General features: G+C 42.1%; 2 protein-coding genes across 2 annotated transcripts; one reads left to right on the top strand and one right to left on the bottom strand.

Moving 5' to 3' along the window:
* Positions 1 to 945: 945 nt before the first annotated feature.
* LHFPL6 (LHFPL tetraspan subfamily member 6) lies at positions 946 to 141,307 on the bottom strand. Its single transcript, XM_048068338.2, has 4 exons — positions 140,940 to 141,307; positions 138,660 to 139,219; positions 17,049 to 17,147; positions 946 to 2,071 (listed from the first exon to the last, which is right to left on the bottom strand). The coding sequence occupies exons 2-4, from the start codon at positions 139,042 to 139,044 to the stop codon at positions 1,953 to 1,955; spliced, it is 603 nt and encodes a 200-aa protein (XP_047924295.1). The 5' UTR covers positions 139,045 to 139,219; positions 140,940 to 141,307; the 3' UTR covers positions 946 to 1,952.
* Positions 141,308 to 154,577: 13,270 nt separating this feature from the next.
* Positions 154,578 to 206,803, top strand: COG6 (component of oligomeric golgi complex 6). The gene is made up of 19 exons (XM_066989664.1): positions 154,578 to 154,894; positions 156,116 to 156,259; positions 157,058 to 157,129; positions 158,926 to 158,984; positions 170,751 to 170,862; positions 172,490 to 172,572; positions 172,806 to 172,876; positions 173,977 to 174,070; positions 177,424 to 177,552; positions 177,665 to 177,756; positions 182,072 to 182,136; positions 183,904 to 183,995; positions 185,690 to 185,807; positions 194,967 to 195,098; positions 195,616 to 195,783; positions 197,670 to 197,777; positions 199,311 to 199,364; positions 201,260 to 201,339; positions 204,922 to 206,803. Exons 1-19 carry the CDS (start codon positions 154,784 to 154,786, stop codon positions 205,067 to 205,069), a joined length of 1,932 nt encoding a protein of 643 aa, XP_066845765.1. The 5' UTR covers positions 154,578 to 154,783; the 3' UTR covers positions 205,070 to 206,803.
* Positions 206,804 to 243,793: the final 36,990 nt, after the last annotated feature.

Genomic DNA, 243,793 nt, shown 5'->3' with positions numbered 1-243,793 from the left:
AGCCTAGGAAACCTGGAAACAGGAGGGAAGAGTGCAGTGCTCCATGTCACACTGTTGCTGGTGCCACTGGAAGATCTTACAGGGAGACAAACTTGGCATGGCATGGTTGGCGTGGTTCTCAGCAGAAATGTAGTTGGATGTGATGTGGCTATTATGGGCTAATTTGCGAAGGGTAAAGTACAATTTTATATTCACCACACAGCACCATAAAGTGAATAAATACTGCTTAGCTTATAATGAAACTCAGTAAAATCCAGTTCAGCAATATCAGGATTGATCTCTGTAACTGACGTTGCTATTTCTATAAACCTCTGAAAAGCTGCCTAGTGTAATGTATGGAGCAACCGCACAATTTCAGAGTTACAAGAGCTTCAAGTGTTATGAACCAGAAGAACTGTAACTAGAACATACATGGTAGCTTTGAAATACACAATGACAGAAATATCATATTGAGAAAACAGAACAGAAAAACACATTTGAATGGGCATAACTTTAGTTAAAGCCATGATTGAAAAGCTCTTACGAATTCCCATTCTTCAAGTTTTTTTCTTAAAGAAAATAACTTTTTTGTTTTGTTTTGAGTTCTGTATGCACAGTGCCAGTGCCTTGTGGAGGGATTACCTCCTGGCAGGCATTTAATCAATGTGGCTGCTATTAAAAAAGGAAGGGCTTCTTTCAGTCAACTAAACAGGGGTACACAGCACTGTGTGAGATGCTGAGTCGACAGCTGCCAAGCCAGAATGCAGAAGGTCTTCCTGAAGTCCTGCATCACGCCTAACAGCATCAGGCAAAAATGTTGGATATGCTGGCACGTCTCAAGTGATAATAGACATCTATCCTCAGGCAATGCAACTGAACCCTAAGTGTATGTGTTTTACAGGGAAAAAGGATATAGCATGGTTTAAAAGTCATGATTATTTCCGTGACACAACCACAAATTGCAAATATTGATCAAGGAAAAATTTATTTACAGAGATTTTTCAAATACAAACATAAAATAGCACATTTATATATATATTTTTTTACAAAAATGAATATTGAAATAATAAACATGGTACAGCACAATACAACATCAATGAGCTAAACATAACAGCGACAAAAATCTATGTCTGGAAGAAGTTTCCTGTCAGTCATACATAACCAACAGAGTTCTACAGTACTGTAAGTGGAATTTTCAATGGACAGAAAAACGTCCATTTACTGCACTTCATAAAAGTACTATAGGCAAAGGCTACATATGCCAAGTTATTATGTTGCATTTTTTGTAATAATGCTGAAAACACTGAGGCTTAATAAAAGATCTATAAGGCTGAATAAGCAGTGGCTAAATGTTTGGGGAAGAGAAATGTGTAGAGAATATACAAAATACTGAAATACTGATAAAGTGGCTTATTGGTCCTTTTATTAAGTTTAATGTATAGATTAAAAAGTGTTGTAACACTGAATTTTAAACCACCAAAAAGAAGTTAAAAAAAAAAAACAAAAAATAAAAGGAAAAGAAAGAAGAATCGCACCAAAAAGGTTTTCTCTCTACTCATTTTGTGCCATGGTCATCATCTGTGTGTGTGTGCTTTCAGGAACACCATGCTGAAGGGACCACCGGGTACTACCCCAGGCCTCCAGCACCATCTTCTCACCAATCCCTCAATTAATTGGTGCACTCAGAATGTCACAATTTGCCAAAATGGAGCTTTCCTTGCTTACACAGTCATGTATTTGTGGAGTAGACCACAGGTGCGCTCTGGTGAAGAAGCCCTTCCCCATCCAGCCTGGTGGGGTGGCTTTGGTCCACAGTCCACCCCGTTCCCCAGGGCTCCCAGCACCACCCACCATCCCTCCCTGCACCATTTCAGAGTGAAAGCACTTAAAAATTTCCTTTTTGTCGTCATTGTCGTCCAGAAGGCGCCTGCAAGCCCCTCGTGCTCCTGGCGGCGGCCCGTGCCCTGGGCCGCTCAGTAGGGGTACTGCTTCTGCTTCTTGCCCGAGAAGCAGGCCAGCCAGGTGCACACCAGCATGGCTGCGGCTGCGCCCCCGCCTGTGCAGTAGTAGGCCCAGCCAATTTCGCAGGTCCCTGCAAGGGAAACAGAGAGCGACATGATAGGGAAAGCAGAGGTTGTTGTTTCCAAAAATATGTCAGCAGTGGAGAAGGCGCCCCTTGGCCTGCCAAGGCCAAGGAGAGCCTGTGGCACCATTTTCCACAGCAGCTGCTGTCAGAAGAGGGCTTTTCCCCCCTTTCTCTTTTTCTCCTTCTCTAGACAGCTTTTGAGGGTTTACTTGTTTGTTCCAGGAGTACACCCAGCGGCACTGCATGTCATACAAGATGGAGCCTGGCTCCCTTCAGAAGGAGCTGGGTGGATCCACCTCTGCCATCACTCAAACTGAACCCAACTGCAAGCCATCAAGTGATAAGGACAATCATGTCCCACTACCACTGGCATAAATCCTGACCAGGCCACATTGAAATGCCTTCTTTTATTGCTTTGCCCCTGCAACCAAAACCTCGAGGAAGGCAGGGCAGAGAATTATTTAGGAGCTATTTTCTCTCCTTAAATCTCTGCTCTAGTGGTATGCATTTACTGACCAAACAAATGAGCTACCAGACCTCTAAGCATATATTCGGGATGTGTGGGTTCATCTGTGATGGAGGTGCTCCTGCCTGTGTAGTCACACAATGAGAAGGGGCTTTGAAAACTGCTTTCCAAGAAGACTGATTTGGGGCGGCATCAGAAGCAGCACAGCTATACCTGCCATGCCATGCTTCACAATCCCATGCATTAGGACCATATGGCAGATGTCTCCATCTGGCAGAGCATGATATGGCGTGAGAGACAAAGCAGGACACTGGATTTTCAAGAGGCGAAATAGAGGCTCTCTAGGGCAAAGGAGCACAGGGACTTCTATGACAATGGAATCTACAAGTCCTGCCTCTTACGTACCCTGCCAGTAGGGTCAGCAGGCAGTGTGCACGCAGAGCAGTGACGGAGACATCAGCACTCCAATGGTATCGTAACAGTATAGGACTAATAATGACAGCAAAATGGTTGTGTGCTGGTGCAGTGGAAGTAAAGATCCCAGTGGATCCCAGTACTTTCACAAGTTGCCACCACAAGCAGAAGAGGCATAAGAACTGATCCTTAACTCCCACTAAGGTCAGAGTGCCAGTGAGCACAAGGTTTAATTAAAGTGCAAAAAGAGAGACACTTCCTTATCCCTACCCAATGTTTCCACCCATTACTTAAAACTTCACAGATCTTTAATTCAATGTGTTTTAATAGTGTCACAACAATATAGCCTTGAATGCATTCAAAGGCCTCAGTATCCATAGGGAGCCAAAGTCATCACCAGTGAATAGTGTTGGGGAATCCCACAGCGAACCATAAAGTCATTGCTCCCCTTCCAGGCATCACTGTGCCTGCAGTAGATGAGATGATCACAAAAACAACAGCTACTGAAGAGACTAAGCCTCCTTGCAGAGCTCTCAGAAAATAAAAAGGTGACTGCTGTTACTCCTCAGAATTTCATGCCATCTCAAAAGTCACTTTCACTTTGACTGCACCATGTTGGTCATTTTGATTTTGACTGCTTGGGACTTATTACAACTGAAGTTCTCCTTCTCCAACTGAAGTGTCCCATTTTGGGTGACATCTCCCTGCTTTGAACAGTGAGTGCTCTCAGTAAGGTACAAGCAGCAATACAACACCTCTTTTCCACCCTCTGGAAAAAGCAGAAAAACCCATTCTCCTCCCCTCCAGAGAACAGGAGGTAACAACAGTTTCCACCTAGAAAAAGCTGAAACAGGTGGCACGTCCATACTCTGTCCTAATGGTGTGCTCTAGGGTCAGGCTTTGGGTCAGGCAATTATCAAGTCTGCTAATCCTGCCTTAGGCACAAGATGCACAAGATGTCTGTACACCCCAACATGTCAAAAGCATTAGCATGCCTGAAGGCAAACAGCACGTCCATTGACTGTCTGCAGGATACTGGCAGCCTTGTAAAGAGATGTCAGTGGGAGGCAACGCTTATGTTCGTGGCTGCTCTGAAGACCTCAGGATGACACCACAGCATGCAGTATACTGCATCTTTTCTTCAAAAGTATCAATTTCTTTATTAAAATGAAAGGTCGAATGAAACAAAAATCCTGACATGACCGGAGGACTTCAGGAGCTGAGACCTTGGTTTGGGCTCATTAGTGTCTCTCCTTAATATGCTGCAGTAGAGAGATTTATTTGCTTTTGTAATCTTGTTATGCTCTGTATATCGACACCATTTTTGGCTCCATTACAGAAGACCACACAAAGAGTCTGACTTCCTACAGAGAAGACCATCAGAAACCACAGAGAGCCGCCAAGTGCCTGACAATGTCTCTGACACTGATCCTTATCTGACTGCACAGCAGCTCCTAGACAAACCTGTCTAGAACAATTCATTTGCCTGTACACACACATCTATGACTTACGTTGAGAATTTCAAAACCAGAATTAAGCAGATACTGTATGTCTAAATCCATTGGGCTGCTTTGAAAATGATAGTACTTATACTAGAGTGGGAGGTGCTAAAGCATTTCTTTTGATACTATGGAATCCACCTGATAGGTTTTTTTGAACAACTAGGTATTCTAAAACTACTAAAGACTTGTAGTGGCAGCTTGAAAAATTAAATCTTTCTCATTGTGATGCTTCCAAGTAGAGAAAATAAATGTTAAAACGCTACTTTAAAAATAGTTTAAAGATTTGCCTGCTTGCACTGCCCAAAGCTGTGACCTATATGGAACAGAATGAAGTAAATTTCACCTTTTGCATGGTGTTATTTTAACTTCTGTGCAGTAACCATGGGAGAGGGGGAAAGAGCACCTGATACATATTAAGAAGAAAGAAAGAACTGTTAAGTCAGTGTCAGAGACGTGCCAACAAATACAACATGCACATTTCAGTCTTGGATGAGGAGAATAACATTTATTTCTCCATACCATGCTCCATTTACCCTAAGGACCACTGTCCTACTTAGTGCTCTAAGGCATGGCAGGCAGCCCCTTGATCTAACAAATGCAATGTAGTTCACAAGTGTGAGCTGGGTCAAGATGAACAAATGCAAGAACAGGAGAGTGCAGAACAATGGATGAAAGAGTAGGGAGCCTGACCTTAGAGCAATAATAACACAGCAATAAACCTGGCCATTATTTCCAGCCTGTGTCAGGAGCAATGGGAGGCCTCAGACAGAATAGTTTGATCTGTACTTGGATGACGCTGAGCAGAACAGCATTTCAAGCTATTGTGCTGAATAAGAACCTGCAGCAGGGAAGGTGTCTGAGGGTATAGGATTTAGCCATACTTTTCATTTTAAGTATAGCTAAGTCCTAAGTTCATAGCTAAGTATAGCTATAAGACCAGAGAGAATCCATTTCAAAGGTACCTGTAGAATGGTTGTCTACGTTGCTAGCCACATGTCAAACTGAAATAATGGTACCCCTTTTATAACTCTGTATTGCACAAGGAAAAAAAATAAATTTGAAGTTAATTTTTCTGATCTGGTATTCTCATTTTAATATGTGTATGAGCTATTTTAATCCACGGTACCCTAAAGAAAGTTGGTTGTCAATAATTGGATAACTGAACTGCAATTTAAATTGCAGAATTACTTTTGTTTCACTGTGATATTAAATTCTCAATTTATAAGAAACATGAAGATTTATAAAAAGCAGGGTTGATGAGTAATTAAATGTAGCACAAAATGAGAAGAAATACACCTATAGAAATGTTTTATCATCGAGAAGATAGACTTTGCTTTCTAACTTCATATTTTTAAAAATATTGTAATAACAGTTGATAACAGGTGCTGTAGAAGAACCCTTTCTCATGTTCAGCTTTTATTTCACTGACATCAGTGGGACTAGTCATGTATTCAGAAGCAAGCAGATGGTTATGCGCTTTGTAGAACTGGGATTAAATTTGACCATCAAGTAGGGCATTTTGCCTCCATAGAGCCCATCATATTAAGTGTTAGAAACATTACATTGCAGTTTCCCGTTTTCCTTAGTTATGTCAAATCTGTAAAATGAAAAGCAAGACTACCTGATAGAATTAAAACAATTAAGTGAAAACTTGTCAATTTTCATGCAAACACAAAAGCTGTTGTTTTCCTCAAGGGAGCACAGGAATATATATATATGTGTAGAGGTGTGCCAGTCTGCTGGGGGGTGTGGAGAGGCATGCAAGAATGTGTACGTGTTCTCGCTCATAAGATTGCTGGATCTGGTTTCACGCCAAAGTAAATTCCCCACCAGCTCAAGTACTCTTCTAGCTGATAGAGATGATGTGCCCACGGCAGCTTCCTTCTCTGCACAGAAGTGGTGTTGCTTTTAACGAAACAGTCTTTACCTAACAGGTATGGAGGAGAAGTTGTGGCTTCAGTTCTTTTTAGTTCTGGATCTTTTTTGGGGGAAAGGTGGGCGGAGAGGAGAGGGGAAGGCAGGGAGGAGAGCATAAATAATTGGAGCACTTGCCTTCTGGTTACTCAGCGAAGCAGGACCGTCCAAGTCAGCTCAGGTAAATTTGTAGCTGGCCATTAAGAACTCTGTTTTCACATTTGGTTTTACTGGGATTGGCAGTAAAAGAGTGTCAGGATTAACTCTGAAATCAGAGAATCACAGGTCTCACAGCTATAGGGCTGGGTGGCCACTTTCCAAGCAAATAAAAGGAGGCAAGAGTGGCAACGTTATGTCCCTCTCCTTTATAAAAGGACTGAAAGAAATTGCAGCCCCCCAGGTTAAAGGACAAAAGCAAGGTGAATGAGGACAGTACCAAAAAAAGACTCAACAGAAAGGAGTCCCATAGAATATAAGACAGTACTTGCTACATTCAAAAAGTCAAAGAATATGAAAGGTTAGTTTTGCAGTGATGGATGAGCTTATTAGAAAACACTTCTATGCCTTGTCCTGATTTCTAAGGTAATCTTCAAGGCTGTGATATGTGTCCCCTAGTTCCCTCTCACGCTCCAAAATATAAGGCAAATAAAGATTAAGACAAATCTGGGAGTGAGTGCACTTTCGCAACAGAAACTCTGTGGATACTTGATCTCTTGTGGAGCTGTGCCAGGATCCAGTTGCCGAAACAGAGTTTTACCAGGATTTCTACTCGTGATGTCTTATAAAAAACACATAGTTATCAAGGTCCTGGAAATAACATATGATGTTCATCTAAAATAACTAATAATTGACACTTATGGAAAATATCCAGAATATGAAAGTGTCTTGGATGCAAATTTGTTAATTGCAAGACTTAGTTTCTTAAATATTTGCACCTTCTTTGCTGTCAATGTTAAGACTATCCTGAGCGTGCAGACTGCCAGTATTTGGCAGACTCTATAATCATTTAACCCTAGCTACAGCCTCTTTTCCAAGATGAAGAAAAAAGGTTTTTAGAACTACCCAGGCTGAAGAATACAAATGATACAGCTTTAAAAATAAAACCTACAATTCTTTCTTGCAAAAGCCTGTGCAGGAACTCTAATTAACAGCTTCATATGAGAGTCCAGTACTACAGGGGAATGTGAATTCATGTAATCAATGAGGGTGTTGGAAAAAGTAATCAGTGAAGAAAGCAAGGAATGTGAAGTTAAGGAATATACAGGGATTTGGAGATATGAAAGCCACAAATGAATGTAAAAGATAATCAGCTAATTAATAAGAAGGCATGATTATTTTGAAACAAAGCCAAGATAAATTAAATAGTTGAAGAATCTTTTTTTTTTTTTCTTGACGCAGTTACACAATGAAAAACCATCATGTGAAATCAGCTACAAAAGCAGGAAAAGAAGTCAAAACTTGGAATGCATCCAGAAAGGATTAAAGTAGTTTCGTGAAACAAAGAAAGTGCACTATGTAAGGTAAAAATGCAGCTGAACAAATAGTTTAATATGCAGTAATGAATTTGGTGAAGGTTTTTTCTTTCTGTCTGTTGTATGGATAGGACTTTCTCAAGGTCTTTTAAAAAATATATTCTTTCCTTCACATGTACAGATCAAGCTATTTTGCTTAATTATAATTGGTCAAGTCAGTTGCATGGGCATTTTGGTATGTAATTAAATGCACGGTGTCTCATAAAGTCCAGAAATGTAAAAATGGCAAAGGAAATGACAACTTTGAAATTCTCCAGCTCTGCTGTTTGCAGACACTCCCATGGCTGAATCTCCCTTTCTTTGGAGGATTGCATGATTTTGTTTAATCAAAACTCAAATTTGCTGCATGAATGTAGGGTGGAACAATGGAAGAGGAACCGATACCTCCTCCAATACCTCTTCAACGCTTCGCTGAAGAGCGAACTTCAAGCTATTTTAAAGACCTAGTGTATGAGATCTGCAACACTGTCCTCAGGGACAAAGGAGCTGAACAGAGCTGGCAACTCTTTAAGGATGTTTTCCTTAGAGCACAAGAACTGTCCATCCCTCTGGGTAAAAAAGCAGGCATGAAGGGTAGAGAACCAGCACGGCTGAGCAAGGATCTGCTGGTCTGACTGAGGTATAACATGGAAATGCACAGGCAGTGAAAGCAGGGACACGTGGCCAGGGAAGAGCACAGGGATGCTGTCCGGGTGTGCAGGATGGGGGCAGGAAAGCCTCTACTCTGCCCTTGTGTGGCTCCACTTGGAGCTCTGCGTCCAGGTCTGGGGCCCCCAGCACGAGAAGGATGTGGGGCTGTTAGAACGGGTCCAGAAAAGGGCCACAAAGATGCTCAGAGGGCTGGAGCACCTCTCCTGTGAAGAAAGGTTGAGAGAGCTGGGGTTGTTCAGCCTGGAAAAGGTTCAGGGGTGACCTCTTTGCAGCTTTTCAATACTTAAAGGGGGCTTACAAAAAGATGGAGAGCCACTTTTTGCTCAGGCAGACAATGACAGGACAAGGGGGAATGGTTTTAAACTAGAAAAGGGGAGGTTTAGATTAGAGGTTAGGAGGAAAATCTTCACTCAGAGGGTGAGGCACTGGCACAGGTTGCACAGGGAAGCTGTGGCTGCCCCATCCCTGGAGGTGTTCAAGGCCAGGCTGGATGGGGCTTTGGGCAACCTGCTCTGGTGGGAGGTGGCCCTGCCCATGGCAGGGGAGCTGGAACCAGGTGACCCTTAAGGTCCCTTCCAACCCGAGCCATTCTATGATTCTATGACCTTGTGACAATTACAACGCTCAAAATCTCAAGAGAAAAATAGCTCATGTCCTGGTAATGAGGAGCTCTCCTAGCTCACTGGAAGAAGTAAGAAGTCAGCTCACTTATATTAAGGAAGTTATATTAATTTCAACTCTCTTTGGACATCCACAGTGCAGAAATCCACACTGGACCACTTCTCCAGATTCCCTCAGGAGACAAAGGGGAGTTATAAAGCGTGATGTATTTCATCTTAAGGTAGTCATCTAAGGTACATACGGTGGACCCTGCCCTGGCAGCACCTATTTTAAAATTCCTTTAACTATGAAGGGATCCCAAATAACTACTTAGGTTGCCCTTTTCAAGCAATAAGAAGCAGCAGGTACTTGCTCCCAGGTGGTCTGGGAACCTGTAAGTTCCTGCTTGTCTACATCGACTCCAGAGGGTCCCTGCATGGTCTGACTCAGGCCTTTAGGTTAGACAGAATACATGTGGACCTTGACATGATCACGAGAGGCTTACAAAGAATTAAGAATAAAAGATAGCTGGGCAGCACCAGAGAGGAAAAGTTCCTTGATGAAACACTTCCTTTACTAGCACGTAGGCTGACTCATTCATTTATCTGAGAGCTCAGCAGTTGTAGCTTAGGCAAGCTTACAAAAACTGCACTCAGCCACAGTCAAAAAACTTAACTGGTAAAATCTCGGAGTTGATTGCAGAGAATCTGTGAACAAAGAACCTGGCTTTGTCAGATAGACTGCTCATAAAAATACAGCTTTGAAGCCCTTGCCTTTAATAAGATTCTAATAAATTGTCATACCCTCTAAACACTTTTCTTGATAGTGTTGGCACTGTATGTCAACACTCAGCCAGATGCTGAAATGATGCCACCTAAGGCCAATTAACTAGTTGACAAAGCTTTTTTTTTTTTCATTTCATTGCTTTCTGTGTTGTTGTTTTTTTATGTTGTTGTTTTAGTAACTGCACTGTTTGCTTTTAAAGATCATTTACTCAAAGATTTCTATAGCAAAAGACAATTATCAAGTCAACAGTTCTGTTTAAGATATTTCAAAGCCTCTATAAGTGGCAAAAGGGAACCTTAAAAATAACATTTTTTGGAAACAAATAGCCCTGCCTGCACTGAGAAGCTTCTGAGAGCTTTTGAGGACAATTCAGCTTCTTGTTTAGTTCAGGATGGGAGCCAGCCTTTTAACTTTTTTAGCTTACTCTCCAGACAGCCACTCAGGCCAGGAGAGCCTTTTCATAGCAGTTCAAAGACGGACCACCACGGAGGGCAAGCAAAGGTGTGTGTTTGGAGCCATCTGCCTGGGTTGCTTTGGTTGCTGCTGCAGCCTTGCCCCAGGCCTAGGATGTTCCTGTGCGTGATGGGCAGCAACGGAGCGTGACAGCTGGAGAACATGAAATAACTGGAGAGGATCTAGTAGGACTTGCAGAAAAAAAGAGCAAAGGGGATGTTCCCAGTCTTGGAAGGATGGCATAAACTCAAACAAGCACAGAATGCATTTCAGGCAGGCTGTGGCAGCAGCACCCAGGTGGGTAGGCAGGGCATGGCGTGCCTACAGCCACGCCTGAGTCGTGCAAGCCCTTCCTGCCAGATCTGCAATTTTCACTGCCTTTATTAGCAAAGAAAAGCATCACGAAACTCAAAGATGAACCCCAAAGGTAGGTATGCACACCAAGCTGTGTCTGTGGGATGCTCCTTAGCACAAATGATCACCCAGCGGAAAAAAAGAAAAAAAGGAAAGGGGAAGGGGAAGGGGAAGGGGAAGGGGAAGGGGAAGGGGAAGGGGAAGGGGAAGGGGAAGGGGAAGGGGAAGGGAAGGGGAAGGGGAAGGGGAAGGGGAAGGGGAAGGGGAGGGGAGGGGAGGGGAGGGGAGGGGAGGGGAGGGGAGGGGAGGGGAGGGAGGGGAGGGGAGGGGAGGGGAGGGGAGGGGAGGGGAGGGGAGGGGAGGGGAGGGGAGGGGAGGGGAGGGGAGGGGAGGGGAGGGGAGGGGAGGGGAGGGGAGGGGAGGGGAGGGGGAGGGGAGGGGAGGGGAGGGGAGGGAAGGGAAGGGAAGGGAAGGGAAGGGAAGGGAAGGGAAGGGAAGGGAAGGGAAGGGAAGGGAAGGGAAGGGAAGGGAAGGGAAGGGAAGGGAAGGGAAGGGAAGGGAAGGGAAGGGAAGGGAAGGGAAGGGAAGGGAAGGGAAGGGAAGGGAAGGGAAGGGAAGGGAAGGGAAGGGAAGGGAAGGGAAGGGAAGGGAAGGGAAGGGAAGGGAAGGGAAGGGAAGGGAAGGGAAGGGAAGGGAAGGGGGAAGGGGGAAGGGAAGGGAAGGGAAGGGAAGGGAAGGGAAGGGAAGGGAAGGGAAGGGAAGGGAAGGGAAGGGAAGGGAAGGGAAGGGAAGGGAAGGGAAGGGAAGGGAAGGGAAGGGAAGGGAAGGGAAGGGAAGGGAAGGGAAGGGAAGGGAAGGGAAGGGAAGGGAAGGGAAGGGAAGGGAAGGGAAGGGAAGGGAAGGGAAGGAAAGGAAAGGAAAGGAAAGGAAAGGAAAGGAAAGGAAAGGAAAGGAAAGGAAAGGAAAGGAAAGGAAAGGAAAGGAAAGGAAAGGAAAGGAAAGGAAAGGAAAGGAAAGGAAAGGAAAGGAAAGGAAAGGAAAGGAAAGGAAAGGAAAGGAAAGGAAAGGAAAGGAAAGGAAAGGAAAAAAGAAAAGAGGGCTGAGGCAGGACACACAACATAAAAAAGTAATATCTCACAAAAAGGAGTAGGACATAAAATATTCTGGAGCACTAATCACCCAGGCTGAGCCCTGGCTGCCCGAGTACGCTGTATCCCCTCAAAGGAAGAGAATCTTTTTCAACGTAGTTAAAAACTGGAGTTCATCTCAAATATAGTGTCTTCATTCTTTCAGGTTAATAAGGTAAGTGCATAATATCATTTCATACATCTGATGGTAGGGGAGTGGCAGCTGGAGGTGAGATGAAATTTCCTAGGGCACCTAAAATGGCATGAGTCATCTACATTTAGACAAATGAATCTCACTCTAGATAAGTATTTTGCTGTTCAGGCATTTAGGTGTTGGTCTTGTGTTGCTGTTTTACCAGACGCCTACCAAGGCTTGATTTTGTGAATTAAACTGAACATGTCCTGTCCTCTTCAACACTTTCTGTGGGATTTAGCTGCCTCCACACCCATCACAACTGAGATAAGCATGCAACAACTGAGCAGCCTCTGCATATGCGTCTAGGGAAATTGATGGCCTAAAATGAAGTCTTATTGAGTTTAGACATTCAAAGCCAATTATAATGTAAACACACATATACACCCACATTGTCCTTTAAAAAAATGTGCGAGTTCAGAAGTTTTCTTCACACAGGTGAAGTTTTGCAAAATATGCATTCCTTTGCAAATATCTGGTGCAGTCTTTAAGGCAGGTCCCCTCACTTTAATGGATTTCCTGCTTAAAAAAAAAAAACACTAATTTTTCAGCTGTTATTCTTGGGTGGTACACTTAGGAATGAAAACAAACCAAGGTATTAGTACCTTGAGCTTGTCAAAATTGAATGTGTGCTATATGATATGCTTATAAAGATGGTTGTTTGGGGGAAATGGCTTGCTAATTCCCTTTGCAGACCACAGGATTGTGCACACCCCCCAGTCAGCAGCTCTGTACTGCTGAGCCTGACATGCCACATCAGTGATGTCCTGCATGGGCTCACAGGTGACTCTTGGGTGTAAATAATGTAGCATAACAATAACAGTTTGCATGGTGACAACAGATTACAATTGCAATCCTTCCTTAGACATTTGGTAAAAGAGAAAGGCAGTCACTTAGCATGTGCACTGGTAGTTTATAACTCCAGTCTCTACCTAAGGTAATGATAATTAGACAAAGGACTTTCACTCAGTCACTGACCAAACAATTAGGTTGGTTTTAAACTGTAACATCTTTCTTCTCACCCCTATTTACTAATATTGCCCTCCTTCTAGGAGTTACCACTCGAAAAACGTCACCAGAGGACTTCTCTGGCTCATAGTCTGGTGGTTTGGTGGGAACTCAGCTCCACCCAGGATCCAAACTGGGATGCCACGGTATGGAGCACTGCCTCCACACAGGTCCCACCAAATGCTGGGGAGCTGGGAGTCACAAGCAGAGGTGCACAACAGAGACCCGGGAACAACACGACCTCAATCGTGCTGCAAAAAAATTTGCCGGAGGTCAAAGTCCTAATTAATCACTGTGTTTTTTCATGTTGGCAAAAACAGATTGCTTGAGATGAGCAGACAGCAGGTCCTTCTACAGGTGCACCAGTCTATTTAGAGGTTACTCCCCATCCTCATTAGCAAAACAGCTCATCTATTGAACGTGATTTAATCGACAAATGGGGTTGTCTTTGGCACAGTATCTTCAACTGAAGAATAAGTCCTCTTTGTAGAGATCGAGTTGTACAAATGCTTTCATTTGATTGAAAAAAAATCAGACCAATTAAATACACAAATGTTTAAGTAAACCATTTGGAAGTAGTTCACTTAATAAAAAAACAAATATCCAATTTTAAAGAGAGCAGCAAACCTCTGGGCATTTCACAATGTCAGCTCAGGTTTTCTAGAAGAGAATAACCTAATCCACTTACATGTAAATGAAAGGCATGGTTATTTTTCCTGCAGCCTTTTTAAATATTGCTTTGGAATTTACACAGAAATGTGTGTTTGATGGGGGTGGAGGACAAGGGTCCCCTCTTCACAATCTGGGCTATTTCAGCACTATTTGGAGAACCTATTAGTCTAATGCCTTTTCAGAGTGCCTGAAGACACAGAGAAGCATTTCTTATCTAGCACACCCACTAAGGATTAGGCTTTTTATGGGTTCTTAGCATTGCTATTTATTTCTTCTATCTAGTTATGAGCATATAACAGACTTTTTTTTTGTCTTGTTTTGTTAAAGCCATTTTCACTTAATTGCTAATTTTGGAATATTTCTGGTTAGCATTACATTTCAGATAGCACAATTCAGCTGCTTCTCAATTGAGTCCTTGCAGTCCATCCTCTGCACCTGCCTCTTGCCCTTCTCATTCGCCTGTGATGTACACGCAGCTCCTGGTTTTTCTTTTCTATATCCAATGACAACCTTTTTTTTTTCATCTTATCTTTTGCAGGTCCCCAGAAAATCTTACTAGCTGCTGAAGCCCTACCTTTGCTGGCTCTGTGGTCAACCCTGGTAAGCTTTGATTTTTACTAACACACGTGCTCTCCAAGGCCCACCTCGTCCGTGCTGCACCAGCTGCTCTGCCATCCTTGAAGAGGAGGCTGAAGCTGTCTCGTGTTCACCATCCCTCTGCTTTGAGAGTAACCACATGCACCAAATCAGGCTTCTGTTGCGGTCCTTTCTAGCACTCCTGGCAGCAGGAGGAGCAGGACCAGCACTCCCATCGCCACCATTTACCCCATCAGCAAATCAGCCCAGGGTTTACAGCAGCTCAGCTTTCCTAAGGGAAGATTTCTGAATGCAATGCGTGTATGTGTGGTTCTTGAGGCAACTCGTTTCACAGACTCAGGAATAGAAAGCATATCATTGTGGCTTAATCAGATTAAATATTCAAATGAAAGCAATAATTACTAAAATTTGTCTTAAGAGTTGGTGAGATTAAGTCTTTGAAACATCATTTTTGGTCTGCAGGCTATAATGAGTAAACCAATCTCTAATGATGCAGAAACGACTAGAGGGTTTGGGTTATCATCAACCAAAAGATATTTATCGAACAAGATGAGCAGCATGGCTATTAAACAGACTTTGGACAGTACCGCTTCTTCACAAATGACCTTGGTAACACAGCACCAACCAAGCACTGACGTTACCTTAAAAAAATCAAAGACACATTTAAATTCACTGCTGGTGTATGTGGAAAAGAAATGTTTTAGTGACAGAGCTGCCTAGTGAAAATCACTGCAGCAGATTTCAGCTCTCATTATAATCTGTTAATGAATGTGTTAACATATGATTCCTGCAGATCAGCATTGCCACCAAGTCTAGGCATGCACAGCACATGCCCTACACAGGTCCAGAAATAAAATAGGAGTACACACCTTCACAGTTAATATAGTATGTTCCCTGCTCATGTTCCTTATGTGTACCTAGATGGAAAGCTGAAATCTTTCACATGGGTTCCTTCACTGCCTTTAATGGTAAAATGACTCAATTTAGGCAAACAAATTACTCAAGAAGCAGGTGTTGAAGGTGGTCTCGGAGACTGCTTTGTGAGCACAACTGTTTAGGGTTACAGTTTGTAGCTGCCTAAGTAATGTCCTCAAGGAGTTCACACTGGTGTGAGACCCTCCTTCTCATGGGTTTTCAGAGAAATAACCTGGAAAGGTAACCCTTTTCTGCACTCTGGGGAGAGTGGTGAGTGAAGCAAGTTATCAGGAGGCATAAGCAGGTGTCATGGGAGCAAATTTTCCATACTTCATTGAAAACAAAATTAAATATTAATAGCTCAAAAGGATATTGAAGTTCAGAATAACAAGGTAAAGCTACTAGGGCACATTACACACCCCCTGAGCAACACCATTAAGGAGATGCTGGTAACATCATCAGTGGCAGTGGTATGGATAGGTGTTGCTGTTGGCAATGAGAATTTCTGGTCCCATGCCAGAGCAAATGCACTTCAGTACACTACAGGAATATGTAAGGGAGGGTGACCTGGAGCATCTCTCCCAAACATATATATATATATATATATATATATTTGAAGCTATTTGTGCAACTCTTTACCTTTTGATCTCAACTGATTTGAAAATCATAGAATCATAGAATTGTTTGGGTTGGAAGGGACCTTGAAGATCATCTAGTTCCACCAAACAGAAGAAACATCTCTGAGTTAGAAACAAAAACCCTTGCTCCTGAAGCCTGACAGAAATATCAGGACAAAATAAAAAGACAGTGCAGTAGGATTGCATTTAACCCCAGGAGACCGTTTTTGTCCATTGTTCTTTGCACTGTGATTACTGCCAGGCTTCCATGAGTTGTCCACACAAAGCTATGAAAAGAGTTTCTGACAGTAATCACAAGGCTTAGCTCGCAGGGTCTCAAACGGAGAGGTGTGTGTATGCCTTCCTGGGAGCTGGAGCTCAGTGTGTAAAGAGCTGGGATGATCAGTTTCTCTTGCTCCTGCAGGAGGATTGCGGATCCCTCTCTTCCTCGAGTGACACAGGACCAGAGAGTACTTAGAGAGCAGGATAGCAGCAGCTGCATCCACCCTTCTTGCTAAACTAGGACTTGCATGTTCATTCAATCAGATCCTTATCATCCACATTGCTTGCTCCTTAGCTCCCTGCTGGGCCTCTGTTTTCTATCACCCCAATGAGCTCTCTACAAGATGCTCACCCCATGCTGTGTGGGTGTGAGCCCAGCTTCACCGCATCCTTGGCTCTCATTTAGCTCAGTGCAGACATCACCAGTAAGACCAGTTGCTTGCTGCAGAAAAGGCTGTCATAGGGAGCAAGTGTTATTTACCAGCTTCTCGAGGTTGTGAGTAACCAAAACCATACTCCTAAGCTTAGTTTAGAAGGCCATATGCATGCCAGACTGCAAAGACAGCTAACTGCTCTTAATGTGAATTGCCCCAACCCGTGACATGATGTCTCTGATCTGTCCCTGTCCAGATCTCTACAGATGTTAACCCACTGATCACAAGACTACTAAATCTGATGTCTTAAATGTAAATATACATATATAAATTTCTTCATTTATTTTACAATATTTTGCTGGAAAATATTTCCAGAAAGCCTTAGCACCACGTCAGACACATGCAATATGAATACCCTACAGCACACAACTGGGCTGCTCCTCCAAGCCTGCGCTCGTCTCTTTTGCTTTCATGGACAACAAACAGAACAGCATAATGTCCCTGAGATGCTCTGATGATGACTTACCCAATTCAAACTGGTTGGAAAGGTTACCACAGGTTTGTCTGACTTCTTCACTGTCCCAGCCAAGAGGATAGAGAGCACAACCAGAGCCAATCAACAAACCTACGAGAGAACAGAAAATAGAAGTTTACACAAGCTGCCCCTTGGGAATCCCAGATTTAAAACAAAACAAACAAACAAACAAACAAACAAAAACCACTCTTTTTGTCCTGAGAACAGTAGGAAATCATTTGGACTTGTACTGCTTCAATCTGCTACATGGTTTTACAGCTGGTCGGTGTGCTGGAGGCAGCCTTGGCGATTCAGCATCAGATGCCAACCTCAGCTTCTGTCTGAGAGCTTTTAAACTCCCCTCGTCTCTGCAGAACTGTTGCATACGCTGCTTGGAAAACTCAACACGGGGTTAAACAGAAGCTGTGTTAATCACAGCATTTACAAGCTGATTGCTCCTGATTAATTAAAACAACAATCAACCAGCGTTTATCGTGATTCCAACAGGAGAAAGTGAACTGACAGTTGTGCTAATCCCTCGTTGTTTTCCTTTGTTTTTCACCCCTTCAAATGTCAAGGAAGAGTCATTTCATGTCACCTGATCAATTCACACCACAGGTACATGCTGCACAAAGTTTTCTCACATCATTTCAGCAAAACAACCGAGCTCTTGAGCCATTCTACCTGTTATTGTGCTCAGCTTAACATTCGCAGCATGCTTTGCTTTTGCCAGTCCTCATGCTGTCCAGAACAGATGTGCTTCAGCTAAGTCTTTTCCTTCACAAGATCTTGCTGGGAATCACCCAACGGGACATGATTATTTTGCAGAAGTGGCATTTTTATGATATTGCATTCTCAGCTGTCACTGCAGAAGCAGCCAAAAAGCAGGTGTAGCTGGCAAAGATCTTTCTGTTATTATTTTTTTTTTAACAAGGACAGCCTAAAGAGAATAGTTGAATGTGTGCTAAATCATTTAATTTTACCTCCTTTGTGTCAGATCTTATTTATACGACTGGAAGTGAGTCACTATGTAGATAACGGCCTGGGTGCACCTCATACTTTGCAGGATGAAGAAGCAGACATTTCCTCAGAAAGTTTGCAGCATGGGTTATCAGTGGTGCCTTTTACCTGTTAGGTAGACTGGGACAGGGTTTCAAGCCCTACAACCACAGCTGTCTGGCTTTGTGCAAGTCCTTTGTCACACCACCTCACTTTTCCTCTCTTGACAATAGGAATAAAGACAATGTGCCCCCTGGCAGAGCTCTTCTGGTGGTATGCTCCTAGTGCAGCAAAGCCCTGGATGTGGTGACACTGGGGATGTCACACCAGTCTCACAGGAGTCCTGAGGATGATTCTCACTCAGGACCTGGACGTACCTATACATTTCTACAGTCTCTATCCTCACGATATCTACGTTTTTCATATAGCTGATGCTCCAGTAAGATACAGAAATCATGTTATTATTTTCTTGACTCACTTAAAGACATAAAGAAGCCCTATCCCATGTTTCTCCTGATGTTTGATGCTCTTAGCATCTTAGCTGTTAGCAGAGGAAGTCAGCAGCTCCTCCAGGCCTACCTGCCCCTGGCTAGGCCCAATATTAGAACTTCCCCCAGTAAATTCAAATTTCTTCCTGCTACTCAAGTCTACTCCTTCCTTTCCTCACTGAGCAGACTCTGCCTGCTCCTCTCTCCATATCTACGTGACATAATAGAAAAGAAATTCTGGAGGCAGGCCCCTCACAGATGTTACAGTGACCCACAGCTGTAAAGGCAGAAAAGCAATTAAGGGTACATGAATGCAAGGCATTTTCAGAACTTCACCTGACCTGGATATGGTTGCTTTTAATGTCCTCACTAGCAGCATTCACAGTATCATCTGATTTTTTTTCCCCGGGGCTGCAGAGCTGACAGCAGCTGGTAGGATCCATGTAAACGAGAGTGCCTTACACTTAAATTCTCTGAAAGGATGTTTCTCAGACAAGAGAACTTCAGCCAAAACTCCGTCTATGTTTGTAAACGACTGCTTAAGATTCTTGCAAAAAAAAATGACTGATTCTCACATGAACTGTTAAAGCAAGAAGGGCACTGTGAAACAATCAGAGCATGGGGTGGGGCAGGACACTGTGGGGCAAGGAGAAACTTCACCATTGATGATAAGAAAGGCTGGGGAAGGGAGGATAAGCACCCAGGCACCAGACACAGTCTCCCAGGGTGATGGAGCCCTGGCCAGCCCTGTTGTCTGGTTTCAATCAGCTTGGGTCCCAACCCTCACAAATGCTTGAAGGGCTGCATTGAGAGGGGCAGGGCGGTGTGTGCAGGGCTAGGAGGGCAGGCCGAAGGAGAGCAGCCGGAGCAGCAGCCAGCCCTTCTGCACAAATAGGTCCTGGGAAAGCCTTCTGCACTGTTCTTCCAGGAGAGCACAACAGCAGCACTGCAGGCAAGTGAAAGGACTATTAGCATGACAATGCTGCCCCTCCAAACCCAGAACAAGCTCTTGCTCAGCACTTGCCAATTACTCTCCTCAGGTGGCAAGAGCCTCTGGTGCGCCCTGCATTCACAGAGGGCTGTTTGTTTTCAACTCCCTTTGAGTTTTGTTGCAGCAATAGGTTGTTGCTTGTTGGTTGTTTTTTTTTATTTTACTTATTTATTTATTTTCCCGCGAATATCATTCACAACACTTTCCTCTGCCACCCTCCAGAGCACATCCTCTTCCAAACACCTCGTACCGATTCACTCCGTCTGCCCCCAATGCTACATTAGATACAGAGGCTGCAGGCCTTGGCTACCAGACCTCAGCCAGGCCTCTTCACCCCCGTTTCATACCCTCTGTCCCTTTTCTGTATGTACATCTTTGTAAACTCAAAGCCCAGTTTCAGTCAAAACAAATTTTGAGGGTCAGGCTGTGCCACTTTTAAAACCTATGGGTTCTTAAAGTACCTCATATGAGAGTGTCTGGACTTGAATTAAAATCTAGCCTCTACTTTGGTCTAAAATGCAATTATTATTGATCGATAAGAATAATTATTATTAGGAATAATCCTAGATTTCCTTGTTTCTTTCACATAACCAGGAAACTCTTATATACTCTACAGAGTAACAGCCTCGAATGTAAGCTTTGTTTAGGCACAGACATAATGTCTAGCCCTGTTCTCTGATCAAGTCATTTAAATCTTGAGAAATTAAATTAGGGGATGGTTGAGAATGTACTAGGAGAATAGAATTAGGACCTTTTTTGTACTAAAACCCCAGAGATACAGTTAAAAATACATTAGTAGTCCAATATACTGTAATGTTAAGTTGCTCCAAAGAAGCAACTTCATTCCCATGTGGGTGCTTATCCTTAAAGCCAGCCCATACTGTTTAATAACCAGAGTAATTACTGTCTAATAACCCACTGCCTCACCACTACCTGTGCCTCCCAGAAACGAATGAACCCAATACAGACAAAATAGCGTGCTATGTCAGAAAAACTCCCTGTAACGGGGACAACTGCTTCTCCAGCTGAGTACGCAATTTGGCAGGGCTGAGTTTCTTTCATGGAGCACAATGCCGGTGTTGCCACGGACCCCTCCACCAAGAACCCATTTCTGACTGACCAAGGACAGCAGGAGCAGAGCACTTAACACCGTCCCAAGAGACTCTAAGGTCCAAGTAGGATTAGCATCGCTTGGGCGCCAAGCTTGTGGTGTGGTCCCCAGGTGCAAGGGACAGCATGCTTACATGCTAAGGTCGAGGTAGGCCTTAAAAGCCATGGGCAAACACAAGCTCCATTTAGCAACCATAAAAACTGCCAGAGAGCAAGGGGGCTGCCAGGAGCACAGTGCCACATTGCCATCGGGCAAAAAGGCTTGCACCTACTGGCCAGAGGTACCCAGTGGCCACAATTCCTAAAGCTGTCATTTTGACATCTCTTTTGATCTGTTTTTCAGTTGGTTTTGATTCACCTTCAAACATTTCCTGCAGTGGCACAGATAGGCTGGTATGGATTTAAGTCTATTGACAAAGCAGTTGTGTTCCCGGTTCTTCTCACAGAAAGGGTGAGGGCCAAGCTCATGGACCTACCTTCAGTGCATTTCCACGTAGACTTAGAGCCCACTAGTCATTAGACTTTAAAATTTCACAAGTTTTGCCTTCTACCCTGTGGCACGTATATATGCATGATTGCGTGTGATGGTGCAGGATCTGTCCCGTTGCTTTCAGCAGGATTCTGCATGACTGTAACAGGGCTAGTACCACCACAGTCTGCATGGGCAGCAAAGTTGGGAACTGGCACTTCAGCTCCCTTATTTTGTGCAGTAAGCTTGGGGTGTGCCTCAAAGCCCATGATGTTAACAGGACTTGGACAAAAGCCCTCAGCCCCCTCCTCCCCCTCCAGTCAATCTACTCGTGCTTGTAAGCAACTCGGTGTGTGGATCCAGACCCTGGGAAAGAAAAAAGACTGCATACTATTATCTCTAATAATTCATACATGTCTCGTGTGTACATGTCTCATCCTATCTGTTTAATCACAGAGAACGAAAATTCCATGGAACAGCTGAAGCCTTCGTTTAAGTAAGTTAAATACAAAGACCACAGACCCAACAGAAAACCTTAAGCTAATTTTGCTGCTTCAGTAGAGAGAGGTGGCTGGTTTAGCTCAAGAGTCACATCCCGGCCTGCCCTACAGTTAACGTATTTAGCTAGCTATTCTACCCAGGTCACCACACCCATCTTTACAGCTGCTTAAAATGCTTAGGATGCCTATAACATTCCTTGAGAAAGGGAAAAAAAAAACCCGCAGTGCTGTAATTACCATCATCTGTCATCTTCCATTATCCGCTACAGTCATTAAAAGAAATAGAAAGGGGAAGGAAATATGCAGGTTCCTAAATGGCTGCTTCAAAAAGGGGTGGCGGCTTTGAGGTGCTGATTGCTGGGATGGGGCCAGCGGGCAGCAGAGGTGCTGGTGGCACATGGCTGCTGTTTGGGATGCTGCACCACGTGCCAGTGGAGGTGTGGGCACTGTCCCAGACCACCTCTTCTGGAGCAGTTCTGCATTCAGCATTGAAAAGGGCTTCTTGCCCTGTGCTGAGCCTGAGGAGCCATGAAACACTGTTGTTGCAAGCGTCATGACTTAAACACAGCCAACTTTGGCTACGCAAAGCTGGAATTAAGAGCTTGGCTTCAATGTTTAAGAGTCCCACCTAGCCACTTGGTTCTTTTTATAGTCCATGCAGGGAGTTGGATACTTCCAAAAAGCAAGCTAAGACCAGCCTATGTGCTAGGTGAAGAGCTGCCCAGACCTTCTCAACACAAAACACTGGACCTGCTTTCAAAAACCCTGAGCCAGTGGTTTCCCCCACGGCAGCTGTTGTGAACCTGCGGCTGCACAAACCCTGCCACCCCTCCTGGCTGACTGCACTGACCTTATACAAGCAGCACACCACAACTCCCTGCGGCTGCGGCATCCCCAGGTCCTACAAGTTGTGACACCACAAACCAGGGGAGGGGATACCTCAGTAATAAACTACCCAGAGTGATCCTCATCCACCCCACTGCCCTCCCCGTCACTCTTGCTGCAGGTGTAACACACGGTTGTACTTTAGCAACACTTAGTATCTGAAAGATGATCTTGTTTGTCCGGAGGTGTGATTGAAAATAATTGCATCTAGCAGGTTCTGCACACAGCTGATGCTGCTGAGCAGGGGGTGGTAGGGAAGGGGCAGTAATTATATTAGTGGTTTGGCACAGATGGAGGTTTCATCTTTGAAGTGATAAAGGCATGATTTGTGGCATGTAGCAATCCGCTTCCTCCAGAGGTAAATATCAACCACTATTAATAACCCCAGGAACAACAATTCTCAAACAATAGGTAGAGAAGGATTAATATAACAAGAGACATAACCAGATTTTTCTACATCACTGGGCTCAGTAAGGCCAGCAGCGATCAGGAAAAGCCAATGCACAAAAACTGAAGGTTGCAATTCCCTGCGGTGGGCAGTCCTCAGCCTGCTTCTGTGGCTTGAATAGGAGCCTCCACCCAACGATGTGCTTCAATAACCCTTGCAGGCATCACACCATAAATAATTGTCTGTAATCCTCATAACAGTCCATAGCTAGCAAGTCTTGGTTTACAGGCTCAGCTCTTCCTCTCTCTTCTTGAAGTCATAGCGTGCCCAATTGTTTCATGGCTCTTTTCTGTTTTGTTGCCAGCCCATTTGATTATTGTGTCCCCAAAATCTGTTAAAATAAAGCCAAACCTTCCCCAGTGTCCTTCCTTCTCCCTTGAATAGTATAAACCTAAGTGCATGATTCAGACAAATCTGATGGGAAAACCCATCAGTTTGATCAATAAAGAGAGGTCGTGGTGGCAGTAAGTGGGGCACTTAGCATTGGACTTAGCCTCAAAGTCTTGCCGCTAGAAAATGCATTTTCAAATGGGAACAGAACCAATAACGGTTTTCCTTTATTCTGGCCTTTTTAAGTGTCTGCAATGCTTTTTGGATGGACACTGGAAACTGTATTCCTCTTTGTACATCCCAGCTACAGTTACACCCTACCAATGCAGCCAGAGGGACTGCCTAAGCACCCGGAAGGACCTCTGTGGGCAGCAGGCAGGGATGGTCTGCCTGGTGGCCTCCTGGGAAGCCTTCTGCACCTGGAAGGAACCCAGGGCCACTGGGAAAACACACTGAATTTGCACCTAGAAACAAACAACAAAAAAAAGGAATGGATCAAGCTTGATCCATGCACTGCTGAGAGAAAATAACAACAGAACTGAATGCTGCTTGTTGTGCAGTTCCTTTCTAGTGGGAAAAAAAAATCTTTAAAATATGTTCCTCCTTTCTTTCTTCTTCTCTTCTACTTTCTCCCCTTTCTCTGACCAAAAAGAAACCTTGGATTTTTTTTTTTTTATTTTTTTCCCTAGGCATCTCTAATGAATGCCGCTCATATCTGACAGATATTCAAGCCATCTGGAGAAGCTGACAGACAATAATTTGGAAGTCAACCCTTTCAAGACCATTTTAATGATGATTTTTCCTTTCACATCTTTTCTCTATTAAGCTGGTCTGAATCTTCAAGGATGATAGAAAGTTTTCACACTCCCATCTGTCACTTGAAGGTATAGTAATATCTACAAGCAAAACAAAACCACTTTTTAGATGAGGCACAGACTTTGACTCTCTGGTTCTCACGATTTAAAAACTCTTCTCACCATTTACCTGCTATACAAGTGAGCCTGCAGTGTAAAAGTAAAATTGAGCTGGCACATGAAGATTATCTGCTGCTTTGAGATGTACTTTAGCCAATAAACAATGGGGTTTTAAAGGGATTGGATAAAAACCGTGATGTGAAATACTTCATATTCCCTCTTCAAGGTCACACTCCTACTGCATCTCTTGACATCACCCCTCTGTCCTTTTGTTTTTCTGTTGCCCCATTAGACAAAAGTAATTATATCAGTCCCTTCCACTACTGGTCAGTATCTGTTCTCCAGGAAATCCAGGCATGCACCTGACCTGGGCTTTTAGCATGTTTAAGCCTGAGATCTAAACTTTGGGCAGCAGTTCTCCGCCAAATCAGTAGTCACTGAACATAGGGCATTTAACCGGTTCCTTGAGGCTGAATGGAAAGTGTGTATGTTGAGAGAGGTACAATTGCATAGTATGTGAATAACCTCAATAAGGGAGTCACTTGTCTGAGTGCAAAACACGACAAAACATAAGAACAACAGAAATCCCACAGAACAGAGTCCTACAACAGGTGTTGCAGCTGCCTGCCAGCTGCCATCACACGGCACAGCAAGGAGCTGTGGTGCTAACTAGTGGCACTGCCTATCTGATCAAAGGTGGTGGGCTCGTTACTAGAGGTGCTTCAGGCTTGGAGGGGGAATGCCTGACCCAGCGATGCTGTGCTGCTACCCACCAGGTAGCAGAGTAATGGCCGTGTCTGCTTTATTTGTCCCTGGGAGCTTTTAAAACAATGCTGAAGACTTCAGAAAGTGAGGGTCGGGGACAGGAATAAGCCAAAAGAAATGGAGAAGTGGGAAGAGTAGAGAAATCACAGATCTGCTAATAAACAGAAATGAATTAGTAAGAGCCATTTGATAAAAGCACAAGTGGCAGCACTGTGACAGCTGCTGCCATGGAAAGGAAAGATCCAGCCCCACTTTCAAAGCCATTCAAAATCAGTGCTGGCACAGGGAAATCCAGGAGGCTGCAGCACCCACCACTTCCAACCACTGAAAATCACCCCTGGAAGAACTTGTAGCTGGATTTTACAAAGCAGCAGGACTCGTATCCCAAAGCCTACACGGTTTGGCACTAGATAATAGAATACGCAAGAGTTTAATCTTATTGTATGTATGCAGTAGGAGGAGTAATATGATTTTTGAGAACGAGTTGAATTACAATGTCTTCTAGATGTTTCACTGAAAACCCCTTTATTACTATTTATTATACAGCACCATTCACATGCAGAGGGATTTAGAGAGATCCAAGAAGACAGGCACCTGCTTGTACAATTTATATCTTATTGCTTATGGTTAAGTGAGGCTAAGGAAGACCCCAGACTCACAGTGGAGGCTATCTAGAGATCACACCAATCGATTAGAGAATGAATATTCACCAAAGCAGGGACTACATGCTGAGTCCCTTACCATCAGATCACACAGTCCTTCTTATATTTCCATTCTCTCCGACAATGAAGATAGAAGTATTTGGTACCAACTAGGATGTCCTTGGCTATTGTCCATGGCTATTGTCCATGGCTATTTCTCCCGGCTAATGAGTGCTGGGTGTGGGCCATTGGATATAAGTGATTTTGGCATCATGAGGTTTTCTCCTTTGGGCTTCATGCAATGTATGCTGGTTGTGTCCCCGTGGATGAGGTAAGTGGAGGAGTATTAAGACTGTGAACCCTACAGTGTTTAGCCACGAGGCACCGCATGAAGCAGTTTGGATAAACCCAGACTTGGCTGCTTTTGTCAAAGTGAACACCTGGGGGTATGAAAGTGATTATTGTGGTCATGATTCAGGATTGGTCCTGCTTTAAGCAGCAGGTTGAATTATAATTTGCTTTCACAGAATCACAGAATCATCTAGGTTGGGAGAGAACTCCAAGATCACTGAGTCCAACCTCTGACCTAACACTAACAAGTCCTCCACTAAACCGTATCACTAAGCTCTAAATCTAAATGTCTTTTAAAGACCTCCAGTGATAAGACCTCCTGATGTGCCTTTCAACCTGTAAGACTTTAGGAATCTGTTTTTCCATCGTTCAGGCACCTCAGCTTGAGGCAGTGGGGGCTCAGGTCAAGTGTTTGTATAGGACTACTGGCATTTGAGTGTGGTATCCTACCTGGAAAACTAGCTCTTGCTCCAAAAGAGGTTTTTCTTTCAAAATGCCTTGTATGTCACAGGGCACAGGAAATCTATGAAGATGCCTCTGAAGAGAAAAATTAATTTAGACCCTTGTTATTATAAGCAATGGAGTCTGAAAATTTATATTTCTCATCCTAAAGAATACATACAGATAGGTCTATGTTTAGGACACATCGAAGTCTGCCTAACTCTAAACCAGCAAAGATATTCACATGGGACTGAAAAACATGACACGGAGCCAGTCGGGAAAGCCAGACCCTCCTGGACTGGCAGATGGAGGTAGGATAGCCAAGGGCATCTCGAATGGGAGTAGACACCTACGTCAGCCACTGAATTGTGCTCCACCAGCAGTACTGACTCAGAGTGGGATTTGGCTGCCCAAACACAGCACCTTTCACCAGTTCCAGCATTGTTCAGGATCTCACTTGGCCTCCAGCTGCCTGCCTGGAGAAACACAAGTCTCCCCAAAGTCCTCTCACATACCTGCCAGCCCATGCAGAGAGGTCTTGCAGACCCTAGAGTATCTCTAACAGCACAAAGCATCTAGATTTAGGCTAATGAGTTTCACCCTAGATATCTATTGATCTTAATGTAAACTTAGAAACCTACTTCAAGGGAAAATATCTGTATTGTAAACACCTTCAAAAAAACCTATATGAATCTGTAATTAAATCATGCCCAAAGTTACCTACGCTTTATTTTGAGCCTTATCTTCCATCTTTCTGCCCTCATTCTGCCCTGAAGATGCAAATGCCTCAATTCCTGTCACGAACCCTGCCTTCCTTTACGGGAAATGACCTGAATGTTAGGGGAGAACAGATGATTAAAGGAAAAACTGCCTTGTTCCTGAGTGCAAACCTGTATGCTATATCTTAAAATTATTTCTATGGAAACAAGTTGCTGCTTCAAAATGACCCTGACCTGTCTCAATTGCCACCACCAAGCTAGACCACTCAGGACTGGCTTTGGCGAGTCTCTGCATAGTTCCCCACAGAGTCATCTACAAAAAAAAAAAAAAAAAAAAAAAAAAAAAAAAAAAAAAAAAAGATTGACACCTCTTGTTCTGGAAAGGGCGTGACCTGGTCCTGCTAAAGGCAGAGTGAAGCTGCAAAGTGGAACTGAAATGCCTGAAGAATTCCCTTGACTGTCAGCTCATTTTGTTTGGCAAACCATGATCACTGCTTGTACATTATGAGCTTTATGGAAAAAAAAAAAATGCCTGAGAGTTATCACATGCCATCAGACTTCTTTATGTGACAACCCATCTGTATGCTCACCCCATCATTTTGTGGCTCAGAATCAAATGCTTGACAGTTCAAAGAGTCTAAAGCAGCATATGGCATATGACATAGTGTATTTCAATAGAAATCACTCCATTAGAAACACAAGGATGCCTACTGTAATTAATAAAGAGTAATTTAATAATTATCTTCTCAAACTACATAATTCTCCATGTAGCCATAGTAGTGAAGGGGATATTCTTTTTCATTAATATGAATTTTGTTAGCACCTGGTCGCTGGATAAAACCAGCCAGAAGCTTTGCAGAAGTGCCAGGCTCTAAGGATTTCCCAGTACATGAACGGCTCTCATGGAGGACCATGAGTAGAGAAATAAGGAAAGATATTCCGTGTCAGTGAATATGCCTAGGTTGACAAAAAAGATAAATGGGCAGGCATTGCCACATCTTTTCAAAGCAAACTCAGCAGACTAAGATTGTTTGTAAGCACAAGGAAAAGTCTGCAGCAGAAATTCAGCCCAACTCTCCTGAGCACCCCTTCAGTGATGTCGCCTCTAGCTTATCCCAGCATTTGGAAATAATCAGACATGGATTATATCCCACAGAATTGCTTTTCCATGTTTATTAGGTTAGTAATCTGTGAAGAAGAATAGTTTGTAGATGCTGGATAACGCAACAAAGCTGTCCAGACAATTACTTCACTTTGGTGGCAGATCCCCAGAATGAGAGGGGAACTGGAACCGATGCAAAGCATACATCCAGTAGGGGAATGCTACATACCAGGTCTGCTCCCCATCAGTCTAGAGGACACTTTTCTATAAAATATAATTAGTAAGATAAACTACTATAATGCTGTAAAAGTCACTGGCAAACACAGCTGACACTCACTTTTCCCTTTCCACTATTTTCAGTGGTGATTCACAGGCTTTGGCTTCCCTCTACTCTGCTAAAACGTACACACCAGATTAGTTGACACACAGGCTCACGGTCATCATCTACAGCGTAGAGCTCTCTGATGGATGTCATAGACATCTGAAGTGTTATGAAATACCTGAAAATTGGTGAAGGAGAGGGCAGTTTAATTTATTGTTTGCTACTGTAGCTGCAACACTTTTTAACAGCTTTTTAAAATACCTTCCACATCCATGAGGCTACATGCAGAGCATGCAGTTAAGCACGTGAATTAATGTATGCATGAACAGAGGTGTACTCAGTGCAATTTGCCTTTGTGCTGAAATTATTGTGTAAAATTAAAATAAACAGAGTCCAGTCTAAGCAGTAACAGACTTCATGTGAAATGAGTCATTCCTATGGCTTCCCCAGTTAAACTGAAAACAACTATAGCCCCATTCTCAACTACTTTGTTTTCACTAAGAGGAATGACAAGGTTCATCACACCTCCAATGGGAACTGTGTAGCACTCAAAATGCCCTTTGCGTACTGTCAATTTTTTTTTTCCCCCCATGGTTTTTACATGCTCTAAAGTTTGCTCCATATGACATACCCAAGGAAGGGATTTTTTTTATTTTTTAAAAACAAATTAAAACCACAACATTTTCTACGCTTTCTGTCCAAAGGTGTTCAAACTCAGCAACTGAACCAATTTGCAGAGGAAAAAAATGTTCTGTCAAGTCAATTTCCCTCAAATAGGTCCCATTTTTCAGTTTGTCATAAAGTGTGCCAAATCATAATTTTGGAGAGGAGCTGTAGTTTCTTACAAATATATTGCACATCTGTAGTTCAGAAACATATGGCGCTGCCACTTATCCTCTCCAGAGACAATCCATATGGACAAACTTATCAAAATCCCAAGCATACTTAACTCTTTCTAATCTAACTGGTATGCTTCTTCCATGATGGGTTCAAGAGTCCACCTCTGATATCATTTTGAAATCTCCTCACCCACCTGTGGGTTATCCCAGAGCAATAGAATAATGTCTCAGCACCCTCCAGCTCTTCTTGTTGAGAGTCTTTTGCTTTCTGTCTTTCTCCTGTACCATTTAGGAAACTCTTTTATACACAGAGCATACTTACACACACACATGCAAAAAGATCTTGGAAACTTGGGTTGGAATTGTCCTGTCAAGAAGTCATCTAACCCATCCTTCTGCCTCAAGTCAGGATAAGCTCCCTTGTATCTTCCAAGACAAATATCTGTCTTATCTCTTCTTAAAAGGCTCTTACAATGGAGATCCCACCCTTTTCTAAGACAATCTGTTCTATTGTTTCTGTGTCTGCAACAGAAGCTTTTCATATTGTCTAACCTAAATCTTCCTTCTGATAATTTAAGTTCACTCCTTAGACCACAGACTTTGCTAAGCCCCTGTATTGGGTTTACATGGCAAAGTTTTGGTGAAGGGGAGGCTGCAGGGTTGGCCTCTGTGAGCAGAGTCCAAACGGTGCCCCATGTTAGATAAGGGCCAGTTTCAGCCAGCTCCAAAGTGACCCGCTGCTGTCTAGAGCCAAGCCAATGTTGCCTGTGACTCTGGGAGGGCAGATTTAGGAAAGGAAGAAAACTTGTGCAACAGCAGCTGGGAGAGAGGAATGAGAAGCAGCCCTGCAGCCCCCCAGGTCAGTGCAGCAGGAGGGCAGGAGGTGCTCCAGGCACACAGCAGCAGTTCCCCTGCGGCCTGTGGAGAGGCCCCTGGTGGAGCAGGCTGTCCCCCTGCAGCCCACGGGTCCCACACGGAGCAGATCTCCGCGCTGCAGCCCGTGGAGGAGCCCCCGGTGGAGCAGGTGGATGTGGCCTGGAGGAGGCTGCGGCCCATGGAGAGCCCCCGCAGGAGCAGGCCCCGGGCCGGAGCTGCAGCCCGTGGAGAGGAGCCCACGCAGGAGCAGGGGGGCCTGGGGGTGCCAGAATCCCGTGGGAGGGACCCCACGTGGAGCAAGGGCAGAGAGTGACCGTGAAGGAGCGGCAGAGACGAAGCGTCACGGACTGACCGCAGCCCCCATTCCCCGTTCCCCTGCGCTGCCTGGGGGAAGGATGTAGAAGAGGGTGGATGGGGGGAAGGTGTTTTTAGTTTGCTTTTAGTTCTCACTACTCTAGTCTCTTAGTAATAGGTAACAAATTACATTAATCCCCCTATGCTGAGTCTGTTTTGCCTGTGACAATAATTGTTGAGTGATCTCCCTGTCCTTATCTCAACCCTTGAGCCCTTTTCACCATATTCTCTCTCCCTTTCCCTTTGAGATGGGGGAGTGAGAGAGCAGTAGTGGCGGAGTTCAGCTGCCCAGCTTAGTAAAATCACCACAGCCCCTACTAGGGCTCAGAGAGCACAATTTATTTTCTTCCTCCTTGCAGCACCTTTGTATATTTATGAAGCTTGTTGGTGCATGGGACCACCCCCGGACTTGCCTTCTCTCCACCAGACCAGGAAGTCTCAATTTTTCATTTTTTTCCTGCTAGAATTAGCTGTTCCGTATAGCCTTCTCTATCCGGAGAAAGATTCCTGTGGCTGCTGACTACATCTTTCTGATTTTTCCTTCAAATATTTAAAAACAATGCTAGAATACTATCAGACCAACCAAATAATGAATCAGACTCATTGCATTCAACTGAGAAAAGTGAATGAGAGAGAAGTCAAATTAAATGAAGACCTTGAAGGTGATGGTAGCAGTAACTAGCAAAACCCTAAGATGAACTGTGTGGCTCTTACAGCTCATTGTTATTCTCTCTTCCTACAAACTTTTCAGAAACAGTGTTTATGATCAGCAAAAGACTCCTCAAGAACAACTTTGCTATAAAGGCTGTCCTTGATAAAAGTCTATCAGTGCCTGGATGCCATCCCCAGCACTTAATATTTCTGCTCCAATTTACAAGATCATTGGCTTAATGGATTAATACTTGGTGACTGGAGCATGCAATTGCTAGATACAAGCATGCATTCTTATTGGGACCTGGGAGTAGGGAGTGCTAAGCAGCAACAGTAGCATTTGTTGGACCTCCTACAGGGACTGAGGGAAAATGTAAGCAAAACAGATCTTCAAAGAAAATAAACCAGCTATGAGATGAATGTTAGATGGCTGCAGAAGCAATGAATGATGGCACTTAGACTATTAATAAAACCTTTAAGGAGAAAGAGGAAAAGTCCTTTTTTTTCCCCGATTTCTCCTTGTGTAGAAACCATTATCTTCATTCCTCATTCAAAACCAGCTGTCTCCTGTGGTCCTCACTGGCCATTTGTACCACTGAGCCTTGCTTGAATTCCCTCAGTTTATATTTCAGATCTGATACAGGTGACCTTGTTAATGGCACAGTGTTTACTGTGGCACAAATAAAACCACCTGCAAATGTTTCCAGGCCAAAGTTGTTCAACAGAGTTGTTCATCCAGCAAATAGCCCAAGACTGGATCTGGGGCTAGGTTTCTGGTGTGCAGGCTGCCCCAAGCTGGTTACAGAAGCTCAGCTGCAATCCCTCCGTTGCTCTTGGTTCCTGCAGGTGGCTCATGCTTGCTATGATTTTCACAAAATGGCATCCTGCTAGAAAATGTTGATGAGGGTCTCATCCTTAGAGCCCTCCTTGACCCCTTTAACATGTGCCAAATATTTACATGCTACTCAATCTTGTGTCCTACAGCGCTGGATAGTTACAGTAATGCTAAATGCAAAAATGGTACGATCAAATTAAACCCTCTTCACAGAAAAAGAAGTTTTACCGATGAATTACAAAAACATGACTGTCTTATGGCTTGGACAAGTGCTGGAGCAGCTATGGCCCCATCAGGGCTATCGGGTATATTTTTAGACTTCTCAAAGTATTGCCATTTAGCACACAAACATGCGCGTGACCTTCTACAGGTACTTTTGTCTGCCAGAAATTGTTCAAAACCAAGTATACTGCATCATGAGAGAAACTCTGTCCTTCCTTGTCTTTCTACTTAAAATGAGAATAACACCCAGTAATTGCTTTAAGGGAAGTGATATTCTCTCCCTCCTGGATCTGACAAGACTTTTCCTTGTCTGACTTATGTACTCCAGGGGCAACTCCACTGTAACACAAATTATCTCCAGAAGGATCAGAAGAGCCCTGTAACTAAGTCAGAAACATGGAGATCACTTTCATCGTGGCTTTTCTGAAATGTAAATGTTCGTTTTAAAATGATACCATCACAGCTTCTAGGTCCAGCTGTTCATCCTTTTTCTTTGTATTTCACTTCCACTGAATCCTTGTTCTGAATTATCAGAACAATAATTAGATTCAGGAAAGGGGGGGCAGGCATTCATATTCCCCTGAGAAGGATAGATAAAAGTTTCATTCCTGAAAGCTGATGTGCCAACAGTGGATAGTGGGGAATTGGGAACCCTGCTTAACTGCATGGGAGAGTTAAGTTTATTAATAAGACAATTCAGATAAATTCCATTTATGCGTTATTTGAACAAGTATCTTGGCAACTCCTTATTTAGCATCTTGAACATATCAGGAATTTTAAAGAGGAGGACTGAAATGTTGTCTTGAACTGTAAAAGCTTTGACAGAAGTGGGTCTGGGAAGTAATGAGTTGATTTTTTTTTCCTTTTTCTGCTTCTCCTTTTTCTTCCTCCAACTAAAAACAATTTTCAATATCCTTGGCATAACTACTTTAATGAAGCATAATTTATTTGATCCTTACACAGCCCCCTTAGGATTACTTCTTGCAGATAGCCAATTATAAACTCTTACATACTTTATAGCCCTCATTATGTGTGACAGAGGCACACTAATAAATAATGCAAAACCCCTTTTATACCCAGTCTACCTTGTGAGAAAACAGGGGTCTGGTATGGAGGGAAAAAGCACATTGTAATGCATTCTTATTTCCAAATGGACTGAAAAACTTTCTAGCTTCAGCTTGCTTCCTTGGGACACTTTTTTTTCTTTTCCCAGACTGGACTCCTGTGGCTTGATTCATTACTAGATAAAAATCAAGTTTAAATAGAAGTGGACCATGACACACAGACTGTCACTGCCCTGTCACTTCCTTGTGACATCCTGTCAGCTGCAGAAAAGAAAGGAGGTCTGGAAGTAGAATGACCAGGTTGAATACGAATGAATTGATATTCAATTGTAGGCTTTTCACGGTAATGAAGCAGAAAAGGCCAAGGCCCAAAGAGCACTTCTCACCCTGCCCGCTCTGCCTTTCTGGTGCAACTTCCATACTCTGCCAGCGCTTGGGTGAAGGCCGGGAGGAAAGTAAAACAGCTCTGACTGTCCCTCAGCTGGTAGGATCCAAAGAGCAAAGTGAGTACTATAGGAAAGATGAGGTTGAACATACATGTACAATGTCCCAGTGGACTGCTTATAAAAGAAATTTTGTTTTTGTCTTTAATTGTCAGGATGTTACTTTTTGAAGCAAAAGAGGTTGCACCTATAATGGTTGAAAAACGTTGCCATGATCACTACAGAGACTGATGAGCCACAAAGGTTGCAGCCTGCCCCTGTCCCCATGCAGGATTATGTGCAATCATTGATACTCACAATGTCCCTTGAAGTCTTGCCCTATATGAGTAAGAGGGGATACTAGCTCCAAAAGGCATAGGGATTTCTTGCCTTTAAATAATAGTTATGTGGTGCTTGGAGACTTTGGGGGACAGCAGCAAGAAGGAGGGAAGGTGTTCATACAGAGTTTGAACTGTATGGGACAAAATTTCATTGGGTAAATTGCGATTTTATTAGAGGACTTAGGCTGAACTCAAGCTCATTTCAACTTTCTATCCTTCTCTTTAACTAGGAAAAAGAAAACTTAAAACGAAAAATCAAACCAACAAGCAAATAAACAAGCCCAGCTTTTCCAAGTACAGAGCCCACCACAGCCCTTGCTCCAGGAGGACTGGGCACTGCTACCTCCACAGCCTGGATGTGGTGTCCTGGAGCCTGAACATACAACTGTTGGCACCAAAATGAAACATTATTCCCCAAACGACACATATCTCCAAATAGTGTCAATGTGGCCGCAGGTAATTACACAGTCTGACTCTATCAGACATCTGGGTCTACAGTATCTTTCAATATCTCCATGTGGCTTAATGCAGATGTAGAACAATTGCATAGAAAGAAGAAAGCAGAAGGAAAAGTGGCTGTGTAACATAAATGCCTTAGGTATGGTTAAGTTAAAGCCCTGCCACGGGGTCCTGCTAGATTATACAATTAACTCAGCAGACCTTTATAGCTGGCTGTGGGGATGGCAATGAACAAAAGAAATAAAGACATTTGACTTTGTGCACATCTACAAAGAAATTATCTGCCGTATTAACTACAGGGTTTGACTAATGTACACTGAAGCACTCACCTTCAATTAGCCATTTAACCCACCAGATCAAGCTGTGCTCTGAAGAGGCTGAGATACGGTAAGTGTTCCTCTTGCAATAGCAACAAGGGCTGGCTACTGCCAGAGGATGTGCTAAGCAGGTATAATCCAATGGGCTGGCAAATCCCACATTTCCAGCAATGAAAAAAATCCATGGTATCTTTTCCATTTTGTACCCTCTCCACTTATGATAATCTCAGTGGCTACCTAACTACATTCGAAGCAACATGTTCCTGGGAAATGATGCAAAAGTGTCAGCTAAAGAACTGATCATCTACTTCAAGGTTTATGAGCGCACCTGTTGTCTGCTTTTAAAGAAGTGAAGTAAGAACAAATTAAATATGAGATACTTTTAGCAGTTTGCAGGCAACAACAACAAAACTTAATAGTGTAAACACCTGTAATTTTTGGTTAAAATGTCCCTTGAAATCAACTTTTATGTGAAAACTGACCAAGACAAGGTTCTGGTGTCTACAGACTGATTCTTAATCTGCCCCCGTAAAACCACAATGGCAGTGTCAGAGTAACTTCAACAAGGTCAGCAGCAGGAACCTGGATAAGGCCATCTTCCCACCTGGCTGCAACTGAGGTATGGTTTGAAAGGCTTCCTTCTCCCTACCTGAAGCCCTTCTGTTTACAACTGTCCCATCATCACTTCTTCCTCATCTGCCCCAGCAGGATAATGCTACAAGCATTTACAAGGCTGCTTGGGAACTAACACAGTAGAATATAAGCATTTTTTATTTCCTGAGGGCAAGAGGTACCACAGAGTCAGGAATAAGAGGCTGGCAAGTGATAAATACTTAAACAAGTTTAAGCTGTCAAAAAAAAAAAAAAAAAAAGAATTTGTGCAACTGCACCCTACATCAGATTGCTGTGTCCCAGGTCTCTGAGCATAACAGGTCCAGAAGAGTTGCAGAAATCAGAGATGGGAAAGAACAAATTGCATCCATTCCCTCCCCTCAGGAGGTTTATTGCCCACAGTAGTCTGTGGTGCTCTGTTCCCTGAAGCATGTTGCTGTCATCTGTGCTGAAGACCATGGTGCAGCCAGTCCAGTTTCAAAGGTCCCCAAGCAATAAAGTTTATGGCTTTCCTGGTGCAACTATTCCATGGCCAAGTGGATCACTTCGGTCTGACTTCTGAGGATTGGTTAAATGGAGACTTATATCTATCTCTCACGAGAAAAACGTATTTTGGAAGTTAAGCACCTGCACTTAAGAGCTCTTCTTCTGTGGTTAACAGGACACAAATATGACTGGGGTGAATTTCATGTCAAAGCTGAGCAGATCTAATGGTATGCTAACACTGAAAGGAGGTAGTTGGTCCCTCTGTATGTTCCCAGCTATGTCATCTTGCTTCTTCCTTTGGGCCATTTCAGGCTAATATGAGTCAGTTCAGAGTCAGTTCAGAGAACTACATTGGGGAGAAAAAAAAAAAAAAAGACTGACTTTTATATGTTATTCTGCTGGCTTTAACTCTCAAATGTGGCTTACTGGTGGGCAAAAAATTGTCAAAGGGCCACCTCCTCCTGGGTACCCAGTGAATCACCTACGGAAAATTAAAACCGTAGTCCAGGTCAGGCTGTTTTAAGCCCATTGTGAATCCAAAACGACCCAAACACGTCAGGAGTGCAGCCTGCATACATCAAGAGAACAAGGGCATCCTACCAGCAATCTGGCAGCCCACCGAATCCCAGAGGGGTGGGCAGAGCCAAGGGGACCCACAGAGGGGACCCACAGTGCTGCCCATGGCTGAGAGCGGCTGTGGAGCAACGGGGTAAGTTGGGCTGACGAAATAGCTTTGGAGGCAACTGCACAGAAATGATACAAGGAGGGCACTATCAGCTGCAAATGTGACATTGAGGGATAGTCAGACGCATATGAAATAGGAGCAGGATGAAGGCTAAAAGCTGAAGGGGCACCAGCTTTCAAGAATATGGGAATAGCTTCTATATTAAAGGCAGTTAAAAGGCCAAGGAGAAAAAGATTGTGATAGGAGCCATAAACTTAGATTACTTGCACCAATAAGGGAGAATAAACTGTTGTGTAATATGAAGGGGCCCTCCAGTCAAAAGGCAATTGGTGTTGGAAAAGAGGTTTCTTAAGAGATAATCCCTTCTCAGTTCTCTGATATACAGCCTTGCTACTGTACTACCCAAATTCGTTTGTTATAATGACCTGCCTAACTGCCTAATAAGTATCATTCTGTCTGTCATCAGAAAAGGAGTTCATGACTGCAATAAAAAGCTTGGATGCAATTCAGCAATCCAAAACACCACAGCTCTAATTTATTCATTCATTTAGTTTTCAGTGGTGCAATGACGCCAGCCACAATGGTATTACATGAGGCTGGTTTAAGTATCCAGGAGAGCTCAGAGAGCGGAAAATTCAATTCCCATTGCCATGGTGAGCGATGTATACCACTGAAGGGAGCTTAACTCCCAGGGCAAGAAGGGTGGTCTCCCTGCAATATTCCCTTTGAACACAGGCACTGTACTCACAAAGAGCATTATCAACACTCAGAACTCATTACTCCTACAGGAGGTGAAGATGCCTCCAAATCTCATCTGGGTGGAAACCCCTCCCAGCTAGTGGCAGTGCTGGAAATATGCTGCTGACAATTGTCAGATAGATTTATTGTATCACGCATTGCGAAAAGTCCTCCGCAAAGCTGTGCAAAGGCAATGTTTTCTAATTCTTTGTGAACTATCACGAGACGAGCTTTCTGAGGGCTCCCCCATCATTACCATGTCACTCAGCTGACAATAATTCAGCTGGTTTGGGATACTTCCCAAACACAAGATGGTGTAGAGATGCAAACAGCTTTCTCTACTGATTCTTTGCATCATACAATGCAGTTGGGTGGACAGTTGGTAACATTAATGTCCCTCCTACCCCAGGGGTGCAGCTTGCCTTCCCTCTGCAGAGCCATAGTCAAAGGTGTCTTTGACACCCACCTTCTGGTGCCCACCTTCATGGGGTGCTGAAAGCAGAGGTGCACGAAGCATCACACATCGGTGCTCGCTGCATGTACAGAGGCTGCTGTGCCACGAATCAGGATGGAGTTGCGTTGTACCCAGCTGTACATAGCTCCTGACAGGTCTACAAGCACTAGTCAAGACAATGTTGTTCGCAGAACTGTATAAAAGAAGAGTGGCTTCCATGTTCAATTACATTTAAGCCTTCCCCAGTGATTAAATCTGTCTCTTTGCTTGTCTCTGTCAGTTAAAACACTTCCTGTATGTAAAAAGTGACTGTTGCAAATGAATGATGTAGATGAGTCTCAGTAAAATTCTCCCATCAGTAGGGTTTATGAAAAGTGAGGACAGAGAAACTGGGATTTACGTTCTCTTCCGAGGGGTCCTCCAGGCTGGAATCCCCTTGGTGTGCATCCTGCCTTTGCTAAGAAGCCCTTCTGCTATGGGAATGCTATGCTTTTTTCCTCCAGCTCTTGAAATCAAGGACAACCCTTATTCTGTTATGACTACCTAGAGCAAATCCCCCAGCCAGATGTCTTTCCTCAGACAGGTGATGCTTTTACCAGCAGAGCCGTAACACAGATAGTTTTTAATGGGAGTGGGAAGAGAGAAAGGCAACGTGATATTTCTCTTAAATACCAGTTCAAATCAAAAGTTAGGGCTGAGCTGTCTGCAAGAATAATCTGCCTCATACCAAGAGGAGAGACAACGAAAGAAAGTCAAGGTAAGTCAAACTGTTTTGCATTTGTGGCAGGGGAAGCGTTTGCCCCGGGGTTGCCGCAGCTCAGTTGATATGGGGCAACTAGTCAAGCCCTGCATATTTCAGTGTCGACACAATGCCTGCATTTCGTGGATACTTCCAGTGAGTCCATCCTGCAGTCCCCAGGGTTGCTAGCGAGGGGCTGACTACACGCAGATCCTGTGGAAGACAAGGGTGACTTCTGTGTAACCTTGTTCCGGCTGTGGAAATACCTGCTCAGTTTTCACTGACGCTCCTCAGTGGGGAGGTGGGAAACTGGATGATCCCTTCAACAGCATTTCCAGGTGAAATTTTAGAGCAGAGGTGTCCAGAAGCAGTCCTTCCACTGGGGGCATTGGGCACCAGTGGCTGCTATTTGTGAGCAATGAAGAAGAAATGAAATGCTTAGGAGTTTCACTTAGCTTAGTGTAGTTGTGAAAGATTCCCCTTTTGCCCATAGTAGAAGAGAAAGAAAATAATCACAAGGTTTCCTGCCTTAAGCTGCGATTTTATTTAAATAAGACCTGCTTTTCCTGAGTTTCAATAGAGGCAGATCTTATCTGACACATTTCAGGTAAGCTAGTGTGACTGATTATGTACAGATGGAAGAAGCTGGGGACAAAGAGTAGAAAAAATAAGACATTAATATACAGCAAATCCAATTTCAGCTCTTGGAAAGAATATTGCTTTCTCCAGGGAGCAAACAAAATGCTTATGTCAGAAATAAAATAAAATAAAAGATCCAGAGAGTTTATTATGTGTGGGTCTCTGTCCTCACCTCGCCAGCAAAAAAAAAAAAAAAAAAAAAAAAGAGTTAATGCTGCTGCTTGACACTGGCTTCACAGCTGAGGAGATTATCCTGATCCTGTTATGGACGTGGGAGCACGGCAGCACCTTTCCTAAAAGGCGGGGACGGGACAGGCGGCTGAGCCAGCCCGCTCCCTGCCTCCTGCAACCACAGGCTTGACGGATGGAGCTAAATTAGGTCAAATAACTGCAACAAAGGCAGGCAATGTGGCTCAGAAAAACAGTGCGGACGAGGAGCAGGAGCCCTGTGCCCGATTTCAGGGGAGGCTGCGGTGTGCGCGGGGGTTGGGTTCGATTTCTGCCCGAACTCTCGGGAGAAATGCATTATCTATCGGTGTCACTTTGCCAATTATTTTAATGCGATACTTTACCAAATGAGAGTGTAGGGTTTATTACTGCATTAAATGATAAGCCTAAGGTCTTCGTCGAGGGAGAGGAGACTCGGTCTGAAGCAGCACACCCAGGCCCTGCCAGGTCTCGCGGCAGCTGGTGACTGAATGCACTGCTTCCAACAGCTGTACCCCCATTTCTTCCCTGCCCTCCCCCTTCCCCGTCTCGAACTTCCAGCAAGGAATTCTGCCTTTGTCATCGTTCAGGGCGTTGGTGAACTCTACCCCCCCTCCAGCAGCCCCATGCTATGTGTGGAAGCAACCTCCTCCAACTCCCCGGCAGGATCAGGCCCCAGGGCTGGCCCCTGCCTGTGCCTCGATGTGTGACAGGGCTCTTCAGCATAAAAACAGGCTGGGGATTTGCAGCCAATGGGATGGTATCGTCAGAGGATTTAAAGCATTAGTAGGAGGGAGAATGGGATTAATGGATGTTCCTTCATTTCTAGGCTATCACTCCGTCAAACACAGCCAAGCCTAGGTGACACATCAGCACCAAAAATGTGGGAAGATGCAGAAGAGGCCTTGTTTCAGCGACACTGAAGTGTCTTAATAATGGTGTTTATTTTCTCCCTCTGATTTTCTTAAGCACATTACAAAAATAACATCAGTTCCTAATTTCTGTTTCTAGATGTTAAAAATGCTGTGAGGGGTACCTGCTATGCAACCTGCTCTGCGACTCAATTACACTACGACTACGGCTGTGAAGTCTGATCTACATGCACATTTTCAGATACAAGTCAGCAGGATCAAAACACAGTTTCTGAAGGTGGAACATTTTGTGGGGGCAGCTTTTAGGATGTGGTAGTTTCAGGGCTTCAGGGGACAAGAGCTGGACTACAAGGGTGGAGAAGCTTTTGCCAAATTTCGGTGTGTTTTGGCTCATGCCTGCATTAAGAAAGAGATCACAGTCATCAATGGTTGTGGAAACCAGATGCTACTGTTTGGTTATTGAGGTTTTATTTCCAGGAAGCATGTAAATCCTCTATTTTATCAATGCATCTTCTTTTTCTAGTATGAGTGACAGATGGAGTAAGTGGAAATTGCATAATAAAATGAGCAGAAGTTGATATCAGTTTGAATTTGTTCAGACACTGATGATTATCTCGTGCTTTGAATAATAGACATATGCATGTCTCTCAATAAAGCAGCAGTCTTTGAGCCACCGTGTCACAGCTGCAAATTTTCCAAAGTTTTCCAAATAAAATAACTGGTTTAGCCACCAAAACCTCACAGGGTTGTGGTATCTCAGAAAATTAGGCAGCCCCGACTTTTCAGGACTCGCTGGCTCTTTCGCATTAACATCAAAGTCCCACAAATGCAAAACCCACTGTGGGTTTTATAGCATGTAAACAGTCAAATTAATCTGGAGCTCGCTGAGAGATTAACACAAAAGAGCAGAAAGTTGCAAAGCACGGTTTAATTATATCATCACACTCCACAATGACCAGCAGATGGATTGTGAAGGTTCAGCGTTATTAAAGTCCTGGATTACGCTTCTTTTGGTAGAGAGACAATATTCGCATGTAGTATCAAGTTCACTGAGTAATAATAATTATTATTATTACATGGCTCGGATGCAGTGTGATCAGTTTATGTGGGCAAGCACCCATGTTTTAGATTTCTAGCACTCAAAAACACTGAATAGAAATAACCTAGCTAAAGAGCCAGTGTTGCCAGATAGTGCAGAGACAAACGCACCTGGACACCACCAAGAGCATGATCCACTCCAAAATCAGATCTGCCCACACCAGACCTGGGCCTAAGCTGTTATTATCCATGAAGTCCAGCTGGGGTTGTGCCCAGTGACTGATGGGCAATAAGATTAATTTTACTTTCTGAGTCGCTTGAGGGCTGCAGGCTGCTGGGGCTGATCAGTCAGGCCAGCCTGTGAACTAGGCTGGCTTGCTGGGAAACGTTAAGAAAGCTGAACTTCAGAATGGCCTAAACCAAATGTATCGAAGTCACAAAAAAAAAAAAAAACACAGACAGAGCTTGGAAAGGAGTGATGGGGACAAAAGGCAAGGGAAAGCTGAAACAGGAATGCTTGTAAACTAGGAAAATGCAACTTTTCTGAGCTAAATAGCAGTGAGACGTGAGATAACTGGAGGGAGCTGGAGGGGACATGGGGTGATGGGAGGAGAGGTCGTATCGGAACTTGAAGTGAGCACATGGGAACAGGAGACAAGCATGAATAAAGTGTCAATTCAGACTATTAATGAAGAGTCAAGAAAGTAAGAAGTAAAGGATGCTTCATCCTCATCCTGTGTGCTGGGCGGCCACACCACGTACCACTTTGAAGAGTTAAACCTTTCCTCCAGGGACATCTAACTCCCCTTAGCACCAACTTGGTGTGCTCCTGGGGAAAACCACAGATCCAGAAGGCAGTCCAAAAACTTTTCACAATTCTGCTGGTTCAGGAGTACTTTTAAGTGATCAGAGAGGCCATTTATGTCTAACTCACTGCTCCTTAACTCCATCAAAATGGAACAAAATATTTCTAAGGCACATAAAATTCAGGTCGCGAGCTTCTTCAAAGACTTGAACAGTTCAGTTGCTATGGATCACTTTGTTATGAATCATTATAAAATCTGTGAGACTGCTTTTTGTTTATCCAAGAACAATCAAGACCTTCATCACAGGACTCCCTCTGTGCAAGATCAGTTGGTGTATTGAACAGTTTCGTATTGTGACATGAGCTTATTTTTTGAGAACACTTTTTCTTGTAATAGAGTATTAACTGCATATGCACAATACTGAAGCATGTTATTTTTCTGCATGGTTTTGTTTCCAGCCACGTTAACAGGCAGAAAAAAATACTTATCACTCACAAATGTCAGTTCTGAAAAATAACTCTAAATCATGCAACAAAAATGCTCTAAGAAAGCCCCTCACTGTTCCATTCATGCCCTGGAGCTTGCTGATTATTACATATAAAATACATGCTTATTCTAATAAAACGCATTAAGATTTTATGGCACAGTGTCTTGAAATCACTCCGAAACAACCCAGAAATGTCATTAGCAAGTGACTGTGTCATGTGAATTATAGCTTTTGCCCAGTGTATTATTTCATACTCTGAGAAATCTGATCTACTCGAATCATAATTATTTTCGTTTCCATCTAAACATTAACCTTGCTCCATCTACGGGTGAGTGACCAACCTGGCTCCAAGTTTGTTCCCCTTGGAGAGGGGAGCGCACGCCGGCCCATTAGGAAAACAAAGAGCCAGGCTCTGTTTCATGTTAAACTGAAAACATCTGGTAACATATTTCTTGTCATATTTGGTACACCCTGAACGGCTACTTTGAGATAGCAGGGCAAGCACTGGTATATCAGAGGAAAAGGGGTAATAATGTGTTATTTTCTCACTTGGCAAAGAAGATGCTAAATAAATCATGCGAATTATTCAGTGCTGAGGGACATGTTGCATTTTCTATTTCTGCTCTTTGCTCAGTCTGACATGACTTCAGTATAAACAGAGGTGGGAAAAAAGGCCTTTTTTAATCTCTGAAGTATGGCTTTCTCAATAATCATTGCAAATTGTTTTTTTTCTAGGTGAACAGTCAGAATCTGGGTCATTTAACACAAGGTTAAATCCCCATCTCCATCATCCCACAGCTTCCTCTAAAACTGGGCAGGCCTTCCCCATTTTACTCCTTATCATTTCTGCATCCCTCGGATCAGTGTGCAGAGATGAAGAGCTGTGCTAGCAATTCTCTCTGAACCCTAACATCCCCCCAGAAGTCCTCAGGAAGAGGATGCTCATCGATGCTCCACTTAGGTGCAGCCGCATCCTGCTGAAGAGAGTGTGTGGAGGAGGTCCAGCATAAGCAGCATTCCCACAGATATTTATGCCTCCCTGATCGGAGCTCAGATCGGGCAAAAAATTATGACACCTGAAAGTACTCTACCAGAATAGCAATAAACATTAACTAATGCAACAGAGTGTCTGGCTTTCATGAAGCCTTTCTTCACAGGCACTTTAAGCAGAGGATTACAGTCCCCTCGACGTACTGTAAATCCTGACTGGCATGTTGGATACCATGAATCACATTCCTGCTCTGAGAGTTGCTGCCAGACAGCAACTGGTCCCTGAAGCAAAGGAAGAGAAATGCCCCCTCCCCGGCCTTGCCAGTGCTGGGTAAGCAAGGGCAGGGCTCGTTTTGCATGAGAGCTACGCGTCCATGAGTCTAATCAGCATTGTAAAAACATGGTTTCAATGTCTCGTTATGCTGCCCTCCTAACTTGTCCCAGCTGGCTTCCTCAGTCTGCTTCATCCCCATCATGAGAGACACTAAAATCATGCACAGTAACTTGGGAAAATCCCATCTCCCTCTCCATCACCAGACAAACCAAGCCAATGACTTGGCTTTTGCTGCATCCTGACTGTATGTTGGTACAAGAAAAAGTATGCACGTTCTTAGCTTAACCCATGGACACAAACAGGGAGGGTAACTGTGGGGCCAGGACCCCACAGTGCACTGGAAACACAGCTCCTCTGCTTGTCTGAGAGGCTCACCCAAAAGAAGTCTGACACGGGGGGGGGGGGGTGTTATTTTTTTCACTGTCCTTTATTGTCTTCCTGGAGTCACCCAACCACTTTCACAAACTCGTGCACACTTGTGTTTGGGGGAAGGAAGGGTCTCAATCCATAGGTCTTTTCAAAGGCAAGCACTTTGTCTTACAGGCAGCATACACTTTGAAATGTACGTTGCTCTGAGTTGCAAAGTTAGACCAAATGTGAGGCTGGCCCAGGTATTTTTTAAGTTCAGCTGAGATAAATGTGCCTTTCAGATGTTCTCATTACACCTGATCTGGCTAGGTGGATACTGCTCCTTTGGCAGTGATTACAAAGCAGATTTTTTTTTAATCCTACAAATCACTATTACAAGTAGATCAAATATAAATAGATCAAATATAAACAGATGTAACACAATTACAACAGCTCCCATTTTGAGAAAGGCTGCTTGTCTCTCTAAGAGGCTGGCTACAGTATCAGCCAGATTAATATTTCTTCCTTGAAGTCTTGAATAATGACTCAAAATATAGTTAAATGTTATATTTATATTCCCCCAGAAATGATGAGCTTAAAACTTTGAGACATTACATAAGTACCATATACCATGTACTTCTAGCTTGAAACCAGAAAGCTTTAGTCAGTGTGGGCATTTATAATCCATTAATTTCCATATTGTGAAAAGTTCATCTGTCTGGTATATAGCCTTCCTTGTACAAGATATTGCAAAGTCATGTAAAAAACACGAATCTCTTGTAAACTAAAAAGGAAGGAAAGATTCCAGTGAAAAATGTAAACAGGAGAAATGGCTCAAAGACATGGAAGGAAATAAGTAATCTAAACAGCTGTTGTATTAGAAATGTAAAAATAATTTGAGACATAAGAGAAACACGATCCCCAGTGAGATCTGTGCAGCTGTGTAGATATAAAGATTTATAGATACGAAGTTCATATTGTGATGTCTTTTCCATTCGCAGAGATGCAGTCAACTTATGTCATATTTATTTTTTCAGAATAATGAAAGCAGCAACCCCAAAAATATGTTTCTAAGGAAATGTAATATTTAAATTTTATCACAATAGGTGAAAAGTACATAAGGGAAAGGTTGAAGAAGTGTTGGGGAAGGACAGAAAAGATGCTTAGAAGAGCAGACTGAGTCTAGTTCAACACTATCAGAGGTTCCATATTGATCTGGAAGTAAGGAATCCATCATCATAATTTCTGTAGTTACGGGACTCTTACTGCTAGAAGAACCTTGGATCGACCAAGATGAGGAACTCAATTACAGAAGATGGAATAAAATAGAATGGAAAAGGGCTCTATTGGGGCGTCTCATTTTTCAAAGAAGAAACTTTTTTCCCTTTCATTCTGAAATATTTCTTAGACTGAAAATGGAACCACTGCCCTAAAATAAGGGTGAAAGGCAAGGCCCAATGGGAAATGCCTAGGACATGTGAACTCCGGGATCACAGAATCACAGAATCATCTAGGTTGGAAGAGACCTCCAAGATCACCAAGTCCAACCTCTGACCTAACACTAACAAGTCCTTCACTAAACCATATCACTAAGCTCTACATCTAAAATGCATCGCATAACAAAACTTTCAATTTTGTTTCTCAGGGCTAAGTGCCCCATCAGACAGGTTAGGTACCCTTACGAGACGGATTCCTCTCTTTCTGGAATTGTTTGATCCTCCTGAAGTATAACATAAAAGTCTCACACCACAACTCAATGCTCACAGCTTTTTCACCTTTCACTTAACCTATAAAGTTTTGTTTGGTTTTGAAAAATCTTGAAAAATCTTAACGTTCAAAGTTTGATATTATTTTGAATTCTCAGAAATGGAAAATAGGAAACCATGTTGCAAAACAGGAAGCTTTTTTTCCCACAAGCTCTTCCTCATAGCAACTTGTAAGAATAAATCTCAATAGAACTGAAGTCAATTTTAAAACCTTTTACATTTTTTATCAGACATTCCTTTCTGGCATTTTTAAAGAAGATACTGCTTGTTCTGTCTAGCTTTTCCTTCCAAGTTGACACAAGGCTTCATGTGCTAAAATTCTTGTGGATTCTTCATGACTGAGTAGAAAGGCTTATTTTTATCTTTATTGAATTAGCTACATAAAAGCCAGAAGATCTTTTACATTTAACAATTTACAGTCAGATGCAGTGAGATAGTTGCAGTTTTACAGAGCATCCTTCAATAAATGGAATCCTAGCAAATGAAAGTTCAGCACTTAGAAATACGCATCTGTTCAAACTGTCATGTAAAATCTTTTGCCTTTAACTTCTGTTATATCAAAGTTTCCACTTGCATCTAGAGCTACAAAGTCAGACTGATTGCCAATGTTTGAAATGGATGAGTCCTTTAAAAGCTTTCTCCTTTAAAATCATATTATGCAGTCTTCAAAGCAATAACATCAGAGATATTAACAGCCCCAAAGGCTTTATTTTAAAGACCTCATAGAAAAAAGGAAATACTTTAATATTAAAAAGACTTCTGTATAACTCCTCGTTCAAGGCATAGGGGTAGAAACTCTTTTCAAAATATGTGAGCCATCTTTTGCTGCAAATCCTGGATCATCTCAGGCTGGGTGATAGATTGCATTAGCAACCCTTCCATTGCTCCATCCATGAAGAGAGACACCAACTGTGTTACTGTTGATGGCACAGGGACTGTGACAGCATCAATAAAGGAGGGGGTACCTTGGAAAGTGTAGCAATCAATATGCAAAATATAAATCGATCACATTTCTTTGCAGCTTTAATAGCTATTGCCTGCCAGCCTGAAGCTGTTCAGACTTGGTTAAGCATTCCTGATAGAACTTGGAGGATGCAGTAGGACTTGCTTTCAATAGGTATTACCTATCTCTTGTCAAATCTTCCTCAACCTGCCTGAGAAGCTATTCACACAGCTTCACTTCCAGTAACCACGAGCCTTTGGGAAGACGCGCATCACCTTATGGCATGCTGACTTCCAACAAGAAATATTTCTCAGTGACCCAACAGCTGTGTAGTGCCCAATGCAATGTCAACAACTGAGAAAAAGCAAAGATTCCCAGAATGCTCCCTAGACCTCTGTCACATAAGATGACTCAGTGCTGGGTGAGTTTTGCATTTTTTTGAAGCTTGTGCATCACAAACACGCAAGGACCTTAGATCCTGAATCTGACCTGAGCTTTAGTTTAGCCTCCTTCTCCTTGGTGGCAGCGTGGAAGCTGTGGTGTGACGGAAACTACTTTAACATTCAAACATTTCAGGAAAAAGATCCTAGTGATTCTTCCACGTCATACACATAAACTTCTAAGATGCCCTCAGCAAACTTTCGGGTTAATACCAATTGATGTTAATACATGCAAGCAAGAATGCAGTATGAGATACAAGGATATTGCCCTTAATGCTCTTTCCGCAGCAAGACAAGGATGAGCTCATCATAGTGCTAAGACAATATCTCTCTGAAGGCAATCTTGTACATGCTCCCTGATCTCCGTCTGTGTCCTTACCAGGCACAGATATCAAACTGCAGTAAAAATGAGGACAGAGCTATGTAAAGACCCCTTCAGAATCCAGACCCAGTGGCCTCCCAACATGTTGAGGCTCACTGCTGGTTTGTAGCCCCCTGATCTCATAGTAGGTCCCACCAAGACATACCAGGATGGCACCTGTCTGCTTTCCTGCAGTGCTTCAGTGTTGGACCAAATCCACCAGAGGACAGAATTATTTTCCCTCTCCTTATTTATTGTTGGTTCATCTTGCTTGAAAAATGGCTGCTTGCCTTCTCTGAAAAGCACCTAGTGTTTTCTGATGTCATCTAATGCAGGTTCTTATCAGCTGCTGTAACAGAGCTGGCATCTCCATAAAGCAGCACTCCTTACTGTAACACAGCAGGAAACTACAAACCTATAAATATCCAGGTCTTTTTGTCACCCAGCTCTCTGAGGACACATCTGAGAGAGAGGGTGAAGGCAGGAAGTCTGCCAGGGTCAGGATCTGTGCTGGGCGGTCAGGCAAGGAGGGGGGAAAATTATCTCTGCGACCTCAGGAGGCTTCTTGTCAGAGCTGTCGTGCAAGCAATCCTCAATTTTAAGAGCATGCTCAGGAGGCAAATTCAAAAGCTTTGTTCCTTAAGCAAGCCATGTGTTACGTGGGTTTGCTTTGAACTGGAAGAGAAAAATAGAGTGCTAGACATCTGGAATTCTTCATCTGGTGTATCAATGCATTGCCTTGATCTTTCCCTGATTCTTTGATTTTATTTATTTATTTATTTTTGAATTTTAGTTCTGACAAGTTTTTTGTGGTTTTTTTTTTGTTTGTTTGTTTGTTTTAGTTCTGAAAGAAAAATTCCAGTTTATTTCTGGCAGTCCTACCACCTTTCTGTAAGGTACCTTAAAACAGTTTCCTCTTTCTCCTTTCCAAAGCTTTATTTGTGCCAGAGAATGTCACAAAAACCCTGCATACATGGCAAATAAGTCCACAGAAATGCTCAGAGTGATTTTATTCTCCAGCAGTTTACCTGGTCACTACGGTCACTTGCTGAAGAAAGAATGAAAGCATCCTCCCCCACCTCCTCCCCTAGCATTTAGTAGATGTAGTCCTTGTGCAGGGAGCAGATGTCAGAGAAATGGCAAGAGCTGTGGCCAGGCTGAGTTAAATGTTTTGTCATGGAAGTTCCCAAACGAGAGGAAAGATATGGTTCACCAGTATCTGGCAGACAACCTGTGGGCCTTCCAGCCTCTTAAACTTTGTTCCAGATGCAAATCATATTCGAAAAAAATCATGCTCTAAAAAGAAGGACTTGAGATATAGTAAGTTTCTATGAACAGCTTTAGACTTAGGATCTACATTTATGACACTTTAAATACAACAGATGGATACACATAATTAGCATCCTATCTGCATATATTTGTAGATAAGAAAAAAATACTCTTAATGAGCAAGTGGGGAGCCTGTATTTTCCCTATGTTCTGCAGTCCTCGGGCCACAGCGCTACCTTTGCACCGTATGTGAAATTTCTACTGGCATCAAAAGGAGAAGTGCAGATGTGAAATGCCTTAATCCTTTAAAAGTGAAGATGCCTTTACGTGCCCTGCCTCTCCCACCTGCTCTCTTTCAGTGTTTCAGAACCTGACAGGAAGAACAAGAACAACTTTAGGAAAGAATTAATTCAGCCACTGTTAGACCATCTAGCTTTCTAAAGTCAGATGCTTTCTAAAACAGACACTGATTGTACGGAGCCTGCCAGGGCTCCTGTTACAAAGCTGACCCACTCCCTTCTACTGTTGCCAGTAGATCTCAGAAAAGACAAACCATTTTTGCTTATATGTCATGATGGATGTTCCAGGCACACGAAATACCTATTACAGATCATCTTATTTCTTCTTTCAGAGATCAGAATTAATCTTAACAAAAAAGGAAGAGAAGTCAAGAGATTATATGTGCTTATAAAAAATGTATGAAGGAGAATTTACCCTTGATTTTTGAACATTTAACTTTTTGTGCTTTAAGCAGACCAGAGTTTGCACTCCAACGTTAACAGTGTGCATTCTCTGACTAAAACAAGCCTATGCTCCATGGGCTTTCATTTATCCTGCCATGAACTACTAAAGCAGAAGTCAGACATTGATAAACAAGTCAGTGGAGAGGTAAGGAAATAGTTATAAAGTGTCTTACCTCTGCTTTAATAGGAAGAATATCCACCTGAATGTTGTTTAAGTCAGAATTGCTGAATTACCTCTCCATGAGCACTGTGAAAGAAGGAACAGCTAAGGAGGCAGTGGAGGAGGCAGAGCTATGGACCAGTGAACAACCTCCATGGGGGAAGGATGTGAAGGAAACATTCGGTATAGCTGGCAAGAGATGTGGAAAGAAACAAGCAGGCTCAATTGAAAAAAGGAGACCTTGCACTTCTGTAAATCCTGTTGAGGGATTTTTCTCTACCAGTCCTTTATGCAGGAAAAAATAAAATAAAATTGAAATCTCTTTGTATTTTAACTTGAAAACTGGACCAGTTTTATTTAATCAACATTTTAGTAAAAACAAATTTAGACATGAAATTGTGAATTTGATAGTTTCTGACAAACTTTAGAAGGAAAGTCAGATGAAAAGTTCAGATTTGAATAATGCAACTGCTGAGCAGCAGGGACAAGCAGTTACAGACATAATGTGTGGAAGACGATTAAAGTCAGAAAGATGTGTCTGCAGCTTCAGCACAGCAATTCTTCTGCCATTTTTTTAATTTGAAGAAAATTAAAGTAGGCACCGTATGCCAGCAAGAGGAAAAGCAATAGATTTATGGCTAAAAATCTTTCTTTCTCTTTTTCTTTCTTTTCTGTCTCTTTCAAAAATGCCTTTTCCTAAGGAATCATACAAACGGAGCAACTGAACAAAAGAAACTACCAAGCCAAAACTATGTCAATAAAAGTTCAATAGTTTTTGTTACCGATTCAGCAGATTTTGAATCTATTCAAAATCACTGTTTTGATCTATTTATATTTTATAGGATTAAAAAATCTAAAATTTTGGATTGTTTCATCTCAGTATTTTTCATACCGATTTTGTTTCAAGACATAAATGATAATGACTATCTTTTGGATACTAAATGATTTAACTTTATAGGAGGACTAAGCACACTGATAACAATATACCTTTCCCAAGGAACAGAATAAAACTAATCAACCACAAGAAACCACGTCTGAGCTTAACAGAGGCAGAGAGTACTTCACCTGTTAAAATGAAATTAAGGCACCTATTCTGCATGAGAACTTTTTGACAAAGCCATGAATCTGACTGCAGACTAATTTCAGGACTGTGGCATGCTGCAGGTCTCCCTCAGCCATCGGATGAAGGGGTGATGGTAACAGGAGCCTGCGGGCAGCTCCAGCTCGGTGACAGCGATTGCCCCACGTGCGTGGCCCTGCCTTTATCTAAAGGTGCAACAACAAGCTCTCAGGAAGAAATCCTCTTTGTTTGACAGCACAAATGATGAATAGAGCTGCTTTCTTGTAGGAAAATCCTGTAAGAGCTTGAATGACCAAACTGGAGTAACTGTTGCATGCCCTGAATGTAGACCATCCAATACTGCACAGCTCAGGGTTCCCAGCATCTCACAGGACCCAAGATTAGTGCTACCGCCTTCCTTGTTAGCCCCAACAAATGGCATCTAAAGCAGTAATTCACAGAATCACAGAATCATCTAGGTCGGAAGAGGCCTCCAAGATGACCTAGTCCAACCTCTGACCTAACACTAACAAGTCCTCCACCAAACCAAATCACTGAGCTCTACAAAGCACAGTCTGAGTGCTTTTCTTACCCAGGTGCTCTGGAACCAGAACCTCCTGGCCATGTCTGAGCCGAGGCCACTCTCCCCAGAAGGACTTCTGTCTTCACAGAAAGTGGTTCTGAATGAAGCGATAGTGGGCCAGTGCCAAAAAGCAGATGGAAAAAAAACATTCAGTGTTCTTCTATACCCATGGATGCTGCTGGTGTTACAATTCATATTTCAAAGTCGCAGCTAGTGAGAAAATCAAATTTACCATTTCACCCTCTGCTCTAAATCCCTATTATTTTTTTTATCTTTCTGCAAGCATAAGAAAAAAAAATGAATGATCAAAACTAATCTAAAGGAAATAAAGAGAATTTGTCCCTTTTTTTTTAGGAAAAAAAAAAAAGCAACAGCAGAGATCAAGCTGCCGGAAAAAAATGCCTGCTGCTACGTTTCATTTTGACATTTCTTTCCACAGTAAAAGTTAAAAATTCGTTCAGCCAGGACTCAGTGAGACACAAATAATTGTGGGAGAGAAGCAGAGAGTCACTGCATTATTTCATTTGGTAGTAACAGTTGTGTTATGCTCCCCACTGACAGCAAGACATATGGAGGGGTTCAGCAGAGGAAAAAATACCTGGGGTCAGCAGTCCTGCAGATGCAGGGTGCAGTTGCAGGGGAGTCCGGTCCCAGCAAGGCACTGAACACCACTAAGAGTTATTCTCATCCTCACAAGAGCTCCTGACACCTTCAGACGCTGCCAAGCCCATTAAAAAGGTGGCAAATTAACCAGACTAAAAATCAAGTATAATTAGAGATCATACAAAGCCTTGCCTTTATTTCGCTGACGGTTCTCGGCCCTAATAGTGACTGAGTGACACAACAGCATTCGCTCAAAGTCTCCCTCATTCACAAAAATTCTAATTTAGAAAATTTTGCCATTAAAACAGGAAAGAGATTAGAATCACCTGATATTTCATCTACAACATATATATATATTTTTTTTTTTTAATTAATTGCATCTATGGAGCAGTTTCCAGAGTTTTCTATTTTTCATTCTATTTTCCAGCTGGTCTGAGTCAAGCTCAAGAGGCACAAATGACTTGTGGAAAGGACCGGACACAGACAAAATCAGTAATGCAGGCAAGGCAGAGAACCAGCTCCTGGAGAACTGGAGTATTTTGCTCTGAGAAGGAACGAACTGGCTAGTGAAATACTGCTGTGGCATTCATGAAAAAGAGTCGTTGCTACATGAAATATGCATGATAAATATCTTCTAGGATATAAAGAGCATTGTCCAGAACACTTAGCATGTATAAACCCCCCAAAAGATGCTGACAATGATGTTTGAATGAGCACAGAAAGAGCTTTAGCACTCCCTTGCTGACTGATGTATTTTCCTTTCAGCATTCAGTTTCAACACATGCTGGAGAGTCATTAAACGTCAGGAGAGATCCTGTTTTGGAAATGAAGATGTCTGTGTGGGCGTAAGATTAAATGTTCCTCCATCTTTCAAGCGACTCAATGTCTGAAAGACCCAAATGCAATATTTTGGTAGAAATGCTGCTTAATCCAAGCCTAGCCGTAACTTTAACCATTCATAAAGATCTGCAAAAGGGCAAAGTATGCTATCTGTCATTATACTGAATAAGGAGATTTTACATCCCTTCTGTTCAGAGCTTGATTCTCTTGGCTGTGTTCTCAGGATTAAGCAAAACAGCACAGACAGCAGGATTTTATAATATCCTTGACATGGCTGCTACCACCTCTAGTTATTTTTGGGAAGCTATTTGTCTGAAGCTACAATCTGTTCAGCAAATGACAAAAACACAAAGTTGGGAGAGATGGGAGCTGGAGGGAATTTTCTACAAGGAGCATGAACTGTGGTCATGGGGTGCAATTTGTATATTCAGAAGTTGCAGTATTTTGTGGGACTAAGTGTGGTTGCAGGTCCACAAGACTCTATATCCAGATTTAGGGTTCAGAACAAAAATTGCAACAGGCACACAACGTGAAGTACTGCACAGGTAAAAACTCACTACGATTACTCAAGTTTGATTCATACATATATATAGAGATTCATATATAGAGATTCATATATATATATATGAATATATATTCATATATATATGAATATATATTCATATATATATACACATATATAGAAAGGATTACTTTTTCCTTGATGCCTTTGTTTCAAGAGACCTAAAGCACTCTAATTCAGGCTGGGCCACATCTTCTGTCACCCAACAGCCATCACAAAACTTAACATGCATCTTGGCTAATTCAACAGGAATATGACCATGGTTTCATGCCTGTCCCAGAGCACTCTTCTAAGGCCAGGTGATTTTGCAGTGCCAAGATCCAGAACTAACGAACATGGAATGATGGCCTGATTTTTATCTCAAGGACTACTGGGTGAGGAGGAGAGCTGGATACTCACAGCAACCACCTCAGATAACCACTAATGAAACGAGAGGGGCTTAACACACTTCAGCTGACTCTTTCCCTGGCATTAAACATTCAGCATCTGAAATTCAGCCTTCTGCAAGGAGATCCCCATCAGTGGTGAGGCAACATAATCACTGGTTACTTTTGAAATTATAAACCATGTGTTATACCCTCCAGATTTCAGAAAGAAAAAAAAAAAAAAAAGAAAAAACACCTGTGGCTGTGATCTGTGGTGAGCTTCCTCCACCAAGAGCACTGCGGGCCATGCAGATTAAAACAGCATGCCTCAGAAACTCAGCCATTCTCCCCGGCGTTATGTGATGGATAAAGTGTGTTCCTGTGACTACAGCGTGGCGTTGAGTCACATCCACCAGAATCCAGCAGCCCAACCGCTAACATTTGGAGTTTAACTATCTGAGATGAAACCGTGTGGTTTGGCCACAAAGTTCAGGCAGTTAGGTGGGTCGAGGGGTGCTGGCCCCGAGGGATGACAAAGGACCAGGGCTGTGGGGCTGAGCTGTGACCCTCCTCCCTTGCTGGAAACCTGGGTGTCCTCGGGGCTGGACGGGAAGGTGCAAGGAGGAGAAGCACAGTCCCACCGACTGCAAAGCTCAACAGTAATCAGGCAGGAGCATTATGGAAACAATTGCAGTGCCTTTTCTCTGGGGAACAAGGCGCTCAAATATCGTATTACCTTTTCTTCCAGCAAAACGTGGTATTTATTTTCAGTTACACAGTGTATACATTATCTGCATGAATCATTAGTGCTAAACAGAGTTATAAAATGAGAAAGCAGATGATAGCATTTTTAACAGCGTTAAGCTATAAAGCGAAGGCTGCTGTCAAGTGAGTAAAACACCAGAGCTGAAACTGAAGGAGTTCAGTAAAGAAAATGCAGAGAGAAATAACTATTGAGTAATCCCCTATATTATTTCTAGCAGGATTATGTCATAATTGGCCTCTGTACTGAAAATGAAAACAGCATTGGATTGAAATACTGATCAGATAAAGACAGATTTTTATTTTTTATTTTTTTGTATTTGTTAATGAAAGAAAAATCCCAAACAAATTCAGCACCTTGAACAATAGCAAAGGCTATAAAAAAATGTTGCTTCTGGCACATTTGTCCCAGGGCATTGCCTATTGCCCACCAGTTCACGAATCCACCCAGAGCACCTCAGCGCCAGATGAGGTTCCCTCCTGCACCTCCCCTTCCTCCAGTCCCACATTGGGGTCCCCGCTGGTGACCCTAGTCCTGAAAACCTCTTCAGCAACCTCAAGGCAAGCTTCCAAATACTTTCAGGATGACTAAAAGCCACATTTTTCAACACGGCAACTGCTCAGCGAAGGGGAAGGGATGGGAGGAACACTGCTCAGGGCTTGCCGGAACAGGAGGTTTTCCCTTTTGGGAGTGCTTCACCTGGTTTTGTTGCAGTTCAGTTTCGTCAAATAAGGGAAAACACCATCCTTGGCTAATTTGGAGAAGCCAGTCTTTTATAATCTTTCACTTGTTAGAAATGATCCTGGATGAAGAGATCAGAGTGGCTAAAATGAGTTTTAAAAGCAGGCTTTCAGGAGTAACTTGCATTGTCAGGCAGTAAAGGAGTCCCCCGCTAGTGCATTTTACAAGTAAATCCTCTCCTCTCCCCACAGTGCCCACTGTAATATCTATCTATATCACTATTATTGTTTTCCTGACAATTTCTCTAGCTCTCCAAAAAGAGAATTTAAAAGTCTTGCTGTTCCTCTGAGAGTTCGTCCTTTGAAGCCCATTAAATCTTCCTCTGCTATGTACACCTCTGAGACAATAAACTGCTACACCATGATTAATCAGCTCGGATCCAGACATATTTGTGAGGTGGAGATGCTCTGAGAATGATTGAAGAAGTTGAAGGCTATTAGAGCAAACACGAAAAGAAAGAGAAAAATGAAAGCCCCCGTGCACTAATTGGAAGGTGGGGGAAAAAAACAACAACAAACAAATAAAAAAAAAAAAACAGGATTTAAAACAAAACAAAACAAAACAACAAAAAAAAAACAACAGAACCTCTTCCTACTACTTGCAGAATGACGCCACTGAACATCCTGCTGCTCTGAGGAAGAGGGACAGAACAGTACAGGACAATGATGAGTCTCATGGGGGAAGACACTTGGATACTACAGTGATACAGTGATGAACACTGTGTTGGGAAGGGAAGGGAAGGGAAGGGAAGGGAAGGGAAGGGAAGGGAAGGGAAGGGAAGGGAAGGGAAGGGAAGGGAAGGGAAGGGAAGGGAAGGGAAGGGAAGGGAAGGGAAGGGAAGGGAAGGGAAGGGAAGGGAAGGGAAGGGAAGGGAAGGGAAGGGAAGGGAAGGGAAGGGAAGGGAAGGGAAGGGAAGGGAAGGGAAGGGAAGGGAAGGGAAGGGAAGGGAAGGGAAGGGAAGGGAAGGGAAGGGAAGGGAAGGGAAGGGAAGGGAAGGGAAGGGAAGGGAAGGGAAGGGAAGGGAAGGGAAGGGGGAAGGGAAGGGAAGGGAAGGGAAGGGAAGATGGCCTGTAAGGAAATGGAAAACATCTAGGTAAAAAAGGATAGGAGAAAATGATATGATAAAATTCTGGTACTTAAAATGAAGAGTGAAAAATAGCTGTAAAGATTAGATTCCTCTCCTCCTTTTAAATAAAGACCTTGGTTTAATTTTGCCTTGCTTTTAAATAACCTGGGTTAAAACCAATATAATCCTAATTGACTATGAAATTGCATTTTCCAAGCAAACACCACTGTAGTAACAGCTGCTTTTAGAAAATGTATGTGCCTGCAGTAGCATGTACCTGCTATGCAGCTCTAGTGGCAGCGATCTAACAGGAAAGCCACCGTGGAGTGAGAGCAGATGGTAAGACAGAAATAGAGAGTTTCTGCCATTTCTTTTTAAATAAAGAACAACCTGGGGGGTGAGGGAGGGCAGAGGAAAAAAAATAAGAAAAGGAGAAGTGCAGAGGAAACAACAAAAAAAAATGAGAGCGAAGCATATGCAACTTGAAATTAATGTAAGACATAACGATCTGCACACAATTAAAACGTTCCCTAGCATGGACTTCAAAGGCATACTCTGCTTTTTGCAGTTTGCATGTGTCTATTAGCACGGGTTTCTTCATTCAGTGACTGTTCATCAGTTTGACTCTTCAGGCAACATCCTATGGCTTTAGTACCCAATATCTGAAAAGAGAAAACACTACGTCTTGCTTTTAACTTGTAAGGTTCCTCTCACCCTGCTTCCCCTGTTAGGCAGTTTTCACACTCAAGTTTCACTCCCACAAGAGGTGCTGCTGTAAAAGGATTTAAAATGTTTCCTATACAACCACGGCCTGAATACATATCATCCCTCACACACCAGCCGTGATACGGTGTTGCCCCATAAAGGAATGCAGCCCACGTAGGACCAAAAAGCCCAGAATGAATTCAAAAGTCAAAGACAAACCTCCTCTGAGGTGTCATGACCTTATCTTCTTAAATCTTGTTGGTTTGCCTTCTCTTGAGGGAGAGGACGCCCCTGACCACATCCTCTTGTTTTTATAGTTACTTTTTAAAGTGTCCAGCGACCACTGAGCCCCGAGGAATCCCAACTACAACCAAAAACACACCATGACTGCCGTCCGTGTGAGCATAGCGAGGACGACTCACCGAGGCATCTGGCACAGCACCAGCATGATTCGTCTTGTTTGGTGAACTCCACAAAGGGCTTGGGTGTCTCTCGGCCACAGAGTCACGTCCGAAAATAAGATCGAATTAAAAGGTTCAGGGCTGATGCCAACCTGTGCCAAAGTGATAGTCAAACTACTCCAACTACCTGCAATCACCTTAAAATACTACAAAATAAAGGAGACAAAATGCAGGCAAGCTGCATCCTAATCTCCATCACTTTCCCCACTTCATTTATTTAAGCAATAAATTCCTTAAGTTGCTACTGGAATCCTTTCTCTGGGCACCAAAACTAATTGATCCCTCTGCAAATGGGTAGTGCTGTTCCAGAGGAATTGCAAACATGGTGCTTGTCAGCTCGTTTGATAGCACTTGATATATATGGCAAAGCCTCTCGACTTTGTGATCAAAGATGCACTGACACTTAGCCAAATGAAAGCCCTCTTAGAAGTACAGGGGAAATATGTCTAAGGATCTTAGCAAGAATATGAAAATTATTCTGAGTTTATTAATTCTCCAAGTTGGCACTCAGTCGAACATCTTTCACAGGTACCTTCCCATCACACATTACAAAGATGCCTCTTCTTTGCTTTCACCTTCCCCTCAACAACAGCCTTCTTGGCAGAAAACAGAGTGTAAAACATGAATCCCATCACACAGTGAATGCAAATCAGGAAAAAGGCATTGTCCCTGCTGGCCGTCATGTCACAACTTCCAAGAAGTCCCAGGAACAACATCATTTTGAGGCCAAGAATTGTTAAATGATTAAAACTCAACCAGATGCACCGTGCAGCAGAAGCAGCCTCTGCGGAAATTTCACGAAGGTTATCCTTTGAAAATGCTAATCAAAAGAAAAATGATTCGCTTTGGTACCAGCCACTCTTTAAAATAACAAAGAGCTTGCTCATTTGGGTTGCAAGACTATTTGTCTAAAGACAGGAAGAACATAGGTTTAGCATAATGATGAGGTCACGTTGTCAGAAGTGAGCCCCGATGAACACGTCCCGAGGGGCCACCACCATACGGCAAAGGAAATAACCACCATGCTGGACTGCAGGGATTATTTTTTTACTCTGCAAATGGCACTCGTCACTTCTCATCAGTCAAAAATACGGTGCTTTTTCACAACTGAGCAGTACGTGGCTTTTGCTTTGCAGAGTCCATACCCCTCTCTAAAACCCACTGAATTATAGGTACTGATAGGCAGTACACCAGATACATGTACATTATTCCAGCTAAATGTTGTTGGTTGGGAGATCCAAGAATCTAGATGAGAAAAAAAAATCCAAAACAGAGAAAACACTATCCTTGTTTTCTAGTAGTTCTGCAAGAACTTCCCAACTTTCTGTATGTTTGTCCTTTGTAAAGCTGCCACCAATGACTGGAAGGGAAAGAAAACCCAAAGAAAGAAAACTGACGCATCAGAGCCTGACCAACATTCAGAAGTTGCTGTGGAAAGCATGGGTTTGTGATTTGTTAGGATGTGCCTACAGAGGCACAAAACAGTCACAGCCTAACTTCACTCATTGCCTAAGAAGGCAAAGCAGGTTTAAGTGCAAACCTATTAAAATATGAAAAAGTACTAGTGCACAAAAAAGTATTGCTGGGAGAGTGCAGTCCTCATAAATACATCTCTGCAGAGGTGAAGCAGTGTCAGCTCAAGTTGCAGGTTGTCCTGATCTCCATTCTTGGAGATAGTCAAAACTTGTCTCAACAGAACCTGAACAACTTGCTTTGAGCAGCAGCTTAAACTAGAGACCTCCAGAGGCCCCTTCCCATCCACGTCAACTTGTGACTCTCTTAAGACAGCTTGGAGCACAGGCAGAACTGATTGCAAGCACCTGCACTTCTGCAGATACCCCTGTTGTACAGCAGAAGAGACCTAGAGAAGAAGGTGCCATTTGAAACAAGAAAACACTCACTAATTAACCCTTCTGATGCCACTTGAGCAAGGTAGGCATTAGCTCTACTTCACAGTTCAGGGAACTGAGTCACAGAGGGATTGCTAATGTACCCAGACCCACCCAGTAAATCAATGGACAGCCTCAGGTCCCAGGGTGTTTCAGTCAGTGACCTTGCCCTCACTTTGTTATTCCACGATATTTCTCAGAAGAATCGGGGATTATCAGAATATGCCAGTTAAACAGAAAGTGGTTCCTATTTTGACCTCACTCAAAAGAGTTCTTTGAAGTGATTAATTTGTTTGTGCATTGTAATTTCATTTACACACAGTTCAAAGGTGGAACCTTCTCCTCTTCTATGGAAGCAATTAGAGCCTGTGCTTTTTCCCAATTAAGTGACCCCCTGTCTTCTTCTAAGGGGTTGTAAACCAGAATTAAGATGATTCTGGGGAAAAAAAATAAATCTATAATAGTAATTCGTGCTAGTTGGCCCCTGATAAGGCACTGAATTCAGATGATGAAGTGAATTCTTCTATCAAAGGATCTTATTCAGCTGAGGTGTGGGAATACCCTTCTGTGATAAAAGCACATATTAGTCAAGAAATAGCTTTCAAGGATGGCTGCTGCCAACCAGCGTAAATCAAGGGCTGCAATTGATTAACTAATTTAAACACTAAAGACAGCTTTGGTTGCTATGGCAATAAAAGAAAGGTCGAAACCCTGATGACCTTGGAGGCTCATGATCCTCTGGAGATCTCAGAAACTAAAGTCTGGAAATATATTAAAAGATATAATGCTAGCCAGATTGCTTCGTAATGGCTTGACTGTTTTGTCAGCTGGAAGGCAGACTTCGCAGCACGTTTCTCACTAGTCTCCAGTGTGCAGATAGCTCTGACTGTCTGATATCTATTCAGCTCAAAAATCAGCTGGGACATCTGAGAGCCTGAAACATTTTCTTTGAGCTACATTGTTGGCCTGTAACTCTCAAATATCAGTTCCTTTTTAAATCGAGTACTTCATTAGCAAGTTCTTATCACTAAGTTAGCTTTCTGGGAAGCTGCTCCTAAATTCATTGTACTTTTCATCCTACGTACCCCTTAGAGATTTGATTCAGAGACTTCTGATGCATAAAAAGCCAGGCTAGAAAGTGGCAGTAGTGCTGAGCCTGAACACCCCAGGAGAAAGGAACACAGCCCATGGAGTGCAGTGGACCTCCGACTTGCACCACCAGAGGATGTGGCCAGGGATGCTTCTGAACTACCCGACCAAATGTTACACCCAACTGCTGTTTAATCTCAGCTGTCCTCAGCAAAATATCATTAGCATCCTTCTCCACTTATGTTTCTTACCCTGAGAGCAGCAGGGAACTTAGAGACTCTGCCTGCATCAGGTCTGAATTCAGCTGTCATGTTTTATTAACAGGCATCTGTGAGAAGCAAGCAAAAATAAGCTGACTGCGTGACCACAACAGCCTTATTGTGTAGAGCATTTGCCAAAAATGCCTCATGTTTCAATAATCGCACAGGCTGGTCAATTAGCCCTTTTTTTCTGAAAATGTGCTCTTTTATTTCAAGACATAAAAAATATTCATATGTGTTTGAGGACAAAACCTGATTTCTTTTGTCAACATGGTAGGCAGCTTTTCTGAAAACAGGATCACTACTGTGCAGAAGGGCCTCACTGTTTCAAAATAAATGCTGTTTCCAAGTGAAAAGCCTCAAAACATCAAGATTATTTTATCCCACGTTGCATTCATAAAGCTTCAGATTACATTCCAATCTCACTTTCTAGAAAATATCTAAGCATGCTTTCCTCAGTTTTTAATTAAGATGTTTATCTGTAATTGGCATTACATTAGCATTGTATTGTACGTTAACCAGGGTAGCATCCACACTTGTTCTACTTTAAAACCACAGCCACCAAAATTACCACTGCAGCTGCAAACTGGCAAAAATCCTGGAGCGAATAGATTCTTGAGCACTTCATATGTCTTTAGATTAGCCATTTTCGCTTATTTGTCTGTTTATAGGGTTTAAAATATTTTATGACCTGGTCAATAAATTGGAGGTGCATTTCCTACCCACCAAGGCATTTTGCAGACACCAGGAAACCTACAAAAAAAGTTGGTTTTGCTTAGACACCACAAAGGAAAGCAGGAGGAAAAGGAATCAGTCAGCTTGTTGGCTTAAGGAGGGTCATAAGTTGGAGGATCTGAGGACAATGCTTGAAGTTTTGTGTGACAATGACATTCCAGGCAGTGTCTGCTTCACCTTCATCAGGGCAGGAATAGGTCAGCAGAGAGCATCAGCTCAGCTGCAGCAGTCCCTTACTTTGCTGAATAAAAAAGCATTCAGTTGCCTGGCTTTACTTTTCCTAACAAGAGCCCACTCTGGGAAAGCTCTATGGGATATCAGGCTCATTCAAATAAAAAATATTTCAATTGCCACATATCTTTATCCTCTCTTTTTTTTCTGCCCTGCATCCATGAAAGCTTTTGTGACAGCTACATGCTGTTTATTTATGTGAGAGCAGATTACGGCCCACTTGGGAATGCCAGTCTTGATGCACAGAGCTCCCTCTGCACTGCTCCAGCAACAGCAGAGGGACGCATCCTTCTGCTATAAAACTGGAGGGTGCTGGGGAGGGTTTGGCCTATAAGCTTCATAGCTCTCAACATAGCCTTGGACCTTACTGCATGGCATGGATATGTTATAAATCTCCAACTCTATTCACAGGAGAAAGGTGGTCACTGAAGAAATGAAGTTTTCTCTGGTATCCACCCAGATATCCATTTCTTTTCCTCCTGGAAAAGAGGGTTTCTGAAGATGAACAGTAGGTGCTTTCTTCACCGTGAAAGCTGAAATTTTCACCAGGAAAAGTGCCAAACAGGAAAGTCATGGAGAGCTTGGTCCCTACATTCCCTGTCCTCTTCCAAGTTCCCAGCTGCTGTTCCTCCTCTCTTTGGCACTTCATAACCCCCAGCTGAAAAATAAAAATAGCCTCTGGGTCTTTTCTACAACATTTCTAAATCTTGTTTCCCATCGGAAGGATACATCAGTAGGATAGGGTTAACAGCCACATTCAGTGGTGCAGTATGTCATCCTTGTTAGTAACTGTGTCAACAATATGGGGGATATAATGATTGAAAATATCCACAAGCCATCAGTGGACCTCATCACAGTATTGTAGTACTTAAAGGGTGGCAAAGGAGAGGGTGGAGGCTCTCCCTTCACAAACAGCCCCATGGAGAAGACAAGGGGTAAGGGGTACAGGCCACACCAAGAAAGGTTTCCTCTTGATAGAAGAATGACATTTTTTACAACAGTGAGAACAACCCATCGCTGGAACAACCTCCCTAGGGACACGGTAGAAGACCTATCACTGGAAGCTTTCAAGATGCAATTGCACAGGGTGCCAGATAACCTCACCGAGGCTCCCTTTTCCCACAAAAGATCAAACCTGATGATCTTTCAAGGTCCCTTCCAACCTGGGCTGATCTACGATTCTATGAACTGCCTCTCCTTAGCATTCACACTCCTCTGCTTTTCCCCACCCATACTTCTTTCTTTCTCTTGCCTTCATTCTCCTCCCAACACCAGACGACATCCCACTACACCACCCCGGGGGCCATGTGCTCCCCTCTTGGCAATAACGCTCCTGGGTTTCTCTCTGTGGTTACATGGCACATGCCCAAGGTTTACAACGGAGGAATGTTAATAGGAAAACCTTATTGAACCAGGCAGACGTTTAGCAGATTTTCCACTCCAGGCTGACAGAGCACGGGCCGTCGATGGGGGCTCATCGATCGCTGGGCTCTCTGAGCGCGGCACGGTTTATCTCCTCACACCAATTCACCACAGCGAGCAGCAGCCGCTGCAGCAGTGCCTGTGCTAACTGGTACTTGATGTGCGCTCCCGGCCTTTTTTACAACCCTGCTCTTGTGCGCTCTGCATCTTGTGGCTGTGAAAGTGCCATAAAAGCTTTAAACAGAATGGTTTTACAAAGTAAAGGGTGAGCTTGCATACCTTTTTATAGCCCTTGTGATTTTTTTCAGGCTTTTCCTTAAAATACATTTGTCCACTGTAACTGTTAATCTGTAGGTTACTGAGTTTCATTTGTCATCATTTAATTCATTTGACCTAATATCAGATAGGCCTTTCCTTTGCACCCAGTTCCATGAGGGAGTCACCTGAGGGCCAAATCCAGCTTGCAATCCCAGCTGAGCCCATGTCCCTTCTGTGGTGGCCCAGAGGGGACAGGCATTCACAGCCACCGCTATGCCCACACCTGGTTAAGTGCTTGAGGAAATTGGTGACCACATCTTTGTGGCCCTCCAAATGATGGCCAAATGATTTGGCCCTCCCAAACCATGATTTCACCTGAAGCACTTCAGATGATGAGAACATCTAGAGCAGTGAAAAACTGAAACAAGCTTCAGCTTACTCCTTCCTCTGGAAATACCAGCTCAGCAGTGCAGAGTACTTCCACAACGTCCCAGAGCTGCCAGATCCCAGCAGCTCACGAAATCCCTGAAGCTCTGTGCTGGTCGAAACACAGTGAGCAGTGTTACCCTAGTGTTTTCAGCACGGGAAAGGGCAAGGCCCATGGGCAAGGAATGTCCAGCTCATGTCTCACACACCTTTCTCTGAGTCATCTCTGTGAGGCCAAGATGGGATGGCACCCTTAGCTTGGGACCAACAAGATGTGTCCCACAGGGCAGAAGAGGAAGCACTGAGGAACTGGGGGACAGGAGAAGTGTTACAATGTAGGGAGCAGGTTGACTATTTGGCCTGGGCTCTGGCTTTAATGGGGCAGCTGAGTATTTTCAAAGCATATTTCATTTTTTGCAGTTTTCTTCCCCTCTGGTTCTTTTGTATCCTGTGTGGAAAGGTTAAAAATAGCATTTATTACCATGGATCAACTGATCATTTTTATTTGGCAAACATTGTCTTCTCGGTTCCAGAAGGGAGCAATATGCATTTGTTTGCACGTGTTTAAAAGAGGCTCTCATCTGATGAAGGAAATACCAGTGCAACAAGCCTGCTTTTGTCTGGTGCATTCCCTCACTCCCACCAGCAGAACTGGCCCTTGCATATTACCCTTCACTCCATAATTCTCTTACATGATTCAGTAACCCTAAGCAAAGGCAATGTGTTGTCATCCATTACCAGCGCTTTCCCACCAATGCCAAATTGTTATAATCACTCACTCACCCCAGGCAGTCCAACTCTATGTTTGATGTGCAGGCTGACATTCATAGTCCTGCGACATCTGAGGATTTTTGAGCTCCCGTTTTCAGAATATGTTTGGGCTATATATTCAGTTGACAAATAAAGTAATAATATTAAGACAAAAGTCATCTTATGCAGTCTGAGCACAGGCCAGCTTATACAGCAGAATTTGATGTGCCTAAGATTTGATTGATGCTCACCACATAAATTCCCCTAGTAATTAACCTGCAGTAATAACTCCCAGCCATGCTTAGGAGACCACCCTCGTGCCCTCCCCAACTACAGACTCATCATTTAAAGTCAAATGGCCTCGTGGCTGCTCCTGGCAGGCTGGGGAGGAATGAAAGCATAAACATTTCTGAGAGAGCAAGAAAAGGTGGGGAGGAGGGAAATGACAAGGCAGTGGGTTCCCAGCTGATATTTTCATTTTGGAAGGACGCATTCTCTTGTTCATTTCGCTGACGTGAATTTGGCAAGTGGATGCAGTATGCAGAGGGTGGGCTGATGATGAGGATGGAGGAATTCCAATCAACAAAGACAACAGAGCTCAGGAAGTCCCTAAACCTATGTTCAATTTGCCTGCAGCACTCTAGCAGGCCTGATTCTCTATTACGCTAGAAATTGCATCCTACTCTGACAAACCAAAGTGAGCTTAGATCACCAGCAATAGGCTGCATTTTCAACAATAGCGAAAAAAAAAAAAAAAAAAAAGAATCCCAAAGGTATTTAAAACCAGAAGAAATGACCCTCCTGCTACCTACAGAGGACTCCCCTCCCTTCGTCCCTTTGTCCCTTTGGCTGTGTATCCTCTAGAAGCAGACACAAGGAGCAGACAATAAAGGCTGTCACGCTTACGGTCCTCAGGTTAAGGAGTGCATCAAGGACTTAATTGAAGTGTGCTACTCTCCTGCTACTTGTTTCCCAAAGCCTGTAGAAAGATAAGCATAAATTAGAGCAGCTCTGAAGTAGCTATCTTCATATCAGGAGCTGGCAGACCTTGCAATACACTTTGGAAAACACTGAACCCCAAAATTTCCAATGGTAACTTACTCTATCTTTCACTTCCGAAGTCTTTCCCTAGTACAGAAACAGATAATTAAGCCCAGTACATTTAGTTTGTTAGTGTATGGCTGTGTTTTTTGTGGTTGGAAAAAAAAATAAGAAAAAATGTTTTAAAAAGTACTACAAACATACTTTAAAAGAACAAGCACGGGATTTTGTTCCATTCAGCATGCCAGTCTCCCAGGCTGTAGCAACAGGAGTGTGCACCCATATGGTTAAACCAGCAAGCAGCAGTGTGCGTGTGGAAGAACAAGAAAACCTTTCAAAATGTTTCAAGCTGACCCTCCCACAGACAAGCCTTTGGAACAGAGGGACAGAAACCCTTCCTGAATGTTAAGACCGCAAGCAGGGCTTTACTGGGTCAGATCAAAGATCCTCCTAGTTCCCTATCTGGCCATCTGAAGAAGAACAGAGCCAGCATGTACAGACATTTCCCCAGATACTCCTCCAGGCTTGCAGGCTTTGCAGCTCAAGGACTTTGCCAGCCAAAGGCAATTTCCTTAAACTCAACAGCCCGTGTAGAATTTTTCTGCTATGAATTACTGTTTCATAAGAGGCAGTTCAACACTTACACCAACTGCTATGAACATTGCTTACTACCTGTGTGAAGAAATAACTTCTTTTGTTTGTTTTCAGCTTGCTACTTGCTAATCTTCTTTGATGCCCTTTAGTTTTTAAAATGGATGGGAGGGTCTGCTGTTCACTGTTCCTTATAACTCATAAGCCCGTGCCATAACCTTTTCAGTAACCTCTTTTCCAAGCTGAATAGTCCCACCTAGTTAGCCTTTCCTTATGTAAAAGCCAGTCTGCAGCTTTTAGCAAATGTTACCATTTTTATTACAGTTCTCTCGTTACCTCTATGGTGCAGTTGACCTGTTTCTCCTCCAGACACCAACCACCAAGCTCACATCCCCTCCATCCGTATCTACCATGCAGGCACATTTATCACATATTATATTTGTCCTATGCCAATGTTATGTTTCAGATGTTTTCAGAACCAAGTAACAACATGATAGCTTCCGTGGCATCTTTTCTCTCTCTGCCCCCAAGATCTACTCAGCTGTAAAGAGATTTCCGTTCTGCACACACATTGTCCTGTCTCCCCTTCAATTCATTTACGTGGAGTCACCAAGGCGATTGTCCTTATGAATGTGTGAGTGTCTGCTGAAGCTGTCCCACCGCATTATGGAGGATCAGGGATTAATGAAAAGAGAAAGTGCAATAAAACAGCACAGATAGCATATAAAAGGGGAATATTGACAATGGAGGTGAAGTTAAAGCATTTTATAACAATGTTCTTTCTATGCTTGGAATTGACCATCACCTAATTTTGAACAAAGCTTTTGTTGAACAGCTTAGTTCAACTTTCTTTTTGCTGTTGTTCAATTTTCTTTTTGCTGTTTGTGATATTTATGCTAGTGTATGCCATAGTGCTGGCTTTCAATAACAGGGATAAAGGCCAGCCAGAGCATTCAGCATTATTAGTTATTGCTGTGACTATGTAAAGAGATTTGGGGGCCCTGGGGTTTGCTAGGGTTTTTATATCTAATTGTGCTCACCTTGAGAGGGAGAGTTACATTGCCACTCCACTTCTCTGCAGTTGGGATTTTTTACTTGAGAGCAGGAGCAAGCTCTTTTGTGGGGCTGAATGTACAAGAAGGCTAATGAAAGCAAAATCATTTGATCAGAAAACTGATGTTCTAATGAACGCAAATTCGGGCATTGTAAGCAATGTGGATTCCACCTTGATAAATCACCCACCTCCTTTCTCATTGATTTAGTGCAGTAATAAAACACAATAGGCTCCTTTTTTTTTCCCTCCCCTCATTGGGCTGTAATGATTTACAATTGCTTTTTTATTTCCTCTCACACAGTGCCCTGGAGCTGCCTCCAACCTTTTCCCTATAAGCGCAAAGAATCCGGATCCTTTGTTCCCAGGGAATAATGCAATATTCATCCCCTGCCAGCGGGCTGGCTGGCGGGAGGCAGCCCAGACGTCAGCCAGCCGCTGCCTTCCCTCCTCTCTTTGAAGACAGGTCTCCTCACCTGTGTGACAGGCAGTCTGCACCGTGCTCCATGTGACAGGGAATAAAATCTCCCCTGCCTCAAAGAGACTGCTCTCCCCTCTTCCACTGAGACACCGGGAGGTGCTGGGAAGTGCCCTGAGAGCACTAATAAGTTGCCGTGCTGTTATTAATTCATTAGCTGGAGCGAGGAACTGACTGTGGATGGGCACGGGCGTCTGGAAGCCGCTTGTCTTTGCAGCGGCTGAGGGAAAGGCAGCGTGCTCCCCAGGGGACTCTTTGGAGATCTAAGCCTAGCAATGACCTCCTGCTGCCGTGGATTCACAGCAGCACGGCTGGTAAGGGACCACAGATCAAACCCGCTGATGGCTTTGGAGCTTGGTTTCTGGTGGGAACTCTGTCTGGAAGTTAGCAGCAAGCTCTGACACGAGTGCTGAAAGGTAGCAGTGAAGCTCTTCTCCATCCTTTTCACGTGCACCTGCCCAAGCCTCACTTTTAAGACATCTCCACAGAATCTGTTTAAGCACAAAACAAAGCAAGGTCTTGACTGCTGCATCATATTAGACAGGGCAGAATAAATGACCACCTTCATTTACATCAGTCCTTCTTCCTACTTCTCCATCTTGTCATTGAAGTCAACAAATCTATCACTGTTAGAAAACGAAGGGTAACAGCATCATGCATTTAAACCCATATTTCACACCCAAATGAAGAAACTTGACTTTGCAGTAGGGTCAAGAATCAGAGAGGGGGCTAAGCAGAGTCCCCAGCTCTGAATATGAAATAGTTTTGATTTGGGGTTGAGGAAATGCCAGATTTTGGATTAAAGGTGCCATTATGTTTGAGTCCATAAACTCTTCAGATGCAATACTTTCACTGGCAAGCAGAACAGATCCAATGGAAGACCGCATGTGTCCACCCGCACACTTTGCCTTCCCCTGTATTTAAAGCCTGATACACTGTGCCACTTCTAAGCAATAGCTGTAAAATCTCAAAAGCAGACTCAAGAAAGGAAAACCCTGCACTTCTACAGAAGGGAACACCATATTTAGCTCTCAAATGACTGAGTTTGGAATTGTTCCGTAAAGTTGAATTTGCAATGTTGAAAACAAGTTAATCTCACGAACAAAAGACAAGGCTACAGGAAAGCAAGTCATCCCTGTGCTGTTACTAACAATAAATGTGTGTGCTCTCAGCCTTGGCAGTACAATGCACTCTCCCCAGATGAGTAATATGCTTAAACAACCAGCCCCGGAGACAGAAAATGAGACAATTTATTCCATCTTTATTTACTGGTCAGCAAACAACATATTATAATTAAAACAGGTTGTATCTTCCATGGCATGCCCAAGGATTTTAAGCACATGGACCTTCCATGGATACACTGGAAAGCAAGAGGGAGATTTCTCAGTAAGCTCTTTTTAAAAAATAACATTTTAAAAATGAATTAAAACTCACGTACATGGAGTGAGACTGCAGCTTGGACCACACACTCTTGCAAGGGAATAAGAAACTCCTCCAGTCATTATTTCCTTCCTATGGCTAATGTAGACACAGAATAAAAGATATCCACTCCCTTTACAGGGCTGGTAGGCAGCCAACGATGGAACAGGTGAAGCCCTCAAGCCTACTGGCCAGTAACACGAGATGCTTTACTGCTAGTTCATGGCAGCAGCAATTGCTTCACAGGTGCACAAGTAGAATAATTGCTCCTGCTGGGGGATGCTGCTGGAAGCCACAGGCACATGCTCACAACGCCACAGATGATATCCAGCACAAGGGTAGCACAGAGAAGGGAGATGCAAGACCACGAGTCCTCCTCAGCACTAGCTTTTGGGGTCTATGCCTCCTTTGGAAATTGTTCCTTTATTTCATTGCATAACCACTTAAAAAGCACCTTCTTTCAAGGATGATTTGAGCTATTTTCCTTTTTTTTTTTCCAGCCACTAAAACAAAAACAGGGGTGGGTTACTGGTTAGCACTGGCTGCACTAGTTTCATACTTGTTTTCTGTACTCTGCTCCCCACCACACACACAAGGAGAGACTCACAATGAGCCTTCCTGTAGACAGCTCCAGACTTGGTCATAAAGGCTGGGAGAGGATGTCCACGTGTGGTCTTTGTGTGTAACACAAGCAAGAGACCATCACACATGTTGTTAACTGAAGTTAACCACAACTGTCTCAAGCTGAACTTTAAGAGCAATTCAGGTGCCCAGGCAAACACATCTAGCGCCGTTTTAGACATCCTTGCAGAGAGAAGATATCTGCACAGGCCTGGCAGGTACGACGAAGGACTTACCCTCCAGAGTGTCAGCTAGAGACCCAGCGTGCTCTAAGGCTCATGATGGGCAGCAGGCACCTCTGCTTTGGCACCTAAATGGGTTCATTCATCTAAGTTTCTTCACCTACATGGTCAATGGATAGAGACAGGCACCTCTGGAAGGTGATTATCCCATGCTGGGAGATACATATCTTAAACACCAGTCTTGGCACTGGCAGCACACAATTTTTTCATCCCCTCTTTCCTCCCCATACTCTACTGCTCCTCAGAGGTGTTGGCGCAAACATTTTGAGAGGGAATCCTGTGAAACAGATGACAGAACTTGTCCAGCTGAAAAAACATGCATCTGAGGGAGAGGGGAGAGAGAGAGAGAGAGAGAGAGAGAGAGAGAGAGAAAGAGAAAGAAAGAGAGAAAGAGTTTGTCCTGCCAAGAGTGCTACTTTGAAGTATTTATTTTATATGTATTTAATCTATTTAAAATATAAATTCAAGGACATGTCATTTTACAGTAGGTATTTGACCTTCAGGGAGCCGAAGCCACCTGAGGCAAAGCTGTCCTTCTTGTCAGGGAGCTTCCCTCATCTAGACTCTTTGGACTCTACCACCACTGCTTTGCCACTCACAGGGAGGGCTTTACTGTTAAACAGAAGAAAAAGGCATGCACATCTATTCCTGTGGCAGCAGTGGGAGCAGAGGCTCTCCAAGCCATTTGGGTGGTTGCTCTGGACTTTTGGATTTCCAAAGTCATTTGTCACCTCAGCACCAAACTGTGGCACTTGGGCTATATTTCTGTTTATCAATGAAAACCTGTGCTTCCCCCCAGTTATTCCTCAGAAATCACAATTCCCTTCACTCCAAGTAGGCTGAGGCAGGCTGACCGTTTCACCTTGAGTTTACCTGCTTTCCTTCCTAACAGTATACACTTCTTCTCCTATTCTGTAAGAGGTCACTGAAAATATGTATAAGCAGGGTGACCAGGACCTATCATTTTACTGTAAACTAACGAAATTACATCAGCAGATACTGACAGACTTGGAACTTTTTTGAGAACGTTTCATTAGTCTTTGATAAAATGCAAATGATTTTATTAACCTGCTGTGCTACAGCTCACAGTGCTTAAGGGTTGTTTCGCTGTGCAGGCTAACGATGGGAGAAGAAAATCAGATTTTTCACAAAAATATTTTCCATAGAAAGTTTTCAGACGAAACACCTATTGGCACAATATTGCAGTCAAGAATGTACATGAAACCTTGATTCCATTTATATAAATGGGAGTGTTGCCAGTGACCTGGGCAGAAAAGAGGGGATAGGAAAATTCCACTCAACCGCACCTTCCCCCAGAATTCGCTGATTCATCATTTTAAAATCTTTCATATAGGTGAAGCTTTGGAAAAGTTCAAGGAGCCCTGCACAGTAGTGCAAGATTGGTTTGGTTTTGGTTTGTTTTGGTTTTTTTTGGTCACCAGCTCCTCTGCAGTCTGCCATGGGAAAGGTCAGGAGATAAGTATCCTCTAGGCTTCCAGCATCAACAATAAAAATACATGGAGAGGAGTTAAACATATTTGATTGTTGGGGGTGGTTGAAAACAGAAAGTCTATTCTAGAAATACCCAGGATTTGTGAAAGCAAAGAAGACTAGCATTAATACGTATATATATATATGTAAAGGATATAGGTATTTCTATATAAATGTATCTTTTATATATATATATATATATATATAAATCTTTTTTTTTTCCTCCTGCCAGTGGAAACCAGATACTTTTGGGGGTTGGCAGTTTTTGATATTAGCATGTATGCAACATTTTCAGCACTGGTACAGAATGACTCGTCCTTCAGAGTTCCACAAAACCTGAAAAGGGACCCCGTGTTTATCTCCTCTGACTTCCTGTTTACTTCAAGTTTTCTGATCCACTCAGACGCAGCAGCACAGCAACAAAGACACTTCAGAAAATAAATATATTGAGAGAAGAATCCTGTAGCAAAGTTCAAATCTCCTCTAAAGATTAAGCACAAGACTTTAGCACTGGGCTACCACCAATTTACAGAGAAAGCAGACCTAATCACACTAATGATGTTTTTGATTTTGTTTTTTTACATAACATTCAACAGAAGAAAAAAAAATAAGTGTTTGTATCACAAGCATATTTTCCAGCCCAGCATGGTAGATGCCTAAGTTACTGATGTCTCCATCTCTCCAGATATAATCTGGAAGCTATGCAGTACTATTAGTCTGGCACAGTGCTCAAGCTAATTATGTACAGAGACATGGCAGTTTTGCAATTTTCAAGTACAGATGGAGAATCTTCGGTTGGCTCAAGGCTGCACCTAATAACCTTTCTGCACATTGGTAAGACACTTAGAAAAAGTGGAAAGTGTTGCGACATGTACAAATAGCAGAGAAGAATATGAGTTTGAATGTCTCCACATCCTGCAAAAACTTAAAAGCAAATATCTCACCTGGCATGGGTTTGCATTTTTCAGTGAAATGCTCATAGGAACAACAGACTGGACCTATTTTCCAGGAGCCTAAAGAACAGGCCAGCAGTTTTATATTTGTCTTGGTGCTTTTAAACCAGTAAAGCCTCCTCCTTTATGTTCTTCCTCCAGCCACACACTGATTTTCTCATTTCCTGAAAGCCAGCTGAATTCAAGTTTTTATTACACTTGTTGGGTTGCAGCAGTCTGATTTCTACAGAAGAGGCTGATTCCCACCCACACAGAAAGGGAGAATACGCACAAATACGTGGCTGTGGTTGGTACACACTACGAGCAGCCTCATCTTACTTCCATTTGGATTTCTTCATCTGATCTGCTCACCTAGTCTACCTTCATAGTCCGCTGAGAGAAACAGAAGTTTCTGAGACAAAGCAAGACATTTAAAATTGGCCAGATGAATCACAGCCCGTAAGTGCCCATTTCCTCCCTTTGAGTATGAAGAGTGTCTAGATAATTATTTCAGACATCAACATTATGCTGTAAGCATTCCAAGATAAGGTGATGGTTCCCAGTCTAATATTTTAGCCCTAGATTTTTCTAACTTACAGTGCTTCTGGGGCCAGCAGTTATCAGTTCGACTCCTGATCAGTTTAACTCATGTATATTAAATACATGATATTAGATATTATTAATATCTGATTTTAGATATACTGATCATAAGAAAGGAAGCCTCTGAGTAGGTTTATGTTATCAGACAACAACACATGGGTCAAAATCTAATATGCCTTATATTTGGCAAAAAAAGCAAAAGAAAGTGTGGGTATGACCTCTACAGACAGAGAAGGGTCCCTCCTCTTGGATCCCTCCTTTGCTGTGACTTGGTGCGTTCACAGCCCCTCTAAGGAGGTCCTGCTTTGGGGAAACACCCTGAAGACCAGCAAGTCTTGAAGGTGGTGTTGAAAGGCTAGGTTCTGGGTCCTGTTCTCGCCTGGTATGTACAACATCTGAGCAGCTGAGGATGCAGAGGAATTTATGTGGCTTTTTGGTGTTGTCTGAAAGTAGACATTCATACAACTTATCAAGATCTTCCAGAGCAACCCTTTCAAAACTGTCAAAGCTTGGAAATTTTTCCTTTTGAAAGACCTTTTGAAAGAATCTTTAGAAAGTGTCATCCACAGACTTTAATTTCTCAGTCACGTGGTATATCCGTTTGCAACAACATCTACTGCAGTGCCTTAAGTGCTATCAATAAATAATGGATGACTCACCCATAGCCTTCGTTCTTTTTAAATAAGTGAAGAGGCTCCGAGAATACCAAATTACCACATCATTTGTGATGTCCTAATGGAGTCGCCACTTAAATCAGTTAGAGACAGGAAGTCAGAAAAGTGCAGTGATCAGCTGAGGTTTCCAAGCACAACATTAACATCAAAAAACCAGGCCCAGGACTGGATTGATTTTAACATATCATGAAAGACTTTCCCTGAGCCTTCTGAGGCGGCAATATCCAACCCTTCACAACGGTCGCATTCTGGACCTCAAAGAGCACTGATATTTAGCAGCTTACAGTGACACTCATCTTGCCAAACCTCAGCCACCTGAGTTAGCCATTTAGTCTGAGCAGCACCAAGACCCCACCTACAAACAATGATGTGAAATAGATACCTGGAGTGAACAAAATTACTCCCAGCTATATAAAGGTTGCTCAAAAAGATGCTTACTGCAGCAGCAAGAAATGTTTAGAAAATTTCCATTCCACAACACCTTCAGTAAAGTGTTCACGCTGTTGTGATCCGGTCTGCCACCTTCTCAGTTAAGCTATTATAACCAGGCTGTAAATCCTACCGCTGATCTGGCTGACATATAAAAGCCTTTGTGGGGGACAGTTCCTAATCAGGGAACCACAGAGATGTTGAGGTTGGAAAGCACCTCGTGAGAACCTTTCATAGAACACAGAATCATTAAGGATGGAAAAGACCTCCAAGATCATCTGGTCCAACCATCCACCTGCCACCAATGTCACCCACTAAACCATGTCCCTAAGCACCACGTCCAACCTTTCCTTGAACACCCCCAGGGACGGTGACTCCACCACTTCCCTAGGCAACCTGTTCTAATGCCTGACTGCTCTTTCTGAGAAGAAATTTTTCCTAACTAAATGTTTTTTCCAAACTAAAATTTGCTATTTTTTTCCCTTAGTCCAACCTCTCTGTTCAAGCAGGACAACCTAGAGCAGGTTGCCCAGGACCATGCCCATTCAGGTTTTGAATATCTGGGCATGGTCCTGGACAACCTGCTCTAAAGCACAACATAAAGCACAACATAGGATCTATGATCTATGATTCTGTGATTGTAAAAACTTTACCTCTCACCCAGTGACTATGTAGTGGGTTTCATGAGTCATTTTGCATCCAAAGAAACACACACTACTACCAAGTGGTTTGGCCCAACCTCCTTCTCAGTCTGTTCCCTCACCACCAGTGCTACCACTCTGGTAGGTATAACAACAAAAGCAAGGACATGATGTGGCTAAAAAAAGTTATTATTAGTATCGTTCATTTTCTGCTCTTCCCTGACAAGTTCATCATGCAAGTACAGGAGCATCGTGCTGACAGAGAGAGGACAGAAACACATGGCTGGGCAGGGAAGGGAGTAGTAGACCACTCCTGTCAGAGAGGAGGAGGGAAGATGACTGAGACTTTCACCTCTCAGTGCTAATTAGCCATTAAATCAACTCAGCTGCCTGTGAAACCATATCCTTAATTTCCAGAAGAGTCTCTTATGAGGTTAAAAAAAAAGCTGAATATATTCATTTTCGTTCTTCTAGCATGGTCCCAGCAACAGCTGTACCAGCATATGCAAAGAGACATGAATTGCAAATTTGGGAGTGGCAGCTACTTAAACCAGCTTTGCCACTGAAACAAGAATTACAGTAAATGAAACATTTAAACATGCTTTTTTAGGATGGAATGAACTGCCCTTTGGAGGTTCTTTTCCTCTACAGTGACTAAAGGCATAGCCTAGATAACTAACTTGGATTAGGCAACTGGCAGGTAGACAGCTACAGGCAGCTGAGATGAATCTGACTCCCGTGGTCATACCTTGCGGGTAAGAAAGCTTGGCCTTCAAATACTTTTGCAGTTCACACATTTCACATGGAGAGCCGAAATGCCCTGTCCCTTAGCAACCACTAGAGACCATTTATTTTAACTTGCTAAAGCTTTTGACCAAGTCCCTCACTAGAGACTGTTATGAAAAATGAGTAGTCACAGGATGGGAGGTAACATTTTGTCATGCATTGGAAAGTGGCTAAGAGACTGAGATCAAAGAACGAAAATAGTCAGCTTAGTTTTACTGTGGCAAAAGATTAACAGCAGGATGCCCACAAATTCCACACTATAACTGTTGGTTAATGTATTTATTAATGATACAGAGGCAAGAGCAACAGTTAGGAGTGACAGAATTATTCATGCTTAACCTTTCAGCAGCAATCGAGATTTGAGAAGGAAAAACATTTTTGTCGTATGTGTGCTCTCTGTTGATACAGTTTTGAAAGAGATTTTCCCATTAGCAACCTGAACTTTTCTGGAGCATCCAGAACTTCTTTTTCAGATACATCGACCATCACTGGTGAGAGGATATTAGATTCACCTTACTGACAGCATCAGAACAAACAGTTGTCTGCTCCCCTGTAACCTCCAAGTGAGACATTAGACAAAGACGTAAGACTTTGGCATGGGGAAACTACCAACAAACACTCCACAGGCTCAAAACTCAATTCCAACTAGTATATCTGATTTAATGACGTATCATTAAATGAGGCACCATTGTGAGGTCTCCTTTGAAAGCCAAATTTCTTTGCCTTTATTTTGGTTGTCTTCTAATCTAGGTTATTCCTATCCAAGCCATTCACTACCAGCCTCTTCTTTTTTCTCGTAGTGTCCCATAAGGTTTCTCTGATCTGGGGGAAATAATTAAATTAATAATAGCATTCATAGCCTGAGCTAGTCTCCAAAGCTCATAATAGGCCTGGGACCCCAGGAATGCATTTTTTACAGATGAAATAGCTTGATGCAAGGACAAACTCACATGCAATGCCTGCAGCTGCAGGTCCATCACAACAATCCAATGGCCCATCTATCATGGAAAAATGGCGAAGTAATAACATAGAGAATGTTTTCCCCCTTAATGTGGTTGGACACCTCTACAGCATTTCTTCCAGAAGCAAAGACAAAAGCTGCAGAGCTGCCTATAGGGTATGATTAATCCTACATGATATTAAACCACAGGTGTAACAAAGTTGTCCCAGAACCCAGAACAAGAAATTGCAAGGCTTTACAAAATACAGTCTGCAGGTGGCTACATGAAACCTTTGCGCTAAAATGATAGGGCTTTGCCATCTGAAATGCATAAGCCTATACAAAATCTAACTACCTGCTGTAAATTGAAGCACTATAAAAATAAAATTGAACAATTACCTTTTGTGGGCAGTGTAGATTGAGCTATATATCAGCTTTAACATGACTCCAAAGCAGTAAAGTCCCACCAAACGTGGCTGAAAGGGCTCCAGCCATGCCCTATTTAAACTTTGGGCTGGGGGTGCAGATGGAGTTCAGGAGACAGAATTATCAGAGGGAGCATGGCAGTGGCAGGGAAAGCCATTGTGTCACCACATCTATTCAAAATCTTGAAATGACTGGAGGAGCACAAAATGAAAAAAAAAAAAAAAAGGCAGAGAAGCTGCAAATGATGAGACCCAATTCTGCTGTCAGATACGTGCACAAGACTCCTACAGATTTCAGTGTTCTGGATGAAGGGAAATGAAGGTGTTCATGCCTATAATAGCTCTTCTTTCTTTTAATCCTTCCTTTGATATCTCTCCTTAAGCAAAACTGGCACTGGACAAAATGATTCTTCTTGGGAACAATAACAGGGCTTTAGAGATAGTTCTCTATTGTTAGCCAGTTATCCACTAATTCAGAAAGTGCCTCAGGTTGTTCTTTATCCTGGTTTGTAAATTATACTGATGATCTTGCTGAAGTAGTAGCAGTTATCGAAAGGAGTGGAGTTTTGGGGCATAGGATTTCTGTTTTTGGGCTGCGGGACATTCTCTGCAGAAGCTCTCAAGTAGCAGAGTAAGAGTATTTCGTCACTGCAGGGGCACACATCTTCCAAGGTAATGATGGTAGACACAATCTTGTCCAATCTTGCTACAGAGAGAGATGTTCAGTGCACTTCTAACAGACAGGTAGGCATATCCTGACCTCCGCTGCTTGTGTTATGAGCTGAGCAGCCTACTATCTGCTCTGGTCTGGAAGCCTTTATAGCCAGATTACTGAAGTAACGTGCTAGAGCTAAATCTTCTTGCAGATCTTTCAGATAATATGCTGAGAAAGAAGACACGCTTAACCCAAACACAACCTGGCACTAGGGCAGCTTTACAGACACTGAAGGCATACTGCTATCCTGCATTTGATGAAATCAGAGTGATGGCACAAGACCTCCCATCAGCCTGATCTCCTTTACATCAAAGTGCTTCCTACCCACTGAAATCTGATGTGAGAAAACTAGCCTGAGGAAGGCTTACTCATAGGAGTAAAGCTTGGCTGAACCAGACCTTGGGAAGCCAAGGTGGCAGCATCTCTATCACGTACCAGTGTGGAATAATTCCCTTGACAGTCTACCTTCAGCTGGGAAAGCCCCTGATCCCCAAAGGACTTTGTCTAAGACAACCATCACAAAATAAACACTAGCTACCACCCATTGTCAGCTGCAGGCAACTTCTGCTTCTGCCCACATGTATGGAAATATTTCCATGCCAAAGTATGCAGTAGATGTTTTTGTTATCTCTCTCTTGGCCAAAGGTAATCAAAGAAGGAAAAAAAAAATCAATGTATGCATGTTACCACTTATCATCAGTTATATCCCTCACGGCACCTAAAATTCCTATCCCTCCCCAGCCTTTTGGCTGTCCTGGATTAGGCTGAACTGGAAACATGCCTTCCTGTCCTCAGAAATTCCTGGGATTTCAAAAATGTTTCCTGTTCTCCTTTAGAATGATCTCAGTAATGTTTCCTGAAACATCATGAAGTACCAACACCAACACCTTAATCCCTCCTTGCCTAGAGTAGGCAGCAAGTAGATTAGTTAGAGAGCACATCACAAAGGAAGGGGATGCTCAATAGCCTGATAGAGAAAAATTTCTGTGGGCTATATTTTCAAAGGTATTTTGGGCACTTAAAGATACAAGATTGGTTATCTCCGGTATATCTGAATAGCAGGGTAGACTACAATAGGCTAGTATCTGGCATCATGTTTGGCCTTGGGAGTTAGCTTGGAGGCTTTTGTTTGTACAGTCCTCCAAAACATATTAAATATATTAAACAGTGGTAGATTCTATGACCTGCCCCTCAAATAATGGGCTATTTAATAAGGGTCGTCTGAGGTGCTATCTTGCGTGTTATGGGTTTAGGTAGCAATTCACAGACCTATATAAACACATTCCAGTGATCGCACCCTATCACGGTTTCCTTTGAAGATACTTCTACAAGAATTAGTAGGTTTCAATACTATCGTGACTATTTAAGATTATGTTTAAATGCCTCAAGGTCAGGTCTGAACTTTTTCTCCCATGTAGGAATGTAAGACCTCAATCACACCCCAGTGACTGAATGCACTTTTTTCCCTACTTAAAAATCCATAATGCCATTAAAAATGAATACATTGTTGTTAAATAAATGCACGAAGCTCAGATTAAAGCTGTTTGTATTTCCTGCCCTCTGTCAATTATTAATATTGCCTATAATAGAGAGATTAATACCCACACAGTGGGGAATAAACATCCAGAAAACAATATAAGCTTTCTCTTCAGAAAGAGAATTATTTGCTCAGGTTTCACACCCAACAGGAAACAACTCCAAGGCAAGGAGCCTACTCTTGCACCGGTCAGCACACATCTGAACAGAACGAATTGCTGCTCAAAGTCTGGTCACAGCAAACTGGCAAAGGCATGGCCCGCTGGTGGATAAAACCCATGCGTTAGCATCCACAGAGTCAATATGGGAGGAGAAATGCATTTCTGAGTACAAGAACAAGAGTCAGAAGCTAAGCAATTAACATTGCTTTCATGCCCCTCTGTAATTAACGTAGATCAAAGAGGACCCGAAACCATCGATTTCACCAGAAACAGGAGACAGCAGAGTTAGCACCAGCACTCGCAACTCCACAGCAGGTGCAAAAACACCTATTTCAGCCACAGGCACAAGGCTGTAATACTAACACAGCACCCAGAAAAAAAAAATACACTTTGAAAAGAAACAACAGTATTTTAACACTCCAAAGTCTATCAACATATTGACTTTGAATTAGAAACACTGCTGTTTTACAAACAAAGCTTGCACTTAGGGTTTATGCTAGCACAACTTTTATTTATTATTCAAGAGTGTGATGAAGGAGAAAATGATATGAGATGATCATGTTATGGGCAAAGACATTAAGTACAAAACAGAAAAAAAAGGAGGGAAACAAAGGAAAATGTGTCAAGTCATTTTAATTGCATGTTTACAAGCTGATTTTCTTTATTTGCAAGTCTCAACTGTATTGGTAACAGTGTTTTGTTTCTGCAAAGCACATTACACTTAAATTCAGAGACGATGACTTTTGTGCTTGGCACCACCAACCAAATGTGTTTTGTCATCCCGTTTGTTTGTCCATGAGAAACCAACTAACACAGGGTGCTTGGCAATTAAGAAGAACAAAACTTGGAAATGGTGTGGAAAACAAATCAGGATGCTTTGTGTAGAACACAACCAATATGAGAGAAAGGCTAACTCCAAACAGTGGAAGCAACACACAGTGGCCTTATTTCTTTAAAGAAGAGAATAAGAAGAAACAAGTACTTATCCACTGCATTATTCCAATTCCACAATTGTGTTAGAAAAGTGAAGCCTGTGTGAGCTACACTCACAGGCAATATTAAAGGTAATAAAAGTGCCACAACTATAAATCAGCAAATCTATATGGTATACATGAAGCAGAGAACAGCTCGGAATTATAGAGCAGGAAAATTTCCCAGCAGGAGATAAAGGACTATAAAACTGAAACTGCATTTGCCTATATTTGTTGCTTTTCTGCTGATATGGTTTCCTGGTGTCACTTTATCTGTCTGCCTTTTTTGATCTGCAAGGTGAAAGTCTCATCTGCTCCATGATATTTTGTCACTGACTCCACAGAATCATAAAACGTTGAGCTGGAAGGGACAAAAGATACAATCTAGCCCTTGTTCTGAGGCAGGATCAAAGATATTTCGTACTTTGTGCTAATTCCAAGAAACTCAGGTTTGGCAAATAAATTCTGGGCTGAACTTTTGAGTCCATTCATTCTTTATGTACAGCACTTCCAAAATGTGCTTTTTTGATTAAATAAAAGGAATCATAATGGATGTCAATCCTTACCGGAACCATTCAATTTCATGGATTGTTATTAGGGTCTACTATTATGGAGTTGCATTAGTGCAGAATACTTCATGTAGCAAAAGCAGTGGGCTTTGACAGGTCACGTTTCCTATCAGTCCATTGTCTGTATACACTAGGAAACAAATAATGGGTTTTATATTCAGTAAATAATATGTTGCTTGGCACATCCACAGACTTCTGTGTACAATACATTAACATCATGGCAGTAAATGATAAATTGGTCAGATTAATCCTGTGCTTTGCTCCAGCATCTTGCCACAGATAATACGAATAAGCAAGACAAGAAATAAAAAAAAAATGTTTAAATCCTTTAAAATTATTCCCATCCATTGGGCTTTACAAAGGAGTATGATCATTTACAAACTGAATCTTTAATATTTAGATGCCAATAGTGGTTTCCTTTTGATCAGTGAGCCTACAAATGAATTCAGATCATCTGAGAGGCTTTAGCAGCAAAGCTCCTGAAATCTCCACTGAGTGCTGCTACTGCATGTTCGCATGTACCTGATCAAAAATTACCATGAATTATTTCTGATAAGTGTTTATTAAAAGCCGGAGCATGGTAAATTGCTAAGTGTACTAGCTTAAAGAAATTTAAACGGAATATGGCTTCTTGTCACAGCGATATATTCAAGCAGCTATTCCAGATGAAGAGACCCGTATTATCAGAGAGCTCCAGAATCAGAGAGCAACCAGTTGTGTCATATAACCTCTGTGCTCCTGTCTGCTGTCTGGGCTAAATTAGCATTCAGTGTGAGCCTGTCCATGCCAATGGCTGGCACTTTAACTATCAAGTGTTCAGCCACTATTTTTCCCATTAAACAGCATTTCTCTTGTGCTCAGAACAATGCCACCTACTTTTATGAAGACCTTGAAAGAGGCTTCATCAGATAAAGCACAGTGAAAGTGCAGTTAGTTCATTCTCGTCTCTTGTGAGGGCTAGCAAAAGTGGCAATTTTAAGGTTGCAGTAACAGAGTCACTTCAGCCTTGTTATAAATCTAGGCTGCTCAGAATAGGTCCTCCTGCACACCCCTGGCTCTTCTTCCCTACAGCGCCACAGTTCTAGCTCCAGTGTTCATATAGCTGCATGGTGGGGCTCATCTCATCAAGTCAGGTTAATATTTTTATTTTTTTTCCACAATCTTATCTTTCAGCTGCATCACTTACCTAACCTGTATGGCAGTGCAAGTGTATGCTGATGCTGCTCAAGGGAGTTGGCAAGAACAAGCCACCTCAGGTAGAGAAGGTGGGCCAGCCACTCTTGGAGGCAGCGCTGATGTCTCTGGGATGAGAGAGTCTGTATAACCACAGACTAATGTTCAAAAGGCAAAATCCCATAATGAATATAGCATTCAGCAACATACTTTCATAATTTAATGAAACAATCATCCATCTCAAAAGAAAGTATCTACTTTTTGAATAAGGCTGTTGTACGACATGATCACCTGCAGTACTAAACTAAACTCAACACCACTGGAGTTTATTTGTAATTTCACAATCTTATTATTACCTATATATACCACGACTGACTTCAGGATCAGCACTTTCCTCTATTAATAATCGTACAGTCACACAAATACCAAACACAATCACAACCTACTAAATAAAAGAAGGGTAGGGACCGAGCTGAAGCTCCGGGCCATTGGTTTCCCCTACTCGTAAGGTAAACGCACCTCCCAGCTCTGTTTTTGCCAGATCCAAGTAGAGTTCTCCAAAATAAACCTACTCCAGATGTCTTAAGTATCAGAGATGCAGTCATTCAACCCTGTTTAGCCTAAGGTCAGGGATGTCTTCCAGCCCCTCTGCCACTTAGTCAACACAGAGGCAGAAAATCCCTGCCTGGAAAAACTACAGGCTGGGGTCCCAATTACCTGAGATCCATCCCAGTGGGTGTGTGGAGCCTCTCTGGAGTCCTGGGAGCCCTGTGGGGGTACCACGAGGCAGGGAATGGACCAGAACTGGGAGGCAGGACCTCAGGGCAGGCCAAGAGACACAAGGCTGTTGATCTTTGGGGATCAACAGGCTTGTTCACATTTGAAAGAAAAAGAGAAGAACGGGAGAGAAAGGAAGAGGGAAAAGTGTGAAGAAGCAGAACATGAAAAAGCAGGAAGAAAGGGTATAAGATACAGGAATGAAAGAAAAGGAAAGGCTAAAGGAGAATAAAAAGAAGGATTTGGGCCAAAACATTTATCAAGCACTCAAAGGAGAAGCAAGGCGTGACAGCATTTTGCATGAGCATAATGCAGAAATGTGGCAGGGTGGATCTGAAAAGCAGCAGTAAGATCCCAAGGAGGGTGAGCATCTGTCAGTCGGTCTCTGTCCAATTTCACACTCCAGAGAGAGTGGGGAAGCTCAGGCCACCTCATTTTCCACCCAACCACGTCGGGCTGACACCCTGCGGCATGAAACTTTCCATGTTGTAGGCATTTACTCCTTTAGCTTGTCACCTTGTAATGAACAAGGACCACAGCTAGTCATCTGCTTATTCAAGGGAGAGCCGGGATCCTGACAGCCTGTTAAGCAAGCGGCAAAGCTAGGGAGGAGAGGAAAAGGTGTGGAAAGAAATGTGAGAGATCTCGCAGATAATGTGGAGCGGAGGCAGCTATGTAATTATAACCCTAGTTTTATTTTCACTTGACGGCACGAAAAAGGAAGGTAAGGAGAAGCTTTTAAATGAAACATGACATTCCCTTATTAAAGTCTGATTTAGACTTCAGCAGGCTTGCCGCTTTGTATACATTCCAGTGCTCCTACACTGTGGGTAGCCAAACAGTAGAAGTTTAATAAAATAAAATAAATTTAAATGGTAATTTCCTGAACCATGAGGGCTTGTTTTCTGAGCAAACAGTCCTTCTGGTGTTGATACCAAAGACGACAGAGCTATCCATGTTGTAAATATGAAGAGGAGTGATATGGTCTCATTTATAGACTTAAAAGTCCTGTTATGCTTCTTTGTTTCCTGAACAAACAAAACTCTTGTGGGGACTGCATGGAAAAATCTCATTATTCAGACAAGTTTGGGTTGCCCTCTTCGGAAAATAACTGCATTGCTGCCTGTTTGTCGAAAGCATCATAGTCCAGCATGGTCAACTGTGGCTGTATGGAGGTCCCAGTATTTGTTGCTGCAGTCTGACCCAGGCAGCTTCCATTCACGTTGAGGTGGAGAAATCAGCAGTCCCTGCCGTTTCTTGGGGTGATATTTGGTGATAAATCTGCTTCGTTTTAGCCTGTGAGCCAGGGAGTCACAGGGTCTGTCTGGATCCAGAGACAGCAATCAGTAATCCCTTTCAATCATTCAGTCATCTCCCTTACGCACCATGAAGGGCTTCCCAAGCAGAGCGTTTACACTAAACAGGCAGGTGGCCTTACACTTTAGACAAACTCAGAAATAACTGACCAGCCTTCATGAATGCTATTATCACCACTTTCAGACACGGAAATGTGGGCTTCCCTACCTGAGCAGCCTGTCGCTGCAGCCACAGTTTGCCCTAACAGGTTTCAAAGCTCCTCCCTGGCTTGTATCTGCCCCTAAGGGTGGATAAATCAGAGCTGGCATTTTCTGACACAGCTTTGTCACTGGTTTATGAACATTGCCAGCAAGTGACCAGAGAGCACAACAATTATGAGCAAATATTTCGTCTAATGAAAGTAGCAGCAGCCAACAATTGAACAAATGCTGTTGGGAGGCTTTTCTCACTTACTTTTCTGTGGAGTCCACTTTTCCGATAATGCACAATGGGAGACTGCTTTGTTGTTGCCTAGTTCAATGGAAAATGCAAAGTTGCCATATAATTTGATATTATATGCATTTAGGGTCTGACCCAAAGCCAAGGGACATCAACGGAAGGATTATTATTGTAACTAGTAAGGATGGTGATTTGGGCTCTCCCGGACAGGTTTCCCCAAGCATAAAGCCTTACAGAAGATTATCAGTTAATTAACAACAGCACTGGAGGGATGCAACATTAAGCTTTCAAAATTACTTTTTTTAAAAACTGGGTTTTGGTTCAGGTTTGCAAGTCAGCCTCTACCTAAGGAGTGCTATGAGCATTCTTTAATCCTTATAATCCTTTCCAACTCACACACATTTCTAAGGATGCTATTCTGGTCTCTCCTCAGGGAGATTTTTGGGCTGTCTCCCAAAACTGCAACATAGCAAAGCACTGCTTTGAAAACCTCTCAGAGGTCATGAGTTTATGCTTAGGTATTTTTAAATGCTTTGTTACTCAGTGCTGCTGTAAAAAAAAAAAAAAAAAAAAAAAAAGGCTTGATGGTTGCAAAACTGAGAATGCAGCTTGGGTTTATAATGGTTACCTGGGGTATGGATTAAAGAACAACTTCCTGTAGGTCCCAAGCCACCTCTCCCATTGTAACTGGCTCTGCATAGGCTCTTCATTCCATTGCAATGTCCTGAGGTTCATCAAAGTATCTGGGTCCTCGGGAACAAAACAACGTACCTCAGTGTCACAACCAGGTACTGCTGTGGCAGGGCAGAATTAAACACAAGCCTGCCAGCACAAGCTTGGGACTGGGACCAGCTTTTCTTTCTGTTCAAACAGCCATGGGGAGGAGAAGGCAAGATGGTACTGCTCCAGAAGTGACTCTGCCAGTGTTCCCAGCTCCTGATCAAAAGAGCTTGATCTTTCAAAGCCAGCAGCTCTTTCAGATATGCACTTCTGTTCACAACTGCATAACGAGATGCATGCTACAAGAGGCAAAAGCTAATTCATCCCAGCATCATCCAAAGCTCATCAGAGATCTTTCATGATCAACTCCTTGCTTTGAGTAGGTACTCCTTGCTTTTTAGGTAAGGAAGACACAAGTCCACTCGTCCAGTAGGATTAGACCACAAAGTCTTTCACCATCTCCACCGGAACAAAACCCTTCCACAGAAAATGCTTTGGAAACCAGGAAGGCAAAGAATTCAGTGTGCTGAGGTACAGCAGCTGTTGTACAAGCACCACTCTGATAAGAAAATGATTTAATATTGATAAGTAGTTACATCCTTTGAATACCCATATGCTTCTCAAGCAACTCATGTCATGCAAAAGCCAGTTTGAAGCCTAAATGTGTTTGGAATTAAATGCTAAGTGTGTGCGTGGGACTTAGAGGATATATAGGTTTTGTGCTGGCCTGAATGCCAAATTGCTACCAGTGAGGAACTTTTCTGGATGTCTAAATACCAACATCTTCTTTACCGATACATATATCATCCATATATAATCGGGTGATTACAAAGGTCACAAAACCTTATCTTCAATAATTTCACAAAGTCCTGTGCAGCGACTTGGAAGGAGATTGAACTGGTCACGCAGAGCTGGTCTTCCTTGAACAGTGCAACTCAGCCTCCCTCAAGCTTCTCTACGAGCCTCAGCATTTCATTCTGCCACCGTATCCACAAGATCTGGAGTCCACAAAGACAGAGGCTTTTCCCAGAAAACTTTCCAGGAAAGTCTATACAGATACCAGCGGCACATCTGCAAAGATGTAAGATCCACTGCAACCTCTCCTGCAGATCCAGGTGCATGGCACCCCTGGAAACCGCATCCTCCTGAACTGCTGCATCGATTTTCAAAGAGACCTGGAGATTTCTGGTTCTCCAGAGATACAGAGGAAGGAGCTATAGGCTCTGTACTTAATGACCTCACGCAGTCTGGGGACAAAGCAGACATCCATCACTTTCATTGATAAACAGTAACTTTAATAATAGAAAAACCTCCATCACTGTCAATTACTTATACACATACGTATGCATATTCTATACAAAGAACAGAGAACAGACTTCCACATCCTATCAGCACTGTAATTGGTAGAATAACTTCTGAAATGCAGCCTTGGTTTTTAATAGTTTTAAAATATCGTTTTATATCGCTCTCATTCCCTAATTTATCTCTGCCAGGCAGCAAGGCAGGCTCAGAGCAATCTGAATGCTGAGATTAACTAGGGTGCTGATTATCTGTGTATTAACATCAAGTCTGCGATGGTTCCCCATTGCTATGCCACATACTGAAGTGGAGAAAAAAAAATTAGTTGCTCATAGATTATTAAGGGCAAAATTCAATAAGAGATTGATCGCATATCTAACGACAAGACCAAGCTCTTTCCCCACACCTCTCTTGCTCACAAATTGCAGCAGTTGGAGTGACTCAGCAGCTCAAACCTTTCTCCTCCTTGAACTTTGGCTGAGAAGTTACCATACCATGCTCCAGGGCTCTGCTCCAGGTGCCTTCCTCACTACCTGGTGGGGTAGGTAGGCTGGAGGGGGGAGCAGGGATGCATCTGGGACATGGTGGGCTTCTGTCCTGCCCCAGCAGGCCCTCTGCACCCCAGGTGCTTTCCCCTCCCATGCCATACTGAGGAATTAATACAAGGATGTTACCAGAAGTTCATTTGGCACTGATGTTATCACATAGTGTGGGTGCTTGTGATATCAGAGGGCTGGATTTGATAGTCCAGGTCCCCTTTTGTTCTCATGTAAGAGAGGGATGGCATTTAGGTATGGCAGAGGTTCAAGGGAAAGGCCTTCTCCTCCAGGAATGATGAATACTGTCACTGGCTGAGAGGCCAATCTTGCCTGGTTAAACCCTTGATTTTAAAAATATATAAATAAGTGTAACAAGTTCCACAATGCAGAGGTTTCTGGGAAGCTAATTACAAGCTCTGCTTTGTTCACCGTAGGTATTTTTCAGTTAAAGTCACACCAAGTTTTCCCTGTGTTAACTTGCATGCCCCAAAAGCCCAAATTCTGTGGAGGCTTAATTACAGCTTCACGCTGCCGAGTCCCTTTGGTGCATCTTCTTGTAAGTCACACTTAACATATGTTATCAGCAAACTTAGGGCCCTGCAGCAACAACAACAACAACAACAACAACAACAACAACAAAGACCCTTAACAGCTATTCTGCACATCCAGGAGCCTCCAGGAAAGGAATACAAAACATTTCCAGCCAGCTTTCATACCGTCCAAATGATGTAATTTATTTACAAGCCACCTCACGTTCCTCTGCTACCATTCACAGGCTGAAGCATCCATAATGCCCCTACACCTATTGGGTTCAGAGATCTCTTCAAAGCCGACACATTGTCAGCTCTGTGTGACCTCAGCAAAGCCATCCGACCTCCTTAAAGCTTGGTAAACCAAGCCATGAAATGAGCTGAAAGAAGGGCCCTTATAAAAAATATACGCTATTTCTAAATTAATCCAAACCAGCTTTCTTGGGTAACTTAATAATTTCCATATAAGGGATAAAATAACATAGTTGGGAGGAAAAACACCTACAACTAAACAAAGGACACCTCTTCTGAGCTGTAGGACACCTCTTCTGAGCTGTCCACCTCTCAGAAGAGACCTTAAAGATCAGTATGCTGTTAGACAACCCTTCGTTTTGTTATCAAGCTGAAGAGGAGAAAAATTACACAGATAATCAATTGAAAAGTTCCTTCTTAGCAGCTGAAGGTGGGTCTTGACTCGCTGGAGCATTAGTCTCATCCCATATGACCATACCTACATCCTAATACAACTTTTGACTAATGTTAACATGAATACCTGTCTTAAGTTTTCTACAGCATCCATCATGGGGATATCAAAGCAGCATAGCTCAAGGGGAGTGAGTAATTCTGAAGCCTCAATGTGCAGAAAAAAAAGTAAGTTTCCTTCCTAGAAGGTTAATTTCAGAAATCCTACAGTGAGGTTAAAGGGATTAGTTCTCCAGCTGCCACTGACTTTGCAAGAATAACACTAGATGAAGACTGGAGGGGGAGAGGGAAGGGGAAAAGGGAGCTGTGACTCTTCAAAATGCTAGTTAATTGCAAAGATTCTGCTACTGCTTCAGATGTGACTTGCTGACAGGGAGAAAAATATATCAAAGTGCAAAGGAGATACATCAAAATATCAAAATTCAGCTGAATAAATCTCAAGGGATGACAGAGGATCCATCGTTTAGAACTCATCTAGAAGGATTTTTCAACCTGTTTGTATGAAGCAGTCCTTTTTTTTTTTTTTTTTTTTGGTGTACTGTAGTTCCATTCCTATAAAGTGAACAGTTTTTTCAAGACCCATCAGAAATGATTCCACAGAGGCCAAGGTCTGTGACTTGAAGCTACCAGTTGGTACAGATAAAATATGCATGAAAATAAGGCTAGGGAGTTGCGTATCCAGTAGGGATGGGAGGTAGCTGGCTGCCTACTCTTGGAGGTACTCTACATTATCACATCATTGCATTATACATACACGGTATGTATGGCGTGATATTACTCTGAAGGTAGATGAACTTCAACAGTCCAGAAGCAGTTGCTTTAAGAATATGAATACGTTGCCTTGTTTCATTTCCTGATGTGAGGGCTGATCTCTGCTCCCCTGAATTCCCCACCCTAAGCTAGGGCGAGGCACCAGTTTCGTGAAAACATGCTTTGGAGACCAAGGGAAAGAGAGGGTGAGAATTTTTCCCCAGGGAACTGCCTTTGCCAAAGAAGCACACAGATAATCAGTGGCTGGGAAATTTCCACCAGCCTGAGTGACACTTCCAACGGCCTGAATCGGCTCAATTTCTCCATGCAAAGTTACAGTTCAACCTACTCATTAGCAATCAGCAGAAATCAATACCCCTCATTGGCAACCGACATCCTTTATCTAAGGGACACACTGTCATCAATATACAGGCTCAGTGGCATCTGAAGTGACAAGAACAAAGAAACTGGAGGCCTAAAGAAAAACTCGTTCATCTACAAGAGCTGCCAAAAAAGATTCTTCTCAAGGAAGGGCAGTGCTGTGCTTGGGCTTGGCTGTAGAAGGACATGTGCTATATGCCCCCACCCCTTACCCCTATGCCCAGGTAGGAGTCTGTGTGAAAGCCATCTTGCCCTCAGAAGGAAGCAATACAGAAAAAAAATATGGCAGAAAAGAGTAATTTCTGGCACTGTAGTTTTTTGGAGGGGCTGGTTTACACCCTAACAGCCTCAGTTCCTGGGGGCAGCAAACTCTGCCTTGCACGGTCCCCTCAAGCCCCTATCTGTACATCACTCTGGGGGCTTCTGCATATTCTGTATTCATGTGGTCCTTCTTCTTGATCTAAATTTCTCTAGCAGGGACATCTGGGGAAGGTAGTTTGTCACCATCACCTTAGGCTTCCTGCTATCAGAATCCAGGTAACAATTCACAGATACAGCAGAGTATTCAGGTATACACTGAAAGACCCAGAGAGAGCCACCTGGTGCAATTAAGAAAAAATGATAGAACCATTTGGTTCATCAAAGTTCACTTAGGTTTTCTATTTAATGCTCTATTTCCTCTGAAAAGGCAGCTTATGATTTACTGAATAACACCAGTGTCTTTCTACCTCAAAGATAAAAGTTTGTGATGAAGGCATCCAGTACGTATCACCTGTCCTTCCATTCTCTACCTGTCCCTGTTGGGTGCTACCGCCAATTTAGGTAATTCAGATCCTTACTTTTACCATCCTTGCCGCTTTCTGGCCTAACACCACTGGCATCGCCACTGGTTTACACCCCAACCCAGAAACCATTTGGCACGGGACTGAACAAGAAGAATGCACAGGTGCATTCCTTGCTCAGCCCCCACATCACTACCGAAAGCTGGCATGCGGCATCCCACCCACTGTGGAGAAGTGTCCTGAGGTTACACCTGAACTTAAATGCCACAATATGGAAAGAGGAAATAGAATGTAAGTTTTCACAGTCTCCATTTAATTTCCAAGTTTTCCTTCCTACTTTTCTCTGTCAGATTCCATGTGGCTTCCTGACCTGCAACTACCTATTCCCATTACAGTGTACGAGCAGCATCCCTAGGCCTCCAGCAGAGTACCAGGGAATCTGCCTGCTTAAGACCTGCCCTGTTTCCCCATCCTGGTCCCTTTTAGCAGCTTTCAACAAGCAGATCTTTATTTGATCAAGCACTACGCTGGATATTACCACAACTTTAAAAACAGATGTCTTAAAGTCCTCCATGGATTTTGTAATTGGGTTTCTTCCAAGGCCTCCCAGAGTCCCTTCTGCTTGCTCAGATGGACAAAACGTTCTGTGGCTCTCCCCAGAAGAAGGACTAAGTTCAATTTTCCCCACAACTTCAGAAGAAATGCAGCTGCAATGGTTGAAAATGAGGAAATCTGCAGAAATCAGAGCAGGCTCCACATCCTGCTCAGGGTCAGCTCCCCGACCATAACCCATGTAATGAAAGCAGTTCTCCCAAGCTAAAGAGCCGACTGCTGTGGTCAGGTATTTTAGCAGGTTCTCAGGTTTTGACTTATTGTCTGGAAACTAATCTCTCAAACGTTCAGTCCTTTCAGTAAACGAGGCAACTGCTATTCCAAAGGCTTTCTTTGTGAGCTGTTCTTATTAGCTTCATTTATTTCATGTTTTTACCCACCATTTTCTTTATATTTTGACATTAAATTCCATTTGCTGTGCACTGACCCAGTTTCTCAGTACATCTGACATCCCTTTGATTTCTTTTTGCTGCCTGCTCTGCACTTACAGGTAAGAGCAAACATAAGAAGCCTGCAGCTGGGCTCTTTGTGCGGGTCATTTAGACAGATTAGAAACACTGAAGGAAGCACTAACTCCTCTTCAGGCTTCAATCAAAACTTCCTCCAAGTTTGACACAAGTACTCTCTGTTTTTAAGCAATCCTTTGCTATACGATGTGCGGACAGCCTGCTCCCTTCAGGTTGAATGGGAACCTGGCAAGCGGCACTTCACTGGGTGTCTGCGGAGCCCAAACACAATGTCATGCCAAGTCTCATCATTACCCAGCCTCCCACTTTATGTATGTGTATATGTGCTTGTTACGACAAAGGCAATAAAAGGCAGAATAAAGCTAATAGAAGGGAGAGGACGTGTCAGCCTTAACTGTACCTTCCCTGACTGTAACAACTGAACAGCTTCCAGGGAAAATATTTAGCTTCGTTCATTGTGTGCAGGCTCTGGTGCCTCGCCGTCTCCACACATTTGCTGAAGTCACCCAGTGAGAAGATACATCTGCATATTTATTCATTCCACCTGAAGCATTCAAGAGTCTCAAGCATCACTGACGGCCCTGAGGATTCAAAAGCCACCTGACGAGCCCTCTTTCATCCCCCTTCCACTGCCCGGGGAGAATTAGGAGAACCAGAGCCAGTGACACACAACCATGCGAGCCTCCCCAGATCAGCCCTATGGTGGGCAAAGATTCGAGGCAAAACCACGGCTGGTTCAAAGTGGACGATGCTGTAAGAAGGAGACACATGCAGGTGCCGTGACTGCGATGGGCCTGGTAACCTCGGCGGCCTGCTGCTCACCCTGTGCCAGTCGTGGCCTGGAGGTCACCATGCTCTCCCACCACCCCGCTGTGACTCCTTCACCCACACCATGGGTCCACCACACGGGAGCAGCACACACATCGGGATGAAGCAGGGGACCAGTCCTCTTCTCCCTGACCCGTTCCTTCTCCATGCTCCCAAGTGTGCTTTAAATTCCCCCCCCCCCCCCTCGCCTCCAAGCTTTTCCAAAACCCCACGTTTTCCTAGGAACAAGCTATCCCTCCCTTCAGCTCCCTTTGGATCCGCTGATCATGGATCAGCTTTCACCCAAACAGGGATGCCACAGCCCTGATAACACTGTGTCAGCACAAAAGGCAGCTCTGCCTCTCAGATACCTCATCATCATCCTCTCCAGGGCTTTCCTCTCAGTTCTTTCCAGCTCTCTCATCTCACAAAAACCCTGGGGCTTTTATTTTTGCTCATGGCTCTGTGCTTTCCTCTCTTTTAATGCACGCGTGAGTCAAATTCTGTTCTTTGTCATCCCCACCCAGACCTGGAGACACAGAAGAGATCAACAAAGTTACGCTGGATCTACATATGGATAACGAGAGCAAAAACTGGCCCTTTGTCTTTGTGTTTTAACTTCTTCCTGTTGTATTTTTATTTGTGGCAGTGTTATTGTTAGATTTGCTTTGATGTGTCTGTTTGAAATTCATTAATCTGCAGCACGCTCTAGGAAAGCTCTTTATATGTGCTCTCTACTTAGAATATAAAATTACTTCGCTTTACAAAGTATGTTACAATATTCTAAATTTATGGCATTACTATTATCTGAGGAATCTCCAGCTATTCATGAATATTCCCCCTTTGTTTCAAGCCCTTCAAAGTGAGTACAGCTAATTCTACATTTTCTTCTCTTGGCATCAATTGCACATTATACTAAATGCTATTATATTAAAGATCCTCACTGCTTTTCCTGGAAACTTGCTGGCTGGCAGAGTAAGATTAGATCTGGATATTATATGCAAGGCTTTTTTAACAGCTTTGGTTTAAGATGCAGATAGCATGTGAACCTTCAGCAAGATGATGTCCTTAAAAGCATTTAAAAAATTGCATTAAGCTAAATGATGTCACTTCTAATCAGAATTTTTATCCCTTTCTTTCCTGATTAGTGCAGCCTGGGCAGATTTACTAAATATCTCTGCTAGCCCCAGCATCTTCACCTCTTGGCATCTTGAGTCAGCATTTCTGACAGCGAGCGCACTGCCGTGGAGTGAAATGCATAATGTAAATTAGCATTCAGCAGCGGGACCAAGAAGGTCATTAGCAAATGCTTCCAAATGACCTGTGGCAATACCACCCCCTGTCCAGGCCTGCTTTAAGAAAAATCTTAATTATTGCTGGAGGGAAGGGGGAAGAGCTTCTTGGTGTTCATCTAGGCAGCTGGTGTGGAGCGATGCTGGCACGTCTTGCTGACGGCTCCGTGGGCATCTGTCCATGCCTGGTGGTCCCTGGGACAGCAGACCAGGCAGGACTGGGGCCAGGGAGCCGCTCATGATGGATGGGGAACCTCTCATGCCTATATCCTGGAGAGGCACCTGTTCCCCACCAGGAACAAGCTGGACAACTTCATGCTTCTGCTGTTCCTTTCCTATTTCAGTAACGCTATGTGCCAAATGTAAATTGCACCACACGTTGTAGAAGTCCAGCTATAAAAGTGAGACCTAGCACATTTGCTAATTATTGGACTTCTGAGAATCTTCTCATTAATTTCATGCATGCATGCCTGTGTTTGCCCGTGTCAAAGCTCTCATCTGTACCCTAACTGATAAAAGTAATAAAAACCTCTCTACAAATTTGCAGCCTACAAATTTATTCTCTCAGAGTTTCTTGTGTAAAGTACATGCAGTTGCTTTTACACTTTTGTTTCCTTTGGAAAGAAATACAATTCTTTTTAATTATATATAAATACTTTTACTTAATTTAAAAAGAAATACCTTTTGAAATATTTAATGTCAGCAGCAAGCTCATTAGCTATTATTGGCTTTGCTGAGAAGGGATTCAGAAATGCCAGGTGACTGTTACTTCTCACCAAACCAGGACAGACAGTAGAGGTTCACCTAGCCCAGGACTACCTCAGATGAGACGTGTGGCATAAGGTAAAGATAAACTGTTTTGGCAGAAAATGTCTCCTTATCCTGCAGCATGAGTTTGCAGCTCAGAGATTTCCTGAGGAAGGATAACAGCTTTCCAGCTCCACTGATGCTAGCGGTTTCCACAGGACTGAGCCCTTCAGATGTTTCTTCACATAATATACCCCAGTGGGATGACTCGCAGAAGAATAATGCATGTGAGTAAGGATCTGTGGGTCTTTTAAGGCAGACACAGGTGGCACAGTGTGTGGACTGCTGTCAGTATGCACTAGCACAGGATCAGATACCCAAAAAAGCCCGTGAGAGACCATTCATCAATGTGAAGACTTATTATTAAATTTTGCTGCATCTCCTTTCTACCATCCCTCGCCCCAAGCAGCCTCTGAGCACCCCTGAAGGAGCAGGTGCCAGATAAGATTGGGATGTCCGTGAAGGAGCGCCATGCTACACCACTATGGGAAAATAAATGGGATTTCTCCCAGGAGAAATGAAGGCAGATAAGGGCTCCTGTGCTGTGTCTGCAACCCACCAAGCTGCTGACAGCTTGGCCCCATGCAGTGATATCCAGTGCCAGGGGAGATTCTCCCAGAGTCATCTAAAATAAAAATACTCTCTCTTTCCCAAATGCTGCTTCTCCAAAGCACCGGCCTGAAAGCAACAGGTTTCCAAAGGCAAAAGTTGAGGTTTCCAAAAGCAGAGGTGAGAAGAAAGGGGCTGCAGGCTCCCTTCCTGTACCTCGCTGCTATTGTGGGTGCTGGAGCTGCTTTGGCCAGGGCTTCTCATTTGCAAGGAAGGAGATGAGTGCAGATTTCATCTCAGAGGCGTCATGCATGACCCTCATTTGAAGCCCAGAGCAGCCTGCACCATTGCCTGATCCCCAAGGGTCTCCCAGGCTGGCTTTAGGACTCCAGCATGTGCTGGGCATGCTCCTCCACCAGCAGGACCATGTCTCCCACGTGTGCAGCACAGACCCCAAGCCTCTCTCCCACCCAAAAAGAACCAAAAAGGACTTGCCACCCAGCTATACTTGCAAGACTATCCCAGGTACATTACTTTGCTGCCTTACAGTCAAGACACAATGCCCAAAAGGGTGTCAGAAGCCACCAGAGCCATCCGCTGCCACCACCAGCAAGCACCTCCTGTACATTCATCCTGCTGAGTGCCACCAGTAACACACCGTCCACTGAAGTGAGTGGCTGGGGAGGGAGCTCACCAACAGCCCCTGAAGAGCTGCAGCTCTTTCCATCACCTCCCAAATCCCAGTGAGGCTGGTGCATGGACCCAGCCCTCCGCTGCGGGCTCAGCACCCTCATCTGCACTTAAGGCTGTTCTTTTCTTATTAACAAATAAATAAAACACGGGACCAGCTACCCAAGCCCTAGAAGTTGCCTAATTAAATGCATAAATTATGCGGCAAGATACAAAAATGTGTCTGTGGCTTTGAAGGACTTCGACAATTTCAGGCAGATGGCAAGATAGGAATTAGCACTTCTTTCAGCACCCAGCCAGAACAGATGCAACACATAATGAGGGTCAGACAGCAATGCACAACGTAATTCCCTTTGCTCTCCCAAGAAACACAGAAATGCTAAGTCACTGTGTCACTACAGATTTTGTTGCTGGAAACATAACAAGTGTCAATTGTCGAGGTAAATTAAGAAAGCTGCATAAGCAGAAGCTGAAGGTAGAGGAGGATCTGCCAAAGAGGCAGCACCAGCGACAAAATACTTCCTAAAGCAGCTCCTCTAAGCTCTTCTCCTGTACACATATAGCTGTTTGTGAGGGGTTTACAAAGTCAGTAACTCTCCCTGAAGCAGTTGTTTCTTTCTCAGTGCTGATGGGAAATATATAAAGTTAATTAAAAATTGTTACAGGGGCAGCGATTCAAGAGGCATCCGACTACACAAGAATACTACACATATCTGTCTGGCTGTCTCGTTGGTCCATTTATCTATCAGTTAGAGTATTTTAACTCACAAAACAGTAAAACATCAGAGCAAAGCAATGGAAAGTTACTCTGTGCTTAACTGCCCAAGAATTATATTCAGGAAGAAAAAAGCATAGACATAATTTGTCAGCAGCTATAAAAATGGATCTTCTTGAGGCATTACCTGAACTTGGGAAAAAAAAAATGTTTAATTTGCTGCCTCGGGCCCTCCAGTATTTTCATTTTTCTAAATTAATTAGAGTACATTTGCTGTACAATAGGTAGCTACAAGTAGGGAAGTGTTTCTATGCATTCATTCAGCTGTTCATTCACAACCTGACAAACAAAGCCAACCAGGTGTAGAGAGGAATCCCTGTTCAGGTGGCAGAGCTTTTCCTTTGTTCTGCTTTTTCACTGGCAGCTTTCAAAACCCAAATTTGCATGAGTGAAAGTCTTGCCTGGGAAAGTAAGCTCACACTTTGGGGTTCTGTTACAATGCCAAATAATTCAAGCAGCTTAAATGGATTTGCAAGGTGGATGCTCAAATGCAGATTAAAGCGTGAATCCACTTCCCAGAAAATCACCTAATTTATAGACGAGGAATCTTCAGACCTCAAGGTAGCCAAAGTGACTTGGCTTTTAAAGGAGATTACTGACAAAAAGCTCTGGCTACCAATCTGCCAGAGACTGACTGCATGACTCTTAAAGCCCCAGAACAAAAGATCAAAGCCTGCCTCAGTGAAGCCCAATATCCAACTGCTGGGTAAATAACTCCCGCTCGGCAAATAGCATTTTCCCAAATACCATATCATGATTCAGATCTCCTGACAGGTGCAAACACAGGCTGGAAACGTGTGAGAAAATGTGTCCCGTGACTTTAGAGAACAAGCTGGGAACCTGCGTGCAGCCAGCACCTTTGAACGCAGGGGTGCAGGTGCCATCAGGCTCATGAAAGCACGGGCATAGCCTCACTGCAAGGTGGTGTCAGTTTAACGGCAGTACTTTTCAGGCTGAAGCCTTCATAAGTGAGCTTTCAGCTATCTGGTTATCATCAAACCCCCATGGAGTTTCCCCCCCACAAGGCTCAGCAGACTGGCCTCCTGACTAGGCCCCCAAAAACTGCTGCTCCACCTTCTCAACGAGGTTCCTCCTCACCCCTCTCTGTAATTTTGCTCGCAGGTTTCTTTGGCAAACAGCTGAGCCCCATACTGCTACATAAGAGGATGTGTCCCCAAATGGAGGGGACAGGTGAGGATGGATGGCTTCAGAGGGCAAGGAAATGCTTACCCAAGAGACTTTTCCTGTGGGCATGGCTACCAGAGGGGACAACTTCACCTCCCGAGAGGCAGTGAGTACCCAAAAGTCTCATTCTGGGACCAGATTCCCACCAAGCTGTCTGCTCTGTGATCATTTTTTGCTGTGTATTATGAGTACTGGAAGACTTAAAATGTGAGTGAGGCTGTAAGCAGCCCAGCAAGATGTGAGGCAGTCTACAACATCTGGCCCCCATCTATACCAAGCATCAAATATAATTATAGGGACATGCAATAAACAGTCAGGAGTAATAAAAAGAGAAGGTAAATCTCTTGAAACCTGAACATGAAGCCACAGCACATTCACCTGGTAGAGGCCCAGGTGGCCCAGTAACGAAGAGCCACCTCCAAAAGGCTCTGAATCCGTCCCTTGGGACGTGTGCCATTAGCTTAGCGTGGAGCACTAGTGATCAACACGGAAAATATTTTTCCCAGTGATCACCACTGAGGAGAACTAAAGAATCTTGACCAAATAACATTAACTGGTGAGCTAAAACATAAACCCTGCAGTGTTGACACAGTCTTCTTGCAACTCCCGAAAAGCATATTTTACATTCCAGCTGATTCGAGGCACGTCCTGGGTAATGGATAAGAGCACTCAGCATGCCACGGAGAAGTCTGATTTTAAAACAGCAAGCTCCAGTACTCACTGGAGAACTAGCAGATGTCTGCAGAAGAACAAGTGCAACAGGGCCTTTCTGCACGGCTCTGCTATTGGCCTTCTGTCCAGCAGTGCTCACAGCAGTGGCAGAGTGGGAGCAGAAAAGAAAAAAAAAAAAAAGAAAAGAAAAAAAAAAAAAAGAACAAGAAATTAAGGAGATAAATGGCAGCCAGCCATGCAGAGTCAGGATTCAGTGTAATTCTCACATAATTCTCACAAAAACACGTGATGTGGCCAAGAGAAAAACCAATTTGGCCCACTGCTCCTACTAGCTTTTGGCATGGTCTGCATCCTTAGAAAGAAAACAAAGAGCAAGAATACTTCAAAGCAGCATGCCTTGTAGTCAGGGGTCCAGCAATGGGTTAAATAACGGTATAAGATAATGCAGCAGTAGCACATTTTATAATGATTTTTTTTCCTGGTTTTCTGCTGTCATTCACAACGTTTTCCCTAGGGAAATCATTTCGTCACCTCTGTGATGGCAGGATGAAGGAAGACTGACCCCTGCCTAGAAAGCCAGATTTATTCTTCTTAGGTGACTGCATCCATAAAATAAAAGCCATCATTTGCCAGCTTTCCTGCATGTCACACTTTTATTCTCTCTTATTACATATACATTTTTCTCTGTCGCTACCCTAGTAAGCTAACCTATATTTTACCTTCCATTTTACTGGAGGTTTTTATATAAATCTAACTCTCTAATTTTCAAACTGCATCTTCTATTTCTCCCTGCCAAAATTTATCTTTGGGAGCCAAAATTTTATCTTTCTAATAAGTAACTTTGGCCATTACAGGGCAAAAAAAAACTTTGCAGTGACTCTTGTACAAATACAAAATAATCCATCAAAGAGCAAAATGTGGCCCCTAGAGTGGTCATGTCTGAAAATGCTTTGGTGTGAAATAATTTTCTTAGATGCAGTGCAGAACTTGCCACATTGTCCAAAAGGTGAAAATCATTTCTCCTACCACTACCCAGCAAAAAGCCCTTTGCAGATACCCCTGTATAGGGAGGAAGGTATGTAGCATCACATCTCCTCTCTTCTAGCGTGGAGATACCCATTTCTCCTTGTTGGTAGCCAAGGGGTTCTACACCAGTCACCTTAAGAAGATACATAATTTTATATCTGTGATACATCCAATCAGCAAAGGGACCCTGTGGGGAGGCAGTACGGAGTATCAAGAGCACTGTAAATTTGCACCTGATTCTTATCTTACCTGAGCAGACAAAGGCTTTTATTATAACCTCTGTTCCACCAAGGAGTCTTGCCTATAAATATTAGTCATGCAGCCCAGAAGAATCAATTTTTATGATGATGACAAACCAAAGCACAAAACTGAACATTTATATGCAGGCTGCCGTTGAGCCATTTGATGATTCACAAATTAGTCCTGACCCTCCCAGATCCAGCTTTAAATGTTTCATTTTAAATGTTTCTACTGTTTCAAGTACCCTTTAACATAGCTGGAATTTGATCTGCCTGCCACTAGGTAATTATTTAACATAGCCTCTGAGCGAGGGAAAATAGATGTTTTCAAGAACAGTTCCTTTTAGCTACTGCATTCAGGGGAGAAAGATTGGTTTTATTTAGTTTCATGTCGTAGGGCCAGATTTCTTCACATCTGTTCAGACTGAGTAGTTCTTTATTTTGCAAGTAGCTCTGTTAAAATCAAACAAAGGCTGTTTGTCTTCACTCTGGCTTAACCAGAAGCACACTGCATAATCTGAATTATTTTGGTTTCACATACAGCAGTTCCTTCTAAGGGTACGATCTGATTCTTCCCATTGTATTCAACCACTCACCTTAGACCTGTTTGCACTACACTGAAGTTCAAGATACATCATCTGAAGTGTTATGCTGTTTACTGGAAACAAGAGCTGTCACCCTGACTTAGTTTTAGGATGTTCTGAGTGGATCTTTGGCAGGTGTGAAGCCTCACTGAAAATAGTGGCAGCTTCTCTGAGTTTCACACTTCGGCAAGAAATAGACACTTATATAGGATGCTTGTCTTTCTTTTGGGGAAATGTGATCTCTTTCTTTCTCCTTCCTCCACAAAGCTGGGAGATTTTCAAAGCACTCTCAGGAAGAAAAGACGATGAAGGAATCCGTTAGGATTTTTCCCTAAAAGCTTTGTTTTCAGGGATATAGGCATTTAGGATATGCCTGAAGGTTTCTTCCTGCTCATTCTTGTTACGTATGATAATTTTCAACCTTCAGTTCATGAGTTCACTCTCTAATCAGGGCCACGACACATCTCAAGCTGTTCACTTTGAATGAAAAGCTTTTCCAAGCTGAAAGCTCAATTTACCCCTGCCAGTGACATTAAGATAAGCAGTCCCTCAAGGGGTCCGGTCCTTATCTGATACACTGTGTTCTTTGCAGGCTCTGGCAGAAATTAAGTGGACTTTCATGTACACACATTTGGGACATGTGTTCCCTGTTGAACTGGACCTTCCATTTGCACATCAAATGAAGCTTTCGGTATCTCGTTTGAGGCCCATTCCCTTGTCGAATATCACCCCTATTACAAGAGCCTATGATAATGGCATGCCAATATATCATAAAGACAAAAGATTACTGCACCGTAGGAGGTGGCTATCAATCCATTGCCTATCATCCTGTGTAATGAGTTCCCTATAACAAAGTGATACTTTTTATATCTTTTTTGACAAATGAGTTTTCCCCTAGGGGAAGCTTCATTAGATGTCCTTCACAGCCTCCTATCACAATACTGAGACCTATTATTTATGCTAGTAGCACCTAGGAAATTGAGATAAGGTGCTGTGCAAACCCAGAACATGCATGCATGCACACTACACTCATGTTGCTGCGTACTTTACTGGTGTACGCCTCCTGCTATGTCCTTTCTCTCCAGCTATTGAACCTGATCCAGTCCTTCTTTCACCTTCATTCTAGGGAGATGCATGCTGCTAGTCTGAACAAGGCTTTGTGCAGCCTTTTGCTGGAATCAAATGTAGGCAATGCCATATGATAGCAAGATTCCTACTGGTGGGAAGCAGTTAAGAATATTAATACAAGTATCTGAAAATGATCGTTTAAATTGAAGTCATTAAACCAAATTAAACATACATACAGGTGCTGCCTTTAGACTAGAAATGGACTTCTTTCACTTAAAGGAGAATTAGTTGTGAAGGGTATCTACCACCAAAAACACCAAGGGGAACTAAGGGCCTGGAGAACATTACACTTGGGAAGGTTTTAAAGGACTAAAAAGGGGATTTCCACTTAAAAAAAAAAATCCTCTCCGGAGCTGGACTACTGAACCCCAGTGTTGCTCCAACTCACCCCCTAAATGTGTTATGAGAAAACTCTAGAAAATGTAAAAGAAAATAACAACATCTTCCTGGGGATGTTTGAATAATCTCCCTGCATTGAACTGATATTGATGTCTGTCTCGTGGCATGATGCAAAATGGTTCAAATTATCTTTAGGAAGGGTATTTGCATTCCTTAAAATAGCCTGCCCATTTTAGAACAATTTTATATAGAATCCTATCAGACAGCCTGGAAGAGTGCTAACTTCCCTATGGGAAGTTATAGATGTCTCCATAAGGAGGCAAGGTCAAATGCTGTGTGGAAACTGAGCTTGGCTCTACATTAATATAGTGAGTATTCATGACAGCAGTGGGGGACAACATCCTTTTTAAGAGAAGAACTGATTGCTCTAGGACTGCATAATTTGTATTCAGTTGGCCATGGGAAATCTCTCTAGGTGATTTGTCACCTGGCGCTTAGGATGTGCACTGTAGATCATGACAGATCTCAGTGGAAGAATTTCTGAGAGTAATGGAAGGAACACAATAGGTTTCCTAGGTAATCGGGGGGAGACAGAAGGAGTAAAGGATTGAACCACGCTAAAGGCAACAGACAAAATGAAATTCTTATTCAAGATGGGCAAGAACTTCACTAGATCAGTGTCACATTATTATATATGCTAGATCAAGCTTTATGACAAGTGTGATGGAGAGCAGTAACAATCATATTTCAGAGAATTTTAGTGTTTCTCTTCTGGTTTTACTTACAGACAGATACTGTGATTCATTTCTCAAAATATCAGAATGCAATATTTTCTTGCTAGGGAGGATCATGTATCCACAGCACTAACCTGAAGCTGGGAAAGAACATACAGACTCTACTTCTTCCATAAAATATTCCAATACCGTTAACACACTGCCTCCTCAGGGTACAACAGATACCAAGTCCTCCCCAAAATCAAATCATCACACAGACTTTCCCATAGCCTGTCAAAACAAGGGATCTCAGCATCATGCAAACCAGTTATGGAAAAGGAAGCTGAGGTACAGATCCGTGAAAAGATCTGATCAGGAACATCCAGAAACTGATCAGAAAAGCAAGCAATTGTGATTTCCACGCAATCTGTTCTCCAGTGTTTGGGCTTGTATCCCAAGCACCTGGCAATATAGAGGAAGGCAAAGTAAGGCAAGTCCACAGTAGGTTTTTGAAGATCTCACTTGAGCCTTTGTTCTTGCCCCTCTCTGAGGTCAAGATCTTGTTAGCTAAAGGGGTTAGCCTACGGGGACGGAAATCAGTTGTTCTTCCTCTGTTCAAGAACTAAAGGCTGCCTATAACAAACTTCGCATTTCCCTCATCCCAGTTTACCCACCCAGAATCTAGGAGGCTGTGTAATTAATTCCACTTTCAGTCGGTTGCTTAAACAAAAACATCTGGTGCCATCTGAGTTTCCCTAGGGTATCTAAGATGTCTGCACAGGCCTGGCACATATGACATAAGATCTATGAGAAACCCACGCAATTCTGGTGAGGCAGCTGGAGGTCAGTTAAGATTTCTTTGGGCATCTCAAATGATGCTAAACACCTGTGTTAAGGCAACTGAATGGAACTTTTTAGGTTGGTGACAGACAGAGTTAACCGCAGATACCGATTCAGCACATTTTAGACCTGAATTTCCCATTGCAGGTGGCCTATTTCTCATTGCTGACATCAGAGGACACCGACGGCAGCCACATGCAGAAGTCTGTTTCCATACGTGCCTGAAGCGGGGAGGGATGAAGCTGAGCCGTAGTCCCCAGTTCTCTGTTGCTTGATCCCCTAAGCACTTCTCAGCTTCCCTGCCAATTGCGTGGAAAATGCTGCCACTGGGATTTGGAAGCACTTTATATCTGCTTCGTAGAAGTATAAATAATTATGCAAGGCAGGGGGGGAATCAGGCCTGTTTTCTCCCCGCCTCGCGGAGATATGAGAAAGACACCATGAAGAGTAAAATAGTTGAGTTGGATTAAATTTACCATGTCTGCAAAATTTTCTATTAAAAGGTTACCTTTGATATAATGCTTCAGTCTGCAGACTTTCGCTTCCCGACCATTAAATTCTGTTGTAATAAACTTTAACAATATGCATCATTATAGGAAACTTAAATAGGCTTCGCTTTTGAGTGAGGCTCCCAGAGACAGTAGAAAAAATGCAAGGTGTCTGGCTGCTTGAGTATTTAAGAAAAGGTGCTTGTATTTTAACTAATGCCCATAAGGAGGGATTGGGAATTCTAAGTTTTAAAGGTCGGAATGGAATGGGGTCTGCCTGGAGAATTCCTGATCTCAGACCCTGCCTCTGCCCTTGCTGTATGGCCTTGGGCAAATCACAGCAGCCCAGACAACCACTGAGCCCCTCAGTTCCCGCTGGGATTCAGCCCTTGGGACAAACGGGTTGTAAATACTCACCCCTCTTAAAGAAGAGTCATGACAACTGCTCTTTAAATTCTTCCTAGCATTGTTCTCATATCTGTGTGGAAAGGCTTAGAAAATATAAAATGGCTCAGTATTATAACAGAACAGTTGGTGGAGGTTTAGAAGCAAATTTCGGGGTCACTCGTCTGCTTATAATGGGCATTGCAATGCAGCATGGGCAGCTGCAGAGAGCCTAAAAGAGCATCAGTCTCCTTGTTATTCTAGTGGGTTATGGAGACATTTGGCCCCAGGTATATTCCCTTTCCTATTCTGCTGGTAATTCATTTGCTTAAAGTGTAACAAAATTGTCCGCAGGCATCACGCTACACTCCTTTTTAAATCCTTAAGTACGGCGGCTATTTAACAGATCTTCTGTCACGCATGGGTGAAATGAGAAAGCCTTTCCTGCAGAAGAGTTACAGTACTTTACACATCTGTTTATGAAGAAGAGGGGATTTATATCTTATTTTGTTCTTTGTGTACTCTTGGAACACCAGTGTTAGGATGGCCAGGGAGCATACATACATCAGCTAATGCTGCAGTTCACAGCCTGGTGTAAACACAGAGAATGATAGCTGATCCTCACCGTGTGTGATGTGGAGTTAGACAGGGGCTGAAATTTGCCCACACTCTTGAAATAACAAATTCTTCATCCTGGCTATACAAGGAAAGGAGCAGACACAGCACCACCTCCGCAGTCTTCTGAGAGGCAGAAGCAGGGAAGTGCTAAGACAGAAATAAAAACACAAATACACTCCTTCTCCAATTATTATTCTGCTTTCCCCCCCAGCTTAAAGAAGGTAGCCCTACATGCCCTACAAGTATTAGATTCCTTGGGATTTTCTCTGTTCCTGTGGTTCAGTGAGAGATTTCAGCTACTCAGGAGTCTGTGGGTTGGCTTGGCGGCCCGGGCCCCTGTGTACCTCTGGGAGAACCACTTCTTTCTCTTGATGAAGTGAGCACAGACATGTCCCCAGAGTGGCAAGAGGCGAACAGCACAGCCTGAAACATTGGCTTGCGATTTGCATTGCAGTGTCATTTGCAATCAACATGAGACTCCGGTGCCCTCCATTTAAGATGCTGGCTTTCTTCCCACTAGACTCAATAATACACTTAATTCGTACAACACCCTAACACGTTATTTTATTTCTGGCAGTGCTTATTCTAAAGGTCAAAGGCCTCCCTGGCTTTCTCAATCGACAATGCTATTTCATTTAATTATTTCCAACTGCCGAAGGCACACCTCTCATCTTTCCTGAGGCATGTTTGTAGACACAAAGGAACTGCAGTCCACAGGGCAACCTCTGATAATGAGTGCAAACAGGGATTCCCCAAACTGGTTTGTTCTTCAGAAGAAGGAAAAAAAAAATAGTAAATGAACAGACCTGCTGGTCCAGGAACTCAAACTGACTCACAGGCAGGAGTGACCATCTGAGCAAAGTGGCTCACAAACACCCACCCAAGAGGCAAAAGTATATAAACGTTCAGTGTAGGTGATATTTATTGGGTTCGGTTCTGATTAAGGGAAACGAAAGCAAGAAGAAATGTTCATTAGAGACATCACTCTGGCTTTGCAACTTCACCTTAAATTCAAAACGCTGCCTGTCAACGGAGAGGGAAGAAGATACACTGAACGGTGGAGTATGCTTTGTCCTTAGACACAAGTGAAATGCTGCCCCTGAAGCCAACAGAGGCCAGGGTTTGACATTATAAATCTTGGTAGGTCCTAAACTGACATGTAGTTTATTGGAAACAGAAAACTCCATTTTCTCTTTAGATTTGAAAAAGAAACAAAGACCGGTGGCCATTGTAGATCCTCTTGATCCTAATGGTAAGATCCAGGAGACTTCGTTCCGTGGTCATCACTGCCCACATTTATTGAAGATATCAATTTTCTCTTCTGATATTGATCCACCTGGGAACTGTGATAAACATTCAAAGAGTATGCTCACTGTAATAAAAAGTAATCTAATGAAAACCCTAATTTACTCAGGAAAGCAACAAAGCTTTGACTTAATGTACTAAGTGTTCCTTCTTGCAGAGTTCACCCCACTGTAGCTAACAGAACGTTGCCAAGAGCAATGCTCTGAAGACCAAAGCTAGGGATGAAAAGCCCCTCCATGTAGGGCCATGGTATTGACAGGCAAAGATCTCCCCATGTCACTTTGCGCCACCATGTCCTAATTGCTTGTTCTCCAAGATGTTTGCTTCAAAACAGAGCATTTTGGAGCTCCATCCATTTGGAGCTGCTGTCCTGGGCAAGGAAAGGGGAAGTTCTTGTTTTAAATACGTGGAAACCAGGGCAGTTCCTCATCCTCAGGCAGGTTTGCAAACCAGTCCAGTGTTTACTTTTGGCAAGGGAGGAAGGGAAGGGTGTTTGCAAGCCTCTGTTCTAGCGCGTTTGCCTTCCTCGCTGTTGGGAGGCGCAGACTTTGTTCTGACCGTGGGCTGGGCAGCACGGCACAGGCCTGAAGAAGCCTTTCTTCTTGGCCGAATGCATTGTTTGGAAGCTGGCGGCGGCTGCTGCTGCTGCTATAATTGCTGAGTTTATTGCTGCCCGAAGCAAATGAATGAGTAGGAGGAAAAGTAGGAGGAACAGAAAGTGCCATTAATCTACTCTTTGCTGAGTTTGTGGGAAAAAAAAAAAAGACAAGCATAATTCCTGCAGGCACTCGGTGTGGTGATGAGCACAACAAAAGCAGTCGGATATTACATATTAGCATATTTGGATTGAAGAGGACAATGGAGATCTCATGCCTTCACAGCCCAGGAAGCCTCTCACCAGGCTGTCCTGTACTGGAGATCTCACTCGGGACTGTGCTGACTTTGTGTCTCCTTGCAGCTGCTGTGGCAGCACCTGATCCCATGCTTACTCCATCATCAGCTCAGGATGCGACCCTTCCTTCTTGCAAAGTTAAAGCTCCCTTCTGCAAAGCACAGAGGGCTGGGTCTAGAATAAGTATACTGCATAAAAACAAGAAGTATGTAGGTATTATCTTGTCTGTAACCATCTTTGCTCCTAGACACGTTTGCCCAAAAAGCATGGGGTACATTATAACCTCAAATAATTTTCTTAGAAAAGACAATCTATCAGCATTCTGTGTAGAAGGAAAATGTAGAAATCTTTACTGTAAAGGCCACTGAAAATTATTTTTTAAATGAAGCAAAGTTCATAAAAATAGGAACTCATTTAGAGATCGAAATAATTTATGGGAGCTTTTTAATAAGCTATCAATAGCCTTCCTGCTGCACTAGGGAAACAGGCAAGCTTCTGAGTACCCAGTTCTTCTTCAAGTCATTTCCAGAGAAGCAAAGTGTTTAGCCCAGCAGTGGAAACACCACATGACAAAATATTGATTCATTTGAGAGTGAACCTTGTGCTGATTAATGTGGAAGGAGGCCTACAAGTCCACTGCAAAGTCTTCAAGGGATGGAAATAACAAAAGACGTGGTGGGAGGGTGGGGGGGTGTCAGGGGTAATTTTTTGCTTCTAGGGAAGCAAATGATAGGTAGAGCTCCCTAATCCAGCACGTTTCAGGCTCCTATCTCAGTGTAACTTGTAATTACATGATTTATTAAGGAGTTTTTTCTTGTTTAAGTTGACAGAAGGAGATAAGCCAAGTCATTGAAACTCCACAGCCACCTCAGGTCCAGGAGCATATCAGGAGTTGTGGCACAAGAGTCCAGGCAGAGAGGAAGGAGAGTTATTTTAGGTTGTTGCTGATTGAATCTGCTGCTGGGACCACCATTTACAATTGGAAGTGTATTTAAAGTGGAATCGACTCAACCAAAACATTCAGCAAATCCCCAGAGATACGGATGCAGAACAACAGTGGCAAGCTTCCAGCCTGCAATAGCAAGCGTTCAAAATCCTCTGCAAATAAATGACTTCAAGGCTCTGAAAGGATAAGAAAGGACAGCCAAGCCAGACAGATCCCAGGGTATATTCCTGCAGGCCCCAGGCATGCACGGCTTCAGCTGACTTCCAGTCGTGTCCGAGGAACATCAGGACCACTGTTAAGTGACTGCTGCCTTCGTGCAGGTGACAACCGTGACTGCCTTTCACCACAGCACCGTGGTTTACATGAGGACATATGAGTGGTCATTTTGGTTCAAATGAAGGGTCCATCTAGCCCAGTTTCTGTCTCCAGCAGCATCAATAAGTACACACCCAGTGAAAAATAAGAAACGGGCAAACGTTTACAGTATTTCCCCCGCAGACTATCTCAGCTTCTGACTGTTTTCAGCTGAGGGGATTTTCTAAGCCTGATGTGCTTTGCTTGGTTAATAATCCTTTGTAAAATCTCTCTTCCAAGCACTTGCCCAGTTTTTCCCTTTATTTTCTGCATTCGTAACATCCTTCAGCAGGGAGCCCCATGGGCCCATTGCCTGTTACACTGAGAACTGACTTCTTCTGAACCTGGCTCCCAAATAACTCCATCTGGTGGATATTTATCCTTGCTCATGATGAGACTGTGAATGTTTAGCCCTTACCTATCCTCTCCATATTCAGGATTTGTAGTTCTCTAGCATTTCCCACCTACGCTGACTATTTCAGGATGATGAATCCTGGTCTTACTGCCAGTTCCTCTCCTATTCCCTGAACCCACAGCAAGGCAGAGCCAGTTATTTTGCCCCCAGCATCTGCCAGATAGGAACATATGGTACAGGAGAGCATAAAGATGGAAAGAGACCTCAACCCTGGGCTACTGTGGGGGAAACATGATCGAACTCAGCCCCGTGCTCAGAGAGGCCCTGCTAGATGGCACACACGCCAGCCACAACCCAGCTCTTGGTGGTCCCTGGTTGGAGAACAGAGCTCTGTGCATCTCCTGCCTCAGGACGGAGGAGAAGAAGGCTGCACCCCTGCAGTGTGACCCAGGGAGGCCCTTCTCCATCGTGTGGCTGAAGACCTTCCAGCGACCAGGCACAAGGTAGCAGCAACATGCTAGGAGCACTCTGAGGGCTCCAGAAGCTTTTGAGATGCAGAACAACGGGATGGTCCCTCGTCCCAAAAACAACTTAGTCTAAATAGGCAAACAGTGTTGTAGCTTACAACTGAGTGAACAGTGTTGGCTCTATTTCACCTTACACAATTTACGTATGTATGACAGGAGATGTCTCCTACATTTCACATTACAGACCTATTCTAAATACCTCTGCCTTAGCATAATAATCTGTTTCTCTCATTCTATGCTTTCTTTTCGTATTTCTTAAGAAAATTAAATAGAAAACTATTCTCATAGAACAAATAGGCTTTTCATATTTAAAAATAAGGTATTTTCTATAATACAAGTTTCCAGAATCATTCTGTCTGTCGTTTGTGAAATGACTGTACTTTCATTAGACAAGACAAATTATCTAGAGCCCCAGGAAAAATTAATTTCATGGGGATGTGAAAGATTGAAGACCTATTGGTAGAGTACAATATAGGCTTGGCAGATGTCCCCTGCCTAAGGCATGAAATGGCCCAACTATTATCTTGTCTGTGGTTCAAAAGTAATTGTACACATTGCACAGAGAGCAACACACGCTCACAGAGCAAGCACCTAGAGATGATGGATATCACTATTGATACAATTCACATCTAAAAACTCTAAGGGCTGGAAGAAGTATTGTAAATTTTAAAAGGTAGTATGAATTCATTAACTGCAAAGAACACACACAGTTGCGTTCAAGGAGTAGGGCTGTGACAGTAATTGCTGAATTGAATATTTTCAAAAAGCCCTTTTGTTCTTACTGGCATCAAAGCTATTGTTGAACTGTGCTGTACTGTCAGCAATGTGAATATTAGGGGTTTAGATCCATGCATGTGAAAGATCAAAAGCAGTGATGAAGGATTCTGTAATTATTAGTAATTGCTTCCCAAGTGACCATTTTTTTTTTAATAAAGACTCTTTCTAACAAAGTGTTCACTGAAGACTATGGGTTGAACTCATATTTTCATAGCAAGAACATGAGCCCATGGAAATTATTTCACACATTATCATCATAGCTGGAAACTACCCCTAATAAGAAATACAAATGGTACATAATATCTGGATATCATTATTATGATTACTACTTGTAATTTTAATGCAGATTACAATGCTACTTTTTCAGTTAGAAGAATTTAAGGACTCAAAAAAAAAGAGAAGTCAGTTAAACTAGCTTTCAGGTTCAGCAAAGTCTTTGTTTCTCTGTATTCAGAATTGTTTCATTCAAGCAAAATATAAATGGTGCGTCAGCTGTGAACAACCCTTGTCTTGTAAAAGGTACTTTCTAGGATCAAGTCTCCAGCCACTCACAAGGATGTAAAACCTTACATGGACATAAAACTACGAGTACAGACACCAAGAGAATTACAACAAAGCCAAAAATAAGTGCAAAAGCCAAGTCATGCCCTCCTGTCACATACCAGCACCCATCCCATTGCCAAATGAGATCGGACATGTGACTTTGGAGCCTCATTTTACATTTGATCTTTAGGTTTGCTTTGGAGCTGCTCTTGCTTATTACAGGACTGCATTGGGCCTGAATAAATAGAAATCAAAACCATGGAATTATTAAAAATAACTCATGCAAAGAAGTAATAGTTGACTATATGTCTTATAGGAATACATTCAAAATATCTATGAAATTGTGATGTTCTAATTTCCAGCTGTAGCATGAGGCAGTTTTTCCCTATTCTTTGCTGAGGACAAAGACCACTTGTGAGGACATCACCTACACAACAGCTGTATCTCAGTCTAGACAAGCAGCAAGAGGGAGCAGCTCTACCACGAGCTTGTAAAGTCCTGTACATTTCCTAGTGGGGCATTTTTTTGAGTGTACACCTGCAGCTGTACAGCTTTGGGACTTCTTCCTTCCTAGACATCAAAGCCCAAATGCAAAGGTCAAAAATCATAAAGTACAAGAGACATTGGCAGGGGAAGGAAAGAATTTGGGCTTTCTGGGGGAGATGTCCCAGCTTTGCAGGAGTGGCCCCTGCCTTCTCCCAGATCTGATTCTAGAAAAAACATGTATTTAATTTTAAGTGCTGGAATTGTCCTGTTAAAATCACTGCTATGGGTTAATTATACTCTCATGCTCCTCAGGGCAAAAACCTTACTGCGTCTGTCTGCAAAGTGCCTGTTTGGATGCTATACAAATTAATAAAGAATAATAACAATGGTGCCAGCATGAGAAGCCAGCCCTCATGAATGGATCGTGTTCTACTGAAACCAATGGGACTTCTGTTCACAGCTCAGAGCCTTCCATTGTGAGCAAAAAGCAATATTCAGTATGTGGTCTGTTTGTGACCTCTGAAGAAAAACACATAGAAAACCCCTTCAAAATATTCATTAATGTGGGCCAGCTTTTTGTTTCAGTTAAGTAGCTTTGTTCAATATGCTAAAGCACCCTACTGAACTCATCACGTGGCACTGCTATTTCTTGTATTAAACCCTGTTATCCTTCACAATACGGCCTCCTTTACCATGCCAAATGGCTTAATTCCCTTGCATTTTCCTTTCTGTCATGGTTCAGTCTCCCATCTCGCTCATGAGACACATTGAGACTATAACATATATATCTGCTCCAGGGTAAATACTAATTTATCACACTGGGGAGGTATGAGTTCTGCCCTGACATACACAAGGCTGTAACAGGAGACTTTAAACAGCCAGCCCAATAGCTTCATTATTCTCCAATGACTCCCTCAATATCATCTCTCAAAATAAAGCCAATTTTTCTTCGCTTTCATCAGTGCAGATCAGGATGAACACCACTGAACCCGGTGCTTCCCCTCTGGTACGGAACAGACAGGGCTGGTGTCTCCAATTCGCGAAGCAACTGGGGAAACAAATCATGTCACTGTTTTATTTATGTTTCATCTAATTATTCATGGCACAGCTCACATTCATCCTCCTTAGTGACTGGCTCTATTCTACACCTCCCCACCACAGCTCACCCATTTTTCAACATGGATTTCGATATCTGTTCAATGTGCTGTTACTTGTGCCCTGCTTTCCCTGCAAGTTGCGTATTCTTGTGCCAGGGTGTGATGGCAAGGGGGGAAATTCTGTAAATCTCATAGGGGAAGCACTGAGAAAGCCCACTGGGGTGACATATTAGATGACAAGAAACACGGAGGCCCATTCTCCTTTTGATGCAAGGGAGATTTACAGACACAGTTCCCATTACCATTAATGGTAGTTATGCATATAATTTGTCCCCACACTCCGAGAGGAAAATAAACTTGAGAGAGGAGAAATAGAGGGTACTCAAGGGGAAAATATTTAATATGTAAAGCCTGTGGCTGCCAGTTGGTAATGAATGTGGCAGGCATAATAATGGTAATAATAGGAAAAGACACCTACATATCTGAGTTAAGGTTATTGTAATATGTCATACCTATAGAAAATGAAACCATCAAGGAAGCTACTAAATAGAATTTTGAAGAGACAGCAAGAAAATATACTCAAGACTAAAGAGAAAATAAAAAGGAGAGCAAAAGCAGGACTTGGAATAAGCCAGTAAGGAACTCGGAGAAATCAGGAGTGTTTTCACCTATGGAAACAGCAGCCACCTGCAAGAGCACCAGGAGGACTGGGGAAGGGACAGAAGGAGAAGGGATGCCTGCAGCATCAGGCAGAAGGCACAGAGGCATTTCCAGCCACGAGAAGACAAAAGCAAACACGTTCAGAGGAGACTGGAATAAATCAGTTTACAGGACAGTAAGTGAATCAGACTGTTCGATACAGGAGTGTTTAGGTAATGAGATTATGGACCTGAAATAATCACAGAAGCTACAGTTTACAAATCTGTATTAAATGGGGACTCTCAAGTGGTGGATCCTAGTGGTTCAGATACTTCGCTAGCGCAGACAGAGTACTGGGATAGCACTGACACTTCAGACAGACAGGCATCATATGTGAAATCCCATGTCATGTTGTACCGTCTCCCTCATGCCAAAATCACTGGCATTTATTCCTCGTTGTTCCTTTTAAAATACAGATAAGATGCAACTGCAGCTGTGGTAGGAGTTATCACAACATTAATATCATTGACTTACATAAATAATGCATTTAAGATTGTCTAGAAGACTTGAGAGGTAATTGTCAGTGGGGAATCACTCACTGAATCACCTAGGGTGGCTTCCAGGCAAGTCCAGATGTTCATGCAGGAGCACCACACAGCAGGAACACAAATGACCAAACCTCTGCCCTTTGGGACAACAATTTTGGAGTGGAATCAATGACCCAGCCAACAAGCTGCTCTCTCCTTTAACTGTAGAGCCCAGGAGAGCAGCTTAAGGCAGGAATCTTGCCCGCAGGTGGATAAATCCCACCCTGAGGGACTTGGTTAGGACTGTAAATGAAATTTCTGGCCTGAATTGTGGTTTCAGGCGTCTCTACAGCTGCCTTCTTCTGTCTCTGAACAGGTACAAGCCTCTTTGACATGAGTGGGGCTACACGAATTTTAACTAGGAACTTGACCCACTGTATGCAAGACAGACAGAACATAAATCAGGGATAATTATTCTAGGACAAAATGGAGATCCTATTTAAAATACCGATGAATCTTGGTTACGTAGAAAAACTATAACTGAGTTTAAAGCTTCTAGCTGAGGAAAAGCAAAGTAAATCCACGTTTGGGGAAATGTAAATTATGAGGAAATTCTGATCAGATGTTGCTTCTATAAATAATAACAGCTCATTAATTCTTACTGCTAATCCACACATATTTAAAGAACTCCCCAGCCCCTTTTACCCCTATGGGGACTCATCCCACTTCTCAGATGAACTTTAATTTATGCTAGTAGCAAGATCTCATATTTCTAGGACTTCATTACTTTTAAAAAACCTATTACAGTATGTTTGCTGCCAGGCTAGAAAATATTACCATAAATAATTGAAAACCAACTACAATTATTGAAGACATTAACAAACTGCATTGGTGTGTGTCACACTTGAGCCTTACTTTTCAAGCACATCTTTTCATTCATGGGACAATTTCATCCCTACAGAGTGGGTCATGAGAAAGGTCTACCTAATCCAGAAAAGGGGTTTACACGCTTCATGGCCTTCTGAGTAGTCTGCTGTGCAGACACGAATTTCACATTTAATCGCTAAGCTTAATAAGAGTACAGAGGATGCTGCCGCTATCCATGTGGGCAAATGCACAGGGTCTCCCATCACGTAGATACACAGACATGGGATCACCCAGAGCACATCTCGAAGCCCAAATACAAAAATTAGTAATGCTGCCCCTGATGCTGAGTAAGGCAATACTTGTGTTGCCAGTGTTAGCATTCTTCAGAAAGACTTCTCTGATTTGGAGTGTGAAATGCAGATGGAAAATCAATCAGGGAAAGAGGCCTTCCACGTGGACAGCAGGCTACCACTTCCTTCCAAAGCTGTCCTATGGGATGTGCTCAGTGCAGCAGAGCGTAACAGATGATAAAGGATTATGCCATGGTATCCCTGAACTGGTTCTGAAAAAAAAAGATTGTGAGGTGTTTCCATGCCCTACAAAGCCAGCTTGAAGGAGGAGAACCACATCAATATGTGGCATGGGTGTCATTATCTGCACTCATAGATCATCTCCTAGTCTTACAAGAGACTGACTGCTACCACACATGGCTGTTTACAGAGGGCAGGACTCATCTTACCAAACTTTAGCCACCTTATATGAGCATCTTATATGGATCAGAGCTAACTGAATATGAGCTAATTGTAAAGATCTCTCCAAACAGGCCAAAGGCACCTTCAGCAGAAGAAATATTTTCTATTAACATAGGTGGGATCTAACACAGGTGGGGCCAGGCTCCTGCTGGAGGTGCTGATCTCCCTTCACTGAAGGTAGAAAACCATGAGAGCTGGCTGAAACCATACGCTTTAAGATCTGAGGGTTGCAAAAATGAAAACCAGGAACAAGAAATTATGTGCACATTTGTGACAAGGACTAACAGAGTGAGGCAGATGACTGCAAACTCTGGTTTATAAGAGAAGGCAAAACAACTCAAGATTTTTGTTTTAAATTGCAATAGAAGTGAAGTCTGAGTTAAGATATGATTGCTGTCTATATAAATACATCGGAGCTATTTAAGCTAAGGGTCAACACTGGCCCAAGAGCAAATAAGTACGTACTAACAATACATTGCTCTGCCTGGAGACAAAAAGACTTCTGACCATCAAAGGACTGAGGGTCTGGAACAGCCTTTCAGAGCAGTGATATCTACTATTTCTGGAAAGTCACTGCTTGTAGAGAAGCTACTCTGCTATCTTTATGGCATGCTCAAAGACGTTATCACAAAGCATTTAAAACTGCTTGTGTAACCCTGGTTGAAGTACGGGATGCAGAAATATCAGATAACTAATTCTGAGCCAAGAAATGACCCACTCCAATGTGAGAGACTGTGCGCGTGTCAAAAACAACTCCACGTTTAATCCGAAGTGTTAGGATAATTTAGCACGGTGGTTTAAAACCAGCCTCTTTTTGTTTGGCTGCCAACTTCCAACCCCAGCTTCCCTGCATGTCAGGATCCAGCTCTGCATTGTTATCACCGCCACCGGGATCACGAGTTTCCCCTCGTGCCCAGTCGGTTCCATAGAAAAACCAGGAGATCGTGGGCACCAGCTGCACAGTGGGCAGCCATGCAGTAGGAGCTAACTCCAGCAGCCCACTGCAAATTAGAGATGTGAGGAGAGGGCTAAAATAGAGCACAATGAACTTGGGCTATAATTTTGGTATTGTGGTTTTCATATTTATGTTCATCTTAAAATTACATAGTGTGCCAGCACCATCAGACCTCAGACTGGACCTGTAGCAAGCAAATACACTGCAGAGCAAAGGAAGAAATAAAAATAGATTACATTATTTTGCACTTTGAGAGATTTGAAATCCACTGGGTCTCTGTAAGGGGCTCTCCTTTTTCACAGACACTGAGAAAGCAGTGGTCTGAACTGGTGGTACTTAGAATAAAAAGCACGGAGTGAATTCAGTTCAGCCTGCGATACCAGTGCAATTCTTTGGAGCTTGGTAAGATTTCTGGAGCCTCTGACAGCTTCTGCTCCGTTATTTGGAAACAGAAAGCTTCCAGTAGATCAAAGTCCCTGGGAACACAGACACTTCTGCATCTCTCCTTTTTGTAAACAAAAAATATTGAATAATGCTATCCTCAGTAAACTTGCTCTTTGTGAGTTTAGAACCACAAATAGAAGAAAGTTGCATTTAGAGGATCGTGACTTAAGTTTAAAATGCTACATGAATGCAAGGCAGATTAAGTAGTGAAGCTACTAACACAACATGATGGATCAGTTTGGCGTGCTATGTAAGGAGGATGCTAACAGCATCATAAAGCACCCAAGCATAATAACAAAAACACTTCAGCTGACAGGGCTCTGAAAAATACCTTATTTATGAGTGCTCACTTTGCAGAGAAAAAGCCTCAAATTTTCACAACCTGGTTGCAGGCATTAAGTAACAATCAGCTCCCAGATAAAAGTGCTGTGATGTATTACGACATTAGGTTTCACAGAGAAAGCCAGCCTGTGTCATGATTACATGCAAAATTAAACCCTAAAAACTGTATTAGAAATATCCATGACTTTGAATTTCAAATCTATTTTCTTCCCTGTAGAAAGTATTGTTTAAATGTTAGGTACAGGAATCCCACTGACAAGCAGTCAGGACAAGCTTGAAACCATCCTGGAAACAAACAATAAAACTGCTTCACTTGGGCTCATTAAATATACAGTGCATAAACTCTGGCTTTGGAAAGCTCATTGGTGGGAGGTTTCTTTCTTTCTTTTTTATTTTTTTTTTCTTTGGGGATTACTGAAATCTCTGCATTATCCACTGAATAATGACAATGTTCTGCAGCCTCGAGCTGTGACTAAGGATTTGGTCATCGATGCTAAAATGTAGGGAACCTGGAGGTTGCCACTGCAAACGTTATAATAGTAGCATTATAATAGAAGTTAATTCTTTTCTGAACAATTAAGCATGCAACTGCATTTATCCCATACATTTCTCACTTGCAGTGTGTACTCAGAAAAATCTGACTGTGGGAGAGAACATGCTGCTTTTGTGATGATGCTGTTATGTTCACAGAAAAAAAAGCCCTCTCAGGATCAGCAAAGCTCTGTTAAAACTTCTTGTTCTGTAACTCCTGACATTGCTTCTCAGACCGTTCTGGCTGCCTCGCTTACACGAAAACGTTCACTTACCACATTCATCATGTAATGCTACAAGCGCATGGACATTTTTGGGGTGATGCACACAGTTCCTGGTTTCTTCCTTGTGACTACTCATTCCCACTCCCACAGCAACCTTTCAGTTGTGCCAGCACAAACATTTGTGGAGTCGTGCCGAAAATCAGATAGGGGAATTGATCCAGCTAAAAATAACTTTTTTTTTTTCCTAAGTCAGTTTTCAGGCAGAGTGGTTCCTGATGGTTCAGTTGCGGTGGGGTGGTGGAAATCTGGTGTGCTGCAGGATCAGGTGGTGGGGCTGCTTGAGCAGGACACCTACCTGCTACCCCAGTGCCTGGCTATGCTTGCTTAAACTGATTGGGACATCAGGTGTGAGTTTTCAGAAGCGTGTCACTGTTGTGAGGACACTAGCACGGTTCTCCAGCCTGCTTGCCAGGGGTTATTCTGTGCTGTGACCCTGCCAAACACAATTATTAACCACACTTGCAGAACAGAGACAAACACCAAAACTGGCAGAAGCCCTCGGGCCTGATGCAGGCTTCTCAAATGCCTTCACAGGACAGAGCCACAGCCAACATCAGGTCTTACCGAGGGAGTAGGAGGGCTCAGCAGCAAGTTACCATGGAGAGATGAGACCCTCCCGTAGCCTTCCTGGGGCACGGGCCTGGCCATGTAGCACAACGCCACACCATGGTCTGGCAATACCTGTGGTTTCTCGCCCACACCAGGAACACAACAGGCATCCCCACACAGCCATTCCGTGCCAGATTTGCTAAATCCTTATGCTTGCTATTTATTGCACTTGTCCTTCAAGAAATAAATGGCTTAAACAAAAAATGCAGAACATGAGGAGAACTGCTAGATGCCCATAATCGTTTTCTAAAACTTTACTAACAAACTCAGGCCAGGCCTGAGGTCCTTATCTCTTAAAGAAGATGGGAAAATAATGAAACATATGCTATAACCTGGAGCACACATACAAAAAAGAAAAAAAAAAAAAGTGACATTGCTGATCAATGTAGAAACAGGGATGGAAATGATATCAGATAGAAGCTGTCCTTAAATACCTTGGGGAAGACTGAAGAGAAACCGCAGAAGTAGAGCAGCCAGTAGATGAAAGGGAGAGGAAAGAAGGCGAAAAACTAGTGAGACATAAGTAAGCAGCATTGTAGGTATTGGAAATGTTGGAGCAATGGTGGGAGGACAGTCTGGTGAGTAGATGTGGTGTCAACGCTTGCAGATTAAATGTGTCCAACAAGGAACTGGGCTCAGCTTCCAAGTGGTGTTTCATCCTCTCCCAGAAGCAAACAACAGAGAAACAGAAGACTGTAGAGACAGGTGAGTATTAAAGCAAGGACTTTGGAGTCAGCCTTGGCTGGTAAAGAAAGGGAAAGATCTGAGCCCTCTGGATAATATCAGGTTTGCAGTGTGCCAGGGATACTGTAGGCACTTTGGTAGCAGAGCACACTCTCCAGAAGCCTTGGGGCTCCTTGCCACCAGTTGCTAAGTAATGTTCAAAGACAGCCAAAAATCTATCAACATGTTCTGTATTTTTTGTCTTTAGTAGGAGGATGTTACAGTGCTATGAGGTGTCCACTGGCTCAAGAAGAGGAGAGACAGGAGTCTGGATGAAAAAGTTGTCTATAGCATAGAAACTTGAAGAAAACAGCAGCAGTACTCCATACCAAAGGAGCAAGAAAAATATCTAAGTGTAGGTGTACATCAATGGTGCAAAAAGACGGGTATCATCCACAGAACAATGTTTGGCCTCACAGAGAATGGAGTATCAAAACGTCTTCCTGGGAACCCCTTCACTGCTTGTATTCTTCCTCAGCTTCACCAAATTGTTTGGGCTACTCCTCCTGGAACTATTACTCCTCAAGACCAAAATTAAGCTTTTAACTTTGGGAGATGAGTAAGCAAGCCTCTGAGCAAGCCTGGAATATAAAATTAACCAGCGTGAAACCAAGTTCTTTTCTCCTCCCCCAAAACATGCAGTGAAGCGATCGACATCGAACACCCCGTTGTCTCCTCCAGGCAGAACCAAGGAGCTGGCTGGCCAACACGGCTCCTCTGCAAGCAGTCATCGGGGTACCTAGGCTTTCCATGCAGGCCAAGGAAACTGCACAGAGGTCCCACCAGAGCAACCCAGCAGAAACCTGCCAACCTGCAAAAAACCTGCTGAAGAAGTGCATCCGTTCACCAGGCAGCTTGCACAACCTCCCTGGGTGGTGGGTATTGCTGTCTGGGAACCTGGGCTGAAACACTGCTATTACTGGGGTGAGGCTGCAGTGGTTTGTTAATAAAAGCACTGGATGAATGTGGCCAAGTAGAAAGGAACATTAACGTTCCAAAAAAATAATTTCGAATTTCTTTCATTGTTCCTGTATCAGCCTCCATTAGGCAAATTTTGCTGTCTCTCTGGGAGTTGCCCTTTTAATGACGGTGCATTTTATTTCCCAGTGGGTAACTGAGTGGTATGATGCAGATTAAGACAGAGCAGATTCAAGTCACATTAGAAACCACTGGGAAATATGTCTGGTTCATCACTGTTTTAAGGTAAGTTCAAAGAGTTTTTCTGATGTTTTGATCAAATTGAACAGATTTTAGCCTACTGTTAAATTAATGAAAATCTTTGCTTCTTTAAATGACAAACTAAGCACTCATGGAAATGGCTTGTAGCTCAAAGTCATAGCACCAATTTCAAGTACACAGCTCCCAGAGAAAGGTATAAACATAAGCAAAAGAAAGGCAAAGTTACCTTTGAGGACATGCAATAGAAGTATTCACAGTGATAAAAGTGCCAATAATCTCTTAAGTTAATATCTTATTTCCGCTGAGCTGAATAACTGTAGATCCAAGTTATGTCCATCAAGAGTTAGGATATATGCAAGTCCAAGAGGAAAAAAAAATAAGAACGCATGGGTCACACGTTCCTTCATTCCTTTCCTTGTAAAGGGAATTGGGTCGGTTCTTGTGTACCACAGAAAGCAGGCAGGTATTTATCTGGATATCAGATACACTAGGAGTGAACCTGGAGAAATCCCATGGGAGCCAACAGCACTGTCCTGGCAGTAAACAAGTGAATAAGAAAGTATAATTTCAGCTGACAGGAGTACAGACTCCAGTCACTTCACCACTGCTTATGGCATCAAAAAGGACATATTAAATACAGCAGCATTATAAGAAATACCTTTATTCAGTAGAAAACCCTGCCTTAGAGAGGAAGTTGAAAGCAGTCTTGATTTTTAGGCAGTAATAACTTCAGTAGGAGGTTCTCTCTGGCAACTGTTGAAAAGACTGAAGATATTCACACAAAAATGCCTCAAACCCCAGAAACTTGACAAGATTGGGTTACGACGCTGAACAGGAATGTTTAAAGCAGCTGGCAACTCTATAATTTATTTCACCTGTCCTTTTCATACTGCCAGGGAGTCTGCCACGTGTCTGAGAACCAAGCTACATCGCTGGATGCCTGATATCACTCCAACCCTTGTGAACAGATGAGACAAACAGTCTCCTTCATTTAATTGCCAGGTGTCAAGCTTACTCTTTATAGAGTGTGGAAGGTGCTATATGCAACTGATCAACCTGAAGAGACTTATCTCTGTGACTGCTGTCTATACAGCCATAATTAAATCAAAGCAGATGGAGGAGGCACTGAATAATTATGATTGCAAGATAAATAAAATGCTGGGTAAGTAACTTCAAAAGTATAATTTAAGCATCTTACATAAATAAAAAGTATCAGCATCTTTTGTGATATGTTTTCACACTGAGGTAATTCAGAAAATTAAAAATAATCATGAAAACAATAACAAGAAGTATTAAAATATCAAATATATGCGACATGCATAATAGGCAACAAGTACAAAGTCATTCTGACTCACTCATTTCACATGAAAATGCATATATTCCATTTCTACGTGTCCTCTGCTAGCTGCTTGTGCAAATTAATCTTGTGATCACATTATCACAAGACTTTGTGTTTGGCACTTTTTCTTACATGGGCAGCACATAAAAGAGCTGCCCCACTTCTTCATGGGCCCACCTCTGTAGGGTCCCATCGCTGTGATGTGCCAGAGGGTCACTGGCCTGGTGGGCTGAGTTATACAGGATTCCCTGAAATTTTTGCCCTGGGGTATCTCAACACCTTGGTTCTTCTTCAGGTATCAGACGTAGATACCAAGTCTTCTCTTTGCACTGAGAGAGGGATATAGGGATATATTTCAATGAGATGATTCATACTCTGCTGAGGTACCCAGATGAACATCCCCTTTCTGAAATCAGAAGATATGAAAAAGAACTCAGACTCCTGCAGATTAAAGGCTAAAATGCAGAAAGAGAGTGGAGGGAGATCTTCTGCAATGTTTTGTACCTGTGTTCCCCTGCTGCCCTAATACAGGGATATCTCAAGAGTAGTTCAGCTGTGTGTGTTAGCTTGTGACCAACAGTGCTTGCAGTGTAAGCTTCTCTCTGCCTCAGAAATGCTAAGCAGATAATCCTGTAGTCATAACTCAGTGTAAGGAAGAGGCACGTTATTACACCTGTATATCGAAGCCATGTTTCCATATAGCAGCTGTTTCAGTGGCTGCTCATGAGCATAAGACTTGGAAGGTCTCTAATCAATACTTACTTAACCGTAAGTTTTATAAGCTACTTTCAGTAAGTTTCTAGCCTCCTATCTGCAAAATGGAAATATTCCTTGCATCTGTGCTAAGAAACACTGTGAAGATAAGGATTTTATGCAAAGGTACTTTTATAGCTTTGAATATTGTATTCTGTCATTCAAGTTTGCCAGAGATGACATCAAATTTTGTGCCTGAATAATGAAAAAAAGAGAAAAGAGAAAAAAAAAGAAAAAAGAAAAAAGCTACAATCAGTTTTAAGTTCCCTCAAATCTTACTTTTTCTGCTGTTCTGTTTTGCCTTCATTACCCATCTCAAAGACTGTCTTTGTTCAAGATACACCTGTCTCCTCAGTTTTACTTCTAAATATTTGGAGAGAGGCTGCAACAAAAAATCTGGTTGTAACATGCGCATTTGTATTTAAACCTGCTGAGACTGTGGGCGTCTGCCAACAATTGCTTTCCATTCTGGTTTATGTACTGTTCAAGCTCACTGAAGACCATGCCGCCTCTCCCTTTGGTTTGCAGCAGCCCAACTCTATTTTCAAAGTGAACTTTTATTCATGATCTGGAAGCAACACCTATGACCATCTGTTTGCAAGATAGAGGATTCTCCATTGTCCTTGTATCTTTACAGGTTAAGAAGAAAAACCCTCTGATATCTTAAAGAGAACCTGAGGAGTCTGGATTCAAGTGGGAACAACCACTACCATGATGATTAAGGCATGCTTGCTGGATGTGGAGCGAAGTACTTCAAAAAGTGTCCTGGGAGGAAAGGGGGAAAATGTGCAAAGGAATCAAAGAGATTTTATGAGAGAGACATTAATGACTTCCAGATGAAGATCAAATCCAAGTCTCTGAGTCAATGGATCAGTACATAGCTCATACAACGTACTAAATCCAGAGATAAATGGAAGTAGTGGGGGTTGTTGTACTCTCGCCAAAGTCGAAATTAAGACAATTTCGCAACAAGTAAGCATTAAAATATAAACATTAAGTTAGAAAGGGGTAAGAAACTAATATATCCCAACACCACTTCCACTGAAACTTCCTGCTCACCAAGGTCTCCTCTGACTACCTTGATCTTAGTTTGGAGTACCAGCTGGTTCTGCACAGATCTTGATTTACTTTCAACTGCTCACTAGGTGGTCTCTTTCAGACTGAAAATATAGCAACAGATTTGCAGTTTCAGACTAATTTAACAATTAGTTTATGTTCCCCCTCCACCTAAAAATGCCGTCAAGCTCCACCACACCCAGAAAGGCTAAATTGCATTGCTCTTGGGAAGACTCATCTCAACACGCAAACCATCTATCTTTTCACAGGTACCTGGCGTTATTAAACTACAGCTTATACCTCATTTATGAGGGTGGTGAGGCACTGGAACAGCTTTTATGAGGGTGGTGAGGCAGTAGGAACAGGTTGCACAGGGCAGCTGTGGCTGCCCCATCCCTGGAGGTGCTCAAGGCCAGGCTGGATGGGGCTTTGGGCACCCTGGTCTGGTGGGAGGTGTCCCTGCCCATGGCAGGGGGGTGGAACTGCATGGTCTTTAAGGTCCCTTCCAACCCAAACCATTCTGTGATTCTATGATCTATAGTTTTCTTTTTACAGAGCAAATAAAAGTATGGTTTCTTAAAAGGCATAGTTATTTGTCCTGATGCTTTTCAAACTGGATCCTAAAAGTTTTCACTGAGGCTGAGTTAGCAATCTTTTGAAATGCAGAAAGGCCATCAATGACCTATTTAAAACAGAGATAAACACAGAAAAAAATACTTGACAATTTGTTCCATTTTCTTTTTTTTATTACAGACAGACAGCCATGCAGCCTAACATCACAACAAAGTATAAATTTTGACTATTCTCATGAGGGCCACTGTAATGAAAGCATTTGCTTGCTAAGCTTCGTTGACTGAAAAATGTCTTGACAGAGTACATTTAAGAACGCTGCTTATCTGAACTGTTTCAAGAGATTAGTTTGCATACTAAATATGCTAAAGTTTCAAGATTTCCAAGTAACTTATTACGGGACAAGTAACTTGGCAGAGTCTTGAGTTTTTTAAGCTAGTGCCATAGTAAATACCAGCTCCACCATCGCACACACCCTCACAGTCTGTCTGTGGCAGTAAGCCATTTTTGCGGATCTCTTTCCAAAATCCAGGCTACGTTCTGTCTTTCAGCAAGCTATTTCTCAGTGGTTTATATTTTCGCTGTCACCAGCATGTCAGGAAGACTGCATATCTTTTGAGCTCTGATTAATTTTGCTTTGACACCATTGAAATGCCAACTATAAACTTTAACTTAGGTTCAGAAATGTTAATCAGTTTTGAAATATCCATAGATTGCATACATATTGAGGCCCATAAATACCCAGTGGAACCTGTCAGAAGCCGTATATCATTAGCAGTCTTGCCTCATTCCAGCTGAAGGGCCACCAAGTCATGTGCTCATCAGCACTGATACTGGAATATGTCATCTCGAAACAATAGGATACAGTCGTGTTTTAAAGTCTCAATAAGACATAAAATATGAAGATAAAAACTCTTCTAGGATTTATACCTTCCTGCATTCTCAAATAATATTTTGATTACTCTTTACTCTTTCAGACCTGCCACTGGCCACACTGGAAAAACATTTTTAGAAATTATGGATGTCTCAGCTAATCCTGTCTATTGAATACCTGCATAATTACATGTTAATCATAATGTGATTGCTGTGATTTAAACCTCCGCCATTACACCAGATATACAAATTAAAGGAATCTCCAGACTTCAGGACATAAACTAATGATTAATTATCTGAAATGGGAAGAAATATCCCCCAGAGCTATCTTGTTGTTGAGCAGTCTGCTAATTACACTGGATCATCCTGTGCTGGAAACAGCAGAGTACAGATCCTGAACTTCATGCCTTCGTACTAAGACCAAGGAATAATCCGTATTCTTATGTTCAGCTTAATAGGAAAAAAAAGCTCACAGGAACTCTTTACTTGTGCCTTCACCCATAACCCAGCGCACTCAGCCAACCTGGAAAAAACAAGCAAGATTTCAGTCCGTAGCCAGAGGTCCGTGCGCTCAAGCTGGGCTCTGGAAAGACATTTTCCACCCCCAGAAGAAAGGATGAGGCCACCTCTTCCAGCCAGCTGCGAGCCAGGGCTGACTTCAGCAGCACTGTGCCAACTTACACACGCCGTTTATCTGGCTCCCTGGTTGCAATGGGCACACGGCTCTCGCAGCTCTCTGGCAGCCACTGCTCTCTTGAGACACATAGGGGACATTTGGAGACACCGCTAGCAAAGCACCCTTGCTTTCCTTGCACTCCCCAACAACACCAGCCACTGTCTGAGATGGAAACTACAGCCTGCCAACCCGCCAAAAATATATGTGTTATACATGTATGCATAAGGCTGACCAGTGGGAAACCCATGGGAAAACCAGGGGAAACCTTTCCCTGCGAGGGAGGTGGGGAGCTGCCCATAGCCTGCAGCTTTCCCAAGGTGTTTAAGGTCCTGCTGAAGACTGTGTGCATTTGGAAATATTTTATCAGCAAAGGGAATTATGGAGACCCTTGGGTAGAGGGAAGTAAGCTGCTCCGTTTGTTAAACCAAAAGGACTTGAACTGATTCCTTTGAAAGGACAGAAGGAAAAGTTGCATCAATCAGAAGTCTCATTCTGAAAATGATTTATGGCCTCCCACGCCCGGCTGCCCTTGGCTTGCAGTGAGACACGGCTCTGTCAGTCTCTGAGTTATGCCTGCATGCAGAGCTTGCTTTTAGGCACTTTTAAGCTTCATTTTAATTAGCTTTTTAAAATTTTACTGAGAAGCCATGACACATTATTTTTGCATGTTCTAATTACCCCAGCAGTCTACAAAAGGCTGGCATTTCAGACAGGCTGACGCTCTGCTAATGAAGACCTTTTAGAGAGCATCTCAAAACCACCTCTACCGACACAAACCTGCCCAACACCTGCCTTGGGCACAGACTTGAGAAAACACCGCTCTGTGTCGGGGAGGAGGTAGGGGTGATGTGACCGAGAGGTGCCAGGTCCCTGCTAGGGTGCCCACCTTCCCTCACCCCACTTACCAGGGACCAGGCATCACATACCAAATGGAAAACCACCACGTCTGCTCTCTGTGTTCCTGCACATGTACTTGCACACACACCTTCCTCGCAAACCAGCTTCCTCATCTGGTTTTGAAAAGAAAACTCCCATCGTTACCTAGCTGAGGTTTCACAAGGCTTGTCTCACAACCCTAGCCTGTCGATTCAGCAGCACTCCGCTAGCTCTGCTTTTAAAATAAAGCTGTGATTAACCTGAAAGAAATGAAATTTGCCTTTTACAGCGAGTTCTTAAACTGCACTTTTGACAGTCTTGGATGATAACGACTGAGAAGGAAGGGAAGCAGCTCCCTTTTGTTATCATCGCATGCAAAAAACACTTGCAAGCTGACCTGCCATCCCATATATTAGTTTTCTACATGGATTTGCAACAGTATCTGCATCGTCTTCCCCCACCTGCTCTGCTGAATTATTATGATACAAGCACTTTGGAAAAAAAAAATGAAAAAAAAAGTACAATTTCTTGAAATTACACTAGAGTCAAATGTTGATAAAAAGGTGTCACAGAGGGAATGAAAACTAACTGCTGTGAAATTTAATGAAACCTACTGTGTGCCAAAGGCACAGGCAGCCAAATTGAATTTAAAAAGGTGCCAGGCAGGGAAGCTTGTAATCGGACTAGCCACTATGTTAGATGAGATAAGCAGAATGACTTTTCTCTATCACGAGATCAAAACAGACGGCAATTCTTATGCATGAGATGAAAAGTTACAGTATTTATCCTCCCAGCTTCCTGTGTTCTTAGCACTGGATCTCCGGCTTAGTGGCCTCAAAGGGAATTTGCCATCTCCAGCGCAAGGCTTGTCCCAGCCCTTGCAGGTCACTGACCGTTACACAAAAGGGCTCTTTCCTGACACAGTTTTTATTGCAAATGGTTATGGAAAAGAAGAGCAAGCTAAACAGAGTCCTTAATGGCTCAGCATAAACTGTCTTCAGCCATGGTGTCCCTTTCCACTGTCTGGGAAGGGAATTGAAGCCAATGGAAGAGAATATAATATAAATATAATGCAAACACAAGAGTATAAGGAAGCAATGGACAACTTTCAACAGATGGCTCGGTGCTCACAAGGAGAATGGTTTCCAGAACATCACCCCCCTGTAGGAAGTTAAGAAATCAATTTACTCCTTAATTACACAGCATTATTTTGAAACTCTTAAGAAAAAGCCTGATCTGTCAAACAGAACTGCGCTTACATTCATTTATGGGAAAAGTCCCTCACACCATGGCAGCACAAGGAACTATAAAGCTGTGCAGCCCATCTTACCTGTTGGACATGGCTTTCCCTACACTCCTTATTTCAGTGCTTTGCAGAGTTACGAGTATCTTGGAGGATGGATGGGAAGAGCACGCTGGTATTTGCCTTGGACCCCGGCCACACAGCGATGCTCTGGGTCTGCAGCTTTGCCTCGCTGATGGGTTCCATCAGCGGTGACCTGGCCTGAGCAGCCAGACCCTGCTCACCCTAAAATACTGCACAGAGAGAAACCTTCTGCTAAGAGAGAGTCTGGGGACTGAACAAAGCTCTCCAAAACCAGCCACTGGGATTCCTATAAAAGGAATTCTTGTAAAAAATAACTTTTATAACAACCTCTTGATTTTGCAGAATGTGCCTGCAACAGTTTGGGGGTTTGTCTTGGCTGTAAAGAGCTTTATGCCAGTGTTTAGTGCCGTTCATCATGTTTTTACTACTGTGGCAGAAAAATACTTGAAAACGAATGGAATTCCTTGAAAGCTAAAGCACAAGGAGAGGAGGGAGCAGGCAGTGGATGCTGGACAGCACAGGCCAGGTCTGAAGTTTTGTATTTTCCTGCATGCAACCCATACAGCACCTGAAAACCCCTCTGCATCTCAGCAGTAGCACACGATACATATGTCTGAAGGTATTTAAAAATGTCGTGAACTCAAAGTGCCCCCAGTTTCCTGGCCTGACTTTGTTTCCGATTTCTTTGCAGTGGCAGCTGTCTCTCCTCCCCTAGTGCTCTGCACGACGAGTTTCTAGAACCGCCTACATTACGACAACCACCACCAGAACGACAGCAGCAACACCGTATGACTGAAGGTGTTTGTACAAATTTGTCAGGCAGATGTACAAATCTCCAAAGGACAGATGAAGTTGTAGTCATACAGCAGCATCTGGGCCAAGCCAAGGCAAAGCTCAAAACAAAATCCAAAGACTCTTACACGTGCACTCAGAAAGATCCCCTAACATCACACTACCCCAGTTTCTACATATTTGTGAAGCTAAGTGCTTTTTAACATGTCCTGGTAATCCATTCCAATAATTGGCATTCAGTTGTATTGTGCCTGACCTGAATTGCTCGTGATGCTCTGAATACCAAGTTTATTCCGATTTTTGTAATGCATTCATAAATAGGCCTTCAGTTAGCTGCAGACTCAGACGAAAGCTCCAACTTGTGAGGAAGTCATGAAGCACACTCTTAAGAGGCCTTAGGGCTATTTCTTACACTCCACTGTGCTCGTGGGTTCCATATCTGTTCACAGGGTGCTGTATTTCAGAAGCAGCTTTTGTTATTTCAGATTGATCATTCATGGCTTTATCTCAAATCCTTTCTCCTCAATGCAAGGGACAAGCTCCATAACCCTGCGCGTTTATTAGAAAACCATTCTTCTCAAATCAACAATTTCACTTTATATTACAAAGGCATCTTTATTGGGAGACAATGCGAGACAACTGAACTGTCAGATTGCAAAGGGAAGGATGAAATCTTTACATTACTACAGAAATGATACGGTGTTTGTCAGAACACTGCATTTTCTGATTCATTCTCTCTGGAGCTTTTTGGATCAAGTTAAAAGATAAAAATAACAACAATTTGTAATAGGTTCTAATTGTTTAGGTTTTCTTTCATTAACATTTTCTTTATTTTCCTTCCAACTACTGCCAAGCTCACTTTGAAGTCTGTTAGCCTACAAATTTCACCTACAAATGAATTCAGAGTAGTCAGTCTTCATGAAAGGTTAGGGTTTATCAGGCTTATGCAGAAACAGGTGGACTCGGTTCATGGTGCAGCAACCCTCTAAAAAGACGGAGGGTTTTTTGTTTGTTTTTTTTTATGCATTATTCCTGATGCAATTACTATTTAGTATCCAGAGAATTAGGTAGGATCTGGCATCCCAAGAAGTTCTCTGCATTGCTACACAACACCAGTCTCCTCCAAATCCCACTAGCTCAATGAGTAGCATCAGCACTGAGCTCCTGGTCCTGCCCTGCCCTGGTTCCCATGGAGGAATATTGTTGCTGATTTCAACGGACCAGGCTTTAAGGTTTTCCTCAGAGAGGAAGGCCAATCCAGAGGGGGAAAAAGTCTGTGGCTATTCTCAGAGGTACCTGTGACATCAGGGGACTGACAGTAGAACAAACAACGTAAATGAGATCTAATCAAGCCTAGTGAGTCAGCCATACCACCAGCATTGTCAGCGTGCATTGACCGTGCCCAATTTCTCATGCCTGAGAAGATACAGGACAGCTGCTAGAAGAGATTTGTCAAAAGCAATATTGCCTCTCCAACCAGCAATGTCTTGTGGTGGCAGAGTCATCCCAAAATTGAGGAGAGGATGCCCTTCTTGGTCCTCTGAAAGCTAAGGCTACCTCCATATGGTCTGAATGCCACTTCGGGCCTTAGACTTGAGCAACAGAGAAAGCTTCACATCTCTAAAGCCAACAAAGATATCTCAGAGAGACAAAGGAAATCCTTGAACAGGGAGACCAGCAAAATGATGACCACCACAAGGCTCGTGGCTGTGGGTGAAGTTTAGGTGGTACATATATATTCCATGTTTCTTCACTGGGGCATGCTCCTTCCAACTCCTCACTGCACGGAAACCATACCTCAGTTGTCTTATTCTACTTTATAAAGCCAAAGTTAAAGAGCTCAGAAGGTAAAAATGTGCATTGGAGAAGTAAAGGGATATGAGCAAAGAAAGGAAAATTCAGGCTGAATATCATGAAAAAATTCCAAATGGATTTTTTTCACAGCCTTGTAAGTTGCGTTTCCTGAGAGATGGAAGAAAACCATTACATAGACACTTAACACCAGACTGGACAAAATTCTGGAAAATGCACCGTTGGGAACAATCCCATGCTATCTGTGGGGAATATGACTTCATCTGCACTGGAAAATATTGCAACACTTTGATAGCTGAGTGAAGCTCCCAGCAATGTTCAAATATCTCATGGAGCTCAGGAACCACAACAAGCCAGATCTTTCAATGCAGAAAAAAAAAGTGCCAACTCCCCCCCCACCCCACCCCCCACAGCTCTAATCAACACAAACGCAGAGGATCTGAAGTGAAATAACTCTGAGTTTACTTTGACTGCACCAGCAAAATAGATTATTTGCTCCCCTGCCTCACATTTCCTGAAGTTTCACTAGGTTACGCAAGCAAAGCCCTTTGAAATGAAGAGCATCACAGAAGTGCTGAGCATCATTGTTCCTTTCTAATGAAAGAGGACAAAAAGAAAAAAAAAATCAAGAAGCCTGAACTTTATTCTGAAGATAAATAAAAAAGCACTCCAGGACTTCTTTAGATCAAAAATTCTGTCCTTAATGCAAAAATCTACTTTAACCCAACACAGCTGCAACAATATTCAAAACATCACTTTTTTATTCAACATCAATAGGAAAGCCAAGAGAAGTAAAGTGACTCTTTCCAATATTTTAGCAGCATCTTTTATTTTTTCCTAATACATCAGCGTTTCCATTTTAAATGTGCTTTCAAGGCATTTAAATCTAACTTGCTCCAGGCTGAAACTTGGCATGTTTCTTTCCCCTGTATTTAGCTGAAAATTGTATTAGGAGTGAATTAATTGAAATAATTGGGAAAAAAAAAATAAAAAGAAGGCCTGTTTGGGGTGCATAATTCACTATAAACAAGCTAATTCACTTGGGTAGTTCTTTGAGAAGAAACTCAGCCTTGGAACCTCACCCATTTTAAAGTAATGTAGCAAACAAATAATCTTACCTCTAAGACAGAAATATTGACATGATTTGTACTAAGTGTCATTGACTTCAAAGGACGTATGAAAATTTGCAGCTGATAAGGGTCTTGCCACTTTTTTAGCAAGATTTTGAAAAAAAACAGAAGAGTCAAGAGATCTCAACTGGCTGGTAACAGAAAAGAACAAAGACCTAAGTAAGAAGGCTACTCTCAGCATCTTTTTTCTTCTTCAAGTTGCATCTCCAATATTCCAAGAGCATTACAACTCACTACTTGCTCTGTGCTGCTCATGACCTTGCTGGCAGGAATGTCCTCTGATTCTGCACTTTGTGCCCAGTAATGTTTATTACTGATTCTTGCTTGCTAACCTGCTCCATTAAAATGGTTGGAGTTAGCTTCAATAGGAAATCTTCGCTAACTCAGGTCTCCTTCGGTCGAACTCCTTGGGGAACAATTGCACAAAGAGCTGTGCTGGTAGATCTGGCAGGGAAGCAGCCTTTAGCAGGGCTCCACAGAGGACTGAACCAAGGTGAAGGCAGTCACGGGAATGGGGATTGTCTCTTGAGAATATACTGAATGTCAGCCTGCGTGTTTTTGTAAACGCACTATATACAGGTACCTGCTAACTTTGATTCTCCTCTAGTCAGATTTGGTGGCCCATGCACAGATGAAAGATTCAAGCAACACAGGCTACAGCCGATTAAGCGAGTAGAACTCTTAAGTAATGTCATTTATAAGCCAAGAGCAACAGAGGACATATATTGCATCAGCTTTGGTCTTGAATTTATATCGTATTTTAACTCCTCTTTTCTGTCTGACTGCAGCAGAGAGAGAGCTGGCTAATCTTCAATAGAACATATGCTACAAAATCTGCTAAAGATAACATCACCTTCTAAATTCCCTTGTTCTGAACGTCTTCCCAAACACTTCCGTGCCTTACTCAGCTGGACTCCAAACCCAAATCCAAGAATTCGACTCTGTGCTGTATCACAGTATATGAAGGCACCTTGTAGTGCTGGGAAGCAAATACTGAGCATCAGCATAACAGCCACAGAATGCAGTTCAGCAAGTCAAAGTGAAGCATAGTCAAGCTAAAAAGGGATGAAGATGAAAAACTATACACTGCACTTAATCTCTTGGGGGTTACCTGTAGAAAAATGGAGTGACAGCTGGTATGAAACACATTAGCTATGAAGCTGCTTTTATACCGGTTTTGGTAAAGAAAGCACAGCATAGCACAGTTTAAAGGGATTAAAAGCAAACTAACTGATGGATCTTGAAAAAAATAATAATTGTAATGATCCTTAAGCGAATGTGATTTTGCAGTGATCTATTCTTGGTGCTACACTTCTTAATATTTGCATTAATGATCTGGAGGAAAAGCAGTCAGGGTAATTCTCCACTGGAACAACTTATGAAGATCCTGCTTTTCTGTAAGTAATTAAATTCAGACTAGAAGGAGAAGTTTTTTGGCTGTTTTTGTGTGTGTGTCTGTGGTTGTTTTTTTTCCTCTCAGAGATATACTCTTGTTTAAACAGGAATTATATGAAGGCTGTCCTATGACCTGTGCTACAGCAGACCTCAGTCTAAATAGTCACAGTGCTCTCTGCTGACCTTATTACTGCTGAATCTACAAGGCTATGACATGACATATAATCACTCACAAGCCACATTTAATGGTGCCCTGTTCCTTGTATGCTCTTCTTCTGTTACCTGCTGGCGAGGCATCTGTTCCTTTAATATGCCCCTCTTGCAGTGCCTGTATAGGTGCATGAATACATTGGATTAATACTTAGCAGGCAGTTTGTCTTTGTCTAGGATGAGGATTGCCCTGTCATGTCTACATGAGCAAAGTCACTGAAGCTTTACATCTGACAAGAGGAAAGAGAGGAGATGTGGCAAAACAGCCATGAGCAGCTAACTTGCAGGGGAAGAAGAGTGCTTGGTGTTGGATAGAAACAGATACCACTCCCTAGCCTCTCCGCGGAAGTTACCCCTTGAAAAATATTGTAAGCTAAAGAGGATATAAGAACTAAAAAGCTCTTTTTGTGTGTTCTTATGCCTGTTTTTTTTTTTTTCAGGTGCAAATTTCAGGAGGAGTTTGGGGGAACATGTATAGATGGAGGAAATGGATGAGATAGGCTTGGAAGAACTGCAAATGAGTTTGGGGTAACCATTCGTTTCCTGGAAGCCTCTGGACCATCTTAGATCCTTCCTGCCCCCATCAAGGTTCATTTTCTCCATGCTATTCTCTCGTGCTTACTTTTTCTCCCTATGGGCAGAAAATGATCCTGACCTTAGTCTTCCAGGCAGAAAGTCTCACTTCAGCTGTCAGACGAAATAATGGTTACTGGTCACTGCCTGCAGTTCTTCCCCTACAGCTCCATGCAAACCTCTCCCTGGACTGTTTCTAGTCCCTGTAGTCAACTAGAACTACCCTCACCGAAGCCACTGCTGGCTTTTTCTTAGAACCAAGGCTGCCTTCATTCTCCTTGCCCACAGGCTGCCTTTAATTGCAAGCCACATTTCTTGAAGCTTGACTGTCCCTTAGGTTCAGTGACTCCATCTCTCCCAAGAGTTCCTCTTTCTTCTTCAGTTGTTTCCACAAGCATTTCCTTTGAGGGACAGCTTCTCTACATGGTCCTACAGTGCTCTGACTTTAGTCCTCTTCCCCTTTCTTCCCCCTATATTTTAGACCTTCAGTATCTCACCTGCAAAGTCAGACCCAGCCACTAATATGCTAATTTGGCTTTGTCACTTTAAAACCTCAAAGGGTTTCTCTAAGATTTCCTGACAGGCAACACAGAGCCGTCACCCACACTCAATATTCTCTCTTGATGGAGCACGAGTTATTATTCATAACTCCATAACCAGCAAAACCTATTCCAGAGCAGGCTATGGGTGATGGAAACAGCTATGGCCACTATTGGCATGGGACACTTGGAGAAGGATTCTGGAGCAATTTTGTATGGGAACATACAAACTGGGAACTTTTCCCAGAAGGCCACATTTTTTCTGAGACAAAATCAGAAGTTGCTAAGCTCTGCGTCCTCTTCTTCTCCAACTAAATGCTCCTTTTACCACTGCCCACTTAAGAGCTCTCCGTATTTTCTAACCAGCAATTAAAGGACCATTGTTTCAGGAGTTTTAGCACTCCCCTGAGACACGAGGGAAACAAGACAGAGAAATAAGGAGAGGAAGAGAAAGTGGTGCTGAAAACTTTCCTCTTTACTAAAAGGAGCAGCAAAACTTGTGCATTTCTTCGGTACAAACAGTGAGTGATGAGTACTAAAGATGACAGTGCGAGCCACATGGCTACCCACAATTACAGAGAGTGCTCGCTTCTCACATGTCACTCAGAATCAAGGTCAAAGTGTCAGATTCAGAGAGGTCTCCAAGTCAGGAGGTTATTTCATGCTCTGTCCCCTTGGATTCTTACCCCTCTGAGCTTGGCTTAGCTGTCCTACAGAGCTAAAGGGAATCCTGAGCAAGTGCAGATTTCAGCCATAATTCCTGCGCACTGACCGTTTTAATGAAAAACTTCACCTTGCCAGCATAACGCTCTTTAAATTGACCATCCTTGCAATGCTTGCGTCTTTTGATCCACTGCCTCACATAAAACTGGCTAACCTTTCAGTTCATTATGTTCTTAAAATTATTGCTCTGTTCTTAAAATCATTGCTCTGCATTCACAGAGTGAAGCTATTCACCAAATTAGTATGTCATATCTGAGCTACCTGCCCACAAATTTCTAGTCTCCTCACTTAAGTGGAATTGACTTGCCAACGCACAATGAAAAGAAGATCAATAATTACAGACTCCAATTTGCCATAGATTTGTTAAACTTCACTTCCTGCTGTCATGCCCTCAATAGTTATGGTCAAAGACGCATCCCTGCAATCTGTTCTAGCTAGATTATGTATCTCTCTATCTTCCAAACATTCAAAGGAAACCAGCTGGAAACACTGCACTTAGTGCTATCAGTGAAGACTGTATCCATCTACATAACTGTGCCCTCAAGAGGTTACAGACAGCATAACTTTCACCTCGGTTGTCAGCTCTTCGAAGCACTTCAGCAGCAACATTCACGAAGCATGCTGCTGAGATACTGGGGCAGCAGTTTGCAGACCATAAACTGCAGGCCACTGAGAGCCACTGAAGAAATGGCCAGCCTTGGGGTGTTGGCTGCTTCTTGTCGCCCACTACCATGTTGTTGCCTTAGAAGAGGCTCAAAATAGCACTGTTTTTCATGTAAGCAAGTGCTGCAATGGCTACAGAGCTGCCACATGATCATCCATGGGAAAGGAAGTGGTTCCTATAATTGCAAATGGGAGGAAAAGTCCATGATGCAACCTTTCTATTAGAAACATAGACTCAGCGCATCCCAGAGTCATCTTAAAATATACTTATGCTCTGTAGCCGGGATTATCTGAAATAGCACACACAGGCTAAGTACGTAAAAACAACCAGTATCTAAAGAGCTCTTCTGACTCTGCACAGATCTGCAGTTTCCTGCAGGCTCTGCCACTCAATTTTTTATAACAGCAGATTTATGGTATAAGCACTCATGAATAATTCACTCGCATGAGTTGCCACATACAACGGGGGGAAATCCCAGCTATAAAACCTTGGCACCACTTAGCTTGCACTCCTTCTGTACAGGTGCTATTCCACTGACCTACTTGGAGTTACACCTCCTCTGCCCTGCTGGAAGAAGAGGATCAGGCTGTTTGCTTACCACCTCTGGCAATTACACCTCCCTGCCACCTCTTCACAGCAGGAAACATGTCTCCAGTATCGGATTAAGTTAGTTTTAGCAGCCCTGGTGCTCTGGCCCACCACAGCTGCAGGGCAGTCTACATCTCACCCACCCACGGGCCTCCTGTAATATGCCACTGTCAATTGGTTAAGTTCTTCATCAAGGCCATGTTCTTAAATCATGTTGAGAAAATTATTTAGATCCCAGACTAACAGAACATCATTAAAACTTTAAACCAGCTACACCGAGCACAACTGTGCTGGTTTCTAAGTTCAAGAAAAATACAGTTTATTCAGACACCCATCCTCCGCCACTGAAAGCAGCAGTCCTGTTGGTGCAGGTGACTCAGATGAGAAGAAACAGAAAGTGAAACTGCCTCCCCATCTCCTTGCCCAATGCAGAGAAAGGCACAGAGGATGAATTAATAGCATCTCTCAGCGCACTGCTTATTTTTCCGCAGGCTTTTTCTTCACAATAAAGATGGCAGGGGGTTCTTTTACCCCCAAGAAAAATATTTGTGAGGGTTTTATTTGGTTAGATCTCCAGCTGGAGGCCAATTAAAGTGACAATCACAAAAGTGCCACTGAGCCACAGTCAAAGCACACCCCATGGTATATAACTAAATCTATAATGGTTACACGGGGAACAAAGACCTGGCATTCCTAGATAGCAAATAATCTGAACAGCTCATGACTATCTTGATTTAAAACAACCTAATAATTACAGAGCCTAATTTCAACATCTGGATAAATGTTGTCATGTCATTTAAGCAATGAAGCTATGCTGACTGATGGCAGCTAAAGATCTGATGAAGGATGTAAGGATCTGAACTTTACCCTAATCTGTGCCTTCAGTTCAGCCAAATTATTGCTTGCACCACCTGGCCTCTCTCCCTGATGACCCCACAGTCAGTTTTTAAGCAGATTAAGAAATGACGGGTTCTCGCTTTGTTCATTTCTTACACATTTCCAGCAGCGCTGAGCGAAATGAGAGACAACCATAAAACCCAGCAGAGGGGAAAATTGGACATGCTGTGTAAATAATTTCTGATCTGTGAATAAAGTTGTTGGCAATTTTCATTTCCTATCACAGGTTCACGGACCTTTGAATTGTCACCGACTGAGGATAAGCACTACATGCTCACACCCTTCCTGGAGGGAAAGGATGCTGTGCAGTCACCTGGGGCAAGCTCCAGGAGCAGTCATGGCATGGTCTGAAGGGTCCTCTTTGAGCATCCTGCCTGGCAGAAGGGTGCACACCTTCAGTCCACACCATGGGCACGGGTTTCCCCACACCTCCCGTGTACCCTGCCCGTTTGTCCGGCCACCCCTTGGGCTGTCATCTTTCACCAAGGTGGCTGTAACCAGACCCAGGCACGCAGCACCACCAAACGCAAATTAAAACCAGATGAGCAGAGGCACCAATTGGAAGGAGGGGGGCGGTTAAAGCACAAGCAGAGCCTGTGATGGCTCTCGGTGAAAACAGCCAGATCGAGTGGACTTGCAGAGCGTCACTGAATCAAAAATCCTCTCCTCCCCCCAGCTGCCTGACCAGAGTTTTATAATGGAGCAGCCTTCACGAAGCAGCAGCTTCCAGCAGAGTTAACTCTCAAGCAGCTGCTGCGTTTTCCAATTGTCAGCCAGATTAAACACAGGAATGCAGCACCGAGGGAAGGGCGAAGTGACAGGGGCAGTTTGCTGTAAAGCACGGAAAACGCTCAAAAAGTCAGAGCCAGGGCTCCTGGCAGCCAGGAGAGAGACGTGCCAACATGGCCTGGCTGAGGGCTTGGCACGGGTCCCTTCCAGAGCCTCGGCTGTGTCCCCCGAGCCACACCGTTTTCATCTTGTGCCTCCTCCCGGCTCTATGCTGGCGATGTGCATGTACTGCCCTGTATGGGCGCATCCCAGTTTGTGGGGTAGAGGGGCAGAAGCCCCCCTGAGCTGTGAGCAGACCCAGCGGGACATCCCAAATGCTGGCGCCTGGGCAGAGAAACTCATCCCCTTACGGGGGCGAGCGCACGCCGAGCAGCACAAGGTGACAGTGAGTGCCACCGAGACGCGTGTCACTGATGACAGCAGAGTGATGATTTACTCGGAAAACAGCCCTATAAAAAACACACTGGAGGATCCTGCTTATTGTCTCGTACCCTTCAAACGCTCCACGGCTAAGGCCGTGCAGTTCACAGGCTAAAAAAAGGAGGGGAGGTAATTCTCCCACGCACTGTCTAGACCACAGGCTACACAAACCCCACGCCCCACCAGGCAGCGTGGACCTGGCAGGGCTCCTCCTGGGAGCTCGTGGGCCACATGTAAGAGGGATAAAGGTCCCACGCTTCCAACGGGGGCCACAGACTCGTTGCCAGATGGTAGAGGGAGCTGTTGGTGACAGGAGTGGGAAGAGAGGAGGAGAGCCAGGGCTGTCCTCACAGTCACACAGCCTCTACTCCGCAATGCTTCACGGGGCTCTGGGGCCCCCACGCTCCTCCAGGTGCCACCACCTGAGCTGAGCTCTGCTGCAAGCATGCCAAACCTCCTCGAAGACACTGGCCCACGTTAGTCGGTCTTTGGCACAAAGAGCTGCACTCAGCGCGCTGAACCTGTCGTGCAAGTCTCAAAGGTCATACAACAACCGAGCAGGGATTTAAGCGCAAGGGAGCGACCACGGGTGACCAAGCCTTTAGGCCACGTTCAAGTCATCCAGGCAACCAGCTCAATGGTCACGGGAGCCAAGCGGTCTCCCTCACTAGCGGAAAGTTTGCATCACTCCCTCCTCTCCCCAACGCACCATACGTGGACACCTGCAGCCTGAAGACGCCCCCGTCCCCGCACGAGCAGGCAGCACTTACCCCCCAGGAACTGGATGCCTCCTGCCACCCTGCCCACGGTCCTGGAGATGAGCTCGGAGACGCAGCAGCCCATGAGGGCCGTCAGGGCCACCAAGAGGAGCAGCCCGCAGCCCAGGCCCGTCACCACCGTGCAGATCCTCCACTCGGCGCTGGGGATGGCCTGGAAGGAGGCGTAGCGGCCGCACTGCTCCACCATCACGGTCGTTTGGCGGCTTTCATCCCGCACGGGGTAGGAACACCTCCGGAAAGTGCCGAAGGAAACAGACTTCTCCAGCTGGGACCCCAAGAGCCAGTAGGGCATGAAGAAGCCCACGCAGGAGGCTGCAGCACAAAGGAAGGAGAGGAAGGCCCAGACCATGCCGGCGCAGGTGAGGCTGGAGGCCATCTTTGCGTGTACGCCGAGCCCCTTCACGATGGGGGGACAGGAAAGCCCCTGTGTGTTTTAGAGGAGGTTTGGGGATAATCCAGAGTCTCTCAGCCTTGACAAATCCTTGCGCTGGGAGAAGCCCGGATCCTAACAGCGAGGGGGATGTTTCCTCCCATCATGAAGACAAAGGTCCCTGATGAAATAACAAAAAAAAAGGAGAAAAAGGCAAGTTCAGAAACACTGAGATTAGGGAAAATCAACGTTTATCTGCCAGAGCATTTCTTCCTGCAGCACTTTTCATGAAGACATCGCACGCCTCTGTCCCATCCTTGCGAGCGGCCACTAGCACCGCTGCCGGCAGCTGTGGGGACAGTGACGGGAGGCGGCGCGGCCGTGCAGGCTGTGCAGCCACTGCCAGGGCTTCCCTGCCTACTTCTCCGCTCACTTCTCGCCCCCGTACGTCTTCATCTTTCCCGGCTGAGGTCTTGGTTGTTATCCTTCCTCCTGCGACGCCTGGGGAATGTACTTTAGATGGGGCCCTGCAGGTTCAGCGTGAAACCGTCCGCGCCTTTTCAAGCCCGGACCCCTGTGGCAGCAGAAAACCTCACTAACACAAAGCCTCCTCTTCTTTGCCTCTTCCCAGCCCAAAGCCAGGACCTTTAACTCCTCTGCTTCCTCCTCAGAAAATTCCCAGCCTCCGAGCTCTGTACCAGCATGACCGAGCGCTTTTGGCTGTCGCAGAAACGCTGCTTCCCACAGGCTGGGGGCACATTTCTTGTTCAATCCATGCTGGATCATTGCTCCTACCGCATTTGTAAATTTATGATCATCTCTCACCGTTGCTGCCAAATTAATCCTGATAGCTATTTACAGGGGCTTTTTTTCTAAGCATGATTAGACGCCAACCAGTGAACGCAATTAATGTGCCGGCAATAAAATTAAAACTACTTCTGCACAAGGAGGGAATGTAGGGAAAGAGTCTGGAAGTGAAATTAAGCATGTGCACCGCACAGAAGTTTTGTTTACTTTTACAACACTGCAAAAAAGAAATCTTTACCCTAACGTTGGAAAAGGCCTGTGCCGCTTCGCAAGAAGCACACGCCTACCTCCTCGCAGACGTAGCCCATCTGCAGGAATGCCTCCCAACCTGCAAAAGCCCCAAACCCTGAGGGACAGAAACTTGGCGGAGGGCATGGGCTGCCCCCATCCCTCCAGAGGCATCTTCTCGGGGAAGGATCCGCCCGTGCCTTGGCGTGGCACCAAGCGGCTACGGCAAAGTGGGTCACGGCACTCGGGGAAAGCGTTCCCTCAACCGGCAGAAGAGGCACGGCTGGAAATAGGGGACAACATGGAGGCTTCCAGGGGCAGGACCCTACAAATCCAGCAGGACCCTACAAATCCAGCCGGACCCCCCACCGCCCGCGGGCTGCCAGCCAACGCCCGGGACTCTCTCTGGGGAGCGGGACTCGCCAATTTGGCCCCAAAACCCCGGCCCTAGAGCAGGAGGGGGCGGCGGAGAGCTGGGGGGGGGGGCCCCGAGGGAAGGCGGGGGCCGGGAAGCGAAACTCGCCGGGGTGATGCGAGGGGAAGGCAGGCTGGGGGGCGGGCGGGGGCCGAGGGGCTGGCAGGGCTGCGGGGGGGCCCGGGGGGAGCAGGAGGACGGAGAGGGGAGCGGGGAAGGGAGAGAGGTCCGGAGCGGCTGGGAGATCCGGGAAAGAGGGGGGGGGGAGAGGAGGGGAAGGGATGCGGGAAGGTGTGGGGTTGGGAGGGCAGGAGGGGAAGGGGGCCCGGGGGGTCCGCTGGGACGGGGAGGGGATGCAGCCGGGTGTCGCTGCGGGGAAGGGAAGGGAAAGGAAGGGGGGGGGGAGGGAGGGAAGGGGGTCCCGGGGCTCCGGGGGCAGCCGGGTACTTACTCGCAGGCCGGTGCCGGCAGCACATGGGCGCCCAGCCGGGAGGGGTGGCGCGGGGGTGGCCGCCCCGAGCGACTGTTCCCTTGGTCCTCCGGACACGGGAGGGACCGGGACCCTCCCCAGCCCGGCCTCCCCAGTCCTTCCCTGCCTTCCTCGGCGCGTTTCTCTCTCTTTCTCTGCCTCTCTCCCCTCCCTTTCCCCACGTCTGATGCCTCGGGAGGCAAGGCGCTCCGCCGCCTCTCCTCCCACTTCCCCCGCCGCCGCCTCCCCGGGCGGGACCCGCCGCGGTCGGGGCCGGGGGCGAGGGGTCGGGGGCGAGGGGGGAGCCTCCCCGAGCCCTCCCCGGGCGGAGCTGGGGGGTCCCGGCTCCGCGGGGCCGGCCCGGGGGGGGGTCCCGGCTCCCCCAGCCCTCCCCCGGCTGCCCGCGGGGTGTGCGGGGCGCTGGAGCCGGGGGGCGAGGGGGAAAAAGCCGGAGGGGTGGGAGGGTGTTAAAAAGGGGAGGCCGCAGCCCTTGGATGGGGGAAAAAAATGGGGAAATCTCCCGATGGCGTGCGTGCGAGCTGCTGCTGATCCAGCGTTTTGATCGCAACAGTTTTGGGAGCTGGGCTCCAGCGAGAGCAAATGTGAGCGGAGTACCAAGCAGCTCAGCCCGGCTGCGCCAGGGCCGGGCGGAGAGGGGAGCCCCGCTCCCTTCCCACCGCCTGAAGTGGGAAACTTTTGGGGAGGGGTGGTGCAGGCAGAGCCGCTGGGAGACGGAGATTTCCTCCTCCTGCTCCTTCCTCTCCTCCCTGCAGCTGGAGTACGTTCCCGCAGACAGAAGACAATTTTATGCCACGTTTAATTTATGTCGGCACCAGACGCGCAAAATCTCTTTGGTAATGTTTCTTTTACAGTCCGGGAACATGGCGTGTGATTTAAGTACTGATCATTAATATTATTAACGCTAAATGGAAGTGAGGTTCATTGCGCTCAGTCTGTATTTACACCATTTAATAGTAACAACAGTCATGTTCGGAATTAAATTAAAAAGCCACTTTATTGGATATTTTTTAAAAAAAAAAAAAATTCTCCATTTTTTCCCTGTAATGCGAAGTCTTAAAATCAGAACATTACTGAAAATGTGTGTTTTCTCAAGGGATAAAAAATGGATGGGGAAGTACATAGCAAGATCTAGTTTTCCACTCTAGCATTTCAAGCATATTCTTTAAGGAAAAGTGCTTCAAATAAAAGAAGTAGGTTACATATAGGTTCAGTGCTGGAAGCTATGCAGTGATGTGCTTCACAAGGAAGACAATAAAGGCATACCCCCAAAATAGCCATGCCTACCCCCCAGCTACGTCCACAGAGCCTACATCTGTATTAGCAAGTGTTGTGGATCAGCCTGACCCAATCTATGCAGCAAACCGGTTGGTGCTCAAGACCTGATGGATATTCATGTGTTTTTCTTCTGATTCACTCTAACCTGGGTCTCTAGCACTCAAGACTCACTAGGTGCCCTTCTGAAGCCTTTCTTCTTGTCTAGTCTCATCTGAACAGCATCCTCTTTGTGTACACATCACTGCAGGGTAAACCAAAACATGGTTAAGGGAGGATGATCTGGAGACTCGCACCGAAAGCGTGCCCTTGATCCACGCCAAAACACAAATGGGGATGTGCCCATCGGGTGACTTAGTGAAAGGGCGCCAGGATGACTTTCCCAGGGGTGAGAGCCAGAGCCTGCTCTGCAGCATACCTTGCTGGCACCCTCCCCTCACATCAGCTTTCTGTGTGGTGCCAAGCCTCCGCCCCGAAAGTGCACCAGCGCTCGGCTCCACTTTTGCACAGAGCTGTGCGCTTCCCGATGAACGCAGGTGCTCTTCAGTGACCGCTCTCGTGCCTTCATCCAGCACTTAGCTCAGGAGTTTCATCTCCTGCTGGTCATTTTCCCAACATGGGAAATGACAGGGGTACGAAGCTAATGTTGTGATATTTGAACTGTGCTCTTGGTATAAAGAAAGAGGAGCATAGTGTACTATTATTATGTTTGCAATTGCCTAAAGACCTGGTCTTACATTCTGTCTTAAGCCAAAGGCCTTGGTTAGAATGAAACAGTGATAAATGTATCTAAATAAGGTGCATGTTGGGATTAGATATGGGTAGAAACTGCTTGGCATTACAGTGAGTGTGCAAAAACTCTATTTCACGCATGTAAAGCTTCTCAGCTAAAACTAACTTTGTAAACCTAGGGAGAGGCAAACAAGTCTGCATTTATTCATGCAATTTATCTCTTCCATGGTATATGCCAAGGTCCCCAAGTCAGTGTTTGCTTTGCTAATGGCATCTCTACAGCAGTCCATTTGCTTCCCTTATATGGCCTTTATATTCACTCCCTGAGCTGCTGCCATTCCACATTCCCTCATGGAGACTGCACACTGCGTTCCGCATCTCTCCTGGAGCATCTTATCTTGCCAACTGTCTCCAAGTGCCCCCGCAAGCTGGCCGTGTGGCATACTCACTTGTGGGGAAATAAGCTTTATTTCACCATCCATTTTCTGTCAGAGAGACAAGTAGTTTTGTTTTGATTAGGAACAAATTAAACACATTGCATGTATAAGTTAACATCCAAATTCTTATTCCTTTTTTTTTTTTTCCCTAATGTTTGCAATTCAACATGCTTCAGCTATATCAACATTTGCTGCCCTTTTCAGGGAACCTGGTGCTTAGATGTATTTTCACTGTGGAAGCCAAAATATTTCAACCCACATCTAACCTGTCTGAAAGAAAAAGGAGGTTATTACATGGTGCTTCTGGACCCACGGTCTTTCTTGTAGCCACAAAAGCAGACACCTCCTCAGAGCTGAGCGATAACAAAAGTCCTGGTCCCCAGGGTCTTGTCTATACTGAAATAGCAACTGGTTTTAGATTTGGTTCTGGTGTTTTGATATTTAAGAGAATCCTCTTTTGAGAGAGCCTCAGAGTTGGTGGCAGGAACACGAGAGGTGGAATTCCCACTGCTGGAACCACCAGAAGTCAGACTGGATCAAACGCCCACGAACACACTGTCAGAAAACTGCCTTAGCAGGGAGATGGGAAAATATGCTTATAGATTTTACCATCTCTCTTCTCCCTGATCCATTGACTAAGCTGCTGTTACATCTGGGGTCCTACAGACCTGATGGAGCTAATCAGTGCAGCAGAATAAAGAGAGAAAAAATCCTGTCAGCTCACCTAAATCAATCCAGCTAACACACATCCCAGCCTCGGCCAAAGAATCTCTCATTATAGCATATCCTGTAAGACAATCCACCGCCATATAAAATGCCATAGGGGAGTACGTATGTTCCTGAAAATGAAACAGATAGTGAAAATCCATCTTGTTCTTCAGTCTTTAACAAGAAAAAGGAAAAAAATAAGCTTTTCTTTTGCAGGCCACCATCTGGTTTTCTCTTGTGTGGTCCATAGGAGAGTGATAGCGTCTGCATGGTTCCGAGCATCTTACAAAACTGGATCTTCAGGTCATGTCTGTACTCGATTTTAAATGAAAAAGAAAGGTGTAGGCACAACAACAGACTTGAGGCTATGTACTAGGAGCAACAGAAAGTCAACTCAATTATTCAAATATAGTCACTACAGACCAAGCAGACAAGTATTACAGGGAGCGATCTGAAAATTAATACATTTACTTTAAATTCTGCACAGCAGTAGGAAAGAAACAACAACTAATCAGGGGGGGAAAAAAATGTAGAATCTCAAGTCTGACACCTGCGAATTTCTCAGCCAGAGGAACGTAAGAAAATAAATTCAAGTCACTAAATCATGATACATCTGTACGGTATCTCTTCCAAATCAAACACATTGTATGTTTTCCAGTGTGGGTGGAAGTGGACTCCAGAGATTTGGGGCTGTCACATTTGAACCTAAATCCTGGCCTAAAAACTTAGCTCTAGGCAAAACATCCTCTCTTCAATTCCTTTCCAATACTACATTACGATTAGGATTTATTTTTATGGTGGTTATGGTGGTAAATTTTACAGATCACATTACCGAAAATTCATGAACAGGATGCATTTCTGAAGCACAGCTGTCTCACTGGATACACTGCTCCTGCTGCTAACATCGGTCGTGATCTCTGGATACACCTACAAGTAACATGCCAATGAATAAGAAAGAAAAGGAAGCATCCTTCGTTATGTGCAATAAGCCCTCCTTATGCTGTTTCATCTGTATACCGTTATTATGTATTACATAAAAGCCACCAGGTGCTCCCAGATAGCAGCTATAGCAAATCAAGCTCCTGATTATCTCTTTCGTGTCCTGTTGCTAATGAGCCTGGTAGCTGTGGGAGAAGCTGGAGAGGTTCATTCTGCACCAGCCCCATGGACAAGGAGGGGAAAAGCCTGCTCTGCCCTCACAAACTCTGCCAAGGTGATGGAGCTCAGGGGTGACAGGTCCCAGACCCGTCCTCCTTCAACAGGGAATTGGCCTAGTCCTGCATAGATGCAGGAAAACCGCACGGGTGATTTTAATCCTAAATTTCCACTCTTCCCAAGTGGGCTTGGGAAAATAAGGAACGTCTGGATTGTGAACAAGCGATTTCTCAGACACTCATTTACTGGCAGCCCGTTCTCTGTGCATATAGACCGAAGCGAGCAATTTAATCGTGGCATCTTATTTACCAAGGGAATTTGTCTATCTTCCCCAGACGTTGTTTCAACAATGTACAAAGTGCAGGTCCTGCCATGGTGCCTTGTTGCCCTTTAGGGAGCACATCTTTGGGGAAATGGTTGTTTAACCGCTTGCTTAACCTGATGGGACAAATTTTTTCCCTTTGAATTTAAAGCCTCAGTTAGAGGTTGGCTTTCATCACATTTAGAAATCAGGGGTGGAAAGTGCCAGTGCCTGAGTCCTCAAAGGTAGAGGGAGGGGAGTCTGCCAGCACGGGGAGACTGGGCGCCCTCGTGTCCCTGCTTGGGTGGGAGGTGACTCGGTGGCTGCCCCCGAAAGGGTTTGGTGCTCCTGTCACCGGTTTTGCAGGCTGCTGGTGGGGAAGGGTGGGCGTGGGAAAGGTGGGGGCAGGGATCTGAGCTTGTTTGTGTTCACCACAAAATTTATCTGATTCATAACTACCCTGTTCCAGTCCTAAGGTTCACAAGCTGCGTTTGCAGAACGTGCGAGGCTGCCTTCCCTGGCATATTTTGCATAAACTGTGTGTCTTTGTGAACGGGATGCAAGGCGGCGCCGTGTTCCTCCCCCCAGCCTTTTGCAGAAGGACTGAGCTGAGCTGCCTCTCCCCCCCGAGCTGCAGCAATCGCCTGCGTCTAAGTCACCATATTAGATCACATTCCCAAGGATGAGGCTAATGTTTTCTGGTGGGTTTGAAAGGAAAGCTGAAAATCCTCTTGTTGGGGACAAAGGGCAATTCATCGTACAAGTGGAAGCTCATTTGCCCCAGATCACACACGGAGGTTCATATGGCTCTCAGGCCCTCTGAGAAGCTGGAACCTCTGGACTCTCTTTTGGCTTCATTCGTGGAAAAAATGTCACGCTAGCACTATGAATTGAAACTCAAGCAGTGCCCCCTTTCTGGTTTATCCCCTTCCAAAACACAGCAGGGGAAGAAACAAGTTCAGTTTTTAGAAAGCTGTCTAAAAGTCAATATATAGCATCCACATATGTATATGTGGATGCAGTGATGTGTTATGCATATATAAGTATACCTACACATATATCTAATAAAAATACTGCACAGGGAGTCGGTGAGACCCAAATTCACTCTGTGCAACTGTAGACCCCAGGCTACTTGAACTCTGCTGTGGATGGGGAGGGTCAGGCCCCTATTCAGCTACATATTCTAGCCAAGCCTTGTGTGCACAGGGCACCTGCAGCAAGCCAAAGAGGGATGTATCTCTGGTAATCTTTGTCTTTGGCCCGTGTTTTCCTTCCACGTTACAAGTTGTTCATCCTATGCCATTAAAAAACACTTTTTCCTCCTTCCATCAAAAGCTGTGTGCTCCGGAAAGAGCTCTTACCAGCATGTAAAAGGGCTTTCTCTATATTGTGTTGTAGCAAAATAACATAGTCATAGACTGTGCTTCTGCAATATAACTACATATTTCAATATTCCTTTTTGTGATGAAAAAGCTAATTAGCTAGGTCGTTACAGTTGCCACTTGTAAAGGGGAAGATAGTAATACCATTAATGTGCTCACGGGAACTTCATTTATATTACCTCTTAACCTTTACAAGGATATTACCATTTCAATAATTAATTGCTTTTTGCCATTTAATTTGCAGTTTACCATTTTCAAAGGAAATTACCCATTAAACTGAAGACTCTTTAAAAAAAAAAAAAAATCCTTTCCTTGACTATACACCACAGGCTGTCCTTAGAAAAGCTAGATATTTTGTAAGCCACTTTCACATGTTTGTCTGAGATGAGAGGACTCTGAGGTAGCTCTGAATATTAGAGAACTGCCCGTCCCATGTACGTTTAACGATCTGGAGCAAAATGAGGCAGAATGGGGCCGAGACAATGATGAGCAGGGAATTAATCCTTACTCTCTGCCTCCAAATTCAGGAAGGCAATGCATCCTTTCTCTTTGATTGATGCAGTGAGAGTTGTCTTCCCTGTTCACAACCATCTTGTTTCTTCAGCTGAAGTTGATTTACACTGCAATATGCATACATGAGTTCTTCTGTTAACTTCGGCGATTGAAAAAATAAAGGAACTTTGGCTCAACCTTGTAAAGCACAAAAACGCTGGCCATGAGTCACCAAGCACATCTTCAAGCCAGTGCCCGACACTTTGGAGAATGAAGCTCAACACACATATTCCTGCTCTCTCTCAAGCTTCTAGTAAAACAGCTATTCATTTCAATGAATCAAACATAAGCTGATATCCCCATGGAGCTGTGCTGGCACATTATCTCTGTTACAGGTAATAAAAAATTGTGCCCAAATCTCACCACGCTAAAAGAAAAATGGATTAATATTGGTAGCTGAGAAAGGGAGTCACGCATCCCAAGTAGGCTTATCTATGATAGAGTGAAACACATGCCTCTGAGAGATGGATTTGGATAGGAAGATGGAGAGGAGGTGACAAAGTGAGTGAAAAAATGAGATACGGAAGAAGAGGAAAGAGAAGAAGCAGGTATGAACTAGATTATACCATTGATTTATGAATGAATCCCTAGAATTTTTTGTGACTCAGGTGCAAAAAAAAACTAGCCTTTGGGCAGTTCCACCTTTGCAACTGGCAAGTCAATGATATGTCACCCAAAATGATATGCATCTGCCTGATATGTCACATGCCCACAGGCACCAAGTGGATCATTTTACTGTGAAAATAAGACTTTCAATTTACTTTATTGGAAAGTAAAACATTCTGTTTGTTTTATTTTTATTTTTTTTCACTCCCTTCCCCATGAGTATAAGAAGAGCATTCACATACAGTATGTCATTTCCACTGCCCTGATGCTGGGGCATACTCTGTATTATTTGCAGAGAAGTCAACAGCCACAGTCAGACCTATTAGGGGTAAATGAGGTCAATGATCTACCATACGAGTGTACTAGGCTCCTAGCTGGGAGGACTAGGTAAGAATCTCAGGATGAAATGTCTTCTAAACATCTGTTTCTTTCACTCCTCTGATAGACAGGAGGCCTGGACAATTAGCTATGGCCTCCACCTTGGACTTTTAGATGGCAGAAGATTGGTGAGATGTATCCCGCCATAGGTATTTAATTATGTCTTCAGGCATCCAAGCTCAAGAGAGCGAGAAGAAACTCAGATCCTATTCAGAGCTCCCTATATCAGCAGTGGATCAGCAATCACACCACTGCTAAAGCCCCCAAATAGTCTGCTTTTTGACAAGTGGGAGGAAAGCCTAACTCCATGTCAGCATCAGCATTTCTTGCCTTCACATTTCCGCAGTGAGGCACAATTATTGCTTGAAGACAGCCTGCTAATTTCTGCCAGTTAGTGCTGCTGCCTGCTGCTGCTTAAGGCACCTGATATTTCATTTTATGGTGTTACTCTGCCTATATTACCAGGGCTCTGGATTTTATCATACAAAGGGCCATGTATGGGACAGAAGTAGAAAGAAGCCACTAACCGTCAAAATTAACATTAAAATATTCAAAACTTCCAGACTGGCAGTTCACCCAGCATGAACTTTGCTTTCAGAAAGGCATGTGCTCTGCATGCACAACAGTGGTTTAAGGCCTTAATGCTGACGTGAAGTTACCTGATGCATGAGGTATAGACAGACTGACGATGTTCTGCAGACAGCTCTACCTGCATGGACAGGATAGTCCTTGCTGGTTGGCATGCAAAAGGAAGCTTGGGGTCTATCCTGGGGAACTTGATAATCTCTTGTAATTAATACCATAATTGGAGGTGCTGGAAATGCTCGTTGAGTTCCTGCCAGGGAATGTGAGTGTTTCACAAAGCTGTTGAGGCTGTACTGTACACCACCAGAAGCAACCTACTCGGCTGCTGTAGATGCTTACACAGAACCCCTGCATTGGCAAAATGCTCGTGTGAGCAGCAAAATGTGCAACGCTTGTTCCTTCAGATGTAATCACAGAGTGACAACAATACCATCCAGCCCTCTGACAGCAGCCAGGATGGCAAGGCTGAGCTGTCCTCCCTCTGCATTTCAAGGCAGGCAGCCTGTCAGCGTCACCAGGCTTCCACCTGCCATCCCACGGCCACACAGCGAGGCCAGGATCGAGGTATTCCTGTCTATTCCTGGCAGAGCTGCCCAGGCCGAGTCCAGCCTCACTTTTGCAGATCACAAATGTACACAGATGCACCAAAGACGCTGAAGTTTAGAAAAAAAAATTGCTTACTACAACCTTTGCCGTCCTCCAGGGACATAATTATTGGCTTCCAGTGTGTCAGTCGTAGGGATGCCAGCCCTGCAATAACGCCATGAAGGCAGAAATGACCACCAGAAAGGGATGGCAGATCATTTTAGCAAGAAACCGCAGGCTTAGACACATTTCTTCTGGAGGTGGGCAGATCTTTGCAGAGAAATTTTTTGCAGCTCATCTGCAGTGACTGAGACCAGTGTCAGCCATTAAGTAATAAGTTATTTTTATCCACTGCAGCTCTCCAGCATCTCTGAGGGTGATGGCATCTCGCCAAGGCTTTGGAAAGGCTGCTTGAGCTGACACACAAAGATGAATGGCTGAAGCAAGCCTGGAGGACACTTCTGAGACAACTTTACAGAGGGAATCAAGTCTAAATATACCAGGTAGTTCCACAGTGGAGTTGCTGAGAGGTGGTTTTTGCTTTCCTCCTGAGAGATGGCACAGAGTGTGACTTCTCCTGGCATTTTGGAAACTTACTTTTGCTGCTATAACAAAGAAGTTCCATTAATTCTCCCAAACAGAATTGTAATGAGTACTAGGGAAGCCTGTTTTTTGCACCTGTACATGCACAGTTAGGTTTATGTCATAATGCTGCAACAAAAATGGCCATGTTTGTGAATAGTTTTTGTGACCTGCACTAGCAATATCTCTGAGGTGCAGTTTCACAAGATGGCTTTCATCAAGAATTTCAGAAGTAGAAAGAATTTTTCTTCTTTTTTCTAGGTGCAAGTTTGGTTTTCACTGAAGTTAGTGGCAGTGCCATGACCAATGCTATTGACTTTGCTGGGGACTCAGCCACATAGTCTAGACAAGAGCTCCCTTAGAGAAGTCCAGTAGAGGTCTAGAGCTGAATATATTTCAACCAAATCCTGTTAGCTTTGCTGACACAGTATTTCCCCTGAAATCAATGGTTGTTTTTTTTTGCAGGAGATGAACAGCAAGATTTCATAGGTTTGGTATGCATTAAAGTGCATACTGTACTGCTAGTGTTATCTTTTTCAGTGAGTTATAACAAACAGGAGTTTTACAGCTCCTCAACCAGGTGGCTGATTCAGCATCACATATATTATAGCCAATGCTGCTGACCGTGAGGCATGACAATAAATCCTCAAGTGAGATAGCATGAGCTAACCAAAAGCTTCAGAACTTTACATTTTTCTGGAGCTTCGAGGGACACAGACATGTTTTGCTACATGACTACAGGTTGCTTTCAGGGTGACCTCTGGCCAAATCACTCATAGAGTCATACCTTAGTTTACAGAATGGGGTCAATGCTGTCTGAGCTTTTGAAAAGTAGTTAGCTTAAGGAACGGGCTGGTTTGGTCTGGTGAAAAGTATCTACAATAGTAACCTCTTTCTTGACAAAGAGTCCCTCCCCAGCTTTCCTGTAGGCCCCCTTTAGATACTGGAAGGCTGCTGTAAGGTCTCCCCAGAGCCTTCTCTTCTCCAGGCTGAACAACCCCAACTCCCTCAGCCTGTCTTTGTAGGAGAGGTTCTCCAGCCCTCTGATCATCTTCATGGCCCTCCTTTGGACTCATTCTAAAATATCTATGTCCTTCTTGTGCTGGGGGCCCCAGAGCTGAAGGCAGCACTCCAGGTGGGGTCTCACAAGAGCAGAGCAGAGGGAGAATCCCCTCCCTCGCCCTGCTGGCCACCCTGCTTTTGATGCAGCCCAGGGTATGGTTGGTTTCTGGGCTGCAAGCGCACATTGCTGGCTCACGTCAAGCTTCTCATCAACCAATACCCCCAAGTCCTTCTCACCAGGGCTTCTTTCGGTACATTATCTGCCCAGCCTGTGTTTGTGCTTGGGATTGTCCTGGCCCAATGCAGGACCCTGCACCCGGGGAGCCTGGCAGAGCCAAGTTTGACTCATCCGATCTCCTTGTGAGCAACCTGATCTAGTAAAAAGTACCCAGGCACATGGCAGGGGGAATGGAACTAGAGGATCTTCAGAGTCCCTTCCAACCCGAACCATTCAATGATTCTGTGAATCTTCTCCGGGGACCGTGACACAGAGGGGTGCTGTCACTTCACCAGGAATGGTGTAGCTGAGCAGCAAGTTACAATGGCCAGCTTCCTGCAGATACTCTTCCTTGATACATCTGAAAAGATCAAGGCCTACAAACTGTATGTAACAGTAGCATTGTCAAGTCTTTTTATCTATTACACTGTGAGAAAATACTACTAATTATGTATCATACTGAGGCAAACTATATTAGTCTGCCTGTCCGTCCGTCCGTCCTTCCTTCCTTCCTCCCTCCCTCCCTCCCTTGATCCCTTCCTCCCTCCCTCCCTCCCTCCCTCCCTCCCTCCCTCCCTCCCTCCCTTCCTCCCTTCCTTCCTCAATTTGTTTTCTCATCTCTTCCCTCCTCCTTCTCTCCCTCCCCCAAAGATTCCTCAGTCTCTTCTATTACTCTTCTTTTAATGTATTTTTATTATTATTTTATTAATTTATTATTATTTTTTATATTTTTTTAATTTTTAATGTATTTTTACATTCTCTTCATCACAAAAATTCTCCTTTCTCACTGTCATTTGCTTATGATGACACTTAGGGCAAGAGCTATTCTCCCCTCTCTATATTTAAGGAAACATTCCCTTTATGTCGTGCTCTGTCACAAATCTTTTGCTACAGGGTGGGGAAATGCTAGGGAAATACTAGGGGCAGTAAAATACCAGCTCCGGCCACATCTTTGTCTGATCCCTGCCAATCTATCTATCCAGTGGATTTTTCTTCTTATTTAGCCTTTTGAGGAACAGATTCAGGTGACTACTGCAAATGCTTTTGTCTTTCCCTACAAAAGGCACACAGAACTCCAAGTGTTTGAAGATACAATTGCAATATTAGCTTGGGCTACTTAAACAACAGGTGGCATTCCACAGGAGTTGTTCCACAGGATAAAGTGTGCTCCTATCTGTACTGCACCAAATGTGTGTTCTGTGAACACTTTCACCATAATAAGGAACTGAGATAAGCGAATCAACGGAATACACTACGTACCAGACATTTCTTTGCTGACACCTGTAGTTTTGCTGCCATATCTAGCTTTAGTCAGGAAAATTATGCTTGCGTAAATTATGCACAATACACAAAGTGTCTTCTACTGGTACACAGAGACTGCTATCTGAAATCAAAGCACCCTCTGGCAGTTACAGATCACAAACGCCCAGTCATTTTATCCCATAATATTCATCTAGTTGACTTAACAGGAAACTATTTGCTGGTGGACAAGCAAGTCAGTAAGAATGCCACGTCAAAAGTTCCTTCATGACACTATGACATTTACTAGCCATGAGACAGCAGCTGAGTTTTAGGCAGTGATCTCATTGCATGATTACATTTGAATTTTTGTTTTTAAAAAAATACTTTACGAGGAAAAATCTAGCCTGCAAACATTATCCATATCAGAAAAAGAAAGGATTTATTTGTTTGTTATTGTCTTTGTAGATGCATCTAATATTCCTAAACACACACAGACACACACACAAAATATATATATATATACATATATAAAAGCCCTGGTGCCCTTATACAAATGCTTCTCTCAGTTATAGGAGATTAAAATGTGTTCCCTTGATTATTTATTTTTATTTTTCTTGGGGAACACATGCACAGATAAAAACATACTGTTTCAAAATCCTGTAGGTTACTGCCTTATCTAGAAGTAATCTGGCTCGTGAAACAAATTCATGAAAAAATACACTTCCATCAAGGAGCATCTGAAAGCAAAACTGGATGCTTTAAAAGACAGTACATGCACCAACTGACAGAGGAAAATGTTTGCGGTTCCTTATATGTCTGTGGTATAACTGGCTGGATGAGGCTTGGCAATGATCTTATCTTGACATTTGTGATTCAGATGTTCAAGTCCTTCTGAGTTCAAGGTGTGCCTTCGCTGTGTCAACTCATCCAACAGGTTAACAGCATTTGAATCTTTGTTCAGTCTGGTAGCAACATCCAATGTATAGTTGGGATGCGATCTTTATAATAATGGAGTTTTCTTTACATGCTTAAATATAATTGCTCACATCTGTGACAGCATGCACCTGTGACTGCATGCTGTTTTATCTCTTCATTTTAAGTCTAAAGCAGATTCCTGACATGGAGAAGGGAGATCCTGGCTCCTGGAAGCTTGGTCAGAAGTAAGGGACGTCTAGGAAGAGGTAAAACCGACAAAACAGGGCGGAGGAACAGAAGCTAAGGAGGGAAACGAGGTGTCTAAAAATACATGAAGATCTGTTTGCTGACTAGATACAAGAAGAAAATGACATGACAGGAAAAAAAAACAAACCTCTTAGTTAAAAACTGTTTCAGTAAATGATGAGCATAAGAACATGATGAACATAAGATCTCCCCATTTTGACATGCTTTTACTTTCATTTGGATTACTATAATAATAGCCCATTTCTTTTACATTTTTTTTTTATTTTTTTAAGTTATGCTCATTTACACAACAAGCATGAAATGAATACAGCCATGCGACCTCAGGAAGAGAATCTTTTTTCTTATCACAAATCCCAAACTTTTCCTTGTTCCCCTGGGAATCGCTCGTACCAGGGGTCGCGTATTTTGGTCTCATAACCAACCCGAGTGGTACCGAACCCCATTTCAGATACTAACAGAGTATGTTTGAAGGATTACGGATAGGTATTCCAGGAATGCAGTATGTAAGTAAAACAGGGAAATCTTTTACAATTCTAACTTTAAAAGGTTAATCTTTTAAAGCTCCTCGGTGGCCTCTGTGAGTCTGTGTCCCCTCCACACCCCCCGGACGGACTAAACTCGGCTCCCGCACTGCAAACTGCAGGATCCCGGGACCGTAGCCGGCACCACGCCCGTGGAACAGGCACGGGGTGAGTTTCTGCCTGTCTGTCCGTGTGTCTGTCTGTCACACGGCGCCAGCCTTGCCCCCTCGGGCCGGGCGGCCGCGGGAGGAACCAAAGGCCGGGGAGCGCGTTTCCCCGGGAGCCGCTCCGCCGCCGCACGCAGCCATGGCCGACACCGCTGCCCCGCCGCAGGTCGCAGCCCCGGCGGGCCCCGGCATCAACCCGCTGGCCCGCAAGCTCAACAAGATCCTGGAGACCCGGCTGGACAACGACAAGGTGGGGCGGCAGGCTCCGGCCCCGCCGCTGAGGGGGCAGAGGGGGCGGCAGGGCCGGGCCGGGCCGGGGGCCGCAGGGCCCCCGCGGGCTCTCCGAAGGGAGAAGCGAGCCCTGGCGTCCCCTCGGCTCCGTCCCAGGGGGGCAGGCAGGGGTCTGCAGCGGGAATTAGGAATAAAAGCCGGGTTTGGGCCTCCAGGGGTATGCCACGCATCTCTGCCCGTCCTGGGGACGTTGGCGCTGCGTAGTTCGGGTGGCACCGCTGAGGCTTTTCCTGATTTAGGTGTTTTGTAGTTATGCTTTAACCAACTATTAGCCTTCTGGTTAAAGCTGTTATAAAAAAAAAAAAAAAGTAGACAGTCTTATGTTATAACATATAAAAAGAAGAGAGACTCATCAGTTGTTTTAGGTATTTACCAAGTGGTCTATAGCATGTTTTGGTATTATTTTCTCTAAAACCATGTTCGCCAGAATGGGAGCCGGCAGTGTGCCCAGGTGGCCAGGAAGGCCAACAGCATCCTGGCTTGTATCGAATAGTGCAGCCAGCAGGAGCAGGGGGGTGATCGTCCCCCTCTGGTGAGGCCACACCTCGAGTGCTGTGTTCAGCTTTGGGCCCCTCACTACAAGAAGGACGTCGAGGCCCTGGAGCGTGTCCAGAGAAGGGCTACGAAGCTGGTGAAGGGCCTGGAGCACAAGTCCTGTGAGGAGCGGCTGAGGGAACTGGGGTTGTTTAGTCTGGAGAAGAGCAGGCTCAGGGGGAGAGACCTCATTGCTCTCTGCAACTACCGGCAACTACCTGAAAGGAAGGTGTGGGGAGCTGGGGGTCGGCCTCTTCTCACAGGTAACTAGTGATAGGACTAGAGGGAATGGCCTCAAGTTGTGCCAGGGGAGGTTCAGGTTGGAAATGAGGAGACATTTCTTCTCAGAAAGAGCAGTCAGGCACTGGGACGGGTTGCCCAGGGAGGTGGTGGAGTCACCGTCCCTGGGGGTGTTCAAGGAAAGGTTGGATGTGGTGCTCAGGGACATGGTTTAGTGGGTGACATTGGTAGTACAGGGATGGTTGGACCAGGTGACCTTGAAGGTCTTTTCCAACCTCAATGATTCTATAATTCTATATACTACTTTTTTCTCTAAAGCAGTGAACTTGGGTTGGCTGCAGACTATGCAATATGCTTCTTTATAACCTAGTGAAATGTTAATTTCATTTTCTCTTTTACTTCTTAGGAAATGCTGGAAGCACTCAAGGCTCTCTCAACCTTTTTTGTCGAAAATAGTTTGCGCACCCGAAGAAACTTGCGTGGAGACATTGAACGACGAAGCTTAGCCATAAATGAAGAATTTGTCCACATATTCAAGCAAGTTAAAGAGGTAGCAGTTTTACAGTTTGGCTAGCTATCTTGTTGGAGTACTGCTGCATAATTTTAAAAAAGAAAAAGGAGTTATGAGAAATTGTGATTTTTCCCAGACAAATATGCATTTACAATAAAAATGTTTCATCATTTATACCATTTGATGGAAACATTGTACATACAGCGGTGATATTTCAAACAATTAAAAAAAAAGATTCAGGTGAACATTGATCTTTAGGGATGCTTTCTCTCCATGGATTATGTAGGGACCCTAGAGCAACTATAGAGTGGTAAGACCAACACGGGTTGAAAGAGACCTCAAAAGATCATCAGGTCCAACCTTTTATGGGAAAAGGGGGGCCTAGATGAGATTATCTGGCACCTGGTCCAATTGCATCTTGTAAACCTCCAGTAAAGGGGGTTCTGCCATATCCTTGGGGAGATTGTCCCAGTGGTTGATTATTCTCATGGTAAGAAATTTTTTTCTTCTATCAAGAGGAAACCTTTCCCAGTACAACTTGTACCTGTTGCCCTTTATCATCTTCATGTAGCTCCTTGTGAAGAAGGAATATAACTACAGTTTTTCTGCAGAGGACAGGTTCTCCAGCCCTTTGGTAGTCTTTGTGGCCCTCCTTTGGACTCTCTCTGGTCTGTCTACATCTATTTTGAATGGTGGGGACCAGAACTAGACGCAGTACTCTATGTATGGTCTGTATGTTTCTTGTAACAGAGCCATCTTGTTTTGGTGGGATGAGACTGGGCCTAGGCATAACATTTCTGATTTAAAACACAGTTACTGTTATTTTAACTTATTTAGGAGCTTGAGAGTATAAATGAAGATGTTCAGGCGATGAGCAGCTGCTGTGAAGATATGTCCAGTCGTTTGAAGGTAATATATGAATAGATGTGCTCTGCATATTTTTCCTTTAGGATGTAACTATTTTATTTTAGAAGAATAAATTGTTATTTTGGAGGATTGACAGTGACACAGATGTTTCACTACTATGTGTATTATGTGTTTTAAGATACTAATGTTTATTTTTACTTAAAAAATGTGTTGAGGAAATTATTTTGCTTTCTTCCAAGTTCCAATTTTGAATGTACCAATATATTTCTCTGAGAATATCAAGGTAGTATTTGTGTTTGAGTGGAGAGAAAATATTTAATTAGATTACATGTGATGGATTAAAGTGTTAACTATTTTTGTGGTTTTTGATTTAAAATTTGAATCTTTCACATTGACTAAAGCAGTTGAATTACATGTTCGTATAAATACCTCAAGTATATTTGTAAGTAATTATCTTGTTATCCGTTGAGTGAGAAAAATCTAGTGTACGATCTTGATTCTGTTGGTTTTGTTTCATAACATGTCTAAGGATGCCTTTGTGCAACAAAAACAATTTGTTCCATATTAATCCTGAAGCCACAATGTAGGTGTTTTATAACACATTGCTAAATCTTAACTGGTTTCAATGTGCAAGTTCAATATTCAGAACAGTCATGAGTTTAAAAGGATTATGGATACTGAAGTGTAGATGTTTGCCAAACCAAATCTGTTCTGAGTATAGCACATAAATTGTAGCGTGTGAATGAGAATTCTTCACTAAAGTCTCCTGTGATAACCTTTCCTTTTTCCCCCAATGTGTACTCAAAAGGTAATTAAGTGGTTTCGTGGAAATTATATGTAATCCTCCTGAGAATGCTTGTAGTTTGATGAACTTGTGCCAAAAAGTGTGAGAATACAGTTAGCCCGCTGCAGTACTTAATTTTCAGTTTTGGAAAGCGATGAGTAATGTAGCTCTGAGGTCTCACATCTCTTTGAATGCTGTTAATCTGGATGTATTCCCTAATGCAGTTCAGGGCCAGTTTGACTAAACTGTCAGATGTGGAAATGAGTCGAGTGTCCATGCAGCTTTTTGTTCTTTTCTGTCTTTAGATCATGAAGTGTAGCTGTCATCTCTGATTTTTTTTTTTTCTTTTTACAGTAGAGCCATCCCACGGTGATTTCTTTTTCTGTTAAAATCAGTGGGTAGTTTTGTGCTGTGCCCCACAGGAGGTTTCTGCTAGAGCCCTTTAGCACTCATAACTTGTCTTAATTCAACACAAGTTTTCTTTAGCTGTATGAATAGAAAGTAAATTAACAAGGCCAGGAGTTAGCACTTGGTTGTCAAACGTTCTGCTGTTTTATCTGTAATAGGACATCAAGACTTGCAAGCATGTGTTCAAGCTGAATGAGAAGACATCAATGTACTTAGAGAGAAAACAACGTATGAATAGGAGTATCCATAGCATATAAGGCATGAGTGCTAAAAGAGTAGTCTATTAAGATTGCAGAACGAATATAAGATATGAAGGGGACTGTGTATTCATTAGTCAAAAAGCTCTTTACCTTTTTTATTTTGTAAGGTTGTGTTATCATACAGTCCAAACAACAGGCCAGCGTGCAAATATGAATATATATAATGATAAAAATATGTATAGGTAAGATTATTGATTTTTTTTAAATGCCTGAAAATTGGGAGAGTTAAGAAATACTTACTAAAAGAAGGCATTTTATTTTGAAGAGTACGCTCCTTAAACAACTTAGTTAGAAAGGTTCAAAAGTATTATATATTTTAGAAATTGTGTAATGCATTTGATGTGTTTGTGCTTTTCACATTCTTAATGATTCTAATTGTATTCTAGGCAGCAAAGGAACAAACCCAGGACTTGATAGTAAAAACAACAAAGCTCCAAGCGGAAAAGTATGTATGCCACCTTATTTATTTCTTGAAAACATGAAAATACTGATGTAATTTTATTTTGGGTCTGGTACTGCCACTATTATTTTTGTGTAAGGACTTTGTTTTTTTTTTTGCATTTGTACTTTGTTTTTAACACTCTTCTGTGTTCGTAGTTCAATTAGAATAAAAATGCAGAACTCTTAAGGTTATTACTAAAGGATAGAAAAAGCTGAGAATGTGTTAATGCTTATTGTCATAAAAATTGACCTTTTAGGAAAGAGAATCAGTTATAGTGGTACAGTGTACTGAGTATGGATTTGCTTTACCTAATATCAGTTGATAATGTAAGTTAAATAATTTTATAATAGATACAGACCTACATGAGATCGCAGTTTTTTAAACATCAGTATGTTATTTTGCATTTTGGACTTAAATTTCTAGAGTAGAGTTTTAGAAACTTTTAAACTTAGAATATCTTATTTGGTAACAGTTAAGGTATGTTGGCTTTTATTTTAATTGTCTGAAGTTAGTTTTTTTTTTCCCTCCAGTTTAGTGTTCCTGTAGTGTAATGCCAATGACTGTCTGATTGGTATTTCCTGTATAATTCAGAGACGTGCACAAATTTTGTGCAAATGGACAAAAGTATCTTTTATTTGCTGTGAGCTTTTTCATGTTACAAAGAAACATTTGTTATATAAAGGACAATCACTGAACAAAACAAGGTGTGTTCATATCTTTCAAGTGAACTCCTTCATGCTACAAATATGTAAATATAGAGAAATTGTTGGCCATTGTTTTTGTTTATTTTATTTTTGTGACCTAATATTTGTCTTTAAAGGAAGGACAGCCTAGGTTTAGACTTCAAAGGAAGGGTAGTAGGGAGGGAGGGAACTGGGATTTGTTCTTTTAAAAAGTTTGTGACCTTGGGCTAATTCCTGTGCTGATGAGACCTTACCAAAAGTAGTTCAGCACTAAGTCTTGCGTTAGTTTCGTGGGCTTTGCGGTGGTGTTAATGCTTCGTATCCATCAGAAATCACTCCTATGCAGAGACTGGACGTAAGAAGAGAGAGTTGGATTATGACCTACTTTTCCATCTTTAAAGCTAATTGTGAAATACATAGGTACCTTAATGAGCCTAATGTAGACCTCTTTTTTCCTTGGTTCTCCAGCCTCTTGTGAAAAAGATTTGTATTTTGCTATTTTCAGTATTTTTATTCATAGGAAGAGGATAATAATACCCTGTGACAGGTTCATGTAATCTTTATCGTTTTTATAGCTAAGGCATCTTGTTTTACAGCTTTAGCCTTTGTCAGTTTAGAAGGATGAATCTCCTTCCTTTATGAACTTTCTTCTGAAAATTATATATAGCTCACTAGAGATTAGAAATAATTATTTCCAGTGATAAGTTTCTAGTAGAAGTTATGACATTGGATAGCTCTGGGTGCACTTTCAAAATTAATGGGCTCATGTTGTGGACTTCAGTAGGAAGTGGATTACCTCCTGTGAGAGTCTGAATGTGAGGTTAGAGTGTAGTCTGTACGTATTTTAAAGCTGAATGTACAATAACTGCATAAAGTACAATACTGGTTGGTATAAGATGAAGGATTTGGCAAAGTCACAGTTTAAGTAAGTGAGCAGAAGTCAGGGCTCAGAAAATTTTGTTATTTTGAAGATGAGGGTGTGAGACAGTAAGATAGAGAAGTGGTCCTATATTTTTGTGTAGTCTCAGGAAATGGAATGCTGCTTTGACTCCTTGTTCTGAAGCAGAGTGGAAGGTACCAAGACCCATCCCACGTGCATTATGTCTAATGGTCTTAAAGTCCATTAAAGGAGATTATGTAGATTCCACATCAGTACTTCCACAATATATTCCTTACACAATAACTTACTTAAAAGGCTTCCTGCAATAACATGTAAGCTACAGAACATCCCTCTAGCATGAGGAGACATAAATGTCAAGGAAGTAGCCTGTCCTTCTAAGGCATTCGTTGACCTCAGGATGCACACCTAGGAAAAAGTTATCTTTTGAAAGGCTATTCTGTAAGCATACCATGGAAGTACTCACACTAGCAGAAGCCAAACTGTATTTGTCATTTTACAATGTAATGGTTATGGAAGACTCATAGTGCCATATATTAACAAGGTTAACTTTTTTTTTTATTTCCTGGCTAAATTTATGTCAATTTTAAAGAAAAGAGTTGTTATTGTTGTTATTAATTTTATTTTTTCAAGCTACAAAGAGAAGGCTGTTTTGTTCCATGTGGGATATCTGAGTCATCTCTTCTTTTGACTCATTAAATGATTGTTTCTTCTGGTGCATCTCCCTGATTTAGATCAGGCACAGGAAGAGACCTCTGCTATCAAATGTTAGGGGTTTCTTGAAAAGCTGAAATCTTGCCTACAGTCAGAAAAAATACAGGTCTTGAGCTGCTTGTCCCTTCACCGTATAAGGTGACATTTCTTAGCCGACAAAAGAATAAAAGGTGAAACTGGGAGGCATGCCTTCTGTTCTGAGAGTTGTCCTAAAATGCTGATTGAAATGCAGAGAAAATGAAAGCTGGGCCCATTCAAAACCAGGGCAACTGAAACAGTGAGCCTAAAGCAAGAACAGTCAGTCTAGAAGGTGGCAGTAGTTGCTGAGGATAATCATTCTTTAGAATTCTTCCTATAAAAATGAAGATGTATCTTTTCTTACCTTACTGTGGAAGTTACAGAACTCATCTGCAGATTTCTTCAGTCCCAAATTTCTATTTCTATCCTCTGTGGTCCTACTGTTTCATTTTCTTCTGAAAAGCCTATAATAAAATAATTAGTTGGAAGTTGATGAAAGTTCAGTATAATGTGTATTTGTACTCAAATAAGACTAAAATAGATTTTTCTGTGTAATTTTTAACATCTAAATATTTTTTCAAAACCAAAATCCATTTTGCATACCACAAATTTGTATTTGTGAATTCTTTAAGTTCTTAAATCAGTGCTTTTGAATTAAATGTTTTTAAACATTGTCCTGAAAAATAAAATTAATGATGTTCTTCTTTTTTATATTAGTTATGTGCTTCTTTTTCCCACTAGTAGTTGCCGAGTGTTTTGTAATAGAGATAACATGGTCTTTCATTTTGCTGCACCAGTTGCTTACATCGTCCTTGAGGAAAGTTATTTTGGCTCTGCCCTTCTCACGAAGTTCTACGTTAAGTCCTCATCTCTTTTTACCTTTTTAGCTATTTTTTTTAATAACTTCAGAAATTATACTGTACTGGGTTTGCTGTACTAGCTATAGATGAAAAAGTAATTCCCTTCTATCATGATTAGCATTTATCTGGTTTATTTCAGCTGACTGTTTCCTCCTAGGAGGAAAATATTTTGATTTGATTCAATGTTCTAAAACTGAAGGAAGGCAGTAAACTTTCAGATGAATTTCATATATTTAAGACAATTAGGGATTTACCTTTTTAAAAATGTTATTTTTGTATCTGACAAATTTTAGGGAAAATGAGCTGATATCTTCACTCAGACAATCTGATGAAGTTAGGAAGTTACCTGTGTTAGGCAAATAATTGAGATAGTAGTTCACAGCTTTTTATTTACTTCCCTTCATTTTCTAAGAACGTACTTTTGTGGGTGTTAACTCTGTTAGCTCTGGTTTTGATCAAAGATGTCTCATCTTTCTGTAGTCTTAAGACTGTTTTCAGTAAATGACAGGTGGAACCTTTGACTTGGGTAAGCCCTCTTCGTGCCTGACTTGTTCTTGGGGAAAGTAAATTTTGTCAAAAAGTGTTACTATTAGTATCAAGTTTAAATCAAACTGAAATTAGAAGAAAGAACAACATTCACTGCAAAATCAGGGAAAGTCTTTTTAACTGGAGTTGTAATTTTATTCCCTGAGATACACAAAGCAAATACTTAAAGGAAGCATTGGAATACCGTGATCTGTTTTCTTAGATTGCAGTGGTTTTTGACCTTGTAAATGTAAGTATCTCTTCAGATTTTTTTCTGTATGTGGCATTCGAACCTGCATAGTGTGATTTTTTTTTCCTTCTCTTTTTTTCTCCAAGAACAGTATGATAACAGTGAAATACGGACACTTTAAGTGAGGATGCTTATTCATGCTTTTGGCTTTGCCAGGTGTTCTTTCCCTCCTGCAATACTTGCAGAGGAGTGGCTGTGTTAGTGGTTCCACGCAGGGACTTGGTTTATTATGCTCACCTGTTATTTTTTGCATAGTTTTATCACTACTATTAACTGTATTTCAGTTCCTAAGTTCCATTTTCATGTTCCTAAGCTTCTTACCTGAACTCCTGGTTGCTTTTTCTAGCCTCTCAAATTTGTGATTTGAAGGCATAGTGGTCCCTCTGCAGCATCGTGTAGGTAATGAGCTATTTGGGACTTCCTATGTTGGTAACGTGCGATTAAGACACTGGGTTAAATAGTTGGGGAAGAAAATAAGATGCTCATCTCAGATTTCAGTTAAAACTTTTGAATTCTCAAATGGTTTGCTTTGTATTGTACATTAGAAGCAGAGCAGTTTTCCTTCACATTATTTAAGTTATGGAATCTGCTTAATGTAGGAGCTAGTTTTTTGTTTTTTTTTTTTTCCTCTGGTGTCCTTAGAAATTGAGATCACAACTTGATAGAACCACGTAATGTGAAAGAAATAATGCAGTCTAAACCATTTAGCCCATCTCTCTACAACGTAAGATTAATTTATTGATGTTCACTGATGTAGAGCGTTTAATAGAATGTTTTAATGTATTTCATAATAACCTTTGATAATAAAGAAAAACTGCAGTAGTTAATTTAGGCAATTTCTGTGAATTGCTGAAAATCCTCTTCAGTATCTTCAGTAGATTGCTGTACATTTACGTTAGCAGGCTAATATTGCTTTCAGGTTGAATTAGGCTTTGTATGTATAGTAAAGAGTAATTTGTTTTCAAACAGCATCTGCTGTTTCTTAAAATATGTGGGTTTGTTTATTCCCTTTGCTAATAGGCTGACAGAAAAATGATCTTGTTCCTTGAAGTGTGATTTTTTTTTTTTTTTTGATAAAAGCTTCCTGTGACTTGTCAGTTCTCTTGCTGTATGTGAGTTTAATTCTTTTTTCTTCTTTGTATGAAGCCAAAAGCCTACTTGCAGTACTAACTTCTTCACCTTAGACTGGGAGCAAGTTTCCTAGAGCTCAGTACAGCTCCAGAACCAACCAAATTACAGTGCAGTTCCAAAATTTTGTGTGCAGAATGGCAGAAGCCTGGCTTCATAGTAGTGCTAACAGACATTTAATGTAAGGTATTTTACAGGACTGTTTTTGAGGTTAGTCACAAATGACAGTTGTGGACCTAACAATTGAAGAGTGACACCAGAAGATAAGTTACAATATTAATTCTTATAAAAGTAAATAAAAGTGATTATGTGAGTGTATGCAAGTGCACAGGGAGATCACAGCAAATAAGCCTGCAGGAATAGAAAATAGATGAGAGTCAGTTTTCTGAAGAGGAAAAGAAAGAGGACCATAGTCTGAAAACTGTATGAAAGAATGAGAATGGAAATGAATTGGACAGTTATTTTTGAGACAGGCTAAAAGATCACAGGGCTTTCATTGAAATTACGCTCTTGAACACCTTTACACATTATCTTACATTGCTAATTTCTATTGTAATCTTAAATAGAGCAAAATCTGTTTCAGTTTCAGAGTCCTTATTAGTTATGTTGATTCTGGAAAATAAGTTTTTGTAGTACTAGTATTGTTTCGCTTTTAAAAACACAGTTAAATGTGATTTCTGAGCCTGTCTTGAAATGCAGCATGTACTTCAATTTGTTCTAATTGAATTATGTTGAAACTTGCTCTTCATTTAAATTCAACAGCCATGGTTCTTGGAGTTCAGTGAATGGTTTGAGTGTCACCTCAGTGCTCAACACAAGGTCAAAAGTCTTAGGAAAAATGCTTCTCAGTGAACATCTGCTGCTTCAATAGCGCTGCTTTGGTATACTACAGGTCTCTCATGCTTGTCCCTTAGTGATACTTTTCCATTTTCTTTTCTGTTTTCAGAAACAACTTTTTTGTCATAGTCAATTTGGAAATGATTCAGGAAGTTCAGCAGTATTTGTAGGAGGTTAGAGAGGTATGCTGAGAAAAGTGGTGATCTGGTTGTTTGCATTGATGAGATATATTTCATGCCTTGACCTTTTGAAACTTGTAGTTACATTTACTCCTGTGAAAATTCATCATGAGAAAAAGTAGTAATTGCCTAAACTGAATTATAATTCGGGGTATATGTGTGTGAATGTTTGAAATTGTGTGCTGGATTTTCTTTACTGATTTGTACTGCAGTAAAGCATAGGCGATAGGGCATAATGCAGGAGTCAAAGCAGCTATAATGAATCTGAAAAAAACAAACAAAAAACAAAAAAAAAACCACTAATTCATCATATTCTGGCCATGAGCAGCAAAAAGAAAAAAAAAAAAAAAAGCCTGATTTCCTGCATGCTCAATTCGCATGAGGCATATTCTTGATCAATATGAAATGAGGCATGGATTTACAGATTGATTGTGCACTTCTGAGAATGTTTCTCAGTTATATGATAGCGTTCCTGACTGATGTTTGTGTAATCTGCTTTTAGAAGAAAAGTCCCCGAACAGAGAGCCCATGGTGTTCCCTGGAAATTGATTTGGGTTCTTTGTTGTTTTCCTAATATCTGATTTAGTTTTCCTTTTGCTGCTGGTTAAGCTCTGATATTACTCCAAGTCGATACAGAGAACAGCGTGCTGTTTCCATGCCTTTGGTGACATTTTACAATTTGATGACAAATTTGAAGACTAGACCAAGCAGTCCCATTTCAAATGCCTTTCTATCAGATTATATAAAAAATGTGCTGAAGATATCAGTCTGTTTGATGTGACAGTATCTCACCTCTACAAGACGCAAAAGAATCTATCTACTGGAAACATACTTCTTTTTAATCTCTCTTCACAGGTTAGAAACCATGTATTGTATCTTAACCATTGCTAAACACTGATTTATCTAGTAAGTATATACATCAAATGACTGCTGTGAAGTTCTGCATGTGAAAATCTTAGCCAGACTATTCTGTAAATACAGATGTCCATAGCAAGCCTGATGGCTATGTAAGGGAAAAACAAAAGCAAAAAACTCTGTGACTTTATTTACAGCATATAAGCTTTTTAATGTGAGTGTTTAGTAATCTGACAAGGTTTCAATCATTTTGGTGCAGTTAATATCTTCTGTTGTTAAACTTCTCATTTAACATTTTTGATATTTTTTTTTTTATTATCCATTTCTTTTTAGTGTGGAATGTATTATAGATAGCACAGCTACTGCATTGCATATTTACTGTCTTTAGATTGGGACTTCAGATTGGAGATACCTAAGTTCAAGTCCACTTTCCTGCTGTCAGCTCTCATTTGCATAATGTCTTTCAGAAACTCATCAATGTAGAAGTAGTTAATTATTTTTGCATTTTGTACCTGCTGCTGTTCTTGAAACACTTACTTTAAAAGCTTGTTGTTCTTTCAAGCCTTTTCCTCATTTCCCACCTAATTCTTAGATATAAATCATCCATTTGCCCATGCGGTCCTTTATCTTAAAGGATGTGGGTATGTGGGTCTTTGTTTTTTTTTTCCCTTGTGTCTTCAGACAACAGTCATCTGTCCTCTCAGCTTTCAGCTGGAGAAGATTCTTAGGCAGACCACCTTGAAGTCTCTTATAAAACAGGTTCTCCATTCCCACTGTCATCCTGCTAGCTCTGTTCTGATGGGAAGCCATTGTTCTTGAACATAGATGATCGGGATTATGATGTTTTCCAGATGAGGTCTCACTAAAGCTTTCTGTAATAATAATGTTATTTTCCTTTATCCTGGAAGTATGTTAGACAATTCACTGCGTGCCTTCCTGGTTTTTACTCTAGCAGAAAATTTAATAATTATATTCTAAGGTGGAACTGGTCACCAAATACCTTCACGTAATGCCTGTGTTCTCTTTTATTAAAAGATGTCTGTTTGACAGCCAAAATGTACCATAAACATTTGTTCTACAAATGCATTTTTACTTATGCAGCTGGTACTTATTTTTAAGAATGGATACTTGTGTGTAGGTTTTTTGTTATATAATTGCATATATTTGCCTTCTACAAAAGCATCATAGAAATTTTTCCAGCTTCTGCTGAAGAGCGTTTATAAGTATCTGTTGAATATGGTTGTTATTTTTTTTGAGTTATAAAATACTAAAAGTATCTTTGAGTCTTTAAAAATATGAATGTTGAGTCCTCAGTAGTGCAAAATGAAAGGACTTCCAGAAAATTATGCTCTGACTTCCTAAGTAAAGGACAGTAGCAAATTTTTATGGTATATTTAGTGGTGAGGTAGGATTACATTTTGGAGAAGTCTGTTTCTCCTCCACCTCATTTTTCGAGCTGTCTAGGTGATAATCCTAACAAACCGCGTGCATTTGTGTTTAGTTCGAGGGAACAGTGCATGAAGTGCATAGTTTTCCCAGCCTTTTGAGTTCTCTTGCAAAAGAATCCTGTCTCCGTGGTAACGATTAAAATGGGGGAAATTGCTCTTTGTTGGAGTCCTGTCCCCCATCCAAGCTCAAAAGTCCACCAGTGCTTGGCACTTTGCTGCTTTGCATCAGCGCTGTGCTCCCGCGCCCTGTGAGCCTTTATGCAGGGGTAACTTTTGTAGGGAAAGAACCAGCAATCCTCTGGGATAACAGCACAGTTTGGCTTTTCTTCTTCTGTACCGTGCATGCCTGGAGCGTGAGTTGAGATGACAGAAAGGGCTGTGGGGTCTCGAAGCATCCGAATGCCTCCACAGGTACCGGTTCCTGTGGGATGTAGGCAGAGTGGCCTTACTCCAGCTTTTCTTGTGGCCTGCGTGTTCTGGGCTTTGCACAGCACTTAACACAGTGAAATAACTGTAGCAAGCTTGAGTGGTACTTTTAATCTATTTCCCTGCTTTAATAAGATTGATATTTCCTCAGAGATAAAAACAGTTTTTAATCTCTGAATTTATCAATGTCATTTAATACCCGTGTGAATGTATTGGTCTCATTAATACTGGATGCTGCCATGTAGAAGGCAAAGCTACAAAACACACGTGTGTTTTGCTACTGATCCGTCATCTTGTAGGAAACAGGGTCTCTTTCTCATGCAGATTGATAATCAAGACAACTTACACAGTAAGTGTAAGCAGGGATGGCTAACCTGGTTTTTGAAACTGGATTCAAGTAGTTTTTGAAATCCCATGTCTTTTGTGCAGAGCCCAAACGAACTAGCTTTATCAAAAGTCAAAGATGTGTGCGTTTGGATTTAGGATGGATGCTTTTCATCACTTCCAAATCACTGTCTTGAGAAAAATAGATGAAACATTGCTGCCACCTTGAGGCGGTTCTTTTATGCTTACATTGTGGAACTTTTAACTTCGCAGTATGTTAGAGCGCAACATATTGACTCTATTATTTTTGTAAGTAAATTACTGAGAATGTGCAGAGTGGGCCAATGAGCTGTTACGGCAGGGGTTAGCCAAGACACAGCCGGAGATGGGAATGGCTTTAAAGCACAATTTTTGGTGGAGCCTTGTTCTTTGTAGCAGCAAAAAAAATAATAATAATTAAAAAAAAAATAGGGCTGTGTAGAGTGAGGACTTGCAGAAGGAGAGAGATTTGGTAGTGAATTTCTCTGTGATTGTTCATTTGCAGGATTTCATTTACAGGAGTAAATGGGGCACAGAATCCCAGAGCTGACTAACAAGTGTGCCATTTTGTATAGTTCCTGACTCTGGGCCTTGTACTTTGGAAGTCTACAATACTAATTCCAACAAATACGCAAAACAAACTGAAAAAAAAAAAAAAAAGGTGTGTCTAGTATACTGCACTAGTTAAAATCAGGCTTCACCCTGCCCCAGTTTGGAGAAACTATATAGGCTACTGCTGAAAGCTCCTGTAAAATATATTTTAAAAATCTGACAAATGAGATGTAATTGTAAATGGAAATATTTTGTAAGAGCTGTTAAAAATCTTTATGCTCAGACAAAGTGTCTCTACATCCCAGTTGTTCCCGTGTTTACGGGAGATCTCATTTCTTCAGCTGAAACCAAAGATAATTTTGCATTTGCTTTTTTCAGCCTTTTTTTTCTTCTTTCTCTTCCCTAAAGGGAAGGATAGTCCAGTGGAAAGCTACTCAGATTTGTAGTTAAATATAAAATTGGGATCTCCCTCATGAGAGAAGAGAGCAACTAAATAAATTTTTTAAAATTTTTAAATTATTCACTGAGTAACATTGGCTGTTGTTTCAACCAAATCAAGTGCTGGTGACATTGATGGATTAGAATTCCTCGTCACAGTGGTGTGGAACAGCAGCGCGTTGCTGAAAGCACCATCATTTCATGAAATCTGAAGTGTCCCTGCCTGATTTTCAGTTTGACTAGCTAAGGCATACACATTTAGTTTATGTTTATATGCATTGTATAGCTGTCAGTGTAAAACCATAACAGCAACATCTGCATAGGACCCTTGTGAAACCTGACATGTCATTTAAAGATGTGGTATTAAATCATGAGAAGTTTTGGTTTTCTATTTTGTTTACATTTTTTCTATGTAACTTAAATACTGGGCTTTTTAAAATTATGATTTTTTTTTCTGTTAACAGTTTTGGATTCCTTTCCTTCTCGCTTTTCCATATGCTGTGACAATTGCAAAAAAAAAATTGCATTTCACCTCTTAAAAAGTTTGCAGAACTGCAGGGTGGGAAGGTCATCCACATCTACAGAAGGGAAGTTTGTTTTCTGTGCTGCTTCAGCTGAATGCAGTCCAGAGAATAGTTGGATAGTAGAGAAGTGGTAAATAAGTAAAAGCTTTATTTTCAAGCTTGGTCTTGTAAGAAAATTTAATTATGGCAGCCAGTATTAGAAGTGGACCTGTCTGTCTTACCACTCTATAATAGCAGTATATTTATGTTGCAATAAGTACACTAGAAGCTGAAATGGTCTTAAAGTAAATGATCCTTGTTCTTCTACAAATAATTAATTCCGTGTCTTCTCAATGCCTAGAAAAAAAAATGTATTTATTTCATGGAATGCTCTGTACTCAAATCACAGTTCAAATTTCTGCTGCTACTGGAATTCCAGTCCCTTCCTGTGGAATAAAGTGAGATTCATTTGGGTCCTTCTGTGGTTGTAAGGTGTGTGACAAAACGCATGCTGCCCACAAGATGGGGTTTGGATATTAAATCCCTGTTGTGTTTTTTTCAGGAAGGGTAACCAAGAAGCAATTAGCAATTGATTGCTTGTAAGATTAGTACATTTGTATCCCCTCAGTATACTGTTAAACAGAAATGCATCTCTTCTACAGAATAGTAGATTAATCTAATGATCATTTTCTCATTTTGGATGCTGCAACTTTTTGTGTCTTTCTGAGAACATGAACTGAAAGCCCATTCTTTCCTGGATGAATTTGAAAGGAGATAATTGCAAGCATTAAATTGTATAAGTACAAAGTATTAGGATTAGATATCTTGTGTTATAAACGCTAAGGGAATATTTGTGAAGAACTTCCTAGTTTTTAGATGCTTTAACTTTACGTTGTTTCGCTCAGTAATATGTTCAAGGTAATGGAAAATCGTACGTGAAGATGCAACTCAAGTGTTTGATGGCAAATGTACTATTAGAATTTAATAGCATTGGTTTCTAATGCTTATTAAGTTTCCAGAAGTATGAATATGCAAAATGAGTCGGAGATAAGGATTAAAAGCTAATGTCCTTTTCACTTTGTTTTATTACAGTCAGCGACTAGAAATGAAAGCACAAGTTGCAGATGCATTCATAGCAAAATTCCAGCTGACACCGGATGAAATGAACCTCCTTCGAGGCACAAAAGATGAGCCAATTACTGAGGTAACTCAGCAAACATTAAAAGTTTTGCCCAGAACTTAAATATAAAAACATTCTAGCGGAATTGTACATGAGATCTTATTATCAGTTTTGTAGCTTCATTTTTCATGGAGAAATGTACCTTTTAACACTGTGGTAAGTTTCTGATGAGTTTGAAATGTGTGATGAAAGATTCTAGTAACAAGAAAGAAAATCAGCATTAAATTGTAGTTTGTATAATGAGTGTAAGGGGCAATAAGAGCTATCATGTTTCTACACTTCAAAAAGACCTTTATCGAACCTCAATTTTTAGCTAAGATGTTTTAAAATTACTACACGCTCAACTAAAGCAAATGAGAAATGTGGTGGTCTTCAGTAATATGTAGTACTGCCCTTGTACATGTGCATGTATATGTATAGATAGGTATTCAGGGACTTGAAATAATAAAATTTAGAATTTTTTCTCATTATTATTTTGTTGATGAAGCTATTAGGTACCCATTCACTTTTAGCCACCTTCCAAAACAAGTTTTTGAATCTGTTCAGGTTTTTTTGATAAGAAGGCTTATTGTTGTACAGTACAAGCAAACTGAATAATGAGAGAATTGAGTATCCTTAATAGATTTTATTATTGGAGTTGCATGGAAACCTTCGCTTTAATTGAGACTATCTGCTGAGATGCAGTATCTCATTTCCACAGGCATCCTGTTTGCAGTTAAAGCATTATTAAAGACATGGAACAGATAACCATAAACAATGCTAATGAAAGCATAAATGGAATGTGTTAAATGATTATGCACTTGAGTAATTGCTGTATGCTTTTGTACCAATTACTACCATGAAAGAATATTCAAGTTTCTAAAACGCACATGTTGCAGGCAACGACAGCAACACCAGGCCATATATTCAGTGCTTGGTTTGCAGCAGAACAAGTATGTGATACTTTGTATCACAAGTATGTGATACTTACCTTGTGATACTTTGAGCTACCTAAAAATTATTCAGAAGCAACTGAGATATGATTGTAGCTGTGCTACTGAAGTTGCAGACTTCAGTAAAGTCGTGTAGGTGCTTTTCACCTCGGATAGAATCAACCAGTGTGTTTAGAACATCATTTAAGTCAGACCCCTGTTTTGGGGAGATTTTTTTTTTTTTATGAAGGAAGAGTGATTTGGGTTTTTATAAACATAGGGTCTTCAACATAGGTGATGCAAGGCAGTAAGTATGTTGAATCAGTTGAGTACTTCACTTAGAGAAAATATGTATTTTTACGTGACTTGAACCAGAAAGGAACTCTATTTTTCTGAGGCAAACTCTGTTCAAATCACAAAAGAAAGAAGCTGTTATAACTGAATTGTCTGGACTCCTTCCTAATGTTTGAAAGCTGACCTCATAATAAGCCTGTTTGATAATGTTAGTATATTTCTATGAAGGCTCTCAAACAGTAACAAAATAACCTTTTTGTACAGATGTCCATCTAGAGTTCTTCTAGAGGTTTTTTCTTCACTGCTAGTGATAAGTTATTTGGGGTGGAAATATCCTTGAAATCCTCAGTTTAGTACATATGTAAAATGGGACGTACAGAGTGCTAGAGGCGTGAATCAGATGTAACTGCTTTTTGACCCTCTTTTTATTTTATTTATTGGTTTAGGATTTTTTCAAGGCTTTAGGACGAGTAAAGCAAATTCATGATGATGTCAAGATTCTCCTCCGGACAAATCAGCAAAGGGCAGGGTGAGTGTTACTTAAAAGAGTGCAAGACAATCATTTGCTAGTTACAAGCAGAAGTTACAGCAAGGTGTCATTTTTTACTTTGTATGTCTGTATGCAGTATTTCACGTCAAGATGAAGAGTAGTAACGTTTTTAAATTTTCTTATTTTTATAGTGCTACTTTTATTTGTTTTCACATGCATATGGTAGTACTAGCTAAAATAATATTTGCAAATAAAATCTTTTTATCGTGTAGGTTGGAAATTATGGAACAGATGGCTTTACTGCAAGAGACGTCTTATGAACGACTTTACAGATGGACTCAAAGTAGGACTACAATTGTTTTTATGTTTATGAATATTATGATGATGATTCCTTTAATTTCTTGATGTGGATTGAACTCAGTAAAAACCCTTTCCAAGATTCATTATTGAGTCTTTGGGTTTGCTTTTGTGAACTAAGTGATTAACTGGAGATTCTCCCCTTTTTGTCCTGTTTGTAAAACTGTCTTATTTATTTCTGTTTTCAGATGTTTCTCCACAGACGACAATACTTACAATTTCATATTCTAAGCCAATTGTGAAGTGTATTGCATTTCATTTTCTTGCAGGTCACAGGGAAGTTCTTGTTTTTGACGATTTTCTAGTAACATTTAGTTTAGTGTGAGAAGTGGCTTATTATTTAAAAACAAACAAAAACATATTGGGTTGAATGATTTTTTGAATTATTGTAGGTGATTATTTTTTCACATGTTTTCTGGATCCAACTTTCAGTGTTTGGTACAACATGTTGATAGTGTAAAACGTAGATGCTTTTGAATTACATCTCTCTTCTCTGTTGACAGGAAGAGATGTGAAAAAAGCTGGTGCAATAGGAGATTAAATTAATTGGCTATTCTTCTGTGGATACTGAAGTCTCAGATAATAGTTGCAGTTTCACCTTAATGAAAATTAAGCATTATTATGCTGTTGTGTGATTTAGCTTACGTGATTTCCACATTCTTGTATGGAATGTACAAGATTATATAGTTACGACATTAAAGCAAAACAAACAAAAAGCCCTCACAGCTTGGTTACATACTTGCTTCCTTTTTTCTTAGTAATTTACCTGTAAAGTGTCAGTCTCTTATAAAGGAGCCTAACAGAGTGTTGATGGTTGAATGAGTTAACACTTATACATGGGTGCAACCACATAATAAGCTTCATTTAATTTTCATTCTTCTTGAGATTAGCAATGGGCATCCATTTTAGTCAAAGTACTGCTTAAGGAGAGAGTTTAATTACTTCAGTACAAACAAGGCCAGGTAGCATATTCTACAATTCAAAATCAAAAGCCTTTGAGTTTTCAATCCATTTTCTTGTTTATCAGCCTGGTATAAAAAGGTATTGCAGTGTAAAGAAAGCACTTTTTTCTCTGTTATTTTATAGATGAGTGCAGGACTTTGACACAGGAGTCGTGTGACATTTCTCCAGTTCTTGCTCAAGCCATGGAAGCCTTACAAGATAGACCTGTCCTGTATAAGTAAGTAAATGTTCATCATCATCTCTAACAGAAATGTGTATTTTTAGCCTTTGAAACTTAAATTAAGTTCTGTCTCTGTGAGTTACAGTGCAAAGGATAGGGACAATTTAGTTTGCATCAGATTTAAAAAATAAAATCATAGTTCTCTAAATGCAAAACTTAGTATGTACTTAGTTACATACTTAGTTAAATACATTATATACTAGTCTTTAGTTCTTGTCCAGAATTTGCTGAAGGCACTGTTTAACAGGAATGAAATGGTAGTTCTTAGAGACAACTTAACCACGAGGTGGCACTCTAAGAACGTTTTATATTGGGGTGACCGTACACCTAGGAGGTACTGTTCTACCTCTAATCCTAGTACATTTAGTTGCTTTGTTTTTGAGTTTTGGGTTTGATTTTTTTTTTATGCATTTGCCATGTTCTGCAACTATTGCAAATTACTCTTAGCCACAGGCATGCAGGACAGCAGAATACTCGGCTGTCTTTCAAAGGCTATCTTTGTCGTTAGCTGTGTCATACTGTACATTTTCATGGGTAAAATGTGTAGTGTGAATGGACATTAAACATTCTGTCAGTACAAGAATCCGTGCATATCTCTACAGGCTCTGTCAGATCTGCTAGTTAATTACAGGAAGAGTTGGTGCCACTTGACCTCCCCAGCTATTGCTTGTGGTGGTAATGCTCCGTACATGCACTACAGCCAGCTCCTACATTAGGCCAGAGCTGGGGGTTGCAGAGCCCTTTTTGCTGTCTGTCCTCCAGGCCCTTTTTCACAGCTGCATAGGATTGTTCACAACATTTTATAGGGTTCTTTATAAATACGTATTTTCTGCAACAAATATTTTGTTTTATGATGTTACTTTCAGACTTCACGAAACTATAGTTTTGCTTTCTTAACATTAAAAAAAAAATAAACTATCTTCTGTATAAACCCACATCTGGACAGTTTAAAATGAATCTGCTAAAGAGACTTAATTTTTATTCTGACATCTTTCTTACAAACAGCAATACTAACATAACCAGAAGTAGGACAGTGATAGCACGGTTTTTTTCTCTCAAAGGCAAAAGCAAACATTACCGTAGAAGATGGAGCCATGTCTCTCAGCATAGATAACCATGCTTAATTACTTTCTACAGCAGTATTGTCAGAATAGCAGTACTCGCACTTTATAGCTTAAATCTGAAATTACTTATCCACCTGTGTACATACCAACTGATGAGTTCGAAGTATAACAATTATCCCATAGAAGAAAATCTTAGTTTGTTGTTGTTCTTACACATTTTAGCACTTCTGCTAAACTTACTTTTTCTTCCAAATCACAGTCCTTGCATCTGATAAAGGTTGTGATTTGGTTGGATGAAAGTAAGATGGAGAAGGACAGGAGTTTAGAAACAAGACTACAAATTCTTGTTTACTTATTTTGAGTTATGTTTCCTTAACTTTAAGGTGGAAGAAAGATTGTACCATGGATGGACTTTTGGGAACTGCAGCCAGTAGGCATCTAAAATAAATGTTGGCTTTTACTTCCTGTTTCTAACAGAAAAATTGAAAACTGTTTCACAGATAGTACATGGAGTCATAGCTGGAAGCAGTGTTCTTCTTCCATCCTCCACTCTGATTTTCAAAGCTTTTCCACTACCTTCTTCCTCTCCCCGCTAATGATTATTACTTTGCTGGGTTCTGGAAAAATTGGAGCAGAGCTGAAAAGAATACAAATGTTGTTTTCTTACCCTATCATGAGCACATGTAATAACATAGTATTAAATACTGTGTTTCTAGTGTAAATAATAGTTACTAATGATTTTTTATGCATGCAGGATTTTGTCATCGTAATACCCTTTTCTACTGAGAGCAAAAGGAAAATGAGTCTTTTTTTCTTTTTAAACAAAATTATCGTTACTTACTGCTGTTTTCAAAACAAACAGATCTTATCGTGCTTGTATTTTTAATGATATAGCTGTTTATTGGAGGGGAAAATGCTGCTGTATTTTTAATGATATGGCTGTTTATTGGAGTGTGGTGAGGAGCTTAACTGGTTTCTCCAAACACTTGAGGTTTTTCACTGCGGTGTTGCTATTCCTGGACTATGGGTAGTCAGCAGATCCCAGAACTCTTCCACTCCTAATTGCATAATTTTTGTGAGTAGTGATTTATTGTAGGCTTACCAGCCTTTAAATACAGATAGATAGATAGATAGATAGATAGATAGATCTTTACTCTCCAAGTGAGCAAGTACAGTGTGGGGGGAGAAAAAAGATGTAAAAAGAAATTTCCTGATTCTTCACTGTGTTCCCTCCTTATCCTCCCTTCAGTAGTAACATAGATCAAAAAAAAATTTTTTGAAGGATCTATTAGATTATTTATAACATAAGAGAAATCTAATTGAACTTACACTGTGTCGAAAATGTTTCAAGTTATTATTTCCTTTTGTATTTTGTCCTCCGCATCTGTTTAATTGCGAGCGTAGTGTTCATTTAACTTCAGTCAGTGAGTAACATGCTTTCTATTATTATTATTTTATTTTTATATCTGTTCTGCTGCAGGGTGTCATGGGTAAGTGACACCAAGCCTACTCTGTGGCATTTCTTCAGTTATATGGGAAAAATAAGCTGTTGTGTTTTTTTCTGTTTTTTTTGCCATTGTAATTTGTGTGCTTTGTTCAAAATACTTAAATTCTGTTGTTGAAGAAAATAAGTGTTCCATTGCTTGCAAATGTCCTGTTTCTAAGCAGATAAGCAGGGATATTAGCAGTGTTCATTTCCCATCACTTGTTATCGTGCTTCAGCCCCAACAGGAAAGTAGCCTGCTCCAAAAATGAGCTGTGTGTATCTTCTGGGTGCCTCCTCTATTACCAGCATGCCATTTAGTATTATGCAGTCTGGGCTGTAGTGTCCGTGCATTAAATATCTTAAGACTCGGTTGATTGACATAGAGCAACCATCAAATAAATAACTGTCACTATTATTCATCTGGTGGCCTAGAAGAAGGAGATGGAGAAAGCCTTGTGTTGCGGTGCAATAAGTTGCTGCTTCTGTCATTTAGCTGTGAACCATATGTAAACAGGAGCTCTAGACCTCTCAATACATGCTTATGTGTGCAAAACTGAAAGGTGATTTTTCATTTATTTGTGTGTGATAAGCAAATGGAAGGGTCAAGGAAAAGCCATCCTTAGTATCTGTTAATGAGGAGTCAAGAAAATCAGGAAGTTCTGAATGCTTTATAGTGGAAGCATTGGTGCAAGTTGTCTAGAACTGTAGAAACGGTTACCTGTATCAGCTGTAAAGCTGAACTAATCAATTGTGATGAGGTGAACTATTTTGTTTTACTCATTTTCATGTTTTGATAACAGGTATACTCTGGATGAGTTTGGAACAGCTCGAAGGAGTGCTGTGGTCCGTGGCTTTATAGATGCTCTTACTAGAGGAGGTCTAGGAGGTACTCCCCGCCCTATTGAAATGCACTCCCACGATCCTCTGAGGTACTGTGCTAGTAAGAATGTATAAGAAATAATCCTTCTTTTGCCTGTTCACACTTCAGATCCCTCACACCGTAAACCCCTGATTTACACAGAAATTTCTGTCTTTCGTTAGGTACGTGGGAGACATGCTGGCCTGGCTGCATCAAGCTACAGCTTCTGAAAAAGAGCATCTAGAAGCTATGCTAAAGCTTGTAACCATTCAAGGTAGTACTAGATTTTGAAACATATATTGGGAAGTGATAAGAAAAAATAAGAAGTGTGAGTAATTTCTTAGTCCGGGCTTAAGTTATGAGAGTTGAGCTTTCATTTTCCTGGAATTAACTTCAGAATAGCGTAGGTTGCATTTTGCCAAAAGAAAGCCCTTAGCAAAGAAGAGTACTTCAAATTTTACTCTTTTCACTTTACTCACAATAGGTTTACACTAAATTTACAGAGGGACAAAGTGTTCAAAATTGTCTCTGAAAACATTGTGATAGGATTACTTGTTGATACGTTGAGGATTATTATCCCTTGATCATTTGCTTAGTAATTTATTTCAATAATTCTGTTCTTTCCTTCCTACAAGTAAAATGGAATTTTCTTCTGTCTTGTAACACATCAGCGTAGGTTTCTGAAGGTCAAAGCAGGCCACTCGTAGATGCATGAAGCTTTTTAATATCAAAGCTCTCCTTTTATTAATGCATCTACAGATTCTAACACAGATTCTTCAGCCCCTTTGCTGTCTTTATAAATAGATTGAACCATGCTTTTAAGAACCTTGTCATGTAGTAGCTATAATATGATTAGCCTGTATGGCTTAAGCCAAAGACTTACTAAACAAATAAGACATGTATGTTCAGTTGTAACAAACCTCAACGTAAGAGCTGATGTTTAATCTGTAATCTGGTGAGTTTTTCAGATTGTATGTCTTAATTGAGTCCTGCTCTGGGATTTAAAGTTAATATGCATTCTCATTTTCCTTGCTGCTGGAAGTATTAAATAGCTTTTGTAATTAAAGGTATATGAGCAAGGAGGTTGTTTAAAGTAGGAACTGTTGTAAATCAAACCAAAGGAATGTTGTTGGTTTTTTAACTAGTTACAGCATACTGTAGAAGTGATTTTAATTTTATATAGTGATATATCTCAGAGAGACAAGAACGTAGACCTCGTGATACCTGCGTGGTGGAGAAAAAGACATGGTAATTCTGTACATGAAGATCTGATGCTTTTGCTGTAAATGGGGAGTTGTTCGGGAAAAGCTGGCCGCACAGAGGATGTTACTGCATCTGGTTCTGCAGTACACTGTGCTATTGCCCAGTCTTCCATTCTGTTCTGAAGTTCTCCTCCCTTGTGCAGTGCTTTGTTTAACTATTAAATACTCTGGTCTTCTGGCAGGAAGTCAGGCTCAGATACTATGTCCTCCTAATACAGATACATTTTGAGAATTTCAGCCATAGGCCAGAGTAAACTACTTGAGAATACAGGGGGTAGAAATGTTTTGGGGAAAAATTTTCCAAAAATATCACCAGGACAAAGCTTTTTTCCCAAGGGACTAGTATAAACAAGAGTTTCTCTATTTGTCTGAAGCAAAAATGTTTTTGTGAGCTCATCAGGAATGGCTTTGCCATCACTGTTGCCCAGTTTTCAGGAAGCATGAGGAGGGATTCTTACCTTCACACTGGGAGCAGCAGAGCCTAGAGGATGCATCCATTAGCTATTCCTCTGCAGCTTTGGGAAAAATTTTGATGATGATGGTTGTAGGATAAGGTCTTGAAGATGAAACAGTATTTAATGGGATGCCACTGAGTTTAACAAGAAGCATGAAGTGGAATGTGCAGCATTATGATTCAGATTGAGTAGATCAGATGATGATATAGCTATAAATCCTGAGTTGGTGCTGACTAATCCAGTGAGCCCAGTGTGTGTTGTACTGAGAGATTCATGTTGAATTATCTGTATTGTTGTACTGTCTTCAGGTGTCTGGTTGTACAGGTTACAGCAGAAGTTAAGTTAGTTTAGCTTGCCCATTTAAAAAGTGGACATCTTGTTGATTTTGATGATAGATAATGAGAGTGATTTGCGTCTCCAGAAAGCAAATCTTCCTAACAAAATGTAGGTCTGATATAGGCATTTCTAGAGGCTTCATCAAAACTGTTTATTCTGTTCTGTTTTTCCCTGTTTCCTATAGAGGGAGCCCAAGAAGCTAGCATAGATTAGGCAATTAAATTTGAAGGCAAAATTTAGGTGAGATAAGCTTTCTCTGTAATAGGTCAGTCAAATGTTTTAACTTTAATTTCAGCTTGAAGAGCTTTTTAGAAGTAGAAACGTTTTTGTAATTTGAAATCGGGATTCTCTGAGATCAGATTATTTTTGAAATTCTCCTATAAAGTCTATATAATTTCAGGACTGTGGAGAAGGTGGTAAATTGCATCTGAACAAAAATATTCCCCCTTTCGGGGGGGAAAAAAAAAAAAAAAGAAAAGCCACATATCTAGCTATCTACAGATGGAGACAGATGTAGATTTGATCCCAGTGGAAGCAAAACTGTGTGAATGCTATTTTGGAGAGATGTTCACAGTTTTGAGTGTAGAGAGAATGATCTAAATAGCCCACAATTAAATATTCAAGAATAACTTCTAAAAAGTTTTATAAGCTTGCAAATGTTAACCCTCGAAAATTAATCTGACCAAAATGCTTTCAAAATTCTAAGCATTTAAAACACATTCAGAAAAGATTAATGATTTTGTATTGTACTTGACAGACATAAAGCATCTGGTTCTCTTCTGTGGAGCTCAGGTATGCTGCTAGTAGGGAGCTTTCCAGTCCTGTGGGTAACTTGTACTTGAAAAGAAGGGAGAATTGAAGGCATTCTGTTTAAGAGAAGCAGTAGAAACCTATTTTTTATGGAGTAGCAAGAAGCTAACTGAAGAGCAGAAGCCACATGAAGGTACAAGAAAGATGTCTCTTACAGAAGGGTATGCAGAGAAAAATTATATATGGTGTAGCAGGAAGCCAAAAGCATATGTTCAGTAATGAACTGTTTCCCAAAAGTGATTTTCATTCCATAAGAATTGTTTAATCCATAATTCTTCCATGTCACAGTGATGTGCTAATACTTGCAACAGTTATATAGTCAATTGTGTTGGAAGATTTATTTTTCCTGTTTGCTGAGTCTAAAATATTCTAATTGGACATGAAAGAGTATTTGACAGCATAAGCATGTGATATATAAAAATTGTAATTCCATCTCTCTTGGTATTTAAACTCGTATATTTTTGCAGCTAAAACTTTCATATCCAAGAATTCGTTATTAAGTCAATCTGGTCTAGATACACGACTGCGAATGTGTGCTCGTTACATTGATGAATAAAAGTGGCTTTTCCTACCAAAAATCGCCTAAATTATTAGGGTGTGTCTGGGAGGTAGCCACTAACATAACAGGCCACAAGTCTTGTGGTTTGTAATCTTGCTATCTTCCTTAGTAATGATACTTCAATATACAAACCTATTTTTATTACTTACCAACGTAGTATGCTTCAAGACAACCACCACGCTGAATTTAGTTGTTTGTGCTTATGTGGCTTTTCATGTATTTTGGTCTAAAGAGGCTTTGTCACACATCTCTAATCTTCTATATATTTTTTTTTCTCTTAGAGGTATTCTCTTCTAGTGTGAAATGAGATTTGCAAAATATAGCTTCAGGTCACCTGATTTTTATCACATGTCACAGTCAGTTTGTTTACTGTTCATTGCATGGGTCCCATCTGAAGATGAACTCCTGTTGACAAGTTTTAAATTAGAATTAAAGTATTGCTGTCTCCATAAATCTATTCTGAGTTGTTACTGAAGTGAGAGCTTGAAGATCTGTTGCTTTCAGTTTGATTGATTTATGACAGTGCTGGTTGCCATGCAACAATTCATTTGTGTTTCACAATAAGATAGGGCAATATTCTCTTTTGTATAGAGTTTGTTCGCTGAAAGATCAGTTTCAACTGCTGCTAGAGAGGAAGCATTTGCAAACGCTGTAGTACACTGCAGTGTGCAGGTACATGTGTGATTTCATTTGTAACACTACAAGAAGCACATCACTACCCAACACTGACAGATGCATGTACTTACAGTTCTGGCCTTTCAAAATGGTACGTACTGTTGCTCCTTGAACATCCCAGTGCCTTTTTTTTCCTGTTTAGTTTTAAGAACTGCTGATCCTGAGCCTTACTGTGACAGTTTCTGGCTAGATCATTTACTCTTCCCTTTTTTCCTTCTGCTTCAAATCCCCAGGCACTGCGTTGTGCTAGGAAGCAATCGCATAGCATAAAGTAGTGACTCTTCAGGACTCTGGTTTGTCATGCAACCTTTTCTTAATGGCTAGATGTGAAGTTCAGTGGAGGTGTAAACTAGTCCTGTGGAGAAAAGGACATGCAGTTCATAATGCTTTTTTATGGATGAATAGCTCTTATATTTGTTTATTTGTTTTATAGTCTTGAAGAAAAGAGAATTAAATTTGCATAATCTTAGCATGTGCTTGCTTTAACTATAGGTGTGGAAGAAAATATTCAAGAAGTAGTTGGGCACATCACAGAAGGTGTCTGCAGGCCTCTAAAGGTGAGGTATATTGCTTTCTTTAACACTCTAAAAATAAATTTAAAAAAATAAAATCATTCTGTAGTGTTTTTCCAGATCCCATGTCACATCTATATAATGGATTTCCATTTTTGTCGGTTGAGTTAAATTCTCAGCTTTGAATCATAAAGACCTTCAAAATTAAAGGTTCAGTAGTTCATGGATATGTAGTTCATGGTATGGTAATAAATAGTTGTATAGTGAGAGATACTAAGATAGTAAATCTGTATCTTGATTTTGTTTTACTTTTCTTAAAGTGTAATGGTGCTTAGGTGCAAAAATTTAGCTTTAGGATAAGGGTATAAGAATGGCTGTAGTGGGTCAAATGAAAAATCATTTTAGCTTAGTACCCTGTTTTTTGTAGCGTCTATTTTATATGTTTAGGGGAAGAGAGTACAGTTTGTGCAAGTGTGTCAGAATCTTCTATGGAATGGTTTCTTCGCCTGTTTGTGGACTTACTAAGGACTTACTGAGCCATAGCTCAGCATTGTGCCCTCTTGATCTGCTGTATTTCTGGCATATCCCTCCACAGCTTTGCCTTAAGTTTAGTCACTGGAGCAGTACAGAAGCAGTTCTCAAAATCTTTGATCATCTTGCTACCCTTCTCTGGACCTTTTTTACTTCTGTGGTATTCTTTAAAATCTTTAGGCTGTACTCAGGCCAAGAGACTATAGTCAGTACTATGCCCCTGCCCAAATGTCCTTTCACACGGTGGAAATGGGTATTTGTATATACACGTCTGTACATGTGCATGCTTTGAAGAACGAAGTACACCTGAATGTTGAAATGAACTTTGTGCATTGAGCTTTGCAAATAAGAGTCAAAAAAATATTCTGCATTTTTGGTCTCTGACCTAGATGCCAAGGGAGCATAATCTTAGTTCCTTCTCTGTGCAGCTGGCGGTGACAAGAAGGCACTGCTGCACATTGTGCTCCTTTGAACAGCAGACAAATAACTTGGGAGGGCGGGTGATTTGTGTGTAGCCCTTTCACACACAGGCACGTGGGAGAATAGTGCAGCGATAAGTCACTGACTATCACTGCTTCATGAGTGCCCAGAGCTTGACCTTGGAGCAGCCTTTTATGAGTGAATTGAGACTGTGTGTACCATGGAGACAAGACATCGACTGTGCAAGTGTAAAGAAAGTCAGCACTGTTTTGGTCTGCGTAACCAATATCTCCTGGTTGAGATAAATAGGCAACACAGCTGTTTGTTAGTTATAAATAATTACGTACCGGTAGCAGGTATGTGATATCTCCTTTAATAAAGGAGAGATTAATCCAGGTGAAGTTTTGTCTTTTGGGTAAAATACCTAATACTTCGGGTGTTCAGAATTGCTGCATGATGCTAATGATCAATGGTCATAGTTTAGGGATTTTGCAGCTGTTCTTGCTCTGTTCAGTGCTGGGGAGAATTCCAGTATGTACTGGTGTTAATCCATAAAATGATCTCATTATTTTGAAATTTTCAATAACAAGTTGCAACAAAAACCTATAGAGAAACATTTGCAGCAGTGGAATTAGTTTAGTTTAGTTTATAAGAATACACCTGCTTGTTTTCTGCCCAGGGGCTTTGCACCCAAGAAATACTTCGGTTCAAGCAGAAAGTTAGAGTTAACTGGGCATTGTCTCTTGTTGAATTTATTTCTGTTCAAATTTATTTCTCAGAAGTCAGCATTGTATTGTATATAAAATCATAGATGTTGGCTTTTAGGATGTTTGACCTGAAGGATGTTTGTTTTTAATGCAGGTTAGAATTGAGCAGGTGATTGTTGCTGAGCCTGGAGCAGTTTTACTGTACAAGATTTCCAATCTTCTCAAGTTCTACCACCATACAATCAGGTATACAAACTACAAAGTATGTTAAGGATATATTTATTATTATGATTTATTGTAAGTATGAAGATTAGTATATTATAAAGGGTATTATTGGCCTTAGCAGATGCCATTTATCTGTTGACTCTCATCAATTCATATGGAGTCTGCTTTGGAATATGGCATCGATTGTTAAAATTTGATAAATAAACTTTCTTTGTTGTGTTGATAGATGTTTTCTGTAGTGTTTTATTTTTACGTGTATGTGTATATATATATATATATATACACACACTAAGATGACAAAGTATCCCCTTGAGAAAGTGATAGAATTAAATTCTCTCTAGAAATTTGATTTTTCTTCCTTAAACAGTTATGTTTGGATACATTTTTTTCTGATTGTGCACTTGCATTTTCCTGTTGAGAAGATGCTTGCCTTATTCTGTAGCTGGCTGTTCAAGGTGCACCAATAATCTTCCAACCTATCAGGTGCCACCAAGATCAGTGAACCAAGAGAAAAGCCAGAACCGTTATTTTTTATAGATTGTGGCATTTGCAGTAGTTCATACTGGTTGGAAATAGCAGTAGTAGGAAAATCTTCATCCACAGCCCTGGACTGAACTGCTGAGAATTTGAGTCGCTAATATAACGACTTGAGCTTATTTTCTGGTATTTAGATATTGGTTAATAATAAATGGTTCATGGGCATCTACTCAAGTCCTCAAGTGTGATGGCACTACAGGTCTATGGTAGAACACATATCGGACCTTTTTTTCTTTTATAATATTGAGCAAAACATTCCTAATTTTGTTGTCAAAAACAGCTGGAATATTTTTGCCTTTTTTTTTGTCTCCAATGTCAGTTTCCCAGTGGTAGTAAAGCAATTGAATATGTGATGTTAAAATGGAGGAGGGTCTTAGGCAGTCTTATCTGTTCCTCTCTCTCCTGCTATGATACATTGCTTAAAGACCACTGAAGTACCTTCTGTCAGCTGAGTAATTTCCTCCGTATACAGGAAGTTCACCCAACTAATGAAGGGGAAAACCCACTTTGAGAAACGACCCATTAAATGCGACAAGATTATATTCTGAAAACCAAGCTGCAAGAATTAGCCTTATTATGATGCAATTAATTTTTTACTTGCAATATTTGTAGCTTCGAAGTGTTTTTACTACAGACAAAAGGTAAATTAGTGAGATGTTCGTAGTCAGGTAAGGTAGTTTAAGGTTTATGCAGTAGTTGTGTTAAATGTAATAGCTTGACACTCAGAATAGCAAGGCGTGAATTCTTGTATCACTGGAGATGCCTCACATCACACTGAAGAGAGCTAGGATGCCATCCCTAGAGGACAATATGATAGAATAAAGTTATCAACCCTTTTTGTTTATGTAATCTATTTTGTATAACAAGTAGATTTGCAGAATAACAAAACAAAAATCCAGTAAATTTTAGAATTATACTAAAATGTTTGTGCTCAACTTTATATAGGCTGTACTTAAAAGTAATATCTGCTTGATGACATGGTTGATAATGCTTGTTGTTGCAGTCTTCTTATGAGTGAATCTCTCAGAAAGCCACTAAGGAGAACTGTTTCCTACAATGATTTGTTGTGTGTTTTGAACTCTGAAAAATTTGTGTTTGAAATGCTGTCTAAAGTTTCTGACCCTGTCATATTCCTCCCTCCCTTCAGATTATGTAGTTAATCTTAATTTTGTTTTCAGTGGTATTGTGGGAAACAGTGCAGCCACACTGTTGACAACAATTGAAGAAATGCATTTGTTGAGTAAGAAGATATTCTTTAATAGTCTGAGTCTTCATGCAAGTAAACTCATGGACAAGGTTTGTTTCCACATCATGCGGCTTTCATATTTCAAAACAAAAACTTTCATTTCTGTTTTGTCTAGGAAGATTGTTAGATGAATAGCTGTTTTAGACTTCAGCTTTTCCCAAAATGTTTTGTTGTTTTTATATTCTAGAAAAGGGATATCGTTAAAACTTAAGTTTTTTAATTCTTTAATTACTGTTGGTAAATATGTTTAAAAGTAATGTTATTAGCAGCATTTGATAACAGAGCAGCAGAGAAGTTTGCATAGTTTTAAAATCTATGACAAACAAAAATATTGTGAAATTTCCCAAAGTGCAGTAAAGCAAGGTCAGCTGATTGAGCTAGATCATTTATATTAATGCATCATCAGATCAGTAGTTAATTAGTCATGTGTGTAATTCCTTTCTTGAAGTTATGAATATAATCCAGGAAGCTAAGCTGAGTAAAAGCAAAACTTAAACTTTTCTGTCTTCTATAAAAACAATTCTATACCATGAACATTGCTGGTGTTAAAAGGAGAATATACTTCTGTTAAACCAAAAAAAAAACACCTGTCCCTAAGCCAGCATCACTTCCCCGGTATCTTTTCTTCTTCTGTTGTTTGCATTTCAGTGAACTTTCCATTCTTTAGTACCTAATACAGTTCTTGTTAAGCTCTCCCTGCTGTTTTCGTATCCGGTTGCTGATGGTGGATCCACCAAATAAATCTCACCTTCCTGAGATTTAAGCAAAGTAAAAGCAAATTGTTAGGCTGCATATCCCTTCCCATTTCCTAGGGATCTGATCTTTATCCAACATCCCTATCTCAGATGCGGTAGGTTGCCTAGGTCTGAGAATCAGGAAGAGGTGACTTTTCCAATGTTATTGCACAACCCCAGAGTTTGGCAAAGAAGTCCCCACGTTTCTGGTTTTTCAGTTTAGAAATGCTTTTTGAAAGTGGAAAACAAACACTAAAGTTTTGTAAATACGTTTCTGAATTAGTTGCATTTAACCCAATGGAAAAGCACAGAATAAATGTAGATTTGCAGAAGCTGATCTTTGTGCAAAACCTTGTAGTTCCCTGACCATTCACTGGGATTTTCTGAGTTCGGTCAACGTTGTTCTCTGGTCCCAAGTTAGTTTTCTCATTCTGCTGTTTGCCTCTGGTCCTGCTTCTTTGTGTTTCTGCAAGGGTTGAGGAATGCCTTTCTCAAGGGAATAGTTGTACCTCTTTTTCTTTCTTTCCTTATATTCCAGTGACTCCTTTCAGTGATTTTATACCCTTCATCAGATGACTCATTGGTTGCTGCTGGACCCGCTAGTCCCTACTGCCAAGTCCACCTAGCACATCGTTTGTTGTCATGGGGTGTTTTCATTTGAATGTAGTGTCATCAGAATAGTAGTTCCTCTGCTACTGATGTTGAGTTCATGAGAAGTACAATGAACAGAGACCGTGTGATTTTACCAAAGTATGAACAAATAAAGCTTATGGCATATGCTAGCTGCATATTAATTCCTCAGAATATTTTCTTTCCTAATGCCTAATCTGAAATGAAATATTTGTGTATTTGGTCTTGTTATGAAGAGAAATCAGTAATGGACCTTAGCAAAGATCTATGAATGCTTAGAAAGAATGTGCAAAATAGTGTTTAACAGAAGAAAATTTCTTGGCTCTAGGCCGTATTCATATCTGTTATATTTAGCTCTGTTGTATTTAACCTTCTGGGTCTTGCATCTTATTCAAACAGGATCCAGCATAATTTTTCTGCTTACATAACTCACAATCTTTGTACTTTTGGTTTGGATGGTAGGCTGTTTTCAATTTGGAGACGAGTAGAATTAAGGAGGAGTGATAAAGAAATTGTCATCCTCCAGTTAATGGTGTCTGTTCTTTTTGTGGTCACTATGGGAAGGTTGTATCATCCTCTTTGACCTCTTAGTTACCTTCCCCCAGTCTCTGGCCAAGATGTAGCTGCCTCTAGACACTGCCTTGTTTTATAAAGGAGTTGAATTTGGGTTTACTGACTTCAAATGAAGTTGGTGGTTGTACTTGCAACCTTCAATAGCATTTCAGTGCAAGTCATTTAGGATGAAGTGGCATACCCAGCCTACTGTGTATAACATAAGATCGTAGTATTGTTCTTTCTCGTAAACACATTCTGTGTATTAAATCTGAAGTTGACAGTTTTACTCTGCATATATGCTCTCTGAAGATCTTTCCTGAGGATATAATTGAGGTCAATGGATTAAAGAGACTCAGAAGTTGATTAAATGTATGAGTAACAAAGGCATCTGCAATTATTTATTAATCTGCACTTTAAGAGTTAACAGCTCGGGTAACCATAAGGGTGAGAAGGAGCCTGACTGTACTGATGTGCAGTACTTGTAACAGAGTTTTAGCCTGTCCTGGGAATCACCTTATATTATTTCCCTTTATAAATGGGCTACTAAGTTGATAGAATAATGTTCTATTTCCTCATGACTAAAATTAGTTTTACTTCACAAAAAAAGGTAAAATTAGTAGGCCGAATTATACTCAGAGAAACAGTAGTTTTCAGTTGATATAGACCTTTATTTTGTCATAAATTTAATTCTCCTGTTACTTTATGTGTGTTAATATGCAGATAACCAACTTTTATGCCTTTTCATACGTCTCCATTAATATAGCACTGAAACGCATGATGATTTTACTTTTTGAGGAATCTCAAGGTTGCTTTTCATCATCCGGGGGTTTTTTTTGTTAATGTGTGTTCAGACCAAAACAATGCATGTGTGTGAATATGAGTCTCTTGACATCCCAACCAGCTTTTTGCTATGTATCCCACTGCATCTGTTTCTAGATTTTCTTTTTTTTTCAAAGTACTGGAAAATAGACCTTTGTGCTTACATAGATGATTGCAAAGGCTTTGCTGCTGATCCGTTATGCACAAAGAGGATACTCACTTGTAAAATTATTAAATTACTTTTCACTTCTACAGTCTGGAAACCATGTTTTTTTTTCATATTTCTGCTTATATTTTGCATCTTAATCAGTTGATAAGCCTGTTTCAAAGAATATCGACTGTCCGTTACTTTGATTAAATCACCATTTTGATGATAGTATTCCCTCAGTATCATCAGCTGTTGATAATAATCTAGAAATCATGAGCAAATAATTTGAAATGGAAATCGGTTCTACAATTTTTATTTCATTTAAAGAGATTGCAAGTGTTTTTGTAATTACTGTTCATAGCTACTCAGTTCCAGAAGATTTAGTCATCATTCCTGATGTAACTTGACAGGGGTTTCTTCAGCCATGTGCAAATTCTCTTGTGCTGTAACATGGGGAGAACTGTCTAGATTAAACCGATGTGTTGTTATTGTGTCTTGATATGATATTTTTTTCTAGTATCTACCATTCAGTAGTTGATAGATGAGAAGTATTTAAGCAAAACTTGCTCTTAAGTAGAGCTAGTTGTGAACTTCTTAGACAAAGAAGGTTTCACTAAATATGTGAACTCATCTAGACCATCTCCTTTGAATGTAGGGGAGTGACAGGACAGAGGCTTGTCTCTGTCCTCATTACCACAGGAAACTTAATTCCCTGGGTTGTTGATTATGCTGGGTAGAGCATTGCCTTCAAAGCTGGCTGGCCTTTGTTTCTGAAGCACAATGGGAAACTGAGACTTCAAGATGTTCTTTCTAGGACAAGAAAACAGCTTCCTGTTCACATCTGTTTTTGAGGAAGAGTCCCATATTGCATAACGAGTTTCACAGGCACAGTGCTGTATGGAAACTTGAAGGCAGTCTTAGATCAGGATTCTCCTTCTTTGGTTGTCAAATCATCATTGTAGATGATACAGTGAAATCCCTAGTTATTTCAGAGTACTTATTGGCTTGCTCTGATGCACTTCCCTATGAACATTTTTTTCTTTACATCAGAAAACCTCAAGCATTCTGGTTGTAATCTGAAAATAACATAGTCAGCAGTTCTCACAACTTCAGATTCTTCTGTCTGCGAATCTTTTTATCTTGTTCACATTCACACTTCTCAGGTGGCTCCTTAGGATCTGAAATCTATATAATAGATACCTTAAGCTTACTGTCTAAATGTAAATTCATTTTTATCAAAAAGAAAGGCAGTAAGTATGCAAGGGAGTCTTTGTCTCCTGTACTCCTTGAAAGCTGCTGTGAAGCTTGGTGACAGACATTCCAAAGCCACTTTGTTTTCAGGGTTTGAAATGCGATCCACAGCTCTGAAATTCTCAGATTGTCATAGGACTCAACACTGGCATCGTATGGAAGCTGTGCATCATCAGCCTTCTGTCTCATTGAAAGTTCAGTGCATCAACTTTTATTCTGTGGGCTTTCATCCTTCAGAGGATAAAAGTGCTTTCTAGCTCTGGTAACAATGTGTTTAGGTTCTGACTTAGAACACCTTCCTTGTTGAACCCGAATGGGGTTTGGCCCGCGTTAGTGTCCCCAGTGTGAAAATCTTGTTGGTATTTGTTTCTTTATAGTTTTCTTGAACCCCCAAAAAACATACTAGGGAAGTAATTTAGAACAATAGGTTCAGTCTTTAAATATCCTTTGTGTTTCCTTTGTCCATGCACTGATAAATGAAATATTTAGGAATTTGGGATTCTGTTTGTGTTAATCGCTGTCTGGATCTAAATAAAACCAACCTGGTACAGGTTAACATTTTACACATGATGATAAATCCAGGAGAAAATACTAAATGCAAATAATTATCAGAAAACAAACGGGTCCAATGAAACTGGAAGCAAAGTTAATAACACCTAGAGCCCTGAAGTGGATGGATACTCAGTTCTCTCATGTTGAGAAAATTGGCATTTAAAATCATGAGTCCACTGGTGAGGCACTTTAATGAGCCTGTTACACATGGCTCATTATGACAGCATGTTTTATTAGACCAGCTTACAGTAAGGGAATTTTCAAGCACACCTGTCCTTACTCTGGTTTCAGTAATGCTCCAGAACAATTACTGAAGGAAAGAATTTATTGGGTAATATTGGTGATAGGGGGACAGTTGGACTAGATGATCTTGGAGGTCTTTTCCAACCTTTATGATTCCATGAATAATTTCAAACACTGAAGTGAATAGAATGAAAGGTATCATAAGGGTACTGAAGAGAGATTACGCCAAACTAACCTGCCAGCTGCTGTCTGAAAAGGATGATTGTTAGTAGAGTACACAAGGCCAGGCTTTGGGATTTTTGTTACTTAATGCTGGTCTTTTTTAGACTAGGTGTATGCAAATTAAATGTTACGATTGCATTATCTGTTAAGCTTGTAAGTGGGAGAGGTATAAAAGTATTGCATGGGAATAACTGTAAACTTCTCCCTCATAATTTGGTTCCCATCAGAATGAAGCTTCTTAGGTTTCTGGGAAAACAGCTGTGGGACAGATGAAACGAGGTAGGTTGATGTGGTCTGAGTGATGTTCTGGTCTGAGTGGATCCATGTGAACAAAGGAAAGCTAACAAGTTTTTTTTTCTATTGTCTGTTCTTCCAAGTCCAACTTAAAGCTAGAAAGAAAAGCATGCCATTAGGCATTCTCCTTTGGAATCTGTGATAGGATTCTAACAGGGCTGAGGAGAGCTTAGACAGCTGCTCTGAAGCTTCTCTGGTAGACATGCACACAAATTTCTTATGCTGCTGCTGTTTAACTATGGCGAAAGTTGTCTCATTTTCTAGAATGAAGCATCTGTTGATATGAGTCTGTTGTAACTGAAAGGGTGAAATACCCTGATACCTTTTTTACAAGGTTGCACATCTTTAGTGCTTTGTCTCTGCCTCCATGCCAGTGAGGGTTTTAAAAGTCTAACTTAAAAGCTGATTAAGCCCTTCAAAAAGCCACTAACATTTTCATTCTCTCTTAGCAGTGCATTCTTTGAGGAGTTGTATACTTAAAATTACTGTTGTCTTTTGTTTAACACTACTATCACTGAACTGCAGAATAGTCAAGGTCAGCAGGTCACCTCTAGAGAGTTCACCTCTAGAGATCATCTAGTCCAACCATCCTGCTCAAACAGTGTCATCTGGAGCAGGTTGCTGAGAACTCTGTCCCATCGAGCGTCTCCAAGGATGGAGACTGCAGAACCTTGTGGTGCAACTGTCTCCAATATTTGACTAATTTCACACTGAAAAGTTGTTTTCTGTAATCCAATGGAATTTCTCGTGTTTCAGTCTGTGCACATTGCCTCTTGACCTGTCACTGCTCACCACCAAGAAGAGCTTTGGCTCCCACATCTTTACTCCTCCCGTGAGGCATTTATACACATTGATAACATTCCCCCTGAGCCTCCTGTTCTTGGGGCTGAGCAGTCCCAGCTCTCTCAGTCTCTCGTTGTATGAGAGACGTTCCAGTGCCTTCACGATCTTTGTGGTCCTTCACTGGACTTGCTTCAGTAAGTCCATGTCTTTCTGCACTCTTAACTTTCTAATGTTCAGGTAGGGTAGTATGTAAATAGTTCTGATTGTGTGCCTGTAGAGTGTTTTCTGGTGCATATATGAGCTTCTAAGAACACTGCTCTCATTGGTGTCTGCTCCAGTACTTACTGGAACTTACTTACTGGAGTACTTACTTAGAATTGCACGTAGTCAACAGAAACAAAAATCGTGCAAGATTACTTGCTTAGTAATTATTCCCCACTGACTGATACGTGGAACTTCAAATTTGAAAGCTGAAAAGTTTAAATGAAGATGCAACCTTTTATACTAAACCTCACGTACAACTTGTAGCATCCGTTGTTATTTTAGGATAACTAGTTTCTGTTTTGTATATTAGATTTTTAAAATTGGGATTTTTTTCTTGTTTTATTTGAATGGGTGAACAGCTAGTATGACTACTTTTGGCATGTCTGAACTGCTAGTTAGAGCTGATTAGACACTTAATACTGTTGGAGTATGTTTTAATGCTATTGAACTGGCTGCTACCGAACTCTTCTGAGAATTTTTTAGCTAGTTCTTGTCTGGCTTGTGTGTGAAACAGGTACTTCAAAGGGTGCATTTCAAATCTGTTTCTCTGGAAATAGCATCATTTATAATCATTTTTTAGTTCATGTAAAAACATTCAGGACATGACTTTTTTTTTTTAAGTAGAGCAGCAATTTAGTTCTCACGAATTGATGTCAGTAGCTTCATCTATAAATTAAGATACACCTGATTTAAAACTTTCTTTTTTTAATTCTGAAAAAATCACCCTATAAATATAGGGTGCAAAGGGTCGGAATTCTCAATGTGAATATAGCATTGCTTTAATTTTCCTTACACTTACAGATAATTCTGCCTCTATTGAAATAGTTGGGAATTTCAAGCTAACCCCAATAGAATCTAATGATCTAAGCCTCTTTTCCTTGTGGTATTTTATTCTCCAGCGATGTTCCTTGTTCCCATCTAGAAAACAGTGGACTTCAAAGGAACAGGCTAAATGAAAGATGAAGCTAATTTAGAAACTTCTGACCATCATCTACTTCAAGGGACAAAAATTCTCTGCACAAAGAAGCCTGAGATTATCATTGCCATGATCTGTGTGTGTATTGGAAGTGAAAGCCCTATCAGTCTCTACTCTCAAATTAATGCCAAAATATCCCTGAACACGGTCCAGTTCAGGTCTGAGAACAGGCTGTTCAGGGCACAATCAATACCCCTAATAATAACAGGAATAAACAAGAAGGAAGTCACTGCTGTAAATTTCAGTAGACTTTACTACTAATCACCGCTGAGTAAGTGCCTTTTTCCAAATTAATTTCTTCATTGCTAGGAGAGTATTTATTTTAAATTTTCAAGACTATTTATGCTGAACAACAACTGTTCTCTGAGCTTATTAGTTCCAGTTTTCCATTAGTTCCTCGAATTCACTATACTATCTCTTGGAAAGTGAGCACAGAGGAACATTTTGTATTCAGAAGGATGCAAAAGAGTTCTTGTTAGCGACAGCTATGGAACCTGTTACCTGTGGCTTGAGGGTCCATCCAGAGCTACCTTCTTTTCTTGCTGAACAGGAGTCTTGAAGGCTTTGCAGAGGTGCATACTGCCTACTTCTGCTGCTCCCACACGCCTTGAGTGGCACAGGCTAGTTCCAGACCAAGACAAACTTCGTTCTCCCCACATCCTTTTGGAAAGAGATTGTGCTTTGATGTGTCCACTTGGTCTGTATTCTTGGGGGTCTCCTTACTCCCACGTGATCCAGCCAGACTTGTGTTTACCTTTGAATAGGCAGGAGACAAGAAAGAGGGAGAAAGGTTGGCAGAAGGAACTGGGACCGGCAGTTTGGGTTGTCGTAAGGGTCTGGAAGCAGCAGGAAGCTAGTTTAAGGCATCACTGAAGACAGGAAGATACAGCTACGTTCCTAGTGAAAAAGAAAATGAGATGTGCTATGTTTTATATAATATAAACATTTTATGAGTGATATAATGGGTATTTGCTTGTTAAAGTATGTGAGCCTGTGTTAAAAACGTCATGTAATTGTAGTCCATGTCAGGTGCTCCAACTCACCTGCCTCAGAAAGTGTGTTCTTCATGGTTTTTAAATGTCTGGATTCCCGTATCTCATCTTTGAAGTCAGCCTGCATTCCAGTGCTTGCAGTATCATTGCAGTTTCTTGAGTGTACTTGAGTTAGCTTGTGCTAGTTCATTTGTATACCTGTAATTTGTGGTACAAATTTGCTAGGGATTAAGACTGTTGCATCTATGACTACTGCTGCCTGGCACAGCTCTCATGTCCAGCCACTCAGCGTGACAGGGGCTATGCAGCCTTGTCAAGAAGATGGCTTCATTCATTCTGTTTGCACTAGGTTATGGAGCATTTAAAAGAAGCCTTGCTCAAAGTGAACTCAGTGGTGCCAGCAATGTGGCTGTTCTCTGGTACCTAATCTAGCAAATGTTTTTTTTTTTTTTTGCTACCAAAACCTATAGTGTTTGTGTTTCTCTAGATTATAAAGTAGGCATGATTTGAGTGAAAGAAGAAATTTAGTTTTGCTTGTTTGTCACTGAATGGGGTGGTTATTCTGAAAGTTGCAGGCAGTTATAATCTGAAACGTGCAAGATTTGTCCAGTGTCAAATTAAAATTCTTCTCTGCATGGCTACATGTAACTTTTCAATTAGGTGGTTGTATCTGTGTTATCAGATTTGATGGTGTTTGCTGTAAATGGAATTTAAAACTAACAAGAATGGATGATTTCATTCTTTAGGTTGAACTCCCACCTCCTGATCTTGGCCCAAGCTCTGCACTAAATCAGACACTTAATTTGCTGCGAGAGGTTCTGGCATCTCACGACTCATCGGTTGTTCCACTGGATGCTCGTCAGGCTGACTTTGTGCAGGTATAAGGAAGTTTGACTGCTTTGAGAGAAGGGGAAAAAAAAAAGTACATTTACGTTAGTCTTGGTCCATTAATCTTTTTTGTCTGGTCCTATTTTGGAGCCTTCTACCAAACCTGAGTTTTTAATGTGAATAAGATGGTGACTAACTAAGTGGATAATTGCAGTACAGTATGGAGTGCTACTCTTACACAGTGTCTAAATTCTGTTATCCAATTACTACTCCATTAAGTAAATACTCCATCAAGATCGCACAATTGCCAATTATCTAATGTGGGTTACTCTTCCTCCTGCTAGGTTAGAATCTGTTCTTCTCAGGTTTTTATACTTTCCCCATCACTATGGTAGCTGATCACCTGCTGACAAATCCAGTAGAAAACTGCTTTCACAGTTGGAAACTCTCATTTCTCTTTATTCTGCTTTGGGGAATAAATACATGATAGAGACAGAATGATCTTAGAAGCCCTGTGTGACGTGATTTCCTCCTCCTTCTCTCTCTTTTCTGTGTTTTCTATTTTAGGTTCTATCTTGTGTGCTAGATCCATTGTTACAGATGTGTACTATGTCTGCCAGTAATTTGGGCACAGCTGATATGGCAACCTTTATGGTAAATTCACTTTATATGATGAAGACTACTTTGGCTCTCTTTGAATTCACTGACAAACGTCTAGAAATGTTACAGTTTCAGGTGAGCATAACCAACCCAAATAGAAAATAAACTTATTACTGTTTGTTTGTTTGTTTTTTCTGGACTATAAGTTATGATGTGAACAGTTATCTTTGATTATGTTGGTTTTGGGTCAATGTTAAATCAAGGAAATGGCATAAGAGGGAGGGGTTCTTGTCAGAGATCATAAGCAAGTACCAGATATCAGAACTGATGATAGTACTCAGCATCTTTATACACAAAATTATTAGAAAAGTTAAGTTTTGTTTTGTTTTAGTTGCAGATAAATCCCTATTGGTGAAAAATTTTCAGTATCCGAATCGTTCTAATACTTACCTGCAACTTGAAGCAAATAGTGGTTGAAAGCTCAGTCAAATGTCTGGCTATGTTCATATGGGGTTTTAATATGGTATAGCTGAGGATTACTAATTTAGTGCTTCTTTCTACCTTTCCTTTCCCATTTGTTTGGTTTCACCTAATGTGCCAGCGTAATTGTTCATATTTGGTACCATTTTGAAATGGAAATGTAGTTTATAAACCATTCACTTGGAAAAACCTAGGCACTGCCCATTTATAGTTTTGCTACATGAACATCTCTGCAATACGTCTCAGGAGAGTTTTGGAGCTTGAGGGCTTCGAAAAAAGTCACAACTTCTTATTTGAAGGCATCAGTCAAGATTGGCTGTGAGACATTTTTCCCTATCTGCTCCTAATTTGAATTTCTAGCACCTTTTAGCATAGAAACAAACAAACAGACAACCCCACCAAACTCTGGGGCATTTTGAATCTCCATTATCAGAGCTCCTTTTTCACAGTAAATGTTTCAATTGATATATTCTTAAAATAAGCAGTAGAACTGAAGGTTATGCATTTAATATCATTTGCTTTCTTCACACGTTTTACAAATACAGGAATAGATTGAAAAAATTCTTTAAGATTATACCTAAGTAGATTAATAAAGTGGAGGTAGAATGGCATATTAAGTAAGAGAAAAAAATTTCATAGAAGAAAAGAACTTCTGAAGACAGTTAAAATCTCCAAACTGAAAGATTATGACTTCCCTCCTAATGTATAAAGAAAAGTACATTTTTCTAATCAATTTTAGAAAGTAAAAATGTGAACTCTTAAAATTATCACACAGAAGACTTGCATTTTACTAGAGTTTGATATATTATGAATTTCAGCTTTTCTTTAAGAGAATAGAAATAAACAAACATGGGGTAGTTGTCTGTAAAAAGGAAGTAATAATGTATATATTCCCCAGTCTTCCTGAGACTACTCAAAGGTGATTGCTTCTGCTATGACTGGATTTATTTATTAGGTTTCTCGGCAAAGTGAAGATTATATTCAGAATGTAAAATATATAGAGATATATTTTTGTATTAAGGTAATTAAAGCAAAATTATTAGCTGTAACTTCATTGTCTGTTGTTCTTTCAGTCAACTTTTTTCAAACACACGGCTATCAGTATTGAATGTAGAAGCCTTACTGATCATGTTTGGTTTCAATTTAATTTTCCTTGTGAAAGACTGGCATTTTTTTCCCGTTGTTTATTATAAAGCTTCTATGCTGTTGTCAATATTTTCAAAGAATTATAATAAAAAAAAAGATACAACAATGTATAAGGGTTTTGTTTTTTCTTAATTTTTAGTGCTGCTGAATTTACAAATGCAAAAAAAAAACAGTCTCTTCTGTTACACAGAAAGAATCAGCTCTGTTTTTGTTATTGGCTTCTCATAATATGAAAGATGTAAATGGATAAAGTAATTATGCTGTTTGTACTTGTGCTTTTTCCTTGTTTGTTGATAATTCTCATATTATTTGTGTTTCTAGACCTTTTAACTCCAGACTTAGTTATATTTAATATTCTCATGCACATTTATAAATATCTGACATTTAAATTTCAGATTGAAGCTCATTTAGATACGCTCATAAATGAACAAGCTTCCTACGTCTTAACTAGAGCTGGTCTAAGTTACATATATAACTCCGTGCAGCAACACAAACCAGAACAGGTAAGATTATATACTGGATGTATTCAGACGGTAGGGCATACCTGCCTAGTAGAAGAATTCTGGCACTATTATTTTTACAAATTAATTTTCCTTTGAAAGCAAAAACTCAGTGATACCTGTTGATTTTTCATATGGGACCAGGGCTGTTAGACAAAGGTACCTTGCAAGTACAGGTTTTCCCCATGCTCTGTGTTCTAGCAGGTTTGGGATGCATCAGTCCTTCTGTGCAGCTTATCTGTGTACCATCAACAGGCTCTGCACACCAGAGGCATCCTGTGCATTCTCAGAATAACTGTATAGGTAGTGTAATATCCCTCAGAATGTATTAGAATGAAGCTGGGTCTAAAACACAAGTAGTGACTGTGTGTACCACTTCCATCTAGAATGTATCAGACCTATTGGGTATGTAGCATTCGTGTTTTTTTTTTCAAGTGCATGCTATTGTACCATACACAAGAGTGGATGCCTTGCATGCATTCGACATTTACTGCATTTTTTGTTCTGTGAAAAAATGTTGGAAGAGTTTAATAGCAATTTGAAATCATGTAGCTTTTTGTCTTTATTCACTGCTCTACCTATTTGAGGACCAAGACAGTGTGATTCTCAGAGTGAAAACATCAGATTTCTTAGGACAAGTTGAAATTCAGAGCCTGGAATTTAGCGTTCGTGTTCTTTTTTCTTTCAAACCACTGTTCATACATGATAGTTGTTAATACATCCCCTCTTCCCTGTGCCTAAGATCTTCTGCGAAGAAGGTGAATAATCGTGTTTTCTGGAGAAAGCAGTACTGTGTTACAGAGCTTCATGTTTTTTCTGCTGCCAGTATTTCTACATGAAGTGCCCAAGCTCAACAAATTTTTAGAGAACCATTTGAAGTGCAGAAATAATCTGATTAGTAACTCAGCTTGGTTTCCTATTCATGACCCTATCTCCTCTTCTAAAACCAATTTCAAACAGACCAGGGCAGATTGTTTAACAGAATGTGGATAGACTTTCCAGTAGCGGTTTTCTTTCATATCTGTCCTTCTGCCTGGCTGCAGGAGTGAGGTTCTTAGAAGATTTGCTGGGAGGTTAGGCAGCAAGTAATGCCTTGTAAACACAGAAGAGTTACTAGGGAGCAGAGTTGAATTTTGCACGGTCCAGGAACAGATGAAGAGATGGAAGTTGTCCTCCGTAATTCTGGAACACCAAGGGGGTTTGGACAGTTGTCAGTTTCGTTTTTATCACAGACCTTGTAGAAAGCATTTTCCTGCATTTTTGTCATTTAATGGTGAAAAAGGAAGAAAAGAACTTGAAAGCACACATGAAAAAGTCAGTATTCCAAGCCTTTGATTCAAGGGTGTGGCGGAATACAAATGAACTGTTACAGCACTTCCGGTATTGGTGTGGTGATTCAGTTTCCAAAAATGTAATATCTTGTAGCAGGACCAAGTAATGATTTAGTACTGAACCGACTGTAGAACTTATAGTTTTTTGTCTTTTTCCTTATGCTAGATTGACTTCTTTTTTCCCCCTTTGATTACTTATTCTTAGGGTCCTCTTTCAAATTTGCCAAGTTTGGATTCCATGTCCCTGAAGGTAGCAATGGTAAGCGTTTTACAATTTCATAATGTAGCAGTGTAGCTGTGACATGGGAAAGAATTCTTTTAATTGTGTTATGTAGTAGACATTCATCTAACAAGCTGTACTCTTTAAGAATAGCTAAGTTACATGTCTGGGAATACTTTCTTCATTTGTAGTAATTTGACCACTTGAAGTAATAAATTCATAAATTATTTATGAGCTGGTAGTAATAGAATATTAATTTCTAAGTCTTGAGAAGCAAAACTTTATTTGTAAGAACGTTATCCCATGAGTCATCTTAAATTGCTAAAAGCAAATACTTAGCTCTAATTAGTTTTAATCATCAAAATTTATTTTTTGCCTGAATGCTTTGAAATATAGGTTCTGCTATCATTTATAATTTTGGTCCTAAGGCTTTGATTTTATGCAAGTATTTCAGCTAAACTCAGAAGTTAGGTGCTGGGCATATGCCGCAGTTAAATATATATTTCTTTAAGCTGAAAGCTGCAATATATTTTAAAACAGATTATTAGCTGCTGTTTTTTCTTAATGTGTGTGAAGGGTATTTTGCATAGAGATTGCAATATCATAGTTCAGTAGACGGTAGCATATGATCTGTCACTCTTCTTGCTTAGCCAAGTTTAGCTTTATACTGAAAATTTAACTGTAAATAAGGGCCGCTCAGCCAGCAGTGCACACATACACCATGGAAAATGTTCTAGGATAAATCTCGACATCACACAGTGGCTTGAATTTCAGGGAGGGGAAAGGCTGTTTTTTTTTTTTTGATTAAGAAATGGGTCTTTTAAAAAACTGTATGTTGAATCCCTTCTCATTGTGTCAGTATAGCCTGTTTTTCCTCCATTAAAGCTCTAAACCTGCGAATCCTAAGCTCCTTGGAAGAATAGAGCTCTGGCACAGAGCCCTCGGTGGTTTACTCAGATCAGCATGCATTCTTACCAATATTTATACATTTTGCATTTAAAATATCTTCAACTTATCACAGCCTTGTTGACCTACAAGAAATTTAAAGACTGCAGCTTGGAGACCATCTTTTTAAATTGCATATATATTACCGATTTATAGTCATACATAATAATTCTACTTGAAAAGTTAGAAAAGAATACAACTCTTATTTTCTTCATAACTTTGTTTAATGTATGCTTATGTGAACACACTTGAACCGGAATGGAACCCAGTATGCTGAAATTAAACCCACATAAATCCCATCTGTCAATGTAGTCTGCTTAGAATTTTAACCATAGGAGGGAGGGAATACTTACAGGTAGGTTCACTGCCTCCCAGCTTAACAGAAAATCAGAGCGCTGTGGTATTTTTCACTGTTATGTGGGGCAGGAGAAGTAAGCCTGGAAGCAGTTCATGGAGCCTGAAGTAGGTCCCTTGGTCTTGTTTCTCCCAGCATAACTGCTCATTAGATTATTTAGCAGTGGCTTCATGTAAAAAAATAGGAAATAAACATGTCTAACTTGGACAGGCTAGATTTTAAAGGTCTTTTCCAACCGAAGTGATTCTGTGATTATTTCTGCACTGAACAGAGTAGTTCTGATCTTCAATGGTGATCTTCAGTATGCGCCAGCTACATAGAAAACAAGGGTAGTTATGGAAGCCGCTTTCTCATTTTTGCCCCTGCATCTGTACTCCTCAGAGTCAGAAACTTGAAATGTTGGTGACAGAGGTGCTGAAATTAGACGTTTAGTTTCGATAATATATTAAGCTCTGCCTTAAATATTTGTATATTATGTTAGCTTTGGTTTTAAATACATAAAAACAGAAAATTGTATCAAGTGAGAAAATGCCATTTTAAAGTAGTCGTTTTTCAGAGATCTGTATTTTTATCTATCCGCATGTAACGGCAAGTTCTTTGTATGTTGATCTCATATTCTTTTTCCCACCCCTAGGCTCAGTTTGATCGCTATCTGTCTGCTCCAGATAGTCTGTTAATGTCCCAGCTGAATTTCCTTCTGAGTGCCACTGTGAAGTAAGTATCTTAACTTTGAATTTCTATTATGCCTGTATAATAATCAGAAAGATGAATTTGATTAGGTTTCAGCGGATCATGATGAGAATCCAAGTTATCAGCTGTAATCACATTTGCATTGTACTTCAGTTCACAATTCAATTTTGTTTTGACCGTACTCTATTTGAACAAACAGGAATATGTAATTTTGTAACTTTCTGAAGTAGTTACTCTTGATTTAACAGACACTATCAAAATGAATTACCTATTTTGAATGTGTTATGCTGTGTCAGCATTCTTTGTCAATTTAGTTGTAAATTGTTTTAGAACTATTTTTTAAGCATTCCAAAGATAGATGAAATATTTATTTCTCTGCTCAAGATTTCTTTTATCTCCACTGCTCCATCAAGTCTAAAATTATCAAATTTGTTGTCTTTACTATAAAGTATTGACATTGTGCCATTGAATATTGTGCTGAAATTACTTTTACATGTTTTTTAGTGATTTTTTCCTTTGAAGTATAGAAGTGAGAACTTTGTTATGTATCTCTTCTCTTGTTTCGTGAATATGTTGTATAATAAGACAAGTAAGGGCCAACTGAACCGTAAGGCTAGGGAAAATGCCAAGAACTTATTTCCAATTAAATGTGAACCATATGAAGACAATTTGTAGTACTTAAATTCAGAGAATTGTATGCTGCACTAATCCAAAAGCTTTCTTGACGTTATTTTTCGTGTTTTTGTCAAGAATGGAGGTTACAGAACATACGAGAAATTGTGACTAGCATGTCACATTTTGATGTAATGTTCTTAACATTTGTATTCTCATTACTACTACCTGTTCTCCAAATGGGGTTGTGTTATGGCAGCTTGTGATTAAAAAAAAGTGACATGTTAAGGGAAAAAATACTTACTGCTGAGAACTTGCTGCTCAGGTTCTCCTCATGCAGAGACTTCCAGTTTCATGCCACATGCCTGGTGCATGGCTTGGCCTGGGGGACATTTTTTTCATCAGTTTGTTGGGTCTCTCTGCTAGGGTCACGGTTCCAACAGCTCAGCCAGCAGAGCTGATTCTCTTGTGTAAGAGTTGTCCTGCACTGGTACAGGTCAAACAGGGCAGCTTGAGCAGTAATGTAACAGAAGCACTGGAACTTCCACTTCTTGGTGTCAAGCTCTTAAACCTGTTTTTTGGCTCTTGATATACTTTTTTTAATGTAGGTCTCATTAACAGTCATACTAGATGAATTTGGAAAGCTTCTATTTTGCATTGCTAACACAAAACCTATTTTTAGAGGCAGATTTTATGCTACCATAAAGACTCAGGCACACGGTGAAATTACCTTGTCTTAATCATTTCTTTCTATCAGATGAACCAAGGTAAACTGGTCATGTATACACTCTTAGACTTATCCCCTTTATGAGCCTTTTAAACCTCTCTTAATGTGAATTTGGTTTAAATTGTGCTATCTTGTAACAGTGGGCAGCTGAGAGGTGAGTGAGGAGCTTATGTGAGGATGATTGCTATAGCTGCTACAGCTCAGCCTACGAAGGAGTTTATTAACCTCCTGTAACAACGTTATAGGTTAGCTTCTGCACAGAATTAATAATAAAAACTTTCAAAGATACATATTTACATAGATGGATGCTTGTAGGATTCAGTGTTCAGTATTTTCTGTAGTAAATAAACCCGCAAAACTCTGAAGTTTCTCACAACTCAAGTAAAACATTCAACCAATGCTATCATTTTTAATGACTTCAGTAGTTCAAATTTTCAAGCTAGTTTTGCAGATATTTGTGGTCCATTTTGAAGACTTCTTCCTTGAAGTCACATAATTGTAATCTCCTGTTTCAGTTGTTGAGCTGGAGCCCGACGGTTCAATTCTCAAAACCATACCACATGCTTCTGTTAAGGGAATGTTATATACTCAGTGGCAAAATAATTTAAGCTTTATGACCATGAAGAGCATTCCCTCCAACATTTGCTTTTCAAATTCCTTTGTTCATTTAAAACAAAGTTTTAAGCTGTTTATTTACGTGGTTGTTGGTCTTGTAAAGCTCTTTTTGTTTGCGTTGGATCACAGAAACTGAATGCTGGAATTACTATTTTTAGAGAGTGCTGCCATTTGTGTTAGTGATAAAATGTATCATGTTGTTATGGCAACTGAAATCCTCATGTACTGATTAATGACATTGACATTAGTTGATGGAGAGACTCATTTGATGCTGTTTAGTCCTATGGAATATTTTAATAAACTTTTTTCTTTTAATTTAGGATTATTTTTTGCAATACAGTTAGTCTTATACAAATTCTGTGTGCAATACTTTCTTAGAGGGTTGTCACGTTACAGTAGCTTAGTGATCCTAAACTGTGTTCAGAGACAGTTGTTTACCTGAAAATGCTGAATACATTATAACAGCCTTTCTAGATTTGCTATTATAAGGACAGTCTGTTTTTCAGGTATTCTCATAACCTAGTAATAGGGGCAGTTGATGATGTTTATTGAAAAAGTGGATACTTTGCATCAGAATAAAGTGCAGTATTTGTCTCCTCATCTTTCTCATAGCTCCCATTTGCTAATATTTCCTGAAAATACGAGGTTCTACCCACTTGGTATTCGAGATTCCTTTAACATGTCAGTCCGCACTCACTGTGGTCCAGAGCTGGTAAATTTAGCCCTGATTTCAGTGGATGCAGTTCTGGTGACTTTGTTCCTTGGCTGCATAGTTCAGCAGGGCTGAATCTCAATTCATGATTACCTCAGTTTCCTTAGCTTCTCTTGGTGTTCCACTTGCATGGGTTTGGCTGTAAAGTAGTTGTAGTTGCTGTTTTTGTTAAATAAAAATGCATGTGGAGCTGTAAACATATTGCCATGGTGATTAAAGCAAACATTCAATGGATAATGTAAAATAAAAGTATTTGATTGTCTTCAAAAAGTATTAAACTTTCCTGTTCATTTTAGCATGCAATCTCCACGCATTACTTGTTTAGATAAAAAAAAAAACAAAAGGAAAAAAAAAAAAACAGGATACAGACTTTATAGCATTGTTGGTAAAAGCCTGTAGTAGGTTTTAAATCTCTCACCACTATCTCTTCAGCTCTTCCTCTAAAAGATTATGGAATAGGTACAGCCAAGATAAAGAACAGAACATATTTGCTGGTAGTTGGGGATGGGGACAAAAAAAAACTTATATTTACAAAGGTCAGCAAGAAATGACAAAAAGTAAACGGTAGATCACTAAGAATATCAGTCTTAAAAATTGCAGGAGAGTGTAGGTGAACAACTAATGTATGCAAATTGAAAACTAAATTAACCTTCTACAGTTGTTTCCTTCTATGTTTTTTCATGATTGCAGAAATAAAAAAGCTAATTTCTTGTTTATCAAGATCATATATCTGAGTTCATGTATGTACAATACAGATGAAAAAGTCTTTTGTTGTAAAGCTTTAAATAGTTTTCATATTTGAAGTAAAAGGGCTCTGTAATGTAACTGACGCTGAATTTTTAATGTGTATTTGTAGACTGTACTGTGAATTCCTTGCATGTAGTACTGTTATATTCCCTACAATTTGCAAATTATATGGATGTTTATTTTTATTTTTTAGAGAGCAGATAATAAAACAGTCAACAGAACTGGTCTGCAGAGCTTACAGTGAGATATATGCAGCTGTGATGGATCCTTCAAATAAGTATAAGGACCCAGAAACCATACTACACAGATCTCCTCATCAAGTTCAGGCACTTCTCTCATAGTCTTGTCTCACCCAGATTTATCTGAATCCATAATTCTGTCTTTGAGTATTTAAATTGAGTTATTTTTCTGTTTTGAATTTTGATGTCTGCTTAAAATATGTAGGAATGCAGTTTTGTTTAATCTGTTTGGCAAAAGTCGAGTCTTTCCTGTGTCTTTGAATGCCTTCTATAGGCCAGAAAATAGAATATAGATTAAAAATTATTTTAACGTATTCCTCTGATGGAAATGGACCTTGACAATATGCAATTTATTTGAAAAAGAGAGTAAAGGAGAAAGGAGCCTTTTCTTTGCCATGCATGATCCTTTTGACCAGATGTTGAACCAGTGTCTCTTATGACCTCACCAATATTTTTATTTGCTCTTTTTTCCTGTTCTTTCACTCTTTTTCTCAGCCTATCATCAATACACACTGATACTGTTTCATTTTAGTATGGCTAATATACTTTGAATGTCTCAAGTCTTTCACAGCTCATAAATCATTTTAGAATATTTGATGCAGTTTTCCAAACCTGTTGATTAAATCTTTGAAGCAAAATTCATATATATATATATATATATATTATTATTTTTTTTTAATCCATTGTTTTTGTTCCTACTCTGGTGGTTTTTTGTAAGAAGGAATACTTGAATAATTTGCATGTACATAACCTGGAACTTCATGCTTTAAGTTATTTTTATAATTTTATTTTACTAGAAAGATTTTTTTTTTGGTGCAGTTGTTCTGTAGCAATCCTTTTATCAGTTGAAGGGTGCAGATCTCTTAAGGTTGGGACCAGTAACAGTGTAGGTTAGGAAGATCGTTTGCACAGCGGTGTGGCCATTAGTTATTTGTATGCATCAAGGGGGAGATGAGCAGTCATTCATATTGAATTAGTTATATACTTAAGATGGATGCTTTTGTCAATAGTTATATTCCCCATATAAAACATATGCTTAGTGGCAGTCAAGTCTGCACGTTAGTGTATGCTCGTGAAATAGCAAGAAATAGAGAATAGCAGCAACAATGCCTTTTTAGTCTCTTGGAAAACTCATTGCACGAGTTAGAAATTAGCTTTGGTGGTAATACCACACTATAATAGCTTCTTTATGGGCATAATTTGTTAGTATATTATAAAAAGATTTGAAATTGTAAGTGTCCCTGGAGTTCATGGATCAGGCATAAATTCTTTTGTAAATGTGAATGTTAGGTTTATTCTGTTTGAATACACTAGAGCTGTAAGATGAAAAAAAAAATCTAGAAGCTTAGGAAAATAGTAATGGAAAATTATGCTTTTACTAGGTAACGCACTTAAATTATTCAGAATTTGTGTTACCGTAGTATATATTCAGAAGGCTGTTCATTGTTGTTTAATAACGTTAATATTGCTTAATATGCCTATAATTATTATCTAATATGTGAGAATTACATTAGTTGTGAAAGGGTTATAAATTAGCTTATTATTAGATTAACATACTCTTAAGAATGAACTTTTTCCTCAAATTACACTCAGCCTCAGTCTCAAGTAATCAGTCAGTAGTTTGCATGAGGATTAGTAAGAAGTTGCTTCCTGTCTTTGAGTCCAACTAGAGACTTATCCATGATTTTATCTTCACTGAGTAACAATGCAAGAGCTATAGAAGTTGTAACTTGTAAAAACTAAAATCAATCACTAATTTTGGTCTGTGCAGTTAAAGTAAATGACAGAGGGTCACAAGAGAGCAAATACATCAATAAAAGGCATTTGATTTACTGACTTCTGTCTTCTGTGTGTTTCCTCTGGCTGCCTTCCTACAAGGAGGAAGGAAAAGATGATGAGATTTTGACTTATCAGAACTGCCGTGATAGAAATGGCACTTTAATTTTACAAATACCACCCCAGGATTTCCACACCAGGACCCGTGATGCTTCAGTCCTCTAATTGCTCGGTTTAATGTCTGACCCGTAAGCGTTGCAGTGAATGGGATCGTGGTGGGTGGCAGTACTGGATCCGTATACGCACCAGTTGTTGTAGATCTGACTTGAGTATCACGGTGCATCAAGAGATGCTCACCTGGGCTGGTTTAGTCAAGCACATCTGCTGTTGGGCCTTAAACTCTTTATACGGAGGGGCTTGCCTTCATAGAGTGAGTCCGTTATTCTGTGCTGAGCTGCAGCATGCTTGGGAAAACTGCAAAAAGAGGTATTTGAATACTGGCACTAGCAGGCAGCGTGCTCTGCATTTGACATTCAGACGACCCAGTTCTGAAAGTAGGTGAGTAAAGGGCTTCGAGCGCTTTTGTGGGAAGTGGGAAAACTGGGTTCTGGGCCAAAGGAGTTTGGAATCAACATCCCTCTCATTCCTGGAGAGCACCCAAACCCTTCGCTTGTTGTGCAGCTCGAAATGGGACAGCTCTGATGCTTCTCTCCTAAATTTAGCAGCTACGCAGAAATAAGTGCGAAGCATGGGAGGCATGAGATACAACAAGCAAGGAGGGGTTTGGATCTGTGAGATGTATGTGAGAGCTCTCCTGAGGAGTCCAAGGTTTACATCTTCTGCCGGTTGTTACTTAGGGGCCTTACATTGACCTCCAATTACATGAGTCCCAGAAACAGAATCAGTATCCCAGGACTTTATCATGCATAGACATATCAAGCAAACAGTTGAGTCTGAGTTGGACCCAATGTTGTACACCAGCACTGGTGGCAATGCCTCTGTCTTCAATCTTCTCTGTAAAGCTTTCTCATCACCTCTCTCTAAATACGTACACCACGCTGAAACTAAAATATAAACCTTGTTTTAATTGCAGCAGCCCGGCCGCAGTGATTTTTTCTTTTCTAATACAGGAAAAGAGAAACTTAAGGAGGTTTGGAAAGGTGATAATACATTTGTTTTGTAGCGTTTAAGTGCTCCTCCTTATTCCCTGAGATTTATGACTCTAGCCCTGAATTTTGTCTGTTTATAGACTCTGCTGTAATTATTTTTATTAAAGTTTTTGAAACGTGTGTTAGAGGAAAATACTTTCAGAACCACTAAACTTTTCCATTCATTTCAAAAAACCTCTAGCTGCTATTTAATCCCTTCACTTGCCTTGCTGAGTCACTTTGCAGTCAACCCAGGGGGTGGGGAGCTTAGCAAATTTTGAAAATGACATGGAGGGCTTAGACATATTTCCATGAGTAAAATGCACCCTTTAGAAGCAGCGTAGACATAGGTGTGGGTTTGTTTGAAGTCTGCTGCCACCTGCTTCTGAGGGAAAAACGCCGAAAGGAGCCATTTGCTTGTGACATGGGCACCCATCCAAAACAGCCACGGAGGGCTTGCTGCCATAAATCGATGCTAAGCCCATGTTACGTTTGACGAGTCAGGGGAAAGAAAGTGGCAGTAGAAGTGAAAGGTATGCTGTAGAACTTAACTCCTTCATGCATTGAGATTCCTTGCTAAAGGTTTTCAGAGCCTCTCCACATCCTTTCCCCCGTTGCATATAAAGACTTCACAAGCTAGACCTCAGGACAGTCTTGCGACTGTGGTACCAGTTCTAGCCAAGTAAAATGAGGTTCTTTGAGGCATCCAGTGACATACAAAGCGCTAGTTGAACTTGGAGCCGATTTGTCTCTTGAAAGAAATTCAAAAAAGGGGAAGTGAGTGTAACTTAAACCTGGATGCTCGTCCTGAGGGCAGGGGAGGCCATGCCCTTCATAAAGCATCCTTCGTGGAGGAAGGGCTTTGGGCACTGTTTTTTATTTCGATTCCAACTGAAAACCAACATTTTCTGTGAAAGGGATGTGGCCTGATGCTGTGTGTCGATGGGCCCTGGGAGGGCTCGGAAACCCTCAGACCAGGCTACTGAATAGCTGTAGTTCTGCAGCCAGGATTCCCGGGGCACCCCGTGTTTTTGGGTGCACACCGAGCAGGCTGCAGAGCTGGGAGCAGGCTCACTGCTGTCTTCTGGTGGCACACCTGAAAAAAAAAACAAACATCTACGGGTATCCAGCCATCCGTTGTGTGGTAGGGAGCCAGCTTAGTTTGTCAGAATTAAGCTAATTTTTTCAAAAAGTTTAATTTTGCTGAAGAGATGGGTATGCCTCTCGCCACACAAAGGTCTACTGATATCCCAGCTGTTTGCATTTTTGTGTAAAGAGCCGCTGATGTAGAGGTGGTGTGGGGAGAAATGGATTAAAACCTAAGCCATTGCTTCTGCCTCAGTCCTTGACCGACTGTCCAGCCCCTCAAAGGTAACATGGGTAAATCTTTGGTAATCTCCAGAATGCCCTGGTGCAAACCGATGGAAAGACAAAGTGCAAAAGACACCTGGCAGTGGGCATTTAGCCCTACGTTATGGCCTGAATCAGGGTACAAACCCCCTCCCACTACAATTGGCTTGGTATAAAGGAAAGATGAACTACGAAGTCTTTTCTCTTAAAAAAAAAAAAAAAAAAGGCTTATTTTGACTACCTTGCATTAGCAGTAAGGAAACCTTGCTTAAGCAAGATATGGCTGAAATATGTTTGGTAGATTACTGTAGAGGGGCTGACAAAAAAAAATCATCCTGTTGCATGTTTCATATTCAGACAATGAAGCTTTCATTTGCTGCCTCGTTCACAGATGTGGTATTGTCAAATTGCAGGAAAATGCCTGGCAGACTGTATCATCAACTATATTTAGGGAGAAAAAAATTCAGCACACACTATTTATAGAAGCCACACAAATAAGCACAGGGTTCTTATCAGCCAAAGATAACATTAGTCGTGATTTATCAAAGTAATCTTTATTTTATGGAAAATGGATAATAGGGAGTAATTTAATCCTTTGTGAATGTAATGTATATTTCAAAGAGTTCTTTCTTGTCAATAAAACCATTTGTTGTACTCGTTAAACTAATTAGTCTTGTTGCTGTTGCTTAGGACAGGATAAAAGATGCCCGTTAACGAAACGGGGAGGAGAAGAGGGGCTCGAAAGTTTGTACACCAGACTGTGTTCCTTGCCAGCCACCCTTCGGACCGAAACAGGCTTCGCTGCGAGCCTGCGTTCGTGGAGACGGTGCAGAAGACACAACTGCCTTTTCAAATTCTGGAACAAAACACCCCAAAAATTCAGCTCGTCCCTGGGCCACTCAACTGCTGCAAGCACCAGGGGCTCCCCCGACCTCCGGGCTGGCTCTGGCACCCAGCGCCACCGGGGAGGGCCGCGTTCCTGGCCGCTTCTCTCTGCTCCTTGCATTTTTTCCACCATATGCAAACACATTCCAGGAGCCGTGCAGAAGGCGAAGAGGGAAGAAAACAGAACGGCCTCAGTGCTCCCTGCGTCGGGCCCTGGCCGTGCGCATGGAGCGAGGGCAGGTTCGCGGGGCCTGGCTCTTGCTGAGGCCGGGCCGGGGCTTGGCTCTGCGAGGGGTCCCGGGGCAGTGCCAGGCTGCAGGCAGGACGTGAGCTCATCCCCTGGATCTGCAGCTGACCTTGAAAGAACAGAGTCAGAAGTGGGGAAGAGTCAGAAGAGGACACATTTTATTAACTTTCTCTTCTTTTTTTTTTTTTTTTTTTTCTTCTTAATGTTTTTGGTGTCCTTGTTTGTAGCCTAGCAGCCTCGTGAACTTTAAATAGGAATTTATGAATGATTTGCAGAAGATGACTCGCTGCTCTCAAAAGACCAGCTAAGCTCTTAAAGATCCTTCTCCCTTAGAAATGGTTCAGAAAACGTCCTCAGAAGGGCCAGGTTATGGAGAAATCCTTAAGGAAGGGTCTTGTCCCTACTGTCTGATCTGTTCTGCCTGGTCATCCCAGTTCCTTGGTTCTCTTTGTACCCTGCATTGTAGAAACTGTCCAAATATAACGTTTCTGATCCTGAAACATTGCATCTAGAAGTTTCGCAAGTCCTTGGATCTCCTGGACACGCCAGTGAGGAGAGGCCCTAGCTTCCAGCTCCCATAGCCCCACTGGCGAGCTCGCGGAGCAGATTTGTGTCCTCCCGCCCCCTACTGCTCTGTGTCTACATACTGTGGAAACAACAAACATTTATCCCTCTCAGGATCCATCCCCACCAGCGTCCCAGCCAGAAACCTGCATCTGGTGCTCCATCCCCCAGCAGCAGAAGGGAGGTGACAACGCTCGAGGAGCCAGCGTGCCCCGGGGACTTCCAGCACAATGACCCAAGTGCAGCATCCAGGGCACTTGGGAGCAGTGCTCCAAAAGGCTCCGACCCCAGAGATGCTGTCCCCTGTTTGAGGACAGGGTGCCTCCGAGGCTGGCCCACCTGGCCGGCTGCCCAGAGGGGGTTTCGGCTAGCCAGAAGTACATGGCAGGGCCCTGCATTGAGTCAGGCCATGCCAGAAAGAGCAAGCGAGCTTGACGGTGCACAAGGGTATCACAGCAATGATAAAAGCATGTCGGCTTTCCCTTTACATGGGATCACTTTAGGGAGGCCTTTGATATTTATTTTTCATGTCATCCAGGATGACAGAAGGACCAAAAACTGTTTCACAAACAGCATATGAAATAGACAGCAGTGAGGAGCACTAGCCATTAGTCCTTGTTGTTGTTTTTTTGTCATTGGTGGTGGTTTTTTTTTTTTTGTTGTTTTGGTTTGGTTTTTGTTTTTTTGATGAGATCTGAGGCTATTTTCAATCCCCCTCCTTCAGGTGCAGCCCCCATACGGCAATGCCTGAACATAAAGCTGTAGTACAAAAGGTGATTCGGACCACTTACAGAGTGGATTCAAGCATCTTTTTGAAGTAACAGAGAGCCAGGTGGCCTCTGAAGACCTCTGAAGGGTGCCTTGAGACAACAAATCAGCTTTTCAGGTGCCAGTATCATGTCAGAGCCACTGTGGACCCATGATGAGAAAATGTACAAGCTCCTGCTGCCTGTTCATATTACATTTGGGACAAACTAGAGGCTTTTGGAGGGGTTATCTGGCCATAGCAGATTTTGTAGTGCTGGAGGTCGAGATTTCAGCAGGATACTGACTTGGGATTCAGGCCCATCCTTGCTAACGCTATTTTGCTTTTTCCCTCTGATTCCTCATTCCCTACAAAGATGACAGACTGCTGAAGCAGGTGGCTAAAAGCAAGGGAGCAGCAGCCTTCGTTTCCCCCGTGCTTCTGTGCAGCCGCCCCCTCCACGCATAAAGCAGAGCCTGGAGAGGGGGGTGCCCTCTGCAACTCTACGTGCAGAATTTGCTCCACTAATCCCCACTGCGCAGAGGAAAACAGCCACCTGCATTTTTACCTTTCATTTGAACGCTAAGTGATGCGGCTTTTAGTTCAGGGAACTGATAGGGACTGACAAAATTGCAGTAAGGTGAGATGCGATATTTTTTTTTGCCAATATTTTTTTCTGTGTGGCAGAAACCGCGTTGTCTTTCGTAAACAGGTGAAGAGGTGTCTGTGGTTGTGAACATGTTCTTCCTTTTTCTTCTTGGAAATCCACTCTCAATTAGTCGGGAACATTGGGTAAACTGGTGCTAATGAAATAAAAGGGTTTATTAGGTTACACAACGGTATGCGGGGGCTTAGGGGACAAAGTCAAACATTTACTCAGGCTAACTTTAGGGAGGGAAAACAGCTAGGGAGATCACAAGGTAAAGAGCTGAAAACCAAAACTTCACCAAACCAGGCAGATTAGTAAGCTAAATAGGGGATAAAGAATACAACAAGGCTGCTGTGTGGAGAGAAGCTTCTCTTTTTCTGACTCTCTGTTGCAGTTACCACGTTTCCTCCTGCTACAACTGAACTCTGGCATCAACTTTGCAAGGGCTAGTGTCATTAAAAGTGCACTTTTAATATATACAAGTGACTTCAAATTTGTACTGTGCTGTGATTTTTTAACTTTTAGTCCAATAGGTGCCGAGAGCCAAAACAGCTCCTGTTTGACACATAGCTCCCAGAGAGCTCAGCAGCACAGCACTGGGGCTCAGAGTGATTCTTTTCTGATCAGATGGAGAAAACTACTTCAGAAGAGACTAACAGTCCTGCAAAAATGCTAATTTACTCCCTCAGACAATGCAGAGAAGAAAAGTTCAGAGCGAGCCACCTGCCCTGGGTGGGACTGAGCCCTGAGCCCCAGCTCATGGCCTAAATTGACCTTAAATGCCACAGTCACAGCAGAAATAAAGTAATTCACTGGGCACTTAGCCAGCCAGCTACATACATACACTCCTGCCTGCATTTTTCTGGACAGAAAGCGAACGTTGTGACCTCTCCAGGATCCTTTGGAGCACTGTTTTTCCCAGCACACCCAGGATGCCACTTGACCTGAGCATTGCAAGTCTCAGCCACGGAGTATGTACAGCAAAAAATGAGGGTGAGTCCTTAATTGCCACCCTCACCTCCACCTGACACCAGTGTATAAAGCTGGGTAGGGATTGCTTGACATGGATTTGGCAGGTATCGTTTCTCCTACATCCTAAAGTCACATTTTCTCATCAGGTAAGTGCGTGTTGCTGGGAAATGAGAGTGCACTAGCATTTCTGAATTTGATTTCCTGATTTTCTGGGTGTAGAAATGTGTTGTTTGTGTCCTAAGATTAGAAACAAAAGGTTATTAGCTTCCTAGGTATACTTACCCTCATTGTATTTTCTGGAGACTTGATGGGTCTAAAAGAGGCTGGTCTAGAAAAGTTGTTAAAAGCGTTGCCTAAGTGGGCACCAAAGTCAGCCCAGGGCTCTGTTACAGGTGCCTCTGACCTGGGAGGGATGGCAGAGCGTGAAGGCTGGGAGCACCTGATTTAGTTTATAGTTTATTTCTTCAGTAAGTTCCTGATGCTGTAGAAACTTAGGCATACGTTTTAGTACATGAGTAATTATACTGTGTGTGTATATTTCAAATTAAACAGGAGATTTCAAAAGAAGGGGGCATCTGCATATCTGCATGAACACTGCCACCCAGGGATGAGTGTTGCTGGAGCTCATTTGAGGTTTGGGCTCTCAGCAGAGGCATGGTCTAGGAGTAACCTCTGAGAGTGTTCCAGCACATCTGAGTTACTTCTGAGTGCAAGTGAAGTCGGAGAAATAATGTTCTTCTGGCTGAGAACTAGCAAGTCTAACAAATGTGCGTAGAGGAAAACTCCCAGCCCAGCTCTCTCCATGGAAAAGATCATTGACAGGCTGGTGTCTAACAAGCCAATAGAAATTGATTCTTGCTGCATTTAAGTGTGTTAAAACTACAAGCAAAGTTTAAACGTTTATCTGCTGCTATTTCTGCTTTTAAAGAATCTCTCATTAACCTCAGTTAAAACTAATCTAGTCACTGCACTATTTTTGTATCCCCTCCCGAAAGGAAAAAGAGGTGGATTTCATGATAAACTGTGCTAACATGAACTTTGATGCTATGTTGTGTTAAATAACAGAGTATGGAACATGGAAATCCTCAGCTGTGGTCCTTTTCCATATATCTACTTTACAAAACATATTTCTTAACGGTCTGTATATTTAAGCATAATCTTCACTAGATGTCCTGATTTCTCCTAAGCCTATGGAAATAGATAGAGTGCTGTGAATTTAGATGTGTGTTTTCTTATGAAGCCTCTTCTTTTGAGTTTCAAGAAATAAAGCATAAAACATTTGCAACTTCTTTGACTCCCCTATATACACACTGTTATTTAATATTCCAGCTGCTAAACGTGTTGCTGATGTAACTGATTCCTTGTGAACAGCCCTAGCTGCAGCCATGATTAGAGGCAGGTTTGGGCACCAGTGGCGTAGCGAGGGGCAGTGCTGGAGCAGGGGAACCAGCACGTGCAAGGTACGCTGCGAGTGCAACGGAGTTAGCTGAAATACCTTAATCAGATCAAAAGCAAATTGCTCTGGCAGTCTGTATTATACTGCCCGGATATCCCGATTCCCTAGGGCAGGAAACACTAAAATCCCAAGCCGGTAGAGACGAGATTCAGCGGGACAGGAGGAAGTGAGAGGGACAAGGCAGAGCAAGATACATGGTCTGCAGAAAGACACGGCGTGGCAGATGCTCACCGGGGGCAGAGATTACTCGAGGCAGGAATTGAGATACAAGCAGCAGAGAAAATACGACAGGAAGCTGCTCTACACCCCGCTGGCAGGGCGCGAGGATGGAGGAAGGGCTGCTCGGGGCAGATAAAGGAGGCGGTTGCAGCCCAGGCAGCGGGGACAGGGACAGGGACAGGGATGGAGCAGTGCTGGCAGGCGGGACGGGTCTGATGCAGATAGCACAGAGAGCACCAGGATGCTCCTGGCTCTGCTCGCGGGGCAGTGACAAAAGCAGGGGCTGCTCCAAAAGCTGTTCTAAGAAGTGGGAGCGAGAGGAGGAATTAAATTGGAGCCGGTGATCCTTCCTGAGCAAAGGATCGTGGCATGCGTTAAAAATAGAGCCCGGTGTGCAAGAATAAAGGCTTTTCAGGCTTCGGGTAATGACACCTCAGACAGGCCCATCTATATTAGAAGGCAGAAATGTTAAGACACCGTATTACAGGTGTTTACAAGCCAGACACAAGCAAACGAAAAACAACCAAAAGTCGAGCATTTATTTATAAAACGTCAGAGTTGTGCTTCCCTTTGCATAAACCTGATAGCCACGCAGCTTGCACTGGTGCATCCTTACACTTTGCATCCTGCAAAGCCATGGGGCCATCTGTCAACCCTGTCTGTGTCAACCCTGTGCAGGAGGTGGGCAGCTCCGGAGAGCCGCTGGGGGAGATGGCTCCAGGTATTGAGCAACGTGGGAAGAGAAAGGGAGGTGAGGGCGGGCTAAATGCCGTGCTGGGAGCAGGCTTTGCTTGCTGATGAGCTTGCTTGGAGAGAGGGGGAATAAGCAAAGGACAGTTTTGCAGGAAAGCTTTGTGGTTAAAGCCCCAAACTGCACAGCAGGAAATCCGGGTTACGTTCCTGGTGGTCACAACCGGTGGGGAAGTTCACTTTTAATCTCCGTGCTTCAGTTCCCCCGCTCTGGGTGTCGTGAACAGCTCGGCCAGAGCCGAGAATAGCCGTGGGCCCCGGCGGGATGGAGGGGGCTGAACCCAGGCATATGCGAGGAAAGGGGCCCTGTGCTTTGCCCTCCCATCCAAAACCGCAGCACTGAATAAGCAGATCTTTTATTACCCTGATGTTGTCAGTCTAATCTGAATCTTTCCGCTCCGTTTGCACCCTTATCTGGCCGCAGCCAGCAGGAGGCTGGCGAGGAGGCTTCGCTCAGCCCGCACCGCGCATCCCGTAGCACCCGCTGGCAGCACAAGATTAAATCTGGTTACGTGCCCTTCTTATTCTGCCTCTCCAACGGTGTCTCGGATGGATGCCAGGTCACTGCCCTCATCTGAAAAGCCACTTAGCAAGGACCAGGAGGTAGCAAGGCAGTAAGGATAGCTGTATACTTAACTGCCAGATCAGGTCTTAACGCCAGAAGGAAAAAAAAAAAATGCTTAACATCAAACGATACAGAAGGTAGCCCAGGACAAAAACCCTGAATGTTTGCCTTCAGTGGAGCATAACTCCAGTGGTAACAACTCCCACGGGGACAAAGCTTTGGTCCTACCTAAGGCAATTGCAGGTGTAATGCCCTGCTTATTTTCTGTGTTTTGTTTATGTTCATAGAGAGGAATTATTTCTTCATTTTCCACCTAGCCAGATAAAAGCTTTTACTCAGAGCTATGTCTAATATCCAAAGAATTGTTTTTTCTACATCAGAGAAGAGTTGGCTTTCTCCAGCCCCACATTCTTCAGGTCCACTTTGCCACACCATTGCTAAGCTGGTGCTGGGGAGTACTGGTGGGACACTTTGATACTTACTTCATCGTCCTCATAAATCCTCAAGGTCTTTTGCCTTAAGAGTGAAGGTATGTTCTATATTAAAACACCCTTTCCTCTTTTCTTATCTTCTTCTGGACTTATCTTCTCTCTCTCAGAATCACCTGGCACCATTTGTCTTGCAATTTCGACTCCCTTCTTTTGTCTCTGCAGCAGTTTCCCCCATAAACCCCACTTCCCGTGTAAAGCCTCATTGCCTCTCTGCTCTCTTCCTGGAGCCGTCTTCTGTCACAAACTGGAGCCAGGATGTTTTAACCTTCTCCCATAGTGCCTGATTTTAATCCCTATCCCTAGTCACTTGTGATTAATTAGATTGTTTTCATAAAATCACAGACATTTACACTGGGATTTTAGCCTGTGGTAATCTGAATTTAAGTAGCTCTACTGTTTGTTGTTACTACTTTCAATCATCTTCTTTCTACTGCAAAAAAACTGGGGTTCAGGGTGGATTTTTCTACAATTTCTTTACTTTGTGGATCATTAAGTTGTATTCTCTGTACTAGAGGATATTCTTTTTGCTTAACCTCATCCTTTGTTTTGCTTTAAGACCCGCATATCCTAGGAGAGAAGGTTTGGAGTTATTTTCCCTCTCTTTCTGCACCCAGCAGTTGCTCAAGCCCTTTCTGCTGTTTTCCATCTCCTGTCTTTTTGTTCAGAGGAACTATGATGTATTTACCACACTGCATTACATCTTTACTTGGTATGTCTTTCCCTTCTCTAAGGCATACTCCAAGCACCATGTTCTTCCTCTGCTCACTGGGTTGTAACTTCTCTTTTCAGTGCCTCTCCCACTTCTTTTTCACCATTGCTTTTATATAAAGACATTTTGCTGCTCCTCTTAGCCTGTCTGAACTGGTTGCAGTCTCCATTTTGGGCCTGGTTTTGTTTTTTGATATAGACTACCTGTCGTACTGGCAGAAATGGCCATGCTATGAAACCTTGCTGCATCCACGGGTCTTGAGTACTGTGTGCAGCTGTGGTCCCTGCACCTGAACATGGTTATACTGGAATAAAAATGCTATAGAGAATGGCAGTGAGATGGTGAAGAGACTGGAGCAAGCTGCTTGTGAAGAGGGACTGAAAAGGCTGGATTGCTTCAGTTCAGAGAGGAGAAGGCTAAGGAAGGATATGGCATCCCTCTGTCATCCCTAATCTTACAACTGCTGTGTGGGGCACCCAACACAATGGACCTTGGTTAGCATCAGGATTTGTGTGCTTTCCCCTCCAACATCGCCCAGCCCAGACAGCCAGGACAGCCAGGAAGGCATTTCCTGCATGTTCCTGTCTTTCCCATTTATTGTCAAGGATCATCAAGAAACAGGACTCATGCTATTTGGGGAGGACAAATGGCTTTCTCAAGCCCCATGCTCTGCAGGTCCAGATGCATGACCCTTTGGGGTGATGAGTGTTCAGAGGTCGGCAGATCTGCAAGGACTTCGGAGGGCTCAGGTGAGATGGAGACACAGCAACATTGGTGGCAGAAAACAGAGGAGAGAGGAGAGCATCAGAGACTGGGAGCCTCACTCCACCAGGTGCAAACACAACTCTGCCCACAATAAGATGCTTCGTTAAAACAAAGAGTAACTTGGTCTAGTGGGAGGTATCCCTGCCCGTGGAAGGGGGATGGAATTAGGTGATCCTTAAGGTCCTTCCCAGCCCAAACCATTTTTTGTGATTCTGTGAAAATTTCAAGACAGGAAACACTGATTTATGGTTTTCCCCTGTTACAACATGCTGTAGGTTGCAATGATAATGCAAACAATCCAGAAAGGAAATAGAAATGATATTCCTACTCAAGCTGTTAATGAATCAAGTTGATGTGTGTTGAGGTTAAGGGAAAAACTTGGAATCATGGAATCACAGAATAACCTGAGTTGGAAGGGACATGCAAAGACCATCGAGTCCAACTCCTGAACTCTTTGTGCTTCTTCCTTTTAAAGAGTAATTGGGAGGAAAATAAACAAAACAAGCAAAACAGCAGAATAGCACTTTAGCATTTGTAGAAGATATTTACAAGGAAGAGATACTAAACAAATCTAGATAAATTCAATTAAAAGTGTACTCACTGTCCTGATTTACACTGAGAGCCGTAAAGTTCTTTTAAGCCTACACTATTGTTGTAGGTATTTTGCACTATGCTGCAGGAGATGAGTTGCACATAGAAGAATAATTGGTGATTAAAGCCATTTCCTGGTTTTACCAGGCCTTCCTCTGGGATCTAGGGGGGCTGCTCACCTCTTTTGTTGTCAAATTTCTGTCCACTAAGTGCAAACATTACAGAACTGGGGGCTGTGGCTGATTCACCAGTAGGCCACACTGCCATCCTGAGGGACCTCGACAGGCTGGAGAAACGGGTTGACAGGAACCTCCTGAAGGCCAGCACAGAGGTGTCATAAGCCAGTATCTGTGGGTTTTAAAGCACCATTAGGCATGTGTAAGGTGAACAAGAGTATCAGAATGTGATATCGTGAATAAACATTGTGCAAGACTTATTACTCTTTGTGTTTAGATGAACTCCATCCTAGGGACCTTGTGTGAAGGTGGATTCCACCCCGCTTCCCTTTGAGAACTTCTGACACCTGCTGCTTGCTCCTTCTCCCAGACCACGTAGGGAAGGAATCAGCTCAGCTTTAGGTCTGGTCCAGAAAGGCAGATTTGCAATTTCTGCAATATTTCATACACATAGAAAGTTAAACATGCAAGCATAAAATTGGTAGCCTCTCCCCCCCCCCCCCCCCCCAAAAAATAGTCTTTTTACAAAAAAAGGTTTTTTTTTTTTGTGTGTGTGTGTGTGTAAATCTCTTTCTATTGTCAGCATTTTTGCATTAATCCTGCTTACCTTTTGCCAGGGAATAATTTCACAATCCGTTTCAGCCAGTTCATTTTCCAGAAACCCAGACTGGAACTTAAAAAGAGATTAACTTCTAAAAACAGATCCAAAGTATGCACAGAAAATAAAATAAATAAAAAAAAAGGAGGGAAAGGTTTGCCTTGAACCCTGATAAAGGGTTGAAGTGCAATACTGCCCTGTTGCCTATTTACCCAGTCCAGCAGGCAGCTGCATTTGATCCTGCCAAGTAAAAACAGCAGCAAAATGTTCCTGTTTATACTGGTGCTCCTTTAAACCTGTCTCAGTGGCTGTTTGCTTAGCTTTAGTCTATCATGAAAGATACACCAGGAAAGCATGGTTCCAGTTGAAAACCTTGAAGCAGGGACCTTTGCTTGGCATCAACACGGCTGAATGAAGTTGTCCAAAAAGCCAGCCAAGGCTCAGCAAGAGCCAAGCACTGCTGAATCAGGGGGGAATGGCGAGGTTAAAAACTGGATGCAAGCCAGAGATTGTGAAAATATAACACCTGGCTCCTACTTTAATACACAAGCTTGTGTTAGCATCTTCCTCTCCTACAGAAACCTTCCACCCACCTGTGTTACTTAAGGCCCACCAAGAACCAGACTGTTCCCAGCAGCTGGTCATTTCACCACTGACCCCGTCTGTAATTCTTCTGTGGTCTAAAGCTGGTGGTGTCTTTTTGAATGCAGATCCAGCCCTCATGCAGGCAGGGAAAAAAAAAGAAAAAAGGCAACAACAATAAAATAAATCCTTGTTGCTTACTATTTGAGCTGTCAGAACATCAGCACTGGAGAAACTGGATACCTTCCACGTCAGCAGTGGGGGGCCACTTTTATCACCTCCTTGCATCATGACTGAGGATTAAAAAAAAAAAAAAAAAAAAAGGAAAAAAGAATGCTTCAAGGTGAATGAATCCTCTGGAGGTGCTGCAATTTGTCAGATCAAGGTTTTCTGAAACTTTTGAAGTATCTTCAGATTAAAGGCTTCCTCAGAAACTGGTATCACTCTGCTGCTGGTCCACACAGGATTGTAAAATATACCTGAAATTAGTTGTGGTTGGACAACAGAGAAAGAAATCACCATCCCAGGATGCCGTTGCCCTTTAACCTGCAGTTCATAGGAGGCAGGACCACACAGATTTGTTCGGGCTAACCTTTGCACTTTCAGCAGGTGCGTTTTGTTTCTGGGCTGTTGATTCTTGCTTGGCATGGTAACTTACTATGTTGTGCATAGTGCTGTGATTGCTACCTGCATAGCCCCCGTGATCTCAGATTATCTGAGGAACGCTCTGCTATTCAGATACCTTTCAAATATGCAAATATGCGCTGTGGGAATGCCCAGAAAAGACAGTTTCCCATCTGACTTTTATTTTTGCAAAGGAAGATAAACATTAAACAGTGCAAAGTACAAAAATATGATGGGGGTTGTGAGCAGGAGGCAACAGGAGAAGATAGAGAAGTTCTGCAGATGAAGGTTTTTGCAAAACAACAAATATGCTTGCCTTGAAAGTCACAGACATTGTTTTCCTGTGAAAATAGCTCTCACACAGGCTCCTTGGGCACTTAATGTAGTCTTACAAGATATTTTTAGAGCAGGGTGGCTATTGCTACTATCTGAGTGTCTAACCTCAAATATCCAGTTGATTGCTTACCTTTTAAGTCTCTTGCTTTGGCCTTGAATAATAACTAGGATTTCTGAGCCTGTGTGTATGAGCAGGAGACTTACCCCGACAAGCAGAATGGAAAAATAGTGCAATCTGTAGAGGCAAAGAGAAGCTGTGAGTTCAAGGCAAGGTTTAGGCAATGCCAATACACACAATCCCAAAGATGAAAGATAGATTTGAAGATCGTTTAGAAGGCATAGCTCTGAAAAGGTGAACAATTCCCTTCTTTTCTCTGCCCTTTTTGTATGATTCAGCTGGACAATGTGGACTTCCACAAGGAGATGTTTTAGCTATTCTCAAAATACACTTTCTGTATTTAAATCCAGAAATCTCTCACTGTCTTCAAAGGGTGGAGAGCTGCAGGCATAAAGAATTGGGGTACCTCACCTAAAAGCAACTTTGCAAAGCACTTCGATGCAACAAACTGTTGCGTTATGAATAAATAAAATATCTCAGACCTGAGACAACTTCACCATGACATTTCTGCACTTGGAAATAGCTTCTAGCCAATGCAAGGGCATTCATTTACAGGGGTGGGAGGAGGGTCTGGAAGATGTCTAGCAGGCAAAACAACATGCTCAGTAAGGCCAAGCCCCTGTGTCCCAAAAGTGAAGAGAGGGGAGGTGGAAGAGTGGCAACAGGAGCTTTAAGTAGGCCCTTAGCCAGCAGGGCTGCAGAGCAGCCTTAAACGTAAATCCTGAAGCCATTTCTGCTAAAAAAGATGTCACCACACTGACAGATAATTGACAGCTGATAACACCTTTTCTCTTATAGTGCATGAGTCATCCCAGCTACGATTAGTACCCCAGAAGCAGCATCTAAATTAGAGGTGTAATTGCCCTAAGATATACCTTGCAGTCAAGGAAAAGAAATAATCTCCAGACCCCATCCCAACCTCATTCTGGAGGGGTGTCTCACTTAAACTGACTATGCACCTACACTGGTGATTTAGTTATCTTGTTCAGTGTCTAAATTTAAGTAGGACAAATGGTTTGGGAGGCTGTTCTGGAACAGGGCAGAAGGCAGCAGTAGTAGAGCAGGAGATGGAGTTCTGCAGAGGCATAAATCAAAGCAGCAAAGGATACTAAGAAGTGGAAATGGGTTGGTGCATGAGCAGCAAGAGCATGCCTTTTGTAGAAGCCGTGTTTTCCAGTAGATCTCTCTAGTACTCTTTCTAAGATCTTATATTGTCTTTCTCACCAGTGCATCCAAGTGTCCTCCAGAGGACGCTGGTGACAGGAATGTCATCTGCCAAAACAGGCTGTTTGGTCTCACCCATAACCCCAAAGACAAGAGAAAATGGTACTTTTAGAAACAATTGATAGGTGTATGCCTTGTGCCTGGGTTTACTGAGATATTGAAAACAAGCTCAAAGAGGCATAGAATCACAGAATCATAGAAACATTCAGGTTGGAAAAGACCTCCAAGATCATCTGGTCCAGCCATCACCCTACCACCAATGTCAGACACTAAACCATGTCCCTAAGCACGATGTCCAGCCTTTCCTTGAACACCCCCAGGGACGGTGTCTACCCTGATCTCCAATACCTTTTCTACAAACATCAATTCCAGCCATCTGTTTTCCAGCATCTACTAGTACATGAGATTTCTCCTCTCCAGGTACAGGTCTCAGCATTTGCTTTTGTTGAACTGCACGATGTTCCTGTCAGCTCATTTCTCCAGCCTGCCATACAGAGATTATTTATTTTCCATAATGATTAAAATTTATTATTGCGGAAGAGTCACTGCAAAACACATGATTTGCTTAACATGCTTTAAAGCTCTCTCTTAAGTACAAGAAGATGTCTTAAATGGGCTTCTAACATTTTACTGTTACTATATAAGATACATGAACATGAAGGCATGTATCATCAGTCTTTAAGACTTATTATGAAGAATTAATTTAATAAGTCTTTAAGAATTTGATCTCCAGAAGTACAAAATATTCTCGCCTCCAAAAATGGTAATAAGTATAGGTAATTCCTTGCTAGATAAGGCTAGGGCTAGCTTTGTGATTCAAGGTCACACAGGCTGTGTACATTCAGAAGCCCTGTGGCATAAAAGCAATGTATCTACAGAGTGAAAAAGTTCATGCAGATTATCCATTGTTCACGCTACTTGCATTTTGGAGGACATGCAGTGGAAAGTGAGGAACCAGTTGAGTTTGCTAGATCCTGTGTTGGGCAGAAAGTTTATTTCAGGTGCCCAGCATATACACTAGAATAATCTAAAAGTTAGTACCTTGCTTTAGTGGGATGGAGTCAGTGTCTAAAAGCAGTGTTATGGCTCAGGGGGAGGCTTCAGAGGCTAATTGAATGTCCCCAGACATTGTTCAGGGTGCTGGAGACATCTAGCTAATGAAAACACAGGGTGTGAGTTGGCCCTGTTGTGGAGCACTTTCCTTGCTTCTTATTCTCCTCCTGATGTCAGGAATCTCAATGCCTTTTCTGTATGACAGCCCAGCTGCTCTTTCAGACCAGACTGAAGACTGGTCTTCCCCCCGGGGCCCTGGAGATCTGCTGCCAGGTCAGTGGAGAGATGTCTGGTGCTGATCTTTGAAGACAAGGATGGCTTACCTTTTCTTTCTGAGAAAATCGGGGCATCGCATTCTCTCTTTAATCTCAGAGCTTTGTAATATCATTCTTGACTCCTTTAATATTTGACGGGTGTTGGGGATAGCTCAAAAGGAACAGGTTTTATATTTTCCCTAAGCATCACTACATCAGAAGCAGGATCTCTGGGCTGCATAGACCTTGGGTACAACTCCTGTCTTCTTAACATGTGTGTATTTATTACTATGCCAATATTTCCCACTAGATGAAAGATCTTTTAGGTGTTTTACCTTAATGTATTTAGAGGTACCAAATATATCTTTCTGTCTTTGATTTTCAAGACTAAGGAAGCAAACAGCTTTCGTTGTCCATTTGCAGAAAAGGTCTTCATTACCCTGACCATCCCACAATTATGACAATGAGTTATATATGAGCAAGTAGAGGGATTCCTATGTGTACACTGAAGTGCATAGACTATAACCGGGCATGAAACATTTCTGAAAAAGTACTGTGCTTTAAGGCATCCTATAATCAGCTTTTTATTATTATTATTATTTTTCCTTCTGAACACACCGAGATTACCTCATAAAATGGATGGATGCCCTAATAATACTATTCTAAAATTTCAAATGAAATTTCATGAAATGGGAAATCTGTAAAATATTTGTAACATATTTTTAAAATCTAAATATTTTCAGTAAAAGTATTTTGATAAAACATACAACCTTATGTTACAAGTCAAAACAGAATTGGTAGTCTCAAGGATGCTTTAAACTAAGGTAATTTATACATGCGTTGTTTAATATCTCTAAGCAATATTTACCTCACTTCATATAGATTTCAGGTTGTTTTGGTGGTTTATATATAGCAGCTAGTTCCTTAACACATTTGTGAATCTGATTAATTTATTTCTTGTCTTTTATGGCAAGTTAATATTTCCTATAACTAGCAATGATAGTAAAGTTCTCCCAAAGCATGCCAGCTACAGATGCAAGCATTATAAAGACTAAATAGTGTGTATCATCTCATAAATGTGTCCTTTGAGATAATGCAAAATGAGGCACAGTCAGTTAAGATATTAATCTTGTATGTTTAAAGTCCCTGACAATGAAACTATTTTATGAAATAGCTTTTAAAGCAGTTATAAGAATGATTCTGTCTCCATTAACACCCACACACGTTTCATAAGCCTCCATTTCACTTTGATAATTTTAGAACTGGATAGCTTTGTTGTGAAGCTGAGAAAGCAACAAACTCACTATTCCTCTCGTGCTACCCGCAAAATGCTGAAGATGACCTCCAAAACTGGGTTCCCCTTATTTAAAGGACAGCTACAGGCAGTAGGGTGTTCCCCCAGGTGATGCCTCTGTGTCTCCTGAGGAGCTGTGGTTGCTTCAAAGGGGGCAGTCGGTGCTGGCACCTCATGTGCACAGTCTGGAAGCTTACAACAGCCACCAAATTAGCTGCTGATGGCAGAGATGTGACTGAGTGCAAAACTGTGTATCAAAACCTGTACGATAATGCTGTCCACTCAAATTCACCCCTGGGGTATATATATGCATATATACATACATTCATTCAGGTAGTTATATGTATACATATTCACATCTGCTTCAGGCGAGCTTTGGCGAGATGCTGAGAACCAAAATGATGATCTGAAGAGGTCTAGAAAGGCTATGGGGAAAGGCTATGGGGAAGAAATTCCTCTCCTTATTCCCTTCCCCGTTGCTCGTACAGCTCATTAGCTCAGCCAGCATACTGTATTTCAATACACTGATTTCAAGCTCGGTCCCAGCAGGTTCTCACAGGGGCTGATGAACAGTTACTGATCTGCACAGACACATTCTTCTGTTATTATCTGAACGGGATTGTTGCTGATTGATTGACAAGGGGATAAACCACAAACGAGTGAATCCTCCCCTACATTCTGTTCCCCCCAACAGCTTTTGGGTGCAGGAGGAAAGAAAAAAGCTGGTGTCCCTTAATGAGGATAAGGCATCAATGTGCTTAATGAGACTATGCACAATTATATGAGATAAGATAAGAAGCTTAGGGATATCAAAGCTCAGGCTTCAGGGCAAACCCAACTCATAACTAATAGGTGCTCAGAAGAGAAACCCTCAGTGGGCTGTGGAGTTGTCCCCACAGCTGCAGGGAGGTGGCCCACCACTGGTCATGCCTGTGCACCACTGATGGAGTCCCAGGGACCTTTCTGCTTCCCTCCCAGCCATCACAAGGAAGGCACATGGCGCATCTGGAGAAAGTATCTTGCATTAATTTTGGTTTCATGCAAGCGTTTCTGCACTGTGGGGCAGATGGAGGGGTCCTCATCTATCTCAGGGTCTCCAGTAGGAAAACACAACAGAATGTCCTCTCCAGAGTAACCCCATACAACAGTGCCAACGTTGCTTGGCAAAATCAACATTATTTTTTTTTCTATTTTTTATTTCCTCCTTGTGGTTCAGGTGCTCCTAAAACCAATGCACTGGACCTCACCCTTAACAGGAGAAGCTGACAGTGCCATGGGACACCCCTGCATAAATGCAGTGCTAAGGAACAGCCGCATCCTTGGAGTATTAGCTGGTGCCAAACCTGTCCCCAGGCAAAACAAGATGTGTTGCTGGTTACTGCCATCTCTTCTGTTTTTTGTACTGGATTCAGCCAAATCTGGAGCTTTGCCCTGCTGGAGACTGGGAGAGGACCACACGACTGTAAGGTGGGGATGAGGTATGGAAGCTCAACAGAGCAAATAAATTACCACCCTGCCCCCCATATGGAGATTGTCTCCATGCTGCTTTTACAGCATGGAGTGTTTCAAGGCCAAGCCCATCTGAGGGAAGGAGGACAGTGGCCAGCTCTGAAGGAAACTCTGCAGCACTGGCGGCTGGCTCTGAGCAGAGGAAGCTTGCATCATGGTGGTCTGTCCTCTGCCCTCTAGTATGTAATTATTTGTATTATTCACTTCCTAGTGCTTGCTTCAGAGTAACAGATAGTTGTGCCACATATTTGTGCCTTTGTGCCAGGTTCTATTACCGTGTATTCTTTGTATTGAAATGCAACTGGGGACAGCACCTGCTCCACAGGGAGCTTTTTCCCTCAGTGCACAGGACAGACAAAACCCAGGTTGCTTTCTGTGGTTTTACACACAAGAGAATGAGCGAGGTCTAGGATGCATTTCAGAAAATCTTAAGCACATCTACTTAGCAGCAGTGTGTGTTGAAATGATTTGCTAAATCAGGCCCTTCAGAATCAACCAAAGCCTTTCAGGAAAAAAAGGTCCCAGTGTCAGCTATCAGATGGGGGATGGCCAAGTCCAAATTTTCTGTCTTAATCATAGGAAGGTATTTAATTTATTAATGTATTCTTTCAAGTCATGTATATATCTTTTCCACAAGTAATCCAGGAGACCAAGAAAACATCTTTCGAAGCTCCCAAGATCCAAGGGGACAATTAGAGGAAATATTTATTTATTTTTTTCCACTAAGTGGTAAAAACATAAGGAAGGGTGCCACTTCTCAGGAAAGCCACATTGACTCTCTTGCTTCTCGGAAGCTTTTCTAGGAAATAGGATGGGGTTCCTTCGGTTCCCTTTGAAGAGGGCGATGTCACTGAATTTCAAGCCATTCATTTGCAGAGACCTAAGACAAATATTTTCCTGAACTTTGACTACCTGAATCAGGAAAAAATAATGTTTATAAACAGACACTGATGTTACTGATGACATACTTGGCTGAAATCACAAAGGCTTATCAGTATTCAGGGGCTTCTGAAGTAGGGTTTGTAAATGTCTAACGTGTGTAAGTGAGCAATTTCCTGTAAATCAATGTACCTTACTTTAGACTTCAGCTTAATAGCAAATCTACCCTCCAAAACAAGTGACACAATCATTGCTATATCTCTACATGAATGCTGCCCTGTACCGTTTTGCTATTTTCTCTTTTTCTTTTAGCAGAAAATTTGTACTCATCGTAAGCTTCAATTACGCTAAATGAGCGCTATAAATCTGGAATACCTGAATGCATAATCAGCAAACAAAGGGTGGTTTCTTGAATGTTTTTATTAAAAGGATGTACCTTAATAAATAGATGGCAACAAATGCTAGAGAGAACAACAGCATGGCAAAACGGGTACTTGCTTTTTATGGTTTGAAGAAGGCCTATTCTGATCATTTAAGGGACCAGAAAAGTAAAATGGAGCAAACACGTTGATTCAGAGAGCAAACAAAGAAAAAAAAAAAAAAGGAAAAAAAATTATTCTCGGCCTTCGTACCGCAGAAGACAGATGGGTAGAGTTTGCATTTTCCGTGTTTCTGGGATAAGCAATATTTTCATGGCAGGTCCACCCTAAGCTGATGTAAGCAGATGACACTCTGAAGTCACTGCAGCCCAGCCAGTTTACCAGTCCCCGGGATGCCCTCCTCTGTTTTTTAGAGCTGTTATTTGAAGAGTGTGCTTTTTAGCAAAGCAGCAAAAGTTAAGCAAGAGGTTGAAGTGGCTCTCATTCCACTTATAAGCTTGGTCCAAAGCTCCATCTTGCACTTTATTTCCAAGCCAGCACCAGGACTTAATGCATATAACTCATCCTACAGTTTCTGAAGGAGACCTGGTTTGCAATTTCCCAGCCACAAAGCCTGCAAAATAGGGCTCAGAGGGTACCAAACTGAATTGACCTGAACTAGGAACCTCCAAAGCTGTGCTCAGCAGAAGCTTTCCCTTTTATAAAGAAGCCAAGGAAAGCAAACGTCCCAGCATATCTCTTTCATGGGTCCCACGGGATGCTGACCTGTGGGCCCCTCTTGCTGCCTCCTGCTCTGGGTGACGTAGGTAAATGTGCTTTTTTGGACAGGGGCTGTTTGCCAGCCTTTGGAAGAGAACGAGGTTCTTGTTTCACAACCGAAGGGAGAAGACTAAGCTGTGTGAGAGCTGGCCCCGCTTGCTTACGTGCATAGCTATTGCTGAATGGGATGCTTAAATTGCTAATTCTTCAGGAATCCATTTCCATCAGTAATATGGGGTTACAGAGACACCTTTTACAAGGACAAGCACACACACAAAACAAACAAAAAAAACCCACCAGCTAGGGCTCATGATCACTTTGAGGCCCATGACTACTAAATTTTCTTCTCATATACACAAGAGAGAGGGATAAAATAGCCTGGACCATCTCATGCATCTGAAGCACTACCTAGGGCCAGCAGAAGCAAAAATGGAGCTTCCTGAGCCGGGTGGAATTAGAGCAGCAACACATTTTTGGGAAATGACACTGAAAATTCTGATGCTTTCCACAAGTGTGGGCCCACTGAGTTCTGATGCCATTAAGCTAAGGTGTATGAAACCTCTTCAGTACCACTTTCTTGTGTGGATTCTCTGATGTCTGGACAATGATAAGCTTGTCAGCCATTGCCTGGCCTACTGCACGAGGAGGGGCTGACTTCAGGATACTTTTATAATCATATACACCTCAAAACTGAAAAGTTAAACTACTGGGTTCACGCATCGTAAAGACAGCATAGACATGCACATGCCCACTAACTTGATAAAGATTATGTGTCAATCTTAGGAAACGTGACCAATTTATCTGCCAGAGCAGGAGGCAGTACAGCAGTTGTTCCAAGTTCTGCCAATGCGTAAAATCAGAAGTGGTACTGACAATCCTAACAGCATGTGTGGTGTTAGCTAGGAGGCATCCCTGTACCTATCTTCACCCATACAAAAGACAAATCATTCACCTGCTTACCTCTCAGAGGAGCAGGCACACAGTGCAGCTTCATGATGTCACTGAAATCAAAGCCAAAATCTCCCGGCGCGTCCATGGCACAGCCAAGTGTATATTGAGCTCCCATCCAGCCACGCCATATAAGAGCATGATGGCATCTGTGCTATGAGTGAATGAATGGAGGAAAAAACCCACACCTGCTCTTCTCATCCGAGCTCCTTCCTACACTGGGTGCGGGCTGGATGCAGGGTCACTCTGCTGGAGAACATCTGTGTGTTCATGAGTGGCCTGGTGACCATCACCTCTTGAAGCTGAGAGGTGCTGCTGATGGCCCCCAGCTCTACTTCGTGAGGGCTCAGCCAAGGGCTGCGGCCAGGTATGAGGCACAGGGATTCATTCCCTTGCTGCAGACTCAGTGAGGAGGATTTTATCTGTAATATCTGAATCCTACTTCATAATAAGAAGCTAATTACCTTAAATGAAGCCTCAGCGCAGCTAGTGAACTGAAGGTAATGTATAATCATCCCTCATATCAACAGGGTAGCAAGTAATTGGCTAATTTCCTGCAATCTTCACCCCAGCTCACCTTGGTGTAAAATAATTTCACTGCTCTGCCTCAGAATTCCCTTCCATGCCAAGTAAATAAGGGTGCAATCTTTTCCATTAATTCTAAAAGGCGCCGGAGCAAGCCCTGCACATGTGGGAAGTGCAGCCGCGGTGTGGTCTTGCTGGCTGTGGTCTCTGCTGAAGCACTCGTTCACAGAGCTCATCGCACACCAGCCCGCATACCCAGGGCCACAAAGGCACTTCTTGGCTCCCTTTAAATGTGCATGTGATGCAGTTAGAGCAGGAACAGGTATTTCTGTGAACCGATGCACTCTGAAAATGCTGGTGCTTTTCACAAATGTAGGCCCGGTGAGGTCTGACCCCGTAAAGCAAACTAAGGCAACAGCTCACGGGAGTGTTTTGGGCATGCTGTGTTTGGGACAGCTGCGACAGGCTTTTCCTTTTCTGCTCATATGATGAGCATATGAATCCTCAGGATGCCTTGGGGTTCTCTAGGTGAATTGTTCTGTCTGCATAGAAGAACTTGAACCTGCATTCCTCGAGCAATGTGCCAGCCACCAGATGAGGAGGACTTTCCATGGCTGCGTCATGGTGTCTCTTCCTGGAGTAATTATAAATGTAGAGTAACAGTGCAGTAATACTATATGGTGTATAGTATTTCAGTAATCACTGGAGCAGATCATGGTCCCCAGCTGCCAGCTTACTGTTCCTACATCTCTCAGTTAATATTTATGTATCAAATATTTATTCTTTATTAAGAAATATTTAAGTGGGAGAGGTATGGTTTCTGAGGTCACTTGCAAGATAGATGGTTGAGGTGCATTTATAAGATAGAGGTAACTTGGCTCAAATCCAAATGCAAGTCACGGTGAGGATTTGACCTGCCTCTCTCATCCCCTGAATGAACGCCCAAACCATGTGAGTTCAGAACCGAAGAACAGTATTACTGCACCTCACTACAGGCAGCCAATCCCTTGGTGGGTATTTGTTTATTTATCTCTTAGGTGGCATGTCTGGGACCCCTCAAAGGCAGTGTCAGGACTAGTCGTGGTTAAATCCAAACCTCTAGAGGACAGCAGAATGCTGTGCATTATTGCAGATGCTGTGGACATCAGATAACCTCTGCAGCAATGGCAGGGTTCAGGGCAGCCGGGAAGTGATCAGCGGCAAGAAATCTCTCCCCAGGTTTTGAAATCACACATGTGAAAGTACACAGATGTGTAAGTACATGGAATTGAAACAATTTATTTTTGGTCAGCCATTAAAATATATATGTGTGTGTGTGTGTGTGTGTGTGTGTGTATATATATACTGTTTTGAGAAGCTTTCTTTTATTTTTTTCACCCAGGTTTTATTTCAGCCAAATGAATACATCTATTATTTGTCTTTCGGTACCTGGAAAATTCAGAGTGTGTTTGCTCTCTGGATTTTATTACGTGAGGTCCAGTTCTCTCTAACCCCACCAACATGTTTGATCCTAAAACTAGACATGAGAATCAAAATTTCTGTATAATCATGACTAGTTTAATGACACTTTTTTTCCCCTAGGATGTATGTTCCCTCTTTGAAATGGCACCAAAGACAACTCTCATACCTCAATGTCACCATGCCTTTATTGCCATATAGCTGTCCACTTCAGTGCAGTGTCCCTGTGGTACATGCCAGGTACATTTATCCTTCATGTACATTTATTTACACAGTAGCACTTTGTTTTACTGAGATTGCAAAATGAGCTGTTTTGTTTTTGTTTTTGTTTTTTAAGAAAAGAGACAAAACCCAGTGGGAGCTAGGTGTCGAGCTCTCAGGCTCCTCTCAAAACATCAGACTTAAGGATGCTGAAACAGGTGCAGAAACAATACACTTAAATGCAGCTCTCCCCATAAAGGCAGCTGGCCAGTGATACTAAAATACCACAGTTCAGCCCTCATTCTTTTTTCAGAGCTGGTTGGGAATCTGGTTGGGGTCTGTTTTTCCAAAAGTCAGGACAGTGAAGTCATACACATAACGCTTGTGTGGCTCTGCACACACTTCATGCAGTGCTGCATACAGCAGTGGTTTATGTCTGCAAGGGACTAGTTGTGCTGGTCCAAACAACAACTTCAGCAAAGCTCTGGCAGGCTCAGTCACTTGTTCTCCTGCTAGGTAGTTGGAGGTGCACCCATGCAGGTGTTGTTCATGCTTCTTTATGTCATCTCCAGATTACCCAGTTTCCCTTCTCTCAGAAACTGCAGTGACAGCTCTACAGGAGGTGTCCACCATGCCCACCAAAGGACTTCAACTTCTTTCCACATACTAGGGTCCTGACTTACTGTTGCCAACAGCAATATTAAGCCAGGAATGTGCACTTGCAGCCCAGAAATCCAAAGGTATCCTGGGCTGCACCAAAAGCAGTGGGGCCAGCAAGGTGAGGGAGGGGATTCTCCCCCTCTGGTCTTCTCTATGTTCAGCTCTGGGGTCCCCAGCACAAGAAGGACGTAGAAGTATTAGAACAAGTCCAGACAAGAGCCATGAGGATGATCAGAGGGCTGGAGCACCTCCCCTATGAAGACAGACTGAGGAATTTGGGGTTGTTCAGCCTGGAGAAGAGAAGGCTCCAGGGAGATCTTATAGCGGACTGCCAGTGCCTAAAGGGGGCCTACAGGAAAGGTGGGGAGGGACTCTTTGTCAGGGAGTGGAGTGATAGGACAAGGGAGAATGATTTTAAACTAAAAGAGTGGAGACGTAGATTAGATATTCGGAAGAAATTCTTCCCCCAGAGGGTGGTGAGGCACTGGCACAGGTCGCCCAGTTCTGAACTCACATGGTTTAGGCGTTCATTCAGGGGATGAGAAAGGCAGGTCAAATCCTCACTGTGACTTGCATTTGGATTTGGCCCAGGTCCACCCTGTGGAAGCCCCATCCCTGGAGGTGTTCAAGACCAGGCTGGATAGGGCTTTGGGCAACCTGGTCCGGTGGGAGGTGTCCCTGCCCATGGCAGGGGGGTTGGAACTGAATGATCTTTAAGGTCCCTTGCAACCCAAAGCATTCTGTGATTCTACGACTACTCTTTGGTGTTTAAGACCTCTCTGTTTGGTCCAAAGGGAGAGTTGAGCTTGTAAGAACTGGCATGCAGAGCAAGGGCCTTTTTCATCCTCTAAAGGGATATTGTGTGAGTGAGATGTGCCTTAAAGTTGTCTCGCTTAAGGACATTTTGTATGGTACTTCAACACCCACCAAGGTGAGGACTGAAATCTAGGTGTACCTTTCCTTGAGCCATACCTTAGCCATGTGCATGGAGCCAACCTCACCTGTCCTCCAACCTCCTAAGCATCTGAAAAATGGGACAACTTCAACTGAGGAGAGCCCAACAACCTTCTGTATGGGAAGGTGATTAAGGTGGTGGGAGTACTGCAGCTGGAGATGCACTTTCAGCTTGCAGCAGACAAGCTTGCAAGAGAGCTGGCTGCTAAGCTGGGTTTTGCATCTTAAATTTGTTCGTGGGAGTGTGATGGCAGGTCATATCCTCCCAGCTGTAAAAGTAGGAGAGTTCCTAGCTTTGGGGACTGTTCACAAAATAAATAAATAAATAAATAAATAAATCCATAGTGAGGAGCACTACATTTCCTTCATCAAGGATGTGTTCCAGTGTGTGTCTATTTACAGGTGTTAGTAGATGCCAGGAATACAATAAAGCAGAAGACTTGTTCCCTGGTGCAGTGATATTTCTTTCTGTTTATTCACATTACAGTTATTATTACACCATGAGCATGAAGAGAGTTATAATACAGAGGGCGGCAGAGATAAGATCATGTGCCTGGCACAGGCTGCTGGTACTTTGCACGCAGCTTGATCCTATTCAAAGGCTTAGATGTGCTTAAACCCCATCCGAATACTTTATCACTTTAAGCCTCTAAAAGCTTTAACACTTCAAAAATACACCCTGGACAAGTCAGCCTGACAAACTGGGGTGAGGAATGGCTGAGACTTCTGGTGGCACTTGTGGCTGGTGCCCAGCCTGGCCAGGTGGGGGGTAGCATGGGACACGTCCCTTGCTGGGTGGGGAGTTCATGGTGATGCAAATAAAAGCCTCTGCAGCAATGGGCTGTTTGAAAGGCTTTAAGAAATGACAGCAACAAAGTGACTTTGGGAATGGCATTTGTTCTGCAAGGAAACTTTTTTTTTTTTTTCCTCTTAAGTTTCACATTATGATTTGAGGCAAAGGCATTAATATCTGCCCCAGTTCCTTTTCCTGAGATGAAATATGACTTCAGTATGCTTGGCATTAAAGTCTGTTTTTAAAGAGTCCTTTTGCAGTATATTTTGTTGCATATATTCATCAAGTGTGGGAATAAAATGTCATAGTTAATGGTTTACTCATCATGCGGCTTCTCTTGTTTCAATGAAAATAATTGATCCCAGGCATGTACATGCAGTGGCGCTTTGCAGAGAGCCACATACTGTACACATACTGTACCAAACACTGCATACTCTACTCGCAGACTAGAACTTTGTGTCAGCCCAAGTGAATTATTTGCAAGGCAAAATACAGAGGAATTCTCTCCAGGGTAACACTGAGGTTACAGCAGTTCATTTAGCACAGGGGAATCAGCTTCTGGGCTAGAAAAACATGTTATGTGATCTGCTTGTGGAGTGGTTCTGGTTCAAAGACAAGTGTGCCAGGAGCAAATACATTACTAAAAGGAAGAGTAAAACACATTTTGCAGAAGAAGTGCAGCAATGATCGTATTCCAGCACACCGTGCAGGCAGCCCAATGGACACAAGCTCCTGCCATGACCACATGGAGATGCATGGAAATGGACCATGTTGTGGTGTTGGTGATGCAGCCTGGGCTTGCTCCCTTCTCTCCTCCTCACTCCCCCATCCCAGTCTGTTTATGCTCATGGCTTAATGTGCTGGAGGGTGGCAGAGCTGCTGGGGTGACAGGGAGAGGGCACCCACACACCCTACCTATGGGTGATGATGATGATGATAAGGGGGTGGGTTTTGGGGTTAGACGCTGCCTTCCTGCCCACTCTCATGACTGCACAGCAACAGACTCTTCACCCCTGAAGTTCAGATGCCCTGATTCACCACTAAACTTGTATCATCCTGCAAAACCCTCTTATGCTGTCACGTCAGACCTCACTGAAATTGCTCTCTGTGGGCTAATGCTCATCGCTGCAGAGCACATAAGTGAGAGCATGCCTATGTCAGCTCAAATGATGCACCTACCAGGTCTATTTGGACTCAAATTGCTATGAGACAATTTTTTTTTTTTTTTTTAAATAGAGTCCTCTTTGGCCTTATGTGAACCTTGCACAAGCAGAACCTGGCCTAGGAAACTTGTCTAGTGCACTGAAATGCTGACTTGGGGTGCAGCTCAGATCCTGAAAGTGTGGGTGCCCTGCAACCCTGCCCCATAGCCTTGTACCACCCTCCTCTTCGTGGTGAAGATGCAGTAACATCAGTGTTAGGTCTTACTTCCACTCTGCCCTCCGTCATGGTGGGAATTTGTCTCTTCTCACACAAGCCCATGTGCTTGTCCAACTCCCTCACCCTCCAAAAGCCTGATGAGAGGGCAGAAAGCACAGGAGGAGCTGCAGAGACATGCAGGGCCAGGGGGTGCCTCTGTACCTATCCAGGGTCAGTATTACCTGTGACTCAATAGCAACAATAGGAGCTGTAGGGTGCTCAGCACATAGCAGCAGGAAGACGTGATGTTTTCCAGAAATGGACAAAGTGAATGTACCCAATAATCAGTACAGATTTAGGGAAATTTCCCTGAATTGTTTAACAGTTACAGAACCTTTTTGACAACATAAGTCAACTCCAAATTTGCATTAAATAGAACATGTCTTCATTTGTTTGTTTAAGCTTTAAGTTACTTTTTTCTTACTTTTTCATGTCCTTGCTTTGTCTTCATTTCCTTCCCTGCTTTTTCAGCCACTATTCCGGTACTGGGAGACAGCCTACCTTTGCAATATTTCTGATATGACTCAAGCCAGAAAAGGCTGGCTTTCGTTGGTAGAGATTTACAGCCCGGCTTACAAGTCATAGGTATACCAGAGCATGAGCTGCATTTGTCACATTATCTTCACTTTCAGTCAACTGCCCGAGAAATCCCAACATCTGAAGAAAAACATTTTCTATAGAGGTTGACCTAGAGAAAGGGAGAAGAAGGGGTAGAGGCACTGAGTGGCACTGTGCTTAAAACCAGCTGGGGGCCTGTCATGTTAGTTGGAGCATCCTAAGAACAATCGTATGTATTGGCTATGGTACATATAAATATTTTTGCGCTTTTTTTTTTCTTTTTTTTTTTTTTAGCAAATGTAAGGATGCTTCTTTTCAAGATAGCTCTGTGAAGCAGAATAATGTTTGTGTATGGGAACAGTTCTTATTAGATACTTGGATTCTTTATGAGTTGGAAACAGTGGAGAATTGGTGTGACCCTCCATTGCATGTATCAAGTGTGGTGACACCTGATAATCTTATCATTTTGTACTCTGATTGTTTGTGAAATCTTCCTTTCTCTATGTTTTTGGGCTTGGTTCTGGGGTCCAACTCTGTCTGTGTGTCTCTATGTCAGACTTTAAAACTGGTTATATTTTGCTTGTGCGTGTCTTATTTATTTTTCTTTCCTTTTTTTATTATTTTTTGCTCTTATGTACAAACCTTTGAAGCCAGAGGAGCTGGAGGAAAAAATCTTGTGTTGGGTATAGAGGGGAAAATCACCTTCATGACTGTAGTTCTCTGAACGAAGCAAGCAGAGTAACAAGCAAAATGACAATTTCCTGGGACAAACCAGATTTTCCCATCTGAGCCAACTACTGGGGTGGGTGGGGTGGATTCACCACTCCCCATCTCTGTCCCAAACTCCTGCTGTGAAGCAGGGACAAAATCAGGAAAGGGAATGGCATCCAGGTGTTTTGCTATGTTTAGACCTCCCGTGTCTTTCTGGGGCTGCCTATAGCCTCTGCACGGCAGAGCCAGCGCCGCTTGAGCACTTAGGTCTGGGACGGTCCTGAGGTTGCCCACACCCCACGTCCACTGGGGCTGTATGCCAAGGGTTTGCACCACAAGGGCCCCACAGTTTCCCCTGATGTGATGCATGGTGAAGCAGAGGTTGTGAGAGCTAGCTAGCTAGCAAACAGTTGAAGTTTTGCCCACTTTTGTGAAGGCCTACAGGCCTGGGCTCCCACAGACCTTCATTTCACATCCCCTTCTGGCCCCAGACACCACCCAAATCCTGGTTCAGCACCGCAGCTCCTCTCACACAGGGGTTCATCCCCTGAAGAGGAATGCTGCACCAAACCAGGGACACAACAACAACAGAGGCCCCGAGCCTCCCCAGCTGCCCCCGCTGCTTCATGCCCCTTGCCCAGAAAGGGCCTGGCTGGCTTTTTTGTAAATGTCTGTCTTCTAAAAATGACTTGACCATTCATTCCTTCCACTTCTAGACCTCACCAAGAAATGGAGGGCTGGGAGGGGAGCTGTGGCCGCTTGGTGTGGCTGCCAGCAGCTGTGGTAAGCCACGCAGGCCTGGAGCAAGCACAGGGACATCTGCTCCAGCCGCCTTATAGCAGAAGCCGCAGAAGTCCGTGCAAGACACTAAAACAAGCTTGAAGACTTCAGTAACAAAGGCTTGGATGTTTAGAGACTCTACTGCATCCAAGTCAGGACAAAGAAGGGGTCATCTACATCTTAGGTCCTTTCAGTGTAAGTAGGTCACGGCCGAAGTTGCTGAGGGATAAAAACAATCCCTTCCTAGCACCAAGAGCCAAAGGCAATATCATGGCAACAGGGATGTGTCTCGAGGACTTGAAAGCAGGTCTTTCTCTTAACTTGAACTGGCAATTTTCCTGCAAGAAATAAACCTGATTTGTCCTGTGCATTGGCAGCCACAGCTTAGAGAGCTTCCCTTGTGTCTTGGTTTCCATGTGGCTGGATATTCCTGCAAATTTTCTGGTAGCTATTCAGCACACTCCCGAGTCTTGGTAGAAAGGTGTATTTTGAAGTTAAGAAAGGCAATGCTTCTGAGGTCAAGAAGATTAGCAGTGAAATTTCGTTTAGCTAGACAGATCATTAACTACATTGTACTGTGAGATTTCCAGTTTAGCTGGCCTGGCCCAGCTCTGGAGGTAACAGGGCAGTTTTGCACCTTTCAAAAATGTTGTGGGTTGATTTCCCAGCAGAAATACTTGAACTCCATCCAAGTGAGTGATCAAATCCTGCTTCTTGCCTTTCCCCCTCAGCACGGGAGGACAAGCAAGCCCACTTGGAAGAGAGCTTGCATTTCTTTCCGCCTTGCTCTCTAAGGCATGTCAGTTCAGCTGCATCTTATCACTCCAATCTTTGTGGGCCTGCATCTCTGGTGTTAAGAGAGTTCAGGACCACACAGAATCAGATGTTAGTTTAGATGGATAACATGAGACAAAGAACAAGGTTGAGGCTAACCCGAAGAGCTGTGCAGTGGGAAAGCAGACATTGCGTTAGCTGAATGTCATGGCTGCTGCTTTCAATATGAGCTTTTTCAGTACTGTGATACTATTTTATTGTATTTTATAAAAACAGCTTGAGAGCTTTAGTGAGATTTGCAAAAGTCTGCTGATCACTTTTAGTATACCTGTGTGTTTCTTTCATTGGAGTGCAGAGCGCTACCCTGTCACTTACTCCACCATAACGATCCTACAAAAAAGGGCTAAAAAGGTTAAATCCACTACTCCAGTTTCAAGCAGCTAGGACATGAAAACATAATTTTACAAGCTGCTGCCAGAGAGCGAATTTTAAAAGATTCACTCCAACCAGAGAGGAGACCGGATATGACCTTCTCGAAAAGTCTTAAGAGTGTAAATATTTTGTATCAGCTGTGTAAAATACCAATGTGATGAGCACGTGTAAGAATGCTGTCCAGGCTGCAGCACATCTGAAGGACCGTAAAGGCAGCTCGGGACTGAGAGGGATGTAATGGATGTGGGCTGGGAGTCTTCTGCCTTTGGACACACAGTGATAAAGGGTTTCTAGGATTATTTGAAAAAACAGCATCACTGACTCCTGAATGCAGAAGGACTTCCATAGCTCTTAAACTTCAGTTCAAAATCAGTGTCGTTTTGTTTATTTAAGGAGCATTCCTAAGTAAGTCCCCACAGATGCCCTCTCTGGTGGTATTGGTGGCTTGGAGAGATTCTCCCAGCAGTGATCAGCTCTGTTTTCCTTTACCAGACCCCTTCCCTGAAATGTGTGCCCTGGAAAAAGTAAAAATAGGCAATAGCCTATGTTCACTGAAGCCCAGCTGTGAAGCTGTTAATTAGAGGGATTTTCCAGAACTTCAAGGCTTGGTAACTTGACTGTACGTCTAGTTAAGCATTTCATTCTGACTCTTGACTTATCAGGGAAAAAGGCAATGCAGTGCTACCTGGCTTGGAGGGATTTTATTCCCTATGGACTTCACAAGACCCTGTATCCCAGGTATCCCTGCTGTGAACTGTATCCCTGCTCATAGACTCCAAGGGGATCAGCCAGCCACAGAGGTACACCAGAAATGCCTTTTTCAGATGCAACAGTGGTGAGAAATATGCTAAAGCAAGAGCAGAAGGGTTCAGTGCTGGTTTTGTTAGGTAAATCACCTGGTAATTGTAAGGTGGTTGAACCATAAGAGCACCCAGATAGGCTCTGGCCAAAGCACTCTGCAGCATCGTTTCTCTGCTAGTGCAATCTGCAGGTCCTCAGTGAAAGGGAAAAAGTCTCAAAGCACTTCCTCACATGCAGCCTTCCAAATTCCAGCCCTCTATGTCTCAGGGAACTGAAGCTGTACTTAGCCCTCCAGGAACTCTTCTTCCATGTATTTGTGAAAATGGGCTTATTGGAACCCTGCTCCCCTTCCTCTCGTATCTCAAACCCAAATACAAAATGGAAAGTTTAAGACAGGGAATGAGGAGCTGAGGGTCATGGCATCAAATGGTAGCAAAAGTGATGAAGAATAAAAAAGTGATGGAAGAATAGTTAAAAAAAAAAAGGGGGGGGAATCAAAACAAGTTTGCTGTGCGATATCATGTTATTTTATTGCTTAGCTATGTCAGAATCAGCTCCTGCTTGTGAATTCCAAGAGGTTCAAAGATTACTTTTTCAAAGATTGGTATTTCAGAGAAATATTATTGCTATGAAGCACATATCTGTATATTCTCTAGCTTCTGAGAGGCAGCCGTTTAAAGAAGGGATAGGACAAATACCGCGTGACTTGAGTGACTGATTACTCTTCATTAAGAGCAACTATTGTATATCTAAAACATCCAGGGCAGGAGCAGCCTACACAAAAAAAACATTCCTGTAATCCATACAAATAATCATCCAATTCCCAGAAATTAGGGAGTGATTGGAGGGCTAACTGCTTGAGCTATTTAGCCAGAACAGATGATTTGGTTACTCTAATTAGCATAAGTACGTGAAGAAAAGCTTGAAAACCACTTAGCTGCTGAATTACTTAGCCCAGTGGTAGTTGTCGCTTGTTTTTATTGGTCTTTAATTAACTGATACACTTACAAAGGCTAAATATAAAAAGGCTCCTTACAAAAAAATGGAAGAAAAAAAATGACAGCAGCAAACGGAGCGCTTTGTTTCACAGTGAAAGCTGGAGTAAAGGTCTCAGAGCGGTTATCGCTGCCACCACAGCTCTCTCATCTGGAGCCTTCACTGCATTTTCACCTCTGCCTGCTACGGCCATGAGTGTTTTTCATCCTGGGGCTGCGTGGTGAGCGCTAGGAGTAGTGTGGGGCCATGGCAGGGATGTTAGGTACCTGTATGCTGCACGCCGAGCTTCCCTGCAGGAGCTGTAGGGAGGATTTAATCTGGCCATGGAGCTTTGGTCACGCCTGTCTGCTCACCACGCCAGCTGCAGACAGGTGGCCGGGGTGGGCTGCAGGCATTTCTGTACTCATTTATAACCCAACATCGCTCCAAAACCCTAGGTGGCTGACAGCAGCAGCCAACGTGAGTGCGTCCTGGACCCTCATGCTTGTTCTCCTACCAGGCATTGTCAATCAGGATGCTGTGTTTTTTGTTTGTTTGTTTGTTTGTTTGTTTTTTAATCCATGAGTTAATCTGTTTTTGTGATGAAGTGTGTCTCAGCTGACAAAATGCTGGTTCCATGAAGGAAAACACTCCTTGCAGAAAATGTTGTTTTCTAAAAACTTAGCAAAAGCCACCAGTCAAAAGCATTTCTCTTCAGCCTCTTTGAGACAAAATTTGATATTCCATTTCAAAGCAACATTTCAATTTTGTGTTAGGAACTTTTCAGATGTTCTAATTCCCCACAAAACATTCTGTTTTTCTTTTGGCAAAAAGAAATTATCTGACCAGAAGCATTATTTTCCTCATTTCAGTTTTGTCTCCTAAACAATTTATTCTTTTTCATCGTCTTCTTTTTGGTTCCATTCCGAACAGGAAAATTTTTTGAATCACCGACTTTCCTTTGAAATGCAAAAAACTGTTTTCCACACAATCCTTTTTAAGTAGAGGGAATATGTTTCAGCAAATGTCCCTGCCATAAGGACCTTCCAGACAAAACTGATTTAAATCTCATTTAATTTTGCTTTCTTTTCCTGCTCAGGCCTTTGCTGGTTCTCCCTATTGTTTGTAGATCTCTGTTCCTCATTCACAGCAGACTCACACCAACCTCAAACCCCACTTCCCACTAAGTCTGGAACTAGAGATTCGTAACTCCACTGAGTATCAAATAGGATGGATTTGTTGGAGATACCAACTTTGCAGCCCTTCACAATCCTGCTCTCCCCACTGGCTGTAGGCTGTAAATTAGCCCTTTCTTTTCTTCTCTTTCTTTTTCTTTCTTTCTTTCTTTCTTTCTTTCTTTCTTTCTTTCTTTCTTTCTTTCTTTCTTTCTTTCTTTCTTTCTTTCTTTCTTTCTTTCTTTCTTTCTTTCTTTTTTCTTTCTTTCTTTCTTTCTTTCCTTCTTTCTTTCCTTCTTTCTTTCTTTCCTTTTCTTTTTTCTTTTTTCTTTCTTTCTTTCTTTCTTTCTTTCTTTCTTTCTTTCTTTCTTTCTTTCTTTCTTTCTTTCTTTCTTTCTTTTTCTTTCTTTCTTTCTTTGTTTTTCTTTCTCTTTCCTTTTTCTTTTCCTTTTTCTTTTCCTTTTCTTTCTTTCTTTCTTTCTTTCTTTCTTTCTTTCTTTCTTTCTTTCTTTCTTTCTTTCTTTCTTTCTTTTTCTTTCTTTCTTTCTTTCTTTCTTTCTTTCTTTCTTTCTTTCTTTCTTTCTTTCTTTCTTTCTTTCTTTCTTTCTCTTTCTTTCTTTCTTTCTTTCCTTCCTTCCTTCCTTCCTTCCTTCCTTCCTTCTTTCCTTCTTTCTTTCCTTCTTTCCTTCTTTCCTTCCTTCTTTCCTTCTTTCTTTCCTTCTTTCTTTCCTTCTTTCCTTCTTTCCTTCTTTCCTTCCTTCTTTCCTTCCTTCTTTATTTTCCTTCTTTCTTTTTCTTTCTCTTTCCTTTTTCTTTCTTTTCCTTTTTCTTTCCTTCCTTCCTTCCTTCCTTCCTTCCTTCCTTCCTTCCTTCCTTCCTTCCTTCCTTCCTTCCTTCCTTCCTTCCTTCCTTCCTTCTTTCCTTCCTTCTTTCCTTCCTTCTTTATTTTCCTTCTTTATTTTGTTCTCCAAGGAGACACATTGCCTCTCTTTTCATATGGAAACAAGTTCTTCTTCACAGATCCCAACTACCTCCTCTCAGATCCTCTGATACCTGTCTGATTTCACTCAGGCAATTGTTCACAATCTGTATTCAGCTTCAAAATTTGCTGCTTCTATTTCAGCCCTGAAAAAATGGCTTGCTTGTTTGAAAGCTTGCCTGCTTTTTGAAACTATACTTGTTTGTTTAATAATAGATGATAGTATCTCTGCATACAGACCTTGCCCTGCCTTTTATTACAGCTATATTTTACAATAAATATTATTCACATGGATGGACATAGTGAAGAAGAGCACGAGACAGGAGGAGAATAGCAAAACACCATCATTATGCCAATTGCCCCCATATAGGCATCAGGGTAAGGTTCAGCAGACCAAACACAGTCTCTGCTCTTTGCACCTACTGGTGAGATGGTCCTGCTCTTGGTGGCAGTGTAAGGTCAAGATGCTTCACACAATGAAGCTTTGCCCTTCCATAAGGTCCCACTAGAAACTGCACAAATTGACCTTTAGGTTGAAGTGAGATATTAAAATAGGGCAAGGAGGTATTTAATTTGGTGAAACCAGTGCAACTAGAGCAGAAAGCCCTTCTTCAAACACCCAGAGAAGAACAAAGCTAAAACACAATGGTCTTTCCAGCACTTTAAAAAACAGTCCAGTTTCCAATTCTTCATCAGATAAGAATGTTTTGTGCAAATTGGGCCAATTTATTCTGGAGCAGGAAAGCCTGTAGCCATGCACAGCCCACCCCACCACTTCCTGTGGGAGTCACTGAAAAATCTTCTGTCCTGCCATTCCCCTGACCAAAATATTTCTAAACATTCTGGGAGATTCTTGCAGGCACCCATGTGACTGCATTTAGGAAGCAAACAGCCAACTGCAGGCAGTCACCAGGGGATGCACATTCATTCCTAGTATGTTTTGCTGAGGTTTTTATTAAGGGGGCTTAACCTTTCTCTGGCTTGCAGAACCCTAACCAATTAATTGCTATTTATG

The sequence above is a fragment of the Anser cygnoides genome, chromosome 1, assembly GCF_040182565.1.
Source record: "Anser cygnoides isolate HZ-2024a breed goose chromosome 1, Taihu_goose_T2T_genome, whole genome shotgun sequence".
Lineage (NCBI taxonomy): Eukaryota > Metazoa > Chordata > Aves > Anseriformes > Anatidae > Anser > Anser cygnoides.
Note: the sequence above shows the minus strand (reverse complement) of the source record. Positions and strands in the feature narration are given on the sequence as shown.

Excerpts from the sequence above, each read along its gene's own strand:
- LHFPL6 (XM_048068338.2), bottom strand. The coding sequence starts at position 139,044 with ATGGCCTCCAGCCTCACCTGCGCCGGCATGGTCTGGGCCTTCCTCTCC. Across the intron at positions 17,148-138,659 it reads AGGCATCCAGTTCCTGGGGG|GTTTGTTGATTGGCTCTGGT; the intron begins GTAAGTGCTGCC and ends GTTCTCTCGTAG. Across the intron at positions 2,072-17,048 it reads TTCCAACCAGTTTGAATTGG|GGACCTGCGAAATTGGCTGG; the intron begins GTAAGTCATCAT and ends TTTCCCTTGCAG.
- COG6 (XM_066989664.1), top strand. The coding sequence starts at position 154,784 with ATGGCCGACACCGCTGCCCCGCCGCAGGTCGCAGCCCCGGCGGGCCCC. Across the intron at positions 172,877-173,976 it reads ACTTTACAGATGGACTCAAA|ATGAGTGCAGGACTTTGACA; the intron begins GTAGGACTACAA and ends GTTATTTTATAG. Across the intron at positions 201,340-204,921 it reads CTTCTGAGTGCCACTGTGAA|AGAGCAGATAATAAAACAGT; the intron begins GTAAGTATCTTA and ends TTTATTTTTTAG.